The sequence below is a fragment of the Takifugu rubripes genome, chromosome 1, assembly GCF_901000725.2.
Source record: "Takifugu rubripes chromosome 1, fTakRub1.2, whole genome shotgun sequence".
NCBI classification, from domain to species: domain Eukaryota; kingdom Metazoa; phylum Chordata; class Actinopteri; order Tetraodontiformes; family Tetraodontidae; genus Takifugu; species Takifugu rubripes.
In genome coordinates, this window is record NC_042285.1 from 10811699 (window position 1) to 11037573 (window position 225875).

Consider the following 225875-nt stretch of genomic DNA (forward strand, 5'->3'; position numbering starts at 1 on the left):
AGTTTGCGCATCTTCCTGAGATTTATTTCCAACTTTCATTGCTTTTTCATTCGCCTGTCCAGCCTTTCATCAAACACCCTTAAACACCTAATAGGACAGGGCACGAGAACGTAGATAGTTTAATGTCTACTCTATAATATAGACTCTATAATAAGTATTGAGGGGGAAAAAAAATACTTTACAAAAAAGTTTTATTGTAAATATTTAATAAGAGGTTTATTATTGTTCTCCAGTTAATACGTTGCACTAACAAGCAAAGTATGTGTCTGGCCTAACATTTGAAATTTAAAAATACTTATAATATAATATATTTATAATTGATTGTAAAGAAAAACCATTAAAGGGAACCATCAAATTCACTTCTGTCTATCCCACGCGGTTCCAAATAAACACAGCAGACCCTAAATCTTCCATCACGGTGGATTAGAATGTACTGGGGGGAAAAAGTGCAGGTAAAGATTATGTTGCAAAAATTCAACATCATCTTGTTAAAAAAAAAAATCTATACAATGAATTTCCCTAAACAGACAGATCGCTCATATCCATCTGCATAGCACAACTGCAGCTAGACTCACACACCTCAGCTTAGGATCCAGCCTGTTTCAATCTACTGACCCAAGAACTTTTCTTTCTCTCTGTTGGTTTTTGTCAAGGTTTCTTCCATATGATCATACATATTTGTTTTCTTAGATTTTATGCATTTACTTTGTTGAGGCTTGTTTGTGCACAGAACCACTAAAGATGCAGTCAGCACATCAAAAATGTGAAATGTGAGGTGAAAATAATCTGCCTGATTTTCTCTCCAGAAACTGTCTTTAACGGTTGCACACACTCTCTTTGTCAGATGTCTACCTCCATCCCACCTATTTTCCCTCCTATTCCTCTTGAACTGTTGAATCGTTTTCTCTACTCGGCTCGGACTGAATGTCCTGTCCATTCAGTTCACCTCAGAATCATGATCACTCAGCTTTTTCTCGCCTCATCTTATGCCGGAGTCCTGCTGTGGATTTAGCTAGCTTGTGATCCGGCAGCAGCAGGCACGGCGGCCCTCACTGTGCGACGTCTGTGGGAGGGGAGCTGGACCAGCGGGGAAGGGGGATACCCCCTGTGTGCGCTCAGCAATTGTTGTCGTGGCAATGGTAGCCGTAGTGGTGGTTGCCAGGGAGATGGCGGTTGCTTGTCTGACCCGTCCCTCTCGTGCTGTCACCAGCATTATTGATGCACGCTGCAGCTCAGAATTGTGGGAGTGCAAGAGGGAGAGTGGAGAGGACAACGGTTAATGAGTTCAGGAGGAACGGCACTCTCCCTACTCTCTTTCTTCTGTCTGTTACTCTATTACTCCTTTTCCTCAACACATCCCTCTCTCTCTTTCTCTCTCTCTACTCCCTCCCCTCCCCCACACCCCTTTCATTTCTCATGCTTGTCTACGAGCATGCATTTAAAATGTGAATCTCTCATGATCCATCATGGCAAATGCACTTTCCCCCTTCACACACACACACACACACACACACACACACACACACACACACACACACACACACACACACACACACACACAGAAGTTTGCACAGTGACCTTTGTGAGGCCGCTGCATGAACTTTGGTTCATTTCTCATTAATAAACCAACATAAAAACACTTATTCTAACCCTGACACAAAGAACTCAGCTAAGGCCCCACAGATGTGGACAGACAATCCCGGACACGAACATTTTGACTGTGCCGCCTCGCAGAGATGCTCTCGAATGGAGGTGCCCCTACATGATTAGACTGTTAATTCTTAACTTGAAACTAATGGCTCATTGGATATTTGTTTTTGACACATATGGCTCCTCTGAATAGAGTCAAACAAAGTCCAATATTCAGCGCATGTGTGAGGGAGACACTTGTCAGCACAATGCAGTAACTTCTATTAGTTAAGTTTGGTGGAACGGCCAAAACGACAGGTAAAATCTACAGGATTTGTGGGGTGTTATTCGCAAAGTTACCATTAAGTGTTGTCACCTCTGACCTGCCCTAATTAAAGGCAACTTTTCAGGCTAATCAATCTAATGACATGGAATATCACACAAACACACACACACAATATCCTTTTGCGGGATATCATGTTTGTTGTCCTTTACTGACTTTCGTTTGTTGGGAAAATGCTCACAATGGCTTTGAGATTGTTCTGTTATCAGGTAAAAGACCGTCTTTAAATAGAACAAAACTGAATGCCTCCAAAGAGCATAGAGGGGTGGAGGCACCAACGAGTAGATTGGTATTTCTATACTCAATCATTTGTCCAAAATATATTATTCAGAAGATCAAGCTCCAACATGGCAGTCAATTGAGAGGGGGATTACACACACACACACACACACACACACACACACACACACACACACACACGCACACACACACACACACACACACACACACACACACACACACACACACACACACACACACACACACACTTTTATAGCACAGGCTGGAGGGTGAAATCTCATTTAGTAACCCACTACTGAGGTCTGCAGGAGAAACATCACATCAGGACTTAGGGTTAAATCCTTGTTTTACTCAAAGGTTTTTGGAATAATAAATTGTGGAAGGTGGATCAGAAGCCTGTGTTTTGGCCTAGGTTTGGCCGTTGAGGGGAACAGATGATCACTAGATGCAAAATCACTAAAGCAGATATTTGAAAGTATTTTTAAAAAGATGCTTTTTGTCTGCACCAAAGTCAATATCTAATCTAAACCAAACACTGGTGTAGGAAAGGTCTCAAGCTATCTACATTTTATAGATAAATGAGGCTGAGAGGGTGTGCAATGAAAATACCAGGTCATGAGAAAAGACATCACAGGAAAAATATTCTAGATTAATGACATATAAATATATTCAGATCCTATTGGACTCCCTGTAATATTCACAGGCTTAAACTGTTGGATGCATACTATGCTGGAGGTGTCCCAGGAGTAAAGGTACACTGTTACACATGTTCTATCACTGCCAAATGACCCGGAACTTAAAGGAGAATATGATAATATTAATGAACAAAGTCCTTCTTCTCAGGAATAAGTGCAAAGCGGCAAGACTATCAGCCCAGCAGCTCCTCTGGTGCAGACTTGCCCTTTTCACAGGTCAGAAAATAGCACTTAAGACACTGCAAGGCTGATGAAAAAAAAATAGCCTCCCATGAACAGCTGGGTTTCAGCCTGAAAAACAGGCAGGATGTTTTTCTTTTTTAAGATATGGGTCCTCCTCACAAGTACTGAAGTAAAGATCTGTTAATCTGATACGTCAAGACCTAATGTGGACAATGTGGGCCGAAACCGAAGACGTTCATGCAGAAGACTGGTCATCTAAACATCAAATGTTACCATGACTGTGAGGGCTGCCCTCTTATTACCGCATTTGCTTGTCTTTCTTCTTTCTTTTCATTTGAATGGATAAGATACGAATGACTTGGGCTATGATCCTACTATATCCTCTCACAGAGACTGTCCAGCAAGAGCTGCCCACACCACCACGCTCAAAACATCCAGCGGTCTTCTTTTGGTAAATTAAAAAATGATTAAAAGGAATTACTTTTGCATGACCTGTAAACTGGAACCTGGAAAATAGATCCCCATGAGATCTACTGGTCTACTATAGTTAACAAACAAACAAACACACACACACACACACACACACACACACACAGCCCTTCTGTTTTGCCTGAAGCTATGAGAGCCAGCAAGATTAATAATGACCTTTGGTTCCCCACAGACAGGCACAAATACACACAGTTTGGAAAGGGGGGTGGGGGGGGGGGGGGGGGTGGAGAGAAAGGTAAAGAGAATGAGGGTGCTGCCAGAGTGTCACTCAAATACACACTCTGGGCATAAAGATTTTCATACAGCTTAGAAAGTGAAAGCAATGCAGGGAGAGAGGACAGAGCTGTCAGCATGTGCCATGATGGCGGCCTCCACAGCTCAGTGAATGGTGCGTCAGGTTGATGGTCATGTCCAATGTTATAAGATCCATATGATGCAGTTTGGATCAGAACCACCAAAGTGTGGATGTGTGTGGACCCGGTGACCTGATTGATTAACCCTACTGCTCACATCTACGATGAACTCCAACTGGTAAGTGCTGTCAACAACATGCCTTCATTTCCACCGTGAGAATATCTTCATACACAAACTTGTCAACGTTGATTTTCTCTCTCCATTCATCTCGCCAAGTCATCATGTGCTTCTAGTTTTTCCACTGAAATCCATTTTGCTTTTCTACAAATGTGTTATTTCTACATCTACATTGTACAATCAGACAGGAGAGAACGCTAAAGAGGAGGGAAGCTAGTGAAAGCTATAACGTTTCTGTCTTGATGTTCTCTCCCCACCCAGTGTATTAAAATGTGTTTAAACTCCACTTGGATCAACTGCAGCACAAATTACATGCACGTAGAGACGTAAAGTCAAACCAGATGGCATTGCTTCTGCTCTGAATAATGGCCCGTGTTTAGTCCCGTTTTCACGGGCTTGGCTCTGCCATCGCCTGAAGAATGAATTAATTCACTGGTTTATTCTCAGTTTTGATTGTTTGCAGAGAAACGTTTGTTTTCTGGCCAGTGGGTTAATGTCTGTCAGTAACTAGATAATTAATTGAAACCTGTCTGAGCCACATAAAAGGCAGGAAGTCATCATTATCATCACCAGTAGCTGGCTGCTTCACTATAGGCTCTTTCAGTGTTTCCCTATAGTCTGCTACTGTATATCTTTTGGCACCTCTGTACCGCCTGAAAGCATGCAGCTGGATTTAAATTCAACCTCTATTCCATTACACGTGTGTAGCTATTAATTCAGACAGGTAATGATACAAGAATGGATGAATTGAGTCACAGAGTCATAAGGGACCGCATGCTTTGTAGTTTTTACATTTTACCTGTGTGTGCCTTTGTCACCGTGTTACTTTTCAGCAAGACAAAAATCTTGTGCTTTGAAATAGCAGGAAGAACTGGAGGGCTCGAGATTAAAAAAGAAGATACGGAGTCTTTGAATGTGAGTCTGAGCTAATTTATTGAATGAGCGTTCGAGATTTTCAGTCACTGCTCGGTCGACGGGACCGACTGAGAAAACAATAGTCAGTATGCGGGAAAGAACAGTGTCTGAACTGACCACAGAGCTTGATAAAGCCCTTCACCTGACCAAGTCACTCTGTCCCTTCAAGAAATCTGAATCTGCAGTTGGAGTAAAGGCTGCAAAGCCTTGAGCAATGGACAAGAATAAAATGAGCTAACGAGCCATCTTCATGGTTCTCTTAACAGTGTCATAAGAGTCTAGTGGGTCCACTGCCTCCTTTGTGTGGCTTTATAACAGCAGAGGAATATGAGGCCATTTTAGTGCATCATTACCTCATATTCTGGAGACGATGATGTCTGTATACACACCGCTGGAGAAACTGAAGAGCGATTTCACAAGCTACAGAATGAAATCACCTTCCACATACGCTCTCGCTGCCCCTTGGTGCAAAAATGCCTATTTGTGGAGACTTTTTAAACAAGGAAAAATGATTAAAATGATGGTGGTTCACTTCAGTTTCCGTTTGTTTTGTTAGCTACCCTCTGTAAAATGGTGAACAGCATTTTAGTTTGCTGAGATTGAGTGTGTATTTTACAATTAAAAGTTTCTCCAGTCTGATTGCATCTTTCAATCAAAAGCATTTAACTCAACTTTGGTTCAAACATGTAATTAATTTTTTAGTTTATCTAATCTGTCCAAATTGAGTTTCAAATCTTTCCCTTATGTTAATAGGCTTTACGTTTTTAAAATCTATTTTTTCATCATAACCTCGTACAAATTAAATCAAAATAAAAGAAACTTTTTTAAGTTCATCCAACACAGTGTCCTTGGGATGAAAGGTACTGCACCATTAGACAATTAAGGTTACCCTGGTAATACGCTACACTATAGCTTGTTGTGAAATTGCTCCTCTGTGAACATTAATCTCCCATTAGGGTTGTATATATATAGGATCAGGACCGAGCTTCTGTCTGGACACATGCAGTGTGTCCTCACTCGTGAGCACAAGGGGATGGATTATTTTCCATTGCAGAGAAGTTGCATTTGCACTCATACAGAGTTTTTCCTGATGATTTGGGTCAGCAGGAGGTGAGAGCAATGCTGTGCTGAGTGATTAAGAGCATCACAGCACTCAGCTGTCTCTGTGGATCTCCCAGAGTGATGTCAATATTCTCTTAAATAATAAAAGTATACTTTGTATAAGGTTGGTAAAGTGTAATAAGAGACGAGACAATCATGTATATTGATCGCCAACCGTGTGTGAACCTGTAACAGTGGTCAATATTCTGATTTGTGATCAAAGGCATGTTTTGTAATATATTTATATAATTGATTGACATTTATAATATACTTATATATTAACTACTCCTGTCCATCATGGTTAGAGTAGCCAGTCCTGTGACACATGACTGTGATGCACCCAGATCACAAACTCCTAAAAAAAAAACCCACAAAGGTGAGAGCGTGTTAACGTGCTCTGGAGTGACGTCTGTGTGTGTGTATGTGTGTGTGTGTGGTGGTTGTGCTGGTTGTGCTGGTTAATGCACCCGTGTTTCAACAATTTGCTGCTAGGTTACAGCCTCTTCGGTTGGGACAAATGCTAATCCTTTAATTAATCAATATATTTTACTTATTGACATTAACAGATCTAAATGCTCTGTGTGTGTGTGTGTGTGTGTGTGTGTGTGTGTGTGTGTGTGTGTGTGTGTGTGTGTGCGTGTGTGTGTGTGCGTGCGTGGTGTGTTTGTATAAGCGCCCACAGGCAGAAACATCAGTTGACTGGAGGAAAACAGTGATCATATTGTCTGAGTGGAGGACAATGGGAGCTTTTCACAAGCACTTCTTTAAAAAATTTAAGCATAAACAAACTCTCATTCATCTTATTCACGCCGCACTTATGAAAGGTGTCTTCTGCTAAACAAACAATATGTAGGAACCCCTCCTCCGGATCCGCGTGTGTCCACGCCTCTATACTTTGATGTACCTTTATTATCCGTGATGTCAAGCTCAGTAGCTTCAGCCAATAACATAAGTAAGCAGACATATTCAGCAACATATTTGGTGCATGCAAACACAGCTTTAGCCTCACTCTGTTCCTTCCCCGCCTCTTCTCTCAAGCTTTTATCACTTCTCCTGCCCTCTAAATCTGATCACCCATCTCTCTCTGGCTCCTATGTCTCTCCTATGTTTATCCATCTCTCCTCAGGCAGTTGAATCCTGCCCTGCTGCGCTTTTCTTTCCTTCCTCCCTTCTCGATCTTTGTTGTAATATTCCCCCTCATTTTCCCCTCTCCTCTTCTCAAACACCACCACTGGCATTATTTATTTCTCCCCTTCAACCCCATCTGCCTGACGGTCTGCCTTGCCTTTTCAGCCGTTCCTCCACCATCAGCCCTTTGCTGGTGTAGAGTGATGGAAGACATAAATTAACGGAGCCAAAGCAAAGAATAATGAAAAAAATCTTGTCTTTGCCTGAATGGTGGTAATTCATCAACACCTTTCCTTTGCCTCCCACTGTTTCCTTTCTGCATATAGGAAAGGATTCATTTCTAATTGTTGGGAATCAGGTGATCTGGGAGCGAGGGGGAAGGAGGGGGGTTGGTAGGGGAGAAAGAATTATTAAATGTCACCAGTTTGATATCACCTGGGGCAGTGATGCTATCCTTGTTTTGGAGTCACACGTTGCTGCTGGTCAGGTGGATGTGTGTGGTTTATTGACAGGTATTCTCACCTGCTGGCAGGTTCTTTCTCAAAAAAAGGAGGAACAAGAGGAAGAGGAAGAGTAGTAAGAGGAAGATGAGGATTAGGGAGGGGGGGAGGAGGAAGAGGAGTAGGACGAGGGGAATCCTTACTTTTTAAAAGCATCGTTTTATGTTGACGCAGAAGCGTAAACTGGTAAGACAGATGGGGTGTATAATTGCAAACAGTGGCTGGTGAAAAATGAAGGAAATTGTAGACTCATTGAAGAATTACCCCCCTCACCTCCTCCACCACGGCCTCCCCTCTGCTCCCCCACCCCCACCTCTTTCTCCTGCACCCCTTTACCAATTAGCTCTGAGGCCATAATGGATGTTGTTTGCCATGTTTCCCTGTCAGCAGATTGAATTAGCGCCTCTGAATGTGTGAACACGTGTGTGTGTGTGTGTGTGTGTGCGTGAGTGATCATCTTATCGGCTCTTAGTACAGTAATGAAACACAGTTATAAATGGCGACAATCCTGTTAACAAAACAGCACCTGAGTGTAGCCTGCCAGATAAATCAGGACCGGGCCTCCACCTCACCCACCTGGCAGCCGTTGCCAAGGCCGGGAACTCACCGGGAGATGGTTGGATCAGTTGCTCACAGCCTGATAAACCATCTGGCCTTAGCATCGAAGTTGTCACCATACACGGTTTTTATCACAGCATTTTTTTGTTCATCAAGCTGATGGAGCGGAAATAAAACTTCTGCAATGCGTTTTAAACTCGGTTCTGTCTTCATCCCGCCCTCACACACGTGCGACGCTACGTGCTGGGTTACTGTGAACCGCTGTAGAATGCTGCGACATACTCCGGTGCTCAGACACTTAATTGCATTAATGTTTGAGTTGCCATAATCTTTCTGGACTGTCACTTTCTCACACTGCTCAGCCCTGGTTTCAATTATTTTACGCCTCTGCAGGCCCACAACTTGTGATATACCCCCATAACGTTGTCTGAGAAAACACTGAATTGGTATATATAATTTTCATTTTGCCTTCTTATCCGACTCTACTTTGTTGCAGAGCTGCTGCGTTTACACGTCACATGCATGTGTGCATGCCTGCACGCATTTGTGTATTTAAACAGGCAGCTTAGGCTTTCAACGGCCAGTCAGATGAAAAATTGGACAGCTCCTCCTCTCACTCTTTCTGGAAACTTGTCTGCAAGAGTTTTGGCAACGTTCCCTTGATCACACCACCTGTGAATGGGAAAATGTGGATTTCTGTTTCGAAACACACGCAGGCATGTGCCTGTACACACACACGGAAGCTGAGTATGACTCAACTGTAAAGAAAAAACACATAGCCCAGCCATAAGGTACTGAACAGATCCCACTCAACCATATTAGCAGTGTGTGTGCATATGTGTGTAAAAGGTAGAATGAGCAAATTCTTTTCATTACAATCATCCTGGGGGGCTTCTAAAGGAATTTCCTCTTTGTGCTTAGGTAAATCCTATATCCTGTGAAAGGAAAAGGCTTGTTTGATAGAGTCTGATCGCTCTAATTTCCATCTCAGTATGTTGAAAAGATATAAAAGAAGGTGTTCTGTAACTCTGCAAACATGGTTTAGAAACAGTTTGGAGCTGGCAGATAACACACCAGGCTGCTTAATATAAGATGTACACGTATAACATACACCAAACAACTTTAAAAAACTCACAATCATCATACATTTAAATGAGAAGTTGAAGAAAAACTGCATCCATATAGGCTCACAATAGGTTAACCCCCACCTCACAAAAGACACACACGCTTAACAATAATTTAACCCTTTAAAGCCGTTTGTATCATATTTGATACGCGAGATTCTGAGACGTCTCTTTTTTCTAAACCAAAATCAAGTGTGGCAGACCACTGTCCTCTCCAGAAACAACTCCAACACCACCCCGTAAAAGAGGCTGCAGTGTGCCTCTTGTGCTAAAAAGTGCTATGTAAAAAAACCAAAGAGAAAATTGTTGTTGTTCATGTTCTATATTGTCAAAATGTTATGGGCAAACTTTGTTTTTGTGTCTAAAGTTAACATAGTCGTGAGCTAAAAGTTGACGAAATCGCCTAATGTATCATATTTGATACAAAAAAAATGTCATAAACAAAATTAAAAAAAAATTGGGATTTTGTTAAAAGGTTCAATACTCTCATTTCCAAAAAATTAGAATTTTCTGGCTATTTTTTGATGTGTCAGGCTTTATAGGGTTAATACATTTCCATCATAAAATACAGATAATTTCACTTACTTTGTACAGCACACAGATATTTACATAGCAGTTGTCTATATGCGTTGCACATATTTCATACTGCCTAACATTAGCATCCACAGATCTGCACAGTGATCTGATGATGAGAAGCGCCTTTGAAGTGTAGCGTGATTAACCAAATGGTGACAGGAGGACATCATACGTCCGGATGACCTTTTCCACTCACCAACGATGTTCAAAAGTCAACAGCTGTAAGAAAGTTGACATACCTTTAATCAAGCAGAGACCTCCCTTCACAAACACTCTGTTATCTTCAACACAAATGTCACTTGTCCAGTTCTGAGTGTTTTGCATGTGTAGATTAGCTGATTTATAACTGATTATTATCTCCATAACTGACGAGCAGCCTCTCTCCGCAGAGCACAGGGTGTGTTTATCTATCTAGGATAATCAGCAGGGTGTCATTGTCGGCACCTAAGTTTTTGTTGTTGTTTCAGAGAGCGATAAAAGGGGGGGGCTCATCGCGGGAGAGCCAACCTCACCGCTCTGACAGCTTTATGGTCTTCTGCCTTTGAAGGTTGCACCAACAACCCTAAACACTGTGCTCATTTATGAGGCGCACCTGTTGTTTAATTAACAGACAGTTTTCATGTGAAAACAAACTCATCCTGCTTTGCTTACCGTAATCTAGTTTAGTCAGCACCACACACTGTTAGGCTAAATACTGAGCAGAAAAAAACATATTCCTACTTTTATATCCATACAGTCAAAGTCACCAGATCCGAGTGGTACATAAACACGTTCAATGATCACAGTGCTCAGCGATTTCATTTGTTCAGGAAACTACATATAGTAAAATCATAAAACTACGTGAAAATTCAACACAGGCAGCCTTGTTAATTCAGCTAAGTTTCCATATATTAAAAAAGAGTACACACTCCTGTTCTGTGAGATATGGTTTCACATACAAATGCAAATAAAATTCCTCTGTTGGTGAGAAATCCAATTTTCCGGAGAAGGATTTTGAACCAAACCCGTCCCGCATTTTGAACCTTTCCGTCTCTGCCCTTTGACTAGGTGGGCTAAATAGCAATAGTACTGGGACTGACCCTTTGTAAACAGGCTGTGGGTCCGGTCAAGGCTGCAACAGCCTGTTAGAAGGACAGGCTGGGCAGACAACTGAAGTTGTTTGCCATCAGGTGTGTGTGAAGATATCTCCAAACATTTGGACCCTGGAGATAACAACATGCCAGAGAGGGGGAGGCAGAGACAGACAGAGATGAGTGTATTTCCCCAGGACCACCTAAGCTGCTTAATCAAGATGTGGCTCCACAGAGTGTGTGTGTGTGTGTGTGTGTGTGTGTGTCTGTGTGAGAGAGAGACAGAGAGAGACAGAGAAAGACACAGAGACACATATGGGGTGTGTGTGTGTGTGTGTGGGGGGGGGCTTTGTGTCTGAATGAGTCTGAGATAAAAGGCAGTGAATCAGAGGTTTCCCTCATCCTGATCCCCTATAGCAGCTGAAGCTTGGTGTGTATGTGTGTGTGTGTGTGTGTGTGTGTGTGTGTGTGTGTGTGTGTGTGTGTGACTACTGGGAGGCTGCTCTCACTGCCACCATCAAATCACCTCAACCGTGGAGACCAGACCTGTGCAGGAGTAATGAGCGATGCACTGTCTGTGTGTGTCTATGGGGGCGAGTGACAAACGTTAGCACTGTGATGTTGCATTAATTGCGTGCAGAGTCTCTGGTTCCCTCTTGCACGGTTAATGAAGACACAACACACTGTTCAGCCCTCTGCGTCGCTTTGCTTTGAGTGCCACTGTGGCCTCTGCTGCAACCCACTGCAACAATTTGGGTTTTAAATGAAATAAATTAGTTATCTGGGAGATCCTATGGATTACTATTAACATTATTTCCCCCTTAGTGACAAATGCCATGCTGCGATTGGTTAATGAGATTTTTTCAGTTGCAGTCGTCCTATGGGGTGGACACTGAAGAAAATGGAGTGGGAGTGGAAGGTGTCAATCTTATTGTCTAATGAGGTGCAATTATATCACTGACTGACTGCTAAGGCAGCCCCCAAAACACTCACACACACGTCCATTGGTGAGTCCAAAGTGAGTCCGTCTCACAGCTGCCTGGTTTCCATAGAAATATTAAATGCATCTTCCCTGGAATATAGAAGCAGATGTACAATTTAGTCACGCACGAGCTACATTCAAACGTACGCGCAGCTCTCAGGTCAAATTCTGAGAAAACGACTTATTTACAGCGTTGCCGTCTGCAGAGACGGTTGTGATGATGGGAGTTCAGGGTTGCAAATGATTTATACATACGATCAACAAGCGCACCACTCACGGGTAAAACCAAGACGCTTGCGAAGCGGCAACGGAGCAGCGGAATAACAACCCATCTTACGTCATTGAGGCCCTGTTTGTTTTAACTGTATTCACTGTAGCTCCATGCAGATGCCAACGTTTCGTTCCGGACCATACAACAGGAAACCACATGTATTTGAGGTGTGCGGGGCCGTTGCTCCCAATACATCATTTGGGTTCCAGCTCTGGTTTGATGACCATTGTGTGTACCAAATGAGCTGATACAGTCTGCTTTAATTAGTCAGAACAGGGCACGGTTCTTATTGATGTCATTCAAGAAAAGAATGTTATCTGTTATTGTGTGAAAATTGAGGGCTATGTCTTTAGATATGGACATTTGCTCCGTCACCATGGATACAACATACAATATGATGATGTTACTAATCTTTTTCATACAATGATGGCTCCAGAACCATTCACGCTAAAAGCATAAGTGAAGGAGGCTTGACAAAGCAGACAAGGCTGAATGTTTTTCTCTCCTGCCTAGTTGGCAGAAGTATTTTCATGGTGTTTTGTTTCTCCAAATGCTTCTCTTACATCGTCTTTGACGTCTTTCAGATAATCTCGTTTTGAGTTTATCACTCTCTCTCTTGATTCTTGGGCCTCTCCCTCCCTCTCTTGCTGTCTGTCTCTCTCAGTCACTTCCTCTAAATGCATGCACTATTGATGTTTTTCTCTCCATCATGGCCCCTGAGATCCTTTCTTCTTTTTAGCTCTTTGTCTCCCACCTTTTATATGTTAAAGGTTCTCTATGGTGTTTTCCCCCCAGGTATACTCTCTCTCTCATGCACGCAGTGTATCTATAAAAAGACCAATTTCACTGCCTCACAAATGAGGAATAAACACATCATTCTTGATGAAAGGCTGAGCTGTTCCGAGAAGAAAGATGTGTTTTATTTTTTTGATTGACATATGAGCCGATATTAGTGACTGTGCCCATAACTTGAACATGGTGCCAGCAAAAAGCATAACAGGCCGTGTCTTGTGTTTTGCTGTTGCTATTCATTTTTTCCTAACATTAAATGGAAAAAACCCAGTGAGCCATGTTGAATGAGTAATCAATGGCATGAAATCACTTGTGAACATTTAATGTGTGAATGCTTGGATTCACTGTTTAAAACTTTTCAGGTAAAAATGCTTCAGGATGAATAACAAAGTAATTTGCATTTGTACTATTAGCTCCACTGGTCAGAGCACATTAAAGTTACTGCTGTACTATTATCACAACCAAAAACCATACCTAAACTATAGAGTAAAACCAGGACTAAGCTAATGCTATTAAAAAGAAAAAAATAGGGAAAATACACAGCAAACAGATATAACCTATCTGGCTTTTAAAAAGTTAATCTGTAACAGACATGAGGGCTCAGAGAATTACAAGGATCCGCTGTGCTGTGGGCTTCATGCTATAGTCAGTATTTAATAAACACCATTTCAACAAGATACAGCCTACTGGTTCACTTACATAAAAAAAATTCCTTTGAACAAACACACAACCCTTGCACTCACTCTTTTGACCATAAAAAGCAGCAGTACTGTGCGCCGTGTCAAGTTGTATTTTACATTTACAAGCATGTCTCCCAACAAGCCAATCTAAGGCGGCAAGGCCAGAGGATCACGCTGTATCTTGTCAGCAGTTGCTGCCCTTCCACTGTGGTCCGTATCCATGCAGAAGGGATATTTAAGGAGCCCTATGGAGGAAGATGAATGAGAGAGGATGCATCGGAGAGAGGTAAATGGAGAAAGCTCATATAAGAGAGGCCTTTACAGAGAGCAGTGGTGGGTTTCACAGAGTTGGCAGACAAGCAGCCATTGCATCTGTGGTTAATCTAATCTACGTGTGCGTGTGTGTGTGTGTGATGGAGGAGGAAAGGATGGAGGGTGTTTTCCTGGCATTTGATGGACAGCTTAATGCCCGGCTTGTAAAAACAGCGGAGCAGAATGTTCCACGTGCCAAAGGTCAGTGGGGGGTCTCGTGTACAGTTCGTACACACACAATAAAAGTAAAACACAGAATTGTAGCCTTATTTATTAGGGGTCTGGGTTGGACCTGGTTGCAACCAAATGAGGTTTTCTTAACATTTTTCATGCTTTCGAGTGTGTCATCAAATTTTCAACATGTCTGATGATTTAAGTCTGGCGGCTACATACACACAACTGGCTCTGGCTGGAATATTGTGCACACTAATAACATCAAGACCAACAATCCAGGCTTTATATGTCCACAAATGTGACACATTTCAGAAAATACTCACACAGACGGCACTCGGAGCCGCCGAGTTATTACATCAGGGCTCACCAAAGTTGCACATGTCACCCTTACTTTAGGATTACTTATTACAGCTTTCCTTAAATAAAAGCTGAGGTCTGATGGATGGAGCCAGTTTGTGTTACTGGTGGCTGATTTTATAGATGCAGCACATTTAACTTTCCTAAATGAGCAGCAAAAGTAAATGTTTTCACAGATGATATAAATATCGCTGGTTAAACTGGAGTTCCAAATACGAGCAGTAATGGCGAGCGAGTGATTTGTCAGTTCCACGGCAGATATCAGAGTTGACATTGTTTTCATTCGGCATCTGTTCCTCACGGCGAAGCCTGTGTGCACAACAACCACATGGTATTTTCAAACATGATATTAAGAGACGACTGGTGACTGACCTTCAGTAAATTAAATCGCTTTCTTTGCGTCGAGATGAGAGAACATATGTCGAACGAAAATTACACCATGTGATTGTGGCCACATGTTTTTTTTTAGCATATTTACAGCAGCAATGTACCAGTAGCCATTTAAAAAAAATTAATGTTTAACTCTCCTTGTTTTTATATGTTGCCATCTTTTCATCTCAAATATGAGCCAAGAAATGTGTGTCAACATAATGAGAATATAAAAGAAAGTTCAACAATGCATCAACATGCCAATCAAGAGTGACTCACAGGAAATTATCTTTATACATTATCAGGAGTGGAGCGTGACATGGTGTCTTTTCACAATCTTTGACGGAACAACCATACCTCCCTGCTTCCATCCATGACACACCAGCTGTGTCATAACGGTGGGCTGTCACTCAAACTGCTGCGAGCCGCACTTATTGCAACACTGGCGAGGTTACAGGACAAGGCAGCTCAGCTGGGATTAAAGTCTCAGTTGCATTTGTTGAAACAGAGTTTATGGCATTACAGCGGGCAAATCTGGGGGGAAGAGTTTGGGAACAAAGGCTTTCTGTGCAGCAACACACCGGATGAGCCAGATGAATTTCAGCTTATGAATTTAAACACACGCAATATGCATAATGAACAGAGGCCGAAGGGAAGAAGAGACGGAGAGGAGACGTCTTGTCATCACTAAAGGAAAGATGGACAAAGGAGACATCCCAAGGGACTACAACGCTCATTCTGCCTGGCTGCCTATCTGTCACCATGGAAACTGTCTGTGTGTATATGTCAAGGATTGGTGAGCTAAGTTGTGTACAGGATATGTACCCCCCTACTATGTTAGCAAGCATAGCTCATGTGTGTGTGTGTGTGTGTGTGTGTGTGTGTGTGTGTGTGTCTGTGTTTGTGTAATACAGTCAGAAAAGGCTGAGAGATCTTATCTTTTTAAAAACCTGGACTCTCGGTCTGATGAGTGATCTATGGGATGGTATGGACAGACTGGTGAACGCTTGATGAGATGAAAGAGAGAAGAGTCATCAGTAAGCAACACACACATATATGGAATGAGAGAAAGAAAAGGCCCTTGTCTCGGGCCTCTGCACTGCATGTATAGGCATTGCACATGCAGGAGCAGACTCGGAACCGAAGACTCACTCTCTCTCTTTCTCTTTCTCTCACGCGCGCACACACACACACACAAGGAAGCAAAAAGCATCAGATATTCTGCAGCTTTACTACGAGATAGATAGATAAACCGACAGCTGGACGCACAGAAAGCCAGCCAGCCAGCCAGCCAGCCAGCCAGCCAGATAGATACACACACACACACACACACACACACACACACACACACACACACACACACACACACACACACACACACACACACACACACACACACACACGCACACACACACACACACACACACCTTGGCACCTCTGTTCCAATAAGTGCTGACGTGTGGTTCGACTCTGCCCGGACGTGCTGCTCTCAAGGGAACACACACATACTCATGGCCTGGTTCACACACACTTATGCTCCTCCAAAGACACAGCCACAAATTCCTCACACAACTTTCCTTACACTCTCTTACACACACCATGTAATCCACACATAATCCTCCAACTCGTCTTTTGTCTCTCCTTGCACGCAAACGCACGCACACACAGGCACACACTAAATCACCGGGTGATCTTAAAGAATCTTTATCCTTTAATGAAGTCCACTGAACCATCCCGTTGGTGTTGCTCTGCCTTAATCTGTCCTGAATGCTTGATGGCTCATCAGTCAGACCACAGCAGCTCATAACATCTTGGACAACAATTCAGAAATGACATGAAAGAAATGTAAAAGCAGTATTTAAAATCTTTACTCTCATGATGCTAGTCCTGCTAAATGAGGCTACCTAGGCTCCTCCTGTCGGGAGTCCAAATGAACTTGAAAATGTATTTGTCTGTAAAGTCAGAAGAAACATAATCTACTGCAGATGAGTAAAGCATTTCATTGACACTTGCCATCATTAAATAAACGAAACAAAGTGTATTGTTATAATATTTGCAATATCAGTTTTCCTGTTTAACTTCACTGGGGTTAATAATGGTTTAAACCTTAGATCACCTGTTAATATTTGTCATATATCATATTTGCTGCTGCAGCTCATCTAAACAGGTGCAGTTCCAGGCATTTTGATGACCACCGCAGGGCAGTTGCACATTAATGTGTGTGTGTGTGTGTGTGTGTGTGTCTTGGGGGGCATCATGTTTTTCCAATATATAAAAATACTGTACATATCTTTTCTCCAGCTGACACCGTGATAGAGCTGGCAAGCTGTGTCAGGGTATCTGTAAAAAATACACATATAAATTCCACCATGCACCCAGATCGTATCATAAATATCACACACACCCCCACATCACTGCTATCATGTGACTCCGGCTCCTGCTGCTGTGTCCACTAAGACTTTACAGGATGTCTGATCTATTCTGGCATCTTCAAGCCGGCCAGACTTCTCCACTATTCCAAATATCAAATAACGGCATCAGCGATAACACCACTACTATTCTGAGTAATGTTCTCTGTGTGAGTGAGTGAGTGAGTGTGTGTGTGTGCGTGTGTGTGTGTGTGTGTGTGTGTGTGTGTGTGTGTGTGTGTGTGTGTGTGTGTGTGTGTGTGTGTGAGAGAGAGAGTGCGTGTTATCTCATAAAAGATAATCATCAGTATCAGAAAATCATCACGGTGTTTTTTTCTAGCACTTTCTTCTCAAAATCCTTTGGATTAAGAAATTACAGAGGCAATTATCTTGTTTTTATCTTGTTTAGAATAATATGTATACGTCTGCTTTAAATAAAACAATTTTGAAACTATAAGCCCATCTATTTAATATACTGTTCCTTATCTACTACTTTAATAAGAGTATTAAATCTCTTTTGATCTTTGTATTGTCTTCCTCTTTTTAAAGAAATTGAAAAATAAATCCATATACAAATTGGATTCAGATTTAGTAATTATTTTTATTAAATGTATAGATACATCAAAACAATATATATTGTCAAACTATTTGCCATCAGTTTTCTAAAAATGAATAAATAAAATAACACTGGAGTATTACTGTCTGGTATAAAAACACGACGAGAATGACAGAAATGTCATATTTGCACGGACAATATTCAAAGGATCAAACAAAATTCTAAAATCGGTTCAAACAGAAAGAACACAGGAGGGTTGTTGGTGTTGTAATAAATGAAAATAAAACATGATTTATATAAGCCACCATCTGTTGCCACATTGTACATGGCATGACAAGCAACGGCTATATGGACATCTACCATGCCTCGCTCTCTCTCTATATTACTCACACACACACACGCACGCACGCACGCACGCACGCACGCACGCACACGCACACACTCAGAGGTGAGCTCACAGAGGCTCATATGAATGACGGATGGGGTGAGTGAGATGGCTGCTGAAGTCCTTAGTCCCACTCTGAGTGACCTGAGTATAGTCTAACACACACACACACACACACACACACATGCAAATGCACACACACTCCCTCTCTCTTTCTCTCTTTTTTCTTGTTCTCCACTTTTGACGTCCATTTATTCAACAAAACACAAACAGATTTTGCCGTGAGTGTTTTGTCCCCGTGATGACTGTTGGTCCTGACAAGATTGGTGTTTGCTCATACATACACACAGCATATTTGAATGTGCTCGTTTATCCCTGCAGCTGATGGTCATTCATCCCTTCAGAGACAGTTTCAGGCCATCAGTAGATACTTGTCATCCGTTTTGTCACTTTTCTGCCATTTTTCTCTCTACTCATACTCTGGGCAGGCAGCACAGCTCAGATGTGGTTCTGTTGGTTCAGTTGGCTGGTTGCTGCAAAGAAAAACAAAAAACACAAATAAAAATAGTGCCACACCTTGCTCTGACACCGTGACCCTTCACACACACGCACACACACATGCAGACACACACACACACACACACACACAAATCAGCTTGCAGCATGTTTGTTCTTATGCTGTGAAAACCTTACTGGCTCATTAACCCAGAGGCCACCTCCAGTCTTTCATTGTGCCCCTATCTTCCACAGCATTCTGGGTAAAGTAGTTTAACAATGTCAGCCAGATAAGCCCAATGCAAACCTACTGATAAGCAGTAAAAGACTGCACTTAATGTCTATGTGTTTTGAGGGTGTTGGTTGATTGAGGAGCCAATGAGGAGGCTGTAAAAGACCAACAGTGAGAAGAATGGGTGCGTGTGTGTGTGTGTATGGTCACACTTGTGAGTGCAGTGTGTCATATCTTTGTAAAAACATGTTAACTTACCAAAACAGCTAACCTCAGAACACAAAGGGCTGAAATTAAAACATGATGCTGGACAAAGATGTTGATTTCAAGTTATGGACGAGGAACATTACCAAAGACATTCAGGAAAGGCAACTTTTCTTGTATAGACAAGTCTAGCAGGGAGCAATCATCTAATAGATCTAATAGAAAAGTAATAAAAGATAACTGTATTAAATGGTGTTGAAGAAAAAGCCATGTTTGCTCCTTGTTTGCAGGCTGCCACGAGGCATCCAGACTGCAACTTGAGGTCAAAGGTAAATCCCTCAGATGTCAATGTTGCAATAGGTGAGTCATAAAAGGATCCTGTTACTGTGCGATAAAAGGTGTGAATATTTCACAGGTAAAAGTCAGTAAAATGGAACAGACTTTCATACACTTTGTCCTGAAAACTTCACTCCCTGTGGGGATAAGCTCAGCCATTTTTCCCAGCCCTCCTATTACACACACACACAGACACACAGACACACACACACACACGTCTCTCCATGAGAGCATGCATGGAGATGTATTGGTGTTATATATAGGAATAAAACACCATGTACATGAGAGCTGCACAAACAAAAAGTCAGGTTCTGAAGCCCCTGCAGTCTGGAAGCCGATATCCTTGCTTTGTTCTCTTAATGGCCGTGTTCCGTTTTTAATATTCTGAATACCTGACCCACCTGTGCAGCCTGGAGACTCTATCCTGCCTGTCGCCTTCTATCAAACCCCACTAGATACAGTTTCAATTCTCCATTCTTCCCAATCAGATACAGTTTCAAACTGCTTCCTCTTTTCCTTTTATTTCCCCCCGACTCCTCTTCTTTCTGTGGTCCATTTTCCTATGGCAGACAAATAATCATCATTGATGAGCACAAAGATGTATTCAGGCATCTCACACCCAGCACACAAAAGAGGGAAATAAGTTAAATCACGTGTTTTCTTATGAAGAATCTTTTTTAATAAAACAGAAAAGGCAATAAAATTAAGATAAATATTTTTTCCTTTGTACAGAAGGAAACATGTAAGTCATATTTCCAAAAGAATGGCTGAAATTACATAATATAGTTTAGTAGGCAATCCCAACCATACAAATCAGGTTCCAGTGGGTCTAAAAAAATACACAATGATGTCACTTATGAAAATGTAATGGTTACAGCTGAATCCAGTGTTTCTTGAAGAAAGTACAGCTTCTTTTTTTTTTTTTTAGAAAAAATTAAAGACCCATAAAAGTAATATTTTAAAATTGAGTTTCACATTAAATTCCATTTAAAGCTTTTGCTTTGCAGTGTAACAGCAACAGTTGTGGAAAAGTTAGTCAATGTAATAAAAAAAGACAAAGGCATTCATGTTCTCTCCCCGCAGTACACCCTGTACACAAACAACAGTCATCACAGGCTTGCATAAACAGTAAGACCATGGTAAACAAAGAAAACAAGCTAAACGTGAGTTTAAAATAAAGATTTTTTTTGGCAAAGCAGGAATAAAAGTGACAAAAAGCATAATTTGTGATTTGATCTGTATAGTTTTTTTTGTCATCTCTCAACATTGTCCCATTGATTAGCTCTGATTGTCCTTCACAGTCACGTGATGTCATCCTGGTTGCCATGGATACCTCAAGTGCATCAGCTGGCCAGTGTGCAGACAATGTTGCAGCAACATTTTGCAGGAGGCTGTCATAGCAACACAGGGATGAATATGAGCAGACAACAAGAACTTAAAATACCGTGGTGATTGCAGGGGTCCCGGGTTTAGGTTGATTGATTTGTTTTTTCCATTAAATATTTTTTATCTACTGCGGTGGATGATTACCTCACAGGTGCTTTGGTATGCTTCTTTTTGATGCCAGATAATATTTACATTTTTTATTGTTTTACAGGCAAAAACAGACAACAAAGAACTAAATCTTTCAGGATCAGCCAACAGCACAACATTTCTTTTCCAGTATTTCTTTAAAAAAAAAAGGCCAACAGGAAATGCACTTTCTGAGCTCAGCAGAGAGAAGTAAGGGAAATATGGACACGTGTTTAAAAAGAGCTTTTTTTTCTTTTTTGGAAAAACCCAAACTTCCTTTCAACATTTCCCCAGTGTGCCTAAAGTAGGGCTTGTAACTACAATATCTTCACATCATTCGCACAGTTTGATGCCAAATCTAAAACCCGAATCAGTTCAGTGCATCTGGGGAGAAGGAAACTAACCAAACCTCCTCCCTCTCTCGGAAACTCCTCAACTCTTCCGTCGAAACTGTAAAAAAAACTAAATAAAATAATTTTCTCTGCAAAAGAACACAACAAAAAAGGACATATATACTGTATGTGCACTATTTACATGTTATATTATGCATAAATGCTGTACAAAGCATATACACACGCACTCATCACCATAGCATCTATACTCCATTCAATGAGACACCTATCTCTACACCTGATACAAGAAAGAGGTATTGGCGTGTATGGCTTTACAGGAAGAAAAAAAATATTTCTGCACGTTAAGTACTAAACTGATTAATATTGATATATTGATACAGAGCATTAGTGATACTAATGTATCATGACACTGTGTTTGCTTGATAAGCACATGGGTGCACGACCATGTGCTCAAACACTGTTTCTTTATAGCTCATTAAATGCCAAAAGGGGGTAATCATAGCCACACACACGCACACACTCATGCGCGCGCACACTCACCTCTGCATCCACATAGAAACATTTAAAACCTTTATACAAAGTCCAAAGTACAGTGTTTTTTTGGTCCTGTTGGGGATCTCCCAAATACATTGTCATTGTCAGATTACCTGTATAAGAACACAAAAACCCTCAAAACCAGTGTGGTTTACAGTAAGTCTTTCCTTCTCATATAGTTTATCCTGATTTCAAAGCCAAGTTTGCCACCTTTCCAAATTTAAGCTACTGTACTCCAAAGTGCTGAAATCCTTTGTTCCTGATCCTTTTGCCTCGTCTCCATTTCAGCCACACTGAAGGCTTGTGGAGTCTCGACGCAGGAGATTCAGTCCACATTGGATAAAGAGGTTAAATCTGATGTGGTTCTGACTTTTCCCAGACTCCTCTAAGTGCCAGTATTGTTGGGCTTTATCCAGTGGCCTAGCTCCTCCTCTTCCATGGGGCAGATTGATATGCAGAGCTGAGGCTCTTTGTCTTGGTTTTCATCTGCCCCCTGCTCTGTTCTGAATGACTGTCCTGGCAAGAATCAACTCCAGGGTTTAGGGACACTACATGGATTGGTTTTCTGCTGCTGCATGGTGCTAAGAGACAATAGCCATGCCGTCCACACTGATCAGCTGTCCTGTTGTTGGTTCATAGGTTCCCGCTAGGTAGAACAGGTCATTCAGGTTGTTCCCGGGCCTACGTTCATGCACCAAGTGATCATACTCAGCCTTACTGACCACCTGGCAGCGATGGGAGATGGTCTGCACGTCATTCTCATCTTCATGACTTGACTGGTACAAGGCATACTGTAAGGAGAAAAAGGAGCTCTGCTTCTCAAGATGTCACTGCCACAATTACTTTGTCACATGATTTCTCACCAGTATACTTATTATCAAACTCTAACCAAAAGCAGTTGCTCATATCAGAGATTAAATGCATGAACTGAGCTACAAATAACAAGAAACAGGTTCATGAACTATGAGTTAGCTCAACCATTTAAATCAAATGGGACGAGGGAATAAAAGGTGCATCATGGTAATAATTTGCTAAGAAAAAGGCATGCAGCATTATTGTGACCCTTCCTGTTTCATAAATTCTGACTGCAGTCAGTCTTCACCTTGCCATCACGGTGTCGCTTCCCCAGGCGAGTCTCCTCTGGGTGGTAGAACCACTTGACCCGGACCACCATGCTGGAGCTCCATGACTCCCAGAGGCTCTCCACTCTGCCCACATAGGGCAGCTGTGGCCGGCCAGGTGAGAGGAAGACGGCACAGTCGCCGACACGCACTGTTTCCTTGCCTCGCACAATGGCCTTGTAGAAAAGCTTACGGGCCTTTCCCTTTAGACCTCTTCTCTGTTGGGAGGGAGAAAATATAATAGCACTCAGTTTATGCAAAGAGGTAGGTTTGTTCTTTCAAGCTTATTTTCTGAGATTTCTATATTTTTTGGTAAGCAACATAGAGCCTCTCAACAAAAAAAATAGCTATGGGAGTATATTCCTGTTGGCACAGAAATAAGACAATCTTAGCCAAATACTGCAGCTGAGGTGGATAACTGCAAGCAGAATCTGGGTGACACACCTGTATTTTTCTGCCATTGTATGTTTAAGCTACACTTGACAGTTGACAGATATGCTGACATTCGCAAACAAAACAACCGACTGAATTTAAGTCGACAGTGGAAGCAGCTGCTCAACCTGTTCTTTTTCATTATCTTAGGATAACAACATTAATCAAGATAATACATTCCAAGATTAGATACACCGTGTACGCCATCCCCCTTTTGCCAACTGCTTGATAGCACGGATAATTCTGACATGGAATATCCAATATTAGGACAAATCTGTTCACAATCTGTTAACAAGCTACAACAGAGTATAACATGGACTTAATATCAAACATCCAGGTGTACAGTTTTATTACTTGTAACTGAAAACGATGCAACGATAAAAGTGACTAGAAGCAATAAACACGGAGATGAAATGAAGCTGAATGAAGTGGGACTTTACCTGTGTGGGGTTTCCAGACCACTTCCAGAGCTGTCGTCCAGGCAGAAGTGGAGACATGTTAGGCAGAGGCTCAGGTGACGACATTCTCTGTTTTTTCGCCATCGAATGATCCTTCGAGGCGCATTGTGACTGCTGGCTGACAGGACTGCTTTGGTTATTTAGAAGAGCATCTTTCCTTTTCACCTGGGGCTTAGCTGCAGTACTGTTGGCTACCACACCTCCTTTAGGCATGAATTCTTTTCTGTCTTCTGCTCTCTCGGCTGTTGGCCCTGAGACAGCGGTGTTGGCTTTAGCCACAAAGCTACGTGCTGGGGCTGAATTGGAGGAAGAGGAGTTGGAAGTAGTCGGGTCAGGGCTCAGCAGGTCGTGTACCATGTTCTGCCTGTGCTTATGTTTGTCCTGCTGGAGAAGTGCACGTCGCAGGAGCACAGAAGAGGACTCTTCATCGGAGGAGTAAGAAGAATCATTTTCGGATGAGCAAAGGGATGATGAGGAGATGGATCCGGAGGAGGAAGAAGAAGAGGAAGATGATGAGAAGCAGACGGAGGGACGGGAAAGAAAACGACCACCACGGTGGGACGTGATTCCTGCACTTCTTTGGCGCACTTGAGGATCTTGCCCATTGTCCTCATCATCCTCATCTAGTTCAGAGTAAGAGCTAGGACAGTCGCTTGGGTAGTCCAAAGTGTATTCCCCACCTGCAAGACCTGCTGATAAATGATCCTTTCGCAAAGGTAGGCCAGTAATACCTTCAGAACGGGATCCTGTAGTGTCTCTTTCTGCTCTGCCTCTCTTGCCATCCTTCACCAACAGCGCAGGGTGGATGTATCGCAGTGGTGCTCCTGCAGAGATGAGATTCCTTCCTCCTCTTCCTCCACTGCCTCCCAGTCGAAGTAAGGCCTTCCCATTCTTTGTTTTAGGTGAGGTCACCCCTTCATGGTCAAGCTTCACCAGAAACTGTTTCCTATCTCGCTCACTCAGCGGTCTCTTGTACCCAGCTGCCATTGCTGCAGGGACAGCGGAAGAGCAAGGAGAGGACAGGGAGTCTCGGATCCCCATCGATGTCACTGTAGTAGCCGGTCGTGCGACTGCAGAGTTCCCAAAGGTGGAATAGCCATGGGCAATGCTGCTGAATGAGTCACCTTCAAAAGGAGATCCAAAAATGCCTTTGACAGGCATTTGGGGTATAAGAGAGTGGGAAGCAGGCCGATGAAAGAATCCCATGTCCCGCTCTCGTATTCTCCTCGCCGTCTTACGGGACATCCCATTGAAGAGAAAGAAGTCCACAGGCGGTCTCTTCCTGGGTGCAGACCAGTTCATCATAGAGTTGTTGCATTTGGTTACAGGTTTTGTTACTGATGGGGGTATGTTGGTCATCTTAGGCACTGAATGGATCTTCTTCGGTCTGCCTACTGTAAAGGAGAAGGTAACAGAGAGGAGTTACACTCAAAATGAACTGACAAGTCTTAAAGAAAGAATGAGATTATTCATAGACCTAAGCACTTTGGAGAAACCCAATATCTTTGCCATCTTCTCCAGCCCGGTGTGTTGAGACATATTCATTAATCAAAGCACAACAAACCTGCTGAACCTGTCCCTTATTTGACCTTTATTGTCCTCCTGTGCATGTGATGAGTTATATTTCTTGCTTAAACACCCAAAGCGAGATGAAAACATTTCATTAAGTCATTTTTCAAGAATTACATGGAAAATAGGTTGAACTAATTTGAGGTAATGTCTGTTTGAGTACCACCGCTGACAGGCGGAACAGCAGCTGAAACCTACTCTAAAGAACTTTAGCACGGCCTGAAGGGATGTGCGTCTACGTAAATGTATTTAGCAGAAAGACCAGAACTTCTCAAACAACATATTTCAAAGCAGAGCTTGTGATGATGTTTTTTCTCGTGTAGTTTCTCTGCTGCCCCCCCCCCCCCTCTGTATCCATCTACAGGTATAGCTGCCTTTATAGCTGTACGCTGACCCTGCTGACCCACTCTACTCTTATACCAGCAGCTTGTATTATTAATGTATTTCTATGATCTATGCTTAGTCTCTCTTCTACCTGTCCCCTCCCTTCTCCTCCCTCTCTACCCAGCCCCCCATCAGCAAGAGGGTCCCCCTACATGAGCCTGGTCCTGCTCAAGGTTTCTTCCTGTTAAAGGGGAGTTTTTCCTTGCCACTGTTGCTTGTTTGGGGTCAGGCCCTGGGATTCTGGAAAGCGCCTAGAAAGAATGTTGATTGTAACAGACGCTATATAAATAAAGATTGATTGATTGATTGATGTTTGTGGATATGATAACGCCATCTTATCGTTCTGGATTTCATTAGATAGCAGTAAATAGATTTTCCTGTAATTAACTACAAAGAAATATCAAAGGTTAATGCGTGCATGCACGCATACATTCATGCATGTCTGCACAAGCAAAACTAAACTGAAGAGATTGTGGTGGAGGACATCTCACCTGGTCTCTTTTCTTGTGGTCTCCCTGACGGATCTTCAGTAGTTGGTTTGTCTGTGAATGTCTCTCTCTTCTCTTGGGCTGAGCTTCTTCTGCCACGGCGACCAGGTGAGAGCAGTGCTGGAGAGGGCTCAGCACCTAAAGGATGATTAGTCAACGGTCATTTCCTCATTCAGCCTGTGTTTTGTTTTATTTTAAGCTTTACTTTGATACTCACAGTGAATTTGATATCCTGGGGGCAGAAGCCTGATGTTTGCGAGGGAAATTCTTCCTCTGTCTCCATCATCAAACTCCACCATCACATTACCCTCCTTGTCCTCTTCACCTGGACCTTATAAAGTACAACATGCATGATGTAAAGCTGCACCCAGTCTACAAGTGTGCAGAGACTCCTGATCAAAACCACAAGGAATTCATTAGAACGGACATGAAATCACCATGCTCACCACGCTGGATGTATCCTGGATAAAGGCAGCGAGAACGTTCACTCCAGTAGGCACACACTCGGGTCCCTGTAGTCAGGATAGCGTCATTCTGGGGTCGAACATCTAACACCTGAAAAATCACACACCGCTCATCTGTACACATCTCAGACAGTCAAATCTTGGCAACAATTACACAGAACAGAGGAATCGCCAGAAACATACAGCTTCTGTGAGAAGTTGTTCCAATGAATAGATCCTAGGTCGGTTTCCTCGTTCTCCCTCAATGACTACGCTGAATCTGCATCAACAAATTGAAACCACAATAAGTTTGTTAGCCAAAATGTTACAGCAACTACGTTTTTATTTGGTACATTTTATATAACAATATAACAAGTAGTTATATTGGTTTGCAGGAGATTACTGCTCTTTTTATTATCCAGGAGCCGTCCCACTTCTTCCCTAAAACAGCATGTACAATTTTAAGATTAAGTGAAATGTGGACCCTTACATGTCAGGCAGATCCAGAGTTTGCACACAGGCAGCATACAACAGTTCATCCTCCTTGGAGATCAGGATCTTTAGTCCATCCACCAACATCTCTTTACTCAACACACAGTTCGGCAAGGCTGCGAATGAAGGGCGTGGCAGAAGGATGGATGGAGAAGATAAAGGGGAGGATATGCATAATTTGTGAGTGTGTTGAATAATTGCTTTGTGAAGTGAAATGGGGGGAAGGAGGCAGAAAAGGAGGTGTGTGTGTGTGTGTGTGTGCATGTGTGAAGAGGGTCTGAATTGCTGTTAACATGAGCATGTTTGTAATCATAAATAACTGCTTATTTCTACCGGGTATTCTGCAAGGCATGTTCGGTGGGAGATGGATTGACATTGTCTCCTTTGCCTCTTCCTCTTCTTCCTCCTCCTCCTCTTCCTCGCCCTCAGAGAAGCTGCACTCCTCTTCCAGTTGAAAGTCGTCCTCAACTGCGAAGCTCTGCAGAAGGCGGCTCACCGCGTGGCCCTTGGCCTGACGAGAAAACACAATCGCACATCAGCAGGCAGGGAGCAGTGTGTTGGTTCATTTATTGTCCAAACGAGTCTGACAAATTTTTAGTTTCAGTCTGATAGCAGCACCATTCTGAGTTAAAGTATGACGGTAGACCGATCCATCTTCTGACCAGTTTAGGCTAGCATATCCAAGGATGAGTGATGAAGGAAAGTCTGTTTGCCCAACAGGTTCTTGCTTGGGTTAAAATTTTTCTAAGAAGAGACGGCAATGTGTGTGTATGTATGTGCATGTGTGCATGAAAGAGAGAGAGAGAGAGAGAGAGGGGCAGAGTTGTTTTTTTTTAACAGTGGTTTCATCACCAGAGGGCCTGTGTGATTATTTCAGCTGAGTGTTGGTAGCACATGTTTGTGTGCAGGCATGTATGGATGTGCCGGGGGTTTTCAGCAATCATTATCTTTGTACTTCTGAGTTATGTTTTTTGGACATTCCCTCAGCATGACCAAATCATCCTTGGGGCCCTTTTCATTAAACTGAATGTGGATGTCTGCAGCACTGCAGCACATCAGAGAGCTGATAGGTGGCAGGTGGCCGTGGAAACAAATTCCATTCAGAGGAACTGATTGGTATGACAGAGTAACTAATATTTGCTGAGCACCGTCCCCTAAAGGAGACTGAGTAGTCAGAAGGATTTTGAAACTTCCAAGAGAGGTGGGTCTCACCTCAACAAAGAAGGAGTCTTTAAGAAATTCCTCTTTGCTTTTTCTTGCTCTCAGCCTTTTCTGTACCTACATGAAACAGAAGACCAAAGGGAGTGATATTCTCTGAGTCACCTCTCCTCTCCATTATATTTCCAGTCTCTAGCTGATCAAAAACCCGTTGTCACGCTGTTTTCTACAGCAAGACTACAGTGATTTATTGAGAATACTGATTGTACAATCTTTACTCAATGCCTTTAGTAAACTGAGAATTTCCCTTCTCAGTTTCCTTAAATATTCTGTTTGAATGATCAAAACCTCCAGAAAGATCCCTTTTTCAGTCATTGTAACAGCGGATTTGAAAGAATTAGATAATAATCCACTTATATTAAAGTACACTTCAAATGGAATGTATTTTAAATATACTTATGTATATTTTACAGCAGCTCTGACTTTCATTGAAACACTTCATTGAAAACCTTCAGAAGCATATGTTGTATTAAATTGTGGCCTTTTCTCCCACACACATTTCTGACCAACAAGTTAAAAATAAAGGGAACAAAGAATGTTCCTACTATGAAAGGTGTATTTCTTTTCAAACTTCCAGTGTTGCAGATTTTGTTGATGTTTTTTGTAACAATAGTCAGGTATGTTGCCAGTAGAAGCGTGTGAATCTGCACATATTTCTCACTTTTCCCAGAATTGTCTGTGCTGTTGAATTCGTCCTCCCGAATCTTTTGCTGAATCTGTTGGCGTCTGTCGGTGTTGCATGGATCCGCTGACCATCCCCAAAACTTCTGCCCAGTGACGTCACACTCCAGCTGGCCGGACACGCTTTTGCACTCCCTCGGTATTCTGTATGTTCCCTTTCTGCGTTGGAAAGGCTGGGTCTTCTGGGTGCTCTTATCAGATCTGTACTGGACATGCTCCCTATGCCAGAGGCTAAAAAGAACGTAGGAGAAATTAGAACTGGCAGATAAATCTCAAAAATATGATTATGATGTTCTTATGATGATCTTGATAATATGATGTTCTTTAATTTCAGAATATTATGTATAATGATGTCTGTTTTTCTGGTTTTGGTGGTCACGTGATGCTAACTTTACAAACATGATCAAATTTTGCTTTTCATTAATTCAAATTTTCTTCACAGATCATTTTAACTCAAGCTGTTCAAGATTCAAGATTCAAGATTCAAGAGAATCTTGAATCTTGAACAGTTCTTGTCCACCAAAGATGAAAAGTGACTTAAAGCCAGATTTTCTTCTGTATCATCCTTGCATATTTACTGTACACCAAGGCAGCGTAAGTGAAGGACCTGGACTCTTACTCCTGACTCTCTGGTTTGCTTGAGTCTTGGAGGACTGAGGTAGCGAAGCCATGATCCCAGCAGAAGCATCTTTAGATGATGAGCTAATCTTAATCTCTCTGGCTCCATCTTCGCTTTCGCAGCTGCCGTTGTCCTCCTCCTCTGTGGAATCACAACATCGACAGAATAAGTCCGAAAGCTTCCAGTGAGCCGCTGTTAAGTAAAGCCACTTTCTCACATGTTGAGGTGTATCGACAGCATGCTTTCAATATTCCGTTACAAACTGCTACTCAGTGCACAGGCATGGAGTTTATATACCTCTGTGTGAGATGTGTGACAGATTGGATTATTGGTCTCACCTCATGTGCAGTTGTAAATATCTCTTCCTAACCTGCATCAGAGTGAATATTGACACCAAAGATTGTAATTGGCAGCCGTATACTGTATTGCCGATGGTGGTTTGTCAGCATTTGATGCATTTCTGATTCTCATGACAGACGGAATCCTTCTCCCTTGAGATCATTTAAACATCAGAAGATGTGCCGTCATTTTCCCTTCACTTCTGAGCCCACTGATGGCATTTTCATTAGGTTGCGAAGAGAGCCAAGGTGCTACATTCAAATCAGGGGCCAGAGTGGGTTCACGTTACTGTATGGCTCTTAGAGCAACGGTGGCTGTGTAACATGCCTGTGGCGAGCTGTTTACAGTTTTAACAGTTTGACAGGCAAGCCGAAAAGTGAAAGGAGACCTCCGATGACGGCAGATAGCTCACTCTTGGATGCTTAACGCCCGCGTGCATGCATACACACACACACCAGCACACATTATGTCATCATATGCTGATTGCATACAAGGAAAACCTCACCGTGTTCTGAACTCTCACTGCCACTCCTCTCTTCTACAACTGCCTGTTTCTCAAATGAACGTCCATCCTTATGGTGTAATCTCTCCTTGCTGTTCATCAGTTTGGGCTTCCGACCCCTTTTCGCCTTCACATTCTGACCAGCTGACCAGTCCTGCTGCAGCTCTGATGGATTAACAGCACGAGAGGATGGTTTTGATTTTGGGGTCCTACTATACAAGCACATGTCTTTAGTTACTCCTTGATGTCCTACCTTTTCTTTCATTCCTGCAGTCACTCTTCGAGTCCTCTTCCCTGCTGAGGCTCCCCCTGCTGTGCAGCAAGCTTGCAGTGGTGGCACCACGCTGGGCTGCGACCTTCTGCTTCAGGTGAGTGACACGCTTGGCCAGTCTGGAGCTGAGAGCACTGGGCCGACCTCTGTGCCTACAGTGACCTTTCATCTGTAGATCGTGAGCAAAACAACTGGTTAATGACATACTTATTTCCACCCCTTGAAACATGACCGACCACATAAGCCAGACGTGAACCAACCTGGGCAGCATTAAGGTTGGTAAAACTGTGACGCGACATTTTCTTGGTGGCTTTTTCCTCCATTAAATTCAGACCACCCCTGGAAGACAGCAAACGCGAAACATTTCTTAAAACCAATCTCATTAAAAATCTTTGCCCTTAAAAGGATGATATCCAAAGCTTCACCTCCCTTCACTTTCATATTCATTCATTGTCTCACTTCTTCTGCCTCAAAACTTTGACGAGGTAAAAGACGAGGTAGTGTGACGGCAAACAGAAATATTCAGGGGTGAATACCAGCCACATGAAAGGGGAAGAATCATTTGGTTTGGAAGCAAGTAAAGAAGAGACGGGGGGAGGGGGGGGGGGGGAGTTGAGGGGAAAGAGACAGAGGCAGAGATGAAGCAGTCCCACGGGGGTCTGTCCGTTGACCGAAGCTTCAGGGCTTGATCGATAAACACTAACCTCTATTGAATACTACTCCTCCCTCCCTCACTCTCTTCCCTCCCTCTCACTGTCATTCCTTCATTGTATGCAGGCTTTCTCCCACCACAGGCAACCAGCACACTGACTCTGAGAGCAGCTGGTGTCTGAGGCAGGTGAATGCTATATCCCCACAGAGGGAAGCTTTTGGCTCTCAGCATCTCCCCTCCCAGGAGAAGAGAGAAGAGATGAGGAAAAGTGGAGAGGGAAGGAAAACATCCATCTAAAAATCAAGAAAAAGAGAAAGCTGTTCTTTCTGCCCAGACCACATCCATCTGCTGCAATCCCACCCTCCAAATGGGACTGCAGAAGCGAATAAGCTATAAGCCATACTCTGGTACGGTGAATCAAATGGTGACATTTATATGTGCTGCACACTGTCCCTTTTTAAATAAAGTAAAAAATAATAATACTAAATATAATACTAATAATAGTAATAGTACTAATAAAATACTCCACAGACATCATGACTTTCAACTTCCGCTCATGTCATGTCCTCATCATTTATAAAGTGGGTGTGCTCATAGCGTCTGTAGACCTGAGAATATGGCGCATTCACAGTTCAGGGAAGTCTTTATTAATTCCTGACTCAATATCGATAAATATGAATAATGAATTGGACTGTGAATTTAAAGTGCCTGGTGCTCAATCCAGTTGAAAACCCACTTCTCTTCTACATCTTCCACATCCGTAGTGGCACCCCAGGATTTTGGTGAAAGCCACCACCTCACAGTCAAAACCACTATGAACATCAACTGGCCAGTAGAGTACAGCTGAAAAAACAAGGCTTTGAATCTATCTATAAAGCTTTCTTTTCAAATTAAAATAAAGTATGAAAAAAGACTGAAAATAGCATATTGGGGGAAAAGGGTCTCCTTTTTTGCATCTTTATTTAAAAATGGGCAATATTGGGATGAAGGAAACACCTACACACAAGTAAATACTGTTAACTTTAGTAACCAAGGCTTCAATTTAGACACATGACCTGGCAGATTTAGAACTGTCTGGGGTGTCTTCTTTCATTTCCCCTGTCACTTAGCTTAAACCAATGACACAACTATTATTAATGGCAGCGGAAATGTTGCTGTAGCCAAGCTCCAGCGCTACTAAAATCTTTGTGCATGAACGTGTGTGTATGGCGTCGCTTTTATTTTCTAATCGCAGCAACCTTGAACAAAACTCAGGGTTCGGTTATCATTTTATCAGAGTGAGGTCTACAAACTAAGAGTATCAGAACAGCATCTCAACAAATATTTCGCATAGTTGCCAGCAGTGAGTACCGAGCATGTGTGTCTGTGTGTGTTTCCAAATTGTACAGGACTGTTTGTCTATATGAAAGTGTGCAAGTTGTTAAATAACGGTTTTGTACGGCTGCAGTTGTGGGTGGCACCCAGTCATTTATCATTATAATAACTGCACATCAGGACTTTGTCCAGCTGTATTAATATATGCTCAGGGTTCATGAGGAATCAGGATATAATCAATGCAAGTGATAAACATGATTAAAGGTGATAAATGATGATTAATTAGTTAATTTCTTTTACATTCTCTTATTTTAAATCACATCCAGCTCGCTATTCAGCGCTTGTGTCTGTGTGCATGCGTGCGTGTGTGTGTGCGCGTGCGTGCGTGTGTGTGTGTGCTGTATGTACATGTTTTTTGTTTGTAACTTCTTCCAGGGCTCAATCAAGCAAATCATCAGCTACAGAACCTTTGAATCAATTCAGCAAACTTCTTGAAAATCAGCCGTGCCTTTGACTTAAAACATAAACAGAAATCAGGAAGACCGAGTCGGGCTTTGCCAATCACACTGATTACACGGATATAATGTCAGAGGACTGACCTGAGTTTTTTGGAGCCGTCCACAGCAGCAGCAGGGCCAGGGGTGGACTTACGCTTGCGGGGGCGGCCTGGTCCCCGACGGGCTGGGCTACGCGATGTCTCCTCTTTCCTGCAGAGAAGATAAGAGAGAGGAATATGGAGTGGTGCAGCAGAAGGAATGGGTGAAAGAATATAGACTATAGGTCACTACGTGAGGCATGATAGCAGAATTGTGAATGTAGAAATGCATGTCTCAATGTAATCTGTTTATGCGTGTGTGTGTGTGTGTGTGTGTGTGTGCATGTGTGTGTGCTCACTGGTGATCGTGTTTCCTCTGTAGTTTGGCCAGTTCCCTTTGTTTTTCTTTGTAGCGGCGCTGTAGATCGGCCAGCTGGACACGCATGGCCAGCTCCTCCCCGCCCATAGTCTCCATGGAGCCCTTCACTGGGCACACCTGACACACACACATGCAGTCGCAAATAAGTTTTGTCATTATAAATCACAGCTGCATTTTATTGAGGTAATATTTGGATATCTTCACTCAGAATATTATCCTCAAGTGTTTCTCTAAAGCTCTTTAAGCACATCGGAATCATTTCTATGTCTAGAACTGCACCTATAATTGTTTTGCATGACTGAGGTAGTGTAAGTTCAATTGCAGAGGATTTGACAAATAAAATGCTACTGGACTCATTTGGAGCAAAAGCATTAACCATTTAACCAGTTAATGTCAGCTACTCTAACAGACACACACGTGTCTTTCCTTGCAGTAAAATCTCACCGGCTCGTGGCGAGGTGTCCAGCTGCACTTCCTGCGCAGGTTTAGTCTCCTCCTGATTGGACACTCATGACCACCTTCTACTCCCTCTGGCCCTCCCCCAATTTCCAGGGCCCGGGCAGCCGCCAGTGTTGCCAGACTGCGGAGGTCAAAGGTCAGCATGTCTTTACCTGCAGTGAGACAGATCACTTTGCCTCAGATTGATACATCACACGGCGGCTGATATGGCAGTATAAAGCATGCTGTGTGCAGAACAGATTTATATCTGGAGCAATGAAACGTTGCCTTGAAAAGTGGTAATATTTATGATATTAGCGCTGCAGTTTATTTGATGTATACCGGTGTCGCCGCTTAATCATACACACAAAACACAAACACACTCTACATCTGTCACTGCCATTAACTCTGTCATTGTCACTGCACCAGCAGATGAAACAGAATATTCATTAGCTGGTCCACGCACACATAGACACACCGCAACGTGCACAACTCTCAACACACACAAATACCCAGAGGATTTTTGCTGAGCTGCGCAGACATAAGCAAACTGCACGCGTGTGTGGGGGAGCGCAGAAGAATGAGAAGTAGGGAGGAGGAGTGCAACATGGTGAGAAGAAGGGAGGGACACAATGGGGAGTAAAGGGGAGGAGAAGCAATAAGAGGCAAAGTGTTTATTGAGCTATCTATTTATTCTCCTCCAGCTCCACATTATGGACATGGACAGAATCCAATTTGTGTGTGTGTGTGTGAGTAAGTGAGTTTGTGTGAGTGCAGTAAACGGCAGAGAAGTGTAAGAGCGAGTGCTTGTAAGAATGACAGGCAGCTCCTCGCAGAGAGACAGAGTGAAGCAGCTGAGAGATGCAGCTTTGTCCTGTCCTGACTTGCAGAGGTCAATGCCATCTCATCTGTCAGACCTGCGAGCCAATGGCACGCTCTGGTTACCCTGACAGGATGACATCACCGCTGACATCACTGGCCCTAGTTTAGTATCCCGGAGGATGGTCACAATCAATAGCCACCTTCCGCAGTACTGCTCACCATCAGCCGCACATCTTTGCACAGTATTAACGGCATGCTTGTCTCTAATGTTGGGGGGGGGGAGGGGGGGGGGGGGTACGGTGTAATAAGAGGCAGCACAGGGGATTTCACAGGCAACAACAAAAACAATGGAGGAAAATTAAAAACCAGTGCAACTGATATGAGTCTAGCCAAGACTAGAAGCCATTATGGAAGAGCGCTCAGATGGAATTTCAATATTAAAAAATGTGAAGGAATAGAAGATAACATGACTCACAGATCAGCTGTCTGTTTACAGGAGTAATGGTGCTAATTCCTACTAGAGGGGCGAGCCTCTCTTGATTCCTTAATCTGTAATTGCAATCTCCAGAGAACGCTGACATATCCTTCTGTGTCAAGAGGTGGCATAAATGCATCTGTCTGAGATCGGTTTCATCTCCCAAAACACATTCTGGATGACAAAAGTGCCATCAGCAGTATTAATAACATTCCATGCAGAGCAGCCGAATCGTTTTTTAAATAAATGTGTTGCAATTTAGAGAGTGTTTTCCACGCCACAACAGGACTTATTGATTTCACACTTATTACACATGCTAACCATGTGCACGCCCGTAAACAAGTGTACACCCTCTGTTTCTCGCTCCTGTACACATGCATGCATAGACAGCTGCAAAGCGACTTATGATTTTTGCATTTATTAATTCCATCAACAAGGCTTGCAGAGGCAGGATTTACACACGTGATTACATTGGTTTGATAAAAAAAGAGAAAAGAAAGGTGAGGCGGTGGGGGGTAACAAAGACGGAGGAGTAGATGCAGGCAGGGAACAGGCAGCCTGGTAGAGACACATCGACACTGATGGAGGAGAGCGGGGATTCATCTGGGATTACTTAAGAGCTTACACAAAGAGCAACTCACAGCCACACACACACACACACACACACACACACACACACACACACACACAGATGTGGGAATAAATAAAAACAGCATCTCTCTTAGGGATAAGAGGAAAATAGGAGCATTTACAGGAGAGGTGTTTTAAAGGAAAGGGTCTAATTAGCAAAACAAGACACAAGAGCCTGAGGGACACATTTGGTACCGTGTGTGCATGTGTGTGTGTGTCTATGTTGGTGTATGAACATTTTTATATTTTTACTTTACAGTGATTTTACTTTAATGTTGAAAGGAATTTCACCTTCGCCGTCATTATCTTTGCTCCTGTGTTGGATCTCCAGCTCTGCCACCTCTCCCAGTATTTCCATACCATGGTGAGGTTTCGGGCTCGGTGCCTGAACGGGAGGTGCTGGGGGGTATAAGGCATCCCTGGTAGCACACAGTGCTGCAGCAATCAGAAGCTCCAGGCTCCACATGTAGGCCCCTTGCAGCTGAGCTGATGTGCTTGGCACGGGAGAGAGTGGGGCATCAGAGGGGGGAGCAGGAGCGGGAGAGTTAGAAGTTAGCTCCGTTAAGTGCTGTTCTGGACTTGTCCCACTCCGCCCCTTTTGCTCCTCATTCTCAACCACTTCCACATTCTCTTCGTCATTTCCCTCACTCTCTTCCGCCTGTTTATCCTCCTCGGCTGACTCCAAAGGGACACAAGCAGTACATTCGGGTTGCAAAGGCCTGTTTTGCTCTGGTTGATCCTCCTCACTGTCCTCCTTTGTTATCTCAGAATCTTGCTCTTTGGATTGTTGAGGCTCCTCCAGGCTCTTCTGGCCCAGGAAAGCCAGAGAGAGATCTACTTTTTGGGGTTGGCCTGTGGCTGTGACCATGCAGCCTGGATCTGGGACTGAAGCTGAGGAAGGGCATGGCGATAATCCAGAAACTTCACTTTCAGGCTCAGAGATGGAGCATCCATTGGCTTCCAGCCTCGTTTCTTCCTTCTGGTCTTCTGAATCGCCCATTTGGGACGCTACCACTTCAATCTTGAGTCCACATTCTTTCTCTCCTCTTCTCCCCTCTTCAACTCTGGTAGGTTGGATGCAACACTGGGTTGGGAGGACCTTGGCATCAGGTTGTGTTGGCTCTACCTCCATGGTGGCTTGTTCAGCCAATCGAGCTTCAGGCAGCGAAGGCCCATCCTTGTAACCCATGGCGATTGGAGGATAGGTGTAAACAGGTGGAAGATCTAGATCAAATAAACAAAAGTGAAAATAATAAAGCAAATGTTATGAAAACGTAATTGCAAAGAATAATATACCAAAATCTTACTCTGAAAAATAATTAACATACATTAAAGAATTTGATCCTCAACATTTTTTATTTGTCACCTTTGATTTAATAAACAAAAATAACAAAGTTGTACTTAACCAGAATATTTTAATAAATTCAGTACATATTTTTCTTCACTGGAATATAAAGTATTTAATCCACGTGCACATTTTCAATGTACTGTCAGTTTTACTGGTAAGAGGTACAAACAGACAGTGCAGTATTACAGTAGTGAATATTATTTGCACTGTGTGTGTGTGTGTGTGTGTGTGTGTGTGTGCGTGTGTGTGTGTGTGTGTGTGTGTGTGTGTGTGTGTGTGTATCTAAGATATTGATGACACCCTGCCATTTTCTAGTGATTGCAGCACTGGGCCTGTCAACGCTGTGTTCTTATTATTGATGGTATCCCTCCGCACCCTGACAACGCAACCAGATGAATGTGTATCCTTCCACCTGTACTTCTCAAGGACCCCTAAAGGAAAGGGAAGGTCTTTTCAAAGATTTCAGTGACCTTCCTTTTGTGACACACATGCAAGAACAGACACGTGAGTGCTGGTATGTCAGACACACACACACACACACTGAGAGCCCATATGCTTTTTTTGACCTCAATGGCTGACCTCCCCAGTGTCCCCCTTTAGCTTGCAAAAAAAATACTCAAGGACACACAGAGCTAAGGATCACCTTTATGCAATTTCTGCAGAATCAAAGATCAGTGATCAGCACTACTTTACTTTACCACCATCAATCCATACTTTGTCTCTGTCCATTTCTAGATTTCTTATTTCCTTTGACTCTCTAAAAATTTTTTACCATCTGACAATGTGTTCTATTGGGTTTTTACCACATTAATAGATCACTCACCTGGCTCTAAGGATTGAGGGAAGTCCTGAGGGGGCTGTCCTTCTCCTCTGTCACTGCTCCTTTCCAGCCCCTTAGAGAGATGTGAAGGAGCAGGGCTAAGTGCAGGTGAGCGTGGCGCTGCCGCCGCTGGGCTTGGTGTGGGTGTCAATGGGTTTGGTGGGTGTGGACGCATGGAGGGGGAGTGGTAACAGGGTGACTGGCGGCTGCTGGGACACATCCCTGGCGAAGGTGTAGGTGTCTTGGGCGGCGGAGGGGTATGAGAGAAGGGTTTGGCCACGTTAGAGGAGGTGGCGGGTGAAGAAGAGGAAGAGGAGGGTGTCCTGGGTGTGTATGAGTTGTGAGGAGAATCCTCTGTCATGATAGAAGTGAATTTTTCCTGCTTTCTCTGTGAAAGATGCAAGAAAAAAGTGGGTGTGACAATGTAACAGTAATGTGCTTATTACTTGTATTCACACAATTAGTTACTCCACACATTACATGAACAGGTACATTATGTATATTATGTGCAGGCAACAACAGCGTCAACAGAGACAATATTATCTGTCTGCATACTTTGGTGATCGTCAAATTGGGTTTTTTAAAACAATTTCAAATAGAAAACACAGGAGGCAAGGATGAAAGAATGTGAGAGCGTCATGTGAATCCAAAAAGGTCAAATGATCAAATAACTATTGTAAGAATGATTTTGCACACAATTTTTGTGTAATATTAAGCAATCCGTGCCGAGTGATATGCAATCCCGGTGACACAGTTCAACGCTGATTACCCAGAATAGGAAAATAAGGTTTTGTGTAGTTCTTTACTCCCCCACTTCTCACCTGCTCACAGTGCATAAACGGTATTTTCAGAGGAATTCTCAAATAATTGTATTAGTACTGGGTCTACCTGTCCTAAAGAATGCTGCTGCATGTGTTCAATGGCTCGCTGTTGCTGCTGTTGGTGCTGCTGCAGAGCGTACAGGTCATGTTGCTGTAGGAATGAAGAACGAGAGTAGACGGGGTGATGCTGCAGATGAGAAGAGGGGCCTCTTCCTCCATACACAGGCGGCCACAAGCCTGGCTGCTCCATAACATCTGGAAGGAACAGAGAGAAAGCCACAAAAATTGCCTTCAGTTTGAATATTAGAAAATTTGCACTAAAATAGTGAGTAGGGACACTGACACAGTGGAATTTTGATTTTTATTACTGTCTAGTTTTTATGTGAACTCTAAGTCAATTTGACCATTAAACATAAAAATGCAATAAATCCTGAATGCTTTATATCCATTCCCTTTCTTTTCACGCTCACACGCACTCTCACACACAAACACACACACACACACACACACACACACACACACACACACACACACACACACACACACACACACACATGCCTCCTTGGCTGCCTTGTCACTGGGAACCTTTGTTCTGTGAGATTAGCCTGAGTGGGCTAATGTTTCCCAGGGGAAGGGTTCAGTGGATGCACTTCCCCTCTCGGCAGGAACTCCCACGAAGTGAAGCAAGGGAGGCGGGAGATAATTAAATTTCACAGCCTGTTTACAAAGCCGCATTGATGCACACATGCACTTACACACCCATGTGCATGCACACACACAAATACTTTCTCTCTTATTGGCTGATGTGTAGACATTGAGCAGTGTCTCATGTCCATCCAAACCTGAGCACAGCTAACTTCAGATGTCCACCTACACACACAAAGTAAAATCTAAAAACACACTAGTGTTCTACCACAAAAAGATGGGCGCCAGATTAAGGTTTGCATAATGCTTGGCACATGCAGGGCAATGGAATAACAGCTCCCATTAACAAAGCCATAAAACACAGCCCTGCTGACAGAGAGACTTAGTTGAGCATTATATTATGATTAGCCAATGATACTAAAAGTCTGGTAGAGCAACGGTGGCAGCTCTGGTGGCACAAAGGGAGATGAGAAGTAGGCAGAAACAAGGATCTGGCAAAAAATGCTGTAAAAAGATGCTTAGACTACCAAGGTGATGATGAGGATGGGGCTCTGTCGGAAGTACCACCAGCGTAGAGTTTGGGTCTTGGGTGAGTGATCCCAGGACAGGCTGCAAAGAGTTAGGCAGACCCGGTGGAAAGGCTGGGCTCATTCCCACATGGCTCAGACCTGAAATAAAGAAACATAATTTAAAATTGCATTTAAAATAATGTATAAGTTCTATTAAAAAGTAACATCCTTAATCATATATTGACTGAAAGACAAGTTTTGTTATACATATTTAATTTTTAAAAATGACTCCCCCTCTGCCTTACTCACCATACGAATGCCCCATCCAGAGAGAAGGACTTCCTGTTCTTTGCATCCAGTGGTGGTGAGCTGAGTGAGTGTGTGCTGTAGGGTCTGCCCCGATCTGATTGGCACCTCCAGGTACCAAGAGGTGAGAGGTCAGGTCACTGTGGCAGCTACTGGAGGGATGAATCCTTGCAAATTCCACACGATCTTTGTTTTCTCTGCCATGATGGTAGGGTAAGCTTACATCATTACTTTGATTACCCTTCATATTGTGACCTTCATCACCATCACCATCATTATGTTCATTATCTTCGTCCCTGTCATCTTCATTACCACTACTACCATTATAATCATCACGAAAAGAAAATATGATGGCAACAAGGAAGAGCCATCATCTTGTGCCTGCTCTATGAGTTCTCATTATGTGTTTTCTTCCCTTAATATGACTACATAATAAGAGTCTGATACTTTAGAGACATCCATATTAGTCCCCACAACATTAATGCACCACATATCATTTTAGAAAGAAAGCAAGAAAAGGGAGGAGAGAGAGGGTGGGGGCCTACAGAAATACCACATCAAAGGGTGAGAAGAGTAAATGGAGTGAGAGGATGAGAGTGAAAGAAAAAGCACAGCCTCAGAGAGAGAATAAAAGAAATGCAGCTTATCAGATGTGAGGATAAATGAAAAGATGAAGCCCTTTGTGTGTGTGTGTGTCCCTATGATCGTAGGTTCCTGCGTGTGTTTTCCATGGTGTTTATGAAGTGTACCTGAGGATCATTTCTCGCTCTCTGTCCAGGTGATGAAGGTTTATCTGGTCCTCTGTCATCCTTTTCCTCTCCTCTGCCTCTCGGCTGAGAGGATACACGGGCCTGGATACCCCTGAATAAAATTGATCAGGCAAAAGTTGTTGTTTGTGTTGAACAAGAATGCCACTTCCAAATGATCACGTCATAAAGGTGAAAGCACTGAAATAACACTAATTGGGTTTATGGATGCATAAATGACTTCTGACCTTTCATGCTGGGCAGCACCCTTCCCTGTCTGCTGTGTCCAGCCGTGTTGTCAGGGGAACGATGTGGGGGCCTGGCAACTGCTACTGCAATGCCAACTGGAGGCTGTCGCACCTCTCCCTCACCTGTCTCACCAAGATCTTTCCCACCTCTCTCACCCCTCTCTCCCTCATTAGCTGATCCCCTGCGTGGGGGGAGCGACTGTTTTGGAGTGCCTCCTTTGTCCACTTTCTCTGATCTCTCTCCACTCTGCTTGAGGCAGCCAAGACCCCCAAAGGGGCCCCGGTGTGGTGGCAGCAGCAAGGGTTGCTGGGAACTGTAATTCATTAGGTTCTTCATTGCGCTGCCCTCACCCTCAACAGTGTGGGATGATGTTAATGGTGGAGGTTGCGAATGTGTCTGGTCGTTGTCAGCATTTGGAGCTCGATTGTTGGACCTTGTTTCCAAATTGCTGGATGAAATATGATGGGAGATTTTTCTCTGGTCATCCTGGTAGTTTCCCCGAGCAGTCCATACAGGGGTTCCCTGACCTCTTTCTCTACCCCTTTCTTCTGCATTTGTTCCATGATTGCTATGTTGCTGATGCCGTATCCTTGCGACCTTTTGTCCCTCCTTGTTGGTCCCAGACCCAACCATCCCATTCAGATCAGAACCTGATTGGGAAGAGTCCCTGAAAGGAGAGGTGTTTGCATCTTTTTTGGGTGTCACCTGTCCGTTACCCCGATGTGTCACCTTAGACTCTTGTGAAATTGCGGGATAGACACCACTGTCCAAAGCCTCATCTCTGGCAGCTGTAGGTGTTTCCAGGCTGCAGGAACGCAGTTCAGGTTGAGATCTCACATTGGAGCTGGGTTTGTGGAAGTGTTGAGTCTGGTGGCTCCAGTCAGGAGGTTTGTCAGCCTTTCCATATCCCAGCTGCTGCTGGTATGGCTGAGATTTGTCCTTCTTCTGGCAACTAATATGTTGTTGATGAGAAGAACTTTCGTAACAGCCATCTCCATTTTTCTCTCCTGCCTTTTTTTCACTTCCTCCAGCTCCACGACAGTCGGTGACTGCTAGGTCTCCCAATGGACCAACTGAAGGAACGTAGGTTGGGCTGACAATTTTTGCATCTTTGTTAGACCCTCCATGGGTGGTTGATGCATCTTTGGAGGGTGTTAGCGTAAGTGGAGATGAGCGACAGAAAAACTCATGACGAGATTGATGATGTGCATGGTGTAGCCATCCTCCCGCTACGGTGGAACCCATGTGCAACGCGTGGGGAGCAGGAGGAGGTGGTGGTGGGAGAGGAGGGGGCATGGCATAGGAGGCCACAGAGTGTGGAGCTGGAGGTGCCATGATGGCTGTCACTGCAGCCGCACCTCGTCTTATACATTCACTGGTAGACTCACTGATCCTCATCTCTCCATTTATGGGTTCATCCTTGGAGCATCTTCTGCCACCTCCAGATGGAGATCTGCTCACACCACCACCAGCACTAACGCAGCTGCTAGGTACTCCTCCTTTTCCTCCAGAATCGGTGTCTGACATTGCACCGCTGGACAGTTTGCAGGCACTCATGTGCTTTGTTTCCTGACTGCCTGAGTCGCTGTCTCTGTACTCTTTGTGTCTTTCCAGAGAATGTCTATGGTCGTCTTCCCTGCTCTGTGGCGCAAGATGATGAAGGAGCGGGTGGCGAGGGTGGGGGTAAACTTGTGGTAGGTGCCCAGATGGAGTTGAAACAGGGTTTGTCTGAAGAGGATAGAGAAGCTGGTGCTGTTTGTCTTTGCTCTCCTGATGTCGCTCCTTGCTACTGGATCGCTCCTTCACTTTGGATGCAGATGAAGCCCCTTTCTCACTTACATCTTTTATGCTCCTCCCAACTCCTCCCCCACAGTCGGTCTCTCGGCTGCAAGTGCCAAGAGGGTGGCCAGGGGTTGTCCTGGACAAGGGAGGAAGGCTACATGCGGTTGTAAGCAGAGGGGGTTGGGGAGGTAGGCCTCTCAGGTAGAAGTGATCTGTGAGAAAAGCACAACACTTTATGTCTCATGGTTTGTGCCTTAAGTTAAAACAATTATTAAATAGTCAGGACTATTGGCTACATGTATAACCGTGAGACAATCTCAGGATTGGTGATATAGAGTTTTACGCATGCATTAACACGTACCTTTTTGAGTCTCGTAGAAGTGATGTTGCCCATAGAGACCATTGCTGTGGTGGTCCAGGGGACTAATGGGGAGAAAGGGAGAAGCAAGACTTCCTGAATAGCTGGAGTACCCTGCCAGAGGGAGAGAGCAAAAACAGAATTCTTACACTGACACTCAGCAGCCGTCTTAACAAACTGTTTACCTCTACAATCTTTCATGAAATGGGGCCATTTTGGACAACAGAAAAAATGTGTCCAGTTACTGCTACTTTCACCATAAATGCACTTTTACACAAACATGCCACATGAGTTGACATTATTTAGAGTGAACAAAGTGGTGACAAAAACCACAGCCCGTAGCCACTGCCAAGAGTTTGCAGCATTTAACTGAATGGAATTTTGTCTTTGACAAAACACATTTTCTCAAACCATAGGCAAATTCTGTGAGGAATCATAACCAGCCCCCAACTCAAACACGCACACACACTGAGTCCTCCAAGGAGGTCATTGGGAGGTGAGTGGTCGTTCCACTCTGTTCTTCATCTTCAAGGACATTGAACTGCACCAGAGAGAGGAGCTCTTGGTGGATGTTGAGGAATTAGATTTAGTATGCACGTGCATGTGATTCTACTTGTTGTGGCAGGATGGTACAAAAATAAAGACTATACACATGCGCGTTTATGTGCAATAGACTGTATGTGTGGGAGGGATTCTATATTATAGGACCAAAAGACTTGGACAGTGTGGTTTGTGTGGTGCGCATGTGTGTGTATGTGTGAACATTAGTGTATGTGTGTTCCCCAGCAGCTGGTTTCATGCCCCACAGAGTGTCCTTGCCGGCCCGTTAATTGGCAGCCGTTAAAAGTTTAACGGTGGTGGCCAAAGTAAACAGCACTTCATAAAAACTCATCCTACGCATTCCACAGTCGCACAGCAAAACCACCAACACCCCCTCACTGCTCCCAGTATGTGTATGCATGTGTGTGTTTTTTCAGGCTAAAGTGTAGCTGCAGGACTCCTGGTATGTATCTGTGTGAGAGTGAGTGAGGTTTTGTGATTACTCTGAATGCTTAACAACCAGTGAATCTAAATGGTGACAATTAGCCAAAAGGCTCTATCAGCCATCTAAAGCCAATCCCCTGGGTAATGATGAGTGATAAAACTCAACAGGGAGATAAAATAAATGAATAAAAAAGGAACAAAGACAAAAAGGTAATGGTGAATGTGTGTTGTGGGTATGATTGTGAATGATAAAGAGACATAAAGACATCAAAAGTACTGAAATTTAGAAAACAGTGCTGTCAATATAATAATTATCCAATCTGGTCCTGCTGCTGGACAGTGTATGAAGAGGAAAGTGTACGTTTAGATGGCTGTATGTATGAGTACGGCAGAGAGGGGAGGGGGGTTGGGTTGGGTCGAAGATGAAGGAGGAAGTAAAAGGGAAGTGGAAAGCTTTGAGATGGATGAGATGAGAAGAAGGGAGGTAAGGAGAGGAGTGAGGACACACGAGAGCAGAGACGAAAAAACAAGGACAAAAAAACATAGAATGCGCGACTCGATTGAGGGAATAAGTGTGTGTGTGTAGGTGCATGTCTGTGTGTGTGTGTGTGTGTGTGTGCGTGTGTGTGTGTGTGTGTGTGTGTGTGTGTGTGTGTGTGTGTGAGCGTGTGTCAGCCAGGTTTCTTTTCTCTGTGCTGGCTACGCTTCACTCTCTGGACCATGGCCAACTGGCAAAGAGCCTACTGGAGCTCCCTGGCTTGAATTCTTAAAAACAATCATTTGTAGTGTGTGTGCGTGTGTGTGTGTGTGTGTGAGTGTGTGTGTGTGTGTGTGAGTGAGTGTGTGTAAGCGTGTGTGTTTATGTGTGTGTTTTTCCTGTGCGGCTGCTCAGCTTTGATGTAAAAAAAACATGAATTCATGCACACACACACACACACACACACGCACACACACACCCACACACACTCTTGTTCTGGTTTCAGCACAGCTGCTCTCTCTTGCTTTCGCGATGAAGTCCTGCCTTCCACTTGTTCTATGAATCTGATTTAACGGAGTCGCTGCGGGTGACATTAGCGCTTATTTTGAGGGCTTAACTGTTGCTATTTATCGCTCTATGAGCTGCAAATGAGGCCATTGTACAAACAGAACTCTTGTCTCCTCTCAAGCTCTGAGTTGTATCAGGCTACATTTCTCTGTAATAAAGCTCCTGTTACTTCAGCTTAGATCTGAGGCTTTTGGCCGCAGTGGTCTAAGAGCTGGAAGTTTGGAAATTAAATTATACTTTGTACACATTGTTAGGAACAGGATTAATGTGTCGCAGTACAGCTAATAACTGCATTGTAAACTGCAATTCAGATGCAGTTAGCGTACCTTGCTAAAACAGTATGTGACCAGAAAGTCTTAAAGTTAATTACACCTGCATTTATCAGCATTGTTTTATAATGCGCATCCAGATATGTTAAATGAACATTCCCGGTAAAAGCATTTATTTCGAGCACAACAGCTTAGATTTGTCTCATGGCGGCATCGCTACCAGTTGTTATTTCCTTGTACACATTTTGTGGAAGACCGGTGAAGCGTGAAATTCAGATTCAGACCGTTTTTTCAGTTAGACTCATAATAGCCTGTGGCGGAAGCTGTTTTACTGTCAAAGATTTCAGAGGTTACCTCTTCACCCATCTTGCTGTCAAATGAGAATTCCTATAACCCCCCCCCCCCCCCCCCCCACACACACACACACACACAAACGAGCAGACGTACCTGAAAGGGACAGATAAGTTAGCAGAGCTCACATTTTGACCACAAACAGTTAACAGTCAAAGGAGGACATGATGCATGTGGATGCGCACATTTCTGTGTGTGTGTGTGTGTGTGTGTGTGTGTGTGTGTATGTGTGTGTGTGTGTGTCTGATCAGGAAGGGGCCGTTAGAGGTTGGTTAGCAAATGGGGCCCCGAGGGTGGGGCTGTGGTCAGAGGGAGGAGGTGCTGTGGGGAGGGAGAGGATGAAAATGGGGCTTTAAATTTCACTCTCTCTCTCTCTCTCACACACACACACACACACACATACATATGCGTGTGTGTGTGTGTGTGTGTGTGTGTGTGCGCGCAAGTGTGCGTGAGAAATTTAATACTTAGCCCTAAACTGTGTGATGATTGAAGGAAAGAAGGTGAAACTAAAGTCGAATTGCTGCTAATAATGATCTTATGTTTTTAATATTGGGAGCATGTGTATATTTTGTGTTTATGGGTCAAGAGGATGAGGTTTTGGTTGTGCATCACTTTTGAAAGTGGAACGCCACTGCAGATTTGAACTAGAAAACTCAAACTCTAAAAGATCTAAACACAAAGCCACGCGGTTGATGACACACAGGGTCAGGAAAGTGAGAGCGTGTGTGTGCTTCTATAAGTAGCATCATCTGACACATCACTGCTGTGCAAGTTTGGCCACGGCTCAATGTCGGTTAAACCACTTAATGGCGCCATCTCAACCTAATCCCAAACCAAGACCTTGGATTAACCAGAGAGCCAAGCACAGGCTACACGTGCATTTGTGTGTGTGTGTGTGTGTGTTACCTTCATGTGAATGGGGGAACCAGATAGGGGAAGCCCTTGAATGTGGTCCAGCCCTGTAGGAGGGGGAGGAGGGGGATGCGGCAGGTCCCGAGGGGTGAGGGGTACTGCTGGCCAGGAAGGAACCCATGAATGAGGCGCCTGAAAACACAGAGACTGAAGGTTAGAGATGTCCACTGATTAAAACGGTACATTTTACAGAAGCAAGGAAGCAGAAGGTGGTTGATGTTTGTATTCTTCCATATTGTGATCAAACCCAGAGAAAATCATTAGACCACAATTGTCATGATCATGTGATGTCTGTCTTTCCTTTCTTTTCTATGTATCATTTTTTCTTAACGTCTACCCTAAAGGACATGGATTGATGGCTGGATTAAACAATAATAAATCTATTGTTATACAATTATATAGACATATAAACCAGCTGTGGACGAGTGCAGCCAGAGTTCCAATGAAGAAACCAAGTCGTATAGAATCTGCAGTGCATTGTCTATATTATGGAATTAGAGAATGTCAGTCTTAATGTGAGCCAGATTACCTCTGCAGCCATTCAGTTTATGCTACGATGGGAAACTCTGCCCACCTCTGGCCCAAAGCACTGCACCCCCCAGACTATTCCTGAAGCAATAACTGCCTTCACTTTTCCAGCAACTAATCCATTGTTGACATTATGTTTACTTTGGCTGTATTTACTGACAAACTGTCACATACGTTGTTGATTTTTGATTGTGGGCTTGATCTTATCCACGCTAGTGCATTAAAGATAAGTGTCCCGATGGCATTAATGAAGCTCCTGTCACGGGTTCAGGTCAGGGTTCTCCTAGTATCCATACTGGTCTGCTGGTAATTCTCTGCCAACCCTAATAGAGCAGACCCTTATTCATTTTTGAAAACTCCAAAATGGCTGCCATTTTGTTCCAGAAATTTCCACGAGATAAATATGTATTTCTAAGAGCATTTGAAACTGGTGGTTGTTCATATTTTTCATTTTCGTCCTTTTTTTTTATTTGAATGAGGGATGCCGAGGTAAGAGAGGAACTGGAAAGACTTCCGCCATGTCTGAAATTCTCCCTCCTCTCTGAATTCCTTCAAACATGCTCCCAGCGCAGTCTTAGTGGTATTTAAAATCCTAGAGCCTGGAAACATATGTCTAGGATTTGGATTTGTGTATATATATGAAACATTTTCAAAGGTTTTCATAAAAAGAGTATTTCTGGATCTTGCACCAGTTAGTAAGGATAATGGCTCGGTTTACCTTTACTTTGATATTCTTTGAGCTTTAAACATTTCTAAAACGTCCATGTAAAAGCATCCTAAAACAAACAAACAAAAAAACCTACATCACATTCTGTGATGGATCCCTTTCTTAAGTTTTTCAAGATCTTTGGATCAAATGTTTTCATGCAAGTGCAGATTTTCCTGTAAACCTGCTAAAAGAATCTGTTTTACTTAGCTAAAACAAAAGTATCAGACTTTAGCGTGACTTGCTTTTCCAAACAACGTGTTTTCACATCCAGGATCCTTCCACCTTGCGTTGGCCTATCCCATACTACTGTAAACAGGAAGTGAACTGTTGCTTGGTTTATTTGTAGAAAACACTGCAGAACATCAAAGGCGAAAGCCAACACGTTGAATGTTTTTGAATGAGGAATTATAGCAACACAAAATTGGTTTCCATTAAAAATACTGCAAATATGAGCTCAACTTAACCTAAAGCTATTTTATACATGCTTTTTCCTAAACACATGACACAAATAATACAGGAAGTACTGACAAATGCAGTGGTTGCAGTGATGTTTTGGCCAGATGTCAAAAAGATGGTGTGCCTTGATGTTAAAAAGGAAAATAACACCAGCAGGCATTAAAGGAAAGGAAGAAAGTTATTTTCCATGATCTGACATGACATCCCTCCTGTGTAAAAACATGTTTTATTTTATCCCATGTGCAACTGTAATTGAAGCAACCTGAGGGTCAGAACACAACAATTTGCCAACTGTAACATGTGTAAACATCCATCACCTTTGCCTGTTTAATATTATTGCTCTCATCATCTGGTGAGTCTGAATCTTTCCAGTAACCAACAAACTGTGAAGTCCTTCCTCCTAAACCCATGAAGTTCAAGAGCAAGAACTGTGACGCAAAGACTGAGGCAACAACAGTAGTCCGACAAGTCTCAACTGCTCACACTCATCCTGTTACAGTTTCAACAAACTGAGCGAACAGGCTCAGCTTGGCCGTCTTTGAATGCATTTCTACTTATCAACATGCTCTCATTTAGCAGAACAACCCTCGCAGGTTGTAGAGGAACGAGGAAACAAATCCACGGGGATTCAGGTAATTAGTCACTGGATGGAGAGAGAGAGAGAGAGAGAGAGAGAGAGAGAGAGAGAGAGAGAAGTGGGTTGGGTCGTTACCCATAAATGCTGCTTCGCATCAGACAATTACCACAACCACAACAGTCCACGTTTGGCTCTCGCACACCAACACGCACGCTCACGTGCACAACACCGTCACCTAAACCACAGCCCGGCGCCCCGACAACCACAACCACAAGTGCATTCAACTGTCTGCCAATCAGTCACGCGCACGTACGAACACACGCAGTTCACATGAGAAGGAGGGCATGGCAGAAATTAAGAACAAAAAAGAGAAGTGGTGCGCACAGAACAGACGAATCAGAAATCAATGTGTTTATATTTGTGTGTATTTATACAGCTGGATATGGATCAACAGACACACTCACGAGCTCAGGGAGCCAACTCATCCCTCCATCTCTACCCTTGATATTTTCATTCGATGCCGTCATAATAAATTCTGGGGAAGGAAAAACAAAACGCACATCCCAAATTTCCCTTCTACACATTTATTTTCTGTTTCTTGGCTTTTTTCAATCTTTTGCTCGGACGGGGTATTTTTGCAGAACCTTTGGCCCCCTTTTTGCTTTGCTTTTCTCTAAATCCCACTCTCGTGTACAAGTATAGATCAGTGGCCTTTCAGCCAGTCATAATAAAACACAGCTCATATAAAACTTGGGCTGGTTGCACGAGGCCCCCTGGCAGCGCCGAGCTGCACACTAATATGGGCACAAAAGCCAAACAGACACACAGCTGCTGACAAAACAGTTTCCAGTAGAACATCTGTAGTTAACTTACGTATATGAAAAATACTATGCTGTCAGTCAATTTTAACAGTAGCTCTAATGATTAGTTTATATTTTCCTCCCACCTTTATCTCTGACCCTCTGCAGCTTTCCATATATTCTATCTACTCTTTCTCTTTCTTTCCTCTTCTTTCCCCTTCATCCCATTCCTGTCTTGCACACACACACACAAACACATGCACAGTCTGTTTTCTGTTGGCACATTTGGGAGTAAATCATATTTGCCTGCTGCCTCTGGCCTACCGATATGGAAAATGGAGGGCAGTGACTAACAAAAACCTTATTTCTGACCCTGTTTTTCATCCTCCCCTCCTTCCCTTCCTGCCCCGTCTTTCTGTCATTGTTTTATCCTGATTTGCACATCCCCTCCCCATCTGTCACTGCTGCATCCTCTCAAAGTTTACCCTGGCTTTGAGCAGAGATGCCGAACGGTGAATGTAAAGGCGGCAAACAACTGCCACACCTGATGAGATATATCAGAGGAAGATCGTGATAAAGCACCGAAACAACAAACACTTCGCAACTTTCTTTGATTTTCTGATCAAACATGCAACTATGTCAAAAATTCAACTCTGACCCAAGTGGTTTCATCAATTCGCAAACGTGTATATGTTATTCCATATAAATGCAAGCTGCATTTGTCTCCATAGTAATAATTAAGGGAGAAAACCTGTTTGTATGCATTCCATTTTTCCCAGTTGGCATCATGAATTGGAAAAGTATGTCAACACACAGGCGGTGAATCCTCCAATGTTGACAGTCAGAGGTAATAAAAGTCCAAGTTTCTATCAGTTGTACTTACAGGAAGCAAATGTGCTCTAGTTTATTTATGATGTGATTTTCTGAGGGGAAAATCCACTCAAAAACACTTAAACACTGTTTTATAAAAATCAAGCTTTGGAAACGTGCCTGACTTTTCTGGGCAGGTTTCTACTGCTTGGCATATTTTTGGTCGTCTGATGGATGACGGTGCCAAACATAAAACATTGCCGTGTCTTATTTATTCACAATGGAGTTTGATAGCAGCAGATCTGGGGAATTAACGCTGTAAATGTCATTGCTTTTGGGATTTACAGGCAGTGCTTTGTAGGTGCGATTGTCCTGCTGATGTCTCAAATCCTTAAATCTAGAACGTACAAAAAAAGAGAGAAAAAGCAAATTCTTTACACATAGTTAGTTTTAACAGCTACTCTGTTGCAGATTATTTGCTTTACTCAAACATGTTTAGGTGGAATTTTTATGTAACCCCAAAGATGAAAGAATATCTAATTCCGATTGTGCCAGACGTGCAGCACCATGACTACACAGCCCAGGTTCACACCTTCATGACAGGTTTAATCAGAGCTGCATCAATCATGCTCCACGTTAGCAGTTAAAGCAATTAAACTATAAATGAAAATCATTGAAAGAGTTAAAAGGATTTTTCACATTTTTTGAAAGGTTGTAATGCTTTTCACGTGGCACATGATTACATGTGCTCTCCAAAGTTTTAAAAACATGAAAAGAAACCCTATAAAAAAGTAAATCTGTAGGAAGCAGATAAACATGTGTGTCAGCAGCTGTTGAAGAGAGCTTGAGGAAAACCAAAAGTCAAACAAAACTCTAGATAACTGGGCAGAGCTTCCCAGGGTCTCTCGCTGTCCTAAAATAAGAAAAGGAGAGGAGGAAGAGAGGAAGAGGAGGAGAAAAAAGCAAACAGGGGACTGGAAAAGAGAGACAGAGGGGTGGGGGGCTGATGGTGCTGATATAAGGAATGTCAATCAGAGAGCAGCAAAATAGATTGAGGGATAGTCTTCATTCAGTTTTGATTGGAGTCCTGCTGATCAATACACACACACACACACACACACACACACATGCATGTGAGCACGCACACAGACACACACACACGCTTGCATACACACACCTGGAAGGGTGATGAGTTATATTGAACTGCATTGGATTGAAGATCAATATTCTTTCGTGCTTCATTGTCACATTTGCCAATTAACAAAAGCTTCTGTCCACACACTGATATACTGAGCATACACACACACACACACACATACACACACAGAGTACACCCTCCGAGAGAGACAGTGTGTGTGTGTGTGTGTGTGTGTGTGTGTGTGTGTGTGTGTGTGTGTGTGTGTGTGTATGAATGTCAGAGGTTCTGACTCTCGTTAGCTTGGCTGTTACGCTTATTGCTGTACATTTGGCAACCTCCTGTCAGTCCAACCCTTTCAGAAGCCTCTAACCACCAAAGGCCCTGGCACTGAGCCTTCAGCCTCCCCTCTCTTTCTGTGTGTGTGTGTGTGTGTGTGTGTGTGTGTTGTGTGTGTGTGTGTGTGTGTGTGTGTTGCGTGTGTGTGTGTGCGTGTGTGTGTGCGTGTGTGTGTGTTAGAGGGCAGGAGTCAAGCCAGACCTCTCTGATCTGTTTTGACACCACAGAATTGGACGAGCGACAGGGCTACTCAAACAAGGCAGTTGTGGTGGGTGCTTAGTCTCCTGTACACAGACACACATGCGCACACGCACACATGCAAGACACATACACGCACACACACGCAAACACATGCAAGACACACACGTAGGTCCATAAAAGCATTATCACACTGGGGATGCAAACATTCAATGGGTGAGTAAGTGCCCAAGTGCTGCTTACAAAACAAATGTTCAGGGCAGCGAAGGAGTTCTTTTGCTCCGCTATAACCAGATAGCATTTTGTATCTGCTCGATCTTATTATTTATCAATTGACATATTAGAGAGAGCAGGGTGTGTGAGCAAGGCATGGCGTGTCGCCTGGGATGATCGGCGGTACTGAATCACATTAGGGTGGGGAACAGAGAGAGGAACGTGAAAGAGAAAGGGGGAGTAGGAGAGAAAGAGAGTAGAGGGGGAAAATGAGATGAAAGGGCTACAAATGAGAGATTTCCCTGTGAGGCGCATAAATCAACCGACTATGAACAGCACAGCTCAAAGCCCGACTCCCAGGCTGCGGACCGGAGCCTCCTCATCTACACACACTCTCGCTCTCTCTCTCTCTCACACACACACACATACCTCCGTGTCTCTACTACAGTCTGTCTGCACACACACACAAAACTGCTGTAGTTACATCCCATTCCCGCAGCAGCTTCACGCGTGCCATCAAAAACCAGTAAGGATGCTAAAAAGCCATATCATCTGCTGGCTCAGTGACTCCATGGAAATTACAGGCAAATAAAAACAGGAGGGATTAAAAGGACAGTGGAAGAAACATGCAACGTTACACCTTGTCTCAACCCAGCATGAAAAGCCACATAAAAACGCACTCCGCTCTTGTTTTCCATCGGCGAACACGGCCCACAAAAAGCACCGGCAAACTCCGATGGAAGAAAGGAAAACGTTGCTTTTGACCACAGAGTTTTTGGACGCCACACACCCACCCACCCACACCGGGAGGAAAAACCATATATGGTCAGAGAAAGCAGGAACACATGACAAATTTTCAAGAAGCAGGGAAGGTGGTGGTGGTGTGTGTGTGGAGGGGGGGGGGACAGGTTTTTCCATGTTTTATCAAAGAAATGGAATTTGGGGAATAGAGGTCACTTGAGTGCCTAAGTTAGAATGAGACACCAGAGCAACACGGGCCTACACACACACTAATCAAAAGCATATAGCCGCTCATGTTTTAGGAGAGCCTGCCGTGTGTTGGCTATAACTTTTGTGTAAGTGTGTGTGAGCCAGGTGGTACCTGCACACATGAACACGTACTTCACCCCCACAGCTGGTGCGGAAGCCATTCGGGCCAGTTGACATGCCGTTGCATATACTCCTCTGTTGTTCATTCAACTTACATACATCTCTCTCTAACACACACACATGCACACACATGCACACCATATGATGATGCACATACTTGAAGCAGAATGAGGTCAAGACACAAGGAAGTGTAAGAGAAACACATCATTTTTCTTTAGTTTTCATCACATAACTTGTGATTTTAATTAAAGTTATTAAATTAGTAAAGATGTTTTGTGAAGACAAAGTGACCAAATGCACATAATATTTTTAATTACAAATTAAAAGTATTAAAATAATTACTTTTAATTGGTTCTATCTATTATCGTAAATTGACTCATTACATTTTAACAAGGGCTAACTTTAGCAGTTAGTTACAACAAAATCAAAGGTCACACATTTATAACAGTTCAAAAGAAATGATCATACACAATATGGAGACAGGAAAATTTTCCTTTCAACCACATGGAAGTACAAAGGTGGGCCTTGACTTTTACTGGAGTAAAGTTACCGCAGCTCAAAACCATTATGTTAGTTTTTCCAGCGAGTTCGAAGATTGAGGTCTCAGATTTGCAGCAACGGTGCAGATTCAGCTAAAGTTAGCTCCAGCTTCGGTGGAAACAAACACACCTACGCAGCAGAAGCAAAGCAGCAGGGTGACATCTTCAAACCAGTAGACCCAGATTCATCAGACTTTCTGAAGTGTCCTTGAGTAAAACGAGTGCTGCCACAGTTGTAACTGATCTGTCTGCATCCAACAAAAGGTGAAGTTCCCCACAGGGATCAAATCTCACATTATTATTACGACATGAGGCTTATTACCCAACTAAAGCACTTCCTTCAGACTCCACAATGTGGAGAATCACAACTGTATCCCTGCAGCCAGATGTGTGTATGTGTTACTTTGTGAGCATGTGTGTGAGTGTGTGTAGAGCCACAATGCTGCAGAGTATCACCCTCCATCATCCTGAGCTGAGGGGTTGTGGTTCCTAGAGAAGCACTTTACTTAAATTAGACCCTCAACGGCTCGACATGCAGGTGTTAGCATGAGTGAACGTGCGTGTTGCCATCTGTACTGTGTGCGTGTGCATGTGTGAGAGAGAGAGACAGAAAAAGAAAAGGAAGAGCAGAGTGAGATCAGCAGACAGTGAATACAGGAGAGAAGCAACAAGGGATTGGCTGAGCAAAGGAGAGATAGAGAGATTGAGAGGAGTGGGAGATGAAGGGACAGAGACAGAATGAGAGAATGAGGGAGGTGAGACAGGAAGCAGGTGAGAATAACCCAGTCTGACCTTATATCAGCGGGTCTCGTCTTTCTTTACCTTCCCTCATTCCTGTCATATTTACACAGGAATAAAAGATTATTGGAAATAAAGAGAGGGAGGAAACGCTTAATAAACCAAAGGAATAATGAAAAAAAGATGCTTGTGGGGGTGCAAGAAAAATACATTTTTTATATATTTTAATATTTTCACTGTCTCTGTCTGCCAATTATTCCTTTAATTTTATAAATGTTAAAAAAGCAGCAGCCCAACGTACATACAACAGATGAGCTAAATTCTATATATATAAAATGTATATGTAAAATAATTATTTGGAAAATGGATTTATATCATATATGTAATTTGTTTACCTTATAATCAACTGCACTAAAATCAATTCTAGTTAAGGTGCATCATTTGAATTATGGAATAAGTGCTGAAGTAAATGAAGAGAAGGCAAACGCAATAGTGAGCTTTTTGATTAATCAAGAACCCCATGTTCAGAACACACACACACACGCACGGGTGCAGGAGTTAGTAAATATAAGCATTCGCTCTAACTCAAAAATACATTTTTACATTATGCGTATGTGCTTCCAAACATCACAAAAACACACATCAAAACAGGCAGGAAAAGACAGTAGGCTGTTATTATGGAGACAAAAGAGGCAAGAAGAAGAAAAGAGAAAAAGGAAAAGAGATGCCTTTACTCCAGCAGCTGGGTGTGTGTGTGTGTGTGTGTGTGTGTGTGTGTGTGTGTGTGTGTGTGTGTGTGTGTGTGTGGACAGACAGACAGACAGACAGAGAGAGAGAGACAGAGAGAGAGAGAGAGACAGAGAGAGAGAGAGAAATGCTTCTAATCAGACTGGATCCAAAATTTAGACAGGCACACACAGGGGCACAAGCAGTCCCAGTAGGATTAGAACCTCAGCACTCTGTGTGTGTGTGTGTGTGTGTGTGTGTGTGTGTGTGTGTGTGCGCTTGTCCCACGAGACTGATTAGCCATGAATGACTGATGACGGATCTTTGTTGTTGTTTTTTTTCCTTTTCTCTCTCTTGCTCTCTTTCCTTGTTTTCTCTCTTACTCCGCTCGGGCAAAGTATGGGAGGGGGTTCACACACACACACACACACACGCACACACACACACACACACACACACACACACACACACACACACACACACACACACACACACACACACACACACAGCTCCATGTGTATTCAATGAATGCTCCTGAATATACTCACTGCTTTCATGTGTGTGTCACTGTGTAACGATCCATGCTGTTACACACAGCTGCTTCTCCCCTTTTCTTACTCTCTTGCTCTGACTCTCAATCTCACACACTCACTGATCTGAATCTATTTCCTATTTAAGAGAACATTAACTGATTTCCACTGCTGAATCCCTGCAAAAGCAACAGTGGGACTCTGAAAAAGCCTGAAGATCTGCATGAGTCACAGGGCAGTGTGACCACTCAACCTTCTTTAACCTCACCTCCAGTTGAACCTACAGCCCCCTCCATCCATCTGAACCCCTGACAGCAAAACAAACTGCACATGGACCTGTCTGAATGGAGGCCATTACAATATGAATGAGCCATACAGAGCTGAAATGAATTGAACAGAGGGCTGAGATAGAACTGCGAGTAAAAAGGGCCTGACTGAGTCAGCTCCTGTGACCATGAGTCAGGCGTAAATACAACACCGCAATGACTAAACGCCGCTCCATCCCAGGTGACTGTTGCCGTTACAATGAGGGCCACCACTGTTTTCGTAACCCCACCATTTAAGGGGTGCAGACCTGTAAAGGTGGCGAGACTGTGACATCATGTCTCTAAGTGATGTCACCTCTCTGTCACAGGGAATTGCTTTGACCCCTATGAAGAAGCGTATAGCCATAAAAAAGGCAGAAATTATAGTGTCTGCAAGCACACATTTGTGCAGAAGGAAAGCATATACTGTTACAGTGATAAAATTATTTTTTTTCTATAACCAGTAGCATAAAAAGTTATCATTTCTGTGATAATATTACATCCCCTCACAATAAATCCCACTACAAGGTTAAGTCTGGTGTCACTGTGGCTCTGACTGCTTTGAAATCTAGTGTTTAATATTTGCAGCGATGTATTTTATGTTTAGATGTACACACACACACAGACACACACACCCTTCAACTCTCCTCCTGTTCAGAGTCAGAAGCTGTTTTAGCCTTGTGTTTTGCAGGCTGTTTAAAATATCATTTTTTTTCTTCTTTCTCTGACTTCAAAGGCGCCGCGCTGAGCTCTCGCTGCCTCTTGCCAAATCCTCCAATCGTTTCTGATTTAGTGAGCTGGCTATGGGCCGAGTATCACCGGGACAGGCCCGTTTACAACTGTCCGAGTGGTGGAGAAAGGGTGGGAGGTGAGAAGAGGAATATGTGTGCGTGTGCGTGTGTGTGTGTGTGTGTGCGCAGAGGAAAGAGACTGAAATTGAGACAGAAATAGGAGGAGCGGTGAGGGTAGCTGCTGGTCCGCTAACAATACAAGGATGCAATGGGTGTGTAGGGAGGTATACGGAGATGGGGCTGGGGTATGAGGGGCGGAGGGATCGATTGAAAAGACAGACTGAAGGAGGGAGAGAGAAGAGAGAGGAGCAGGGAGGTACATAAGGAGGAGAATGGACTGAAGTACCACTTGAAAAAAACAGAGAGGAGCAAGCACATAGCAAAGAGGAAGTGCAAAAGGAAAGCAGAAGGAGAGGAGGAAAGGGGAGGGTGAGCATGTGGTTGAAGAGGAACGAGGAAGATGGGCAGTGAGAAACAGAAGAAGAAGAAGATGAAGGAGAGGAGGGAGAGAGAGAGAGAGAGAGAGAGAGAGAGAGAGAGAGAGAGAGAGAGAGAGAGAGAAAACAAAGCACATGGACACAGGAAGTCTGGAGCTCTCATTCACATGCCAAGTCATCAGATGGTGTGTTTACACCCCGGAGATGTCGCAACCAAACGCACCCCAGCTCCCTTCAAATCACTGCTGCTGACAATAAGCAGCTGTTCACATGTTGGATGAGAGCTGGAGTTGTGACAAAAGTTTTCTGTCAGTGAAGCAAATGGGCACTTCGGCACAAACACACACACTTCAGTCAGACCCCAGAGCTTCGGCTAATGCATTCATCTTTTCTTTTCTTTTAATATTCCCGTTTGATGCGACCTTTTTGAATAGCGGGAAACCCGGTCACAGTTTCTCAGAGGTCAATGTGATTAGATACTGTGAAACGTCGAAGAATATATTTAAATGATGTGCCACAGTTTGCTTGAAATATCAAAGCATACACAAGAGTGTCATTTGTAATGGAAATGACTTTAATGACTTCACTTAATGACTTAATGATTCTATGCTGCTAATGCATCAAGAAATTTCAGTCAGATTCATTTAACTGATTTTTTAGACCTGCTGAATATTTTATTTATGCATATGTAAAATTAATGATTCGGGGGGTGTGTGTGTGTGTGTGTGTGTGTGTGTGTGTGTGTGTGTAATGGAGGGCGGATGAGATCCAAACAGACAGTAAATTCTCCAATGTGAATCATTTTCAGGTAAAATTTAGAACAATATACAATCACAAATTCACAGCAGACATATTGCCAACTGTCAGTTTCAATATGTCAATTTAAGAAAAGTTGTAGCTCATAACAGGGAGTGGAGCACGGGTGGAGCACAGGTTTCACTTACATGCTTAAGTAAAACCTAAACTAAAATGTCGGTTTTAGCTTGAAGCGTGAGTGCGTGTGCATGTGGGTCTGAGTGTTTTTTCTCGCTGAATTGAATTGACAGTACATTCTGGGAGTCCAGTCGCATCTCGGTTGGCTGCAGCCTCCACCAGCTGTCTCCTCCACACAGGGGGTCGTCTTGCACGCTGCACCGGGATATGCCCCCTTTGCCCTGGGTAGCACTGGTGATGTGAAGTGAGTAAGGGGGAAGGAAGGGGGTGGGGTGGGGTTATGTCTGCCTGTCTGAGGCTGATCCTCTGCTGAGTCATCTCACCCAGACAAGTGTCTCCTACTCTAAAGAGGCAGTAGAGATGGCGCGCTGAGGCGGCGACCAGTGGGTGCCGCCAGGCAGGGGTAATCGGACTGGATTATCAGCCAGGTGGAAATATCCTGTCTCTTCCTTTCTGCTCCTCCCTCTCTGAGCATCACATGCATCAGGGACACGCTCACATCAGGCTTTTATTTTGCACCACAATTAAATCTTATGCATGCAGACACATTCAACTTGCACAAACACACACCCCCCCGGGTTTTTCGTGTGTGTGTGTGTGTGTGTGTGTGTGTGCATGGAGGTGTGCATAGTAGGGGCTACAGACATGTGCCTCATTCTGACAATCAAAGCCAAACCTGAAAAACCTCTGAGAGCTCAGCACAACGATGACTCAGCAGAGCTGCAGCGAGCGTGCACACACACACACGCACGTACGCACACACCTCTATGCACCTTTATGACAAAGACATGCAAAATAGACCAGGTGGGACAGGAAGAAAGGCAAGGAAATTACACAGAGACTGAAAAGGGAGAGTTTGTCTGGACTACGTAAACATTTTCTAGCTGTCTTTTTCAAAACACAATCCAGCAGTTCAAGAGAAAACCCCTTGAAGCGCTGCATGCGGGTGTGTGTACAGCTGTGTGTATGTGATCACATATAACACCAATATCGGCCCTTTTTGTCTGTATTACTAGGTCACACGCACACACACACGTAAACAAAAACTGTGTGCTGTCTGGGAAGTAACACACCTGTTCAATGACAACTCTGCCACGCCCTCCATAATGTTGAACACCTGTGCTACTGCAGGCTAACCCTATCAGCGCACACAGACACACAGACACTCACACAGTTTCACAACCACGGAGTGCCGAGGGGGCTAACATCACAGAAGAAGGGGGGAAAAAAGCGAGGGAGCCTATAATGAAAGGAGAGCAGTGAGACAGGGAGGGGAAAGACAGCGAGACAGAGAGAGAGAGACAAAGACGTTCCCACTGCTGCTATCAGTAATCTAAACGCCTGTGTAATGTCATTGTGGGGTTTTATCAAATGGGGGCTGCATCTTATGGCGTCGGTATGCAACTGCCATTCCATCACCTGTCAAGCGCAACATATTCAAGCAGAAACCACGCTGATCTAAATAAGAGGTTTCGGCAAACTGATGGATTGCAGGTTTCTGCGATATTAAGAATTGAGGAATGTGAGTTATTTTTTTTTTTTTAAATCTGATTTTTTCCCCTGCAAGCAATGGGCTCATTTTGGTATAAAAATAATGTCTGTCTATTTTCACAGCTCAGAATCTCACACACACACACACACACACACACACACACACACACACACACACCATCATACCTACCCTCCTACCCCAGTTTGGCCAACCCCACATCATATCTACCCCCCGTGATGATGCCTAGGGCCAGGCATACAGCTTTCTGAATCTCTAAAGGGGCAAGCACAAAGGTAACCCCCCCATCCCAACCTCCCAGCAAACACACAAATACAAGCACCCCCAACCCCCATCCCAAAACAACAACCCCCTATACCCATCATGTCAGTCAAAACCCCATCAGGGACATGCATGGAGAGTCTGGATATCTTGAATCTCAATACAGTGTCATGCACCTTGAAACCCAGTGAGAGGCCCTCTTGAATATATTTCAATAGCATTATCACAATGCATTACTGTGCTCCTTTTTCCTTTCAACATTAGAGAATCATCTTTGGAATAAATTGGACCAGAATACACGTCACTGAGCAGCAATATCAGTTAAAGAGTAGACTAATCTTTGGAGATGGTTGTGCAAGTCAGATGTGTGTTTGTCAAAGCAATCCCAGCGTCAGTCACATGATTTCTGGTTTAATGTTTTTTCAATTGTTCAAAAGTACACACACGCACACGCGCGCGCACACACACACACACACCTATATATATAAGTTTGTTTTTAAATAGTGGTTGCATGAAGATTAATCATGAAAGTTCATCAAGTGCATCATACATGTAATGCTGCAGGTTTTTGCATTGCTGTTAGTAGTGTAATTAATTAAAGCATTTAATTAGTGTGAAACCAATTGATTAAATAGAATTCGTGTCTCAATAATCTATTGTTAATTACAGAAAAATCAACTAAGAATAATGTAATCTCTATCTCTCTATTATATATATATAGATTTATATATTAAAGGATTTATGCAGTGAACTGTTCGAATGCGTCAGTGTGTGTAAAACTAATGAATATGCAGATACGCGGGGTCCTACATGCAGCACATATCATTTATGGACACGAGAGTCAGCATCTATTTATTCTAACCAGTATAGACACGATGTCGAGCCCTGACTCGCCGTCTCTCTCTCCTTCTCTCTATGTCTCTCTCTCTTTCTCTCTATGTCTCTCTCTCTTTCTCTCTCTACACACGCGCGCCCGAGCTCCTTTTTGAGACAGGATACCAAAGCTACTTGTTAAATCTAGTGCATGCACTGTCAACTCATTCGCACCCCGGCACGTCCCGCGCTCAATTTAGGAAATAGATTTTCTGGTATTATCTGCACCTTTATGAGCGAGAGCTTCCCACCGCCTTCACCCCCACTCTGTGGCCGGTACGAACCAGCATGTGTCACGGGAAGCACCATCCCCAAACCTGCACCCTGTAGAGCCACAGGACCTTACGTACATACGAGATCAGATAACAGCTTTATTGTTGTTTAAATGGAAAAATAAAAGGAGGAGAATTAGACAGTTCTAATTAATTACACCAATTGACATTGATTAGTACTTTGCTAATTGATGTAACCATTTAAGTCTATGACAAGATTATGCTGCTGGAAACGCGCCATAATCCCTGCGTGATAAAAGCGAATAATCCCAGAATATTTATGAAAATCACCAGGGGATCGGAGGCAGGATGTGGCGTAAATGTAAAGTTAATCTAATTTGCCCCTTGAGTTTCTGTAAGGGGGGAATTTTTCCACTGAGCCACATTTGCTTTAATGTGACGCTGCCGTATGGAAAATTAGTACATACGCTCGTTGAGAGTAACTGAGAATAAACAGTTAATTCAATTAAGTAAAACATAAAACTCGTTGTGCGTGCAATTTTGTTCATTTACAAATGTCCGCAAAAATCCAAAGTATTTCCCATCCCCAGAACCGCGGTCAATTCGAGTCCGCCCCAAACAGCTTCCCAAGTTTGCAATATGGAGAACATATGCGCGACGCAAAGTGAGTAGCTGACTTTTTTAAACACACGCGTGTCATTTATAAACATGAAAAGAGCCGCATTTCAACTGACCTGAGTGCGGACCCATGGAGAGGTGGGACGAGTAGTATTTCCCCGGCTGGAAGTGAGCGGGATGTTGCACGGAGCCGTGTCCGCTTGGCGCCATCCGAGAAGCGGCGCCGTGAACCAGCGCGCTCCGCTCAGTCAGGAGGTGGTGCGGAGGAGCGAAATCTCGGCTTTCCATCCCGGCGAGAAGAACCGATAAATCCCAAATCCAAAGTAAAATCCGGAGGCACCGAAGGGTCTAAAACACCCAGATGCGAATAATCCCTTTTATGAACTTCGGGTTCCCCTCGCATTGAGCGGAGTTTTGGCTTTACGGGGAAGAAACTGAGTCCCCGTCATGTCCTACAAAAGAGAGAGCAAGAGACGCGTCAAAGCGCTGACAATAATGAGCCGAGCGGGGCTGAATGGGAGGCTGAACACAGAGACAGTCGCTGTTCATTTACAAACAACAGTATTTTTTCAGAATTCATCTTTGACCGAGCGCGTTGACGCACTATATTCGCTTTGTCCTCGCGTTTCATTTCAGAGTGCAGCGTTTTCGGCCCAGGGAGGAATGTGAAGGCTGTTCCTACTATATTAAGGTTTCTAAAGCGAGTTTGTGTGGATTTAAGATTTGCTGCACTACGCCGTTGGCCCTAAAAGAGGACCCGCCACCCCGTCCCCACCCCACCCTGGGACCAAACACGATGCTAATACGAGCTTACTTTATCGGTGAGCAGAATGGAAGAGAAGAGGGTGTGATTTGGCTCCAGCCGACTGCTGCATATATGCAGTACAGGAGTTCAGAGACGTAAAGGGCTGTTCTGGTCATAAACAACCAGCTTGAGTCTAAACTGCAGCAGTTGTTCCACAACCCCGAGACCCTTAAAAAAACACCAGCGTTTCATTTTTGATTAATGATTCCTCTTTGAACGAATTAAGTTCGTTTTCTCGTTGAAACGGGCTCCGCCGCAACGTCTACATTTACCACCTGTTTTTGTCAATACAGAATTTTCTGATTTTTTTTTTCCTAAAGGTATTGATACGTTGAAAAAATCCAGGTAAGTGTCGACACATTCTTGCAGTTGTGTTCGACAATCTTTATAAATCAAATCTGACTTCACTGTATACTTAAATGCAACTTCACATTTCGGTGTTTGTTTTGAAATAGCCTATATATACACCGTATTGGTTTGGTGCCCTAATAATGAAAATGGCGACGAAATTGCCATTTCTAGTAGCCCTGTGGCCCTTTGCCTCTTGGCACTGGCAAACGCGCACGTCTCTGCTCCATAAACTGAAACGTATCGGTATGTTGGAAACACTGTAATCACAAACACAAATCAAATCACCTTTATGCCCCACTGAGTAAGAATGAGGTAATAAACAGTGAAATAGACTGGGAAATCATAACCTTCACATGTATGCCTTATAGCCGAGGTCATTTACTTAAATAGGGCTCAATGTGACGCTCAGATAGGGAGAACCGGGTCCTGTGCTCCTGAGAAAGCCCTCAGCAAGTCCATCTACCAGGTCTTTCAATGCATGGCACGTTCATCTGGCGCTGTGTAGAAGCTGATAGCACCTCCCAGGAATCAACGATAAAGGAACAAAGAAAATATCAAATGTTCTGCCGGACCACGGGGCTGTAAAATGTATGGAAGTACACAGGTCGCATGCATTTGGATATCCACGACGCTTTGACGCACACGCGTATGCTCAAGGTCGAGAACTTTTAGGGGGGGACCTGTGTCTATATGTGGAATCTGGTCGATTAGCGATTAGAAAGTTTGGAACCTTAAACTTTAACTTCAGATATGTTACCCCTTCTGACTGTGAGAACCCCAGAATTCTATCTGATAAGAAAAAACAAGCAAGAAAAAATAAATAAAAGCGAGAGTGCGCCATTAAGGCAAAATGGACTCTCCTGTCCCCCAGGCTGAGAAACAATGGCCCTCCTCTACGGGACATCAATCATCAGCCACTCTCGCCTGACATTTGTCTATACATTTTTAAATTTTCTGGCCGTAAACACACGTCCTCCGTGTTTACTTCCACGTCACCAAGACGGCCACTCGGGCTTCTTTTAAAACCCGAATTTAAATCCCGTGTTATCGCAAACACAACGACGTCAGGTCGCGTGTACAGTTTGGGGGAAATTATCATTTGGATCTCTGCGCTGCAGCGTTTGTGTGTCTTGCGTGCGTGAGTGCGCGCGCGAAAGGCCACCAGACCCACTTCACCTAGACTCCCCCAAACCACACAGATCCACACGCGTACACACACACACACACACACACACACACACACAATCCCTGCTCTGCAAAGGGTCACATCGTTGTTGCACGAAAACCTCCAAGTAATCCATACTGGTGAAAACCACACGATCAAGAGCTTGACACAAAAGCCAACAATAGTGTTTTTACCCCCCAAATGTGCAAATCAGATTTCAAAGGCGAAAAGTGCGATTTGTCCAACATGAAATGAAATCTGTCAAACCGTCAGATTTGTTGGAGCTTTGAACAAATGAGTTTAAATTAAAAGGCGTCCACATCATAGGCAGCTCAAAATTATGATACCGACCGTTTCAATTTTGCAAAATCACGAAGCACATAAAAAAGCAAACGGATATTGAAAGGTCGCCTACGCTGGGGAAGCAAGCCCGGACGAGTCGAAGGCAACGCGGCGTCTCTACCGCTTCCTCACGGAGGGAGGGTGCATACAGCGCCGCGCGTAACACACTGCCCCGCGTCAAATTTCCTCCCGAACGCACGCAAATGCACGGTCGCACACAACTCGGAGACAAGAAATGTTCGACAATTCACCATCCATAAAAATAAAAGAAAATGGGAATCCACGCGTAGATGCGCTAAAAATGGAGTGGGTTTGGAATAGACCTCTGGGTGAATTAGGAACACATAAGAAATTTGGCCGTGAAGAGAGGTCAGATCAGAAAGTGACACTCGCATATCACCACAGCTGAGTCCTCCGGACCAGGAGAGGAACGACAGTGGGGATATCCGAAACAAATTCTGCACGATACCGATAAATGGTCAAATATGCAGTTTTTCTGCTATCCAAATACATCCGAGTGGAAAGTCTTTAAATTATTATTTTTGAAAGCATCAGCTCCTATTTTATTAGGTGCTGGCATGACAGACGAAACAGGATGAAAAATAGCATTTTAACAATAAAACGCTAAATTTCGATTTCCATTCCTGGCATGCAGCGCTTGATCTCAAACCGACACGCAGCAGAATTACTCACTATAATAAAACACAGAGGAAATAAATATTTCTACTCACTGGTGAGTTTTTTCCACTGCATGCTGAGTAGGATATAATGAAAGAAAAAGTAGAAAAATATTCAAAGTGAAAATCCCCGAGTCGCAAAGGTGAAACATGTGGGATTGATTACATCCGATGCTGCTGCAGACGGCGCTGTGCATTCAGTTGAGGTATGGGAGAGACGCGCCGTAGAAGTTCAGGCTTGTAGTGAATCGAGTCTCGTTCATGCAGCCGGAGACTCAGACACGCTGAGAGGAGGAGGAGGAGGAGGGGGGGAGGGGGGGATGGAGGGGTGTGTGTGTGCGCACGGGGAGGAGTGAACGCGCAGGCCTATTGGTTTGAGAACGACAATGCGAAAGCGTGCCCGTGAGGTTCACCGCCCCGTATAAACGCGCGCGCGCACACCCCCCTTCTTGACGGTAAATACAAGATACGATTGGCTGCGGCTCTGAGCCAATGGGGAAGCCGCAGGAGCAGCGGAGCGAAACGGCGGGTGTTTGATTTGCAGCCCTCGGCGAGCTGCGTGCACAAGCAAATGTGAGGAGACAGGCGGCACAGCTCGGCGCTGTCGAGTGCGCAGTGTGGAGAGGGGCTGGAGCCGTGCAGCGCTATCTGCGCGTTCTGATCAGCGGCGGAGAGCAAACAGCATCTCGCATATCCTGTGTGATCCCGCTGCAGTTTGGTTCAATGGCTCCATCTGAGTGGTTCGTTATTTTCTTATGTGACAGCGATGATGTTATAGTTTTATTGATGCTCCTGTGGGGAGAGAGGCCTACCTCCCCAACTCGCGTCGCCGCCTGTGTTTTGCTAAATAAATCCTTATTTTCAGAATCTGTCTTGGATTTATGGGACAAGTATGAGTTGTATGCATATTCATAACGGTAAATTTAGCAGCCAATGAGCTAAATTAAAAGAAGCAAAGTCTTTATAATAAATGTGTCCACTGGGATAATGGGGGAAATCCCAAAGGAGTATTTCATAATATCGAAATTTATTCTTTAAAAGTAAACTCCATAGTGCTAGTCATTCTGTATACACGCACCTTCTGAGTCACGCCATCTATCAATATGCAATCTAATGTTTTATTTAAACCTAAAGCAAATGAACAGCGATTAAAGTGGGAAGGCAGGAAAAAGACGAGGGGGTAATATTTTGCGTTGAGACCTATACATAAATCCAAACATCACCAGTTACAGTATATTCAATATGCTTTAATTTATGGTTGTAGGTGTATTTAGCCTTATCCCACACGCACACGGACACACACGAGTCGAATCACTAATTTAAAAGCATTACTGTCCCCGGGGTAGCTTTTGCATGGTTCACTAATTTAGCCAATTAAAAGTGGAAGGATATGAGCTTGTATGTTTCCCTGTCGAAATATATGAGCTGCTATGGGCTAATATTCCGGTCTAGCTTTGTTTATATGGGGAAGCAAAGGGTTAAAACTCCAGGCTTCGGCACTGTGGGGCTCCTGATTGGTTGGCACGTCGCCAGAGTGCTGTCAATCACCGAGTGTAAACAAGTCTCTGATTGGCTGCTGGCCAGTCCGCACTGGGCTGCATGAAAAAAGCAATTACTGCCCCTGCGGTTTCAAGGCGGCCCCGCGTTGAACGATGAAAGGCGATAAGGAGGACCGGTTTCAAGGCGCCCCAAGGCGAACCCCGTTGGCCCCAGAGCAAAAGGAGAGTCAAGAGTGACTAAATCAAAGGGAATACGGTAAAAGAGGGGAAATTACACGTTGTATTAAATTCAGTGCATACATTCGCGGAATGACGCAATAACAACCTTGTGTTTAGAACGTGGACGAGAGAGCGGGGAAACAGCTACTGCGCCTCTTCGAGGGAGCTCTCTTTTAATAAAAGGAAAAAAGTTTTTGCAGAGAAAATGATAAGATGGAAAAGTTAGAAGTCTCTCGACAAACAAATCCTAGGTTTTTCCTCTCCGAATATATATATATACTGTATATAAGGGGCGAATACACCAGCCGTCAGCTCTGGGCCTCAAAGATTTTATTGCCGACTGTTCAATAATTAAGTGGACATTTGCGCTCTTTACACAGCGACATAAACGTTAGGTCAAATATAATAATAAATTAAGGTTATTAATTGTTTTTGAAAAAGAGAACATAAAACCATAAATCACTACGCTATCAAAATACCTGAAAACAAAGAATAATGTTTAAACCTATTGAAATAAATGGAAATATACGCGATTAAATATGTTATATACGTACAATTCTTTGCGGGTGCGCGTCCTTGTGACACACTGCAACACGGACAATAAAGAACCTTGTTGTGCGGCTCACAAAAGGGCTCGGGCGCTCCAACAGAAATCTGCATTTAATTTATTTAGTGACAAGGAAAAGCCTTTTATAGTTTGATTTTTATTGGTTCTTTTTTTCTTCTTAAGGGTGGGGGTTGGGCGTGTGACTGCTTGCGTGCGTGGATGACTGTGATTGTTCCGAGAAAAAGCAACACACACCCAACCTCCTCTCTGTTGCTTGTGCCAGCGTGCGTGCATGCGTGCGCGTGTACGTGTGTGCGTGTGTGTGTGTGTGTGTGTGTGTGTGTGTGTGTGTGTGTGTGTTGGGGGTCATAATTAATGTGGATTGACTGATTGCTCTTGAAACAGACCGGTCCTGCGCTCAGATTGTCCTCGAGCAATGAAGCGTTCCTGACTGACACCTTCCACCTTCGCTTCTTCGCTTCCTTCTCTCTCGTTTTTCTATTTGCTCCACTTTTCTTCCCTTAAACACCAGCGAGACTCTTTCTCCGTGGAGAGGAGGCACACTAATCGGCTCCGCATTTCTGGTCCGCCGGCCGAAAGAGCTCTGGGCGTTTGTTGTCTGCACGCATTTTAATGGCCGCGCTTTAATGACTGGGAAATTAAGTAGGTCTATTATATTCCGACCATTTCTATGATACTACCCCCCCCCCCCCCCCCCCCCCCCCCCCCCCCCCCAATTCTAGTGACTATTTCACGGCAATAAAAAAGCATGATGTGTGTCAAAAGTGGGCGCTCTGCTCTGTTGCCCCAACTTTAACGGAACTTCTCAAAGTCCAAATGCATGAGAGGAAAACACACACAATTCACTCTCAACAGGAAACACACTGGCGAGGCTGGATTTAAATGAGGTCCAAATAGAGAGCTGTCTCCGTGGGAGGCATCCATACTATTCTCACCAGATATTTCTGATAGCCCTTTAATGATGTGAATTTCCCAATAGGGCCATACGCCAGGGAGACACTCCAGCTATCTAAAGGTGGTGAAACCCTCTGAGACAACACAGTCATATGAAAGCTTGGGAAATGTAGCCTGCTACATGTTATGATCAACAAGGTGTTCTGGGCCTGCACCTACAATCATAGAATTCTCTCGCTCCCTCTCCCAAATTGTAAATATTTCAAATAATTCAACAAGAACAAGAACAGTGGCCAAGAAGAGACGATCATTTATTAACATGTCCAGACCAGAATTCTGTTTCTGGAATAGAAGGTTCTTTAAAAGATCTTGGAAAAAGTCATGACAATGACTGAGGCAGAACAAGAAGATGGTGGCGATCATGATGCATGTACACAAAAGTAGTACTTGTCACTAAGCCATATGCACTATATCCGGCTGCAACCGCTAGCAGGCATGTATGAGATGAAAGCATCAGCATCTATATTTATAGTCCATAAAAATGTGGAGGCTTTAATTATCATTACCATTTGAACATAAACAGCTATAGCATGCCCCCTGCCTTTGCGCCATACACTTTATGTGCAGTTTATATTCCAATGGGGGAGAGAATTGAATCTTAAAGGCCAATGAGCTGAAGAGCAAGTAAAATGTTGACATTACAGGCACAAGTAATGGTATTGACTGCGCCTGACATCAGCCTTATTTTGTGTATGTGTTTCCTGAAATTTAACTTCCCTCTGTCAGGATGTGCGCACAATGGCATCCTGTGCAGGCATACACAAGCTGAGAATAACAGACAACCTCTGCATCTGTTTTATTCTGATGGTAGAATGGTCATAAAATGTGTGTTATCGGGGAAAGGTAACCCTCGATTCTAGGGGTCAATAGGTCAGCAGCCATCTACTGACGATTCATGTGTCCAAAGTTTGTATTATTGGAACAGAATTTGCATATGTAAATAAATAAATAAACAAAGAAATAAATCCCATGACCTATTTAATAAAATAAAAATGCAATAAAACTATAATCATAATTTAGAAGTAAGACATAAATAACTAATGAATAAGGAACATATTTATTTGTTTATTTAAAATTTTGGTCAAAAAATTAACCCCAAATCATACCCACTTAATATAGGAATCTGGCACATATTTGACCACATTCCTTGGCTGCAGTGATATTAAAAGGACCATAAATTTACCATAATGTGGTCAAGGCAGGACTCCTATAGGCAGGTGTTTAATGCGGGTTTAAATGGCTCCTGTAACACGACAATGTGGTTCTGAGGTAGGATGTTTATTTTCTGCTACTTATATGATGTTTTAACCTGTAGAAACAACTGATTGATTGGAAACTTTTCTATAACCTCTTTGATTGTTGAAATTTGAGGATCAGAAGGCCTTCCCAACCATTTTGTTTCCACTTTTATCCAATGTAAATACCTGAAAATGCGTGCATGTGTGTGTGATCTCATACACTAATTCACACTTACTGCCGCTGTGCCAAAAGATAAAATGAACCCATACACGCGTGTGTGTGTGTGTGTGTGTGTGTGTGTACCTACGTTGGTGTTGGCATATGTCCCCTCACGTAAACCCAAACATCAAAATACCATGACGTCCAGTCGCCGAGTGTCCATCCTCTTAGATTTGCCAATAGTAAGAACATTTTCTCCAGAGCCCGATTTCAGGTTGTTGGAGGCGCTAAAGAATTGTTCAAGCGAACTTTTTATCGTGTTCCAGCCCGCATTTAGAAAGTCGAGGCTCCCATTTAACCTCGGGGTCAGTTTGCTTTCAGACACAAAAACGTTTTAAACATTGCATCGACACGATCGAAGTAAATTCAAAGTTTTTTTTCCAAGTATTTACGAGGAAAATTCGCATAAAAATATATAAAAAAAACATGCCTAATTAATTTATGTAGGGTCAGCTGCATACATACTAACAATTAAATAATACGAAATGCAACACCTACCTATGAAACTGTCGTCCCTCTGCCAGAAAACTGTATTCGCAGACAGCATTTTTCCAGTTAATTAAAAATGTCTTAAAAAAATAAAGTTCTTCCTCTGAAATGTGTGGTGAAAACGCGTCTCCACACTCGCTTCTTCCGAAGCAGCGCGCGTACAAACGTTTCACCTTCAATCTCCGTTTCCTTTCGCTTTAACTGAGTTCATCCACTGAGGGGCTTTCCCGACTAACCCCGGATCCTGCGGATCTGAGTCTCCATGATACTGTTACTGCAAATTTATGCCCGGCTGACGCGTCCTCTCTCCCCCACAATGGAACCGGTGCGCTGACATTAAACAGAAAATTGATGGAGAAACTCTCCTTCCCTCTCGCTCTCGTCCTCTCTTTCCCCCGTACACACACTATCTCTCCCTCTCTGTATCTCCCTCCCCCTCTCCCGCCTCGTGTAAAGGGGAGCTTCCATGTGTGTGCGTGTGTGTGTGTGTCTCCCTTAAATTCAAGGCAAGGGGTAAAAGGGCATTACCGAGCATGTATAGAACTCACGCCGGGAACCCATACTACCATCTTACCGACAAAGACAGACCTGCTAGCCTAAAATTGTCCCACACACCGATTTTTCTTCTGGCCTCTGCTGCTTTGTTTGTATTTATGATGGAGCTGAACCGACTTCATCCAGCGGGGGTTGCAGAAAGCCCATATCCATTGTTTCTTTTTTCATAGGATGATAAATGCACAGAGGTTTATCAAAGTGAACATATGTTGTTATACAGTTATAGCCTATGTGTGCACGCACACGTGAGGGCCACACTCACGCAGGCTTTACCTTATGGAAAAGTTTGTCGCGCCGTTAGCCTCTGTTGGGGACAATTCTGTCTCTTTTTACCAGAAGTTTGGCGGATATTGACTTAAATGCCCCTCAATTTAAATAATCTTTTTTGTAAATAAACACTATCATACACACTCACTGTGAAGGCTTTTTGCTGCAGAGCCGTATGGGCATTTGGTTCTGAGACGGACTGACATGTACCTTTAAAATACACCTCAGTTTTGTGCGCAGAGTCCCAAAAGGCCTCCTAATTTTATGCGTAAAAGTGAAGTGTGTGAGTCGCGCGCTCCCTTTCGAGCAGCGCTCGGCCTGGTCCGGACGTAGTGGACAATGAAATGATCACAAATGTCCAGCAGACAAGCACACTCATGTAAAAACGAGCACAGGCACACTCACGTACAAACACAAAACAATGCGTTTCCGTGGAGACGGGTAAAATAGCACAGCTTGGAAACGAATGCGCAAGAAACGAGTTGCGGCTTGGAGATGATTACACAAACGGTACGCATTGGAGTCTTCCTCTCTGTTTCCCAAACGGGACCTCAGCCCGTGGTTTCTCCTCTTCTTCTCCCCCTGCAGCCCCTACTGGCTGCCCCCGTGGGTCACTGCTTCGGGAGCACACGTCACCAGCGCGTTAACCCCTGCTTCACCACGTTCCAGACAGAAGCGGGGCCGGGAGCCCTGCAGGGTTGTGTAGAGGGAGGAAGGAAGGCAGGAGGACGGCCAAATATGAGTGCGAGTCCCCTCGGGCGCCCCGACGGGCGAGTACAGAGGGTCTCTACGAAATGAAGAACAGATTTCTTTCAATTTATTTTAGTGCAGTGGAAATTCACCCTACAACAGCTTAACTGCCGTAATTAGTCTGCGTAATTTGTTTGGTTCTGTTTCCTGTTGGAAAAAAATATGAACTTTAAAGAAAATATGGCTTTTAAAATGATTTACTTTATTATTTTTTTCAAACTCTCAGTTTCTATTATTTTCCCAACCATGTTCATTCTTTTTTATGTTTACAGTTTAGGCTTGACGTCTGCTGCAAATCCACATCATCCCAGATGTTATGCATTATTCATAATTCTTGCAGAATCTTTAGACACAACAACATATGGGTTATTTATGTGGGGCCACATAACACAAAGCAAATACATTTAAAAGGCCCCAAATTCCAAAATGTCACAATAAGCTCCAAACAAAAAGCCAACGCTTTCCACAAATACGCTCTATATTTTGAAAAGTAGTGGACTGTGACAGCAGCAGTTTCCTTCAGACAACAAGAACCAGGTCCAGCCCAAAGATCCACCTAAACAGTCTCCCAATTCAGCAGAGCTTTAAGTTTATTATGAAGGTTCCAAACCATTGCTGCAACTAATCATACTGTTTGGAAAATAGAAACTCTCCAGTGACCAAAAGCAACAATGCAAACATAAATCCTTCCACTGTGGTTATGCCTATGCATTTCAGAGGTTTTAAAAGATTGAGGAGGGAGTGGGAGGGGCCTTATTGGACCACACCCACCGAGCCAAAATATGCCCACTGATTCAGTGTGGCTATGCTGTTGTATTTTTATCATACTGGGTCATTATATTAGTCTTTATATTAATTTAAAAAGAGATATTTATTGCAGCCATGTGAGCAAACTGAGCCTTTATGTTAGATTTTGGCCTTTTCATCTTTTTTCTGTTATCTGATGGAACAAGCCATCAGGGCTGATTCATCAGGGATGGACACTCATAACTACTATGTACTTCACAGCGTAAAAGCACACCGTCGGCAAATCGGCACTTACATGCTGTCACTTCAGCTTTGAAGGGGGACGGCACTGTGGCACTGGAATCATCACCTGCGACCTCATTACAAAGACCCCAGAAGAAAAACAGTTTACTGCTAAAGGTCTGAGAGGGAATAGGGTGCAAAATACTGTCTCCTTCTCTTCTCAACCCTCTGCCTGTGTTGGGTAAAGACACCTCAGTGAGATACCATCTGAGGTATCAGGTGATTTTCACAACAGGATTCTCCAGGTTATATATGCAACACTTATCATGCTCGTTTTGGGTGGTTGTTACAGGTTTGTTTCATGGCATTATCTTTTTAAATAATGGGATAGATGTTCATTTCAAAATGTTGCAGATGATATTGATGAATACAGACATTCGTGAGATTCCCCCACCAGATATGATCCCTTTTATTTGTTGTAATGAGGTTGCTCCCTTTTAACAGTATTTGCAGCCTGCTGCTTGTCTGCTACATGCATACGTGCATGTGTGTGTGTGTGTGTGTGTGTGGATCCGTAACGTGAACGTGCGTGCATATGTGTGTGTTTGTGACACAGCTGTGATAGGTTAAGAATCAGATGCGAAACTCGTTTCTGGTTCCAATTTGAGTCCAGTCCCTCCTAGGAAAACGGAAAACACTTCAAGGTGCCACTGCACCAATAGAAGGTGCTGGTTGTGCCGTTTACATGAATTTCTGGAGAAAAGTGGTGGCCCTGAATGCAGCGCACAGACGCGCGCAAATGCAGAAAAATGGGTGCAGATAGAGACATGCGCGCCCTTTTTTAAAGTTTGTGGTGACACTGGGACTCCAAAGGTGAGCCAGCCACAAACGGGTGATCTAAGAGAGCAAAGCATCATGGGAAACGGCTCTTTGCTTGAGTGCCAAATTCTTAAATCCTTTCTCACAATGTAATGCATATCAGTCATAAAAGCAAGTTACATCAGGATGCACAGCGGAGCCTTTATCCTGAATCTGCTATGCACATTTGGGCTCTCTCTTATGGGTTATGGCAGGTATGCATATTCTATGAAGCAGCATTAAACCACAGTGACAAACAGAGATATCTCTTCAACATCATGCCAGGCTTTCATCCATCCATCTATCCGTTTGCCTCTATTTTTTTTGCAGCTGCTAATGCAACAGCCAGGACAGAAACAAAGCTATCTTTGTGACAACCCCCCTCCTCCTCCTCTTGGTCGGCTGATGCATTTGCTTGTTCTCTGTATCACCCCCTCCCCCCTCCCTCGGCCCCAACCCTTGTTCCTCTTCCAATCGTTCACTAAAAAACTTCTTTTCTTCCTATATTTTTTCCTCCTCACATCTGTACCAGCATCACATGGCCTGGAGAATCATGTGGTCTCCACAGTGGCTGTTGCCTGGGAGAAGAAAAGAGAAGTGTGTGTCAAAGCCCATTTTTGAGAGGTCAGAGATCAGCCCCACCCTCCTTTGATCTACCCCTCACTTCTGGTACGACCTAGATGTTGCTTATGAGCGTTGTTCCACTGCAGTTAGTAAATCTATAAGAGTGCTTCACAACAGCCTCCTTTGCAGAACAAAAGTGTGAAATTTGGATAATGGTGCAACTTCCACATCTCATTCTCTCCAACATGTGCACCATGTGCACCAACTGTCTAGTTTGCTTCAACAAGAACCGCATGTGTGCCTCCGCTGTTGATCATGAGACCAGTGAATGATGAGGTAATGTGATTATCTGTAACGAAACAAAAAAGGGAAAAAAAATGAGTCCAAATTATTGACATTTTAGTAAAGGAAGTGAACGACATTTGAGGAAAAAGTGGCGCTGTTTATGGCCTCGTACAGACTTTAACCATCATAACCAACATACTTCTGTGGCTCATTTTATTTTAACCAAATGTTGCTCTAAGAAAAACCTTTAATCTCTGTTTGGTTTCATCAGGCCAGAGTTAATCACCCAGATTATACAGACCTCCTCTTACTCAAAACAGAAAGGGAGACCAAGCTCTTTTTTTCAACAGTAGAAAGAAATGCAGAAGTATTTACTGTGTATGTGGAGTACATACTGACCATCTCCAGGCAGACCTGCCACTTCATCACCTTTTCCCATCAATAACAACCATAGCGGAAGACAGATATGTTTATATGGCATGTTGCAGAGGGCTTTACACAAAGCGGATGCATTAAAACATCCATCTTACTCAGATGAAATCGTTGCAGCTCTTACTGTCTCTCTGCCTTCCTCTCCAGCAACAAGTGGCCATTTCTCCAGATACATTCTCACGTATATTATACTGTTCCATCTGCAACAGACTCCGAGCGATCCGGGCTCCGTATCATTGACAGGTATATGTGTGGATTTATTGTTTCTAAAAATACCAGCGCATGCACGTGCACTTGTCCCTAAATACACAGGCCTCGCTCACTTTGAAGCAATGAATGAGCGGGTTGTGGGTGCAAATAAAATTTTAGTGCTGTGGTAATGTTGCCGAGCAGCGTGGCACCACAGCTAATGGGGGATCAGATGTACAACCCTACTGCTGCACCCAGCTACACACTGAACTCCTGCATCTGTGGTCTTCTTAAAAAGATCATATCCTGAACATTCACAGCTATGGCAAACTAAAATTGATAAAGGTTCATATTTCTGCAGTACCGGTTGCAACATGAATAAGGGAAGTCATCATTGGCTGAAGAGAGCTTCCTCTGCAGGAATGTTGAAAATACCAAAGGGTTAACAAACTTTTAAACACCCATCTAAAGTCACCTTTGTGCTGACAAATCAGAAGCCTACAAGGTAAATAGTGCGTTTGTGTGTGCGTGTGTGTGTGTGTGTGTGTGTGGGGGGGGGGGGGCAGAGTATTATTGGGCTTTCTTGGGGAGTTATCCATTAATTTGGGGTTAAAGTCCATTTGCATCGAGACAAAGGGGACACGGTCCATCCATCTCCAGACCGAGGGGACAGGAGTAACAGAGGATGGGAAGGAGGTTTGTTTGAGGGAGGTGAACCGTCCTCTCGCAGATAAATCTGCTGCCCTCAGGGGTGCATTTATATAGGTGAGGACTGACTGCTCTGCAAGCCAAGAGTGATTTATCTGAAAATACCACCAGCACATGCACGACTGAATCAATTCTTGCTATTTAGGTTTTCATATAGTGTAGACATATTGAGCGCACATTTTTACAGTGATAAACAAATGCATAACTTTTACGCCATGAAGAGGAAAAAAAGCAAAGTTTAGATTTACTTGATTTTTGGTCTTTTTAGCAGCTGTGACTTCATTCTGTATGCGGAACGTCCTTCAGACAGCCAGAGAAAGGATTTCCTAGCAACGATTATGATGTGCACGCACTCACACATGCCTACGCGCACGCTGGGGCTCCCTCCAGTTATCAGCTCGTGCGTTCCCCCCTCCTCTTCCCTCTCTGCTCCGACGTGGAGGAGAGAGAAAGGGAGAGAGAGAGAGCGCGAGGGGAGCTAGAGAGAGAGTGAGAGAGAGAGAGAGAGCGGGAGAGAGAGAGAGCGGGAGAGAGAGATCCCCACTTCACTGCTCTCCCCTGGAAGCCCCAGCTGCTGGATAGACTGCGCGGTTACACGGGCTCTCTGCCTCCCTGCGCACCGAAATGGCGGTGCGTAAATATGGTGACGGCTCGCGCTGCGCCAAAACGGGCAACGAAGCGAAGGACCGGGTGAAGACGAGAAAGCAACCGGGAAGCGATCATATGTGTGCACCGCGGCTTTCGATTCCACGCGAAAGTCACAGGAGCAACGACCTAAAGCTCAGAAGACTGAAGTAGAGGGGGATGGGAGGACTCGGAGCTCCGCGTATTTATATCCGATGCGTAATGGCACGAAACGATGCTCCGCTGGTCGTACTGACATTGTGTTAGGGAGAAAAACGAGTGGGGGTTAAAGTGTGGGGCTTTACCGGCAAATACCGAAGAAGATTTACATTATATTCAAATGCAACATTCGACAAGGGGGGCAGGGACTACATACCGACTGCGCTCGACGCGCATGCACGCCTTTCGTTCCCTCCTCCTTTACTCTGACAGGGAACCGTTTGCGGCAGGGCGCCATTTTCAAAAGCCTTCTTTGCATATGAGATTTATTTTTGCTGCAGGAGGGCTGCGGCCACGCTGCCGTCTCATGTTACGCTTAAACCCGCCGAAGAAGAATAAGGACGAATGCAGAAGAAAGGATATTTGGAGGAAACTTTTGTAATTTTGTCCTTCTTTCTATTTTTAATGGAAAAGGTGAGGTATTTATATATTTTGGATTTTTTTTTGTCAAATATTTTAAAAAGTTATAAAATTGTGAGATTGTGTGACACTGACAGGCTATATTTAAAGAAACCTTTTACGAATTTAAATTGTTTTAATAAATAAGCATTAAATATGTAACTGATGTAGGATTACAATTTATAAGTACCGTGCTTTAAAACTAAAGTTTGCTAAAGGATACTTGTACTTTACAAACTTAAAATAGCTGATTTATTTTTAAATTAATTAAATAAAAAACTTTCACTGTTTTAATGGAATATATATAATTAAACGTTATAATACATAATAGTGTAGTGCATAAAACATAAATAATATTTCTAAATAACGTAATCAAATCGTTATGATAAAATACTGCAATTGTAATTATTTTGGTATTCCATAAGTTAATATTTTTGACGTTTATTCCAAAGAAAAACGGTGTGGTTTTGAGCAAAATTAGATTTGGGCGCGCGCCTGTTTGTGTGTGTGTGTGTGTGTGTGTGTGTGCGCGCGCGTGTGTGTGCTCAAATCAAAATATGTGCATACACACCTAATATTTAGAAAATTAATATTCTAATGTAAAATATTTAAGGCCAAATAATAATAATTTTGGAGAAGCTTTTATAAAGCGAAAAACGGTCTCTTCTGTGTCCAGTTATAAAGGTCAGACTGATTTAATAATGAACCTTTTCTTAAAACAGCAAAGCAGATATAAAGGTAGAGGATCAAGTCTGTTCTCTGTAATTCCGCCGTGATTCGGTCGCTTTTAGCTTTACTGTGATGGACAGCAGCTTATTTATCGGTAAATACGTTGTCTGTGTTTCCATTCTCTCTTTAAGGCATAAAGGTTCGCTTGCTCTCTCGGGTCATTTGTCGATATTCTTCCATAACTGAAAATGAAAACAGCTTGTCGTAAAGAAGTCTTTTCCTATGTTTGGCTAATTTTCAGAACCTGTGTGTGTGTGTGTGTGTGTGTGTGTGTGTGTGTGTGTGTGAGAGCGAGAGAGAGCGTCAGTAGTTTGATGCTGATTCAACGTGACTGCAGCAGGACGGCCAGTTTTTCTGTGGCAGCACGATGAGGCGATAATAACAATATTACAGGATCACCGAAAATATATCGTTAGGCTTCCGCAGGCTGAGACACTCGAGACTGAACCATTAATAATCCGTTTTCTGATTTTTGAGAAATCTGATATGACGCTTAACAACGGTAATAATAAACACAAGAAAATACAAGTAATTTAATTGATTTTTTTTAAAAATTCATTTAAATAATTGTTAAATAAAGCGCAGGATAATAACCATAACATTCAGATCTACAAAATTAACCAGTGAATAAAACGGCTCCAAACGCACATCAAAGATTTCTGTTATTAAAAAAATAATATTCAACTTGTTCATTTCTGTAGATTGTTGTGTTTTACGCGCTGTGTACTGGCCGAATTATTTGGGATTTTTTATATTTATGATGTGTCTTAGCTGGCTCAATAGAAAAAGCTGTTTTTCTAAATTAAATATTTGCTATATATAGTCTGCTTTGTTGTGCGATGTCTATCATAATTTTTATTTTTGTCACATTTATTCATGGCTTAGGTTTTAAAGAAATCGCCATAGGATTTGATATTTTCAGTTGAAGCCTATTTGCTTACAAAAATACCTTTTGCCTGCATTTGTGTCCCATGTGCTGCTTGAATTATTAAACATTTGCAAGACAAACTACTCTCGCGTGCGCGTGTGTGTGTTTGCTTGTTCATGAGTGTGAACATTAACCTGAATAAGGCTAAACCACATAAGAGGCAACTGTAGTTATTTTGTTCAGAAAGTGAAACGTGTCCGGATGCATCAGCAGGCGCACAGAGGTAATTTTTGCAGCCAGTCGAGGCCACAAAAACTCAACGATCTGAATGATCATCCTACAACATCGACGGGTTTAATACAGCCCATTCATAGCTCTGTAATTACATCTCAGACAATTAAAACGCAAATTAACAAAGTGGTGCCTAGGCATAGGCTGGAGCAAAAATGTTTGGGACGATCTTAACCACGCAGGCGTTCCCCCAAACCAACAGTAGCGCTTAGCTTTGCATAGAGAAATAAGATACCCGTGTAGGTAAACTTCATTTCTTTATTTCATTAATCGCAAATACTTGCAACCCCCGTCTTTTGTATACACCGGAGTGGCGGTTGCAATTGTTTGCTTTATTTTATCTTCCCATCACCGCCATTGTAAACGGCGCCGCAAACGCATTCACACACAAATGTTCGGGTTTTGTTGCGAATCCGCAGCCTACTTTACATGAGAGATGCCAATTATTCGCTACCAGTTGATTATTTGGGAAGAAACAGGCGTGGAGGAGGGGGTGGGGGGCTCGGCCTTTCCTCTCTTCACCCCTCCTCCCCCCTCCGCTCTTGCCCCCACCCTTCCTCGACACCCCACCTCCCCCCGCCAGCGCTGGGATGGCCGTAGAGAGAATCTCCACCACCTCCATCGCGAGAAGGCACCCAGCTAAGAAATACAATACAAACTCAATTAAAGGCAGTCTCTGCTGCGACTTACTGCAATGAATGATAAATTGGTCGTCGTTCTCACACTGTGGGATCTCTAAAATTGCAATAATAGACAGAATCGTTATGTAAAATATGCATGGGCCCACATTTATCAAATTTGGTCCTGGGTGGGGGTGGGCGCACGTCTTTGTCAGGAAATTCCTGTTCAAATAGCCAGTTTTATTTCTCAAAAACACATGTTTAAGGTCAAACCCTGTCGTACTATAAACTGACACACTGTTACAGTGAGAATGGACGGGCTCGCCGCGCAAAATAAAGATGCCGCCACGGCTTTCACGAAGAACACAAAGTCATTCTTATGATTGTCTGGCATGAAATTAGCACAGTAAAAGTTGTTTTAGCAGTAAACAGTGGAAACAATGATAATTAAAATGGGAGGGATAGGGAGGGGGACCTTTACTTACAGTGCATTATAAATAGTTTTCTCTAAATGTTCACAATCATTCATTTGTATTTCCTTCAGCCAGGTTATACAATATGGACTGATTGCTTAAATATAAAGGTAATTACATGATAAAAAAGATTATTCCTGTGGATATTTGAACCTGTTCTTCAGGCAATGCTCAAATGATGTTTAAAAGCAGTATTCCAGTATCACAGACCTATTCATCCAGGAAGTTAAAACAATAAATCTGTGAAAAATGTCAGTTTGTCGCTTAAATGGATTTCATTTCACTCGGTGACCGGATGAAGTGCAGCCCTCATTTTCACCTTCTACCCCTGAACAACACCTCCAGGTGGGTATGATTTGAAAATCTCCCAAAAAAATAAATTAAAAAAAAAGCAACCATCTCACCAATTTCACACTTTATGCCGAGAAGTTAAGCAATTTTAGTGTGCAGGGTGTAAGTAGATGTGACTATCTGGAGTTATAAAAATTAACCCAGGTGTGAGTAAACATGTGAAGCTCTTAATGACTCACACTCGTCGAACCTTTCACCGTCAGAGGCATCAGACTGTCGGGAATATGAGCCTGCAACACCCCTGAAGGAGAAGTGAGCGCCACAATGAATTTTGAATAATTCTGAATACGAGAGAGAGGTTTTTTTAAAACATTGTTGAAGTGAGCGTTGCAGTTTTGGAGTTCTTGCAAAAACGTGAACATTTGAAGTGACCGTGTGACACACACACACACACACACACACACACACACACACACACACACACACACGCACACCCTTCCCATCAGGCTGTATTCCCTTTGAGATGCACAGTTCACGTAAAACAACAAGCACATGATTCATTTGTGAACGTAGCTGCTCATTCCTCCTCCTCCTCCTCCTCCTCCTCCTCCTCCTCCCTCTCAATACTGTCTACAATTACCCTGCTGTGCTGAAACACACTAGCAGAGCAGAGAAGTCAGCGCCATGTATTACAATCTTTGGGCTTCCTTTCAATTTTTTTTTTTATATTTTGACACCAGCATGTTGACATGATGGAAGCAAACATGTTGGAACTGGGCGCAAAATGTTATCTGGAAATGAGGAATGACAGCCTACTTACGCTCAGCAGGTGTAGGACAAAAAGAGCGTGTGTCAGTTTGGGGTTTTTAATAAAAATTAAAACCCTTTCGGAGGAGGTTCATAAACAAATCAAATACTACAATTGCAGAGAAGCGAGTTTGATGAAACCAAATGTCTGATTGGTGCTCGCAGAGGCTAATATTTAGGTTTTGGTGGAATTATTCCTTTACATGTCTGGCTAATGAGGAGAAAAATATTGATTTTCTGCAGTGGCCTGAGAAAAAGAGTGATATACTCACCTCACCTCACACACACACACACACACACATACACACACACACACAGTCATCCCCTCTTTTATTCCATTAATCTCTCTGAACAGTGTCAGATACTGGAGGGCGAGTGCAACATCGTGGAGCTCTAATATATTCCAACCCTCACTTTGCCTGTGGCATCCATATGTTTAATTCCACTACAAATGTTTTGACAGCAAATGAAAAAAAAAAGTATATTTTTTTGCTTACATTTTCTCAACATTACAGGGTGGGGGGGGGGGGGGGCAATGGGGGGAATCATCACTTTTCTCTTTTGTTACGCTCTTTGTGCATCTCAGGGGCTTTATTCTTCCTCTTGTGTGTGCGTGTCCTAAAAAGATGCACACTAATGCTTTATTTAATTGGTTGTGGACCACCTGCAGTTTTAACATTTCCAGTGGCAGATTTCCGACTCCCCCAGGTCAGCTATACTGTAGCCGAGCTGGGCATGGAAGACAAATATGCTGTTTGTGACATTAAAACCATAAAATAGACACTCAATTTTTGTGTTAAAATTCAAAAGCTGCACATTGAAAATTATTAAACTTATAAAAAAATATGTCTAAATAAATTTACTCTCTCTCTCTCTCTCTCTCTCTCTGTCTCTCTCTCTCACTCACACACACGCACACACACTCATTGTGTTTACATGGTGCCTTTTCACACAAAGCACACAGTGAATATAGGCTCATTACCTGCAGGTGTGTGTGTGACAATGGAGTCCTGGAGTCCATTGAAAAGATACGCTCCAATACAGTAATAATCTCACACACTGCACGTCAGGATCACACGGGATCTGTGCATGTGTGAGTGTATTTTTCTGTTAGGAGGAGATGTGTGTCAACCGGGAAGGAAGGAGGCTTGTGAGGTCACCAGGAAAATAAGAGGGGGGAAAAGATAGTGGGACGGACAGGGATGAAAGAAAGACTGTGTATGTGTGTTTGTGTGTGTGTGTGTGTGTGTGTGTGTGTGTGTGTGTGTGTTAATACGACAAGTTCCTAAACACTCAACATGTGCTCATTAGTGCCTTACTAGGTAACTTATGTATGTTGTTTGACATGTACTCTCTGCTGTAACATACTGTGTGTGTGTGTGTGTGTGTGCGTGTGTGTGTGTGTGCATGTGTGTTCCAGGATAGACCATTCATCATTCTAACATGCTGGGTTTACTTTGCCCGTGATAGAGACAGAGGTGAGGAGCGGGGAGAATTGATGTGAGTGTGTGTGTTTGTGTGTGTGTGTGTGTGTGTGCGTGTGTTTGAGTATATGTTGGAGGAGGGGTAGGCCTACGTCAATTTCAGAATTAAACCAATGGCCAAACCAGATGTGGTGTGTAAGATGAAGGTGTGTAGGCTTCCTCATGTGTTTTTTTTTCTTGTGTGTGTGTGTACGTGGCAGGGTCAGGTTTACTCCACCTCCCCCATAGCTGACATGCATGTCATATACCATGTATCCCACCCCCCATTTTCAGCCTCATCTCTACCTACATAAATCTCTGTCTTTCTCTCTCTCTCTCTCTCTCTCACACACACACACACACACACACACACACACACACACACACACACACACACACAAACACACGATTTTCTGCATTCCTCTACCCATGCAAATCATGCATAAGCTTGAAGTTAAAAGGTGTCTGGTTTGGAATGACATCACACTAAAAATGGGTGTGTGGGTTCAGAGTAAGGTCAGGTGACATAACTGATGATCCCATCACGCTGTCAAACAAACAGCCACTGCCATGACAACAACCAAATATGCAACAGGCCATCCAGAGGAGGCAGAGAGGAGGGGAAGAACTTCAGTTGAGATAGTTGCATCAGACCTCCTTCTCATTTTTAATGTTTTAAATCCTGAATCAGCCCAACTGGAACGCCTGGTGCTTTTACAAGGTTGTTTTTTGTGTTTGCTGACCTTTGACCGGCGCGATCAGGGAAGTGAGTGGAAAATTTTCGAATGGACGATCCACTGCCCCCCCTACTGGTCCCCCACTGAACCACACTCAGACTGGACAAGAGGTCTGACCCTGAATCATTTGAATTTGATACCTAAACCAATTAAAGGGTCTTAATTGGTTAAAGGGTGCGATTAAAAGTGTCGAGATGAAGTGAGATTTGATTGAGTGTTTTTGAGAATAGTTTTTATTCTTTAAAAACAGCGTCTGCTGTGGGTTTAGAGATGAGACAAGAGGCGAGGTCAGAATATAACTGGGAATTGGGAACGCCTGTCGGATTTTGGGATTTGTCACATCATCGACATCCATGAATATTACGTCGACGCAGAATAAATGTTCTCTCTCTCTCTGTGTAGCTCTCTCTTTTTTTAGTAGCTCACTTGTACCTATCATCCCACGAGCACACATGGCACTTTGACCTTAGCTGGGGTCACTGAGGGGGACTAAAATGAGTTTCAAATGTTCACATTATTTGTTATTGGGTATCATCTCACTGTACAAATCCCTTACAGATGTTCTCATCTGGAATATAGGTCTGTGTGTGTGAACGCACGTGTGCACATACGCACACATTGCACACACACACATATTCCAGATGTGTGTATGTACGTGTGTGTGTGTGTGTGTGTGTGTGTGTGTGTGTGTGTGCGCGTGTGTGTGTGTGCGCGTGTGTGTGTCTCAGCAGGGGGTAAGGCTCTGAATGACTACAGAAGAAATGAGGGATGATCTTTATATGGCAGCTTATTTGTTTTTAAATGCAGGAGGCTCAGAGGCCCCTGACTGAAGGCATCAAGCCCAGGGCCAGAAGGGCATCTGTCACGTTCCTGTCAGCACACACAGAAGAGTCAAAAGTTACCATTTCACAGCCTGTTTTTTTTAGTTATGTTTCAGAGAATTTAATTTAATTTTTTTTTTAATGAACGGGAAAAAAGTGGATGTGAAACATGAAACATTCTGCAACTGTGATTCTGGGCCGATACAAAACCAGTGCTTAACAGTTTTAATGAGCGTCTGCATATGTTGTTTTAAAGCAGCTGTTCCAGACTATTGTTTGAACATGTAGATTTCCTGCAAATTCAATAATTTAATTAAAAAAGATTAAAAATATATATATATCCAAAAATTATTAATATGGGGGTGAACATTATTAATTGGAATTAATTTATTTTACTTTCTTTAATATTATATTTACTCCTTATATCCCCACTTCTGCATTGTTTATATGTTTTAAATAGAAGCTTTTTAAATAGAAGATTTATACATTTAAATTAGTATATGTTATTTGTAAGATAATTTATTTTTGAAAAATTGACATGGGGGCAATGACATGGGGGCAATGACATGGGGGCAATGACATGGGGGCAATATATCTGATATTCAGTGAGGTAGAAGAGAAAATGTTTTATTTTGTTAAACCTGTTGCAAAACAAGGCTGTGTGAATTTCTGTTTTTTTAAATTGTCTTTCATAGTAACAATTTAGGATCACGTGTATTAGGTAATAACAGTGTTGGTAGTATAAAGCCATCTTTATTAATTTTAGAAAGAAACTTTAACTGCCATTGAAGGTCTGGTAGCAATGAAAGATCTCTGCTAAAGGTCATTGGTGAACCCAGAGAGAGGACTGGTCTGGTCACTGGGCTGGCCCCAGGACGGAGCCGGGGGTCATCTTTGTCACAGCCTGGATGGCACTACTGACCTTTCTGATGTCGGAAGGGAAGGGGGGGGTTGTGTATGCGTCCTGGTCTGAGGGGCGCGGGGGAGGGGGTTGACTGGAGACAGGTCACGTCTAAATGTGCCCACATGTTAAGATGTGGAGGCTCTTTCTGGGGCTTCTATGATTTTGGAGCTTCTATGAGTTGGATTTGAGCAAATAAATAAATAAATAAATAGCACTTGCATATAGAGGAGGGGAGGCTTTTGTATAAAACACCTCGGGTTCCTGTTTTTGGCCAACACACTGAAGAGTCTTTGGCAGGAGCTAAATGGACAAAAGTAAATAAAAGTGGCCATTATGTGCGAGCTGCACTAAATAGCTGCTCTTTTGTTTTTCTGTGCTTCAGAAAGATGTGATCACGAGGAAAGCCCGTGTCTTTTCTTCTCAAGCCACTATTGAGGGGTCTTACTCGCCCCCTAACCCCAATTTTTTTAACCCTTTCTCCCTTTCTCTTTCTGCTTCCCGTTCCTCTCTCCGTCTCCCTATCTCTCCTTCTGGCCAGCCATCCCTCTCTTGTCCGTCCTTTTCCTCCTTTTCCTCTTGTCTGTGCTCCTAAAACACGCAGGAAGGGGAGAGATCAATGGTGTCCTTGGAGAGGGAATTGCATGGCTGAATTTCGATGAGAACAGAAGAAAGAAAGAGGAAGGGAGAACAAGAAGAGGCGGGGAAAGCATGTGAAAAGAGAGAGTGAAGGAGGATAGTATACCCTTCAAGAAAATGGGAGGAATGTGTAAAAGAATGCAAATGGCTTGATAAATTAGACCTCATGTTACATTTGAGCAAAACAGTCAGAAATACTGAGCCGAGGTGTGAAAATCTGTCTTTACAAGTGCAGCTGGAGGTGAGTGTTTATGTGAGATCCTGTGTTGGCCAATCATTTGTGCTGACAAGTGAAAGTCTGGGGCTTATTTGCCAGAACCGAAGAGATCTTTCCTGTTTATCTGCCTGATTCTGCTGTGTTTGCATCAACACACACACACACACACACACCCTCACATTCTGTAGTGAGGAAGATGAGTAATTATCCCGAACCAGCAGCTGCACATCGTCAATAGCAACAGTTTTACTGGGACGTTGAGGCCTGTGTGACATTTCCCCATTTTCTGGGGTCTCTTATGGACAGGCTGGTTCTACCTTGCTAATTTAAAGCAACAACACTGTTGGTTACATGGACACTGCATGACTTCTGAACTCTCCCATCGGGCCATTTCAGCGTTATCCTGATTATTGTTGGTAGAATTCAGCAAAAAAACCCAAAACTTTCTCATGACTTTCCAGACCGTGTTACATCTTTAGTCTTTATCAGGAAAAATAATATTCAGAAGAGAAAAAGGAATAATGGGTATATTTGTTGGGCGGGGAGCTGGCTGTTAATGTGATAAGTGTCACTCCTGAAATCCTAAAGATGCTGGTGGCACCAGGGAGCCACTGAGGGCACAGTTTCTAATGAAAGGACTGTTTTCTGGCTGTGCAGCCCCAGACAGTTATAAAGGACCGAGGGAAGAGGATGGAGAGAACCTGGGATAACACCATCTCTCCTGGCTCTGAACCCTCTCCAGCACCATCAGTTAATGGCAGATATATGGCCCAGCCTGTTTCCACCACTTACTGAGTCCCCTTCAGTTGCAGCCCACTTGGACTGTCACACACCAGTAAGACACTCCTCTGTCTCTGACCAAATGTGAAGGAATTCCTCCCCTCTGTGTGCCAAACCCCAAAAATCATAGAAACCTGGAACTGTGGGGCACGCAGCTGCACACCCCCGGGAACAGGCTGCCTCACAAAACCATCACGTAAACGCACCTAAACGCACACATATAGTGTATTTAACTCACTGCAGCTATAAATCACTCGAAAAGGTAAAGTTTTAGTGCAGACATGCAGATGCTGACGCACACAAACACATTGTAGATCACTGAGGTGGGCAGGGATGTCAGCACTCCTGTACACAGTCAGCCTTACAGCAGATTTTAATAGAGGTAAGCCAGCATGAATCCCTACAGTCATTCTGCTCCAGTCAAACACACCATTCACTGCACACACACCCCTGTGTGTGCATGTGCGTGTGTGTTCCAGAAGTATGTAACTTATGTATGTGGATTGATATGTATTGTTTTAGCTTTACTGCTGTAAAGCAAGAAAGAACTGAGAGTAACCTCAGATGCAAAAAGAGCCAGGTCGTCATAGCGATTGTGAGGGAAAAAAAAGATTAAAAATGTTGTAATGTTTTCATAGTTTCCCAGGCAGATGTTTAGTTTGGGGAGTAAACGCTCTAACTTGTGGTGTGTTGACCCTAAACTGGTTTACACAAGCGAGAGCAGAATCCTTCCTCCATCAACACATAATGATAAATTTTAATAACAACGCTCGTCCCGCCATCAGACAGGCACATTTACGTCTCTCTCTGTCTCTGGTTTTCTGGCCGTCATCTAAAAAGTGCTCAGCCCCCTAATTGATTTCACAGCGTAAGCGCCCCCGCGGAGATTAACAAAGTAAATTCCACTTCATCTCTCCAAAAGCAACACCCACAAATGTTTCTCCCAAACCTCCGATAAGCAGAGGGTTTTCTTGAGAATATACGTCCTTTATCTGTGTTTGTAGGTGCTGTGCAATTGTGGACAGAGGATAATGCGTGGTCTATTTGTTTCATTAATGTGGAAGCTGTTCAGCCAGGGTAACGCCTATTGTTCCCTTTATGTTCCCATTTTTTAATGTGTAGCATTAGTCCAGTTGTTAGTGCTGGACCACAGTGCTCCACTGATGGTCAAATGACAAAGTCTTAATAGAATATAGCAGGGCCAGCAGTACAAAGGTGTGCAATGTTCAGCTGGATGCAGCCAATTTCTGTGTGAGAGGCCTGCCTAAAAACCCTATTCATAGGCCGTCTAATGCTGGTGGATAATTAAATGTGATTAGTGGAGCAGAGGGCTCCTCTCTCCCTCTCAGAGGGCCACACACAGGACTGGAGGCAACGTGCATGCACTCATTAAGGAGGCGCTAACAGACGCGCACAATCAACGACCACAGGCGTACAGAAGAACCCAAGCCCCATCTCTCTCCCTGACACACGAGCAAAAGAAAACACGGCTCCCGTAACGTCAACTTTTTGAGCATTAAGAAAACTGTTATGTTTTCTTTTTTTAAAAAAAACTGGGCATATGTAAGCGCTCAAGTCCAGTTTAAATATCGGCTGGAGTTGTAAGGGTGTTTACCTGTCGCCTCTCCGTCTCTCCAATACGCACAAATTAACACATTCCAAATAACGTATCTGCAAATAAAAATGATGGCTGTCTATGAGCTTCAGTCAGCAATAATCGGAGAGCAAACAGGCAGAAGTATAAATAAAAATCAATTATGGTTTCCATCCATCCACACACACACGCACCTTGTCTGGACCAGCACTGAGGTCCAGTTTCTGAGGCCGACACAGTCCCCTGGCGCTCATGGGAAATCGCCAGCATGTCAGGCCCCCACAAAGGCATCCATTCAGTTGCCCGCATGCTTGACCTGTGCAGGGTCAGCGCTCTGCTTTGTGCCCCTCGCCATCAGAGTGACCTGAGGTCACAGTGAGGGCCTGAGGTCAAATCAAGATGCCTGCTTCTAATTTTGCCCCAACCGGGTTATCCGTCCATATCTGCCCTAAAATTTGCCCCCTTCTAACCACCCAAAAATCAACTACCACTTCCACACATGACTGAGTCCTGCAGAAATATACACTGTCTGCCCTCTAATTGGACTACTGTGAAGCACTGCACACACTCAAACCCTCTCTCTTTCTCTGTCTCACACACTTACAACACACACACACGGGCCTGACCCCCTGTAACTGCACTAATACCCCGTCCCATGGCCTTTGGTCTATCTTGAGGGATTAGCTGCAGAAAGACACACACACACACACACACACACACACACACACACACACACACACACACACACACACACACACACACACACACTCTGGACTAGCAAGATTGGCTGAGGGTCTACCTTGAGGGATTAGGTGCAGAGAGACAGGACCCTCCAGCCAATCAAGCAGTCTGTCACATTGATTTTGAAGGGTCACTGGTGCACAATGGCCAGGGTTTTCCTGTCTTAACCTCTCTGATCATACACATATGCACGCACACTCTGACATGCACACATAAGGACAATAAGATTATTTGAATAATTCATTGTTAGAAATTGAGCTAAAAGGAATGGGCAAAATTAAAATATAGTTCACAATGGGGAAAAAAAGTAACCCTTTTTGCAGGAAATTTAAAATATTAATCACCTGGGTGGAAATGGTGGAAAAAGTAGTTATTTAATATAAAAAGGTTTCATTTTTATATTCTGAGTCTGCAATAAAGTAAAACACACACACAAGTCTGCAATAAAGTAAAACACACACACACACACACACACACACACACACGCACACACACACACACACACACACACACACACACACACACACACACACACACTCACACACACACTCTCAAAGCTTCATCACACCCCTGCTTATGAATATCCTTCATCCCTGAGGGAAAGCACACCCAGCAGGGGAAAAGCTCCCAGGCCAGCACCCCCTCCTCTTCCTCTTAGCCCCTCGCTCCTTCTCCTCTTTCCTGGTCAAACAACACAATAGTCGTATCTCAGAGAGGGCACCATGCAGACGCTTTGGATGACAGAAATAAACCCTGCTGGAGTGCCAGCTGTATTCTAGGTGCTCTGGCTGACTACTGTTCTCTCGCATCCAGCATGACTTTCTAATTTAGTCCTTTTTTTCTGTTGCCCCGTTTCCCTTTCCTGTAGCAAATCTCCACCGAATCTGGAAAAACAGGATCCTTGCTCACCTATTGAAAGACCTATTGTTGTGATTACAGAGCTCATTGGAATTAATGGAAGTATTCGATCTATTTCTGAAATCTTTGATAAACAGCTTGACTCCATATAGTTATCATTTAATTTGCGTATTCCTAGATCTAGAGCTAAATTATCTTTAATGTCGCCTTCACTTGTGATTAGTTCAGTTGCTATCCCATACAGTTTCAAATGGGTTATATAAATAAAAGGCAAATGTGTTAAGAAAGACAACTCTAACTGTTATGAAATCCAGTGTTACGTTTAAACATTTTTCTTTAAGAAAAATCCCCCCGAAAAGAAATCCCGTACACGGGGTTAGTCCAGGTGGTTATCAAGTTGCGACCACTAGGTGGCACTGTAGTTAAATCCGAGGAGTTAAACCATAGACCTGCGTTGTCTTTGGGCGCCTCCTCGACTTTTAGTAACTTCCTGGAAACGCATTTACATGTCAGGGGGAAACGGTGTATCAGAATTTCGGTGTATTTTGTTTTACTCGTATCATACACAGACACACACACAGTTTGGTACAAATTACAATTTATTATCCGAATCTATGATTGCGTAAACAACGAGGGTGTGGAAGCGAACGCGGAAATCACACAGCAAGGTGAGTTAACAACTAGCGATTAATTTATCCTTCTAGAGAAAACTTTAGTAATGTTAATCATCAGCAGGCTTCCGTTTGTTCTGATCAAGTATATGTGACTGTAAATGTCGGTGTTATCCTTGTAGCAGAAAGGTAGAAATACTCGCTTGTTTTTACACAGCGCCACGTCACTGATCGGCGGAGGGGGGCAGGAAACACAGTCGGTCCCCGCGTTGGAACTGTCAGACGGCTTCAAATCACCGCCCGCCTTCAATGAGTCCACTGGGCTGACTACGTGTTGTCTGATATTTACCCGCCGAACGCTGAAGTGTTACAAAGCCGTGCAAGATGACGGCGTCGAACTGGGGTTTGATCATGAACGTGGTGAACAGCATCGTCGGAGTCAGCGTGCTCACCATGCCCTTCTGCTTCAAACAGGTGGGCGATCTGCCGCAGCTATTCTAACATTTCATAGAACATCCAATCACAATAGAAGTGATTCGTCTGTACGTTCAGTCACAGCTTGTGTTCCTTCATCCAAAGCATTTTTGATGGCACTTATTTTTTTGGATGACGTCAGAGTGAAGTAAGTGATTAGTACTAGATTAAAAGTAGCTTACTGGTTTGGTTTAAAACAACCAGACACATCTTTTTGTGTGGCAGCATCAAAAGTCGTAATTTCTATAAAGTCCTGATAAGTCTTACAAGAATTTTCATTCAGTATTTCTTAATCAGTATTTGCTGAAGCTCTTTGAAGGTAAACCACCATAGGCAAAAACCAATAGATGAAGGAGGAATGTAATGTGAGGAAAACAGGTTTATTTTTCAAAGTAAATGTGATCAATAGCTATATGAGTGTAACATCTGGGGAAGAACAGATTTCCTGAAACCACTGTCGGGAGAGTTGGTGACATGTCCTTCTCTTTCAGTGTGGAATTGTGTTGGGAACGCTCCTGTTGTTCTCCTGTTCATGGATGACCCACAAGTCATGTATGTTTCTGGTCCACACTGCAACCAGCACCAAAAGAAGGACCTACGCAGGATTAGGTAAGCAAACACAAGTAGGTGACGATTGCCTTAGCAGGCAGTAATAATAGTGTTGGCAACAACTACTTTTTCGTAAACTACCAAATCAGTGTATTAATTTACATTGTAGATATTGCTATATGCATGTTTTTGATTATAGATAGTGTTTCTTCTCACGTCAAGCTGAAACCACCTGTTTGCACCATTTGTTGTCCCGGTATTCCTCTGACTGATGTTCTTTTTTCCGCAGCCTTCCATGCTTATGGGAAACCAGGAAAAACCTTGGTGGAGATGAGGCAAGTTCTAAATTGAAGCATAACCTACCGTGTTCTTTCTGAAGCCAAGGACTATCAAAAATGCCACGTCTCACTCATCCCTCTTTTCTCTCTCTCTGCAGTATGATTGGCTTGATGCTGGGGACCTGCATTGCCTTCTATGTCGTGATAGCTGATCTGGGCTCAAATTTCTTTGCACAGCTATTGGGTTTAGAGGTTTGAGATCACCGTTTACTCCTCAGAGGATACTGTATATATTTTCCAAAATGAGTTATTGTGTTGTTATTTGTTAAAGGTGACCTTCAGTTTTCGCGTGCTTCTGTTGATCGCCGTGTCGCTGTTCATCGTCCTCCCTCTGAGTTTGCAGAGGAATATGATGTCATCCCTACAGTCCTTCTCTGCCATGGCTCTCATGTTCTATGCCCTCTTCATGTTCACGGTGAGTGCACTGAATATAGTGATAAGTTAGGGATCAGAAAGTTCAAGGAATTACACTGTTCCACTGGTTTAAAAGGTAACATTATTTTATGTAGAACAGTGACTTCTCTAACAGCAACATATGGTCTTGCTCTTCTTTTATTTAAAATGCTCACTAAGTTTGTGGGATGTCAGGAAAACAGTAAACAAAAAAAAGGCATCCAAATTCAAATTGTATGAAAATGAGGCAGTCAATGACAATCTGTTGTATTCTTGAAAGTAATTTTTGTTTTTTCTACATTTAAAACTTTTCGTGGACAACAACCTCACTCATCTAATCCAATTTTATTTTATTCACTGTTATCAGTACAGAATGTTGACTATATCTGATGCTCAGAATGTATCAAGGCTACATAAAGATTAGTATACTGCTAATTGCTTTGTTGACCTCTTTTGTCATGTGCTTGTATGCAACAGACTTGTACAACAGCAGAAATTTGAGTTTACTCAGTGTTTTTTCTACTTGCTATCAAGCTGGATTAAGCCCTCAGATGAGTTTACCATGAGCACCAGGTTAAACATTAGGCAACACCAGGGATGCTTGAGCTCTTAAAATACACACTTGTGTGTTTACTAAATGGGTGGAGCTACTTCCACAGACTCCTCACCTCTGTTTACAGTTGCTCTGTGTGATGTCACTCATAGTTCCTTAGTGTGCTGTATCCCTGAAGACATTGTGTGGTGCGTGTCTGGCTTCAGATCCAGGCCCAGCCCAGATCACACCCTCTACACCCTCTAACAGTGATGTATCTTCCTTCCTTCTTTCCCTTCTTTTACTCCTTAAATTCCTCTCTGCTCATTTTCCCACCTCTGTCCTTTCATATCTTCCTTCTGTCCTTCTCCCTGTCTGACCATTTACCTTCCACACCTGTTGTTGGCTCCCCTCTGTCCCACTGCTGTTTCTGTTGGCGATGCTCTAGATAGTGTTGTCGTCTCTGCGCTACGGCATAATCTCAGGCTCCTGGGTGGAGCGGGTCCACCTGTGGCGCTTCGAAGGCGTCATTCAGTGTGTGCCCATTATCGCCACAACCTTCTGCTGTCACCCGTAAGTAAACCAAGGAAATTCCTCCCCAAGAATTACCACAGGGTAAGAGCAACAGCCAGAGGGAGGGGTGGAGATTGAAGGAAGGCCAATGTGGTATCCGTCTGCACCCTTGCACTGCTTACACCCCGTCCCTCCTCCCTCCTCCCAACTACCTAAACCTTTCACCTACACATCTGTCTCATAGCCACTTTTCCTGTATTATTTTGGGTTTTGAGCTGAGCCATATAAGCTATTGGGTGTGCCTCTGTTTGTGTGTGCCTGTGTGCGTGTGTTTATGGTGGCAGTAGTCACAAGGCAGTAGAAAAATAAAAATGACAAACTTTACCTTGGCTGCCCTTTCCCCAACGTGGAAGTGGCTGTGGGAAAATGCAGGGTTATGAATGTTATGCTTTATTTATGGGGCTTAAACGGGTACTTGACAGGAACGTGCTGATTAAAAACCTGTAAGGTTGTTTCAGGTTTCACAATAAGAAATTCATGACGTCACCTTTGTTGTTTACGTCTGCCTTGACAGGTTTTTACTTCAGATTTCAGTGGTTCTCTGTTTCTTTTGTTGATTACATTTTTCCCTCCTCATTCATTACTATTATTAACTGTTCATTAGCTGTCAGCTTGGGCATACTTCCCACCAATTCTTAATTTGAGTGGTCTTTCCCCTCTTCATTTTGGTTCCATCCATAACCCCGGTCCCTCCCTTCCCCCCCTTCCCCTCAGATGGTGGTGTCCTCGTTCAATCATGGGCTGCTCAGCGGCTGGTGGCTAGGGCAGGTCAATATGGTGCACATGGAAGGTGTGTTTCGCTGTCTTCCCATCTGTGGCATGGCCTTCGGCTGTCAGTCGTAAGTACTCATCCTGGCAAAGTCGTCCCCCACATTGGACCCAGTAATGCAATAAATGTCAAATTAAGTTTAAAATGTATTTCCTCTAGTTGAAAACACAACATTGGTCTCAAAAGCATGGTGTGGTTGGACACTCCTGTAGTGGTGGAGACTGCTCAATCTTTTACTGATGCACATAAAAACTCAGCATCCTCTACCTCGAAGCCACAGTAGAGGATTTCAGTAAATGAATTTATAAAACTCATTGATAAATTCAGGCTGCTTGAATTTATTTGCTTCTTGCAATCACTTAATTAGTCTTTTTTCATGACCATTAACACTCTCTATGTACATTTCCACACTGCTGCTTTGAGATTTTCTTTCCATTTGGGTGTCTATCATTTATTGCAGTAGACTTGACACAGACTGTAGAGCTGTGTGCCAAAATACTGCACCCATTGAGTCTTTTAATGCTGACTTTAATATCACTTCTTCACTTTTCCACTCTGTTTTCATTCATATACACGTTAAATCACCCCTTCGCTGCGAGGTGTTGCGTTCCCTGCCTACTTCCCTGCTGCTTGCTCAGAGTTTGAGGGTGAACGGATGTATGCAAAGGCTTCTTAAAGTCTGGGTGTACAGTGAAGTAATGCAGGATGTACTATGGTGAGATCACCAGGAAACAGATGTTTGGTTGGTGTTACTGAATGGTTGATTTTTGTATTTTTTCCCTTTTTTTTTTTATAAGATTGAGGTAATTGGCAGGAAGGAGTGGCTTAACATCAAGGCCGAACCTGAAGGGAAAAAACTGATGCAGTTTCACATTTCTTGAAAGTTGTCTTCACTTGTTAGAAGGAGTTATGTGTATGTTGTAACAAGTGGTGATGAGTGATAACTGGCAGGTAGTTTCTTGGGCTGTCGAGGGTTCCGAGCAGGCCAACCCACCAATCAACACACTGGACTGCAGCCATTATATAGACACACATGTTTCACAGGCTCTCGAGTCTTTCCAATTTTTGATACTTTGATGAATGTTTATTTTCTGTCAAACCGTCACCTAATATCACCCTTATGATGGGCTGAGAGGTATCTCTCTGTTTTCGTTGGCTTCACATTTGCATGGCAAGGAGCAGTTGATTCTTGATTGAGGGACAAAATGTTCCCCTTTTGTTGGATTGTCAGCATGTTGTCAACGCCAAGTTGTTGATCATTATTCCGGCTCACAATCAAGCCCACACAAAGCAGATGGGTACTTACTCCCACTTACTTCATTCATCACTGGGGGCCTTCTCTGTCATATTTCCTTCATCCAGGACAGCAACACATTTCATTTTGTGTTCAAACTATCGGCTGACCATTAGATGCCTGAGCACAGCACTTACAAATGAGCTGTTTTACTTAACCTTGGCTGCAGGATATACTGTTTCTCAAATTATACAAGCATCCAGAAAAAAACAGCACAGGTCAATGTTTGCTCGTAAAACGTGAGCGCTTAAAAGTATGATGGGTAAATTAGAGAATGAGTGCTGGAGAAAATTAGGCTTCCTTTCTCCGTCTTGTGTACAATATGTATAGGAGTTAAAGGGCAGCGGTGATCATATGCTTTAAATCTAGAGTGAGACAGATTCTATTGCACATATAAAATTTGGGTGGGTTAGGCTTTGAAGGTGCCCTCCCACCTGGGAAGACTGGTCTCTTATAGTACCGGTACATGACAAATAGTATCAGTTTACTTTGCTGCTGTCACCTTGACTACTGTCACCCAGTCTGTCACACATACACACACCTACAAATTTGCATGTAAACAGTGGCCAAGCACTCCACCCCTCTCTACCATTACAGTTTTGCTCTTTAATTGAAGAAAATTTAAACAAAATCAATGTTATAAAAGTCATTTGAAAAAGCTGTTGCATTCATGTGAACAATCAGTATGGTGTAATCAATTAAGAATAACTGTATGAATCCAAGGAGTTGATTCTTTTATTGTAGAAAGCTGTGTGTGCGTGGGGGGGAAATCCAATAAAAATTAAAACAGAAACTCTAAATTTAGAATGAAATTAATTGGGCAACTGTATCACTGCACAGTTAAAAAAATGGAGCAGTTACCAAAAAGAGCACATTTATGTCTCCTCATGCCTTCTGTTACTTTTGTGTGTCTGACAGTCTATTCGTCACATGCATGCAGCAGCACTTACATTTCCTTGTGTGACACAGCACACAGTTTTGTTGTCGGCCCACTTGTCTCTCACAGGCAGGTGCTGCCGACCTATGATAGCCTGGACGAGCCGTCTGTCAAACGCATGAGCACCATCTTCAGCTCAGCTCTCAACGTTGTCACCATTTTCTACATCACTGTGAGCAGAAACACACACACACCCATACCCCTCACCATGGCCCACCTGAAAGCTGATGGTGTTTCACAGCCAAATAACATTCCACATGTCCCCCCAACATTTCCTTTCTTTTCTCTGAACCAGGTGGGTTTCTTTGGCTATGTCAGTTTCACAGAGAACATCGCTGGAAACGTTCTTATGAACTTCCCATCCAATATAGTAACGGCGATGATTCGAGTGGGATTCATGATGTCTGTGGCTGTGGGATTCCCCATGATGATCCTGCCCTGTCGGCAGGCCATTAACACCATGCTTTTTGAGCAGCAGGTATGTAGTAGTTGCATCAGGAATGCAAGCAAAAGATTTTGATGTGGAAAATTGGACTAGGTAATAATGACACGATGTAAAAGAAACTCCTATTTGTTGAGATTTTTTAAAAATTATTTTCTGGTTGTCTGCCTTATAGCAGAAGGATGGAACGTTCGCTGCGGGCGGTTACATGCCACCTCTGCGCTTCAAGGCCATCACTCTCTGCATAGTCTTTGGCACGATGCTGGGAGGCATCCTCATCCCCAATGGTATATAGTCTGTATCCGTTGTGTACGAGTGTATGAACAGTCAAGCAGGGATTGCCACGGTCTTTAAGGGGCATATGTTCTTTATGTGGGCGGAGTCACTGGGGAGCTTTACGACGCGTGTAAATGTGGCTTTACGAGTTGGTGACTGTCACAGTCAATGACGGTCCTTAAATCAGATCCCTAACTTTTATCCCTTTTAGACGGCCAGACAGGAAAATAGGGCAATTAATTTCAGGGACTCTGCCTCTTTCTCATACACACTTACACAACTACAAAAACAAGCACACACCAGTATTAGACCTCTGGCACATTCTTCCAGTCTTTGCATTCTTCTCACAAATGGATGTAAAATAATGGAGCTGTAAAGGTTTGCATGAGTTTATGGTTTATTCATCTTTTTATTACTTGGCTGTTTGTTAAATATTTAATTGGGTGGACAGGCAACACATACATACACTGTGACTTTGGTTTGCTTCTTTATGTATCTAATCAGACTAATAGACAGAGCAGAAGGTAGTAAGAACCCTGAGGAGAATGGACACTAAATCTCAGGGAGACAATATGGCATCTATCCTCTGGTTGAACGATGGGTTTCTAGGCACAACACTCAGTTAACCCAGTGCAAAAAAAATAGGAGTGGGGTCAGCTTGCTGCAGTCTGAAGCTGTGTGCAACAGAAAACAACCGGGTGGGGCAGTCAATCCAGAAATCAATTTAGATTGTGATGAAGATCATCAATATGAACAACTGCTGTACATTGAGCTTTTTTAATAAAAAACCCCCGGCATTGTGTTAACAGAACTGCACAGGTGGCTACGTCACTGCAGCATTTTCTGTTTAAGAGGGTTTTGTGGCCACAACTGTTGCTTGTCAATGAACGGAATAGAGAATAGTAGCTTTCGGGAAATTCAAGTGGCCAGGATTTCCCTGAATCTCAGTCGCTGTTTCAGCTACTCTACGAATGGATTCAGACCAGAACATGACCTTCATAGCTTTAGCTTCATGTTTGACTTTGAAACTTGGGCTGCATATCCCCTCTTGTCTGTCTCAGCAGGATCAGTGCTGAAGTTAGTTGTTTCCTTAGAGTGATACTGTCATTAAGAAACTGATTTATAACCCTTTTAGCATATTGAGTTCAAGCACAGTATTACACCCTCCATCATAATGGCCCATTTGATCCTCTAGACTATTTTTAAGATGTAAGCATGGAAACATATTTTAGCATCTCTTCTCACAGTCCATTCAGCTATTTCAACACTCTTAAAACACTGACTAATAAACTTGCTGAACAAAAAAAAATCCTCAACCTTGTTTTCCCCCACTATTTTCTGCTATTGTGTTATCAGGGTCTGTAACTGTATCAGCTATGAGTCTAAATTTCCCAATTTTGTTTTCTAATGATTGGAAGGGATTGGGACAAACCAGACTCAGACTACTCTCCCTTTAAGTGTTGTATATGGTTGTGCTACAAACAAGAACTTCAGACGAGGGAAGATTAAATAGCAAGAACCTTTGAGTGGCTCATTTCAGCAAAGTACCCCTGTAGACAACTCGAGTACATGCTGAATGAGTTAACACAAAGTTTAATAGATAATCTTTCATTCACCTTTTAAAATCTTTTTTAGATGAAAAATGCTACTTCAATGTGTTGATGATAATTCAAGGGGTTCATTTTCTTCTCAGTGGAAACCATTTTGGGTCTAACTGGAGCTACCATGGGCAGCCTCATCTGCTTCATTTGTCCTGCTCTCATCTACAAAAAGATACAAAAGAACGGCATAACTGCTCAGGTTACAGTGTCTTATTAACCGATCATTTACTCACTGATTATGTGTCACTTCCCCCTCTTCTCATTCGCCATGCATCTTTTCTCTCCGTCTGTTAGGTGGTGCTTTGGGTGGGTCTCTGCATCTTGCTGCTCAGCACTTTTACCACCCTCTCAATTTCAGCCAGAAGTCCTGGCAGCAAAGTTCGAGCGCCACCCCCTCCAGCAGCCGACAAGAAAGACTTGCTGCTACCGGACCTCCCTCATTCACATGGTAAAGATTGCAACATTCATTAATGGTTGCCGCCATCACTTAACTGCCTGATAGAATGTCGATTTAAGAGGGTAACGAATGATTTATCAGACAGTTTACTTGTTGGTGGACACCACTGTTGCTAATAAATGTAATTCTGTGACGTTAAAGGCTCCAGTGGCTCAGAAAATGTATTCATTGCTTGTTCAGCTGTCAAAGATGCAGACAACAGAACCCTAAATTGATGGTATAAAAAGATGATTAGGTCATTGACTTGTAGGAATTAGGTCAGTGAGACTGGGGGGAGGAGGGGGGAGGGGGCACAAAGCCACAGCATTTACACTGACCTCTGGGAGGTAAAATGAGACAGACTGTGTGTAAGATATGGGCAGATGGGGTGAAGAGATAACCTCTTGATAGTATCTGATGTCAACCCTGGGTATTTGACATTGAGGGAAAGTGACACCCTTCAAACTTGAATAATTTCCCCCAATCCTTCCACCTCAGTTTTATTTCTCCTGCCATTCCCTCCCCCAAAAACACATTGTCTAATCTGCTGGCTCCTACCATATCTCCAGTGGTAGCAATAAAATGCCTGCAAGCATTAGCTGTATTAGCTGAAGGATGTAGCTGAAACTAATCAAGACGAGACACAGCACAGCCTTTCAAGTTAATTTAGGATAAAACAGGAAGAGTATTTATATAATTTCTACTCTTTACCATGGTGTTCATCTTCATCGCTGTCAATTTTTATTTGTCTTTTTCACTTCGCTGACTTCCTTCCAGCCCCCCCCTTTTTTTTTTTACATATTAACAGAATTATTCCTTATTTCCATACCTTGAGTAAAATCATATTGATGCTCATTTGCTTTATATGTAGCAATTGGATAATTTTTGCCTTTTGTCAGTGTTTTGCTGTCACCTAGTGGTTCTATACGGAAAACAACTCAATTACAGCGAGCACATCCATGCACAGTTACGGTGAGATATGCTGAGGTATTAATTTAGTTTAATGCCAGTAGTTAAGGTGTCTAATAAATACTGCTGTGCAAGAAAATAAAGGTTACACGTCAGGGTACATGTTACTATAAATCCCTATTAGGTTGTTTTTCTTTTAGTGGTCAGCATAAAAAAGTGGAATGAATGAGGTGTCAACTGTTCTTGTTTGACCAATTCAGTTGCTGCAGCTTTTATGTTTGATGTTTAAAAATTAATGACCGAAGTCGGTAAAATAATTAAGACGTTGACGAGCAGCAGTGCTAAAAGGCTTAAACTGTGTGTTCTCTCCATATAGACAACCCTGCTAACAAGAATCCTCTGAAAATAGAAAAGCCTGACCCTCCAGCTGTGCATGATCTACAACCAGGAAAGAGAGCTGAGCCCCCACAGATTAAAGGACCGGTGGACATACCAGAGAGGAAGAAAGAAGAGGTGCAACTAGATCGACCTCATGCTGGTAAGCAAACAAAGCCAGTCGTCCGGAACCTCATCAACTATCTCTGAATAGTTGAAATTTATTGCATTATCCAGGTGTGGCTGTGCCGGAAGGCGAAGCCCATCGTCATGAACCACCCATCCCTCATGATGAAGTGAAGGTAGACATGAGAAAGGACAATGCAGAGCTGGAGGAGGAGCGAAAACAGCTAAATCTTCCAGCAGCAGGAGAAGGACAAGGACCCAACAACGATGGTCAAGGGCCTGCCGTAGAGTTTGACAATATCCTCAACAACAAGCTTGAAGAGAAACCAAAGCCCGCAATTTTTTTAAAGAAAGAGGACGTTGAATTGGTCGGAGGTGAAGCCTTGTCAAATGAGGTGCTGGAGAAGCGAGCTGCAGGAGAGAAGCAGAACGTCCAACAATTGAAAGACAAGCTTGATCCTGTCAAAGAGGCAGTTGTAGGAAATGTAGCTTCATCTGAGAATCAAGCTGCTGCCAAGCAAGTCGGTAATGCTGCCAGAGGTCCAGATGCTGCAGGGAACGGTGAGTATTTTCTGCTTTTTTGAGCTGTAGTTTAAGGCGGTCAAGAGGGAGATGACATTGACTTTCTGATGGTTGAATATTTTTTTTAGTTCCACTTCCTGAAGGAGAGCATAAAGCTGCTGCAGACAAGGCCCCGGGTGGAGACAGTAAAGATGCAGCAGATGAAAAGATGGAGGGTAAATGGAACAGAAAATGCAGGTTTAATTGTGTTTCACTGTCAGAGGACTGATATTCAGCCTTCATGCACAAGAGGTGAAGGCACCGGCCTGCAAAATAGTTCTGCTATTGAGACACAAAGAGCACATTTTGCCTTTCCCATCAGACCTTTAGGAGTTAAAGGCTTTTATGGAAAAACTAGACTAATTGAGGTGGGGTGCAAGACAGAGATCACAAAATCGACTTTTCCGTCTTACTATGCTTGTTTGATCTGATGTCATTTGCCGGTCTTTTCCTGCCCATGGCCTGTAAGAATATATACTGTACATATATTTGCTAAGCTAAACATCTTTTCTCCACCTCTTGACTTGGCTTTTGTTGACATTCTTGTACTGTTTGCTCTCTCTTCCCTCTTGCTTTTTTTCTGCTGGACTTCTATCACAGTGATTAAAAAGCTGGTTGCAGGTATGAATTTCCTCTTGCTTTTTCTTTTCCGTCTGTGCCTCTGCCTTTTACTCATCATTAGTGAGCAGTCTTCGTTGACATTAACCCACAGTAGCTGTACAGTTTGCATGAATGCGTCTTTGTCAAAGCAACCCACCCACATTGCCCCCCTAACCAAATATGTAGCTAGAGCTGCTCATCACCAGTCCAATGTATGTTTACAGCTGCAACTGTGAGCTGTGTTTGAGTAGTTGAGTGAGAATTTGTCCATTTCATGTCAACCTAACAAAGTGCTTAAAGGGTGCGCTTGCATTGGGCATACCCAGGAAAGCATGATTGTGCTGCCACATACCTCATAGTTCCAGTTTACCCTTAAAAACAAATACAAAGCCAATAAAACTGGGCCTGAGAATGGGCTGAAATGGACAAAGATTGTTTGGATTGCTTTGTGTGACTTATTGCGTTGACCATTTCTGTTATGTAGAGGGCCAGATGGACCACGCGGTGCTACTGCAGGTCATCAAGGAGCAGCAAGAACAGCAGAAGAGGCTGCTTGACCAGCAGGAGAAATTACTTGCTGTCATAGAAGAGCAACACAAGGAAATCCACCAGAAACAACCTGCTGGTTAGTAGTTTAGACATATGACCATTAGTGCTCAATTACGCAAAATTAATATGCTTATTGCTTTCAGGGGCTGAAGATGACGTTGAGAAAATTGGTCAGGAGATAGAGGGTGGAGCAGCAAAGTCCAAAGAGACTGGCCTGGCCTCAGACCCAAAGCAGCCTAAAGAGGTCGCAGGAGCTCCACAAGGTGGAGTAGCTGACCATCATGTCATGGACCAGAATCAGGCTCAGGTTGGAAATAATGATGCTGAGCCTGGGGCTCTGAAAGTAGCTGTTCAAGTGCCATATAAAGAAGATGAGTCGTATAAAAAGAATGAGCTGGGGGCAAGGGGTGTGCCTCTGGGAAAGAACATACCCAACGCAGCTCCAAATGATGCTGCAGATGGAGAAAGAAACCTGCTTGTGAAAAAGAAGGAAATTGAAACTCTGGTCAAACAGGAGGTAGAAAGAGAGGTTCAGGCCAGACTGGAAAAAGAGCAGGTGGAGAGAGAGATAAAAGAAAGATTGGCCAAAAAAGAGGAATTAATAAGGCTGGAAAGAGAAAAGAGAGAGAAGCAGGAAATGCTGGCCAGACAACTGCAAGAGAATGAGAGGATACAGAAAGAGGTCCAGGCAAGAGTGGAAAAAGAACGACTTCAAAGGGAGATGAGAGAAAATCTAGAGAAAAAAGAAAAACTTGCACGGGAGAAAGCTGCAGCACAGGTCATCCACAAAGCAGACAGTGAAATTCTTGAAAAAGCAAAAAATTCAGAGGAGGCTCAAGAGAGGCCGATCCAGCTGGAGCAAGCTGCTGCTGAAGACAGGAACGATAGAAAAGCTGCACCAGAGTCCCAGAAAGAAGATGGTGAACCTTTGAAGAAAGGTGGACGAGACCTCAAAGAGAATGTTGCCATTCAGGCAGACCCAGGAGAAGGCTTGGAAGATAAAGCTGTCAAAGATGAATCTCACCCCCAGGGCTCCCATGAGAAGGCCAGAGACCAGGGAGAGACTGATCTGAAGAGGAAGCGTAGGGCACTGGGGCCTGATGAGGCTGCAGGGCCTCAGGAGGAGAACAGGGGTGTGCCAGGGCTGGAGCCCCTGCTGTCGCTGGGGGGCTCAAACCTGCACGCAGCCCTAGAAGAGCGGCTACTGGCTGGGGCACTGGTGCACTCGAGGCAGATTAAACAGGCCCCAAAGGATCAGGGAGAGAAACAACACACCCCAGATAAGTTGTGAGACTTATCCTGTGTAAATTTGGACAAAATGCCTCAGATTGTGGACCATACTAATGTTGCCTTTCATGACTCCTAAAATGGTATTAACAAAGAGGGACATTATCTCTGTGTTCTCTGGATACATCCCAAAGTTTATTGAATTATAAATTGTGTAAATAATAAGTTATTTTTCTTGGGGTTGGATTTAGAACACAAAGCTGTTTTAAATGTATAAAAACCTATGCAAATATCATTGTGCAGAGCATTTAGACAGGGTGGCTTTATTGTGATGTTTGTCCGTCATCTGGGTTTTTATTGAGATTCTGTGTGTTATCCTCACCTTGACTTATGTTTATTAAATATCCAATTTGGTTTATATTTGTGGTCTGAGATGTAAAGGATGTGAAATCCTTTGTCAATTTAGCCCATGTTTGCTACATAGTGGATGTAATCTGTGTTCAGGTGTGCACAGAAGAACCGTTTCACTTTTATGCCGAATGAAAATACCCAAGCACAACCTGTCAGCTGGAGCAGTGGTTTGTTACGATATTAATACTCCAGTACCTTTGTCCATCAGTGTCTCCGACTTATTGGTGCCTTACGATCTGCAGCGGTGATATTCAGACAGATGTGTCTTTTCCTCCACGTGTTACAATGGTTAAGAGACAAAAGGTTCATTTATAAATAAATTCTTTATTAAAAAAAAAAAATACTGTTACAATTTTGCTTTGTACAAAAGGCTATTTTTGGACCATTTTTTTTAAATGCGTTTCCAACCATCTGTTCATCACATGGACAAATAAACACCTCTGACAACCAGGGTTATGAATATGTGAGAAACTGCTTTATTTCTACAGAAGAGTCTTTAATGAACAATACAACATAACTGCAACATTTATAACCTGTCGGCTATTTACACTTTCAAGTTCTGTTCCGGGAAAACCTGGGAGCTTCAGATGTTAACTGGATGATCCAAACTTGTGTGTTTTGGCATCCACGATGCTTTGCGTTTACTTGCATTTTTTCTTTGCCTGCAACAATAAGACTTTCAAAAACATATGATCTCATGAAACTGGGGGAATGTTTCTGACACTCACTGCGTTTATGAAGCAGGTCTTCAGTACTACAAATTCTTTAGAACATGCGTCCTTCTTCAGCTCCTGACTGCCTGTTGTGGTCGCCGCCACACACCTCCCGTAGGCAGCTGCCTGGTTCACATGAGAATAAGGGAAAGAGGGGGAATCTCAATGAATTTACACTGCTCAAAAAAATTAGAGGAACACTTCGAAAACACATCAGATCTACATGGGGGGAAAAATGATCTTGAATATCTTTCCTGATAAAAAGTAGGTGATGTATTAGTAACAACATGATGCCACATAATTTGATAGAAATGAAAATGATCACACTATAGGGGGGAAATCAAAGACACCCCAAAAATGAAAGTGAAAAAATAATTCAGCAGACAGGTCCATTTTGGCTAAATGTCATTGTAGCAACTCAAAATGAATCGCAGTAGTTTTTGTGGCCCCCACGTGCTTGTGCGCATGCCTGACAACGTCGGGGCTCCTAATGAGACGACGAATGGTGTCCTGGGGGATCTCCTTCCAGATCTGGACCAGGGCATCACTGAGCTCCTGGACAGTCTGAGGATCAACCCGGCGGCGCCAGATGGACCTAAACATAATGTCCCAGAGGTGTTCTGTTGGGTTTAGGTCAGGTGAACATGGGGGCCAGTCAATGGTATCAATCCTTCATCCTCTAGGAACTGCCTGCATACTCCAGCCACATGAGGTCGGGCATTGTCGTGGACCAGGAGGAACCCGGGAGGAACCCGTCATCTGGGTTTTTATTTATTTATTTTAACACAGGGTCCCACTGCACCAGCGTAGGTTCTGACAATGGGTCCAAGGATTTCATCCGGATACCTAATAGCAGTCAGGGTGCCATTATCTAACCTGTAGAGGTCTGCGTGTCCTTCCAGGGATATGCCTCCCCAGACCATCACTGACCAAACCGGTCATGCTGAATGATGTTGCAGGCACCATAACGGTCTCCACAGCATCTCCTGACCCTTTCACGTCTGTCGCATGTGCTCAGGTTGAACCTGCTCTCACGGCGAAGAGCACAGGGCACCAGTGGCGTAGTTGCCAATTCTGCTGGTCTATGGCAAATGCCAATCGAGCTTTATGGTGCCGGGCACAGGGCCCACTACAGGACGTCGGGCCCTCAGGCCACCTTCATGGAGCCTGTTTCTGATTGTTTGGTCAGAAACATTCACACCAGTGGCCTGCTGGAGGTCAGTTTGTAGGGCTCTGGCAGTGCTCATCCTGTTCCTCCTTGCACAGAAGGAGCAGATACCGATCCTGCTAAAGGGTTTAAGGACCTTCTACGGCCCTGTCCAGCTCTCCTGGACTAACTATCTGCCTCCTGGAATCTCCTCCATGCTCTCGAGACTGTGCTGGGAGACAGCAAAGCTTCTTGCAACGGCACAGATTGATGTGCAATCCTGAAGGAGCTGGACTACTTGTGCAACCTCTGTAGCGTCCAGGTACCGCACCATGCTATCAACAGAGATGTTAATCCAAGCCAAATGAATAATTACAGCAGTAAAAATAAATAAATCAGCCAAAAGAGATGAGGGGCAAAAAGGTATCAGTGGCCTCAACCTTGAAAGCCAATCGAGCTCTACGTTCATTTCATTAAACAACAAAGTTGTTGATTTCATTAACAACATAGCAGCAGAAACTGATTACCAACCCCCTCTGCTACTTAAATGACCGGATCAATATCCCAGAAGTTTGACTGATAGGTTGCTATACTCTGATTAAAAAGTGTTCCTCTAATTTTTTTGAGCAGTGTATTTTAATTAGTCCAAACCCCCACTGACCACCAGATTACACGCAAAATAAAATTGCTTTGTTGATAAAATGTGTAACGTCCCGAATAAGAAGTTATTTACTTCTTACCTCTAATGAACACTCTGCAAAAAGTTCGGAGAACATTTTCATTTTTTCTCTGTTGCGAGTCCAAACATTTGACCCAGACATGGCTGCTGGAAGACGGGCTCGTTTTGTAAGTCGGCTAGAGAATGCGATAGAACACGAAGGGTGACTGTACAGAAAAATAAAAACAAGAAATGACTTTTCACATTTTAAATATAAAAGATAATGTCTTAAACGCAAAAACACCGCTGTGTCCCAAGGAGAGCGCCATATTGCTGACCATCTCGTCAAGGAAACGTGATATAATATTCGACAATTTTATTGGGTCGCTTGTCGGTCAATCAAAGGTTGCCTTAGTATTAGCGAATATTATTGGTTGTCTGTCGGGATCAGCGTCTCATAGAACGTCTATAAACGCGGCGTCCTCACCCACTGCTTCCTGATTGGCTAGCTGTCAGTTGAAGGCCCGCCCCTAACCTACATCCAGGAAAAAGATGAGTAACCCGCAGCTGGGTTTGCGAAATCATGGCAACATTCATGGAACGTATTGTTTTTTTACAGAAAGTAAGTGTTGTTTACATCTATTAATATTTGAAACCCGGTGGAATAAGCTTAATATACACGGTGAACACGAACTTCAATGTTTAAAACCGTTGTGCCTCAACTAGCTTGGTAGTAGCATGGTAGCTAATAGAGAGAAGACACAAATATGTTATTTTCGTTTCTTACATACACTCTATTGTCATTTCATCGGTTTGTAGCCCAACGGCAACGGACGGAGATAAAATACTGAGGGAATCGGTCAATATTAATTCTTTTTTAAACATATATTTAAATATAGATTTTTGTTATTGTCAGTAGCAGTTTGTATCAGTAGTACCATCTCTTTTGGTTTAATTCAAAACACGAAATATATCATAGGGTATATATCCAGGCAGAGTCAGGATTGTTAAAATAACCTTTTAATTCTTTTATCCTTTCTGCAATCTTAAGGTGCCAACTCTGATGAAGGCTACAGCAGATGATGAAAACCCCTGTCCAGGCTATCTTTTTCAAGAGATTGGGAGTATCCTTCCTGTTATCATTTAGCCACCACCTTCATCATTTGGAAACAATCTTTTGTACATACAGTTAGACAGCTAAAACAAGTGGATTGAAGTGATGGCTGCAGAAGTTCTTTTATTTATTCATTCAAACATTCTTTTAACACAGAATACAGATAAACATAGTCCGAGTTTCTAAAAACCCTTAATGATAATTGCTCTGCAGAAATCCCTCATGAGTCTTCAGGTTGTAGTCAGTGTTTGTTGGAGTTCCTCCTGGAGAGGCTGCAGGTGGAATCATGTCGTGTCAAACTCAAGGTTAGAACAGATCTCTCAGTTTCATAGAGCAAGGTGTTTTTTCCCGTCTTTTCTCATGTGTTTGGGGACAACTAAAGTGTTTGTACCCTCAGGTGCTGAAGATCTTCATCCATCTCTGCAGCCATGGCTCAGACCAGTTCCTCACAGAACTGCGGAGGAACTCCACCTTTATCCAACAAGCTTCAGGTTCATCAGTGTACTTCATTAATCTCAGTTTAATTGACATGGGTCCCCTGCTGCTCGCTCAGATTAATCTTCCTCTTTTTTTGATCAGTTCACAGTGGACCTCCTGACCCAATCCATGGCACTGAATTGTACCAGAAAGTGAGAAATACAGCGCAGGTAAGATGCAGGTTGTATTGAAGTGATAGGACAAAAGAATACACTTGACATCTTTTTGACGTGCAGGAAGTGGCTCGGTTACTGTTCACAGACACAATTTCCATCAAAGGTGACATTACCTCAGCTGGCCTTGTCCCCACAACAATGGGTGAGCAGCAACGGGAACATACTCACAGACATCAATTCACTCTAATGTACCGCAGCTTTAAAAGGACACTAATAGCAAGCTGAAATTTAAAAAATAACAGTCAGTTCCTCTTTTTACTCCAGGTATGGGCTCAGGAACTGTCCACAGGTCTGGATTGCAGGGTTTTGGATACAGTCCAGGTAAGCAGGGGAAAGGCAAGAGTCGCAAGCTAATGGAGACTCATACACATGCGCGCATGCATTCACGCTTTCTTTCAAGTCATTGTTCGTCATTTCTAGAGCTTAATATTCATGTACCTGTTCTTCTCAGGAGGCAGTGACTCATTACTGGAGAAAATCCAGAAAGCTGCAGAGGTAGTGGCCAGTGCTGTACTTCCTCCCGCTGAACAGCAGGGTATCCGTCTCCATGAGAACCATTATCGGGCTGTAGCTGCTCCCTCTGCACCCATTGAATTGGCCACACCTGCTTGTGCCTATAACCTTCCTTCTGGCAGAACAAAAGGTGAGTTATTGTTGGTGTAATAAAATTCCCATATCATAAATCCACCCTTCTGTGTAATGCAACATTGAGATTACCATTTTTGCCCACCACAGTGCTGACCCAGAGGTGTCCAGGGCAAGTGGGTGGAGGCTGGGAAGAGACTGACAGCAGCACCAGCTCTCATAACTCCTCTCAGGATATTACGTCCAACAGCAGGACCTCTGTGGGCTCCCAGAACCAGTCAGCTGGCTCCGGGAGCCAATCAGAGGCCAGCAGAGAGAGTGGTGGGGATGCATCAGAAAGGTGAGAAGCAGTATTGAAGCAGTGTGAAATAAATTCTGCTTCCTCTCTGTGTAATGCCCATTTTCTGTGTTATCTGGTTTTCAGGGTGGATGCTTTGCAGTTGGGGGACTGTGGCCAGGAGATGGCGCTCATCAGCAAACTGACTGAAGGAACCAAAGTTTTTCTTACCAGAGAGGAGAGCCAGCACTTCCTTAAAGAGTCTGTAACTGTAATTGTTCAGAATAAAGTTGTTATGGCTGATATGCCCGCTATATACATTCTATATAAATGTGTGACTTTTCTGATCCATCAGGTGCTCCATTCTTAACTGCGAGGTTGTGCTGGAGTTGCTCTCAAGCAAGCTTCAAGATCCTTCTGACACTGTGAAGATGGTAACAACAGTTGGGATGCATTCCAAATCCCAGTTTGCTCTGCCATTCATGATCGCTAGCTTAATTGTTTTTAAAATAATTTCGACCTTTACAGCGGGTGCTGTGCGCTGTGTCGTGCCTCCTCACCTCTGACCTCCTCTCTCTGGAACAAATACTGGGAGCTATGCAACGGAGACTCCACAAGCTAAGTGAAGGACTTCCGGGACCTGTGGCCAATAAAGCCACCAAGGTAATGTGTCACTAAAAGGCCACACAGGAAAGGCAGAGTGGGGTGTGGATTTGTATCAATATTGATCACACTTGTTTTACTAGATCCTGCGGCAGGTGGAGGCTCTGATGGGTGGTTGTCAACGTGGTAGCAACAGCCAGCAGAAAACCACCAATCAGCTTTCTGCATCTGCTGAATCTTCCTCCTCAGCTCAGTCTGCCAACAATGGCAACCTCAACCATGTTCACGCTGACGTCAGCCAGCATCAGCATCTCCCTTCGGCATTAGCGGCTCTGGCTTTAGATCAGAGATGCTCTCCAGATCTGTTGACTGATGGGGAATGTGAAGACTCCTTTCACATTCAGCAGGAACTGGAGCGAAACCAGTCAGAGCCAGACAGAACTTCGGGGGTTGAAATGGTTGATAAGTTATCAGACTTAACCAATTGCTCCTCGCCACCAGTTGAACTACAAGGAGAGATGCCCCAAATGAGCAAACTATCCCTCTTCAGTGGAATGGAACTTGTTTCTAAGGGAATTTCTGTGTGTATCAGGGAGACAGATGTGACAAAAGACAATTCCTCTGAGGTTACAGCTGTTCCTAAAAGTATCAGCGGCAGTGGAAGTACCATGAACACTTCACATTGTAATTCAGTCTTAACCAACAGCAGCCAGCCATCGTCGGCGTTCTCATTTGTCAACTTTTGACAAAAGGTAGAACTGATTAGTATGTCAATGATGCCATAAGCATTCAGAAATCAGGTTATGAAGACAGGTACATGTTTATGTTTGCACATTGCATCCTTCTGTTATGTCTGACTTAATTGAGAGCCATTCATCCATCACTGAGGCTTTGAAGCCATGTACTAGCTAAAAGCTAGTGTCTAAAAGTATTTTTGGAAATATGGTTTTGAGTTACTTTTTCAGGAGTTTTTCATCAGCTGCCTGAGACGACTCTCAAACCACTGCAGCACATCCTAAAATATTTGAGCTGCCTGATGTCATAGCTAACTGTCAAGTCATTGCAAAGCAGAAGAGAAGCTCCCTTAGTTTGGATTTTGCACGTCACAAATCCACATATGCCATTTTCCTTCATATTTTTGGGAATTATGAGTCATAGTTTAGTTTATTTATTGTGCATACCCATATTGATTAAAATCATGGATGCTTGTAGTTTCCATTTTTGAGGAACTGAGTGGGGAGATAATAAGATTCTGTCATAATAAATGGAATTACTGAATATGAATAATGCAAACATAGCTGCAATTTCATGTGACCCAAAAAGCAAATAACTTTGAAGTTTTTGTTTTCAACATGAATGATAATCCAACCTACTTTTATAAAGTGAAGAGTTGTTTTCTTTCAGTGACCACTGCGCTGTGCTGTGGCACATGCCGACAATAAAACATGCTGTGTTTCTGCTACAGCATCCGTTCAATAAATGAGTGTCATTATGATCTCACACAAGCCTCAAAACATTGGTTGAGAGACACTTTATTTCAAGTACACATAAAAAAATACATTAAACATGAATCCATTTCCACATTTTATTTGCAACACAGTGTGCTGGTCAAAATAAAGACAGACTCACAATACACATGCACGCCATGAGCGGACTGCTGCACACGCAACCTGCAGAATGGAGTTTCCTGCTCTCAAACCTCCACAATCAGGAGCTCCAGCCTGGATTTTTTTTGCTGAGGCTCAAGAGACTTCTGCTAAATTTTTCCCCAACCCGCTGACACACACTCTAAAATTAGTGGCAGTCAGAGTAAGTGAAAATACTTTGGTTACAGGAAATAAAGCAAAAGAATATTTTACTTGACTAGGAATAAATGGTACCAAGGAGAACATTTGGGATTTGAATTTCTTTGAGTGGAATCACAACTCAGTTTACAGACACTGACATTCCCAGTTCAGAGTAAAAGGAAGTAGTTAAGTAAAGTGCTTTGTTTTTATATTTGCTAGCACTCTGGAGCGTCACACTTTTCCTGTAAATAGCACCATGAAAATGTCCACACACCCCCACACGCAGACATTAATATCACCTTTATAAAGTGCACATGGTGCGTGCACACACACTCACACGATTACAACAACGCTGCACAGAAATCCACAGTGCCTGAGCCATGGAAAGGTGAATGTGCTTATGGTCTTGACACGTTACATGGCGAAGTGGGGCTGAGCCATTATGCTTGGTATCTGTAAAACTCCCCACACATCATCCCCCTCCTCCCCCAGACCCAACTGAGATGTTTGAGGCCTTGTAGGAGTTGCCAGAGTGACAACGCTGATGGCAAGGGACAACAGATCAGGAGAGGTATCTGAGGCCATTGTCATGTCAGACCTCGACGAGCTCTCATCTGCAGACTGCTAAAGTGTGCTTCCCTCAAGATTCTGTTGATACAGTCATAGGAGAGACCACTGCTGTCACCATGGAAACCATACTGTGAAGAGCTGGTACAGTCTTCAGGCTGAAGAGTGAGAGAATCACGGGAGATGCAATGGTTCTGGCTATGTATGCAAGGTCGGGCGCTGACCACTATTGCACATTCTGGACTGCTGATTCCATTACTGCTGTCACTGCTGGAAGACTGCAAACAGACAAAAAGGTTCAGGCGCGGACAGTGACGTGTTCAGTCAATTTACTGTCCTTTGCTATTTGCTACTGTTTAAATATCAGCGGTTAAAAAAATAGAAATGATCAGAGAGGACAAAAAACATAACACTGGCACCAAAACACCAACTCTCTAAAATCTCTCTTCAAGTGAATGCAAACACCTCTGAATCCAAGTCTGACACAAGCAAGCTTGGAGTCGTCGGTGATCTCTTGGCCTGGCGAGCCAGCTGTTGGTCCTCCTCACTGTCACAGCTATGGTGTCGTTTCCTGTAGAGCCGGGAGCAAGACAGAATATTGTCAACACAGGACAGAGTCAACATAAATGTTCCATGAAGACGCAGCGTGAAAGAAATGGTGAGGCGGTGGAGAGGTTGGCCTAAGAATGCAGAGGATCAGAAGTAGAAAACACGGAGAGAAACCAAAAATAGCAGCACATGAGCAGCTACGTGAGCAGGCATGAGGCGCTCTCATAACACCTCCCGGAGGTTTATTAAACATCACTTTGACAGTGCTCGGTCAGACACAATTAACTCATGTGTGTGACAAAGATTGTGTGATTTAGCTACATTATCGCCTTATAATAAAGAGATATAAGTGTATGTTGTAGTGGAGGAAAAAAAAAGGAAACCAAATGGTTCTACATACCTGGAGCTAGTTAGCATTACTCCTGTCTCGTCGAGTATCCTTCGGCAAGAAAATCGATTCTTGTGATTTAGTTATTTAGGCTTTATAGCACCGTTACAGCCCCTTGACCATTTCGCAGAAGCTCAGCCGGGATATGTGACTGAGCAATGTCCGCTGCCTAAACACTGGGCAGGAATGGAAAGTTCCTGTCCGGTCTGGTCCGCCCTGTCTGCACTTCTGCGTCTGTACACACTGCTTTACAATGTCCAAAAAGTAACCACCTATCTCTGTCTTCTCGGTATTTTCCAGCTGACGGATCAAGATCTTCCGTCTTAGCTAATGCTATACTCGGCTACAAAGACGATCTTCCGCTTTCGTATTCCGTCCAATTGTCGACAATTCAGATTAATTGTGGCCTGTACCCAACAAGAGTCCGACAGTATAAACAGCACTCCTAAAATGTATACCAATTTTAGGTTTAGCTATATGTGACGAAGTAAACGTCGTGCAATGACTGCAGCAAGCCTACAACTTTCTGATAATGTCGTCATCGGCAACAGTCACCGTCCCTTTATTTACTCGACGTCATCAAAACGCGCAGAAACCGGAAGTATCAAATTGAGCCATCACCCAGAGCAAAGTTACACTGGTAAAATTCTCGGTTTGGGCATGTTTTAACGCCGGAATAAGGTGTTAATTAACCTTTATGCTTTATGAAAAATATTGCTGATGACAAAAGCAACTTTTCTGTTACTGACAATTTTTCAGAATTTTTATAACGTGTTCATGCAATTATGCATGCCTTCTGTATCCATAATATTTGCCATTTGCTGTCCTTAAAATCATACTTCTATCTATCTATCTATCTATGCATGTCTGTGTGTGTACACATTGATACGTATACATATATAAGTATACACTCTCAGTCACACAAATACACACGTTGTCGATCCTGTGTCACTCAGTGGACACACTTCAAGCAGCTCTGGTGTCGAATTGTCAGGACCTTTCAAACTTTACAGGAAATACACAAAAGAAGAAAGGCAATTTCTGGAAGAAGGGCTCCACCCAGGACACCCAGGGTCACTGTTTCAGCCTATCACAGTGCATTCTGACTCAAACTGGATCTCTTCTCATCCTGAGGAGCCTCAAAGTTTTGAGAGGTTCTACAGAGATCCTAGACGAAGGAAACTTGATACAAGTCACAATACCATTTATATTCAAACTATAGGTGAGTATAGTTGTGTCACAATTATTTGTTTGGGAAATGAGGTGCATGCATGCAGGGCAAGCAAATATAACAAGATTTTGCAATAAATATTAGATTCTTGTTGCCAAATTCTGAAATATCCACAAAACAACACAGAGATTCTAAGAATGTGCTATACATATTGGCCTGAAATTTACACTTGTTCATGTAGGTTCCTTTGGTAAGCCAGGGGTTGAGACAGACCAGTATGTGGAGTGACTGAGGGAATACTGCAAGGCCTTTTTCTCTGGACTCTCTGTAAAATTACTACCAGCTGTCACTGTTGCTGAAACACGCTGTTCTTTCAGAGTTAATGATAATTCACAAAACCTTGAGATTCTCACTGGTAAGCTTTTCATTACTTTTGTTCGATTAGTCTTGATTGCACCATATTTTATGTGTAGTCACTTTCACTCCTGAATTGCACCTAGGTGATCTCCTGCAATTCCTTTGGAATAAAAAATCAAAAGATGCTTTTTGCATTGTTGGAATAACACTGATTGACTTATATCCCAACGAGTCCTGGAACTTTGTGAGATTTTAACATGAAGGCACAGACACTAACAAACCTAGCTCTAACACTGAGGATATTACTGCATGGATTGAAACTTATACTGAAAACTGCTCCTGGTAAATCAGCACATCAAAAAAATATTTTCTCTTGTAATGCCACTATGATGCCACTAGGTGGTGGTATTTTGACGTCAATTTTATGACCAACATCACGAAGATCTCAACTCTTTGTGTAGGAATGGGCGTTTTTAGTTTCGCCAGGTATGATGACGAATTCTACAGCAGACCTTACGCAGGAAGGCTGAGGAAATCACGTCGGCCAAAGCAGGACGACTATTCATTGTTTGATGGATATCACATACCTCCTATTACTAGCACCATGCTGCTTCGATCATGCAAGGTTTTGTAAAGGACTTAACTCGACATTTCTGTACTCTGAATAGTGCAGTGGTGTTTTTAAAGTCCACCTTTTCTGTATAACTCTTTAATGTATCTTTTCAGACGATGGCCCATGAGATTGGGCATATATACCACTGCCAGTGGTTGACCTGTGTCATGCAGGGCTCCAATCACCTGGAGGAGTCTGATAGAAGGCCCTTGGATTTCTGTCCAATTAGTCTTCGCAAACTACAGACCGCAGTCGGCTTTGACATTGGTAAAAGATACAAGGTATGAATAATGAGGAATACTGATTAAAATAATTAAAAAGAGCATAAATGCACAAGAATCGTTCTTACAATAGACTTTAGCCTTACTTGTTTCTGTGAATTGTTTTTAGCCTGTTATAATCAATCTCAATGTGTTCTCTTAAAAAAAAAGTTTTGCTGAGTCCCAAGGTGCAATAAACATGTTCTCAAATTAAGTACTTAAACTGTTACAGCTCATAAGACAAAGGTGCTTTCGAGACTTTCTGTTGTACACTAAACCAGTGCTGGAATGAAGCCTTATTTTGTGCTCTGGCTTGAGCAGGCCTTATTGGAGTGGATAGAGAATGATCACACAAACAGTGGAGGGGAGGCCTCTGCTTGTCAGGCAGTTCCCAAACCCACTGAAGCCTTTCACACTTTCAGAATGTGGCTCTGCAGGTGTCTGGACACACTGGGACAAAAAGAGGATGTGTAACATATAAATCTGTATAAAAATGGAAAATAAATAAAAGACAAACCTAATTTATTTTGGTAAGCAGTGCAATATAGCATTGTAGCTAATCAGGATGTTTTTCGGTATTGTGGGGCTGCAAGGTATGTATTTATGTATGCTGATTTCAGAATGTTCTATATACAATTCTGAGCTGGGATGAAATACTTTTTATTATAAAATTATTTGCATTATAAAATAGGTTGATCTGTACATCTTACATCACCTAATTGAAAATAAACATGACTTGAATCATATAATCTGAGTTTCATGTTTTTTATATATATAAAACAAGTGTTACAGTATCTATGCGATTTAAGTTTGCAGTATTGCATGGATATTTACATAACTATTATTATTTTAGTATAATTATTACATCAGGTATTAGTGCTGTATATACAGTAATTTCTGGAATATTACAAACAAAAGTATGTTAAGAGATGTTTTGTTTAACTTTAACATGAATTAGCATTGACGCAATTATTGCGTCAATTATTGCTAATTTCCCTGGTGGACACCCCCTAAAGGGATCAATAAAGTACTCTTGAATCTTGAATTTTTTGTCTGATCTTCAGTGGTGGCAGTAACCCTTTGTCCTAAATTTGACCAAAATACAATTTGACTACACATTTTCTTGAGAAATGCATATAACCTCCTTGATCTTTTCAGTGGCCTCTGCCTGTGCATGGACCAAGCTGGTATCTACTGTAGAGCAGGCCTGAAGACTGTCAGGGCTTTGTTCAAGTCTGTGTACTGATCCTGCTTCTTCAGGAGCTCTTTCCTTTTCATGCTTCTTTGGCTTCCTTCTCCTGCAGAGCAATCGTCTCTTAGCAGGTATGACCAAACCTAGGAACAGGGCACCAATAGCCATGCCAACCGTGCATGAGTAGAAAGCAGATCCGTAGTTGTGAGTCATGTCCACCAGCAGGCCTGGCAAAGTAAAAAGACAGATTCAACAAAGAGTATATGAAGTACGCTGATCACATATCTTAGCTTTTAGAAGTAACTGGGCAAACTTTCATTATAAGACATACCTCCAAGAGGGGGTCCAGCCAATCCAGAAAAGCTGTGTATGAACACATAGACCCCAGCGGCAGAGGACATTCTCTCTATGCCCACCACATCATCCTCAGCCAGTAATGGGATGTGAGTACACGATATGGTTCCCATTAAAAAACCATACACAGCACAGCACACAGCCAGTCCGTAGAACTCAGTCACCAAAGTAAATCCCACCAGATCCACAGTCATTGTGATGACGCACGTCAGAAGCACCAGTACCTTTTTCTTCATGAGGCACTTCCATGTCAGGATCCACCCGATGGTGAATCGGCCAACGATTTCCGCCACAGCCATGATGGAGAGCATGTAGGCGGCATGTTCGCGCTCCACACCTCGGCTCACGCTCATCTCAATGATGTAGAGCGGAGGCGCGAAGAAGCCGAGAGTAGCAAACAGTCCAAATAGAGAATAGAAAATGAAGCTGCATTCTCTCAGGATGGTGAAATCCAGAAGTTTTGGCTTCTCTGTCTGAAACCTATCACCTGTTCTGACTCCTTCCTTCACCATCAGTTGCTTCTCTGTCTCAGATCCTTTAGCATCCGTGCTCTCCAATACAGCTGTATTTGTTGTCTCTGATTTACCTGCTTCTGTATCCAGTAAAGTCTTTTCCTCTGGGTGGCTGCTGGGCTCACTGTCCTTTAGAGACTGGATGCCAGACTCTCTTGTGCTCACGGAGCTAATGGTTAGCTCAGTTTCCGACCCGTGTAAACCAATTTGTAAAACTGAGGGTGATTCAGCTTTGTGTTTCGGCACCTTTGCTCCGAGGACCTCGAGTTCTTGAGCATCTGTCTTTGGGTTTTCTCCAGGTCTGATAACGATTGGTCGAAGCAATGCTCCACAGATGATGATGGTGCTTTGCAAACCTCCTAATATTGCCATGGTTCGCCGCCAGCCCATACGATCCTTCAATGCAGACAAGGCTGACAGAGAAACCCACAAGTGACTGATTTAAATAACAACTTACCTAAACGTGTATCTGGTCTGATCTAATCGCCTGTTGGTTTTTGTAAAATTTAAAAGGTCCAAAACTTTACTTATTATTTATGCTGGTCATTTGATTTAAAAATGTGCTCATCTTTGGTCCAAGTCAATGTATCAAAGTGTATTTTGAATATTCTGTTTTGACAGATGAAAAATGACCACAAACAATTAACTTGAAGTCATTGCCTATGTAGAGAAAATCACTTTAATCCTAAAAAACAAAAATATAATTATATTATTTGTCTTAATCTGAGTATAATACATAACAATAATGATAAAGCAGGGCTTTACAGCTATCTGATATATGTGACATGCTGTTGTGAACACAAAATCAGTAACCAAGATCACGTATTACAAAAAATGTCATTAACAACAATCTCCCTATTTTCGCGGTACTGTAGATAACCTTTGGAAAATAAACTGCCGTCACTTTTGGAAAATCTTTAGCAGGGAAGCAGTCAGAGCTTGCACTCACCAGGTGCCATAGCAGACATGAACAGGGACTCTCCAGTAGAGGCCACAGCTGTGACCAGAGCACGTCGACGGGTGAAGTACAGAGAGAGAATGGTGACAGTGGGCAGGAAAGTCAGACAGTAGCCCATACCTGTGCAAAAAGGCCCGTTATTATTATTCTAATATACCAAACCTTGCCTAAAATGAAAGAAAATGAAACAAAAGAATGATAACAATGTGAATTTAGGGAATTAAGTACCTGTAAGTAATCCGTAGGTAAAATATATTTGGTTGACAGAGGTGGTAAAGGTGGTGGCAATGACGCCCAATAAAATGAGCAATCCTCCAGTCATGACAACAAGTTGGAACCCAAAACGGTTTGTTAAGACAGAGGACAGAGGAGCTGAGGAACAAAAATAAACTATAGTTTGGTGTGTACTGTATCATGACTATCATTGGTACCCCACTGGCTCACCATTGAAGGTCATCACGAACACGGCAATGGAGACGATCCAAGAGACGCGGCTGTTTGATTCCCTGAACTCCTCCATGAGGTCTTGGAGAAAAATGCCAAAACTTTTGATGGAACCATACGTGAACATCTCCACCAAGAAGAAGGCTACACCCACCACCCATCCCCAGCCTCCATCGGGCGCCTCTGGATACACATTGGGCCCTAAGAAATGCAACCACTTGGCCCCAAAATATGCCATGCTCTGTTGATTAAAAAAGGCAGAGTTAGCAAAAGTAGTCGACCGACAGGAAATACCAGTATTTAAATCTGCATATTAATTAAACAATTTTTAAGTTTAAAAAAACCAAATACTACAAAACTAAAGCTATGTGTAATTATGTGTCTAAAAATGATCTGCAAATTAATGATGTAAATAAAAGTTTACGTTTCAAGTGTCTCATAGACTTAGACTATCCAAATTAGAAATCCGTTTGAAATTATAAAGATTTCTAAGAAATTTTAACAAATGTACTATGTGTGTGTGTGTGTGTGTGTGTGTTCCAAATCAATCAGTTTTTAATTTCTTGAAAATTTCAGCCCGACTATGGTTATGATTGTGAAGACAAAAAAAACTCATTTTTTTGTCCAATCTGACTTCAGTAAGTAAATGAAATTAATCAAACATTATTTTAAATAAATTCCAGGTTTAGGATTGTGCTGAATTATATATTTCATGTATGTCTGTGTTCAAATAAATTGTCATTCTTTGATTCATCTCCAGAAACTGCTCCATTATTATTTCTCTGACTTCAGTTCCTTACACATACAGTATAACCAAAGCTGTCTGGATCTGATTATCTGGTCATATGTATATAGATCTTTTATATTTAAAACAAAATATATCATTTAATGCTGTAACAAACTTATTTGCAATATTAATGTCCATATGTACTCATCAACCTTTAAGTGGTTGATGTTAAATTATTTTAATAAAGTATGAACACATGGATTTCAAATCAACACTTCTAAAAAGGGAATGTCGTGGACTGTTTGTAGAAAATGTACTTTTTTGTGGTTAAAACGGCAAATAATCAATCAAATGACATAACTAAAACAAATAGAACAATATTTATTTTGCAGGCGAGCATGAGAGGCCCCCTCTGGAGTGACCCGGGGGTTTTCTCACTCCAGCGTCTCGGACCGTGTCGGCGCCGGTTTAAATGACCCCGTTCCTGACACGACCCAACTCTGTAAGTACTCGCGTTTCTGCTATTTTTAAGTTTGTTCGTGGGGGCGGACACACACAGTTAGTTTGCGAACGGAGACCCACCTAAAAGTGAACCGACTGCAACAGGCGCTTAAGCCGCTGGGTCTCGTGGCTTCTGTCTCACCTGTGCGAAGCGACTCAGCCTAAACGCGCGTCCTTCCCTCGGATAGCCTCGTGCCCACTCCCGCCCTAAACAAAGAGCAAGTTTGCCTGGACCAGGTTAGGGGACCATAAACGCATACGCACACGTGCAAACGCACAGACACGTGGTTTGACATCAGATTCATAAACAGACTCGCGGGGTGGGGGTGGGGGTAGCAGCGATCTGGTTACAGCCAGTTCTTGCCTCATGGATGTTTGCGGGCTCCTTCAAGCCGGAATTCTTTATGAAAAGTGTATGACCAATTTTCTGGAAGAGACTTGTGTCTAATCTCAAGTCAAAAGTAAATTTACAATAAAGTATCATGCACTTCACTTTGTTGGTGATAAAGTTTCTGATCACTTTTGTGCCTTTTAAATGTTGCCAAGCATGTATTTTTAGATTTAAATAATTTGCCTCTATCCAAACTTGCTCATGCAGTCACGCCCCTTCTATCTGATTTTTAAGATTAACTTTACATAGATCTTAATGTCATTTAACTTAAAAATAATTATTTATATGTAGCTTCTAATGACTTAAATTCTTGATATGTTTTCAGATCACATTTAACACTTTCTATTTGGGTGTTTGATGGTAGTACATAAATATTTTTCTTCAGGGTGTGGCAACACCTATATTTGCACATATTTGCTCTTGGTGCTAAATGTGCTCCTCTGCCTTAATTGTAACTCGATTTTCTCCATTTCACACATAGCATCATTTGTTCACTTAGGAAAGATGGTATACTTGTTAAACCAGTGCAGTGAGGAGAAAAGACTGCACTGCTTCTTCACTAAAGATGTCTACTCCAGACAAGAGAAAGGCTTGCGCTGACATTCTTGTACTGAGTTCTTTGGAATAACCACAATCTGACTGTGAGAATGAGTTTTATGAATGTGTTTGGCAGCATCACTTTAGTCTGTGCAAGACAAACACATATCGTGCCACACATGTATGAAAAGAAGACAAAAATCAAAAACTATTACAGCACAGACCCCAGTTTCGCTGTAGACTGTGTGTAGGTCTGGTAAATCTGGCTTGTTACAGCTTGTTTTAATGAATAATAGGTTAATAATGAAGGAAGGATTCCAGACTATTTTAAATGAATGCTGTGGTGCATCACTTACCGTGTTAGCACCTTTGCCACATTGAAAAAGCCTTAGTTCACTTATTCATATCGATGTTTTGAACACTCAACTGAACAGGTTGAGTGTTCGCTTGGTCAGCATGTTTGTTTACTTGTCATGTCCAAAGTGCAAAATACAGTTTACACTTTAACATTAATAATTGTGTTTATGAATGCAACATATATAGGCATTAATATTGATGTCAGCTGATGTTCATCAATTTTTAGCATATCAGCCAGACAAATATGTAAGGCCATAAATATGTAAAACCATTTAAAAAAATTGTGTATGTGTGTTGGGAGAGGGCGGAGGATATCGGGAATCTAGAACATGACTTTTTTACAATGGGAAATTTTTGAGCTAATTATTGTAAAATTGTATATGTTCTTCCACTGCTCTCAGTGATTCCTTTATTACTGGCCGTCATGTCAAAGTTCCCATCCATAATGTCAATAGTGTTATTCCCTATGCTAATGGAAGCAGCACCCAGATTCCAAAGCTGTATTTGGTACATAGCCTCCTCAATTTCTAAGCTGCAAAAATAGAGGCATGTGAACCACAGACAGGTACGAGCTGCTAAGATAATGAGGGATGACACTTTTGAGACCAATATGTGAGTGCCAAATACCACTTTGGGATCTCGACATCTCTACCAGCGGGAAATACCTCAGTTGATCCTTGCTAATGCGAATCTTCCTCACCATTTTCCTCTTTCTCCTCCTCCCTTTCACTCTAAGTAAAACTTAATAGGCTTTGTCTATTGGGATGATGTTAGTTGCCAAGTTATAAGTTATCTTGTTAAATGCACTCTACCAAATACAGTAGATGAGCATTAGCACAAGTTTGTCCCTGGCTGACTGAGTATACAGAAGCTAATGCTGCTAATGGTAGCCAGCAGGCAAAAACAAAAGCCACAGTAGATAAAATTTGGGAGGCCATTACAGCAAGTTCTCCAAGAAATTGATTTGATTGGACTTAACAGCAATATCAATATCGGCATCACCTTCAAACTGGCAGTCCTTCTGGAGCACTCGTTCAATCTTCCGGGGCACAAAGAGAGCTCCAGCCAACACGCGAGTTGGGTTCTGCGTGTTCACTAGTCCAGCAGGACAGCATGGAGACCTCAAACAAGCAGGGAAGACACCAAAACACTCCAACACTGATAGACAGGCGCTCTGTCCTTAAATGGGTGACCTGATGGAGCTTGCCGACAGGTGTGCCTGCCTGCAGCACCAGCTGCAGGCAGGCACTCCTCCACGCCCCCTGCAGGAAAAACCAAACACAACCCGGAACCCTGGACCCCAACATATAGAGTTTGTAGCTACAACAGTTGTGTTGTCACATTCCAACTTGATTTTAATTTGTTACAGTTCTGAGTTTATAAGATAGGTATTATTCTCTGTTGCTCAATTTAATATCAGTTAATGGCAGCCTATATAATCTACAACTCTTTGCAGGATTTCTATTAAACAAAATGGCTGACCTCACTTCAGTCCTTCTCTCGGGAATTATATGTGGTCTGCTTCTGCACATTTCCAAGTATGAAGCCAATGTAAACAAATCCAGTAGGAAACCAAATTTTATCATCATACTGGCAGATGATATAGGTTGGGCTGACTTGGATGCTAACCTACCAGAAACTAAAAATAACAACACACCTCAACTCAACCTAATGGCTGAGCAAGGACTAAGGTAATGGATGGGAAAACAGGTACAATGAAATGGGATCATTTGAAAAATTGTCAATCTTCACTTAAATGCAGTTTTGTGCCTCCAGATTTACAGACTTTCACTCTCCTGCCTCAACCTGTTCACCGTCTCGTGCTGCCATTCTCACTGGGCGGTACGGTCTAAGAAATGGTGTGACACATAACTTTGCTGTGGGCTCGGTGGCTGGACTGCCTCTTTCTGAAGTTACCCTACCCCAGTTGCTACAGAGGTCTGGTTATTACACTGCCATGATAGGGAAATGGCACCTCGGACACAACGGGCCATACAGACCAAACAGAAGAGGTAAGGGTTAGTGTTAGTGTTGTTTTACTTATTGTTTAGAATCTTGCAGTTACTGTATATCTGATATCTCAGGAAACCTCTATAAGGTAGGAAGTTAGGTTTACATAAAGGAGATGTCTTAATCACAGATTAAGAATGACAGGACATGGTGTCAATATACAGTATGCAGTGAAATCTTGAAGTTCTTTTTAACTTGATGCAATAATCTTTCTCCTATTGCTGGAGTATCAGATTTAGTGAATGACGTAGTGCAGGTATTCTTTTGTTCAATTTAAGCTTGAAATACTTTTAGCTACCATTAAGTAAATAATTCGTACTTTGACATCCATTGCTAAAATACGAACTTTCCCTGGACTTATCATTGCAGCGCACAAAGGACCGCCTGGTACCCAATCTGTCACTGTCAACTCAGTTACCGCTAACATCTACTCCTGTAGTGCACCCCTTATTCCTCCTCCACAAGAAGTGTCATGGTTCATTTCAGTCTCTACAGCACTGGACCACTGCCAAACTCAGGCAGCATTGTCTCTTGGGTCACAGTTTGTAGTGATTCAGCACCAGTAACTGGCTCATAGATTATCTGACCTACTACTAATCAAGTAAAGTCTTGGCAGCTGTGGCCACCCGGCCTTTGGAATCCCTCAAACTTTTCTGCCAGTGTTTGAGAGTGGTCAGGACAGCGACTTTGTTCTGCTCAAGCTTGCTCGAGACAATCTTGACAAGGGTGTGATAGGATCACAGCAGTTCCGGACAGTTTAATAAAAAGCTTTTTTGATAACTTAAGGAAAACAGATTGAGTGGAATTTTCCAGCTCAGCAGAAGAGCAGGCAGTGACAGGACTACCCCTCCAGGAACGGCCCCCGTACTCCCAAAAGCAGGTCCAGGGCAGGGAAAATGGAGCCATGGAAGGGAGAAACTAAAACTCCTCCGAGACGCAGGAGGACAAATCAGGCAGAACATCCACCTCGGAGCCGTCATCCACAACTGAGCCGGGACCCAAGAGCATTCTTCCGGACCATATCCCTTCCAATCTACCAGATACCGCATTCCTCATCCACGACGGTGAGAGTGTAGAAGCTGCCTAACAGCATATACAGGACCTCGATCAATCAGATGAGGGAATTGTAGGCATATTCAACCCACAGGACCTGCTCTAACCAGGAGGAGGGATTGTCCGTCACCATGCATCGCAGGGCTGTCTCTATATCCTGTTTCACATGCTCTGTTAGCCCATTAGCTTCTGGGTGAAAACTGGAAGACAGATTGGTGGCAGATCCCAACAGCCTGCAAAACTCCCTCCAGAATGTTGACGTAAACTGGGGTCCCCGATCTGACAGCATATTGATGGGAAGACCATGCAGGCGGACTACATGGAGCAGATCCAACTGTTGCAGTCTCCTTGGCAGAGGGGAGCTTGGGCAATGCTACCAAGTGGGCCATCTTGCTGACGAGATCAATAATGGTCAAAAAGACAATGAAGCCCTGCGAAGTGGGAAGGCCTGTGATGAAATCAACAGAGATGTGGAACCATGGGCGGTGTGGAATAAGCTGCAGGAGTCCTGCAGGAGCTTGGTGGTGAGTCTTGCTGTGGTTGCAGGGCAGGGCCTTGATAAACTCCTGGGTGTCTTCCCTCAAAGTTGGCCTCTGGAACTGTTGGCGGATGGCCTGTTGAGTTGGTAGGGTTCCAGAATGGCAGGTAAATTAAGAGGAATGAAACCACTGTAACACCTCTGACCGTTAGGTGGGCGGAACAAACAGACGGTTCCTTGGACAGTCACTAGGACCTGGTTGACCCTCTGCAACTCTATCCACCTTCTGTTCAATTTCCCAGGTAACCCTAGATAATGTGACATGACTCCGGAAGTATGGATTCCAACCCTGTGTTTGTCTTCAATTCATACCGGAACTGCCGGGACAAGGCATTGGGTTTTGTATTGTGGGACCCTGGGTGTTAGGAGAGGGTGAAGTTGAATCGGGTGAAGACTAAAGACCAGCAGGCTTGATGGGAATTCAGTCTATTGGTAGACCTGATGTGGCGTGGAGGATAAAGAGGCAAAGAAGCTTGCTGCAGGCATCTTTGGTGACAAGAGGGACTCCACTCTCAAATAGCTCCAGTAGACCATTCAATGTGGGGATTGTGGAGTCTGAGACAGGATTAGTGGTGGATGCAGGGATGGTTGCCAGAGATCAGCAGCTGAACTGGAGAGGTCCAGTGAGTAACTGTGCCCAGGACATGTCCATCTAAAGCCCGAGCTGGAACAGGCTGTAGTAAAAGCTCCCGCCTGAGAATGATGAGCCACCTCTCCATCGTTGATACTGACATCAGATTCAGAGTCAATCTAGGTAGCCACAGTCTGTGGGCCTTCGGGCAGGAGGATACAGGTCTGTAATTTGGGTCTCTGCAGTTGAGAAGAAGCAGAGGTAGGACTCACCAAAATCTTCCCCCTTACTGAGGAGCCTTGGCTTGTTCTTGGCATTTAGAAACAAAATGTCCAGCTCCTCCACAGTAGAGCCAGAGGTTGGCCTTATGTGGTCGCTCCTTTTCTTCAGGAGTAAGTAAGGTGTGTCACAGCTGTATTGGTTCAGGATCCTCCCTCCACCACACAGATGAGTAGGGGTTCTGTGTGACCAAATTCTCACTGGGGTGGATTGGTTCAGGATGCAATGTCTCCCCTCAGCGCCCCTCCCATTGCCGATTCAGGATTCTGAAGTCGATGCGGATGGCAACCTCTATAACTCCGTCCAATGAGGGCCTTTCATAGGATACCAGTTCATCCTTAATGTAGTCAGCTAGTCCTTGATGGAAAGCATCATAATGAGCGGAACTATTCCAACAGCTCTGGCTGGCTCTTGTATGAAAGTCTGTGGAATAATCCGCCACTGTGATTGCTCCCTGCCTCTGTCCTATGAGCCCACCGGATGCATCTGCACCATAGGATTCCAATCTGAAATCTTTGTGCAGCCCCACAGCAAGTCGGTCAAATGAAGCACAAGCAGATGAACGCCTCTCCCACTAAGCTTTTCCATAGAGCTGAGCACTGCCAGTCAATTGTTTAATGACAAACGGCACCTTTGCTTCCTCCGTGACAAAGTTGTGGGGCTACAGAGAAAACAGGAGTGAGCACTTACTAAGGAAAGGGTGGCAAGTGTGAGGAAGGCTGAGGAAAAGGTACTCCTAGTGTTCTGGAGTTTCGACGCGATGTTCAGGGACCGCAGATGCTCGTGGGACATAAGCTGAAGCAGGAGCATGAACAAGGGCAGAGTCATCAACAGCAGGAGCGGCAGCAGATTGAGGGCGGGCAGGGTCAAAACCAGTAAATCCACATGAAGAAAGTGCTGGAGAGTCAGACATGACATGTTAACAGTCTGGCAAGGCATGAATGCACTGCAGTGGCTTAAATACAGCCTGAGAGAGAGCAACAGGTGAAAATATTAAAGACAAATCAAGTAGTCGTGGAAGACAAGACGTGACAGAGTGAGTGGAATTCTCCACCTCAGAAAAGAACAGAAGAGCAGGCAGTGAGAAATCTATGAGAGGGAGCCTTTGCCTTAGCAAGGAATATTACTATCAATTGTTGCTTGGGCACACCAAGCTCTTAAGTGGACTGCAGCTTGCCCAGGTGTGCATCCATGACCTGGCACATTATACAAGTGCACTGGAGGCTCTACAAGAAACTACAGGCAGTCAAGACAGCTGTTTCAGAGTGAGCTAGGTGCCATACTCAACGGTTCTACTCTCAAGAACGGTGATGCCATTGCCTTTGAGTTATTCACCTTGTCCATCTGTCCTTTATGCATGCTGAAGACCCGGGGGAATAAGATTTTGATCATCTGCTCAGCAAGATGTTTTCCATCTAATGCGATGCTTTGTTGAATACAGCCTGTGATATGGCATTCAACAGACTGTGCACCAAGGTGTTGAGCAACTGAATGACCAATCAGTCTATTTGGAGGTATTATTACCACTACGGTATCATTACCGCTTAAGAAGCACCTGATATATCATAGTGTCACTGTAGAGGGAGTTGCTTCTGCTAAATACACGTATCCAGTTCATGTGCCGCAGCAGAAATCCAAATACTTGTGCAAACTTTGGTGGCATTGTTGCTTGAACCTATTCCCTTGTCCTCCAAATTGACACACCCAAAAATAATGGATAAATAATTTACTTTTGTTTATAATGACTCTGCTCACCGTTGTGGAACTGGTGAGAAATATGTCAACAATCTTGTTCATGCTGCCCGCGGCCACTTGACCACAGTAAAAAAAATGTTTGTTTACAAGTGCCAGCCTTCTGTTAGCTTCTCTAATAGCATGTCCTCTGGACTCTGCCCACTACATTAACCTGGAAGTTGAGGGGTGCAACAGATTCCCAAAATCACCATAACAATTTCTCAGAGGGAAATCGGTTGTACTACCTGTTGAAAAGTGTACATGACAGGTCCCTCAGTTGACTTTCCAAACTCCTGACCTTATCTTCCAGTTGCCTGATGTTTTTGGCAGCACATGTTGGGAGTCATGGGCACAGTTGTACTTTGAGCTGAGTTCTTGCTCTACGTCAACAGTAGGATGTTCATTATCTTCCTTCACTGCTGAGTCACTAGCATTAGACCAAAAACTGATAACTTCTTTCCCCAACTATTTTAGGGAAAATGGCTCGATGTAGCACCAGTGTTTGACGTCTTCTGAACACTTTGAGATATGTATGTGCTTTCCTCATCAAAATGCAAACTGCAGACAAATGTCATTCCTCCTTATCACTCTCAGCCAAGACTTGCATAGGAAATCATGGAAACTGAGGTACAGCTGTCCGTGTTTGGAAGTTGAGCAGTAAACTACAATAACACTGGCAGGACAATGCTGTCATTATTTATCCCATAACCAAGGTAGTGACCGCTCGGCGAATTTTAATGTTTTTACCATATTTTCACGACTATAAGGCGCACCTAAAACACTGCGATTTTCTCAAAAATCGACGGTGTGCCTTATAATATGGAGCGCTTTGTGTGTGGACTGAGTTCCAAAATCTGCTGTGCGCCTTTGGTGGGTGCACTACGGTAAACGCTCCGCCCATCGATTAGCAACACACCTACACGTAAGGATCCCCTAAAATGGCGCTGGTCAAGCGAGACGCGTATGAATGAGGCTTACTTTAAACTGCAGGCCATCGAATATGCGGCTGAAAATGGCAATCAAGCAATCTTAGTGTTTTCGCTTTATGAGGCAGCGGCATCTCTCCATACGCGCGAGGACAACTGTTGCGCAGCAGCTGACCGTGGATTACCAGGAGAGGGTGGCCATCTTCTGCACCTACTACCGCGACAAAATAACCGCACCCAGCCACATCACCAACATGGATGAGATCCCTCTGACTTTTGACATCCCTTTGACCCACAAAGTGGAGAAAAAGGGACCAGCACGGTGGCGATATGCACAACGGGGCACGAGAAGTCGTCGTTCACTGTGGTTCTCGGCTGCCACGGAAACGGACAGAGCGCTGGATGACGGAAGGCGAACACTCCTTCACAAAGACTGAGGCAGCGGCGGGCAAGTTATGCCACCATATGCAGGTGGATTGTAGACGTATGGGCTATGATACCGTCTTCATGTATTGTAAGAGCTTTCACAAAATCAATGCTGAACCGGAACCGGTCAGGGAGTCCGATTCAGATGATTAAGAAGAGGAATTCGGGATGTTGGACATTGAAATAGTGCAGCTGTTTAATTCAAATACAGAAGATGAAAACTTTGATGGTTTTGCGGCGGAAGAATGAATATTTTGTACAATAAATGTGTCGAAACTCACTGTTTTACTTCCGTTGTCATTTTTTACTGTATGTTTCAGCATGCGCCTAATAATACGGTGCGCCTTAGTATGTTTTAAATACAGAAATAGCATCCATAACTGAGACTGCGCCTTTTAATACAGTGCGCCTTATGGTCGTGAAAATACGGCAAATGTTTAATGTGGAAGGAGGAAATCTGACATGGGTCTATTATATAATTTGTAAAGCTATAATAACACCTGTTCATTTTTCAGGCTGAGGAATTCAAATATATATTAAAAAATATTACTGTGTACATCAGATTTTCCATTGGACTACATTCTTTGTGGTATTAAAAGTTAAAACTGGTCTTTTAATTATGTTGCTCACCTCATAGTTATGCGAATGGACAAAACTTTCCCACTCCAGTATTTGCCAAGTTCTTATATAGCAGGGGAATGTACAGCTGTTGTATAAAAAAAGAATCCCAAAAAACAGCTGCTACAATGGCATGCAGCTGTTGCACCCACAGCTGCTTTTGCATAGCATGCATATTCAATAACAAGACATGTACAAATTAATTTTAATATTTGGCATATTGTGTCATTTCTCTCCTGGTCAGGATTTGACTACTACTTAGGTGTTCCATATAGCAATGATATGGGATGCACTGATGTCCCTGGATATAATTTGCCTCGATGTCTTCCCTGTGACTCGCCCTCATGCCCTCAGGTGATAAGGTATGTGCAGAACCTACCAGCTACTTCTATTATCACACTCCAGTGTCAAAAGAAAAGAAAGCATCACAGAACCCGCATATTTCCTGCATAATTCATTAAATTTACAGCCATTTCTGCTTCAACTCATACATTTGAATTACTCTGTTCAATTTGGGATGACTTGCAAAGTCAGAAAAGAGCAAAGTTGGTCATTATTTTTCTAGAATAAAGAAGTAAGATGTAGAAAAGGAGAAAGGGTAACTGACAGGTGTGCGTGTATTGTATATTGGGTCTCTGGACTAAATTCTTTCCAAAGCTTATGGAAGTTAGGGTTGTTTTCTGTGAAGGGTCTACAATATGCTACTTTTTCTATTCGATTAGACCACTATTGTTTTTCTACTGTCTTGAATTCAATTTAAAACTGATCTTTGCTGGATAGTTTGATCTCAAATGTGTGAAAAAATGCATTTTTAAGTGACTGGGAGGAAGTTGTTGTTGGTTTAATTTTGGTTGTCACATGTAGCCAAAGTTATTTTCTTTTCCTGTATTTTGTTCTCATGTCCAGGTTGAGGAGAAGTAGGCATGATGGCTGTTACAGCAAAGTGGCCCTTCCTCTGATTGAAAATACCACTATAGTGCAACAGCCACTCAACCTGTGGAGATTAACAGAGCAGTACAAATCAGCTGCCACAAGGATCATACAAAATGCACGGTATAATACAGCCGCCCATGTGCTCATTGTGGAGTTAAAGCATTCTATTTCTCTGTGGGAGACTTAAAAACAGGAAAAGTGGTTTGGAATTGAGATTTTAGCCAGAAACAAATTCAATAAGGGTTTATTTTTTCCTAATAATTTCTTAATTTTGGCCTTAGAAAAGATTGAAAGATTAAAGGAAAACCAAAATAGTGTATGTCTTTGTGCAACTTGCGTGTTGAAGCAAAACGTGGCCCAGTCCTCCTTGACTCTAGGTGTCAGCTCTATTTAGTGTACATGCAAGTAGCAGCGAGAAACACTAAGGAAGCACAAGCAGAAATGCAGAGAAATTTAGAACTCTAGCTTCTTTTTCTGTTGTCTGAAGATCCTGATCACTTAACTGGGATAAAAGCCCAGAAGAGTTTCATCTAAAAGGGGAAGCATGGGAGAATAGGATCCTTTCTCATGGTCTCAAATGCAGAGGCATTAGGCAACAGGATAAGGGCAACACCAAAAATAAATAATAAGTTTAGAGGTTGAAAAGTTTAAGGTTGAGTGAAGGTCACAGCATTGTCATATGCAATTGCAATGAGAGATTAAGTACCTTTCTGTGTTACGTGCACGGCTTCTTGCTGCTCATTCATTCCAGCAGGTAGATCCTGTTGTAGATTTGCCAGTGCTTAAAGTTTGTCGGTTTAAGCCGTGTTCTGTGTGCTACATGGTTTTGCAGAGCGCAAGGACAGCCATATTTTCTCTACATTGCACTTGCTCACATGCACGTTCCCCTGGCACCTCCAGTTGGTGCTTCTGCAACAAATGACAACAAAGTCTACGCTGCTAGCCTGCAAGAGATGGATGACCTGGTGGGGGCAATAAAACGTATTTCTGATGAAACAGACAGAGACAATACTCTTATTTGGTTCACAGGTGAGTCTGCACGATAGATTACCTGTGTTGGTCATGCAACCAGCATAGCTGATGTTCTGAAAATACATCATTTATTCATTTTTAGGTGACAATGGCCCTTGGGAGCAGAAGTGCCAATATGCAGGAAGTGTCGGTCCTTTTGTGGGGAAGTGGCAGACAAGCAGAGGTGTAGTTAACATGACATGTAGTTAACATGTTAGCTACATGGGAGATATAGATGTTTTTATCTGCGTATATTTGCCTGCGTTAGGTGGAGGCTCAGCAAAACGGACCACCTGGGAAGGAGGACACAGAGTGCCAACTATAGCTTACTGGCCAGGCAGAATTTCAGCAAACAACACCAGCTCTGCACTGCTCAGGTAATAAGTGATATGTACACTGTACTGCAGAAGTCTTTGCATTCCACATTTATGTTAAATGGTGTTAAATAATGGTTGTGGTACCTCCACACACAATGTCTGCACAAGGCACACAAACCACAGAAATATATTGTTAGGTTCAGATAACCTAAAACATGAGAGAAACAAATGAGGCAAAGACAACAGTTTTGAGTTTTACTTGCAAGGAGGGTGGAGAGATGTGCTCAGTTACAGATCTCCAACACGTCCTGAGGCACACCTCTCGCCACCCTTCTTTTATTAGGATTAGGAGGTCCCCAGTTACACAGAATTCAATTGTGCTTAAAGAGAGGGGAAACACAACAATAGCAGGGTCCATTGATAGTAAAACACGTGAACCATAAAGGTGAATATATGAGCATGTCTTCATTGATTTATTAGCTTGGCTTGCTCACACATACAGCACATCCTTCCATATAATGTAAAAACATACACAAAGAGAAGAAATTCTGCTTCTCCCTGCTTCCCATGCTGTTATTGGCAACTCCGATCAATGTTGCATCCTGATTCTCCTTACAGCGGCTGTAACCTGTTGTTCTTGAACAGGTGTGTGAGCTCACACATTAAGCATCACGAACATTAAGCATTAACAAGTAATAAAAGCATAATGTAATGAGATAACATGTAATGAGAAATATAACAAGAATAAAGAATATAACAAGGAAAAGCAAATAGGAGATAACTTTATTATAATGATTCTAACATATATTGATTACAATATAAAATTACATAGAAAAGTAGAACTGGTTAGTTGTTCAGTACCATGGACAGTGACCATACTGTAAGCCAGATATGCATAAATAGAAGTGAATAATATAATGACCAAATCAACCCCCTGGCACTCTGTCTGCTGGATAAGATCAGGGAATTTAAGCACTATCAAGATGGCCGCCTCTCCAGTAGCTCTCCCGCCTCCTGTTTTTTCAGCTTTCTTTAAATTTTTCAACTTTTTAACCCCTTTCCTTCTACTTTCTTTACTATTTTTGTGAAGAGATTGTGTGTTTTATATATCCTATGGATATTTTAAACTTTTCAATGAATACAAGAGCCAGTTTCCTCACTTATTCACGGGAGGAACTGCTGGCTCTGCAAACAAAGGGGCGAGCCGGGATACGACACCTCATCCTGGAGGAGCTGAGGAGGAGACCCCTGGGTTGCAGAGCCGGAGCTAAGCTAAAGACCGAGCTAACAGAGAATCGGAGGCGCTACAAGCCATCAATTCCCTCTGCACACAGTCATCAGCAACCAGAGGAGCCTGTTCAGTGAAAGGCTGCTCCTTCCCAAGTGTCAGACCAACAGGCCATCATACTCTACAACTCCTCATCTGGGGGGAGGAGGACGTAGAATAAACTACACAGAAATGGACACTTGTGCTTCATCTTTATAGTTTTTTTTATATCATTTAATTCATAGGTTGATATGCTTTTATTTTGTGTTTCTTCTCTTTTGTTCTCATAATTTGCTGCCGATGTTACAAATTTCCCTGAGGGAATCATCCCAAGGGATCAATAAAGTCTAGTCTAAGTCAAGCGATCGATCGCCTGACCGACTGACCAACCCATCCATCCATCCATCCATCCATCCATCCATCCATCCATCCATCCATCCATCCATCCATCCATCCATCCATCCATCCATCCATCCATCCATCCATCCATCCATCCATCCATCCATCCATCCATCCATCCATCTTTATTTATATAGCATCTGTTACAATCAAAATTGTTTCTAGGCGCTTTCCAGAATCCCAGGGCCTGACCCCCAACAAGCAACAGTAGCAAGGAAAAACTCCCCTTTAACAGGAAGAAACCCTGAGTAGGACCAGGCTCATGTAGGGGGACCCTCCTGCGGATGGGGGGCTGGGTAGAGAGAGAGGAGAAGGGGGAGGACAGATAGAAGAGAGAAAAAGCATAGATCATAGAAATACATTAATAATACAAGCTGCTGGTATAAGAGTTGAGTGGGTCAGCAGGGTCAGAGGTCAGCGTACAGCTATAAAGGCAGCTATACCTGTAGATGGATGGGGGGGGGGGAGCAGAGAAACTACACAAGTTGTTTTCACAATGTGTTCATAAGCTTTTTCAAAGTGGAAGGTCTTAAGTCTGTTTTGTATATTCCCATGATCCTGCTGGTTAGCATCATTCAGAGTTGTCATTTTTGTAACCAAGCTGCTTAAAAAACACTTTTTTCATCTTTCTTCACTCTTGAAGCGGTATGGACATTTTCCCAACCCTTCTATCCTTGGCAAATGTTACTCCCCCAGCAGACAGACGTTATGATGGAATCGATGCATCAAACATCCTCCTGAAGGGGGAAAAAAATGGTCATGAGGTACTGATTGCTCTTTTTTGGTTTATCACATTAATAGCACCTGTATCATCAATCTTACCTTATATCTTTAGGTTCTCTTTCACCCTAACAGCGGCGCAGCAGGAACATTTGGTTACCTACAAACAGTACGAATGGGGAGGTATAAAGCTTTCTACTTAACAGGTACCAGTCAAGTCTTATTAAATTGTTTTTGTGCACCAAAGTTAAAAAATGAAGTAACTTACATGAGTCAAAGGAGCCTCATCCCACTTCAATAAGCTGTGACGGCTCTGTACATAAGATCAATGGTCTGCAAAACAAAAACCAGGGAACTCCAGGAATTCATGTGAACTTGTTCCTCTGCAGGTGCAGCTGAGGCCTGTGGTGGCGCAACAGGAAGGCCACAGATTCACAATCCACCCCTCATATTTGATTTGCAATGCGACAAGGCCGAGGAAACGCCCCTCGAGGTCAGCACACCAGAATACCAGGAGGTAGTAAAGCAGGTCATCCGCAGGAGGGAGGTGTTATTCTGGGACATCGCCACAGACGAGTCCGTGTCCACAGCCAACTACAACACAGACAAGTCAGCAGCGCCCTGCTGTGACCCCCAGCAGGCTATTTGCCGCTGTGACACGTTGGGATGAAGATGGGGACATTTCTCACGCTCAGGACATGCCGATATTGAGTCTTCACTCTTTTTTACATTGTCCTCAGCTGGGTGTTTGTAGCGGTTTGTGTAGAGATGCAATCGAAGATGAACAGAGACAGGAAGAGGGAGGGGGGTCTGGTTTCAAACTTTATGGCTTGGTTTTTGTTTTTAATACAGGAATGAAACACGACAGTTTAAAAACCAAGAAGAAATGTTGAGTAACTGGTCAACTTTAATGTATTTCTGGTATTGATGAAATTTCAAATGTCCAGTAGTCAACAGCCCAATGCAGTATTTTAACAGCGCCACCTGATGGCAAAGGTTATCACCATGCTATTTACTGTATAACAGTACCATTTATAAATGTTATTATATACATTATACAAATTTAAAAGACAGAAAATTTCAAAAACCCAATATATCGTTATATTGATTTATGATAACTCTGCATCTGATGCGTAGCATTTAACATTATTTAACATAAAGAAATGTAAATGACAGGATTCAGGTTCAAAATCAGGTTCAACCTGATACACTGCAGTGTCCCGCTCAACTTCAGAATTCAGCTGTTATAACATCTCTTTAGTCTCGTGTTTCTACAGCAACATCTGCGTCAGTCAATATTTACTCCACATAATGTAACAAATATTTCATACTTCCATCTGAATGAACTATTGCTCATGTGAGACAATGTCCACTGATCAGCCCTCAATCATGACTGAAATAATGCCCTTAGGGTGGAAAATAGGGAGAGGTTTGTCCGAGTTCATAAAGTAATTTAGAACTAGGTGCAGTTGTGATTGGTGACTACCACTGATGCTCCTCCTACTCTGATGCAACCGCCTGATCATCAGGGTTCATCCATCATAATACAGTAGCATCCCTATTTCTTCAGGATTTCCTGTTGTGCACCTTGTGTCAGTGTTACCACTGTTTTTGTGCACGTTGCGACACATGCACCTGGAATCTGTCTCAGTTAAGAAGGTCTGGGTGTGTTTTTGGTAAAAATGAGTGGGATTCCCACTCATTTATTCATTTCAGTCGTTCCTTACAAAAAAGAAATATGAACAGGAAACATGGAAACACCAGGGAGATAAGACGTAACGGGGTACAAGTGGAAGGTGTAGGTGTCCCACAATGGTTCACACACAGGAATATTGTTGTCTACCTTCCCTGACTACAACAAGCGAAGGTTTGGTCAGTTGCTCTGGTTGCCGACAGGAGGGAACTCATTCTCATCATCCAGACAGACGGGCCCGACTGCGAACTCGTGCTCTGGGATCACATCGCCCCTTTGGGCTCCACCGTCCTCAGAGTAACCTTTCAAAACAAGAAGGTGAGGCCTTTGAAAACATCACACTCATTGGCGTACACCCACAGCTTTATCCTAAGCTTGTTTTGAAAAGGATTTAGGCCCAGTCAAGACTACATTAATGAAAAAAAACATTTCAGCTTCATTTGAACTGAGATACCTGACACATTTCTATTATGAAATCAAAAACTGACAGGTACTAAGATTGCTGATGCTCATTAGGACCTTTGGAATTAAGGGCTACTGTACCCAAAAGTGTGGCAGAGGATGGTGGTGTTGATGGGAGGGCCACAGTAGCAGCATATGATTGGCTGACTGGTTGGTGAGGGACAGATTCTGGTTTGTTCTCCTCACTTTGTTCCGCCTCTTCCTCGCTAGACTCAAACAGCCTGCAGGAGAAAGGGGCAAAGACTCACCAGCTAAATACAAAGATTTGACTGTAAAAACACACCCGCAGATAATTAGATTATTAACAATGTGCAACAAACCACTTAAAGATGACAACCTCAATAAAATTATTTCAAATTAAAGTACCTTTTTGTGGTCATTACTGTTTCAGCTATTCACGGTGACTGTCAATATCAGATTTCTTTTAACGCATTAATATCAGCGTGAAACGCACCTGTGTTTTTGGACAAGGACACACTCTCCTCCATCTTGTGGGTCCACATTGTAAATATAGAGAAAGCCATCAGAGGATGCCACCAGCAGACGTGGGAGCTTCTGAATCCTATACAGATACACACAGGTCATGACATGTCAATGCTCCCTCTGGTAAATCTGTTCTCTGCCTTACATGGCCAGGGCGCAGATGTTCTTAAGGCCAAACATGTTGAGCCGCACTGTAGCAAAGGCCCGGTCTTGATGCATCATATCAGACACCTGGGTGGGCAAGTAGGTGCTGGCTGCTGTGAACATTTTGCCCACATATGCCGACCATGTGGGAGACTCCTCTTCTTCACTGATGGGAAAAAGATTGTTGCAATTATGAGCATTAGGTAAATTGACATTAATAATTAAATTATAGTTATATATTTTCCCAACTTCGACTTTATTTATTTAAACCCTTTGAAAACCCTTAAAAGACAAATTAATTGTTTTACGTAACAAACAGTGGAAGACACTAGGGGGCACTGTTTATTAAAAAGGACAAATTTCCTTATAGCACAGAAACAAAATGTGGTCACAGAAATTAAAGCCTGAATTTGAACATTTTTTATAAGACAAATAAAGATGGTTTATTTTATGGGAAATCATTTATTGTGCGTGTGAGTGTGTGTGCTTACGTGGGACTGTGTTGCTCCAGTTTGAAGATATGAACCGTCTCAGTGTTGCTGGAGGCACACAGGAACTGAGCATCTCCACTGAAGGACAGTGAACTTATACTGACGTATCTGACACATAGATAACAAATGGAAAACTGTTATTACAAAAACTGCTATTTTAATACATTGAAATAAACAATAGTTAATCATACGTCCCAGGCAGTCATTTTCTGACAATAAAAGCACCTAATGTACCATCAACACAAAAAGAGATGATGTGAGCGCCTAACTGACCTCTTCATCCCCCTGCGGAACTCAAACAGTTTCTGTCCTTCAGGAACACTGAAGACTCTGATCACCGTACCCTGGTGAGGAAAGGGTTGTCAGGGACTGACGATAACACAGAGGGATATTTTGTTGATTTAGCAATTAATTGCACACCTTCTCTGAAGCACTGGCTAATTTGGTGCCAGAGGCATTAAAGGTGAGGGCAGCCAGGGGACTGTCATGAGCCTGGATCAGCGTCAGAGTGCTCTAAGTGGGGGAAAATACACTGTAAATTACATCTGGATCAACACAGTCTTGACCCCATAAGCAGGACTGAAGATAGCTCACTGCAGCTGGAACTCAACTTTTGTTTATATGTTAACAGCAAATTGAATCCTCACCAGGTTGTTAGCATCATAGAGTGTGATTTCCCCTATGGTGGCACTGCCAGGGTATGCCAGGTAGGAATTGCTGTGGTTGACAGAGAGCGCACAAAGGCCTGCAACACAGCAGAGATGGCAAGTGAAGCTGCATTTTGTTTCTCATCCGTCAAGCCCCCAACTATCACTGCAGGCCAGCATGTAATGACACTGTGGATGAGGGACGAACAATACCCCAAGAAATGATAATAATTCACTCAGTTTAAACACAGGCGTCCTTCTCATTGTACCTGAGAGGTTGGTGGGTGTGTTGAGCAGGGTTTTGAGTAGCTTCATATCTTTGATATTGTGGATATAAACAGACTCCTCCAGACACACCACCAATCGCTTTGACAGAGACAAAGTAAGAACAGTAAATAAACACAGGCACGACAGCCCAACGCAGGAGCAACACCTTCACGTCTAGATAAGTCCCCTGTCCGTACCTGCCTGTTGAGCCTGACGGAGAGGATGTTGTTGGAGTAGCTGTAGTTGCAAATCTCTGTACCTTTCTTAAAGTGATAGACGTTCATTCGCCGCGGCATGGACAGACTGACCACCACCACCAGACTGCTGGAGAAGAGCCGCTCCACAATATACACGTCAGGACTCTCCACTGGAAAACACAGATGAGGGTTTTTTATATTTGTAGTGCCTTGGAACAGCCAGGAATGTTTTGGTGTAAGCTCATGGTGCCAGCACATTTCATTGAAAGTGAAAACAGGAGCTTCTCCTTTGACAGCATGCAGTTCCCCCTCATGTTTGGCCTTCTTGGATCAAACCTACTCCAAATGTTGATTTCTGATGTAGACAACTAGAGAACTGAGAGTGCTCTCTGCCATTCAAATGCAGGAACACAAAAGTCTGAACAAAGTGCATCTGACCACAGACTCAGGAAGAGGATTTTGGCATCAAGTACACCGGCTTGTGAAATGCATGTTTGTGAAGGGTTCTTTATTACCTCCTTCATGAATGCAGTCCAGTTTGTCCACAGCAGTGACAGAGAAGAGCCGGTAGCCAGTCTTGGTGCCCACAGACAGAGACCTGCAACAACACGTCAATCGGAGGATGATTTCACATCTGCCCAGCCTCCACAGAGAGTTTAAGCTTATCAGTCACACCTGTAGGTGGCCCCAAAGACCAGTTGGCCATTGGCTTCTTTTATTAGCAGAGACAGATGTTTACACAAAGTGACACACCTGTAACTGAAGAAGTTCACCCTTTGCTGTCTATTAATCCTAATGGACAGTATAGTTCTGTTTTATTTCTTTCTAAAAAAAAAAAACAACCTTGGTATAACACGCGAGGGGATGAGTATGTCCTGGATTATGTTGGATAACAGTGAAAAATGAATGACTCCAAAAAAGTCCGTTTTTAATAAATTCTTGTCACTCAACAGCCAGAGGTTTACCGACTAATGAGTATCCAGTTTAATGTGAAACAGGCCTTTAGAAGAATCACACTGGCCTAGATCACTTTGAGGAAGACAAATTCAAGTGATTTAGCGTCTCTGTTAATTTTGGCCAAACATGAATCCTGTCTGTTTGTGCCTCTTCTATGAAATATGAAACAAAATGCTGAAGTACGAACGCAATTATGCAACAGCCAGGTGAATTAAGGAGGCCCAGCCGGTTGCTTGCTTACGTGGTGTCTTGGTTAAATGAAGCACAAATGAAGCCTTTATGCCCTTCAGGGCACTCTGTCGGATCCTGAGTCTCCATCCCGCCGCCAAATTCCCTCTCCACGTCGCTGGTCGAGGTCGGAGGCCTTTGGGCCCGGGTCAACCCCTGCCGTAGCCCACTTCCCCCTCCTTTGCTCCCCGAGTCCAAGCGCCACGCTCGCACTCTTCTTGGAGTGCAACGTCCAAGCAGACAGGCTCAGAGGAAACGCATCCCACACCGAGTCATCGCTCCTCAATCTATACTGGATAACGGTTCGACGATGACAGCCCGTTAGAGGAGCCGGATCCGCGTCGACAGCGTTGTCTCTACGTTGTTAACTTTAAGTCTACACAGCAAAACAAAACAGCTGATGGGCGGGTGCGTTTCTCAGAGCTGCATCCTGATTAGCTGCCCATACAGGGCGAGCGCGCTGCTCCTGCTTTTCTATTGGTCAGTCTTTTTAAAGTCCTGGGCTGATTGGTCACCACTGCTGTTGAATCAAAAAAAGATCCGCCTATTTTGTGTTAGGTCTCGCTCGATTGGGCATTTACACATTCTATCTCGTCACGAGGAATTGTTTTGATCATTTCATTGGGTGAAATGGATACTCCCCCCCTGCTGGACAAAGAGGTCTACCAAGATGTCACTTAGAATGGAATACTTCATCATTTAATTATTAAATTTGTAGCGGGTCAAATCAATTCTTTGCTTAATAAAACATTTAAAAAGCCTTTACCGTGCAAGCTTAATAGAATAAATCGATTTTTAAAAATCCCCCACTACCATATCCTTGACGTCACAGATTTCGTATATTCCCCTTTAAGGTTGCCAGGGGTTACGGGCTCACATGTCAGCACAAGGAGAATTGACGTCAGTGGCGGCTGCTGATTGGTCCTCAGCCGTATCCGGTGGGGCAGCGGTCCAGGGCTCGGAAAAAAAAATCGAAGCGAGAAGGATCTGGTAACGGAACGCTTTGAGAAATACAATCCATCCCGTGTCACCGTCGAAGGGCTCGGTAAGAACTTTCAGATTGTTGCAAATATTAGCGATTTGTGACAGTTTAAGGATCACCCGGTCTCTGGCTAGAGAATTCTTCTTTTCTTCGCTTCTCGTTTGTTTATGCTAGAACTCAAGATGGCGTCATTGGAGGAGAGCTTTGCCTTTGCATAGAGCTAGCAGGCAACATTGCACATGAAAATGGAGAGGTTCTCGCTTGTAACAATGACCAAACACACCAAAACCGAAATCAAACACTTGCCACTCGCTGGTATTTGGATCGTAATAGTCACTATGTGCCTGCTAGTTTGCATCAGCCCGCCTGGAGTAAGTTACGCCGCCACAGCAAGCAGCCTCCTCCTGAAACTGCTCGACCTAGTCAATTTTGCAGATGGGCTTTATTTCACACTGTTTGCAGAGTTGCAAACATTTGCTCAGTTCATAGCCTTTTAAACACACTTTGCCCGTGTGCCCTATCAGTAAATTTAGATGATATTTGTTTCGCAAGGTCATTTGCGCTCCATTGGCATTTGTTCTAATTTAATTGACAGCGCTTTTTTTTGGTGCAAATAAATTTGCTTTCACCGTTACTAAATTGAAAACGTGATGTGTTTTCTTCTCCGATCAACGCCCGATACCTAAAACTATGCCGTTCACATTTCCTTAAGCGGTGACAGCAGATATCAGCCATCACATCATTGTAACTTCCTCAAGCTTATCTATGACGGTTGTTATTTGGAAGCTTTATATAATAAGATTCTTCCTAATAATCTCCTGGGCATTCTTTGACGATGCCAATCGGTCCCAACAAGGATGCATTTGCAGAGATGGCACTGAGGAGCCTATTGGATTCTGGGCTTCTTGACTTTGAATTGCAGATGTTGCACTCCTTCCTGTTTTAAACAGGCTGATCAAGCTCAGAAGCAGTGAGGCAGATCACACGATCTTCAAACTCTTAGGCTGCTTTGCTCAATATTGTAACCTGAAGCAAGAGCATTTGTTCTTTTGGGTTGGCCTGTTACATAGTAGCTTCATTCACAATCTTTTATTCGGCCATGACTTTAAAATTAGGTCTCAGATTTGATGCGATCCATTTGTCTGTGGCTTAATTGTGTGATCCCGTCATATGACCATTCACTTTTAACACTCGGACTTCTCTACACCCCTTCCCCCAGTACTTTGTCAGTCAGGCTCTGTTTTTCTCACATCCTCAGATTTCTGGCCGGTATCATCGTGACACACAAACACTCAGGCTCCTTTGTTTTTCTCTCCTCATGACAAAAGTTAGAGGTCACAGAGCAGGGTTGCGGTTGTCGTCATGGCATCTGGAAGTACGAGCAGCGAGGAGGAGCGGAGCTTGAGGGAGTGTGAGCAGTATGTGCAGAAACACAACATTCAGCAGCTGCTGAAGGACTGCATTGTCCAGCTGTGCACTTCGAGGCCCGACAGGCCCATGGCTTTCCTCAGGGAGTACTTTGAGAGGCTGGAAAAGGTTTGTGTCTGTTCTATTTTTTTATTTCTTTGTCCTTAAAAATGATTGAGATTTTTTTTTTTTTTTTTTTACTGTAAACCACGTGGACATGCTTTATTTGCCATCAACAGATCTTTGTGTGTATATAAACTCTTGTAGCACTCACATTCAAAGCTGCTTACTTACTAGGAAAATTGGTTGAACAGCTTGAACATTAAAAACGAAAGATTAAAAACCTTTTTAATAAAAAGAACGATGACCGCAGCTATAAACCTTGTTGGCTGACTCCGTCTAATGTTCCAATTCTAGGAAGAGGTGAAGCAGATTCAGAATCAGCAGAAGGCTAGCAATTCCCGATCAGACTCGCGCGATGAGGAGGTGTCCCCACCTATGAACCCCGTGGTGAAGGGCCGCAGACGGAGAGGAGCCTTCAGTGCAGAGGTCTACACAGAGGAGGATGCTGCCTCATATGTCAGAAAGGTAGACTCGGTATATTACCAGGATACTTTTCAAATCAAGGGAAAAACCTCTAAACACAGAATTTGTTGGGTTGAAAGGTCATTCCAAAAGACTACAAGACAATGGCAGCCTTGGCCAAAGCTATTGAAAAGAACGTGCTGTTCTCACACCTGGACGACAATGAAAGGAGGTACGAGTCTGTAAATAGTATATACCGCTGGATTCTACTGAAATAATTATGAAACAAATGTTTCCTGCATGTTAATTTAAAAAAACAATCTCTTCATTCACAGTGACATATTTGATGCAATGTTTCCAGTCACTTACATTGCTGGAGAAACTGTTATTCTGCAGGGTAAGCATTCATCTTTTCTGAGTAGCGTCGCACTAACATTTGTCCTATCATAGCATGTCTCAATGTGATGCTAACGCTGTTGTTTCATTAACTCAGGTGACGAAGGTGACAATTTTTATGTGATTGACCAGGGCGAGATGGATGTTAGTATCTGATCCTTGTTTTTAACAAATGCACGTTGTTGTGTTTCCTTTGCACGTTTGGGTTTAAATGTTTGTCTATGTCTCTTTCAGGTGTATGTGAACAATGAGTGGGTCACCAGTATTGGGGAAGGAGGCAGCTTTGGGGAGCTGGCTCTTATATATGGCACCCCAAGAGCAGCCACAGTTAGAGCTAAGACCAATGTGAAGCTGTGGGGCATTGACAGAGACAGTTACAGGAGAATACTTATGGTGAGTAGACCGAGTGGTGTGCAGTCAGACTAAAATTCTCCACTATTTCAGCTTCATGCTTTTCCAACTTTTTTTTTTAACTCGTCCATACATTCGTTTTTCTTTAGGGAAGCACTTTGAGAAAGAGAAAGATGTACGAGGAGTTCCTGAGGAAAGTTTCTATTTTAGGTGAGACGATCTGTTTACAATGGACTCACCACACATTTTACTCCTGTTTGGTGCGATTATGAAGATATGCTGAAAGTTAATGTAATAATATCACTAATGACCTTTTTTTGCACATTATTTGTGTTTTCTGTAGAGTCTCTTGATAAGTGGGAGCGTTTGACTGTGGCTGATGCCTTGGAGCCTGTCCAGTTTGAGGATGGACAGAAGATTGTTGTGCAGGGAGAACCTGGAGATGAATTCTTCATCATCTTAGAGGTAATAAGGGTTTACTCTGAGAAACCGAAAAAATAGTCATTTCAGACATGTTTATCTGAACCTCGTGCACTTCATGTGGATAATTCAAAGTGCAAGTAAGACCGTGCCATACCTGCTCCTGCTACAAGCTACCAGCACTAAGAGTATCAGACTGGCTCATTAGAGGCAGAGGTGTGCTGTTACATTGACGTGAAACCTGATCAGCAAAATTAAGGTGTTGTGCATTTGATCACTAAGAGCTTTTACTTACACGCATAGAAACCGAATTTCTGTGGTAGATCGATAACATAAAATGCACACGGGCGTGATTCTAGTGGACAATCACTCCAGAGAATCACTCTAGAGGAGTCTAAATGTGGCCAGACAGCGACTCACATGCACACGCGCTACATCTGGCTTACATCTTGCTGACCAGGAAGCAGAAGCTTTAACATCAACTGGTAGCGACCTGGTATGGCCAGTATTATTGGAACGCAGTTGGCCATGCCTGCTGAGAGAGTTGCAAAGTGTGAACAGCTCGGCCACCCGACCACTCTGAAAGTTGTGTCGCGTGGGGGAAGGTGGTTTGGCTCCACCCTTAATCCAGCCACTGCAAACTTCCTTGTAGACAGAGAGTTTGGCTGCATAAATGATCCACATCCATAAATTAGGAAGTGTAGTCTGATTTTGTGAAATGACTGTTTTTAAACGTGGCTGTGAAAAATCCATCGCCGCAATAAAAGTCCAACTAAAACTGCGTTTCAGGGTTCTGCGGCGGTGTTGCAGCGTCGTTCAGAGAACGAGGAGTTTGTTGAAGTGGGCCGGTTAGGGCCTTCTGACTACTTTGGTAAGATCTCCACCCACAGCTCAGCACAAGCTCCTTTTATTTGAATCGCCGTATTTTTCATTGCCTCATTGGTCACAGTAGCAGCATGCTCAGGCCTGTTGACGTGTGTTGCAGGTGAAATCGCTCTGCTGATGAACCGACCTCGCGCCGCCACCGTGGTGGCCCGTGGGCCTCTGAAGTGCGTCAAGCTAGACCGACCTCGCTTTGAGCGCGTCCTGGGTCCATGTTCAGATATTCTCAAACGTAATATCCAACAGTACAACAGCTTTGTCTCGCTGTCTGTCTGAAGGAACATGTCCCCCTCCCCTTGCTCTCTCTTTGTCTCTCTCTACTGTGTCCCTCTTCCTCCTTTTAGACCCAGGGTCCACAATGCAACTTGCTTTTTGTCACTTTCTTCTACTTTGTATTGGTTTCGCTCTGGTTTCATTTACACAAAGAAATCTTTTTTTATGGTTACCACCCTTCATGCAGAGGTGACTTTCAGCCATTCACCAGCGCTTGTACCGATTGCTGTACGCTACCTTGTAGGCACAGTTACATCACGTTACCTATGTTATAAATGTATTCCTGGTTACGCTTTCTTTTTAGGCTTAAACACAAAGCAGGATTGAGATGTTTAAAGACATTAGAGTCTCAGCCTGCTGAGACAGGACAATCAAACTTTACATGGCGCTTTTGGTGAATTTGTACAAGTGATGTTTTAGATTGAAGCGATCAGACAAATGCTTCTTCCCCCAGAGTTTTTTTTTTATTTTTATCCAACTCTGTTTGATGAACGACTTCAGACCTTAGTACCTGTAGAAGCCTGGAAGAAAATATTTGCATCCAATGTTGCTGTTTTTAGGACTTAACTGTATGATGGTTGTGCTGCGTTTGTCGTTTATGGTTACCTTCGATCAACGTGATGATACGATGGCGAGTCTGTTTTTCTTGTTCGAAGATGGCCTGTACAACTTAAGGTTTTTATGATATTGTGCAGCTACCAGGCTAGTGCCAAATATTTAGTTCTTATTACAAAGATGCAGAGTCCTCTGCCCCCAAGTTGAAGGAGGAGCTGTGATCAGGAAGTAGTCAAAACCTTTTATCGTCCTTTTATTCGACCAAACTAGACCTGCCTTGACTATATTAATCCAAGAAAAAAGAATAGGGGAAAAAATAGGAGTATTACTTCTTTCAGTATTCATTTTTAGTATGTACCAAATACCTTGGTCTCACCTCTGCTATGGTTTGTAATCACAATGTTACTATAGTGTAGTTAAAATGATCATAGTGATATTATTATCATTGATTAAATGATGCATTATTGTTTGGAGTGACGGTGATCTGAAAAGTTTATCTGCTTTTTGTAAACATTTATTTTTCCATAAATTCTACTTCAGGTCTCCGGTGCCACAAAGTAAATAAATTCTTGTCAACTGCTGAAACAGTATGGAATTGTATTGTGTGGCAGGCTCTTTGAAATAGATCAGGGGACGATTGCAGGTGTATCCAGGTGGGCGGTGGCCTCAGGTCAGACTGAAGTATTTATGTATGTGAAAGCCTCAGAGGTGAGCGGAGCAGCAGAATAAGCAGATATCTATTCAAAATGAGTGTCATTGCTTATTGCCTTGGAAAAGTTGGCTGCCCTATTCATCGTGATCTGTTCTCTAGGCTGATTTGGAATGGTGTTTTTCCAACATCTAGTGATCACACTTGAATGGTTGTGCATTAAAGAACGTGCCCTGCAGCCACGACAACTTCTTTGTTTGAGTTTTGGCTTAAATGCTTTACAACTATTTAAGCATGAATTGTTTTTTTTTTTTTTCTATCTTAATGCTAATTTGTGGATGATGGGCTTCTTCATTCCTGCCTCACTGTCTGTTACCACAAAAGACAACAGCCGAGCGTCTCCTGCTGCGTTCTCGTTCGGAGCAGTTACTTAGAATTGAGGGGTATTCTTGTACATCCTGAAGATTTGATTTGGTGCCGATTGCAGGGTGGTCTGAGTAGCAGAGAGGTTGTGACTATATGAGCCGATTCTTCTCTACAGTTTGTAATCATCTATACACATTCTTACCCCAAACTGGAGGTCTCTGTGGATGTGGTTTCCTTTGACAGCGCATCATATTAACCCTCCACAGGAAAAGTTGTTTTTTTGGGGGGGAGGGGGTGGCTCACATTTGTTGAACAATTTTCCTGTAAATAACAGCATCATCGGTTTCAATGTTTTCAGCCACACTGCAACGGTCCCAGTTTGCCTTAGCTTACCTAACCTGGGCTTAGAGTAGTAAGGTAGCCCAAATTTCAGAGAGTTTGTCAGACCTGCAGCACAGAGAGCTGTAGACGATCAGAGGACCATTCTTTTTCTATTCTATCCTGTATTCAGTTTGACCTCTTTTATGTGCAAAGATGTTTATCCTTTTGGTATAGATTGTTCCAGACGGCAGTTTAAGCAATAAAAAATTAAAAATCCGATTTGTCTCAGGTTTCCTCTTTTTACAACCATGCTGCTATTGTATCGAATGCTTTCAAATGCCTGATAACGAAAGCAATGTGGCATGGAGCCACCAGATGGCGCGATTTCTCCGAAATCGTCTATATTTTTTCCTGTTCCAAAGCAACTGCAACGATCACCTTTTCAATCTAAATATACAATAACGAATATTTACCGTGTAGCCACAGTTTCAGCAAAACAGGTAAAACAGACAGAAACATACAGGTGTTGAAAGAAACTTTATCCACATACATTCAACCCACAGTTCATCAGCACAGGTTTTAATTATCATTAGTGTTAAATTAGTTGTTCAAGGACACTACATTTGGAGACTGCAGGGTTCTAGAATCAAACTAAAGATCTTTGTCATTAGAGACACTTGCCTGAAAAACCAGACTTTTAGTTTCAGTCTGATAAGAGTCATCATGGTGCAGCAATTTTAGCCACAGATAATGGTGAACGCCTGTGATGCGGAGGTTTAACTCTTTCTATGCATTTTTTATGTACAGATATCGTCTGATTACAAACAAATATGCTTGTCTGGTCTCATAAAATATCTTTATTTCAGAAGAAGATGCAAACCAATATTTGCTACCATTCATGATAAACAACTGAGTCAGTCAATTGCAGCTGTTTCCTCGGAATATATTTTATGGCTTCATATATCAACTGTCAGTGATTGTTTTATGGGACTTTACCTTCTTTTGGGACCTCATCTTGAATGATCATTTAAATCCCCCTGATGTTCCAGAAATCATTCTGCGATGAGCCTCTGGCACATCTTCCACTTATGGCTTCTTAAAACCGAAACCACCTGAGCTGTGCTTGCTCATGAACACACTGCTCCATCACAATCACTGCTGTCTTTCAGAGGGAGTGATGGTCCTTTCACCCTCTGTTACCTGACCTTTGCTAATCCCGTGGCAACCTGAGGTCCCTCTGTGGATTGGACAAAGTCTTCAGTGACGACTCTGTCCTTGCCCAGCCTGCGGATGCAGCGCTGCACCGCCCGCAGGACCTTCTGTAGCCTGCGGTCCAACGCTAAGAGGTGAGGCTCTGTGAGGATTGGCTGTAAGGCGTCTTTCTCCAGGGACTCCCTCATGACGTCGCTCAGCCTGTACCCAGGACGCGACAACAGCTGCAGCCGCAACAGCGTGGAGCTCTTTATTCTGAGAAACAATCACAGGACAAGTTTTTCCAACTGTAATCTTCCAAAATCTCTCCATCAACCAAAAAGACACTCACATGCAGCACTGGGACAGTGGTGACAGGATGGAAATCTCATCCTTAGAGTGCTTCCCAAACCTGGGAGGAAAAATATGACGATGGAAGAAAACCAACAAAGCAGAATTTTTCAGCACTAAAAAAAATTGGGATTTCTTCCCCGATGGTGCGTAGTCTCACCCTCTGGCATTATCCAAGTGCAGAGGGAATCCTTCCTCACCGAATTTGGAAAAGACTTCATAATGATGTCTGTCCATGTTGCCTGTGAGAGCAGGAAGGTTCACAGAGATGATTCTGATTGTGAAAGGGCCAATGCTCATTTAAATGATGGTTAAAGGTTATCACCTACTGATGAGGAAGTCGAAGATCGACATGTCGATGATGTTGAGCAGCCTGTTTCCTGAGTTATATGGATACATCTGCTTCACAGTGTCACAGAAAAAGGGATTCACTTCCCACCTGCAACCGAAAGGAAAAGTTCTAGCTGCATTAATTGTACAGATGTGTGATTATTATTATTTTTTAAATAGTATGCAGATTTTAAGATTCACTTGCAGTTGGCATGTGAGTATGAACTTTCTTACTCTTCTCTTCCGGTGAAGGTGTAGGAGCGTATCCAGGGGTTGGGAATGGAGGTGCGGGGGGCAATGCTGAGGCTCGGCAGGTAGGCAGACAGGGACCCCTCCAGCAGGTCTGGGTTACCACACACAGCGTACTCTGTCTTACACACGTACAGGCACTTGGAAAAGAAACAGGTGTTGTTTGCTGTTGGGAGGTAGAATGGAATAGAAAAAGAGTTTCCTTTTAGCACAAATATGACTTAGAGTTACGCAGCCACTTTAACTGCCTGCTAATCTATTTAGCTTATTGCATATTAACTGATAATATTGACATGATAGTGGCCCAAAAAAGCTATTTTAGAGGCTTACTGGTTCTTCACCTGGTGAGGTGAAGAAGACAGATCGTAAATCTTCATTGTGGGTGACTTGAAGGACCTCCCCTGTAAGGTTTACCACCCGACCAGCCACTGGCGGGACCCTCCGGAAGTCCAGAATCCTAACCGGAGAATGGATATAAAAAACCCATTTTGTCACTTCTAGGCCTCTTCTCTGCAGATGTCACATGATCCCTTCACCACTTATACTGTCTACCTCTGTGTTGTAATATTAAGTGGATGTGTTAAGAGCTGTTGTCTCCCCGTGGGCCATATTCCAGCAATGAGTTGTAATCAAGCAGTAATCGGGTTTTTAGACTCATTCAGTCACTGCTGATGGCGTCAGACACGCTGCTGCACACATCTGAGAGGTCGGAGATAAGATCTGCCTCATCTGACTCTGTCGACGGGTGTTTAAAGTGTGACGCACAGTATAAAAACAGCGTGGGATGATGGTTCTGTCAACGTGGCAGCCCTGTTGTTTACTCTTCAGTGCGGTGAGGTAGTGTCTTTTCATTGTGTGTGGCATCGTAATCACACCGTCTGGCTCAGATGGGCGTCACCACAGCCAATTACGCAAAGATGTGTGTGTTTGCTCGTGAATGTGTGTGTTTGCTCGTCTGTGGTTGGAGCTGATCAGGTGGGTTACTTATCCTGGGCTGGGCTGCACATGTCTCAATCGCTGTGGAGGTGGATTGTTTTTGTTCTTTCATGGCAGCAGATGAGGGTTATTATATATGTTACTACGAGGGTGTTGTTTCTGTTTCTTAAAGTCTAATATCGTTGTGACAGCAGATACACCTCCTACCTGTCCAGGTGGAAGGCAGCAATCTCCGCATTATGTCTTTGGAAGTCAATAAAGTAGAAAAAGTCTTCTGGAGTTTCTTCATGCCTCTGTTGCCTGACACACACACACACACACACAGAATTGGATCAGATGTGAAACAGTGTGCTGCGCTGTCATGGAAGCGTTTTAACATTTCATGAGAACAAACATCTTTTCTTCCCTTTTTTTTGTTTTTGTTGGACACTAGGCTCCAGAAAACAGTGTTTGCTGGAGAGCAGTGAGTCACTGGGTGTGTCCTCACCTCATTGGTTTAAACATGGCTTTAGCGTAGGTCTCCATCTTGAGAGCCAGCTTCAGGTGATGTCCGCTGGGCTTCACCACTAGAGCCGAGGGATGGGATGAGAAAAACATGTGAGATGAGGATGTGGTTCTCTGTTTTTTGAGCTGGCTTCTCAGCAGTTTCTCCTCTGGAGAACAGTTTCTGAACTTTGCCAAAGTCGAGCCAGTTAAGAGGTAATAATTATTCAAAGGCACAGAGGAACATCTGGCAGCAGAGCGGTTCCCTCCGTCGTATTTGCTTGCTTCAAAGACAAATATCTTGGTGTGCTCTAGGTTTTTGGCTCGCACACTGCTCAGGGGTATTGTAGGAGATGACGGTGTGGGTGGAGGATGAAGCAACGGAGGTGTTGACTCCCCTCAAGGCAGCAAACATCAAACATTTAATTAAGGATCTGCCTGTACACATGAACAAATGCGGGTTGGTTTTTATTTGTTTGCACCTGCTTTCCCAACAGCAGGTGATACAAGCAGACTTATTGGCTTTGAGGTGGAAAATTAACTGAAAAATACTTGCTAGCAGAACAGCTGTAGTCTTTTCCTTTTCTGGGCAAGTAAAGCCAAGCATAGCACACATTGGACCGTGCATAAACAGTTTTACAGCAAAAGCCATCCAAACAGATAGAGAAGCCTACCTTGAGTGCAGTCGCATTCTCCTTTCAGGGCTTTCTCATCTTGAGTGTAATCTGTAAGAGACCCCCCTCGTTTAGCCATGGATTAAATCAAACACTTGACATGGACACGCACAATCTCCATCAGTCTGTCCATCACCTGCGCTGATAACCGTCATGCTCTGCATCTCCCGAAGGAGTTGTGGGATAACGGGGTCATCCCGGGAGTACAGAGCATAGCGATTGATTCCCAGGTGGAACTTGAGCCAGCTGGCATCAGGGTCGTAGGTCACCTTGTGTTCACTCACAGTAATATTGGACACAGCAGCCGCTTCACTGTACAGCTTCATGTGTCTGACAAGTGAGAAGAATGAGGCAAAGTAACAGTAAATACACTGGAACAGTGAAGTACATGTTCCATGTTGCATTTAATGAAGATGCAGCTTTATTTTGAGCAGCATCAACTAGAAATTGTCCTGCAAAGTTCAGGACATTTTAACGGGTTTAAGTTGTAGCTGCTCTTACAAAAGTGTACACAGAAACACCCTCACTTTCATAGTAAACCCTTGGATGATTGTTTGTTTAGTTTTTTCTTTAAAATTCTAAAGCCTGTCCCTGCAGCAAAGTAAAAATAGAATCCACCAGAGCAGACGGCACCAACTAACACAAAATGAATACTGAGATCCACCAATGAGGGGACATGTGGTAGTTCTGTGGCACAAGTGTAAATCAAAGATGACTGGGAGCTTAATTTACATTCTGCACAGGCAGAATAAACTGTTAGGCCACAGCCACGATGCTCTTTGAGGTGTCTCTTGAAGTGGTGCATGATTTTACAACAAGCCGCTCTGCGGGATCTACGGAAAGTCAGCAGAATGACGACATCTATTTTGCATGTTTTCTCTTATTTTCCACCATAATAGCCTCAAGTCAACATCTCAGAGAAGGACTCCAATATCTCAGGACAGGCGGACATCCTCACAGGCCGTTGCAGCTCTGGCTCTAACAGATTAAGGTGGGCTTTAGGAGCCATAATTCCCTGTTTACCTTTGACAGAGGAGTCCAGACTGTCAGAATGACAGTTTGCAGAATGCTGTCTGCCACCAGCCCACATTCAGTCTCTATATGACCCATGCAATTGTCTCCACATCGTGTGTGTACGTGTGTGTAACCATGAAACAAATAACCCAGGATGTTTATACACATGGAGACATGTTTGTGTGCGTCTGCTGTGGGTTTGGCCGTAATGTCAGTGACCCTGCCCCTTTCACCACAGTCAGGCAGCAACACGTGTTTTCAGAGAGAGGTTTCAGCCAAATTCTTTCACAATAAAGTTAAGCAATAGAAAAAAAAAAAAAACTAGAATGGCTATTGCAATATCAAAGAAGCTGTGGAGAAAATCACCTGAATCTAAATAATGTTATTAAACCTGGCAGAAGTGTGATGGACTGACCTTTCCCAGCGGGCCACCTTCTTCTTATAGTACTCCATCAGCTGCCCTGTCGCCAGGAGCCTCTCCTCTGGAGCTAACTCTGGAGTTTGGATGCTGTACAGAGGATGAGAAAACAGGTTCTCCAGCTTTGAGCCCGTCACCGCATGTTCAGACCCAGTACCATCCCGTTGCTGTGCAGAAGTCCAGTTGGAGAGTTGTGGGGTGGCGACACCTCCGTGCTGGGGAAGCGTGATGTTGTCAGGGCTGCATGAGCAGGGACGCACCGATCTTTGGCCCATTCTCTGCAGCTTCGGCAGGAGGATAAAGTAGAGGTCAGCTGAGAAGACGGCTGCGAGTGTGAAAACTAAGAAGAAGCGGTCTCTCCTCATCATCGTCATGCTGAGGGGAAAACAGAACCGTCCAGATGATGTGCGGCTCCTTAGAGCAAGAGGCATCACTTGTTGGCTTCCTTGTGTCTCTCACTCAGGCAGCCAGACAGAGCCAGGAGGAAAGCAGCTGGTCTTTTTTTCTCTTTGTATTTCAGTCCTTCCAACCTCACTTCTCCTCCTCCTCTTTCCTTGGCAGTGAATGAAGAGAGAGCTGAGTGAGAGAGTGAGCATGTCTTTATGTGTGTGAGTGTGTGTGTTAGAGAGCGAGAGCGAGAGAGAGACAGAGAGAGAGCGCAAGAGAGAGGGGAAGAGCATGTGTGTGTATCCTGTGGGTGTGTCTTGGAAGGTATGTATGGGACACAAACATACACAAGGGAAAAAAGCTGAAGGAAAGAGGAAAAAGATGCAAACAATTTACAGGTGTTTCCTATCAATAGTTGGGACATGCCTCATCATCCTTTCTTCCAAAAAAGATGTGGGGCTGCCATCTTAACAAGTCCGCTTTCACCCCTTCCACCATGTGTTCCCCCCCGCTACTCCTACCTGTCTCTTCCTCCTGTTTCTACTTTAGTTTGCAGTCTCGCTGCAGGCCAGAATTCACAGCTGTGCTCTCCACCGAGCTTCAGTCTCCACACCTGGATCCCTCACCTTCTCCCTCCCTCTCAAACTAGGGCTCAGGAGAACTTCACATGGTGCAAACAGCACCTCCTCTTTTTAAAAACCACCTTCTTTTTCTCATGAAACAAAGAGCAGAGATATGCTGACGCGACAGAGGTATCACAGGGCATTTCCCAGAGTGCATCTGCGCTGTCGTTATTGTGGTATTTTGAAACATCTGTCCTCTGTTTGGGTATGGGTGTGTGTATTGATGTGTGCAAGTAGAGAGAGAGAGAACTCTCCAGCACATTTTTATTCTCTGAAAAGAAAACAGGCTGATGCTGAAGTTTGTGTTGGAAAGCTTTAACCTGACATTTATTGAGACTGCGAAATAGCTTCAGATCCATCTACAAACACTCATCAACATGTAGTAAGTGAAACAGGCCTTGTGAAACACATAAAAACAGACACTAAATCAGCTTTTAAAATACTCTTAATGCCTAAATGAGCTTTGATATGTTGTCTATTTTTTAAAAAAAGGCATAACCCCCTGTAGCTAAATGTCTTTTTACTATATATATATATACTGTATATATACTGTGTATATATATACTGTATATATATATATACTGTATATATACTGTGTGTATATATATATATATACTGTATATATATATATATATATATACTGTATATATACTGTGTATATATATATACTGTATATATATATATATATATATATACTGTGTGTGTGTGTGTGTGTGTGTGTGTGTGTGTGTGTGTGTGTGTTGTCATAAGTGTAAACTTGCAGCACATACAGTCAACTAGGGTGATCCTGGGGGCCAGAGTGAGGGGTAAGTGACATCCATCTGGGTGTTTTTCTCTCTTAAAAAGAGTAACTGGCTCCTGCTTCCTCCCACACTAAATCATCCAGGCTGATGCCTAAAATAGCCCATCATTTAAGGGATGTGTGTGCAAGGACCATGCAAATAAATGCAACAATTCAATATAGTAGAAATAAAACAAAACAACAAAAATAGGCCGATGAATATTGCTTAATTCTAAAAAGTACAGGGTGGGTTGTGTCTGTCAGAGTGACCTTGACATTTGGACAATGGCTAACTTGGCTCTGTCTCTGCTGCCATTTATCAGGTGACCTCAAACAAACACAACTTGACAACAACTGGATTTGCTTTTGTCAGTCACCACTGGACTGTGGAGACAAATGGTGCAGAGTTTTGTGCACATTTGTTTCAGGAAAACCATGAAGAATAACATCCCCCAAAACGAGTCCAAGACCTCAGTATTTCTGCATCTTGACGGTTGGATGACTGCAAAGTTTTGAGCCTGGATTTTCTTTCCATGTCCTCTGAGCTGAAAACTGCTGCCACTCAAAGTCAGAAACAGCACCTGGGGATTGTGGGTAAAACATATCAGTGGACAGAACAAAGAAATCTGAGGAACAATGATGGGCATATTGGAAAAAGCAGGTGCATCAATTTATTTCTGGCAAGTGAGAATAATGGGAGTCTTTTAAACTTGCTCCCTGACCTCTCAGCACTTGTTCCTGCTTCACAAACTGGCAGCCGCAGGAAGAAAAACCTCCAGATCTGAGCCACAAAGGCAACACGTTGCTGCAGTATGAAGGGAGCAAGACAATGAGGAGCAAAGCAAGGAAAGGATATTTTCATCGGATGCATCTAAAATAGAAAAGGCAACATTCCTCGCCACTCTTTCCCCTATATTTCTCTTTCATTATCGCATCAATCATGACTTCTTTGGGCTTCGGCGCTCAAGCCACAGCTCCCAGACGGAAAGGAAGTCAAACTGCACCCTTGAATTCCTCCGCAATTTATCCATACTTTTATAGTTGCGTGTTCTGACCAGTGCTTCTCTGCTGGCAATGACAGCATGTCTACACAGCCAAAGCGTCAATGACGGCAGACGCTGCCGCTTCTTTTATTTAATGCACTCAAAAGGAAATTATAGTATCTTTTCTACTAACCAGCAGAGTGTTATACGAATAGACCCAAATATGAACCTCCCCACTGTCAAAACACTAGAGGAGAAAGTAGAAGGTCACCATAAAAAGTTACATAACACTTAAAAATACATACAGCACGCACTTATTGAAACAACCGCAGGCCGACAGCAGAACAATTAGAGTGAGCCCAACAAAGGACGGCTGCTAAAGCCGTTGTGTTAAACCTGCAGTGTCCATGATGCCCGCAGGGATTAAAACCTATCTAACTGAGCCGGTTCCACAAGCCTGACCACAGCCAGCAGCCCTTCACAGGATTCGCTTCATTTAGTCTTGGCAAAGTCACTGAAAACATACAATAACTTATGTTCATTAACTGATGTGTATTTCTGAATTTTACTGTCAGCCTAGAGTGAACTGAAGGGAAAAAACAACGCTGTTGATGATGAAGGGATCCACTCTGCCTCTCATCTAGAACTGGAGCTTTACCTTCAATTTCAGATCTGCTAAACTAAGCTACAATGTGAATAATAACCATGGCGTTAGCTGCTTGTGTCAGTCTATATACATATAAAATAGAAGACAATAGAGTCAAAAACACATGATTTATTCAACAGTGCGTTCAAAAACATGGTAGGCATATAATAGGCCACTTGGCAAACAAGTAGCAAGTATCATGTGGACAAATGAGGGAGACGCTCACCTGCAGGCTCACAGTCTGCCTGTCAGTTAGCCCTCTTTATTGGGCTGGATGTCATCAGACCTCGTGTTACGTAAAACTTCTCTGTCCCGCAAATGCTGAGATAAAGGATGAATATTGAATAAAAGAGATATGTGAGTTGTTTATACTCATCTACTAAATAGGCTTACCAAGAGATGTGGAGGTTGCTGTAGGATAGTCTTAGGTTGGAAGGACAAACCTAAACAGAGAAGAATGTGAATGTATATTTATGTATGTGGATGCAGACAAGGCATACTAATTACTGAAATGTAAGGATTTATAATATATTCTCGGTTTGTATAGACAGGCGTAATGTGGGTATTTAAAACATTTTTTAAATACATGGCTTTGTTCAGGAATATAAAATAGCCCAAATGTTCCTGTGTTGCGCCCCAGATCTAAGAGAAGGAGAATGTGAAGAATGCTCCAACCCCTTTCTTCATAACTTGGGAAAATTGGCTCTGATTTAATCAGTGATTCAGGTTTAATAAGAATGGAAGGCAGTTCTGGTTCTGACCCTTAATCTAACACACACACACACACACACACACACACACACACGCACACACGCACACACACACACACACTCTCTCTCTCTCTCTCTTTCTCACTCTGTCTGAAAAGTTGTAATTATTGGAAAGGACATTCCCAGTACACCAGATGTGACTGGGTCAGGCAGAGGCCATACATGTGTGTATCTGTTGGGGTGTGTGTCTGTGTGTATTGGCAGTGAATTACCTTCACAGTCAAATTTCTTCTGAACCTGGTTTGGGTGATCTGGAATGCGACATTTGACCTCATCATCACCTTCGGCCTTTGCCTCATTTTCTGCTGTTTTTTTGATTCTGTAGATGTCACAAAAAGTCATACTAGACACTAAAGTGAACTCACGCGTGTGAGCTGAAAAGCTGTTGACATTAGATAAGACATGTTGCACTGGTCTGTTTCGGTCTCTCAGCGAGGCAAGACTGAGACCATTGATCTCTGCTGGATGTGGGTGTGTGTGTGTGTGTGTATGAACTTCATATTAATATGGAGCCAAATAGGGAATCTACACTGTTTATCTGCATCCTAATAGTTGAGAACAATTCATGTAAAATAAGCCTGTGCAGTATTTTTTTTTAAATAATTCTGGCAACCTTTAAAAATATCGGTTATTTACTTCTTAAACAGCAACATCTGACAGCATACAGTATCTACTTGTCTAAAGTGCTTTGTGCAAACAAGCCTGCAGCATCCATGTGCAGCAGTATTTGCATTTTTCTGTCAGTTTGATGCTGATGTTGTTGCATCTGTAGCCGAGGAAGTTCATTTCATGAGGCTTTGGCAAAACCAAAATGGCTTGATGTTGATGCTGATGCTGAATTAACTCACCAACCCCAAAACTACCATCCTAAAAATACAGTAAAGTACACCAGGAAGTGTCTGAAAGTTTATGACCGTCAACCAAATTTTTTTAAGGCTCATGGAAACGCTGAGGTAGGTTTATTCTGGAGGAACCATGTTGACTGGGACATTTTTCTCCAGAGCACTTAGATGAGATTTGGCACCTGTGATTCAGACAAGAATACTTTGTCAATATACAGTTGCTTATACAATGAAATTTGGAGGCCAGATGGAGGGTTTATTAGGCCTCAGTCAGGTCCCAGTGTTGACCCCAGTGTTTGCTTGTACCTGTGTGTAGAACATGATGATCTGTCCTGTGTAACCCAGTTTTCTAATGCAGCAGCATGACCATCAGTTTACACCAGAGTTGGAAATTTAGCTGTTTAAACCTCGAGTGAGGACTTGTTTGTATTCTGTTGCCATGTGTTTATTTTACAGCATTTAACCCAACCTCTGGTGAGGGGCCGGCTCGGTGATGCTCCACAACTCCTGCTGCCCGAAAGAACCCACGTGATCGCCGTCCTTCGTCCACAGTGATACGGAGCCGCTGGCTGAAGCTGTGAGGACCCACAGCTGGTCAGCGACGTTGAAGACCTCCACATGGACCAACTCTTCCCTTTGAAATGTCCAAGACTGCAGCAAAGGAGGCTGCTCACATACGGGCTGTGTAGGCAAAAATACCCTCAGGCGCTATACGATTGCTATACATACTCATTTACAAACTCCTGCACACCTGATGTTGTATAACTAATCCAAAGTCAGCTATGCTCCATATCTGAAGGCGGCCTGACGTGTCCCCAGACACCACAAGTGTATTTTCTGCCTGATTTGAGCTCAGGCTCAGGACGCGCTCACCTGGCTGTTCGGGAGCATAGAATTGTCCTGAACAGAAAGAAGAAATTTAAAACTGAACTTTAGCAACGTCCGCATGATTTAATACACATCTAAAGGATTGATTTCCTTTGTGTTCCAACATGTCAGATGTCATTTAAATTCAGTACCGGTAGAAAAACATACCCAGACCTACACAGATATGCCCCAGCTCACTAAAGCACAGTGGTCACAGCGTTTGAAGATTGGATCTGGAAAAAGGTGCAGCTGTGGGCTGCCAGGAATGGTATCTGCAGGGGGGCTGAGCTCACCATTACCACTGAGCTGTAAAACTCGTGTCTGTCAATCTTGTCCTCCCTCCACGAGCTCTCCTTGAACATCCCCTCCCGTCCCTCCTGCTCACCGTAGGTGTGTGTCTGTCCTGTGACGCTCCAGAAGCAGAGACTGCCGGCTTGCGATGACACCAGCACGCCACCATTTCTCAGCCTTCTGTCTCCAGCTCGATGCTGCAGGAACAAAAGGCCGTCGATGGGAGGCATCGCTCTGGATGCATCAGCGCAACAAACCGAGAACAACAATTCACACGTGATGATATTCTTTTAGTAACAACAATGTAAAAACGATACTAAACAGAGTTTATGTTAAACTATATCTGAGGAAGGGTCTGATGAGAATCCTCTAAGGTTTGTTTTTGAAAATGAAAAAAAAAACAGGATTCAGGAGGAAAATGACATGTGTCCCGTGCTAAAACTACTGCAGTGCTTTTCAATTCAGACTCCTTTTACTGTCCATTTCTCACCCTTTCTCTGTGGGTCCCTGGAGATGGAGCACCGGCCTCTGTGTCTCACACCTCCAGATAATGAGCCCTCCATCACGACTGGCTGTGGCAACTACCCCCAGGGCAGAGCACTGACTGACAGCCGAGATGTCTCCTGTATGGCCGCTGCGGGACTTCCACAGCACGTCAGCCCCCACATACATATCCTAGAGAGGGGCACAACCACAGGGGTAAATATGGTTTGTCCCTGCAATAAAAATGGAAAACATTTACATGGTTCAGTAGTTACTCTATGCAAACCCTAGGAAGGATTGTACCAAAACAGTATTGTGGTGCCTTTAGGGTCTGTAGTGTGCATGCATGGTTGGTTGAATTCGTTTGCACCTCATTTCCTTCTATTTATAAATGGTCTAAATCATGTATGTTTTCTGGTTTGCTGACCTTGTTTGTTGTGGTCAAATGCTGGTTCAGGATTATAAACCTCAGAGGAAAAGCAGGGAGAGAAAAGGTCCTGACCTCACTGGGTGCATGTAAATATATATTTTACACCTTTGCTGATATAATTTAGTCCCGAATGACAGCAATCCTCACAGCCGGCTCTGCTGACATAGTAGGTTTGGGGAAAGATGGGATTAAGAACTTGCTGAGAAGCATGAACACTGAGTGTTCCTAACTGCAGAGTTCAGACAAGGAATGCAACCACAGAGCAGATGGTCGCTGAGAGCGACGAGGTAAAATATAACACAGGAATTTGAAGTATTAAAATATTCATGGCGGCGCACCCAGAGCAGTTCGCACCGGAGCAGCACTTCATCCCTATAGACCGAAATTTAAAAGTTTAAAAAGAGACAGGGGGCCTCTGACTTGAAAGGATCCGACTGTCAGTTTAATCAGACTGGAAATGCTTTCTGGGGTGAAAATTCTTGACCTCAAACTAAAAAATGGCTTTTCAGCCCGTAGCAGATTAGTCACTTCAGTGTGAGCGTGTCGGGTTCATCATCCAGCATTTAGCATCTGGGGAAGAACTTGAGCATAAACAGTGAAGACTTGACACATCTTAAGCTCTCTGGGCATCGGTGAGTAAGTGAGCTACCCTTCCAGCATCGCCAGGCAAAGCTTATGTAACGCGTCTCATCCAGGCATTTTCAACTGGATGTCGTATTTGTTTGATGTTGTGTGTTTGATGGTGCATTTCTCACTCAATCCTCAGACTCTGCTGTGCATTTTCAATTTCAAGCACCTTTGATTTTACCGAGAGGTCGTACTGAACAATTCTCTGGCTCCACCCCACAGCCAGCAACTTGTCGTCACGGAGACAGGTCAACCCGGTGACTTCAGAGTCAGTGAGCGGCTCCAGCTTGTGCAAGTTTAGGCCACTAATTAAGCTCCAAACCTGTTGAGGGAAAAAATAATGACCCTCTCACATGTGAGCTGAACAAACAACAACTCTGTTTAATCTTTAATGTTACTGGACCTTAATGGTGCCTCTGCGAGACCCAGTGATCAGTCGCCTGTGGGATGAGTCTAGAGCCATGGAAGTGACCGCTTCTTCCCCATGAGCATTTAAAATCTGAATCCTTGTCCTCCCTGACTCCACATCCCAGATGGACAGAGAGGAGTCGGCGTGTCCGGTTACCACCTGCCTCAGAGTGGAGTTGCACAGAGCGCAGGTGATGCCGGGACCTTCCCCACCTCCACCTGAGGACCCTCCAGCCCTGGCTGATCTGGTTTCAGGCAGATGGAGCAGTGCCAGATAATCTCTGCATCCCACCACTAAATGGGGCCGTTCAGACAGCGGGGGACTCAGCAGGAGGAAGGGGACGCCGCCGTGCTCGGGGATTCGGCTGGGCTGCTGGCAGGGGAACTGCAGGTGGATGGTTTTCAGGCAGGCATGGCTGACGAGGTCCCAAACCTTCAGGACCTGAACAAAAACATAGACCTACAAGTATTAACTTAAATACCTTCTTTAAAAATCTTGGAAGCTCCGTTCTGTTAGGAAAACATTGAGTGATTATAAAAGCAAATGAAAGCTTAATTTGTTAATACTAATCCTGTTGTTTGTTTTTTTTACTTGTGTGTCAATTTAACTAAAAGCTGCCTGTTTCTATGACTCACGGCGTCTCTGGAGTAGCTGAAGATTTGCCCAGCCCGCTGGTAGATTGCAACATCTAACACAGCGGTGAGGTGACCCCACAGGGCAGCTACAGGATGTGTGGTGACAAATGGACTCCACAGCCTGACTGCTCGATCACAGCCTCCGGTAACCATCAACTGCAGAGCTGCACTGTAGTCAAAGCATTTAACTCCCTGGAATGAGACAAAAAAAAGGCCGAACAGAGCGCAGCAGTGCCCATTTCTAAATCACTGTTGTGAGTTGGTTTGTGGTTTTAATGTTTTTATGTCCAGACAGTCGCCTAAAAATAAGTGTGTTTGTGTTAAAAACAGCCATTGTGACTAACAGGAAGCATCACCACCCACTTTAACAAGGCTTTACAGAACAGCTGCCTGTCATGCAGGCTAGAGGACTTTAGAGAAATTCAGAAGAGTTGTAGTTCTGGCTTTAACTGACTGAGCTTTATAAATGACAAATAATGAGATTAAACAGACGGTCGGGGTCACCCAGCCTTACCTGCTCAACACTCCAGACTGTGGGCTCCCCCGTCAGGGTCACTTTGGTAAAGACCACAGAGGTACGGTCACTTTCTGACGAGGTCATGATGACTTTGGTGTCTGGCGCAAACATCACTCTGTTGATTGGCTGCCGGTGAACATTGGGGACGTAATGATGGGAAACCACGTCGCCATGGTGACTCAGGTCCTGTTATCAGAAGGCAAGGTTTAGGCGAGTGTCTTAAATTCCTGCTGCTGTTTACTCTGGGGGTCTTCAACAGATCAGGCTAAACCTACAGGGAGAAAGATCCTCAGCAGTTCTTTCTTGGGTGAGTCTTTAAAAAGACCTTTAGATGGGTTCAGGAACCTCAGGAGGTGGATTCCTCCTTTTTCATCACCCAGAAACAAGAGTGAGGGTTTATCTGGACTCTGACAGGGTCAAAGATGTGTTATTGTTTTCAAAATGAATAGTAAGTAAAAGAACATTAAACTCAAAAGAACAGCTGACCTACCTGAACATCATGCCAATAGCAGATAGCAGTTGGGACACTACGGAAGCCTGACATCAATAATAACACATTTCTGATCATGATCCATGATCACTGTTGTACTAATCAGATCATCTTATTGCTAGTAAGTAGGACAAACCGTACCAAATAGGTGGACATCCTCAAATACACCAGCTGTGGCGACGTTGACAAAGTGCAAGTCCCTACAGTCGGTTGCTACGGCAACCCTGCGGACATCCCCCATGAAGACAGCATCGGTGGTCCATCCCCTAAACCGTCTCATGCTGGCCACTTCCTCTGCTGCGTCTCCCGCTAACTGGATTAAAGGATATTAAATGCAAGTGTGTCACATTTGCATTTTGCCATAAACATTTAGTCACTCACCCTGAAACTTCTGAGGATTCGTAAGCTGCTGTTCCAGACTGTGACCTGACCCCCTCTGCTGACACTGATATAGCGGAGGGGAGGCGGACTGGAGACAGCAATCACTCGCACTGTCGGCTCCCTCTGTCCCTCAGCCAGCATCAGTATAGAGAACATTATTAGACTTAGCATTTTTTACTTACCACTACTACTACTAATAACTAGATATTTAATTACTAATAACATGCTGACACCACCTTGTTGTGAGAACAATGTCTGATGGTCTGCTGCTGGGAGTCCTGGAGAGCTGCCCTGGGAACAGAGGCCCGTTCTCTTTCACTGTACTCCAAAAGCAGGTAGGAAGACACATCCTGCCACCTCACCTGTCCGGTACAGCTGTTGTCCACCTGCCACCAAAGTGTTCACATTAGTCCTGTATCACTCATCCCACATCACCAATGTTTCCGTCTGAGCTTCATTCACCTCATCGAAAAATTTCTTGACCCAGGTTTGATCGATTTGGGGACCCATGATAGACCTCAGGACCTGATGAAACTCTTTCAAATTAATTCCAGACTTTGCTCGGTTTGTTGCAACTGCTTTGCTGTCCAGTATTGCAGTAAATGCATTTCTGAGATGCTGCAGGTGCTGAGGGCTCAGTTTCTCTGCAGGGCTGACTCCATCTGCTTCATCACTGCAGAGAGCAAAGATCATTTATAGCTTTATAAGTTGGTAGTTGCCATAATGTTGGGTGGTGTTGGATGAAGAGCTCTGCTTATAGTTGTACAGACGCATCTTCATCTGTTTTGATTACACATTGATCTCCTTCCATCCCGGAAGAATGGTCATAAATGGTGATTTAGCGCCCCCAGATGGGCATACTTTGTCATAACAATATTGTAGTTGTGATTTAAACTAAGAAACATCCATATTAAAAAATACGAAGCAGACTTGCAAATACAATTAAATTAAGTTTATTTATTAATTTATTTGGGTGGAGTGCAGTGTTCCACAACATCAGGAGCTTATGTTTGGTCTTGTTGCTCAGGGAGACTTGGCTGTGCTCAATGTGACATGGATGAGTGATCTCCACTGCATGTGTCACAACCTATTCATACCAAAAATCGAAATATTCATAAAAGCAGTTAAGCAGTGAAGAAGTGTGGATAAAAGTTATTGGAAAAGCTGCACTTTGTGGCTTTGTGGAAAATGCAGTTAAGTGACAAGTATTTTAACTATTGTGTAAACAGTAGAAGTCCACCCAACAATCACTTAACAAGAGGAAATTGTAATTTTCAACATCAGATGAGCAAGAAAACTCACCAAAACCTTCTGTGTGGCACTTGTCTGTCATACATAGCCCATGGGTTCCTGTTGGATTGTAATGTTTTCATATTAATAAAGTTCAAATCCAATTCAGTCTTTTACTGTTTCTGTACTTGCTTCCTTTAATTCACTTTGATCTGAATTATTAGGTTTCAACACTCCTGAGTCTGTGCTGCGATCCTCATTATGCTCTGAGCCTAAACATGCCCACTCTTTCTGTCTTTTCAGACGATGTCCACCATGGCCTCTTGTTCTCAGGAATGTCCCGGCCTACAGATCAGCGAGCCATCTGTGACAAATGTTTGACCGTGCCGAGGGTGGGGAGTCAGAGGTGACGAATGACTGTGGAGATGAGTTTCCCAAACAGCAACAAGTCCGCTGGGGGGAACAGAGCCACGTACAGACACACACACTCACTAGATTAATCATTTATAGAAACAGTTGAGAGCCAGCACAAGTAAGATTTGTTAAGGAAAAAAAACACCCCAAATTTCATTCTAATTATTAAGTCCTGTGCTGGGCCTGAAAATGGATTTAATATTAGCTTCATAATGACTTTACTCTCATGGCTTGTTGGTCATCTCACTAAAGTGGTTTAATTACGTCCAGGCAACAACAGGATGTCAGTGTGCTGCTATTTCCTGGTCCAATATTAGAACTATACATAACAATGCCCTTAAGCTTTGACACATCATTGGAATTTAGTCTTATCAGATGAAAGATAACCACATAAAAAACATTAAGAATCGTTGTTTCCACTGAAATATGTTTCTTCTTGTGGCAAGCAGGGCATCAGCTTCTTGGGCACTGATAGGGGTGGAGGAGGGATGTTGGGAAAAAGTTGAATACTGTAGATCACTTTCTACACGAACAGGATTGCATATGCTTAAAAGTACATTTTAAAAACAAAAATCTAGATATGTATAATTTTATTTTTAAAAATAATTTCATCTCCAGAGTTTTAAAGAATGCAGAACACTGGATATTTTATCTGATGAACTGGCTGTTTGCGCTTATGCCACTAGATGGCGCAATTGGCCAATGCTTGATCTGCCTGACCAGAACAAAAACCTTGATATTACACATTAAATATCTGATGTAAATACAGCTAAAGCAGTGAAGCAGCGAGAAGCTGTGACCATTCCCACCTTGTTTAATTCCTTTTCCGCCCATGTGTGCCAAGCCGCACACGCACGGTGGCAGCAGCGCCTCTTTTGGTAATCACTTCCCCGTGACCCGCCTTCCCCAGCTCACCATCGGGGCTTGGAAAATAGACTTCCTCAGCCCTGCCCTGCAGCGTTCCACTCTGATGGGACAGTGAGGATGCAAGTCCTGTCTAGACTGATTCTGTCTACAATTACTGCTTTTTATTGTTTTTAAACCATGTTGCGGATTGTAGTCGAGTCGGCTAAAGGTCTGCCTAAAAAGAAAGTTGGGAGCCCTGATCCAGTCACAAGTGTTATATTTAAAGGTAAGCCTTGAAAGTGTTGTTTGTGCAGAATAAAGTTATTTTGAAGGGTTATTTAAAAACCCGTTTGAGTCATCAATAGGCTTCCTGTGTGACGTTACCTTTGGAGTTAAATATTTGGTTTTGCCTCCCTGTTCATATAGTCGTTTTTAATGCGGCTTTTGGCATGAAGTATTAAAAGTTTGCTCTTAAAGGCTGCAGTGCGACACGTCTGTGCGCTTCTACTTCGGCAGGGGCCATGCTGGAGTGTTCAGACAGGAAATAAACGATGCCATGTAGGGGAAAAATACCAACCAACGAGGAAAACTGTCCTTCCGCTATTGAGTTTAAATGCTATTTCATGTCTGAACCAATCAGCCAAGGGAGCCCTCAGCAGTTGTCCTTGTGTCATCATAATCATCATCATCACCCGCAGCTGTGGTGGCCTCCATCCCTTCCTCATGCCCTGGAAAGACTGGAAATCCATGCATCCTCCAGATTCTGACGCTACTAGAGCTAAAACTTTGCTGCAGGTCCAAACCTTCACAGGATAAAATGGTCATAGGTGAATTCTTGTGTTTGCCATTGTGGACCAGCTCCTGTGTGATTAGTGTTGTTAATATTGTTGCTGTCAGTGTGATACTTTGATTACCAAACAATAAGGCTAATCTCGCTTTCAGATGAGAAGAAGAAGACAAAGGTGGTTGACAGCGAAGTGAACCCTGTTTGGAATGAGGTAACTAATCTTCTCACAGTTGGACAGACACATGCTCGAGCGTGCAGATTTCACCTTGATTGCTGAAAAGCTTTGCTCTGATAGCTCCCCCCACCCCGGCTCTGATATGTGATGCTCTGTCTCGTCTCAGGTGCTGGAGTTTGATCTGAAGGGCACGGCTCTGGACTCGGCCTCCTGCATTGATGTGGTTGTGAAAGACTACGAGACTATTGGGAAAGATAAGTAAGTGCACCTCCTGAGGCTGGGCTTGCGCAACATGCAGCTGCGTGATGAAGGAGACGATGTTTACCTGTCCTGACACAATCACTGCAGATTACCGATAGGTTGTGTGGGCGCCGCGGCCCGTCTCCTGGCTCCATGGGTGTCAGTTTTAATGAAGTCATACCCAACCTGAAGGACGATACGTGCAGAATAATCAGCAGCACTACGCACTGTCTCTGATCATGTCCCCGCTGCTGCACAGGAAGAAAATAAATCCGAGTTATGCTGCTGGCTGCTTCTACCCCCTCACACCCTTCTTGCCATGCCGGGACTTGCTGTGTGGAACGAATGCTCTTGATTGGGCAAGGGTGGATGGATGAATCACTTTTTGTTTTCTGTCGGGCTGGGATCTATGTGGCGCTCGCACATCTTAAAGGAATACACTGTAATGCTCAAAGTTACTTGCTAAACTCCAGTTCAGGAACCTTCCGGGGTGCCCCGAACCACCCCAGCGCTGCTAATTCGCAATAAATCCAGAATCCCATATGGGAACAATTTAGAACAGCCACAGGGAACGTGTCCTCAACACCAGTAATTACTGCATGGTTTTGTTTTTCAAAGGAAGGGAATGAAGTGATGGCCGGTTTTAGTTTAACTTTATGTGGAGGCACTGCTCATGCTCGCGTCTTCCCCCTTCATGTGTAAATAATTCCCCCGGTCGGCGGGACAGTCATCACAGGAGGAGGAGCTCTGCAACGTGTGTTTACATCATATGTGAAAGCCAGTAAAGTTTTCCACTGAGCTGGCCAGCCTGACACACTCCCTAAAGATCTACAGTGGGGGAGCAGAGACACACTTTTCTCAAATAGTTTCCCTGCTGGTGCTGTTATGGGTAAAACCTGTTGTCATGGCAACTGGGGGGGGGGGGGTGGAAAAGGGGGGAATCAATTAGTGTCTGCCTATGTATGGATCACAAGAGAAACCTGCAGGAGTTTCTGCTCACAAATGATCAGAAGATTTGAGTTTTCTGTAGTGGACATGATGTGACTTCAGTTTTTGCCTTTCACTGCGCCGTTTTTTCACCTTGGTTGTAGTTTTACGTGTGACAAAAATCATCTCTCTGATGGTCTCTGTTGGATTTGATATGAAGGATTTAAATTTGGAGTTTTGGATCAGTCCAAAGTCCAGGCAAGGTAAACAGCCTGTGCCGTTGGCTTTAATCTAGAAGGTTAATTTAATCAAGTGATTTTCATCAATTCTTTTATTTTCTGCAACTTTTAGAATGGCAAATAAAATTACTGGGTGTTCTACAGTGTGGGAACTTCTGGGTTAACTAACAAACTAAGTTCTGTTTTTGGGGAAAATTCCATCCAGACCTTAGGATTGTTTCATTTCCTGTCTTCTTACACACCAAAACTCTGCCAGCGTAATTCACTTTTCTATTGTTGTGTGTTTGCTGAGAATCCTGAGTTGGTGTTATTGAGAGAGGCTGCAGCAGTCATCAGAATGGTGATATTTTATTGCTCCATCTAGGAGGGACATAGTTTGACAGGGAAGGGAGTTGACTTGGTTTGGAAGTTAAATCTTCATCAAGCTGAAAATATGGAAAAGCCAAAAGTTCAAGTTAAAGAAAAGAATGTTGTGTGATTCACCATAAATGGATGTTAAGAAGATGTCTGTAGAGTTTACATTTGGTAGCTCCTCCTGCATCATCCGTTTCTGTCTGCTGATGATGGCTCATGTGGATTCTTATCAGCTGAGGTAGGACCTTCCCCTGTAGCTCGTCCTGCTCAGCTCAGGCAAAGCCCATTCTTCTCCAATTTCAATGATTCATCTCGGGTGGATGCTCGCCTGCTAAATCTTTACATTTATGGAACAGAAACAAAATGAAAAGTTCAGCTGTTCTCAACAGCGCTGATCAAGTCAGATTTGAAGCTACATACCAAGTTTGGAGTCACTGAAGAGTCACTGAATCTCCAGAGAGAGACACTATCCTTCTCCATCCTGGCACAATAAATACTCCATTCTTGGATAACAGGGTTAAATCAATGGGGAGGGGTATTTTTTTTTATTTGAGGGGGAGAGATCCTTTAAAGAACTCTGCCAGAAGAATGACTATTTCCACAATCCACCCAGAAAGAATCATTTATGCGATTGTCTAAAGCAACAGGCATTTTGTTTTGTTTTTTCCCTTTCTCCCGGCTAATGATAAAATGCTGTTTCTTATTAACTCGTGTATGAGAGTAAACGAACTGCGTATGACACAGCCTGGTTTGGGCTGCTCGCAATGGCCGACAGCACACAATAATAAACGGCTACAATTTCCAAAGAGTTCCAAGAAAGCAGGATACTGGAGAACTGGAATTCAGAGCTTTTCCAAGGAGCTGTCCTTGAAATACCTGAAAAATGAACAGTGTTGCACTAAGAGCCTGACCACGTTTGAGTCTGCCTTGTAGGTCAGTTTTAACCCTATTTTGTTGCCTTTCCTCCATTTCATTTATTTGGCCAGGACTGTTAATAAATACTTCAGTTAATCCCTTCATTTCAGGAAATGGTTTCCACCTTCAGGAAGGCCTTGTTTTCCAATTTAGGATGATGAAGGTAATTAAAGAATAAAGATGTTAGACTAGTGGTGCCTTCTCTCCAAAGCTTTGAAGAAAGAAGAGCTGGTCTATGCTGAAAGTCAGAGATGAGCAAATTATTCTGGGCTAACTGGCCGGTAGCTCCGGCATGATGAATGCTGGTTTCCCGGGTGCGTTTGTTTGTCTGAGCAGGCTGGGTTTGTTAGCTCTGGGTGGTGGCGTCTCTGTTTTGTGATTGTGACTTTGTTGAACATGTAGAGCATTTATTTATGGCTCGCTTTATTCACGCCTTAAAAATCAGGAATGACATTCACAATTCCAATTTGACAGATTATTGTGATATTCACAATAACATCTTTTTTTGTATTAAAGGTTCCTTGGATCCACCAAAATTCCATTGCGAGAGCTGTCGTCTGGAAAACTGAGATCATTACCCTCCAGAAACGTCCCATTGCTTAATGAAAGTGGGCAGAATATCGGAGTAGGTTTCTCACATCTTCAGGTGTCCCTCTTCCGTTTGAAAATGAGATGAGGGAACAGTGAATTACTCTCTTCCAGGCTACAATCAACCTTATGATTGGCTACGACCCTCCTGCCAACTCCACACCAGACCCCAACGACCCTCAAGATGGAAACACCACCGTGGACACTGGTATTCCTGTCAGCGGCGCTGCTGTGGTTAAAGGTGGTTTTTGCACACTGATCATTTCATCCTATCGTTTGTCCGTTGAGGTGGTGGTGACGTGGGTGATGGATCATCACCAGATGGGGACCAAAGTGGGGTCACAGGCACCCCCTCATCCCCTGCTTCCCTCCGCCAGCAGCTGAGCAGGGCGCAGAAACGCCACCGACTAGTGAATAAACCTCAGGACTTTCAGGTCAGTGCGCATGGGAATTCAACTACAACCAGCACTGACTGCTATTTTAGGCACATTTTTCAGTAAAACTGACTAAAATTGTTTGATTTTTCTTTTTTTTTTTTTAAAACTGGTTTGCTTCAGCTGACCTTTAATTGACCTGAGTTTGGTTTGTGATTAAAGCTGGACGACAACAGTAAAATTGTAGTTTTGCAAAGCATTTGCTTTTGCGTGAGCTCCAGGGAGCTCGTCTACAACCTTCATGGCAGCAACACACTTGTGTTTGCAGCTTTCGCTGTGTTGTAGGTCAATATCAGGATCGAGTGTATCCTGTACCTGTTTGTTCTCTCACTCCTTTTTCAACAACTGTTTATTCTCAGATTCGGGTTCGAATCATCGAGGCCCGTCAGCTGTCTGGAAACAACATTAAACCTGTAGTGAAGGTTCACGTTTGTGGACAGACTCACAGGACCAGGATCAAGAGGGGGAACAACCCCTTCTTTGATGAGGTACTCTAAAGTCCTTCATGCTAAATTTGCAAAGGGGTTTTCACATCCTGTGACACAGTTCTTTAAATAAATGATGAGCCCGGGTGGCCTCTTCAGTCTGCTGATTTTTACTTTTATTTTTTATTTTTTTTGCAGATGTTTTTCTACAATGTTCGTATGCTGCCATCAGATCTGTTTGAAAACCACATCAGCTTCAGGGTTGGTACACGAGTAGATTGTGAGTTCAGCATAAATTGCTGTAAACACCTAAACTGCTGGTTGTGTTCATCCTCCGCAGGTTTATAATTCCTATTCTCTGAGGGCCGATAGTCTCATGGGAGAATTCAAGGTAGAAGCTTTGATTTCATAGTTAAGAGTGATGTTTATCCCTGTTTGATCCCTATTCTACTGTTGCTCTCGCATACAGCTGGATGTTGGTTACGTCTATGATGAACCAGGTAAGCTTAAAACCACACATTTGTTTGTTATTTACATTTGCTCTTAACGTGAATTCATTTGGTTTGCAGATGTCAGAATGACAGAAAAACATGATTTTATGCCTTTGATGTTGATAAATCAGTGACTGGGAATGAATGTAGTTAATTATGATTTCAGCCCATTGTGTCATGAGGAAGTGGCTCCTGCTAAATGACCCAGGTGATTCCAGTTCTGGAGCTAAAGGCTACCTCAAAGTCAGCCTCTTTGTGGTGGGAACTGGAGACGAGCCTCCGGTAGGACAGATCTCTGATGGCTTTAACAGGGAGGGCACAGGATGCTTCCTCTTCCTCATGTAAATATTTTGGCTCTTCCTCCTTCTCTATTTTGAACCTGTAGGCAGAAAAAAAGGACTCAAATGACGACCAGGATGACATTGAAAGTAATCTGCTGCTGCCAGCTGGTGTGACCCTGCGATGGGCCACCCTGTCACTGAAGGTGTTCAGAGCTGAGGACATCCCACAGAGTAGGATTTATAAAAACATTCTTGCACATGTTCATGTTAGCTGACATTACTGTTGGTTAAATGAAGGTGAACTTATTGTCATTGTTCTTTTTAGTGGATGATGCTTTCATCCAGAGTATTAAAGATATTTTTGGAGGAGGAGGAGAAAATAAGAAGAACCTGGTGGATCCCTTCTTAGAGGCCCGCTTTGCTGGCAGAAAGGTTCCTTCTTTTTTGTCTTTTCAGCTGCACTGTTACATGTCCGAACAGTTCATCAGTAAAAGTAAATGTTGATGTTTGGTTTGCCTTTGCAGCTGTGTACTCAGATTATTGAGAAGAATGCAAACCCAGAGTGGAACCAACTGCTGAACCTCCAAATAAAGGTAAGAGGTTCTGTGGAGGGAAAATGCTGAGTCAAACACAAATGAATCAACTTAAATTTTGGTCAAATCTTATTTTCCATAGTTCCCCTCCATGTGTGAGCGTGTTAAATTGACAGTCTTTGATTGGTAAGTCACATTTTGAAACTTATGTTGGTGGTGCAGTATTACTTGTTGCATATTTTAGATTTTACTACAGCCTCTACTGTGGTGTTATGATAATCCGTGTGGATTTTCATGTTCCATCGCCAGTCCCATGAGTTTAATGTGGCAGCTAGTGGCTGAGCACGTCCCTCCCTTCCTCACCAACATGCTCCTAGATCCTGTTGGCACAGTCTGAATACCAAAGTTCACAACGGTGTTTTTTTTTTTTTTTTTTCCTGAGCAAAACTGACCCAGGAATGTTGAGAGGATGTTGGAGGAAGTTGGAAATTTGGAAAAACGTTTATCGCTGACAAGGTGTTGAAAAGGCCTTGAGAAGAAATGCAGAGCAGCCACTGTTAAACTGTAATGCTGAATGTTAAAACGGACTAAAATGCCCTTATTGTGTACCGTATCTGCAAAGCGCTTTTAATAATTGGAAGAAGTTTGTGCATGCGTGTGTGGGGTGGGGTGTGCGTACATGCTGTGTGGGCGTGCGCATGTGAGAGGCGTATCTGAAAATTTGTGCATGTACTTTAATCACAGGGATCGTTTAACAGGAAATGATGCTGTTGGCACAACGTACCTGAACCTTGCTAAAATAGCCTCCTCTGGTGGAGAGATAGAAGGTAGTTATTGTTCAATTTCATAATAGCTTATCCTTTGCCCAGAGTCAAGAACTCTGTATTCACAGTAAATTAATCTCTATTTTTATATCTATGTATGAACTTCTTAATATTCCCTGAATTGTGTTTTCTCTCTTGGAATAGAAGAACATGCGGAAAATGGTGAAATGGCATCATTTGAAGGTTCCAGTGTGCATTTTTGTCCTGTATTGCATGAAATCAAATGCCTAGCATGTCATGCACGCTAATTTTCCCTCATCCTATGTGCATATAGAGCTGATCACTGCACTGATCTGCCACGAGTATCGGTGTGACTGTTTGTAGTCGTGCCTGACACTTGCTTCCCTAAAATTAACTGATTCCACCTCAAGCTGTTCAATTGCAGCAACAGTGATATACTAACATTACAGCTTTGCTCAATAAATCTGAGTCCAGTCTAGAAAAGGTTCAGTCTGTTTCCATCTCTCCACAGCGAACACAGGGGAGGCTGAAGTGGGGTTTCTGCCAGTCTTTGGGCCCTGCTTTGTCAACCTATATGGCAGTCCCAGGGAGTTCAGTGGTCTGTCAGATCCATATGAAAGTCTCAATCATGGCACGGTAGGCAAACCCTTTTTTCCCCAGGCGGCCACCATTTCAGTTTCTTAAATCATCGAATCACTGTTACAGGGTGAAGGAGTTGCGTACAGAGGCAGGATTCTGGTCGAGCTTTCCACCAAGCTGGAGGGAAAAGCAGATCTCGCTGTAGAAAATATCCCCAGTGATGACATCCTGGTGGTACAGGTATTTTGAGCATTCCTCTGCCGAGTAAAGTTTTTATAACATTATTCCGTTTATTATACTTGTGCATATCTGACCATTTATGCTCTATTTTCTCCATTCAATAGAAATACCAAAGGAGGAGGAAGTTCTGTCTCTGTGCAGTCTTCCACAGCGCCACCATGATTGAAGACCCCGGCGAGCCAATACAGTTTGAGGTCAGCATCGGTAACTATGGCAACAAACTGGACAACACCTGTAAGCCTCTGGCCTCCACCACTCAGTACAGCTGTGCTGTGTTTGATGGTGAGTGAGGACCCTGCTTTATGTCCTGTTCACGCCAGCCCCATTTGAAGTGTTCTTGTTTTCAATTCTGTCACCTTTCCAGGTAACCACTACTATTACTTGCCTTGGGCGGACACTAAACCTGTGGTTGTAGTGACCTCATTTTGGGAGGACATCAGCCACCGTCTGGACACTGTTAACATCATCCTCTATATCGCTCAGCACCTGGTAATACCACATTATTCTGTAGATGTTGTCAGTCTATTTCTTTGCGGGTCACATTTTAAATGTCTGTATATGGAGATGGTTGTGTATTCTAGGAATTAACCATAACCTGAAATATTGATGATTTTTTTTTTTAAACAAAAAAACCCCCACAGAATATTGTTGCTGAATCATTCAGCTTTTACAAATTGTCTGCATGCTGAATGCTCTTTGTTATAATCCACCCTTCATGAGTGTAGTTCCAAGTGTAGATGGTTCATTAATTCCATAAAGATCCTGTAGCTCTTGCAAAGTGTGAATTTGAAAGCAACAGTTCACAATACACAAGACAATAATCGTCCTTGTTTATGCAGGAGGCCAATCTGGAGGCATTTAAAACTGCCATTGTGGGCAAAGTCTCTGAAAACCAGCTGGTGGAGGTGTGGGTGAAGTTGCTCACTCAACTGATAGAAGATATAGAAAGGTATCAGTTGCTCAGATTAAACAAATTGAATATAAAACAATATAATTCTATTCAGTAATAATCCTGTGCTGTTGAAAATCTAATGATAAATTGCTAATCTAAGACTTGATGCCCTTCAGCTACCCAACGCCTGAGCTGGAGGGCCGCTCCAACCTGACATCTCTGGACATCCAGATCAAAAAGCTGCGAGATAACACTTTGAAAGCAATGAAGGATACAGCCAGACGCATGAGAGAGGAGGCCAGAGAGCCCCGCGACACTGTGACCGACATCGAGACCTGGGCAGAGAAGCTGAAAGTGCTGGCTGAGGAGGTACAGCTATTGTCCAAAAATGAAATGAGTGTCGTCATATATGCAGGTGTGGTATATATTCCTGATGTGCTTACCTTTTCTGTGTTCAGCCCCAGAACAGCATGCCTGATGTGATCATCTGGATGCTGCGTGGTGAGAAGAGGGTGGCCTACAGCCGCATCCCTGCTCACCAGGTTCTCTTCTCCACCTTCAGTGAGCAGGCCTGTGGACGACACTGTGGCAAGACGCAAACCATCTTTTTAAAGGCACGTGTCCAGAATAAAAGAAGCATGTACTCTAGGTGCTTTTTTGGTTTCTTCTAATGGGAATTAATTATTTTTTTACTCAGTATCCAATGGACACCAAGAGCCTAAAGGTGCCGGTGCAGATCAGGGTCAACATGTGGTTCGGTCTGTCTGCATACGAGAAGAAATTCAACTCCTTCTCCGAGGGAACCTTCAGTGTGTTTGCTGAGATGGTATATCGTCTCTCACAAACATCTTGGCAAAAATGCAGCGGTCCATTCAGCATCTCGAACCAAACAACCCTCTTCTTACTGCTTTTACAGTACGAAAACCAAGCCAACGTGTTCGGAAACTGGGGGACGACTGGACTGGTGGGGCGCCATAAATTTTCAGATGTCACAGGCAAACTGAAGCTGAAGCAAGAGTACTTCATCCCTCCGAGGGGCTGGGAGTGGGAGAGTGACTGGTTCATTGACCCAGAGAAGGCGTGAGTATACTTTTACAGATAAACCTTGATACCGTTTGGTTTTCTTTTTTTTTGCACATTGCTCAATTATTCTAAGGTCAACAGAAGTGGATAATATAGGCTCTGTTTGCATTCCTCTCATATCCACCATGAGCTGCACTCTGTCACCAAGCTGAAATTTTTTTCTTAATCCAATCTCCATAGTCTGAATCAACCAGAAAAAATTCATTACATTTTTGAAATTCTCCAATTTTCACTGCTGTATGTGAAAACTTTCTTTTTCAGAGCTTACCAACAGTTGTATGTCTAAATTTAGAAAAAGCTTGTAGCCTGAAGTCTGTAAATGTCCCCTTTTATCCCCACAAGCAGAACTTGTGTAAATGAGATTGACTTTGTATTTCAGGCTGTTAACAGAGGCTGATGCAGGACACACTGAGTTTATGGACGAGGTGTTTCAAAATGAGACCCGCTTCCCCGGTGGAGAGTGGAAGGCTGCCTCTGAGCCCTTCACTGATGTGGTGAGCGACACACTGATGGGCTGGATTTTAACCTCATACAGTTTAGATTTGTTGTCTTTATTTTGCTATACAGCTATACTGTTTTTAAATGGAAAGGAGAGAATTAAAAATTTGGTTGTTGTATAGAATGGCGAGAAGAGCCGTAACCCTGGAGAGTTTGAGTGCCCCCCTGGTTGGGTTTGGGAAGATGAATGGACTGTAGATGACAACAGAGCTGTGGATGATCAAGGTGCACACATTGTACCTTACTTGATAAAATCTGTAATTGTCTGTAGATGTATGTAACAGAGCATGCTCCCACTCCCCAGGCTGGGAGTATGGAGTTACTATTCCCCCAGAAGACAAGCCTCGGTCCTGGGTCCCTGCAGAGAAGGTCTACCATGTCCATCGCAGGAGGCGGCTTGTTCGACCTCGCAAGAGAGATGCAGCTGGAGGAGCAGCTGTGGGGGTGAGAGCAAAACAATTGAGCGCTGCTGAACTGAAGCGCCTGCTTATAAAGATGTTGCTCGATTAATACGTCACCTGTTGGTTTTCATCATGCTACTTTTGTTGTATATACACAGAGGCATGACAGAGGTGACCCAGAAGGCTGGGAGTTCTCCTCCCTGATTGGCTGGAAGTTCCACAGGATGGAGCGTTCTTCAGACACATTCCGTCGCAGACGCTGGAGAAGGAAAATGGCCCCGGAGGACCGACTTGGTGCATCTGCCATATTCCAGCTAGAGGGGGCTCTGGTCAGTGAATGGAGGAAAATGGCATTTCTCTGTTTTTAACGCAAAGCCTTTTGTGCTATAGTCAAAGCAGTGGGGTACAGACAGTGTGATCTCTATGAAAATGCTGTCCTGTGCTGCGTTGTCACTGGCTGCCTGTCAACAGGAGCTGGGCTGGGTGAGGCCACGGTGAACATGTTAACAGCTCTGAGATTTCCACCTTGTTTATACTGCAGGGTGTTGACCTGGAGCAGAAGGAGAAAGGCTCCAAAGGCGAAGTCACAAAGATGTTTGGCGCCAATACACCCACTGTGTCCTGCTCCTTTGGCAGTAATTATACTGCATAATATTTGACACACATTATCACGCCGGCTTATTTGTGGGAATTCTAAAAATAAGGCTGGATATTTTGTATTGTTCCACAGGGTCACACGTGTACCATCTCCGTGTTTACATGTATCAGGCACGCAATCTAAATTCAATGGACAAAGATAGCTTTTCTGGTAAGAGTTCACTCTTTATTAGGTTATCAAAGTCTTCTATTGCCAGGTGATGATACAAGAGATTTGGATAACATTCACTTTAATGTTGCAGATCCATATACATACATCTCATTCCTGCATGTCAGCAAAACAACTGAGAAGCTACGAGCAACGTTGAACCCAACCTGGGACCAAACTCTCATTTTCAATGACATTGAGATTTATGGAGACCCGCAGAGCATTTTTCAACGACCTCCAGATGTTGTGTTGGAGTTATACGACCATGACCAAGTGGTACAGGGAACTCGGGTCAACTGTGGCTTACTGCAGATCATTTAAATGGGTTGTGGCACAATGCTGTATTTTAATTCTCTGCTCAGGGGAAGGATGAACTTCTGGGCCGCAGCACCTGCAAACCCATGGTGAAGTTGAACTCCAGCATGGATCAGATACCCAAACTAATGTGGCATCCCGTCATTCAGAATGGTCAGAAAGCAGGAGAGACCTTGGTGGCTGCCGAACTCATCCTTAAGGACAAGGCAAGGATACTTTTTATACTAACAGCAACTTGTTCTGATTTTACATACCAAATTTGATCACAACAGCCTCAGACATTCTTTCTCTGTAGGCAGACGAGTCAGATCTTCCTCTGGTTCCTCCAAAGAGAGCTGAGAACCTCTATATGGTTCCACAGGGCATCCGACCCGTGGTCCAGCTCACTGCTGTGGAGGTAACGCACAGTTGTCATACAATTTGTCTAAAGGTACTGTACATGTGCCATGTCTCTCAGTTATTGTGTGTGATTGCGTGCAGATTCTTGCGTGGGGCCTGAGAAACATGAAGTCGTACCAGCTGGCAGCAGTGTCCTCACCCAGTCTGGTAGTAGAGTGTGGTGGACAGATGGTGGAGTCCGCTGTGATCAAGAATATGAAAAAGATCCCAAACTTCCCCAGCTCTGTCCTCTTTCTCAAAGTGGTACGACAGGATTATGCAAATTACCCAAGTACTGTACCACAGCAGCGGGAAAAAAAAACATTCGAGCATTGTGGGGACAAACACTTATTATCTGCTCCATGAACAGTTAAATTTCTAAAATTCATAGTGTCTCTATCCCCCATCTAGCTGCTTCCAAAGGATGAGATGTACACACCTCCTATTGTGATCAAGGTGATTGATCACCGCCCATTTGGCAGGAAGCCTGTGGTGGGCCAGTGCACCATCACTAGTCTGGAGGAATTCAGATGTGACCCCTATACCATCACTGCAGAAGGAGCAATGGCTTCCAAAAGTAAGGCAGATAAAGAAAGAAATGCTCTGAGAGAGCCGAACAGCATTCTTATGTTTTATTTCATCACAGTGACTCTAATGACGGCGTCGTCCTTCAAACCTGTCTCCATTAATATGGAGGAAACCAGACTAGCGGATCAGGTATACTCAACCCCCGTACTGTCACAAGTTACTCTATTGTTTTTATAGGTATTTCTCATTCCAACCTAAATTTGTTTGATTCTTTTTACTAAAAGGGCAAATTTTGACTTCAAGGTCAAATTTGACAAAAATGTATTACTTTGGCTTGCAGTACATTTACAGCATTTCAGCTGCTGTGAACAAAATGGCTGCTCCTTCCCCCTATTTTGTATGTATAGCTATTTATTACAGCTTCCTCAACCACACAGCTGTTCATCATTGACACTGAAAGACTGATATCATCTTTAATGCAATTTGCCCTTGACGCAGTCCTTCACACAGGTTGTGTCAAAGTAACCAGATTAACCAGATCATTTTCACTATTTCAGTGAGCACTTCATATTTACGGTTGGAGGGGTGTAATGTGCTGGTACCTTCTTTTACCCACTAGCCAAACATTTTAAAGAATTGCTAATAGACTCTAGGACCACCATTTATTTTTTATTTTTTTTACTGGCAATATGAAGTACTTGGATAACACAGCTGTCAATACTAGAAATGGTGGGAGATTGAGCCCACCTTGCATTCAGTCTTATTTCAATTCTTAATACAATGCTAACAAGCTGCTGCTTTTAATGCTAATACTTATCATTAAATAACTATAGGGATGTATCGCGCCCTCTGCAGGCTCAGAGCCTTACTGCAGTTTTTACAACCCTGCTTGCTTGCTGCTTAAATTTTTACTTTATTTTTATTTATTTTTTTTACTGGCATTTTTTTTACTGCTTTATATAAGCATGATGTGGTTCTGTTTTGTGTCACACTGCCTCATCTTTGAAGAATCCAGAAAAGGTGAGATAAAGATGTGGGGACATGACATTCTGTGCAGTTACGAGTTTGGATTTGTGAATGCACAGAATTAACTAATGAATATTAACATTGTACAATAATCATCTGAAGGAAAAAGAGACCGTTGATTGGTGGAGTAAATTCTACGCTTCAATTGGTGACAAGGAGAAATGTGGCCCTTACCTCCAAAAAGGATACGACACCCTTAAAGTACGTTTTATTTGAATGAATTTACTGGCAAACATTATGTAAATGTGCCATCACTGTTTGACAGTGTCCAGAAGCTTCTCCTAAGTTGAATGCGTGTGTGTTCTCAGGTGTACGACTCTGAACTGGAGAATAATACAGAATTCGAAGGGTTCACAGACTTCTGCAGCACCTTCAAGCTGCAGCGAGGCAAAAATGAAAATGGGGACGACGATCCTACTGTGGTTGGGGAACTGAAGGTAATAGTCTGATGTTTGTTTGCAAACTTCCTTTGACATTTAGTAATGATGGAAAACAAATCTACGCTGATTTGTCTACCATCAGGGCTCCTTTAAAGTGTACCCTCTGCCAGACGACCCCAATGTTGCTGCTCCTCCACGTCAGTTCAGAGAGCTCCCAGACAGTGGACCCCAGGAGTGTCTGGTCAGGGTGTATGTGATCCGGGCCATAGACCTGCAGCCCAAAGACAACAATGGCAGTGTACGAATTAATTTGCTTTATAACATTTATTTACCTTTTATTTAACCAGATAAAACCCATTGAGATCAGCACAGGTCACAGGAACAGTCAAAGGAAAGTGATAGCATAAGCCAAAACTTACAATTTCAAAGATGCAATGTTGGTTTAGAATAGAAAGTGTGGGAGCTGTAACAAAACAACAAATGGCAATTTAAAAGTTAAAACACAGGAACTGTTCAGTGGTTTTACACTGTCTGTCCCTCAGGATTGGACAGAAGGCTCCAGGTGTAATGACTTCAGAGAGTTTTGGTTTAGTCTGTAGAATATTCCATGCCATGCAGGCAGCAAAGCTGAAAGCTCTTTTTCCAAAAATAAGTCCTTACCCGAGAAACGGATTAAACAAGTGTCGTGCAAGAGCGCAAGGCATAGGAACTGCTTGTTTTTGGATGACGATAGAGCACATCCCCATAATCAAGAATGGGCAAGAAGGCTGCTGTCAATTTCCTCATCTAGGATGAAGCCCGAGTACTTGTAATTTAAAACACACTCGATGTGTTTTCCTTTGGATGTTACAATATTTGTAATGTTCTGTGGTCGCACCTTTGTATGACAGAAAACCATGAATTTAGTTTTATCTGTTTAAAACAAGTTTAAGATAATTTAAGACTGGATAACATTAAATGCAGCCTGTAAAACCTCAAAAGCCTGAATAAGTGAGGTTGAGCAGCAATAAATCATGTCGTCATCATCCATGGAATCGATACATTGCATTTGAGTTATTAGAGATTGTTTATGTAGATTGAAAATAACATGGGTCCCAGCACTGATCTTTGGGGTATCTCTTTGGTAATGTCCAGAAAAGAGGTAGTTCCAGCCATCTGAACACATTGTTTTCTATTGGATAGAATGATTTTTTTTAATTTTTTTTTTTTATTCTGCTCAGTGTGATCCGTACATCAAGATCTCACTTGGGAGGAATTCAATTGATGACAGAGATCATTACATACCCAACACCACCAACCCTGTGTTTGGAAGGTAAACATGTTCAGAGCAGATTACACAGATTATTATTGTGTTTGTGTTTCTCAAACTCACCTTTTGCTTTGCTCAGAATGTTTGAGATGACCTGTTTCCTGCCCCAGGAGAAAGACCTGAAGATCTCTGTCTATGACTATGATCTTTTGACTCGCGATGAGAAGGTTGGCGAGACCATCATTGATCTGGAGAACCGCTTCCTGTCTCGATACAACTCCTACTGTGGCCTACCACAGACTTACTGCATGTAGGCCAACCTGTCTTTGGGTCCTCACAGGGCACCTGGTTTAAATAGTTACGGGGATAAGGGTTAGGCGGGATAAGTTTTCTTCCTTTTAATTTTCAACTTTTTGGTCATTTTAGCTCTGGTATCAACCAGTGGAGGGACCAGCTGAAGCCATCTGAGATTCTGGAGAACATGGCTCGTCTGAAAGGCTTGTCCAAACCCAGGACTGAAGACAACGGCACATCACTCATCTTTAATGGCCAAGAGTACACGCTGGCTGAATTTGGTAAACTGCGGTGATCAATATGACCGTTTCCCATCAATCCTTTTATTGATGATTTATCGGCAGGCTTGACAGATTCTGGATGCTGTGATAAAAATATTTTCACCGTTGATTTAATGTTGCCACGTGTTCTCACATCCAGAGAACAACATGGAAATCCACCAGCACTTGGGTCCAGCCAGGGAACGACTCTGTCTGCACGTGCTCCGAAAACAGGGACTTGTCCCTGAACATGTTGAGTCCCGGACGCTCTTCAGCACCTTTCAGCCCAATCTCTCTCAGGTTTGAACAGCTGCTGTGTTTTCCTGCGTATTTGTACATTTATTCAACTTCTGTATTGTAATTTTTTTAGGGAAGCCTTCAGATGTGGGTGGATGTTTTTCCCAAATCCATCGGTCCACCTGGGCCTCCATTTGACGTCACACCACGCAAAGCCAAAAAGTAAGTTTGGCTCCGCTCTGTTGGTCAGTGCGTCACATCAGATGTTACAGTTTCCTGTCACCACGTTTAAATGTTCAGGCACTTTCTGCGGGTCGTCATCTGGAACACCACAGAAGTGACGTTAGATGAGACCAGTATCACGGGGGAAAATATGAGCGACATCTATGTCAAAGGGTGCGTTTGATTCAAAGGAAAAAGACTAGTCCTGTTTGAATTCTAGTTGAATTTATGCTATTTTGTTTTCTACAAAAAAAATCTTCTATCCCATCTACAGCTGGATGCCGGGTATGGAGGAGGATAAACAGAAGACTGATGTCCACTACAGGTCTCTGGATGGAGACGGCAACTTTAACTGGAGATTTGTTTTCGAGTTTGACTTCCTGCCTGCCGAGCAACTCTGCCTGGTGTCCAAGAAGGTTAAGCTCGTCTTGTCGCCAGCTGCCCAGCTGTTTTAATGCTTGGACAATGGTCATCACTGACACTTATTTTGTTTGTCAGGAGTACTTCTGGAACCTTGACAAAACGGAGTTCAGGATCCCCCCGAGGCTGGTTGTACAAATATGGGATAATGACAAATTCTCACTGGACGATTTCCTCGGTAAGAATCACACCAAGATGTTGTCAAGTGTTGGGGGATTTTCAGAGAATCTGAAAATTTCATTCTCACAATGTTATGCAGGCACGTTGGAGCTGGATCTGCGTAACATGGTTGCTCCAGCAAAGACCCCAGAGAAGTGTTCTCTTCAAATGATGGAAGGTGCAGAATTAGGAGTTCCACTAAAGGCAGAACAGACTAAGTCCTTGTTTGCCCAGCAGTCAGTCAAAGGCTGGTGGCCATGTTCCATTGAAAAGGATGGAAAGAGAGTCCTGGCAGTGAGTTTGAATATTTAATCATGCATTAGAGCACAAATGTTTATGTGCCAAAATCAACCTTCAGTTATGTTAGTTATATTACATCAAATTTTGCAGTCTAGTAACCTCCAACACAATGTTTTGCAGATTAAGAAGTAACTGATGATGCTTGTCCCTCATTCTTTTAGTCTTTCTGTTGTTCAATATTTCTTTTGAAATGGAGGATAATTATTTCTAAATTGTCTGGAGAAGATCAACCAACATATTTTAAACCAGCTCGGAAGTAATAGCCTGTGCTTTCAGGGCAAAGTGGAGATGAGCCTGGAGATTGTAAGTGAAGCAGATGCAGATGTCAGACCTGCAGGAAAGGGTAGAGATGAACCCAACATGAACCCCAAACTGGACCCTCCCAAGTATGATTAACGCAGCACATTGATTTGTAAAAGAAAACGCATATTTAAACCTTTTTTTAGAGACTGAAATGAATATTTTCCCAAACCAGTCGGCCAGACACATCCTTCTTTTGGTTCACCAACCCATGTAAGACCATGAAGTTCATTGTGTGGCGAAGGTTCAGGTGTCTCTTCATCGGACTCCTCCTCCTCTTCATAGTGATCCTCTTTATTGCCATCCTGCTATACTCGCTACCGGTAAGGACAAATGAGAGGGCTGAGGTTGTTGGATAAACTATAAATGGTCGCTGTAACTGTACAAAGGCAATATTTTATTAATTTTAGTAGCAATAAACATTTGAAACTGTACTGTACCGTTGCACCCTTGTAGGACAGCTGATGCCAAATATTGAGACTGTAGAATCCTTAAGCGCTGATGATTGACTTGTTTTTTGCCTTTTCCAGAACTACATCTCAATGAAGATTGTCCGACCTTTGGCCTAACTCAGAAGAATGAGTCAAACATCTTCAGGAAAAAAAACAACTATTTGCATCTCAATATTTTTCATGTAAATTTTTAAATATGTCAGGTCTAAACAAATGGGACGGGGTGCTTGCACGTTTTGCACTAAAGCCAATTTTAACAAACACTGCGCACTGCTAAACTGTTTGATTCAAGCATCAAAAGTTGTTACTTTTATTATGAAATGGATGAGATGTGGTTTTGTTTGTGGTGGGAGATGTATCAGAATTGTTACTGTTAAGTGAAGATTAAATTTAATAAAATTCAGTTTCAAAGGTGTTTGTTATAGTCTTGTTGAACTTGCCTGCATTACAATGTGAAATATTTTCTGCTTGCTACAAAATTTGTCTTCTACACATGGGTATGTCCCTTTTGTATGTTAAATAGATACTCGGATGTTGATGTTGATTGGTCTCATTTTTGTCTTGCATATATGTTCATTATTGTTAAAAACCTGTTTTGTTTAGCCTCAACTTTCCTTGAGAGTTGTGAGTCAAGGCTTTTTATTTTCTGCAGAGATAAAACATTTTTAGAGTAAAAGTACCAATTCCAGATGAGCTCTGCAATCACAAAAATTACAACAGCTAAAAATGTATGCACATTTGGATATTTTATAGTAACATTTGTAGACTTATTCGTGACATTATCATTTCAATTTTTCAGAGGTTGCAATTACAGTATTTGACACATTAGCCCATAATTATGAACAATGTCTGGTTTTATTCTTCCCCTGCGAGACCTTTGCACCGTTGCTGCATCAGAGCTTCCACCTCTGCTCTTCGTGCCAGGCTGTTGGCTTTGCCTTGAAAACGTCCATTTTTTCCTGCCCCCTTCCCTTGGAGAATCTCCAACACCCTGCAGAGTATTAGCATTTAGATGTGATGCTTTTTTATTTTATTTTTTTAAGAATAAATACGTGCTGGTGCCACTTACCGTGGTCCAAACTCAGCCACTAGTTCAGAGGGTCCAACCAGTAAAAATAGACCAGGTCCTTTCTCTTCCCCAACAGTGAGGAAAACCAAAGTTTCCTTGGAGGGAAAAAAAACCAAACTTGTATTCAACCAACTCCAGCAATTAAGCAGTCGTGTCAGGATCTTACCTCAGTGTTAATTTCACTGGCAATTATATTCATGAATTCATTGTCGCCTTCTTTCCTGCAGAAAGAGTCGTCATCCCCTTTATTATAAATGGAGGCTCGTTATACTTTGTTGGTGCATCAGGGGTTTCTTACCTGTGTAGACTGAAGAAGTTGCCTCTCTCAGGGTTGCTCCTAAAGTTCTGAGCTATGAGGACAGCCATGTCTCTCAATAGATTCAGGTTGGTCTGTAAAATACATTTTTACATAAAATATTGCCCTTTGCTGATCTACAAAACTGTATATTTCTCACCTTTTGTAGCAGCCTCACAGATTTCTGCAACTTGTCAACTGCCTCAATATGTCCATCAGATCCAGTCCTAATGAACATTGATAAAAATGATCAATTCTACATTAAAAGTGGGTTAAAGTGTTTGGACACTTCCGTCTTTAAACCTACTTGAGCAGAGACACCAGTGAGCGGTCCTTGTTGTAGCTTTTCTCTGCGTATTTTAATACACGGTTTCCAACCAAGAAGATCAGGTTGGTTTTATTTTTCTTTCCCTTTTCAGTTCCCACCAGCTTTATTACCTGAAATTCAATGTGAGCAAAGTTTAATGTGTATCTACACAGCCAGTGGGCGTCAGTATGCACGTGTTAAATTGGACCTGTAAGTGGCTAAGGTTAGACACGTGGGTCCCACAGCACATGTCTGCCTCAATGCCCTCGATATCGACTACCCGAATGGGTCCGGCAAAATTCTCTGGCAGACCTCGGCTCCTCACCTGGAATCAACGCATCAGATAACCCAATGTGACATTTTAGTAGCGTTTAATAATTGCACGCTATTAATATTAAGTAACTGCTATTTAATAAAATACTGTTGCCTACACCTTTTCCGCAGCAGGATCATCCAATGAGAGAAGCTGAACTGTGACGGGTATGTGAGCCCTAATCTTTTCATTCACGGCGTCCTCCAGGACCTGGAGCTGGCCAGGTTTAAAAGATGGAGTGTCTAGTTCAATGTTGCTTCTCTGACCTCCATGTTCCCTGGAATAAACAAAGTGAAAGTGAAACCACAGGATTTTTTTTGCATCAGGGAAACAATATGTTTATAAGTAAAAGGAAGGAAGTACCATGATGTGGTTTTATATCCAAATAATGAATCTGCCAAAGCTGTGATTAAATGTTGACCTGAGAGGAAAGGGAAAATGATTTAAAAAGACATACATTAATACATATGTCCTGCTGTTGTCACTCACCAGAGTGCTGCTGCATGTGGTCGAACCTCCGCTCCCAGTCCACCTTCACCTTCACCTCCTGACCCTCTTCCAAAGGCGAGGTCACAAAGTGCACGGCTTCAGGGCCCTGCCTCGTCACCCTCAACACCGGGACATCTCCAATGATCCCATGGTCATCTGGCTGAAAGCAAACAACACAAATACTTTTGAATATTTGCATGGGCCCTGTGATGAATAACAGGGAGGAGATGAAGATGAGTTTTCCAGAGCGGATCACACCTGTCCGCCTCCCTCAGGAAACAAGATGGTGTCCTGGAGCTTCACATTAAAGCCCTTCAGAGTTTTTGTCTTCCTATCGATCTCTTGCTTGAGCTCAGCAGGACAGCAGGACACAACAGACGTAACAAACTGGAAGGAAACATAAAATCAGGCTGGCCTTCTTGCTTTTCATTCACAGAGACTTACAATAATATAGCTTTGCAAGACACAAGACACCAAGCGGTTTGAGCGATAAGAAGTGAAATTTGTGAATACAGTGATCCCTCGTTTATCGCGGGAGTTGCGTTCCAAAAATAACACGCGAAAAGTGAAATCCGTGAAGTAGTCAGCTTCATTTTTTTTTTATTATTTTACAATGCAATACTGAACTATAGAATGAAACCAAAAATCAAAACCTGTTTTAAAGCCCAAAATTTGTTTAAAACAATAATTTTAATATAGTAATACAAGGTTGGAAACATTGTCAATGGCGTATTTCAGTCCCAGCTGTGCCTCTTCGTCCTGACTCCGCTCCGCTGTAGCGTCTGTTTCTACTGAAGGCGCAGGAGTCTTTCTCCGAGAGAAGAACATTGTTATGGGTAGTTGTTGGCGCTCTTTCTTTTTCTGAGCAAGAAGATTTTTATAAACGGATATGCCACCTTCGCTTATATTTGAGAACTGCAATGAACGACTCGCAAAAAAAAATCCGTGAAGCAGCGAAGCCGTGAAAGATGAAACGCGATATAGCGAGGGATCACTGTACTTAGTTTGCTATTCTTACGTTATTCCGTTCCGTTCCGTTAAACAAATCAACACAGAAGTATTTAAAACAAAGCTCGAAATCCTCGAGAAGGTTTCGGTTTAGAACTGAAGGAAGTTAGCTATGCGCGGGGTTTAGCTAAAAAATAAAAATAACGAAAACTGTTCTTCAGATCACAACCTAGTGGGGTGTTTTCATACCTCTTTCATATAACAGTCTCGCTGACACTGGAAAGCCATTTGGAGTGTTTTCGTTCTCAATGAAATTTAAAAATGTCAAACACGAGTGAGCACAAACGCTACTGACAGCTAAGTACAGAAAGTGGAAAGGTCCAAAGTTCTTATCGCCGCGTTTAGGTTTAGTAGTTATGTCACACTCATTAATATGAACAATGACAACATGTTTGATCAACTGTTCATAGTTCTGATGTTCATTTGTGTTTGTTTTTTGTGCGTGTCTTACATATGAAAAGAAAAGTGTAATTTTTTTAAGGATCAAAGTTAATGCAGAACTATGTCATTATACATACATACATACATACATACATACATACATACATACATACATACATACATACATACATACATACATACATACATACATACATACAAAATCAGTCAATGATACAATACTAATCTTATCTGTATTTATTTATTCTGTTTCTATAATTTGTATAGGTTGCTACTACAATTCAGTTTCCTCACGGGGATGAATAAAGTACATCTTAATCTAAATCTTAATTAATACATTTATTAAAAGTTACATTTTGTCAGTGTACAACAAACAATAATAATACACTGATAAATAACAACAATATGCGTAAACAAAATAAACATAACATAGATAATCTGCGCTTGTTCCTCTGTATCTTGAGCAATAAACCGTAGTTGTAACAGGTTCCAAGAGAGACTCTCAGTCAGACTGTAGATGAAGTAAAAATTAGAAATTAGAAAAACCAAATGCAAAAATATACATTTAATTTTAAATATAGTAGCAATAATATATATAGCAAGGGACAACCATTATTGTACAAAAAGGGGACGAAAATGTCACCGTTAAGTACTATGCACTTACATCACTAAGATCTCCCATATCTGGTGCTGCTCCTTTATTATCCTTGGCCATTTCTCTGATCATCTAAAATAAGACCAAAGCAGGGAATGCACAAGAAATACATAAAAAACAACCTTTGAGAATAATGTGAACATTGTCAAATAACACTGCAAAGTAGCCAAACACATTGACCTGAATGGAAGATTGCATTAATAGATTTCCTGATGTACTCACGTCTACATATCGATCGTACTCTTCTTTCCCCTCATCTTCCTCATGTTCCCAGTCCCTCCAGTTATCAAAGTCTACAGAAATCCAACTGGGCTGTGTGAAAAGAAGGAGCAAACACATTTAGTAAAATTATTCAAAGTATCAGGTCTTCATTGTTCCTCATGACCAATATTGAAAATGGGTGTAGTAGAAAGACTGGCTGATGAGCAGTGTTTACTTTGGCTTCATCCTTCTGTAGACGGGGCCACGCATAGTCAGGTTTGATCTTCCTCAGCAATACATTGATGGTGCGGTCATACACTCTTTCTCTGGAGTCCTTCAAAAATGTTTAAAGTTATAAGTTAAACATAAAGAAATCATACCAACAGCATATTTAGCTTGAATAATGTTTCAGTGAGGCATGAAACTGGCTGCTTACATTGATTTGAACTTTTTCGTAAAAGTGCAGCTCATTGTAGAACACATCATCTGTGCTGTTTTTGCAGCTGTTGTAAAGACAAAACATTATGAACCAAAATTACACTGACAAATTGCTGTCATTTTAGAACCATGCAAACAATCACAAAAACTAAAGCAATTTCAAGATGTTAGAGGGGAGAAGGAGAAAATGCATTTAAACTCACCATAAAATCATTTTGTCTGGCTGAATATCTACTTGGACATCTTTGGGTTTCTGAACATCAAAGTTTATGGTGACATATTTCTTTCTGTCAAACCACCGCGCGTGTGCTGGCTGGCTGTTAGGACATGGAGACTATTAGACTAAATGAATCCAGTCGTTACTTATTCACCATTTTTTATTGATAATGATTGAAGAAATATATGGCCACTTACCTGTCCTGTGGTCTGACAATTTTTGGCTTGTTCATTCTAATTTGTCTGCAAAGTGAAAATCAAAATCTGCCTTGTTTCTCAGGTTAAAAGAAAGTAAGAAGCATGTGGTTTGTTCTTTCGGGCTGTGGGTGTCCTAATGCTGTGAACAGGCTCTGGAGCTATATATAGACCACTGGTATCAGCTGCTGAGGGGCTTGCCTCCACAGCCCCCTGTCTACCGTTAATAGTACCAGTGGAACTTTGGAGAAAACAGATGCATTTTCTGGGCTATCCAAGATAGCCTCTACAGCTGCAGGACCTGAAAAAACAAAGAAGATTTGCAAACAGACTCCTTTTTTTCTTTCTAGTAAATGCTTGCAAATATGCATTGCAATGTTTATGTTTTACTTCATCCAATTAATAGAATTTATAACAAGAAAGCATTTATTATCTATCTACACAATGCAGTATATATACAGTATGTATACATATACTGTATATCGTGTTTAGTGTAGTTAGTGTAACTATGTTGAAAATCGTGTCATTGGACTATCGATTGTTAATTTAATTGGTTGGAGGCTGTATAACGTCACGATTTACGTTAACCAATGGGGAGGGGAGCATGTTGCTGTCGCCCCCTATCGGTCATTAGTTTAATATGAGTTTTTTTTTTTTTATTCTTCCACCGGAAATGCAATTCTCCTCTGTGCCTAAGCGCGGAAAGGGGCGCTCGCGAGACACCTACAAAGCTGTGCATATCTGAAGTTCTTATTGGGAAAAAGACTAATAACCGGGTTTCTGACACCTTTCCACTAATATTCTTGGGAATCTGGCATTTGTGACCACACGCAAACTGAAAGAATCACTCATTAACGTGAAAATGCCTCGTAGACGACAGGTAAAGTAAATGTAGGGCGCACAAGAGGGTAACGTTAGCCAAGTTAGCACCGAGCTGTTCTTACGGATATTATTCCACCATAATCCACACACCTCAGCAGTGCACTGCTCCGAGCCCGTCTCTATCAGCACATAAAGCACCACCAAGAACAAAGTAGCAGCTTTTTGATTCTTGAATTACAGTATCGGTGGCGGTTTTGCTTTTGTCAATATTTTCATTTCCATTGTAAAATAACTAAACCTCTGGGAGCGGCAGCGATGAGCTAGTGTTAGCAAATGCAACATTTACTCTCATATTCGTGAAATTAGATCGTTCTTATCCCTTTAGAGGTTTACCGAGAGTGTCGTTAAAACACATGTGATGCCGTGTAAATAGTATGTAAATTGTTGGACGGCTGTGCTCGTTTCTAGCATTTCACTTTCAAATGTTTGTATCGTTAGTGTAGTCTGTTAGCCTGTGGCGCCACTACTATTTGTCGTTAGCTTTATTAAAATACGACTTGCTGTTCAATGTAACAAACTTAACTGATGGTTAAATTACGTTTGACTGGCCGCAAACATTAGAAACGGTTGTCAGTTGTGTTTAATTGTGCTAATTAGCTTGCAGCCATTCCACCTAATGGGAAGCTCTGTTATGTATGGGCCATTGCCTCAAAGGGTTGGCTTATTTTAATAAAGAAATAAGTGTCAGACCACTGAAGAGCCCTCCCACGATTTCACACATTGCACCATATGTTCATGTTTCCTACTGTTGGTCAGGTGCTTTTGTTAAGACATTAACATTAATCTGCTTTTTGTTAACATTAATGTTTCCTCTTGCAGAGACATATGGCAGGCAGTGGTTCAGATGGAACCGAAGACTCGGACTCTTCTGCTGAGAGAGAACAGACAAATAGCTCGGAAAGTGATGGGAACATTCACAAGAGACAGCGCCTTACCAGAGCATCTACTCGCCTTAGCCAAAGTTCTCAGGGTTCGTAAAAAATCTCCATGAAATTTAATTTAAAAGAATTTTTTTTTAAACATTTTTAATTTATGTGGTTTGATCATGAGGTTTTGACTGCTGTTACTTTAGACACTCCAGACCTAAAGCGTGCTGCTGATCATGATGAATCCCCACCACTGACACCTACTGGCAACGCTCCTTCCTCTGAATCTGAGCTGGACATCTCTAGTCCCAATGCCTCCCATGACGAAAGCCAGGCCAAAGATCAGGGTAGTAGAGACTTGGATAAAGACCTCTCCCATAGACCGAAACGTCGGCGCTGTCACGAGACGTACAACTTCAACATGAAATGCCCTACGCCGGGATGCAATTCACTCGGTAAATTTCTTAAGCCCTTGCTTATTTAAAGCAAATATTCTGAGTAAAATTCCACATACTGTATCAGTACATTAAAAGCATCTCCTTCAACCTATACAGGCCATCTTACAGGAAAACACGAACGTCATTTTGCTGTATCGGGTTGCCCGCTTTACCACAATCTCTCTGCTGATGAATGTAAGGTGGGTGTTTTAGAAGGTTTCATGCACTTTACACTGGTTCCTGGGCTTAATGAGGCACTGGGATCTTTATCAGAAATAGATATGCTAACAAGGGTGCTAACAGTTTCTTTTCTATTGTAGTTATAACAAATTATTTGATCATTTTAGGTGAAAGCTATCAGCCGGGAGAAACAAGAGGAGGAGATTAAAGTGCAGGAAGAAACCAACTCGCGCCATGCAACCCGTCACCAGGTAGCCCCTGTTATCCCGTTATTTCAGTCTATTGTGAAACAGAACATTAAAATGCAATGTGATACAAAGTGACTATGGGTAAAGTGCTGATTAAGTTATAGTTTCTTTGCTTTGGTATTATGGTCAATGATCTTGTTTCATTGAAATTGCAGATACCAACCTCAAAACAGAGCAAGTACAAAGAGCAGGTTGCTGAGATGAGGAAGGGGCGGAATTCTGGCCTTCAGAAGGAACAGAAAGAAAAGCACATGGTACATCTCTAAATATATTAACTAGTATTACTCTAATTACATTAGTTACTATTACTCCCAGCAATTTATTGGGTTGTTAATATGCTGGATTACTCATCACCTCTTTTACATTCCCCACAGGCACATCGGCAGACTCACGGTAACACCAGAGAGCCCCTGCTGGAGAACATCACCAGTGACTATGATCTGGAGCTCTTCAGGAAAGCCCAGGCCCGCGCCTCTGAAGATCTGGTAACGCGCTGTTTATGCTGTTTTCTGTTTTATAAACAAAGATAATTTTTATACTCGCTTGATCTGAATGTTTAATGAAAACGCAGTTTTTTTTAGCTTGTTTCAAAAATGGTCTCTGCAGAAACACACATCTAGATTTTCTCGGCATCTGTGTTTCCACATGCGCAGGAGAAGCTCCGTATCCAGGGCCAGATCTCCGAGGGCAGCAACATGATAAAGACAATTCTGTTTGGCCGCTACGAGCTGGACACCTGGTACCACTCCCCCTACCCTGAGGAATATGCCCGTTTGGGTCGTCTTTACATCTGCGAGTTTTGCCTCAAATACATGAAGAGTCAAACTATCCTTAGACGCCACATGGTGAGTCACAGTGAAATCTGAACATGATATATTGTTGGGTGATCTATGATCGTACCCTCTGAGCTGAGGTGAAGCCTGAAATATAGTTACTTTCACTTGTTTTACAGTTCTGTGCTCAGTATACAAGAAGGCAAAACACTCAACTGCATCTTATCCTGCAGTTTTACGGTCAAAATACTCTCAATTAAAGTGACACATTTGTGTTTTATTGTGTGACGTTTTAGGCCAAGTGTGTGTGGAAGCATCCTCCAGGAGATGAGGTTTACAGAAAAGGCTCCATATCTGTGTTTGAGGTCGATGGAAAAAAGAATAAGGTGAGAATTAACATTTCCGATGATTACCGTGTTGTCAGGACAAGACTGATTGTTGAAAACTATTATCCCCAGATTTATTGCCAGAATTTATGTTTACTTGCCAAACTCTTCCTGGACCACAAAACCTTGTACTACGACGTGGAGCCTTTTCTCTTCTACGTGATGACGGAGGCCGATAACACTGGCTGCCATTTGGTGGGATACTTTTCCAAGGTAATTATGAGGACAAATGTAGGTTGATGGTGCTTTTATTGTGATAGACAATTTTAAACAGATCTCTAGCTGTTGAAATATATACTTTTATTCCTTCAGGAGAAGAATTCCTTCCTCAACTACAATGTGTCGTGCATCCTGACAATGCCGCAGTACATGAGGCAGGGCTTTGGCAAGATGCTGATTGACTTCAGTAAGTCACGTATTGAACTGTCAAATTCTGCTGAGGAACCAGTTGAGTGAACATTTATGTTGCTGAAAGATTTTGTTTTGCTGACTTTTGTTTAATTTTTTTTAGGCTACCTGCTGTCCAAAGTGGAGGAGAAGGTAGGGTCGCCTGAGCGACCCCTGTCTGACCTGGGCCTCATCAGCTACCGTAGCTACTGGAAGGAGGTGTTACTGCGTTACATGTACAATTTCCAAGGCAAGGAGATCTCCATCAAAGGTGAGGCAGAAGACAACATGACGCATGAAGCCATCACCTCCATCCAAAGTGCGCATGGATACTCATGTGAACACGTGTGACTTCTCTGATGTGCAGAAATCAGCCAGGAAACTGCGGTCAACCCAGTGGACATCGTGAGCACCCTGCAGTCTCTGCAGATGCTCAAATATTGGAAAGGAAAACATCTGGTGTTAAAGCGACAGGTGAGACAAGTTCTGGGCACAAACTACTCCGATCACGCTACAGAATTCCACAGCGGTTTTTGTTGTTGTTTGTGTTTTTAGGACCTGATCGACGAGTGGAAAGCAAAAGAGATCAAGCGAGGCAACAGCAACAAAACAATCGACCCGAGCTCACTAAAATGGACCCCTCCAAAGGGGACATGAGTCAAAGCCCAGGCTACTGGATAAACTCTCACATCTTCACAAGCCACAAGTAGCCTAGAACTAACGCCAATAAAGACCAGCAATCATTCTTTGATGCTTTTATCCTGCTCATTTGTGGAACTTTTGGAATACTTTTTACTTTTATTTTAAATTTCATTTATACTTTAAGCGTCTAGTCCAGTGATTCCTGACTTGAACCCTTTTACTAAACAGTAGTGAATATGTGAGTCCTTTGTGTTTACCCCCCCCCCCCCCCCCCCCCCCCCCCGCCCCAAAAACAGAATCTATTAAGCATCGATTGTTACATAAGTGGTCAGTGTGATGGATACGTGAATGTTTCAGTTGCACATGCAAAAAACAAGTCTGATTTGTCAGCATTTCCAGGCTGTTATTTTAATTTCAGTCCAGCTGTGCATTTTTAGATAGTTGCTGTTTTTCATTTGGGAGTCATGCTATGATTGGAACCCATGAACTGTTGTTTTTAAACATCTTTGGTTGGTGTAAAGCTGTATACACGATCATACAGACGTCAGTCCATTAATTCAGGATTCGGACCCATTCTTTCGAAGACCCTGCAGTGAGGAATTCATTGATTTTAATTATTCTGAGACTCTGAAATCATGACAATGCCACTGTAATATTGCACAGAAATAAAGTGACCTCAGGTTTTTGTACTGTTTAGCTCACCCCGATCGTGTGGTTTCTCCAGAACATCGATGGTGGTGCTTGCTGGAATTACCCTGTTTAAAGATTCTGTCAAAACAAACGATTTTACTCAACGGCTTGTCTTTATATTCTTTTTAAAAACCTGGCTGTGGAACACTTTTATAGCAAATTGATATTTCCAATATCAATAAAGCTGTCTTGATATTTTAGAAAGTGCTTTTTTTCCCCTCCTTTTTAAATCTTTGAGCTCACCTTTGCTGGAAATGCTTCTTCCCATCAGGCCCACAAAAGCTTCTCCTTTATTTCCTAAAACCTCACATGTGAAATGCAGCATTATGGTCATAATTTCCTCATAAGGTTATTTAGCATTTTAAAGCATTTAGAGCAATTTCACTTACGTCTCCGCACCTGGAAAGGCTTTTTTACGCCTGCAACAAATATTGTTCATATCATTTATGTTATGTGCGCTGTAAAAAAAAAAAAGCCATTTTGTTTCCCGCACACAGACGAGCTCTGCAGACCTGATCGTTTTCCCATGAGTCCGTAGAAGCGAAGCGCCTTCGACCTCTTCATCAGACCGAGCAGCTGGTGGGTCAGACCTGCGTCCACTGACTCATCCTGACAGGGAAAAAAAGCTTCATTCTAGTAAACTCAAAATCATTTGAATGTTTAAAAGATATCACTGAATGTTTTCGATATTACACCACCAACCCCCCCCAACATTGATGCGACTCACCTGCCAGGCTGATGACAAGCGCCTCTCCTCTCTCACCGTCGACGACAATGCTGCCTGATAAGTTTGCATCAAAGTGCAGAAAGCCATGAGTACAAGCTGGATCTTCCACACATCCATGTATCGAGCCAGTTGGAGCTGTTTTTAGAGCCAAAAAAAGTTAAAAACGATGATACCAGTCAAAGCAGATTCCGCATCTTCCTGCATGAGAAGAGGAGGCATTTATACCTCTGCTGCCAGACCCCTCCCCTCCCAACCCCACTGCCTACTTGCCTCCATTGTTTCTGATTACAAAATTGCTAAATGACAATAACCAATCTTTAAGTGACGCAGGTATCGATACTGTGGCATTTCTAAAACATTAAATAAATCCATATGTTACATTTTGCCTGAACAACTCATTTTTTAGGTTTTCTCTGAAAATTAGAGCTAAAAGAAATAAAAACCTAGCATGTTCCAACATACAGAAGCTTAAATATTTACTTTTGGGACATCATCTTTCATCTCCATTTTTATTTGACATCTGGACTGCTATTGGACCAAAAGAGCCCCATGTCTGATGTGCACATGCTTCTTTGATATATCTGCGGAGGAGGGCAGGGCGCGTTCTGGTCTTTGAGCGATGGTTTTCAAATATAACCACCTCCTTTGATGAGCGAGCTTTATGGTTGGTCTATTGACTTGCTAAATTGCTGCTTTAATGAAGCAAGACAATACGTGACCCGCGAGGTCAAAAGGTCAGGTAAGGAAAGGCTGCATGAAGTCAAGTGAGCCAATTTTTTTATTATTTTTTTTAAAGGCAGTTTCAGTATCATGTGTGAAATGTGTTGTTGAAAGGGACCTGAAGTGAACTGGAAAAAAGGTATAAAAGGAATCATTTATGCTGCATCTCCTGAGATAACTCCACTGTTATTAGGCCTTTTCATGATCTTTACTGACTTAAATGCCCTCTTTCGGTGAAAGGCAAGCGTCTTTTTCGGCTAACACAGTAGCCATAGAAATTTCTGGAGAGGCAATTACTTGACAATGACGCTTTAAGGACCTCCCCTTTAAACGTAGCTGACACACATATCAAAAGCTTTGATCTGCACACAGGTGCTTCTAAAAGCAAGAAAAGGCCAGGGCAATTAGTCCTGAACAGCCCTCGTGTGCACATAGTGTAAACTAGAGCTAATGTGGAGTGTTGAATCAAAAGAACTCACGGGCGCGGTATCTGCATATGAAATGGTTCTGTCACAAAGAGCTCGCCACGGTGGTCTGTCGTGGCGGCGCCATGTGACGCAGAGGGAGGAGAGCTTTTTTCATCGTTTGTACTCCTCAACGCAGGTGATTCACTGCAGTTTTTATATTTGTGACTTCAGGGGATTTTTCTGTTTCTGAATGGACATGGCTCACAGGAAACGATGGGATATGTCGCCAGTAAACTGACAAACAAGTCTCCATCTTGGGATCCAAAAGCTATGCTTCTGGTAGGAGAGAGGAGGAGGGGAGAAGGACAGGGGGACACCAACTCACAGACTGGAGAGCTTGTGGCTGATTACTTAACTACTGGCTCTCCTAGGTGTCCCAAACAATTTAAATGTAAAGCCTGAGAGGCTCTGGAAAGAGTTGAGATGAGTGAGGAGGGAGATCTTTCTGTCTGGAGATGAAACATCCACCCGTCCATGAGAGGGAGCTGATCTGACCGTCATCAAACCAATAGGTTCTTCTGCTTTTCTGTTCTTCAAATGCAACATTCTCCTCATTACAGGGTAGTTGTTGTTTTTTTTCTCCAAGTGCTAAAGCGCAGTCATGCAAACAAAATACGCCACACAATTCACGAAACCCCACACCCAAACTGCAAAATGCCTCATATTTCCTGCAAAATGAACCACTGCAACCAAAACTACGAAGATCTTTATCAGATCAAACTGTAGCACACACACACACACCCACACACACACCCACACACACACACACACACACACACGCTCTTCCACCAAACAACTGTGCAACATATGCAGAGTGAACATCACAGTGAACAAACACACACTCGCAAACAAAAGCCGACTGAAAATTGCAAGAAACGCATGCAGAAATATATACAGGTAAAGAAAAAGAGGCGAGAAGAAATAGGCAGCATCCTGTCGCCCAGCGGGGTCTGGCCCGTACACATTGCCGTCCAAATCACAGACACCTTCATCCCTTGAAAGACATCGAGAAGACGCAGCTTCCATTGTTAAAGCAAACTAAAAACGTAAAAATAAATAAACAGGGGGCTCACATGTGGTCTTTTTGCTTATTTCCTGTTTGAAGCGCAACCAATCATCCTTTGAGGTGTTGATATAATGAGATGCCTCATATTGGCCAAAAGGTTCATACGGTGTCATTTTGAACAGCAGTGTTTTGAAAGGGGGCTTTATGTCAGATTTTTTTTTTTTTTACACAGAAAACTGTGTTCAGTGCATTTAAAAGGTGCCCAGTTGAATTGGAAAATGTGTGTAAAACAGAAAATGTGTTTAGAGTTTTGGAGACTTGAGAAGAGGTTTTCCACTCCGTGTGTCAGTTTAAATAATTGTTATTTGAGCGCGTTTGCAGTTGGGAAAAAATAAACTGTAATGGCTGTGAAATGCTGCATTTCCCTGATCATCAGGCAGGGAGGGAAATGGTACATGACAGACACAGAACACACTATTTGATGCAAGACTTTTTTGTTTTCTGCCACCAACAAAACAGCCCCTCAGTTCAGGACGGTTAAGTGCTTACATATGACTTGTGGTAAATATCAAAATGACGTCTCAGTAACGTTTCATCCCGAGCGGAGAAACGCCACAGGCACACAGACAAATGACACAAGGTGGCGCTTTGTGACAAAAGCGTCTGAAGAAGACGTCATTGTTGGGATCTGAGGGCCATCATCTCATGCTGACAGACGGCCATGTTATCAGATGAGTTACAGAAGCCCACTGAAGAGAATTCTGTTTATCTTCTTATCATGTGTTGTACCGTACGTTTCTGTTTCTCTTAGAAGTACTTTAGAAGTTAGGAATGGTAGAATCTTTAGCAAGTGTAATAAAGGTCAGTTGACCCTTCCTTGACACGATTGTTGTTTACATAGTTAATCAGCAGGAGCAGCCAGACAGAAAGTGTTAAATCCCCATTGTAAAACGTGACAGCATAGTTTACTGGTGTTGATAAGTTCCTCTGCAAGAAGGTGAACTTTGAACTGGCCATTTGGGAAACACCGGAGAACAAGGACTGTGTCAGCATCCAATGGGACTGGAAGAAGAAGACGAGGTCATCCAAGAAGAAGGACTGGATTGGACTGAATTAGCACCAATAATTTAAATATGTGTTTCTATAAAAGACTGGGCCAAGGGATAGTGAGGTTGTCAGGCTTCATGCCCTGGCAATGGACTCTGTTATTGTAGGGTTATGAACTGGCCCGGAGCTCTGTAATATTTGGATCTTGAATTGGTTCTATTGTTAAATACATTTTGAAATTGGCATTTTTCTTCTTGAAGTCTTCATTCAAAGAACACACGGATCGGCAGTGACACGCGAGAGGTATTGCGAACCAACACCACTGTGGTGACCTCAGTCTGATATCATCACCACGTAGCCTGTTTGAATGACACCCAGGGTGACTGTTGCAACTGCTGCCCCCGCACAATCTCAAGATCTCACCGCCGACAAATGTGTCCATTCAGTGACAGTAATACACCTTCGCTGAATAATTTCAGTTAAAATAAAGGATAAAGGTAAGCTAGCCTTAAATGAAAATGTCCTCCAGATGTGTTCTAAACTGCCTTTCTTTGTGTATGACAATGAAGTAGTGGACACGCATTTAGGACGACTGGGTGAGTTTTGTTGCTGTTTTAATTTTCAAGAGATTGTTAAAATATGCTTAAGTACGGTCAGCAACCAAATTTATTTCCTTTTTCAGGATTTTACGGACCTGCTCTCTGTTTGTGAGTCAATCCCGATATCCAGCAGGTGACGCTGTTGTCAAACGTATGAAATCCACAGTGACGCTTGTCAGCAACTTTCGAGATCATGTGACGGATTTATTGGCACCCAGCTCCCAGTACAGTATGTGCAGTCTGTAGGCCAGGGAAATGTTATACACACCAGGACCTTTCTTCCATTCACATGGATGTTCCTGTTGTCTTTCTGAGCTGTTGTTTTTTTTATAAAGCATATGGCACTTCAACCACTACAAGGCCGTTCAAACATTTGGTGCTGCCAACTACTGATGCTCTGTGTTAAATCAGTAAAAGATGAAAAACAAGTTCGTGCAAAATTCAATCGGGTGGATGAGTCAAATTGAAGAACTCTGTGATCTGCTTAGACCACATTGTTCAGAACCATAGAAAGGACTTTTGACGTTTTTGAGTTCAGGTCAAATGTGACGACAATAATGTCATTAAAATGGATTTTTCTATATATAAAAAAAACATTTTTCAGATTCGTGGGTCAGTCGTTGCAGGGAAACCTGTGCCGTCCTGCACAACTGCCACTACTGTTGCATCACAGTTAGTAAAATCATGTGGGATAACGTGGTACAACTTAAAGTAAAGGTGACAATAAATGATCATTTGTTTAAAAGTTTACACTGTTGCACTTGAACTGGTTGCCTTCTCTTGTTCACCAAGTTGTTTTTCCCGTTTTGTGCCCTGTGGCATTTTAGTGCGGTTTCTCCAGCGAGGCGTGCGTTCGGCTGTTCAACGTTCCCTGACAATGAAATACCACTTTTTTCTGCCCCTGCATGCTCAGACCAGGGTCTCCAGCCTGGTCCTGTGGTGGTTCTGTCTCTCAGTGTCTGACAGGGTGAGACAGACTGGTGTCGGGACACCGGCCACACCAGTTGGGGAACACGAAGTGTGTATTTATTTCTGAAGACAAAATTCCACTTCAATGCAATAGTGTGAGAAGGACATGAAAAGTGGAAGGCAATAGTTAAAAAAAAACCCAAACACTCTTGTGCAATCAGGCAAATTTTGCGGATGTGTTCTTACAGTTGTCACGCTGCTCTGGAGGTGATGTCAGGAGACTCACCTGTAAACACAAACAAGACAGGTGTGTGTCGAGCAGCCTCTGTTGAAAGCAGCTTTGATGTCGATCCATTAAGAGTGACTTGACCTTTAATATCATTCTCAATCGGCATACTTACATAATGACGTTAATTGCCTTTAACCACATCTTTAATTTTCTTTTTTTCCCTTCTTTTTCCTGTAGCCAAATCATGTCACGTTACAGGCTGCGTTAGATGTTTTAAATATTGTTACTGTTCTCACTTAATGGTTCCATGTGTTTTTGTTCATAAAAACAGAAAACAATTTCATCTGCTGACCAGAAGCAAATGGCAAATACGTAGCTTCCAGTAACTGTGCAACGTTTTCCACGAGTGTGCAAACATCCTTTATTTTGGAGAAAACATAAATGAATTCTCTGACAGTTTGAGGTGGAGTATCAATGGTTGTGCTAATGTAAAGTAGCTCCAGGCTTTAGCTTCGCCGTTACTGCCCAAACATGTGGGTGGTCATTAGTTCAAAGCTAATTTACAAAGTTTCCTCTTGTTTCTCTTGACATGTTGGAACCTTCTCTCTCCATTATTAGGCCCCATCGTAACTAAGCTCATCTGCTTCTCTTAGATTTGAACCCGCTGCTCCCTGGAGGTCAGTAACCTGCCCCTGCTGGGGATGTTCTTTGCTGGGATCCTGTGGCTTCGCCGGGACGCTCAGCCTAGGGCAAGGCCTCTTTTGCTGAGATGTGCTTACTTTGTCGAGGATCCAGTTGCCAGTTCAGTCCCAAACCCTCAGAGGTCCAGAAGCCAAGTGCATAATTGCTCCTTAAATCAATCTGAAAATTTTGTGGCATCTGTGCTGTAAAGAGTTGACCTGAAAGACTGTAGACACTAGGACTGCTGAGTCCATGGTGTGTAGCATCACAGAGGGATCAGAGAGGATCCCTGACCATTTGGAATCACAGGAGATCCACTCTGTTTTGGCTCTGTGGTTTACATACATTTTCCATCAAGCCAAGTACAACTTGTCCCATTTGTTCAGATTTTATGGGCATCATTGTGTTTTTGTGGCTCTGCTGGAGGGATGGCCCACACAGCTAGTGTCTCAGCTCTTTATCTGTGCAGTCCCCCCCCCCCCCCCACCCTCCATAGTTTGAAAATATTTCCCCTCGATCTCCAGCCATAAACTTCAATGTCCTGCTGTCGTGTCTGAGACAGACTAGTGATCTCCACCTCAATAACAGTTTCCTGCCACACACACTTTGATGCCCAAGGATTTAAGAGCCCTGCTTGTCCTTTTTTTTTCGGGAAACTTTTCTCTCTCTATCTCCTTCTTCCGTGCCTCCTGTCTTCTCTCGCTCTCCGCCTCCCCCTGCTTCTCCTCCTCTCCCTGCTGTATTTGCAGGCAGCTTTAGTGCCAGACACCCTGAGGCAGCGGTAGCGCCAGCGAGTCTTCCCACCTCTGTTTTTGTGGTGGGAGATGACATGTCGAAGCTTTGAAGGGCAGGGGAAGGGAGGGAGAGCGGGGAGGGAAGGGGAAGGGAGGGAGGAGGCACATCACTCGGCATGGAGGAAAAGCAAGGGACCCAGAGAGAATGTCATGTGGCCTAATATTCTCCTTCTTTCTCTCTGCATGTCTATGTGGGCTGGCAGGAATGGCGACAGGAAGCCCCCTCCCCCTTTCCCGTCTTTCCTCCCTTCATCCTCTCTCCTCGTCACTCACTCCTCATGAGTCTCCTGCTCACCACCCCTCCCCCCCTTCCAGCTTCCCGGTCCACCTTTGGCCCTTCCGCTCCATGCTGCTTCCCCTCACTTCTTCAGTCCTGGTTTGTGTTGTAGGATTTTCCCCAAGTGTGCCACCACTCCCCCCCCCCCCCCCAAGCCTCCCTCAGCCCATAACCTGCATCATAACCTGGTGCTGAAGTGGGCTGATGTGTGTTGTGAATGAGTGGCAGCTAAAACGAGCCAGAGATGGTTCACTACCTGAGAATGGAAGGCTGCAGCATATATCCTGTAGCTCCTATACAATCTGCATTAATCACATTCAATAATCAAACACCTGCCTGAAACAGATGTCCTCATTGATTACGAGAGCTGGGACCTTTATGCTGCTGCATGTACACTGCAGAGTATCTTCACTCTTATTTATATGCCACTGCTTAATGAACTGATGTGATTTACATCGACCTCCACCAGCGTGGACGAAGATGATGACAGCAGACAAATAAAAGGGGGGCAGGTTGTTGTTTATGCACAAAACAGTGTGACTCTGCATGGCTGACAGCTGAAGTCTCTTCATAGACAGATTTGGTCATGTGTCTAAAACGTGTTTTTACAGGAACAGAAGTGTTGAAGAGCTTGGGCCTCCCAGTTCTCTATCCACGGAGGTAAGCCCGGTCGCTCCTGCTGTGAAACACCATCTCAAAGTCGCCGGATGACTGCCTGTTTCTGAGGCTAATGAAGGCACATGGAAGGCAAGTTTGCTAATTTTGCTAACATTGCTAATTTTGCTTTCGTTACAACAGGTAAAACATCTGGCCTGTAGCAAGTGGCAGCGAACCCAAGAACAACAAACTGTACAACACAAGACAAAGCGAGGAGTCAACCTCTGCTCTGCTAATTTCATGCTGCATAACAGGAATTGTAAATGATCCCAATTATGTAAACATCTCCTTGTTCAGTGTGCCACTCGTGGCACCTGTAAAGGTCCCACCCAGTGGTTCCTATTGCTCCCCGTCACTTGTTGTAATTGTGTGACCCAATTAGAGATGAGGATATTATAGCTTGGTGTTGCTGTGTGGGACACCAGTCCAAGATGGCAGCTCCCGGAGCCTGATCTCCAGAAAATAGATATGTCAATGCCAAAGTAGGTTTTTTAATTTAGCTTTTGTTCTTTACGACCTGCCCCTCAAGAAGAACAGTTGCAGCCCAAGAGTCTGTAGACAATAACAGGTGAGCTCACTGGAAGCCATGTCTGCATGTGTCCGTGTCACTGCATGACACAGTATTTGTGTCTGTGAGTGTGTGTTTCACTGCAGGCCAGTTTGATATTTCAAATCATTACCAGCGTCAGAAAGCTAAGTGATTACAGGGTATGGCAGCAATAACACACACCATTAGCACAACAAGGTGTCATTATGCCTCTGGTGTCAGCTGAGATGTCAGCGTAACCCGTCTGCCAAGCTTCCAAATGCTGGATCAACATGCTTTCCAGTAACACATGAGTGATTATGAGATATTTGCATCAGCTATTGTGTAAATCATTATCAAAAAGTAGGTCAGGTTTTTTTTGTTTATTCAACAATTTGATTCTTCACTGAGCATAGCCAGCTGTCTGTCACAAGTAGGAAAATGCATCTTCATTTACTGTAACACGACAGCTTTAAACTTCTGGTTGTGTAACCTGTCATCACGGCGCAACATGTGGGCCTAATCCTGTTATTATTTGGATAATCACAAATTATTGTTGCACTGCAGCGCTTTCTTTCACTTTCAGATGTGATCATTCTGCCAGAGAGCTCTTCCCTCTTCTGTGTGTGTTAAAGGCATTAAGAAAACTCACACCACCGCAAACGGGAACGGGCACATAAATTTCGCCTGCCTCTTTTTTCCTCCTCTGTCTTTCTTGTTCCGTCTAAATTTTCCATGCCTGGCCTCCCCACTGCTGAGAGTGCTGTTCCTTGAAGCCACAGTGTATTTTGAAGGGAGGTCTGGAGAGAGCCAGAGGCTCCAAAATCAGGCACAACAGTTCCAGTGTTCCACTGTTAGGTTTGCTCTTGGCAACAGTTCCTGACCATAGAGGTCTAACCAGCCATAGCCAGTGTATGTGTGCATATGTGTGCATGTGAGTGAACATATATAGCCCTCATCCCCTCCCCTCCGCCTAACATTGGAGACTATAGAAAAAGCTTCAGTTGACTCATTTCACTCACACAGAAATGGTACCTGGGTGTGAGTCAGAAGTTAAAGATTGCCCCGATTCTTGCGCATCAAATTACAGGGTGGCCAGAAAAGTGGGGTGGACCGAGGCCCAAATGCAGTCGGACATCTCTGAGCGCATGCATGCAATTTAGGAGAGCTCCTCTTAATTGTTTCCATACATTGGCTGACAATGATGAGGTCATCCCCAGCAGAAAAAAATGCCTAAGCTGGCAATTTTGACAGGACTTGAATTTCATGATTTCCCTGCTGCTACTGTCATTAAAGTCCATCATTGAGACTATCAGATCTGTACTGGAGGTCAGTTGTCTTCAACAGTAACCTGTTCTGAAGGATGGACCTATAGCAAGTAACAAGAAGCAGCAGGGGGCAGGGATTGACCATGCCTTTAACCCTCACATTTTATTAACACATATGGATCTGACATTATTCTTGACAGTCGGTTTCAGCCTGTCAATGGAAAGCTATCCCTGCGTCTTCATGCTCAGACAGAATTCAAGCAGGGTCTGGAAGTCTAAGACGCAACACGCAAAACCGCAGCGAATATAAATAAATGGCTGTATTTCTCTCCCTGCTCTGTCTGGTCAGGACACTCCGAGGAGATCCTGCCAAGTTGAGCATCTACATTTGGGTTTGGCTGTTCCCCGTCCCGACAGCTCATCCCTGGCCAAACCACAGGAAAAAGGAAGCAAAATGTTCTCTCTGAAGGCCTTATAAAATATTGTCTCAAGAAAAATGGTTGACTTTAAGGGCAGCATTCAGTGACTTCACTACCAAAAAAAGGCATTTGAAAGAAGAACATGAGGTAGTCGCTGTTATTTTTTACAACCTTCTGCTGCCCAAGCCCTTTTGTTTACTGTTTCTCATATTCATTTGAATAGCCAGTGCCTTGTGTTTCCTGGCAGAGGTGCTGAGCAAGATACAGAGCAATAACTAAGACCAACCCTTTAACTCTTCATTGGCAGTGCTGAGCTGTGAGGCCTTCAATGACCTGCAAACACTATATAATAGCAACGTTGTCAGTCCTGTAAAATTGAATAGCATTTTAATCTTGCTATTTTTGCAAATATTTAGGCATAAATGTCTCAACCAAATGTTATTTCAACCGTCAAAGTTGAAGGACTTATTATACTTATTATACATGGTCAGAACAAACAAACAAACAAAAATGAATTGATAAATGCATACATTTTAAATAAGAGGCAGTTGAATTGTAATATTTTTTATATTAATTGTCAGCTTGTAAGAGGCAGTCATCTAGTCTGTGTGAGACATCATTTTATTTTCGGCTAAAAGCATCTTTGCAGGACTAAATTCTGCTTCTTCAAACCTATGCTAACTATGTGGCCGACCCCTGCAGGAACTCGGCTTTACACATAGTCATACGCTTGCCATTATCCAGGAAAATAAGGTTTGGGGTTTGGCAACACTTGTGTTCTGACCACCCTTTGTAAATCATGTGCAGCCTGGTACACTCAAAGCAGCTTCAACATAGGCTAATTTGCAAAGTAGCTATGCTACAGTGGGACTTGAATCATACTGCAGTGGGTGTGAACGACCACCAGAGGAAGTAGCACTGTAAACCATCCAGAGTCTGGGTCTCCTGAATACATCAAAACATTCAAGACTTCTCAACCACTTGACTCCTCCATTGTCAGTAATATAAACCCTACAATCAGATCCAGAACAGCTGCTGATGGCTGCGTTACAACCTCACCAACATGCAGCCATGAAATTGAACTGATTTGTTGCTGGAAAGGATTTCCTTCGTTTTACTGTTTTTTCCAAGCGTTTGAAACAAACACATACATATTACACAAACCACTGTCACTAATGCTTCAGGTCAAACTGTGAAACAAACAAATCTCCTCCTACACACAGAGACACAAATCAAACACACAAACAAGTTCCGCACACATCCTCCCACCCTCTGTCTCGTCCACAGTGTCTGTGAGAAAACATGTTTGAACTACTTCTGCATTGTATTCTGCTTTTATTGCCCCTCCAACTTGAAAGCTCTTTAGGACCGTGCATCAGTCAGTGCACTGCATACACATCCACTCTGTCTGCAGACACAGACGCACCAGTGCATGAGAGCTACATGCAGCACGCTTGTGCCAGTGCTCAGTGTGGCAGTGAGCTGAGCGTGGAGGGCCATCTGGTCACCCCTGCCATGCCATGGTCCCTGTGAAGTGCTGTCAGCGTGGCCTTTGTGGTCTCCTGTGGCGACGGAAGGCTTGCAGCACAGCACTTCCAGCCCAGGCAGCCGACCTCAGAAAAGGAAATTTGGGTCGTTCAAATGGAGGGGTTGCTCCTGAGCTATTTACAGAACCCTGTACTGGTCCAGCGCCACCCACCATATTCCATATGAGAACTAGTGCGTGTGGTGCCTGCAGTGCTGTGTGTGCGTGAGTTGGGGGGGTGATCGTGGATGTTGATGTGAATGCGAGTGCTTTTACAAGGAAATGCATATATGTGTGTAGGTTGGTACGTTGGGTCCTAACATCCAAGAGAACAACAAAATCAGTCCCTACAATATGGAAAACAGAAATATAGCCATAAATGAAATAGTTCCCCTATATTGAATATAGATTTTCTTTTCTTATGCAGCTATGCTTTCGTATCTACAAAGTCCACATTCTTCTCTATTCAGGCATATCTGATCATAGTTGCTGTTGGTGGAAATTCAGTGAGGGTATGGAGAGAAGCTGGGCCTCGCATTAATGAGAAACCTGCCTGTCGGAAAGTTCAACTCATCCGACAGGTTCATTATCACGATTCAGTTAGCACAGTTCTGTGGGGGAGGGGGCGTTGCCTATGTTTTCCTGATGCATTTATGCATGGTAGGAAAGTAAACAAAGTCTTACGCCCCTACAGCTCAAAGATGATGGACTGCCACCCACGGGGAGACCTCCAGAAAGGCTCCCTATATTGTGAATATTAGGCTAAGGTTATTTTAGGCCATCCCACTCCAGAAGCAAATTACAGTGGACGAAAGAGGGTGAAAAACCAAGTGGGCCGTCCACTATGTAATTTTCCCGTTTCTCTTTCAAAGGATGAGGTATTCCTGGTGGAAGCCCTGTTAAATTTATAAGCCATGACCCCGCATCAGCGAGTCGGAGGCTTCTCTAGCAGACACGACTGGCATCGCTTTCCAATCTATATCGCTTCATATCTCACGTGGGATGGAGCTGGAGTACGTCACTTCTATCGCAAATGTCGGGCGCTGGGTCGGAAGTTTTCCTCTTTGTGGCTTGGCTTTCGAAAGAAGGCGATAAATTACAGCTTTGTTTGCTTTTGTAATTGTTTACTTTAACTCCTTCGAGGTGTGTAACAAAAAAAAACCCTCCCAAAATAAACATTTGAATGGCTGAATAAGACTCTCCGAATGATCCAAAAGAATTTGAAAGGCCTTTTCCTGCAACAAGAGAGTGGCCTTCAGAGGAACAAAGATGATCATTGCTTGACTGTTTCTCAGCCATAAATATGCCAGTATGGGACATTTACAGGTACCCTGGCATTACTTCTAATGCACACTAAGATGCAAACACACTCGATGCTTTTTTTAAATAACTTTTTTTTTAATTAAGAAAAGCCTAGTCTTGTTTACACTTGCTTCAAGTTCATAAACTGCTCAGAAAACCATTTAACTTTGCGTTTGATGTTGGCGAAGAGTGCCTCAATAGCTGTAATTATGCACGTAGGATCTCGTGCCGCCCTCCAAATAGGTAATTTAGAAGACTTGAAAATAAATTATTTGGATTGTTGATGCAGATTGAAGGTGAGATGGGATCAATACCAATATCTCCTATATAATGTATAAGAGCATCCTCTGCTAGAAGCTGCAATAGGAGGCAGTATTTTCTCCCTCTGCGTAGGCCCCTACACCACAGCGGGGAGGGGGGAAGGGATGTGAGCTGTAGCACAGCTTGCTGCTTAATTATGGGTCGCGAGCTGCTGCTCGGCTGGCCTGGGCGGGTGTTGGAGCCAGTGGGTCTAGCACAGGGAGGTCTGGCCACAGACCCGGTGGTGACGGCATGAAGTCTGGGACGAGTCAGAACATCAGCCCGGGGTTTGGAGCATTCCTCACATTCCCTCCTCCCATGGCTGCCTGCCCGTGTGTGTGTGTGCATGTGTGTTCATGAGACAGTGAGTAAGAGAAAGAAACGCGTGAGCAACACAATGCGCAAGCATGCTCATTAAAACATGCGTGAATAGGTTTATGGTTTCTTCGTTTGAGGGAATAAACAGGACGGAGTCAACAGAGGAGCCTTCTGACGAGGACTGTCTGGCTATCTGAAGGCTACACCTGTTTAAAACGGCACGTCACGACTTACAGGTTGAGGAGCAAACCTAATGGGACTGGACTAAAATGGAAAAAAGAATAATTTATGTACAATCCAGTCAAATTCCACTTTAGATTCTTTGCAAATACAAAAATTGCAAAAACTTAATGGAATGATGCTGAGAAACCTTACTTCCCTAAAACACAGATAAGCTACTACTATTTATTGGCCCAATACTATAATTAATACTTACACAACCCAAAACATATCCTGCTTACCTACAGAGGGTTCACCTTTTTTAATCTTAAGTTTTTTATTTCTTCCCTGATTCAAAAAACTGAAAATGCACCCACCATCTTAGCACTTCCCAGAGTACAGACAGGTGCTGTTTGGTTATTGCTCCTGCATTATTCTTAGGTGAATCCAAGCGACGTGCTTTAGCTCACTGGCGACTCTCAGCAGGTGTTTAAAGCTCTTTCAAAGCATTTTTATGTGTGCTCGGAGCAGACGAGCAGACCAGAGACAGACGCAGGTTGGCAACAAGGAAGTCTCCACGCACCAAAAACACAGATCAAAGCGGGGTATATGTCAACACTTTGCCGTGTGTACATAACTCCGTCGGTTCTTTACGTTTTTTATACTCACCTGTGTTGTGATAAAGGCGCACTATGACATCTAATACTGAGCTATGAGACTTTCACAACATTCAAACAGAAGACACTGATTTTATTGGCAAAAGAACATGGAGCGATAGTTTAAAAAACAAAAAACACCAAGAAGGAAGGAAGCTCCTGAACTTTGTCTTGTATTTTCAGACCTGTATAGACACCATCTTCAAATATAGAAGGGGAGAGGGCCACCAAAGGGCCCTATTTCTTTTTCCCCTTGCAACCTTTATTTTGACAAGGCTGGGAGAATAGTGTATTTATATATGGGGCTGTGTGCTGTGGTTTCTTCACAATTACAGAGTGGCGGTGCTTAGACTGGGAGGCGTGCTGGAGGTTTATGGAGGGGGCATGAGGGGACCAGCCCTCAGGAGCCTCTTACAATCAGACATATATGCTCTGATATCCAGTGCTCACCCTGAAACACGAGTCATATTCAAATTCCAAACTCATTACAGGAGTGAATATTAATTCACACCCTTCCGAAGGCTCATGAGAACCATTTAAAAATGTGAAAAAGGGGGAACATTATTTTTCAAGCTTGAGCTGAACCTGCGCCGCGCCAAGCCTTTACGTTGCATAGAGCCTCAATGTCAGTGTTTAGAAGTTGGTCAGCAATGTTTTGAGTGGTTCTGGCGTAGGCCGGAGCCTCTCTTTGTAGACCTACTGTATTTTGGTCATGGTCTAAACAAGAATATTTCTACCAAACATCTTGCACAACCTTCTAAAAGCCACGTAGTGTTGAACGGTTTGTGCTTGCTTCATGGATGGAGCTGTAATGGCCGTTGCAACAGTGAGCAGATGGGGTGGGGGAGTGGGTGGGAGTGGGGGGTTTCTTTTCTGTGGTTCTGCAGGGGAGCCTGGAAGTCAGTCAGGGCGGTGGCGGAACCACCTTCCCACCACAAGCCGACATCCACCCCACACCCCGGACGCGCTGAGTACATGTGACAACTCGTACAACAGAAGTGCATATGAGAAAAATTTGATGGCTCCATCTCTTCTTTTTTTTCAAACCTGTAAGGAAGATAGCGTGCCATGCAGGAAACAGGAAATACCAGACAAGCTTGTTTACATCAGAGCATGTGACCCAGAAAGTATGTACAGCAGAACAAGAAAACAAAATGAAGCGTCCTCGTCAACAATAGGCAACAACGGTCTTTTCACGAGGCTACAGGCCTGTGTTTTGGACCTGCTCACACCTGTCTATATGCTAACCTTGGCTTTGAAATGGAATACATCTCAACAATTGGACACGGGTTTGTTGTGTCTCAGCTCTAGAATGACAGGTACCTGAAAATGGAACACAAACAAGTAAAGCTGCTGCTGATAGATGCGCACTCCCAGTGTACTGACATATTTTCGCTCTGGCACAGTGGGTACCGTATGCATCATCTATACGTGCTGAGAGTCCCTTTATCCGGTGGTGGATTTTTTGTTTTGTTAATACTGCTCCACGTTCATGCCTCCCAGCTTGTCCGCTACTGCACCTAGAGTTTTTCACCATGGCGGCCAAACAAATAACTGCATCTAATGAAGCACTCAAATTACAAAAGCTGCCTTTTCACAGTTTTTAGTGGATCCAACAGTATATTAACGAGCTCCAAATGCATGGAGGGCCTGTTTATGTTTGCAGTTGGTAGTCGTAGGTAGTTTTGTGGTACAAACACTGGTTTCAAGCACAACTGGGAACCATGTGGTGTCACAGGTATGGTGAAATTTCAAGATAACCTTAGATACCTACAATAGGCAATAACTTTCTGTAACTTGAGCTTGATGTTACTATACCCACTTGACTGGGGTGTGTTTCCAAGGACATTTCATTGTTGAATCAGTTTTCGAGAAAGAGTGTCATTGTGTCAGACACCCATTACAATAGCCTATTCAACCTGAATTACACATGAACGATTCTAACTGTCAGAGTATTGTTAAAGTTTTATAGGTGTGTGTGTGTGTGTTTGTGTGTGTGTGTGGCCAACTCAATGGGTTTGAATACAAAAAGAATAAAAAGGAACATGTAGCCATGTCCTGAGGCAGGCCGTTGTTTTGACCACATGGTTTGAGTGTCACTCTGTTCAACATTGTCCACCGTGAGACCTCATGCATTCAGGTGTGCGTCTTTATAAACCATGCGCAATCAACTACATTCACCACAGGGGGTCCAAGTCCCCAGTCAAGGTGAAGAAAGACCTCAGAGATGATCAGGAGAAGTGGACGATCCTCACAGATGCAGTTCAGGCATCAGCCATTTTAAAACAGCTTCAGGCTGCAGCATACAAAAATTGAAAGTATCATTATTGGGTGTATTTTACAAGGTGCACTCCATTGAAGACATATATTCCTGCAACAGTTTGGGAATTGGTTTTAGAACATAAATATTTAGAAAAGTCTGATCTGCAAGCATTTATGTAAAATCCAGCAGGAGCTATATAGTAAACACAGGTTGGCTACGATATTGCTTAAGCAACAAGTCTAACTAACACTCAGCAGCATCCTGATATCTCTGGTTCTTCCTCCTCTTTCTGCACTCAGTGCAGATCAAACAGGAGCAGCGCCCATCACCTGTCAGAGGAATGTGCCAGCACTCCCATCTATCACCAGTTTGATGAGAGCAGACAGAGATCTGGCTTGCTCTAGGCCCCAAAAAGCCCCAGGGTGGTAGCATCTCTGCCTGGCAAATGTGCAGGTATTTCAATGGAAAGGGCGCATTTAAAAACACACGTTTGCACTCACGCGTCTTTATGAGGAATCGACACAGTCTGTGGTTCAGTCATGTGACCTGACATGTCCTGCCCTGCTCCGCGGCCTGCTCAGTGATGTCTGCGTCTTAGACAGGGCGTTCCAGCGCATTCACCACCAACCAGGGAGAAAGAGGGGGATTTGGCATGTGTCAACAGGCATACCTGTAACCTGGGAGATGTGCCCCACAGGCAACTAGTGATTTTCTCATGATTGTGACAGCCAGACGCAGACGACAGGGCTTGCAAAAGTAGACTCCTCAGCAGGACTGAGGTGGCTTAGCATGGCGTCAGGCACACACACCACTACATTCCATTTGGATGCTCTTCATGCGTAGGGAGGGGCACGACACCAACTCCCTGTGTGCATGTGTCTTATATTCCTGTTTGTGTGAGGCTATTACAATTACTGTTTGTGTTTGTGGCCACTGAAGTCCAATGTCATGATATTGTTCACGGAGCAGAACTGCTCCAATCCTGAGAACCTAAGGAACTTGAGTAGACGTTAGGGGACTAACAGAGTCTAAGGGGCTTAGACCTGACCCGACACAAACACTTAGCAACTGTGTCTGCTGTCTCTACCACTGTGTACTGGAAAACAAGAGCTTTGGCGGAGGCACTGAAAACAAGGGGCACCCCTGAGCTGCTACCTAGGCCCATTCTTTTTTCCTCCACATCCTCCACATCTCGTGTTTGTGTTCATTTCAGGTCACGCTGACGCATGAATACAATGCAGTTGCCAACAGCAGGCAAGAATCAAGGTGTCCAATAATGTGAGGCAAATCTTTGCAAGAGAGATGCACCTCTGTCTGTCAAGCTGGATAAAAAAGAAGAGGCCTGCCGCTAAAAGACGAGCCTCGCGTGTGAGAGCGCTGGGGGTTTTGAAGTGACGGCTCTCATTGCATGACAAACAAAGGCAAATGATTGCCACAAGCTGTCATGAGGTACAGGATGAAATGCTTACTCAATACAGATGAAGGGAAAAACTCTTGCCGTTGCTTTGCTCGCACTGCCACGCCCGGCGTCCATCATTCCTCTTTGATCTTCTCACTGTTGTTTTTGCAATTTACGGTAACAATAGAATATTTTCTTTGTGATTCGGCCAGTTCACATGGGGATATGTGTACATATTTGCATTTGTAGATATAGGCTAAACACCTAACGTATTTTAGAGGACTTTATCTGAACAGTTGGTGTATGCTGATTGGCTCATGCACTCACATGGCCATTTGGCAGATGAACTCATTTACATTGATTATTTTTCTATTGACTCGGACCGCTTTAGGCAAGCTGAAAGGATAATGAAGATACACAAGTCGTCGACCCTGAAGGGAAACCTCCCGAAGTTGTGTAATAGTGATAGCAGAGCTGAGGCATGTCTGGGTCCAGTGCACCAGGGAATTTTCTAATTTCTCCAAATATCGCAAGGAAACACATCCCAACAGGTGATGTAATGAGATGAGATCCTTAGTTACACATTACAGAATGACCCTGCACACTCACCTGATCCTTTCACTATCAACCTAATTAAACTTGATTATGTGGTTTAGGATTCTATTTTCTGTATTCATTTAAATGGGGAAGCTTCTGTGATCCCCCCAAAATGAAATAAAATAAATGAATTTTGAGCGTGATAGCTGCATATCAAATAATGACACATGTTAATTATTGTGATTACCATCTTACTCACTTGATATTAAGTATTTGATTATTTTAAAGAGAAAAATATATGTTTTATTGTATTTCGGGCATGGTTATTAGTTTGTTCTCTTTTCCATGTCAGTGCCAGAGAACAGTGTTGTTTTCTGAATGCAATCCAAACTAAAGACGCTGTCATCCTGCAGGGCTGCGAAGTGCTCAAGGCAACTTTCCAGTGTTCTCTTGGTATTGTTACCAGTCTCATTTTCTACAAGAGATGGCCTTGACTCTTTTTTGCAGTTTCAGAAAACCCACACGATTCATGAATTGTGCTATGATCACGATGATGATCACTTTTTTGACGTACAAACAACCTGAGGAGGAAACATCAAGATGAATGTCATCGCTAAACTTGGGCCATCTCATATGAAGAGGCCAAGATTAGTCACTCTGAGGTGCCATATGCATTATTTATCAGCTGACGGCCTGTCAGCCCCCCCCCCCCCCCCCGGACTTCTAGGATTTATAGCCACTTCTTAGCTGGAGAAAGATTGGTTAAATAAATAGAGTATTTCCTGTCACCTTCTAACTGCTGTTCTGTGCAGTCTATCAGTTTAATAGCATCACACTAAATGACCAATTAGCTGCACCTGAAGGGTCATTAAGATTTTGGGCCAGTGGCATCAGTCAGCGTCACCGTGACAGCGAGAACACATGCTCTCTCGTGTTCAAGAAGTTACAAAGTAGTGTTAGGCCCCAGGTCTTAGAGGAGCTAATGGGCGGAGGTGAAGGGGTTTCAGAGTTGTCATGAATTTTTAATTGTGCTCAGGTTTCCCGAGCTCTCTCATATATGTACAAACGGTCAGGCAAACAGGAGTAGTGGAAAGAAAACCAACACCTGTAACAGCTACACGCATAGATCAGACTGCTGCGACATGGGTTCGTTTTAGTACGTGTGTTCCCACATGTGGAGAATCATGTGGATAACTGGGAGGGTCGTTATGTAAGAAAGTATAATAAGTATAAGTATAATATTTACACTATCAGGAAATGAGTAGTATTTGTTCTATGTTTTGCATGTTTTGTTTTATTGTTCAGAAAACTTTCATTGAGTAAAAATTGGATCAGAACACAGGGAAAAGTTGAGCCCAGTCAAAAATATTTATTTTTAGAGCACATTTGCAAAGTGCTTTTTAATTAACCTCAACAGATGCACTCTCTAATAAATATGTAATAAACACAGTGCACACTATACCACAAAAAAAACTATATGCTGAAGGGACGAGTCTGTAGCATAATTATTTACACTTACTAAAATAAATAATTTCTGTGGTTTTAAGCTGTTCTCGCTTGTTCCATTGATCCATCTGTCAATGGAAGTTGTCTACTATTTTCTTTTTGGTGTGTGTGTGTGTGTGTGTGTGTGTGTGTGTGTGTGTGTGTGTGTGTGTGTGTGTGTGCGTGTGTGTGTGTGTGCACGCGTGCATATGCATGTGTGTGTGTGTGTGCGTGTGTGTGTGTGTGTGCACACGTGCATATGCATGTGTGTGTGTGTGTGTGTTTTTGTGCGTGCGTGCGCGCGAACGTGCTTGTGCATTTGTGGTTTTGGCTGAAAGTAGTGTGCTCCTGCCTGGAAATGTGGGCTGGAAAATCAAAATATTTTGCTGAAAAAAAAAATGTCTGTGCGAAGTTTATGTGACGCTTATCACATAAAAAAATACAAATTTCAGATTATGTTGTGGGCTTTAACAATGTCTAGTGTGAATTATTCAGCCACCTTTACCTATCTCAGATCTCCAGGAGGTGTGATAATGACCCCCTGAGGTCTTGTTTCGTCCTCACTGCTAATTACATCTATATTTTTACAGGACAACCACTAATGGATTCTCCTCTATTAGGATAATAGCAAAACATGAGCTAAAAGACTGAAACACTTTGTTAATCTCAAGTGACTCTCAGCTCAGACTTGGTTCACTTGTATGTAAAAAAGGTGAATATTTGTACAGGCGTAATTTCTTTTGTTTGAAACTTGATGGCGCTCACTCGATAGTCCTCATACCTTTTCTATCGAGGTCATGGCGGTTTTACTGAGGGAGACACACTCATTTGCATGTTTACCTCTGTGGTTTGCAATTGGCAGACTTGGCTGGAACGTTTGACTTTTATTGCCACATTCAAGCCATGGTGTGCCACTTTCTTTCTCCAGTGTTCCACTATATTCTCTGACTGCACGGATTCTGTGACCTGAATAGGATTTTCATGGTTAAGGTTAGGATTGGTCCTTGAAAAAGGACCCCTGATGTGGAAAAATGCTGTCTAAAGATGGTTTTACAAATGTGGACATACTTATACAGTCAGTAGACAAAGTTACTTTTTCTCATCATCGGATTGTGAAACAACTGTGACGACTTTGTAATCTCCATTTACATTTCAGTGATCTGTGTTTGACAGGTCTTGTCTTTGTTAGCTTAGCTCATTACTAAGCCATGAGGGTTTGTCCGTTTTAGACACAGTACCATATCATTTAATCGAGATATTCATATCTCTATTAAAATAATGTTCAAAAATTATATTCAGTGTACACATATGTGGGGGGAAAAACAAACAAGCAACGTTTTTGTCTAATTTATAATCTAAGATGATTTAAAAACAAACAAACCAAAAAACAGGGGCGTCTGGGCCTTTCTGATGATGTAAAACGTTTGTCTTTGTTAGCTCATGATGTCAGGTAATGTCAAGCTCCCTGAAGGATTCAATGGAAAATACCATTTCATGTATTTCCCTGACAGTGAGATCATGTTGTGTACCTAACCGCAGGCACCGGGACGACAGTGCCCCAGCCTGTAAAGTCTCCAGGTAATGTCGCTAGGGGGCAGTGTTCAGCTAGAAAGTTTTAAGACAGTTTGGCAAGTTGCACAGCAGAGTGCTGATGCAGTGTGAGAACAAATAAAAACACCGGCAAATGCTCAAAAATCTCGTATAAAGATAAATTCTAATCACATATGTGGTTAACTGACCTTTGTGTTTATGGTGTCAAACCAGTATTTTGGGAAACACTGCAAGTACAGTATTTCAGTTGTTTTGTAAGTGAGTAAAACCATTGTTCTCTTGGGTCTTTGCAGCTGACTGTGGTCATTGTGCATCACTGATAAGTCCTGAAGACTTACCTGTCACCAGTCATAGCCCAGGGTACAAGCCCCCCATCTTTAGTCTGTTATAACAGTGACAGAGGGACAAGAGGGTACTTTCAAGGGGGCCTTGTTTCAGCAATCAGATGATGATAAAGGAACCTGGTCAGGATTCACAAGCGCTGACGACCATTGTCAGCACTTTATTAGTGTCTATTCCTCAAATATGCTAAAGTAAAACGATTGTCAGACGCCCCATTTCTGTGTCCATCTGACGCATGTGTTGTTTTTCACCTACAACAGTCTCTTGTAACATGTCCTTCGAAATAAACAGAATATATGTGTTCTTGTGTCAGACATACTGACCCTGTGCGCTCTCTCTCTAGACCTGTCTGTCTCGGTTGTTCAGTAGTGGAGACATGCCCAGCTCCCTCCTTAATGGTCCTTTGTTCAACCTGCAGGCTTAAAGGTCAGAGGTCAACTGCACCTGAGGCCGATTCCCACCAACAAAAGCTCTGTGTTTAACTGGCACCAGGCCACCACTTCCCCGTCTCCTGGGGGGGCAGAGGCGGTGGGCACGCAATTGGCCACAGCAGATAAAATATAACGACTGTGCTATTTAAACACTGTGTGCCAAATTTCCCTTTTTATAAAATTCATTTTCAATCTTCGATTTCAAGAAATCCATTTTATTCATCTATGTATTTTTCATAAAAATACATCAAACCTCTACCAACCTATACTGGAATAGATTTATTCCAGATAACTTAATCTCAAGCAAAGGCTTTGCTCCAAGCACATATGTTTGGTAACTGTGTTCAGCCTGCATTTTAGGCGACAGATTCGAACTTCTCTGGCACAGCAGATGGGAATCTTTAAGCTGCCACACATCTGCCAACAAACAGGCCCATTGGGGGGCTTGCATGACCAGAATGAACCCTCACGCAGAATTAGAGAAACAGTTTTGATTCTGCAGCAGACTGGAAAGCAGTTGCTGTGCTGGGGGTGGGGTGCGCTGGGGTCTTACCTGTCGGGGCATGAGCAGAGCAGGTGAACCCTGGTCCCCAAGGCCCTGCTCGCATTTGCCTGGTCTCACAAACAGAAAGAAGCCAACCCCTCCACCTGTCACTTAGACTGGGAACCAGCAGGGTGCCTCCCTTCACCCACCCACCCTCTTTCACCTCTTCTATCAGTGTTCCACCCTCCCAGTCCCTCCATCCAACTAGCTCAGGGCTACCTGAACCTTTTTAAACTGCTCTCCATTAAACGTCTTCTATTGTTCTCTCAAGTGACCCTGAATCAAGACCTTAAAACGATGTTTTGAAAATGTATTATTTATTTACTATGTTATCATATTCCTAATTTTTCTAAAGTTTCTGAAAGATGTTTATGGAGATTGAAATAAACATTTTAAGCAGAATTTTGTGGAAAGAGGTGAAAATTCTGGGACTGAGGATAAAAAGTTAAAATGCCAGAAAAATCAGGTCATAAATCCACCTTCCGTGTTACATTTATAGCCTCTAAACTTCAGAATTCTCGAATATTGAAGACTGAATTAGAAAGTCTGGGAAAGAATCTTAAAAATAATTTAAAAAGAAAAAAGCAAATAACTGTTTTTCAGCCTAATGCATTTCAGTTCAAAGTACTCTTTGGTTGAAGCCTCATGTTGGGTGGAGCTCATTGATTCTCAGTATATTTGCTGTTAGAGGTTTTTTTTCTTGCATTTGCTGCACAAAACTTGTCTGATCATTCATCTGTTTTTCATTTACAGCAACACATGACTTTTTAGGAGAAGTACTTTATAGTTTGTGTGAGCAGCAATCAGCATCTGTTGCTTTAGAAGACACACAGACATCAACAAAAATCTAAAGAAAACATCACAATCTGCCCCCACTGAAATAACAGACTCCCTCTCTCGCTCTCTCTCTTTCACACACACACACACACACACACACACACACACACACACACACACACACACACACACACACTACAAAAATACAATGATGGTTCAAACACATGATTTTAATTCCTGACGTTTAATCAAGGATTTGAAGCAACATTAATTTCCTCGCAAGAGAGCAGGGTGTCTGTCTGTCTGTCTGTCTGTCTGTCTGTCTGTCTGTCTGTCTGTCTGTCTAGCTGAAAACAATGAAAGTATTTGAATGATTTTCAGGAAATATTGATAATGGGCCAAGGAAGAGCTCGTTAAATTTAGTTAATATTCTGACATAATTTTTCTTGGGCTCCCAGTAACCTTTAACCTTCAACATTTAAACAAGAGTCTTGGGACTATTAATACACGCTGTAAGCAAACAATATTTAAAGTGACAGTCCAGATAAGATAGATCACATATTTTATGGATATGAAACTTATTAAGGCATTCAGGAAAATAAGGCCTATAGATCAAAACAACTGGACACATAAAGAACAGAGAAATATGGTACCAAACTTTTCTTATCCCATAGAGTTGGTTCCTTACAGCTGAAGCTTTACCGCCATCTGCTTCAGAGAAGCTGCTCTGGAACCAGCAGCCGATTACTGTAGTTACACTGGGTGGCCTCTGGAGTCACTTTATGTAACTGCATGAGTGCAAGAAAGAAATAGAAAACGCTCTTAGCCGAGTTTCATTAAATGCACACATGTAGAAGTCTTAAATGATGTTTTGATGTTGAGATGACATAAAGTGAGTCATCATACTGTATGTGACAGTCTGACTCACAAGCTGGTAAAACCTGTTGTGGTGAGCAGATGCAGTGACTGTTAGGTGCATGCAAAGCCTCTGAGACATAAAGTAGCTGTTAAATATTTGCATCTACTTCCAGAACTTGTAGCGATGAAGAAGACTACTATTGATAGTGAAAATCTGGCTAAAAAAACTGTGGAAAATATTGTGCTCACGCATGTTAGCATTATGATAATGCTTGTGTGCGCTGTGAAGCTACCTGTAGGGCATGCTGTTTAACATTGCTTTTTAAAAGTTTCTGTGGAATTAAAAGAGGTTAGATGCTCACAACACAGTGTTATTCCCCCCAGGCAAGAGAGAAACCTTTCCACTCTCTGCTCACACTTCACACTAGTCACGCAAGCCTTGTCAGAAAGGTGTACAAACACACACAGGAAAACTCCCAGATGAAAAAAACCCTTCCTGCCTAGCATGAGTCAGAGGAGTGACCAGTTAAGTCAGGTGATCTGAAATATTGCTGTTGTTGTCATTGTCCTTCTGAACGCAAACACTCGGTGAGCTCCTTATATCACATTCTAATGTTCTAATGCTGCAAAGAATTTTATTGCACAAGCACTCTGCCAAATGTATTGTTTAACAACTGCAAGTAGCAACACCCCGAAGCTCACTCGGTGTATAGAATCGGATCGTATATTGTAATGAGATTTAATGTGTGTGATCCAGAGAAAGCTGGGGGGACGGGGTGGGGTGGGGGGTGGGGGACGGGGGGGGGTTGAGGAGGGGGTGGAGGATGTATTCAAACAGGATGCATGCGTAAGAACAGGCTGCAGGGCATCGGCGAAGGAATGAGTGATGGGAGAGACCTTTCAAACAAAGCTCCTGTCAGTCTCACGTATTCACGCATATGCCCAGCCCAAGAATATAAAGAGCAAATTCAAAATAAGATTTCCTCTGCTCATCTCCCCATCGAATTCATTTTCCACGCATTTCACACAATCGGGCAGCAACTCTTATTCGAGGCTCTCAGGTACCAGAGCTTTTGTCGGCACAGACACCCTTTCTATGAACCAACCGTGTGTCTCCGGCATGCAGATGGCCTGTTGGGGGCGGAGAAGTGTAGAGGGCTGAGACGGTCTTCTTCAGTCAAAGTAAACTTGGTTGCAGATCTTAACTTCAGCTGCAAGGTGTGGGCTTTAGCTTCTCTGAAATTTTCATGTGTGTAAATGCTCTCAGATGTGTGAAGATCAAATGGACAAGGTTAGGTCTGCTGTGTGTGAAAGACAACGGTGTGTGTGTGTGTGTGTGTGTGTGTGAGAGAGAGAGAGAGAGAGAGAGAGAGCTTCTCTCCACCTCTGCTCAAGTCAGTAGTGGCATCATGGGTCGGGCTCTGTTTGTAACACTAGTAGGAATTTTGACACGTCCCACAAAGAATCTCCATCACACAAACCAGGAGTTGCAGGAGTTTTCACCTCTTCCAAAATGGCTGCCAGTCCTCCCCAAGTGTCACCAGTGAACCTGGTGTTGCAACATGAGGTTGCTTGGTTCATATTCAGTGTGCAGGAAGTGATTAACAGTAAAAGATCAAAGAACGGCGAACAGGATAAACATTCCTCCCTGGGACCTTACTCCTCCAGGGCATACAGCACCACTTCCTCTTTTTACAGACTGGCTGCTGCCACAGCACAGCACACACATTGTCACCACATGAGGTACTGACCCCCAAGATGGTCTGTGTGTGCGTGGCATGTGTGTGTGTGTGTGTGTGTGTGGGGGGGGGGGGGGCGTTTATGTGCCATTGGGGTGTATGATGATCCAAGCTGTATTAACACTCCGATAATGTTGTCCAGATGTGCTGCTTATTTGCGAGGCTCACATTAATGCTGATTTTCCTACATGACGTTCTCACAGGTGCACAGCTGGTGCACCAAAGGGACAGACAGTGGAAGTTAAGGCGATGCTCTGCTAGCGTCCTGGAGGAGACGAAAAGGAAAGCCTCACTTGATGACAGTGGCACCATTAGCAAATCACGCAAATTTGAACAAATGCCGCAAGAATCAACACCTGTGGGTGTCTGTGCACGTGTGTGTGTTTGTGTTTGTGTGTATGTGTGGTCACGAGCATGTGTGTACGTGTCGGTGTGAAAGAAAAAAAACATGTGGTATAAATTATGTGTAAATGAAGCAAAGTGTAAAGAGGAAGACCCTGAAAACTCCCTTTTTCACAAATTGAATCAATTCAATGCCTCGCATGCTTGTTGCACAGTTCTGCTGGTCCAGCAGAACGTTAACCTTTAATAATCATTCTGTGTTTATATCAATATCAAGCCTTCCTTTGTCTGCACCTCAACCCCCTCCCGCACACACCCACTACCTGAGGTGAAACATAACCTCCTTTTGGGTTCCATGGATGGCAGATCACAGGCCCTCAAGATCTTAAAGAGACAATTATCCTCAATTGAAGGCTGACAGGAAGAACAAACGCTTCATAAGTGTTGCAGGGGTCTTTCTTCTCCGGGGGGTGGGGGATTAATTCGTTGACATGAGGCCATTGGAATGAGTAGGTCACTCCATAACCTGATGAAGGACCACACAGAATATTCTCAATAACTGGAGAATGGCCGAGTGATTGCACATGTGAATAGTACAATAAGTAAGCAAGAGGTCCAGTTTGCCCAGTGGAGCCGTGCAGAACCCAACAGTATACAGCATCCAACCTTCTTCTTCCTTTGAAACTCAAGTCGTTGTACAGGCTTCTCAGATGGCTCCAACAGTCTTTGCTGTGGTGTGCACAGTTGAGCAAGTGTGTGTTCAAATATAGAGAGGCCTCTGGATATGTGGCTCGCTCAAATTGTTTTTCTTGGCAACATGAGGTCAGAGGATATTGCCCATAGTCTGCAAAATGCAAAGCTGCAAAATATGACTCCACGTAGTTGCACGGCTTCTTATCCTCGCAGCAAACCGACACAGAAGACGGAGTGATATTGACATTAGAAAATCTATATGTTTTAAAATAACTATTCAGTACCTGATGCTACAAACCAGATATTTTCCTCTTCACGGCTGCCAGAGGTTTAGCCTTAACCGTCCACATACTGGTTACAAATGAGCTTCATTTGGAATGATAACTACAGAGATACACATATGGCTTTTCGTGAAACCAGCATTTGGTCTCCCTGAACGCCATTAAAAGGCATTTAATCTGATAGCATCATTTGTCTTTGTGTCTGAGGCCAGGCAAGTCCAAGGGCAGCTCCCACCATCTAATTGGATGGATCATTGACATCACGAGCAGTAAAAGGTCAGTGTGGGACAGCCTTGCAGGTTCTTTGGTGCCAAGTTGTGTTTGAGAGTTACCAGGTGTGAAAAGCTTTTCTTGTTGTTCTTGGGCAGATGTCGACATCTGTGCAGATAACTCGCCAATGCAGAGGCAGATCCAGCAGAAGACAGGCAGTGCTCCTCAAGGACATCTAATTCAGAGAAAACAAACCTCTGGTTGATGGCTTTGTGATGAGAGTCAACCATCTTTGTGATATGGGCAGTGAAGGATATTCAAGTGTGTGAAACATTAACAATTAAAAATCAGTCATTCAACATTAAACTGCCTGTGATGCCCAAACAGCCTATTCTTTATTGGGCTGAATCAGGACAACTAAATTAGCCTGTACATTTTGGGTGTGAAACAACAACAACGCACAGAAATAGTCCACTTTTTTGTATGTAACAGTTGTAATAACTTTCTTGACTCTGAAACAAGTCTCTCAAGTCATGTCACTGGTTGTCATAATGTACTTTAAAGAGAAAAGAATAAAATATCCATTTACACATTGAGTTTTAAATTTATATATGTTTAAAAAATGCCTACATTGAAATATTTTGTAATTTTCTGTTGTGTGCGTGTGTTGAGTTTGTGCTGTGTATGCTATTGAAACATTGGTGTGTCAATCTGCTGCTATAAATATGTAGCGTCTTACCGGAAAGAGGTCAACTCTGTAAACAGGAAGTAAGTTAACACGGGTTGCTCAAGTGAGAGGTTATGGGGTCAGACTGTATATTAAGCAAAATTGTTTGTTTTGCCTTGTTGTACAATGTTTTGTAAATGAGGGCATGACTACTTTAATTATATATACAGTACATGACCAAATGGGCTAAATGTGTATTTCAGTTAGTCGTCGCTTGTTTGTATAGTTTAGACCGGCAGTTCTTAACCTTAATCCTGACTTCATAACTTTGATTCTATATTCTGATTACTTGTGAGGCTCAACTTAAAATCAAATTCTAAAGTGACCAAAGCAAAAACAGTAGCGACGCAGTACATTTTTAGTTCATTGACAAAATTCTGAGAGTAAATCAAACGGTGCTCTTGTGGCCTGTTGGGCCCGGAAACATTTAAACTCCTCTGATGATATAAATAGACATTATTTACTCACACGTCTAGTTTACCCAACAATGGTGAAACTTTGTGCCTGACCCCTAACATAAACATGACATGACTTCTCTCCCCAATGGCCCAGAGGGGTGCAGGTGGTCCACACGGATGCCTCTATATGGGCTCTGACCTGGGTTCAAAGGTCACACCCCTAAAATGACGGCCTTCCTTGCTGCCCATAATTGCCCTGTTTATTTTTAGTCCACATTGGTCCATGTCGAGCTATTAAAAGAAACATGAACATGAGGCCGTCAGCTAATTACTGTTGGGCCAGCAGACCCTCACTTTCCCTGATTGCTACCACATGCTAGCCTACTCAGAACGAGTCTCATCTGTCTCCCTCCCTGTCTCTCTCTGGTTGTGCTGTTTACGAACCAGGATGTGAAACAGGATGGCACTGTTGAAAATGTGTCTTAACTGAAACAAATTAAATGTGCAAAAGTTGTATTTTTATTATGATTGAACAAAGAGCTCAATCTCACTGTAATTACTTTCTGCGCGTTGATGCATCATGTGTGCTGTTGGTGAGGTATAAGACAGATCAGGGATCAGATAGTGATCACGGAGCCAACCCTGGCAAGTATCACTGAATCTGGTGTGAACATTTAAGGAAACAGTAAGTAATTGGGTCGATTTAAACCGATTTGTGGTCAGATGGAGGTTGAAATGAAACAGCAGAGGTGGCTATCATGCTGAAGCCGTGAAGTTTACAAAGGTTTGATTACAGGAAACTGGTTGTGTGGATTAGCAGAGGGGCTTGAACAAAGAGAATAAACGCTTCTGTTTGGTCTTACCAGACATTTAATATGACCAATAAAAATCGGTGTCAAAGTCTGCTCCACGTAAATATATATTAGCCGCGAAAAAGAATTTAATTTGAAATGATTTATTTGTATTTGTAAAAAAAATTTGCAAGACTTTCCAGTGCTTTTGTGCCGATACAGAGGTGCTATCATTTCATCCAGCTTGTTGTCTTTTCTACATATGTTTTCATTGTTCTCTTGTCTCTTAATGCTGCCTTATTTTCAAATTAACACACGTGTCACTGGTGAAGCGTGAGCTGTCCTAAAGGTGTCTGGCAAATGTCAGGCGACACAGGCCCACCCACCCTGCTCTGGGCTGATAGATTGGATTTCCACTGCGCTTCCATGCACACAGTTGCACACCTGTAGTATTTAGCGTGTGTCCTGTA

At 43.1% G+C, this 225875-nt stretch overlaps 14 protein-coding genes and 4 long non-coding RNA genes across 40 annotated transcripts; 8 read left to right on the plus strand and 10 right to left on the minus strand.

Annotated features, from left to right (window-relative positions):
- Nucleotides 1–20291: 20291 nt before the first annotated feature.
- Nucleotides 20292–71753, minus strand: bahcc1b (BAH domain and coiled-coil containing 1b). 4 transcript variants are annotated; one of them, XM_029833955.1, is made up of 29 exons: nt 71350–71753; nt 62930–63265; nt 47439–47576; nt 43884–43994; nt 41740–43734; nt 41495–41606; nt 40749–40942; nt 40458–40598; nt 39353–39540; nt 38468–38852; nt 36588–37520; nt 34376–34542; nt 33912–34048; nt 33617–33724; nt 31312–31390; nt 31034–31220; nt 30784–30945; nt 29928–30080; nt 29301–29551; nt 28634–28699; nt 27755–27932; nt 27420–27537; nt 27134–27209; nt 26933–27041; nt 26704–26817; nt 26490–26624; nt 24028–25439; nt 23137–23373; nt 20292–22825 (listed from the first exon to the last, which is right to left on the minus strand). In XM_029833955.1, exons 2-29 carry the CDS (start codon nt 63099–63101, stop codon nt 22616–22618), a joined length of 8268 nt encoding a protein of 2755 aa, XP_029689815.1. In that variant the 5' UTR covers nt 63102–63265; nt 71350–71753; the 3' UTR covers nt 20292–22615. The 4 variants fall into 4 exon arrangements, with proteins under 4 accessions (XP_029689815.1, XP_011602588.2, XP_011602581.2 ...); XM_011604286.2 differs by lacking the exon at nt 71350–71753 and adding an exon at nt 66208–66392 and having other exon boundaries at nt 29940–30080; XM_011604279.2 differs by lacking the exon at nt 71350–71753 and adding an exon at nt 66208–66392.
- A 3358-nt stretch (nt 71754–75111) lies between these two features.
- LOC115249184 (uncharacterized) lies at nt 75112–77655 on the minus strand. Its single transcript, XR_003887894.1, has 3 exons — nt 77166–77655; nt 75404–75652; nt 75112–75317 (listed from the first exon to the last, which is right to left on the minus strand). It is a non-coding gene; the product is annotated as an uncharacterized lncRNA (long non-coding RNA).
- A 13810-nt stretch (nt 77656–91465) lies between these two features.
- Nucleotides 91466–105423, plus strand: slc38a10 (solute carrier family 38 member 10). 4 transcript variants are annotated; one of them, XM_029837304.1, is made up of 18 exons: nt 91466–91657; nt 91818–92074; nt 92566–92683; nt 92913–92958; nt 93060–93153; nt 93233–93376; nt 94335–94459; nt 97529–97631; nt 97755–97937; nt 98077–98188; nt 99871–99977; nt 100073–100226; nt 101500–101661; nt 101736–102185; nt 102275–102361; nt 102786–102806; nt 103270–103410; nt 103478–105423. In XM_029837304.1, exons 2-18 carry the CDS (start codon nt 91985–91987, stop codon nt 104623–104625), a joined length of 3285 nt encoding a protein of 1094 aa, XP_029693164.1. In that variant the 5' UTR covers nt 91466–91657; nt 91818–91984; the 3' UTR covers nt 104626–105423. The 4 variants fall into 4 exon arrangements, with proteins under 4 accessions (XP_029693164.1, XP_029693159.1, XP_029693179.1 ...); XM_029837299.1 differs by lacking the exon at nt 94335–94459 and adding an exon at nt 95174–95298; XM_029837319.1 differs by lacking the exon at nt 94335–94459 and adding an exon at nt 95174–95298 and having other exon boundaries at nt 101533–101661.
- Nucleotides 105424–105425: 2 nt separating this feature from the next.
- On the minus strand, nt 105426–107849 carry ndufaf8 (NADH:ubiquinone oxidoreductase complex assembly factor 8). Its single transcript, XM_003961481.3, has 3 exons — nt 107573–107849; nt 105701–105811; nt 105426–105634 (listed from the first exon to the last, which is right to left on the minus strand). The coding sequence occupies exons 1-3, from the start codon at nt 107651–107653 to the stop codon at nt 105614–105616; spliced, it is 213 nt and encodes a 70-aa protein (XP_003961530.1). The 5' UTR covers nt 107654–107849; the 3' UTR covers nt 105426–105613.
- Nucleotides 107850–107996: 147 nt separating this feature from the next.
- tepsin (TEPSIN adaptor related protein complex 4 accessory protein) lies at nt 107997–112202 on the plus strand. Its single transcript, XM_011604238.2, has 13 exons — nt 107997–108112; nt 108542–108614; nt 108818–108909; nt 109002–109095; nt 109184–109251; nt 109318–109399; nt 109522–109578; nt 109709–109900; nt 109993–110182; nt 110267–110380; nt 110475–110553; nt 110648–110782; nt 110866–112202. The coding sequence occupies exons 1-13, from the start codon at nt 108074–108076 to the stop codon at nt 111466–111468; spliced, it is 1818 nt and encodes a 605-aa protein (XP_011602540.1). The 5' UTR covers nt 107997–108073; the 3' UTR covers nt 111469–112202.
- A 2312-nt stretch (nt 112203–114514) lies between these two features.
- On the plus strand, nt 114515–116913 carry amz2 (archaelysin family metallopeptidase 2). The gene is given in 6 exon segments (XM_029835666.1): nt 114515–114653; nt 115008–115235; nt 115426–115599; nt 115685–115785; nt 115984–116166; nt 116268–116913. Coding segments are annotated over 6 exon segments (999 nt in total). The 3' UTR covers nt 116442–116913.
- A 146-nt stretch (nt 116914–117059) lies between these two features.
- On the minus strand, nt 117060–122501 carry LOC101078139 (monocarboxylate transporter 7). Of its 4 annotated transcripts, XM_011604216.2 has the most exons (7): nt 122387–122479; nt 121184–121309; nt 119875–120115; nt 119659–119802; nt 119422–119550; nt 117938–118885; nt 117060–117833 (listed from the first exon to the last, which is right to left on the minus strand). In XM_011604216.2, exons 3-7 carry the CDS (start codon nt 120110–120112, stop codon nt 117526–117528), a joined length of 1767 nt encoding a protein of 588 aa, XP_011602518.2. In that variant the 5' UTR covers nt 120113–120115; nt 121184–121309; nt 122387–122479; the 3' UTR covers nt 117060–117525. The 4 variants fall into 4 exon arrangements, with proteins under 4 accessions (XP_011602518.2, XP_011602523.2, XP_029691468.1 ...); XM_011604221.2 differs by lacking the exon at nt 121184–121309 and having other exon boundaries at nt 122387–122501; XM_029835608.1 differs by lacking the exon at nt 122387–122479 and having other exon boundaries at nt 121245–122369.
- On the plus strand, nt 120122–135897 carry arsg (arylsulfatase G). 3 transcript variants are annotated; one of them, XM_029835614.1, is made up of 11 exons: nt 120122–121103; nt 123844–124078; nt 124164–124399; nt 130787–130904; nt 131449–131595; nt 132308–132504; nt 132590–132670; nt 132755–132863; nt 135113–135233; nt 135305–135395; nt 135579–135897. In XM_029835614.1, the coding sequence occupies exons 2-11, from the start codon at nt 123861–123863 to the stop codon at nt 135857–135859; spliced, it is 1599 nt and encodes a 532-aa protein (XP_029691474.1). In that variant the 5' UTR covers nt 120122–121103; nt 123844–123860; the 3' UTR covers nt 135860–135897. The 3 variants fall into 3 exon arrangements, with proteins under 3 accessions (XP_029691474.1, XP_029691482.1, XP_029691479.1); XM_029835622.1 differs by having other exon boundaries at nt 123985–124078; XM_029835619.1 differs by lacking the exon at nt 131449–131595.
- On the minus strand, nt 134825–135594 carry LOC115249655 (uncharacterized). The gene is made up of 3 exons (XR_003888343.1): nt 135458–135594; nt 135292–135349; nt 134825–135206 (listed from the first exon to the last, which is right to left on the minus strand). It is a non-coding gene; the product is annotated as an uncharacterized lncRNA (long non-coding RNA).
- A 119-nt stretch (nt 135898–136016) lies between the features above and the next one.
- On the minus strand, nt 136017–141172 carry LOC101062299 (WD repeat domain phosphoinositide-interacting protein 1). Of its 2 annotated transcripts, none has more exons than XM_003961327.3 (12): nt 140772–141170; nt 140089–140171; nt 139574–139743; nt 139379–139475; nt 139110–139207; nt 138883–138975; nt 138736–138806; nt 138463–138570; nt 137973–138137; nt 137799–137906; nt 137426–137565; nt 136017–137184 (listed from the first exon to the last, which is right to left on the minus strand). In XM_003961327.3, exons 1-12 carry the CDS (start codon nt 140846–140848, stop codon nt 137063–137065), a joined length of 1332 nt encoding a protein of 443 aa, XP_003961376.1. In that variant the 5' UTR covers nt 140849–141170; the 3' UTR covers nt 136017–137062. The 2 variants fall into 2 exon arrangements, with proteins under 2 accessions (XP_003961376.1, XP_029691501.1); XM_029835641.1 differs by having other exon boundaries at nt 137174–137316; nt 137367–137565; nt 140772–141172.
- A 480-nt stretch (nt 141173–141652) lies between these two features.
- On the plus strand, nt 141653–148164 carry prkar1ab (protein kinase, cAMP-dependent, regulatory, type I, alpha (tissue specific extinguisher 1) b). The gene is made up of 11 exons (XM_011604198.2): nt 141653–141803; nt 143069–143276; nt 143565–143735; nt 143813–143904; nt 144008–144069; nt 144166–144212; nt 144303–144461; nt 144569–144629; nt 144763–144884; nt 145629–145710; nt 145825–148164. The coding sequence occupies exons 2-11, from the start codon at nt 143103–143105 to the stop codon at nt 145995–145997; spliced, it is 1143 nt and encodes a 380-aa protein (XP_011602500.1). The 5' UTR covers nt 141653–141803; nt 143069–143102; the 3' UTR covers nt 145998–148164.
- Nucleotides 148165–148407: 243 nt separating this feature from the next.
- On the minus strand, nt 148408–154570 carry fam20a (FAM20A golgi associated secretory pathway pseudokinase). Of its 3 annotated transcripts, none has more exons than XM_011602608.2 (12): nt 154440–154570; nt 153529–154084; nt 152236–152429; nt 152100–152150; nt 151430–151508; nt 151150–151242; nt 150348–150463; nt 149992–150172; nt 149757–149866; nt 149588–149669; nt 149429–149488; nt 148408–149352 (listed from the first exon to the last, which is right to left on the minus strand). In XM_011602608.2, exons 2-12 carry the CDS (start codon nt 153960–153962, stop codon nt 149082–149084), a joined length of 1671 nt encoding a protein of 556 aa, XP_011600910.1. In that variant the 5' UTR covers nt 153963–154084; nt 154440–154570; the 3' UTR covers nt 148408–149081.
- A 679-nt stretch (nt 154571–155249) lies between these two features.
- Nucleotides 155250–166236, minus strand: LOC101077687 (WD repeat-containing protein on Y chromosome). Its single transcript, XM_029835586.1, has 20 exons — nt 166147–166236; nt 164996–165376; nt 164156–164366; nt 163930–164079; nt 163694–163816; nt 163454–163625; nt 163313–163359; nt 163098–163229; nt 162820–163008; nt 162306–162497; nt 161665–162111; nt 161431–161583; nt 160212–160396; nt 159816–159955; nt 159315–159463; nt 159033–159244; nt 157934–158040; nt 157345–157394; nt 157178–157272; nt 155250–155903 (listed from the first exon to the last, which is right to left on the minus strand). The coding sequence occupies exons 2-19, from the start codon at nt 165064–165066 to the stop codon at nt 157204–157206; spliced, it is 2799 nt and encodes a 932-aa protein (XP_029691446.1). The 5' UTR covers nt 165067–165376; nt 166147–166236; the 3' UTR covers nt 155250–155903; nt 157178–157203.
- A 25-nt stretch (nt 166237–166261) lies between these two features.
- On the plus strand, nt 166262–184790 carry LOC101077463 (myoferlin-like). 7 transcript variants are annotated; one of them, XM_029835576.1, is made up of 55 exons: nt 166262–166469; nt 167126–167181; nt 167312–167403; nt 170337–170445; nt 170523–170616; nt 170697–170842; nt 171202–171330; nt 171466–171528; nt 171608–171658; nt 171737–171767; nt 171925–172040; nt 172144–172270; nt 172365–172471; nt 172564–172632; nt 172715–172758; nt 173317–173399; nt 173541–173579; nt 173869–173993; nt 174063–174176; nt 174281–174458; nt 174541–174665; nt 175016–175125; nt 175245–175437; nt 175527–175682; nt 175766–175894; nt 175985–176148; nt 176531–176645; nt 176772–176874; nt 176954–177093; nt 177209–177379; nt 177592–177685; nt 177781–177858; nt 177950–178131; nt 178218–178376; nt 178466–178567; nt 178651–178812; nt 178960–179125; nt 179195–179265; nt 179417–179473; nt 180085–180096; nt 180205–180303; nt 180411–180539; nt 180625–180780; nt 181703–181794; nt 181871–182041; nt 182158–182306; nt 182446–182585; nt 182656–182744; nt 182823–182918; nt 183019–183160; nt 183243–183342; nt 183424–183617; nt 183900–184009; nt 184099–184246; nt 184454–184790. In XM_029835576.1, the coding sequence occupies exons 1-55, from the start codon at nt 166382–166384 to the stop codon at nt 184490–184492; spliced, it is 6204 nt and encodes a 2067-aa protein (XP_029691436.1). In that variant the 5' UTR covers nt 166262–166381; the 3' UTR covers nt 184493–184790. The 7 variants fall into 7 exon arrangements, with proteins under 7 accessions (XP_029691436.1, XP_029691418.1, XP_029691438.1 ...); XM_029835558.1 differs by having other exon boundaries at nt 183243–183617; XM_029835578.1 differs by lacking the exon at nt 173541–173579.
- On the minus strand, nt 168886–169463 carry LOC115249656 (uncharacterized). Its single transcript, XR_003888344.1, has 3 exons — nt 169326–169463; nt 169072–169242; nt 168886–168976 (listed from the first exon to the last, which is right to left on the minus strand). It is a non-coding gene; the product is annotated as an uncharacterized lncRNA (long non-coding RNA).
- A 300-nt stretch (nt 184791–185090) lies between the features above and the next one.
- ptges3l (prostaglandin E synthase 3 like) lies at nt 185091–190137 on the minus strand. 2 transcript variants are annotated; one of them, XM_029835651.1, is made up of 17 exons: nt 189964–190121; nt 189753–189866; nt 189548–189614; nt 189347–189445; nt 189133–189222; nt 188920–188982; nt 187107–187235; nt 186849–187008; nt 186723–186780; nt 186480–186636; nt 186255–186371; nt 186047–186177; nt 185900–185966; nt 185743–185834; nt 185611–185665; nt 185445–185539; nt 185091–185366 (listed from the first exon to the last, which is right to left on the minus strand). In XM_029835651.1, the coding sequence occupies exons 1-17, from the start codon at nt 189996–189998 to the stop codon at nt 185231–185233; spliced, it is 1665 nt and encodes a 554-aa protein (XP_029691511.1). In that variant the 5' UTR covers nt 189999–190121; the 3' UTR covers nt 185091–185230. The 2 variants fall into 2 exon arrangements, with proteins under 2 accessions (XP_029691511.1, XP_011602462.1); XM_011604160.2 differs by lacking the exons at nt 185091–185366; nt 185445–185539; nt 185611–185665; ... (6 more) ...; nt 186849–187008; nt 187107–187235 and adding an exon at nt 188467–188766 and having other exon boundaries at nt 189964–190137.
- A 508-nt stretch (nt 190138–190645) lies between these two features.
- On the plus strand, nt 190646–195462 carry kat7b (K(lysine) acetyltransferase 7b). 2 transcript variants are annotated; one of them, XM_003961324.3, is made up of 14 exons: nt 190646–190840; nt 191662–191812; nt 191915–192163; nt 192263–192345; nt 192493–192576; nt 192729–192827; nt 192948–193058; nt 193227–193418; nt 193643–193732; nt 193805–193945; nt 194045–194138; nt 194244–194390; nt 194487–194593; nt 194675–195462. In XM_003961324.3, exons 1-14 carry the CDS (start codon nt 190823–190825, stop codon nt 194774–194776), a joined length of 1668 nt encoding a protein of 555 aa, XP_003961373.2. In that variant the 5' UTR covers nt 190646–190822; the 3' UTR covers nt 194777–195462. The 2 variants fall into 2 exon arrangements, with proteins under 2 accessions (XP_003961373.2, XP_011602455.1); XM_011604153.2 differs by lacking the exon at nt 190646–190840 and adding an exon at nt 190863–190993.
- A 27745-nt stretch (nt 195463–223207) lies between these two features.
- On the plus strand, nt 223208–224079 carry LOC115251392 (uncharacterized). The gene is made up of 2 exons (XR_003889937.1): nt 223208–223555; nt 223648–224079. It is a non-coding gene; the product is annotated as an uncharacterized lncRNA (long non-coding RNA).
- The last annotated feature ends 1796 nt before the right edge of the window (nt 224080–225875 follow it).

What these genes read in the sequence shown, in the direction of transcription:
- bahcc1b (XM_029833955.1), bottom strand. Translation starts at nt 63,101, where the DNA reads ATGGAAAGCCGAGATTTCGCTCCTCCGCACCACCTCCTGACTGAGCGG. An exon ending in GGACACCTCGCCACGAGCCG is followed by an intron (nt 34,049 to 34,375) that starts GTGAGATTTTAC and finishes TGTGTGTGTCAG; the next exon opens with GTGTGCCCAGTGAAGGGCTC. An exon ending in CTGCAGGAATGAAAGAAAAG is followed by an intron (nt 30,946 to 31,033) that starts GTAGGACATCAA and finishes TTAATCCATCAG; the next exon opens with AGCTGCAGCAGGACTGGTCA.
- slc38a10 (XM_029837304.1), top strand. Translation starts at nt 91,985, where the DNA reads ATGACGGCGTCGAACTGGGGTTTGATCATGAACGTGGTGAACAGCATC. An exon ending in GGACCTCCCTCATTCACATG is followed by an intron (nt 100,227 to 101,499) that starts GTAAAGATTGCA and finishes CTCTCCATATAG; the next exon opens with ACAACCCTGCTAACAAGAAT. An exon ending in AGCAGATGAAAAGATGGAGG is followed by an intron (nt 102,362 to 102,785) that starts GTAAATGGAACA and finishes CTTCTATCACAG; the next exon opens with TGATTAAAAAGCTGGTTGCA.
- ndufaf8 (XM_003961481.3), bottom strand. Translation starts at nt 107,653, where the DNA reads ATGTCTGGGTCAAATGTTTGGACTCGCAACAGAGAAAAAATGAAAATG. An exon ending in TTGCAGAGTGTTCATTAGAG is followed by an intron (nt 105,812 to 107,572) that starts GTAAGAAGTAAA and finishes CATGTGAACCAG; the next exon opens with GCAGCTGCCTACGGGAGGTG. An exon ending in AGACCTGCTTCATAAACGCA is followed by an intron (nt 105,635 to 105,700) that starts GTGAGTGTCAGA and finishes TTATTGTTGCAG; the next exon opens with GCAAAGAAAAAATGCAAGTA.
- tepsin (XM_011604238.2), top strand. Translation starts at nt 108,074, where the DNA reads ATGGCAACATTCATGGAACGTATTGTTTTTTTACAGAAA. An exon ending in CATGTCGTGTCAAACTCAAG is followed by an intron (nt 108,910 to 109,001) that starts GTTAGAACAGAT and finishes TTGTACCCTCAG; the next exon opens with GTGCTGAAGATCTTCATCCA. An exon ending in AAGTGAGAAATACAGCGCAG is followed by an intron (nt 109,252 to 109,317) that starts GTAAGATGCAGG and finishes TTTGACGTGCAG; the next exon opens with GAAGTGGCTCGGTTACTGTT.
- LOC101078139 (XM_011604221.2), bottom strand. Translation starts at nt 120,112, where the DNA reads ATGGCATATTTTGGGGCCAAGTGGTTGCATTTCTTAGGGCCCAATGTG. An exon ending in CATGTCTGCTATGGCACCTG is followed by an intron (nt 118,886 to 119,421) that starts GTGAGTGCAAGC and finishes TTTCTCTGTCAG; the next exon opens with CCTTGTCTGCATTGAAGGAT. An exon ending in GGCTGGACCCCCTCTTGGAG is followed by an intron (nt 117,834 to 117,937) that starts GTATGTCTTATA and finishes TTACTTTGCCAG; the next exon opens with GCCTGCTGGTGGACATGACT.
- arsg (XM_029835614.1), top strand. Translation starts at nt 123,861, where the DNA reads ATGGCTGACCTCACTTCAGTCCTTCTCTCGGGAATTATATGTGGTCTG. An exon ending in TACTCTTATTTGGTTCACAG is followed by an intron (nt 132,505 to 132,589) that starts GTGAGTCTGCAC and finishes ATTCATTTTTAG; the next exon opens with GTGACAATGGCCCTTGGGAG. An exon ending in GAAGTGGCAGACAAGCAGAG is followed by an intron (nt 132,671 to 132,754) that starts GTGTAGTTAACA and finishes TGCCTGCGTTAG; the next exon opens with GTGGAGGCTCAGCAAAACGG.
- LOC101062299 (XM_003961327.3), bottom strand. Translation starts at nt 140,848, where the DNA reads ATGGAGACTCAGGATCCGACAGAGTGCCCTGAAGGGCATAAAGGCTTC. An exon ending in CACACCCACCAACCTCTCAG is followed by an intron (nt 139,208 to 139,378) that starts GTACAATGAGAA and finishes GCTGTGTTGCAG; the next exon opens with GCCTTTGTGCGCTCTCTGTC. An exon ending in AACATCTGCGCCCTGGCCAT is followed by an intron (nt 137,907 to 137,972) that starts GTAAGGCAGAGA and finishes GTATCTGTATAG; the next exon opens with GATTCAGAAGCTCCCACGTC.
- prkar1ab (XM_011604198.2), top strand. Translation starts at nt 143,103, where the DNA reads ATGGCATCTGGAAGTACGAGCAGCGAGGAGGAGCGGAGCTTGAGGGAG. An exon ending in GAGGAAAGTTTCTATTTTAG is followed by an intron (nt 144,630 to 144,762) that starts GTGAGACGATCT and finishes TGTTTTCTGTAG; the next exon opens with AGTCTCTTGATAAGTGGGAG. An exon ending in AATTCTTCATCATCTTAGAG is followed by an intron (nt 144,885 to 145,628) that starts GTAATAAGGGTT and finishes ACTGCGTTTCAG; the next exon opens with GGTTCTGCGGCGGTGTTGCA.
- fam20a (XM_011602608.2), bottom strand. Translation starts at nt 153,962, where the DNA reads ATGCCTCTTGCTCTAAGGAGCCGCACATCATCTGGACGGTTCTGTTTT. An exon ending in CACTTGGATAATGCCAGAGG is followed by an intron (nt 149,489 to 149,587) that starts GTGAGACTACGC and finishes TTTTCCTCCCAG; the next exon opens with GTTTGGGAAGCACTCTAAGG. An exon ending in CCACTGTCCCAGTGCTGCAT is followed by an intron (nt 149,353 to 149,428) that starts GTGAGTGTCTTT and finishes ATTGTTTCTCAG; the next exon opens with AATAAAGAGCTCCACGCTGT.
- LOC101077687 (XM_029835586.1), bottom strand. Translation starts at nt 165,066, where the DNA reads ATGAAAACATTACAATCCAACAGGAACCCATGGGCTATGTATGACAGA. An exon ending in CAGTCTGGAGTGTTGAGCAG is followed by an intron (nt 162,498 to 162,819) that starts GTAAGGCTGGGT and finishes GTCTCATTCCAG; the next exon opens with GGAGTTAAATGCTTTGACTA. An exon ending in GAAGAAATTTGACTGTGAAG is followed by an intron (nt 157,395 to 157,933) that starts GTAATTCACTGC and finishes TTCTCTGTTTAG; the next exon opens with GTTTGTCCTTCCAACCTAAG.
- LOC101077463 (XM_029835558.1), top strand. Translation starts at nt 166,382, where the DNA reads ATGTTGCGGATTGTAGTCGAGTCGGCTAAAGGTCTGCCTAAAAAGAAA. An exon ending in AAAGTCTCAATCATGGCACG is followed by an intron (nt 173,994 to 174,062) that starts GTAGGCAAACCC and finishes TCACTGTTACAG; the next exon opens with GGTGAAGGAGTTGCGTACAG. An exon ending in CTGGAGGAGCAGCTGTGGGG is followed by an intron (nt 177,094 to 177,208) that starts GTGAGAGCAAAA and finishes GTATATACACAG; the next exon opens with AGGCATGACAGAGGTGACCC.
- ptges3l (XM_029835651.1), bottom strand. Translation starts at nt 189,998, where the DNA reads ATGAACAAGCCAAAAATTGTCAGACCACAGGACAG. An exon ending in AGTACGATCGATATGTAGAC is followed by an intron (nt 188,983 to 189,132) that starts GTGAGTACATCA and finishes GTCTTATTTTAG; the next exon opens with ATGATCAGAGAAATGGCCAA. An exon ending in GGATATAAAACCACATCATG is followed by an intron (nt 186,637 to 186,722) that starts GTACTTCCTTCC and finishes TGTTTATTCCAG; the next exon opens with GGAACATGGAGGTCAGAGAA.
- kat7b (XM_003961324.3), top strand. An exon ending in GCCATGCAACCCGTCACCAG is followed by an intron (nt 192,577 to 192,728) that starts GTAGCCCCTGTT and finishes TTGAAATTGCAG; the next exon opens with ATACCAACCTCAAAACAGAG. An exon ending in AACAGAAAGAAAAGCACATG is followed by an intron (nt 192,828 to 192,947) that starts GTACATCTCTAA and finishes CATTCCCCACAG; the next exon opens with GCACATCGGCAGACTCACGG.